The 273,242-nt window shown below is 37.6% G+C and overlaps 6 protein-coding genes across 9 annotated transcripts; 3 read left to right on the forward strand and 3 right to left on the reverse strand.

Moving 5' to 3' along the window:
• The first annotated feature begins 12,790 nt into the window (after positions 1 to 12,790).
• LOC140162560 (peroxisomal sarcosine oxidase-like) lies at positions 12,791 to 39,885 on the forward strand. The gene is made up of 8 exons (XM_072185816.1): positions 12,791 to 13,008; positions 15,611 to 15,759; positions 16,340 to 16,553; positions 17,754 to 17,936; positions 34,431 to 34,574; positions 35,783 to 35,947; positions 39,110 to 39,185; positions 39,694 to 39,885. Exons 1-8 carry the CDS (start codon positions 12,913 to 12,915, stop codon positions 39,825 to 39,827), a joined length of 1,161 nt encoding a protein of 386 aa, XP_072041917.1. The 5' UTR covers positions 12,791 to 12,912; the 3' UTR covers positions 39,828 to 39,885.
• Positions 39,886 to 50,782: 10,897 nt separating this feature from the next.
• LOC140162561 (large ribosomal subunit protein eL27-like) lies at positions 50,783 to 56,838 on the forward strand. The gene is made up of 5 exons (XM_072185817.1): positions 50,783 to 50,876; positions 52,834 to 52,925; positions 54,936 to 55,105; positions 55,731 to 55,841; positions 56,502 to 56,838. The coding sequence occupies exons 2-5, from the start codon at positions 52,845 to 52,847 to the stop codon at positions 56,548 to 56,550; spliced, it is 411 nt and encodes a 136-aa protein (XP_072041918.1). The 5' UTR covers positions 50,783 to 50,876; positions 52,834 to 52,844; the 3' UTR covers positions 56,551 to 56,838.
• Positions 56,839 to 66,582: 9,744 nt separating this feature from the next.
• Positions 66,583 to 85,894, reverse strand: LOC140162562 (dynactin subunit 2-B-like). 2 transcript variants are annotated; one of them, XM_072185818.1, is made up of 14 exons: positions 85,795 to 85,894; positions 79,917 to 79,979; positions 77,336 to 77,432; positions 76,800 to 76,867; positions 75,867 to 75,965; positions 75,171 to 75,331; positions 74,398 to 74,548; positions 73,696 to 73,761; positions 73,139 to 73,177; positions 72,801 to 72,950; positions 71,501 to 71,524; positions 68,643 to 68,745; positions 67,940 to 68,031; positions 66,583 to 67,067 (listed from the first exon to the last, which is right to left on the reverse strand). In XM_072185818.1, exons 1-14 carry the CDS (start codon positions 85,828 to 85,830, stop codon positions 66,981 to 66,983), a joined length of 1,236 nt encoding a protein of 411 aa, XP_072041919.1. In that variant the 5' UTR covers positions 85,831 to 85,894; the 3' UTR covers positions 66,583 to 66,980. The 2 variants fall into 2 exon arrangements, with proteins under 2 accessions (XP_072041919.1, XP_072041920.1); XM_072185819.1 differs by lacking the exon at positions 71,501 to 71,524 and having other exon boundaries at positions 85,795 to 85,893.
• A 252-nt stretch (positions 85,895 to 86,146) lies between these two features.
• Positions 86,147 to 204,786, forward strand: LOC140162563 (kinesin heavy chain-like). Of its 2 annotated transcripts, XM_072185820.1 has the most exons (25): positions 86,147 to 86,647; positions 90,451 to 90,538; positions 138,171 to 138,244; positions 153,489 to 153,512; positions 168,897 to 169,001; positions 169,934 to 169,982; positions 171,783 to 171,926; positions 172,818 to 172,942; positions 173,869 to 173,973; positions 176,801 to 176,949; positions 177,801 to 178,119; positions 179,545 to 179,820; positions 180,585 to 180,734; positions 182,290 to 182,481; positions 182,826 to 182,943; positions 185,731 to 185,807; positions 186,366 to 186,475; positions 187,200 to 187,301; positions 188,570 to 188,630; positions 189,606 to 189,785; positions 190,915 to 191,051; positions 196,330 to 196,406; positions 197,606 to 197,756; positions 203,502 to 203,695; positions 204,286 to 204,786. In XM_072185820.1, the coding sequence occupies exons 1-25, from the start codon at positions 86,522 to 86,524 to the stop codon at positions 204,303 to 204,305; spliced, it is 3,153 nt and encodes a 1,050-aa protein (XP_072041921.1). In that variant the 5' UTR covers positions 86,147 to 86,521; the 3' UTR covers positions 204,306 to 204,786. The 2 variants fall into 2 exon arrangements, with proteins under 2 accessions (XP_072041921.1, XP_072041922.1); XM_072185821.1 differs by lacking the exon at positions 153,489 to 153,512.
• A 22,570-nt stretch (positions 204,787 to 227,356) lies between these two features.
• LOC140162565 (endoribonuclease YbeY-like) lies at positions 227,357 to 254,502 on the reverse strand. 2 transcript variants are annotated; one of them, XM_072185823.1, is made up of 4 exons: positions 253,819 to 254,488; positions 250,935 to 251,063; positions 232,356 to 232,424; positions 227,357 to 228,678 (listed from the first exon to the last, which is right to left on the reverse strand). In XM_072185823.1, the coding sequence occupies exons 1-4, from the start codon at positions 254,026 to 254,028 to the stop codon at positions 228,547 to 228,549; spliced, it is 540 nt and encodes a 179-aa protein (XP_072041924.1). In that variant the 5' UTR covers positions 254,029 to 254,488; the 3' UTR covers positions 227,357 to 228,546. The 2 variants fall into 2 exon arrangements, with proteins under 2 accessions (XP_072041924.1, XP_072041923.1); XM_072185822.1 differs by lacking the exon at positions 227,357 to 228,678 and adding an exon at positions 229,333 to 230,711 and having other exon boundaries at positions 253,819 to 254,502.
• Positions 242,900 to 245,205, reverse strand: LOC140163237 (uncharacterized). The gene is made up of 2 exons (XM_072186635.1): positions 244,688 to 245,205; positions 242,900 to 244,502 (listed from the first exon to the last, which is right to left on the reverse strand). Exons 1-2 carry the CDS (start codon positions 245,203 to 245,205, stop codon positions 242,900 to 242,902), a joined length of 2,121 nt encoding a protein of 706 aa, XP_072042736.1.
• Positions 254,503 to 273,242: the final 18,740 nt, after the last annotated feature.

Here is a 273,242-nt window from a genome sequence, read left to right on the forward strand (position 1 = left end):
TTTTGCCTACATTGTCATTAATCCACTCTGCAGCTTAAACACAACCACCGATCAACTTCAAACTTGCTACGGTGATAGTCTATGGTAACCTCATGTGTTGTATACTTTTGTGTCATGTTATTTGCATATTTATGAATATTAATGAGCTCATTTGCATATTTTGCCTTCATTTCCATTCTCCACTTTCCAGCTTAAACGCAATTACCGATCAACTTCATTATTATGTTTTCGGGTTATTAGGAGTTAAGAAAACCTAATAATGATAATATTGGATGGCTTATTTCGCATGATACCATAACATATCGGATTCGTCATACAAATATCGAACTCGCCGTTGGCTCGTCCGATATTTTTATGACTCATCCGATATCAAACTTGGTTCGGTGATAGTATATGGTGGCCTCATGTGCTGTATACTTTTGTGTCGCATTAGTTGCATATTTATGAATATTAATGAGCTCATTAGCATATTTTGCCTACATTGTCATTAATCCACTCTGCAGCTTAAACGCAACCACCGATCGACTTCAAACTTGCTACGGTGATAGTCTATGGTAACCTCATGTGTTGTATACTTTTGTGTCATGTTATTTGCATATTTATGAATATTAATGAGCTCATTTGCATATTTTGCCTTCGTTTCCATTCTCCACTTTCCAGCTTAAACGCAATTACCGATCAACTTCATTATTATGTTTTCGGGGTTATTAGGAGTTAAGAAAACCTAATAATGATAATATTGGATGGCTTATTTCGCATGATACCATAACATATCGGATTCGTCATACAAATATCGAACTCGCCGTTGGCTCGTCCGATATTTTTATGACTCATCCGATATGTTATGGTATCATGCTCAGCCATCCAATATTATATCAAACTTGGTATTGTGATAGTATATGGTGGCCTCATGTGGTGTATAGTTATGTGGGGGCCACCTTAATTACGAACCGCGTAATTCTAGTTGAATGGTGGATTTGGGCCCCCGCCCCATACAGGCTTGCCCCCCCCCCCCTGGGAAAAATCCCAGCTACGCCACTGCAGCAGTTGAATACTTCGATCTTGCATAATAGGCCTAAACCCGCCGTGATTGCTGTCTTCGGTAGACAATCAAAATTATAATCATTAAAAAAATCATTAAACATAAAGAAAAAATAGAGGTATGAATTATTTTCTTTGTAGGCCCTAAATGCTATCTACAGAAGATAGCAAGCAAAGCAAAAAACATGCAAAATAATAATGTTCCAAAAAACGTTGCCTAACACGCGCTCTAGATGATGATGATTCAGTACGCAAAATGTGAGGATTCAGTACGCAAAATCCCGGGGACGGTAACCGGCTATAATTTGCCGCGCACCTACAAAAAAATCGCCTTTAGCCCGAATGCAAAGCTATAAAGAAATGTTAAAATGAAGAAGCTGACCAAAATTTAACACGACACTTATATAGCAGAGATTATTGGGAACATGAAGGAAAGAAAATAAGAAACAAAACAAAAAAGTAAAACAAAAACAAAAGAAAATAATGATAATTCAGTACGCCGATTACTTTTTGTCTCATATTGTTATCTTCGGTAGACAGTCAAAATGATAATCAATTAAAAGAAATCATTAAACATAAAAAAAAAAATATAGAGGTATGAATTATTTTCTTTGTAGGCCCTAAAGGCTATATACAGAAGATAGCAAGCAAAGCAAAAAACATGCAAAATAATAATGTTCCAAAAAACATTGCCTAACACGCGCTCTAGATGATGATGATTCAGTACGCAAAATGTGAGGATTCAGTATACGCAAAATCCCGGGGACGGTAACCGGCTATAATTTGCCGCGCACCTAGAAAAAAAATCGCCTTTAGCCCGAATGCAAAGCTATAAAGAAATGTTAAAATGAAGAAGCTGACCAAAATTTAAAACGGCACTTATATAGCAGAGATTATTGGGAACATGAAGGAAAGAAAATAAGAAACAAAACAAAAAAGTAAAACAAAAACAAAACAAAATAATGATAATTCAGTATACGCAAAAAAAATACTTTTTGGCTCATATAAACCCGCCGTGATTGCTATCTTCGGTAGACAGTCAAAATGATAATCATTAAAAAATCATTAAACATAAAGAAAAAATAGAAGTATGAATTATTTTCTTTGTAGGCCCTAAATGTTATCTACAGAAGATAGTATAGTAAGCAAAGCAAAAACATGCAAAATAATAATGTTCAGTACGGCAAAATCCCGGGGCCGGTGAAACGGCTATAATTTGCCGCGCGCCTAGAAATAAAATCGGCATTGGGCCGAATGCAAAGCTATAAAGAAATGTTAAAATGAAGAAGCCGACCAATATTCGAATGCAAAGCTATAAAGCCCGAAGTCAAAATGATAATCAATTAAAAAATCATTAAACATAAAGAGAAAAATAGAGGTATGAATTATTTTTTTTGTAGGCCCTTAAATGCTATCTGCAGAAGATAGCAAGCAAAGCAAAAAACATGCAAAATAATAATGTTCCAAAAAACATTGCCTAACACGCGTTCTAGATGATGATGATTCAGTACGCAAAATCCTGGGGCCGGTGAAACGGCTATAATTTGCCGCGAGCCAAAAAAAAATCGGCATTATAGGCCGAATGCAAAGCTATAAAGCCCGAAGTCAAAATGATAATCAATTAAAAAATCATTAAACATAAAGAAAAAAAATAGAGGTAGGCCTATGAATTATTGTTTTTGTAGGCCCTTAAATGCTATCTACAGAAGATAGCAAGCAAAGCAAAAAACATGCAAAATAATAATGTTCCAAAAAATATTGCCTAACACGCGTTCTAGATGATGATGATTCAGTGCGCAAAATGTGAGGATTCAGTGCCCAAAATCCCGGGGCCGGGAAATTATAAAGAAATGTTAAAATGAAGAAGCCAACCAATATTTAAAACGCCACTTATATAGGAGAGATTATTGTGAGCATGAATTAAAGAAAATAAGAAACAAAACAAAAAAGTAAAACAAAAACAAAACAAAAAACAGTGATGATTCGGTACGCAAAAAATTACTTTTTTTCTCATATAAACCCGCCGTGATTGCTATCTTCGGTAGACAGTCAAAATAATAATCATTAAAAAGATCATTAAACATCAAGAAAAAAATAGAGGTATGAATTATTTTCTTTGTAGGCCCTAAATGCTATCTACAGAAGATAGCAAGCAAAGCAAAAAACATGCAAAATAATAATGTTCCAAATAAACATTGCCTAACACGCGTTCAAGATGATGATTCAGTACGCAAAATGTGAGGATTCAGTACGGCAAATCCTGGGGCCGGTAAAACGGCTATAATTTGCCGCGCGCCTAGAAAAGAAATCGGTATTAGGCCGATTGCAATGCTAGCCTATAAAGAAATGTTAAAATGAAGAAGTTGACCAAAATTTAAAACGGCACTTATATAGCATGAAGAGAATATTGGGAACATGAAGGAAAGAAAATAAGAAACAAAACAAAAAAGTAAAACAAAAAAAAAAAAACAATGATGATTCAGTACGCAAAAAAATTACTTTTTGTCTCATATACCCGCCGTGATTGCTATCTTCGGTAGACAGTCAAAATGATAATCATTAAACAAATCATTAAACATAAAGAAAAAAATAGAGGTATGAATTATTTTCTTTGTAGGCCCTAAATACTATTTACAGAAGATAGCAAGCAAAGGAAAAAACATGCAAAATAATAATGTTCCAAAAATATTGCTACACGCGATCTAGATGATGATTCAGTGCGCAAAATGTGAGGATTCAGTACCCAAAATCCCGGGGCCGGTAAAACGGCTATAATTTGCCGCGCTCCTAGAAAACAAAATCGGCATTAGGTCGAATGCAAAACTTTAAAGAAATGTTAAAATGAAGAAGCTGACCAATATTTAAAACGGCACTTATATAGCAGAGATTATTGGGAACATGAAGGAAAGAAAATAAGAAACAAACCAAAAAAGTAAAACAAACGCAAAACAAAAACAAAACAAAAAACAATGATGATTCAGTACGCAAAAAATTACTTTTTGTCTCATATAAACCCGCCGTGATTGCGATCTTTGGCAGACAGTCAAAATGATAATCATTTAAAAAAATCATTAAACAAAAAGAAAAAAAATAAAGGAATGAATTATATTCTTTGTAGGCCCTAAATGATATCTACAGAAGATAGCAAGCAAAGCAAAAACATACGAAGTGATAATGTTTCAAAAAACATTGCCTAATACGCGTTATAGAGGAGGAGGATGATTCAGTACGCAAAATGTGAGGATTCAGTACGCAAAATCCGGGCCGGTAAAAAGGCCATAATTTGCCGCGCGCCTGAAAAAAAATTAGGCCGAATGCGAAGCTATAAAGAAATGTTAAAATGAAGAAGCTGGCCAAAATTTAAAACGGCACTTATATAGCAGAGTTTATTGGGAACATGAAGGAAAGAAAATAAGAAACAAAACAAAAAAGTAAAACAAAAACAAAACAAAATAATGATAATTCAGTATACGCAAAAAAAAAAATAAAATACTTTTTGGCTCATATAAACCCGCCGTGATTGCTATCTTCGGTAGACAGTCAAAATGATAATCATTAAAAAATCATTAAACATAAAGAAAAAAATAGAAGTATGAATTATTTTCTTTGTAGGCCCTAAATGTTATCTACAGAAGATAGTATAGTAAGCAAAGCAAAAACATGCAAAATAATAATGTTCAGTACGGCAAAATCCCGGGGCCGGTGAAACGGCTATAATTTGCCGCGCGCCTAGAAATAAAATCGGCATTGGGCCGAATGCAAAGCTATAAAGAAATGTTAAAATGAAGAAGCCGACCAATATTCGAATGCAAAGCTATAAAGCCCGAAGTCAAAATGATAATCAATTAAAAAATCATTAAACATAAAGAGAAAAATAGAGGTATGAATTATTTTTTTTAGGCCCTTAAATGCTATCTGCAGAAGATAGCAAGCAAAGCAAAAAACATGCAAAATAATAATGTTCCAAAAAACATTGCCTAACACGCGTTCTAGATGATGATGATTCAGTACGCAAAATCCGGGGCCGGTGAAACGGCTATAATTTGCCGCGAGCCTAGAAAAAAATCGGCATTATAGGCCGAATGCAAAGCTATAAAGCCCGAAGTCAAAATGATAATCAATTAAAAAATCATTAAACATAAAGAAAAAAAATAGAGGTAGGCCTATGAATTATTGTTTTTAGGTCTTAAATGCTATCTACAGAAGATAGCAAGCAAAGCAAAAAACATGCAAAATAATAATGTTCCAAAAAATATTGCCGAACTCGCGTTCCAGATGATTCATGATTCAGTGCGCAAAATGTGAGGATTCAGTGCCCAAAATCCCGGGGCCGGGAAATTATAAAGAAATGTTAAAATGAAGAAGCCAACCAATATTTAAAACGCCACTTATATAGGAGAGATTATTGTGAGCATGAATTAAAGAAAATAAGAAACAAAACAAAAAAGTAAAACAAAAACAAAACAAAAAACAGTGATGATTCGGTACGCAAAAAATTACTTTTTTTCTCATATAAACCCGCCGTGATTGCTATCTTCGGTAGACAGTCAAAATAATAATCATTAAAAAGATCATTAAACATCAAGAAAAAAATAGAGGTATGAATTATTTTCTTTGTAGGCCCTAAATGCTATCTACAGAAGATAGCAAGCAAAGCAAAAAACATGCAAAATAATAATGTTCCAAATAAACATTGCCTAACACGCGTTCAAGATGATGATTCAGTACGCAAAATGTGAGGATTCAGTACGGCAAATCCTGGGGCCGGTAAAACGGCTATAATTTGCCGCGCGCCTAGAAAAGAAATCGGTATTAGGCCGATTGCAATGCTAGCCTATAAAGAAATGTTAAAATGAAGAAGTTGACCAAAATTTAAAACGGCACTTATATAGCATGAAGAGAATATTGGGAACATGAAGGAAAGAAAATAAGAAACAAAACAAAAAAGTAAAACAAAAACAAAAAAAACAATGATGATTCAGTACGCAAAAAAATTACTTTTTGTCTCATATACCCGCCGTGATTGCTATCTTCGGTAGACAGTCAAAATGATAATCATTAAACAAATCATTAAACATAAAGAAAAAAAAATAGAGGTATGAATTATTTTCTTTGTAGGCCCTAAATGCTATTTACAGAAGATAGCAAGCAAAGGAAAAAACATGCAAAATAATAATGTTCCAAAAAATATTGCTACACGCGATCTAGATGATGATTCAGTGCGCAAAATGTGAGGATTCAGTACCCAAAATCCCGGGGCCGGTAAAACGGCTATAATTTGCCGCGCTCCTAGAAAACAAAATCGGCATTAGGTCGAATGCAAAACTTTAAAGAAATGTTAAAATGAAGAAGCTGGCTGACCAATATTTAAAACGGCACTTATATAGCAGAGATTATTGGGAACATGAAGGAAAGAAAATAAGAAACAAACCAAAAAAGTAAAACAAACGCAAAACAAAAACAAAACAAAAAACAATGATGATTCAGTACGCAAAAAATTACTTTTTGTCTCATATAAACCCGCCGTGATTGCGATCTTTGGCAGACAGTCAAAATGATAATCATTTAAAAAAATCATTAAACAAAAAGAAAAAAAATAAAGGAATGAATTATATTCTTTGTAGGCCCTAAATGATATCTACAGAAGATAGCAAGCAAAGCAAAAACATACGAAGTGATAATGTTTCAAAAACATTGCCTAATACGCGTTATAGAGGAGGAGGATGATTCAGTACGCAAAATGTGAGGATTCAGTACGCAAAATCCGGGCCGGTAAAAAGGCCATAATTTGCCGCGCGCCTGAAAAAAAATTAGGCCGAATGCGAAGCTATAAAGAAATGTTAAAATGAAGAAGCTGGCCAAAATTTAAAACGGCACTTATATAGCAGAGTTTATTGGGAACATGAAGGAAAGAAAATTAGGAAAAAACCCAAAAAGGCAAAACAAAAACAAAACAAAATACATTACAATACAATGATGATTCAGTACGCAAAAAAATTGAGCATGAATTAAAGAAAATAAGAAACAAAACAAAAAAGTAAAACAAAAACAAAACAAAAAACAATGATGATTCGGTACGCAAAAAATTACTTTTTGTCTCATATAAACCCGCCATGATTGCTATCTTCGGTAGACAGTTAAAATGATAATCATTAAAAAAAATCATTAAACATAAAGAAAAAAAACAGGTATGAATTATTTACTTTGTAGGCCCTAAATGCTATCTACAGAAGATAGCAAGCAAAGCAAAAAAACATGCAAAATAATGTTCTAATAACACGCGTTCTAGATGATGATGATTCAGTACGCAAAATGTGAGGATTCAGTACGGCAAATCCCGGGGCTGGTAAATTGGCTATAATTTGCCGCGCGCCTAGAAAAAAAACCCCGGCATTAGGCCGAATGCAAAGCTATAAAGAAATGTTAAAATGAAGAAGCTGACCAATATTTAAAACGGCACTTATATGTAGCAGAGATTATTGGGAACATGAAGGAAAGAAAATAAGAAACAAAACAAAAAAGTAAAACAAAACAAAACAAAAAACAAAGATGATTCAGTACGCAAAAAATTACTTTTTGTCTCATATAAACCCGCCGTGATTGCTATCTTTGGTAGACAGTCAAAATGATAATCAATTAAAAAAATCATTAAACATAAAGAAAAAAATAGAGGTATGAATTATTTTCTTTGTAGGCCCTAAATATTATTTACAGAAGATAGCAAGCAAAGCAAAAAACATGCAAAATAATAATTTCCCAAAGAAACATTGCCTAACACGCGTTCTAGATGATGATGATTCAGTACGCAAAATGTGAGGATTCAGTACGCAAAATCCCGGGACCGGTAAAATGGCTATAATTTACCCCGCGCCTAGAAAAAAAATCCCCTGTTGCCGAATGCAAAGCTATAAAGAAATATTAAAATGAAGAAGCTGACCAATATTTAAAACGGCATTTATATAGCAGAGATTATTGGGACCATGAAGGAAAGAAAATAAGACAACAAAAAAAATCAAACAAAACAAAACAAATCCCGAGTACAGTAAATCCCGGGGCCGGTAAAACAGCTATAGAAATGTAAAAATGAAGAAGCTGGCCAAAACAAAAAACTAAAAATAGAGGTATGAATTATTTTCTTTGTAGGCCCTTAAATGCTATCTACAGAAGATAGAAAGCAAAGCAAAAAACATGCAAAATAATAATGTTTCAAAAAATATTGCCTAACACGCGTTCTAGATGATGATGATTCAGTGCGCAAAATGTGAGGATTCAGTGCGCAAAATCCCAGGGCCGGTAAAACGGCTATAATTTGCCGCGCGCCTAGAAATAAAATCGGCATTAGGCCGAATGCAAAGCTATAAAGAAATGTTAAAATGAAGAAGCCGACCAATATTTAAAACGCCACTTATATAGGAGAGATTATTGTGAGCATGAATTAAAGAAAATAAGAAACAAAACAAAACAAAAAAGTAAAACAAAGACAAAACAAAAAACAATGATGATTCGGTACGCAAAAAATTACTTTTTTTTTCATATAAACCCGCCGTAATTGCTATCTTCGGTAGACAGTCAAAATAATAATCATTAAAAAGATCATTAAACATCAGGAAAAAAATAGAGGTATGAATTATTTTCTTTGTAGGCCCTAAATGCTATCTACAGAAGATAGCAAGCAACGCAAAAAACATGCAAAATAATAATGTTCCAAATAAACATTGCCTAACACGCGTTCAAGATGATGATGATTCAGTACGCAAAATGTGAGGATTCAGTACGGCAAAATCCCGGGGCCGGTGAAACGGCTATAATTTGCCGCGCGCCTAGAAAAAAATCGGCATTAGGCCGAATGCAAAGCTATGAAGAAATGTTAAAATGAAGAAGCTGGCCAATATTTAAAACGGCACTTATATAGCAGAGATTATTGAGAACATGAAGGAAAGAAAATAAGAAACAAAACAAGAAAGTAAAACAAAAACAAAACAAAAAACAATGATAATTCAGTAGGCAAAAAAATTACTTTTTGTCTCATATAAACTTGTCGTGATTGCTATCTTCGGTAGAAAGTCAATATAATAATCATTAAAAAAATCATTAAACAGAAAGAAAAAAATAGAGGTATGAATTATTTTCTTTTTAGGTCCTAAATGCTATCTACAGAAGATAGCAAGCAAAGCAAAAAACATGCAAAATAATAATTTCCCAAAGAAACATTGCCTTACACGCGTTCTAGATGATGATGATTCAGTGCGCAAAATGCGAGGATTCAGTACCCAAAATCCCGGGGCTGGTAAATTGGCTATAATTTGCCGCGCGCCTAGAAAAAAAAATCGCCTTTAGGCCGAATGCAAAGCTATAAAGAAATGTTAAAATGAAGAAGCTGACCAATATTTAAAACGGCACTTATGTAGCAGAGATTATTGGGAACATGAAGGAAAGAAAATAAGAAACAAAACAAAAAAGTAAAACAAAACAAAACAAAAAACAATGATGATTCAGTGCGCAAAAAAAAAACTTTTTGTCTCATATAAACCCGACGTGATTGCTATCTTTGGTAGACAGTCAAAATGATAATCAATTAAAAAATCATTAAACATAAAGAAAAAATAGAGGTATGAATTGTTTTCTTTGTAGGCCCTTAAATGCTATCTACAGAAGATAGCAAGCAAAGCAAAAACATGCAAAATAATAATGTTTCAAAAAATATTGCCTAACACGCGTTCTAGATGATGATGATTCAGTGCGCAAAATGTGAAGATTCAGTGCGCAAAATCCCGGGGCCGGTAAAACGGCTATAATTTGCCGCGCGCCTAGAAAACAAAATCGGCATTAGGTCGAATGCAAAACTTTAAAGAAATGTTAAAATGAAGAAGCTGACCAATATTTAAAACGGCACTTATATAACAGAGATTATTGGGAACATGAAGGAAAGAAAATAAGAAACAAACCAAAAAAGTAAAACAAACACAAAACAAAAACAAAACAAAAAACAATGATGATTCAGTACGCAAAAAATTACTTTTTGTCTCATATAAACCCGCCGTGATTGCTATCTTTGGCAGACAGTCAAAATGATAATCATTAAAAAAAATCATTAAACATAAAGAAAAAAAAAATAGAGGAATGAATTATGTTCTTTGTAGGCCCTAAATGATATCTACAGAAGATAGCAAGCAAAGCAAAAACATACGAAATGATAATGTTCCAAAAAACATTGCCTAATACGCGTTATAGAGGATGATGAATGATGATTCAGTACGCAAAATGTGAGGATTCAGTACGCAAAATCCGGGCCGGTAAAAAGGCCATAATTTGCCGCGCGCCTGAAAAAAAAATCGGCATTAGGCCGAATGCGAAGCTATAAAGAAATGTTAAAATGAAGAAGCTGGCCAAAATTTAAAACGGCACTTATATAGCACAGTTTATTGAGAACATGAAGGAAAGAAAATTAGGAAAAAACCCAAAAAGGTAAAACAAAAACAAAACAAAATACATTACAATACAATACAATGGTGATTCAGTACGCAAAAAAATTGAGCATGAATTAAAGAAAATAAGAAACAAAACAAAAAAGTAAAACAAAAACAAAACAAAAATCAATGATGATTCGGTACGCAAAAAATTACTTTTTGTCTCATATAAACCCGCCATGATTCCCCGTATCTTCGGTAGACAGTTAAAATGATAATCATTAAAAAAATCATTAAACATAAAGAAAAAAACAGAGGTATGAATTATTTACTTTGTAGGCCCTAAATGCTATCTACAGAAGATAGCAAGCAAAGTAAAAAAATGCAAAATAATGTTCTAATAACACGCGTTCTAGATGATGATGATTCAGGGGCAGTACGCAAAATGTGAGGATTCAGTACGGCAAATCCCGGGGCTGGTAAATTGGCTATAATTTGCCGCGCGCCTAGAAAAAAAATAGACATTAGGCCGAATGCAAAGCTATAAAGAAATGTTAAAATGAAGAAGCTGACCAATATTTAAAACGGCACTTATATGTAGCAGAGATTATTGGGAACATGAAGGAAAGAAAATAAGAAACAAAACAAAAAAGTAAAACAAAACAAAACAAAAAACAATGATGATTCAGTAGGCCTACGCAAAAAATTACTTTTTGTCTCATATAAACCCGCCGTGATTGCTATCTTCGGTAGACAGTCAAAATGATAATCAATTAAAAAATCATTAAACATAAAGAAAAAAATAGAGGTATGAATTATTTTCTTTGTAGGCCCTTAAATGCTATCTACAGAAGATAGCAAGCAAAGCAAAAACATGCAAAATAATAATGTTCCAAAAAATATTGCCTAACACGCGTTCTAGATGATGATGATTCAGTGCGCAAAATGTGAAGATTCAGTGCGCAAAATCCCGGGGCCGGTAAAACGGCTATAATTTGCCGCGCGCCTAGAAAAAAAAATCGGAAATAGGCCGAATGCAAAGCTATAAAGAAATGTTAAAATGAAGAAGCTGACCAAAATTTAAAACGGCACTTATATAGCAGAGATTATTGGGAAAATGAAGGAAAGAAAATAAGAAACAAAAAAGCAAAACAAAACAAAAAGTAAAACAAAAAAAAAAAAAAACAATGATGATTCAGTACGCAAAAAATTACTTTTTGTCTCATATAAACCCGCCGTGATTGCTATCTTCGGTAGACAGTCAAAATGATAATCAATTAAAAAAATCATTAAACATAAAGAAAAAAATAGAGGTATGAATTATTTTCTTTGTAGGCCCTTAAATGCTATCTACAGAAGATAGCAAGGAAAGCAAAAACATGCAAAATAATAATGTTCCAAAAAATATTGCCTAACACGCGTTCTAGATGATGATGATTCAGTGCGCAAAATGTGAAGATTCAGTGCGCAAAATCCCGGGGCCGGTAAAACGGCTATAATTTGCCGCGCGCCAAGAAAAAAAAAAAAAATCGGAAATAGGCCGAATGCAAAGCTATAAAGAAATGTTAAAATGAAGAAGCTGACCAAAATTTAAAACGGCACTTATATAGCAGAGATTATTGGGAAAATGAAGGAAAGAAAATAAGAAACAAAACAAAAAAGTAAAACAAAAACAAAAAAAACCAAAAAAAACCAATGATGATTCGGTACGGAAAATTACTTTTTGTCTCATATAAACCCGCCGTGATTGCTATCTTCGGTAGACAGTCAAAATAATAATCATTAAAAAAATCATTAAACATAAAGAAAAAATAGAGGTATGAATTATATTCTTTGTAGGCCCTAAATGTCATCTACAGAAAATGTGAGGATTCAGTACGGCGGAAAAAAAAAAAACGGGGCTGGTAAAACGGCTATAATTTGCCGCGCGTCTAGAAAAAAAATCGGGATTAGGTCGAATGCAAAGCTATAAAGAAATGTTAAAATGAAGAAGCTGCTGATGCAAAAACTGTTCGCAGTTTTACCAATGATAGGCCTATAGATCTCAGGGATATGAGAAATTAGGCCTACTTTATTGAAGATAATTTGAAAGAAGTTTCATGACTTCATTTATAGTAAAGAAACCAACTAAACGTTAGCCAAGATATTACTGATTGTAATGCATATAACATTTGTGCCATAACTCTGTTATTTTTTTTTTCCTGAGAAGTCAAAATGCAATTGTATAAACTTGTTACACCCTGTATGCACAACATGTTGCAGGTACGTTTGTTATCTCTCGGATAATTAATTACATTCATTCAACTACGGGTCACTGTACTAGTCAGTAAATAACATGAATAAGTAGAGTGCCGTTTCCGCACAGTTGTTGATAAATTGTATGATCCAAGTTACATAATTTTTTGATCACTGTGGACTGTGACCCCGCGGTGTGGACCCAGACTTTTTCCCGGCGGTTGAAAAAATGTATGATTGTATTGTAGTAGGCGCAGGAATTGAAGGATGTTCATCTGCCTATCAATTAGCGAAGAATGGCTACTCAACACTGCTCTTGGAACAGGTAACTAAATACCATCACACACACATAGGCCTACATTATATGTCATGTATTAAATCAAGCCTTATGGTAACCAAATCGCTGTTGCAGCTAATGCTTGTGTACATTATGTTATGCGTGTCATGTTCTATGTATTATGCATTGTACGATGTTATGGTTAATTTTTTTCAACCCGATTTTTCCGATCGGCATATTTGTAGGCCTATATTTGCACATGTAGGCCTATAGGCCTACCCTTTGGCCCTAATTTATAGCAGAATTCGTTGTTTGTCAATCAGAAGACTATTTTACATAATTTTAGGCCAGAAAAAGTTGTTTGATTGTCCATAGATCCCCGCTGCCAAAGGGTAGGCCTATACGGTTGGTCGGTCGGATTTTTTTTTCAATTTTTTTTAAAGGTCATAGCCAAAACATGTTTGCCTAAAACAAAATAGCCCAAATAGGTGTGAATTTTGATATTTCGCTACTGTATACAACTTCATTTCATGTTTTTAAAACAGTTTAGAAGTGTGAAGAAAATGACAAAAAATTTGAAGAAAAAAACTTTTTCGTTGAATTTCCACAATTAGGCCTAAAGGGTCGGTATTCTTTTATACAGTAAAAGCAAAAAATAGTTTGGATTTTTTTTCAGATTTTCCAGATTAGGGTCGGTCGGTTTTTTTGCCTTATAATTATGGTATTCTTCAGACATAAGGGACCGTTCACAAACACTTGTAAGGGGGGGCCTGATGCAAAAGGGGGGCCTGAAATTTTTGACCCTCCTAAGGGGGGGGTCCTGAAAAAATGACCACAAATTTTCCTGGAAAGATTGAGTTTATATGCTTTTCTATGGGGTTGACCCATAATTTTCATGTCAAAAAGGGGGGCCCTGAAATTTTTGAGATCTGTAAAGGGGGGGCCCTGAAAATTTTCGCGATGAATTTTTTTTGCATCAGGCCCCCCTTACAAGTGTTTGTGAACGGTCCCTAAGCCCCCCCCCCCCCGCCCCTCAACGTTAATGGCTAAATTACACTGCAAAACAGTGTTTTAGCATTAACACGTTCTTGCCTTCACTTTGTAACCGTGTTTAAATAATACATTTATAGGCTACATGGTTAGATAATGTTTAGCCATTGCAGTTCAGTGTATATATATAGGCCTACATGTAGTTCAGATTCAACATGAATTGCTATTTTTGTCATGCTGTTTTGCTAGAACACAATTGATTACGATATGCACAAATGATTCAAACACACCTACCTGCATAATGAGAATGCAATTATCACGGAACAAACGCTGCAGCTGGTATTTTCACATTTTTTTATTTCACTCTCATTGCTGTTCTTTACTATACCATGAAAAAGTGCTATAATTATTATGAACATGGACCATGCAAAGTTGTATAGGGCCTATACAAATATTTCACTGATTTTCATTTTTCAGCAGATATGCACGAAAAAATCTTATTTCAAAAATTTCAGTTGATTCCGATTTTGTGTGCGAGTTATATGCATGATTATGTGTTGTAATTATTTTGTTCCGGTGTACCAGAACGTAATTCAACTTTCATTATATTTTTGCTGAACGAATTTAAGGGATCTAAAATGAGCGTTTATTGCGTTTCGACAGTATTTTTGTGGGACATGAGAGCACCTCAGACCTATCGAATTGCATTCTGAATACGAAGCATGTCTTTCTGATATCAAATAATTTTCATTTTTGAAAATCACAATATAATACAAATTTTATGACAAATCATACAAATTTGATATTTTTCAAATTTTTGATATATAACAGTCCTCGAAGTAAATTATATAAATCTAATGATATATTCTTAAAGTGTATGTAGCAGGGGAGGAAAAGCCGACGGTCAATTGAAAATTTTGACCTTTCATATTGAAGATATAGATTTTTTCCCAAAAAGACCTAATTTTTTTTGGTGTTTTGGGAAGAAAAATCCATATCTTCATTACGAAAGGTCAAAATTTTCAATTGATCGTCGGCATTTCATCCCACCTACATACACGTTAAGTATAAATCATCAGATTTATAAAGTTTACTTCGAGTACTGTTAAATATCAAAATATCAATTTTTAATGATTTGCCATAAAATGTGTATTACATTGCGAATTTCAAAAAATCAAAATTATTTGATATCAGAATGACATTCTTCGTATTCAGAATGCAATTCGATATGTCTGATGTGCTCTAATGTCCCAAAATAAATACTGTCCAAATGTTCATACCCCAGCCCTTAAGGAATTTTTTGTATTGTACACACACATTATGTAGCCAGAGGTTTCCAGTGGTATATACAAATCTCAACCTTTTCAGAAAAGTGGGTGGGGGTGATGCTGTGGATCACGAAATACCCTTTTGTTTCAATCGTGTTCATACTGGTAAACAGCTTATGTTTAAGAACACAGTTTATGACCATCTTTATTATTTTAGATATTGTTTTTATTTTAAGTGTACTTTTAAAAATACATTACTTTATATGCGCATGTAAGCAACTTTAACGAATGCCCTGAACATGCTGAACAAGCGTTGACATTATTTTTAAATATCTAGTTATTTTTGCCGGTTTTTTTTTAAATATTTTTTTATAATTTTTTTTTATATATAGTTCCCATTACCTCATAACCGAGGTAGTTCCCATGGCCAGACTCGTATCACGCGATATTCTTACGGACAGAAGCATTTCTCCGACATGATGCTAGAAGCATATCCTATGTGGAAGCAGTTGGAGGAAGAAGCCAATACTACCCTATACAGGTGTGTACAATTTGCTGCTAATGACAAACTCTAAGAAATAAAGGTTAACCTGCTAAACATATAGAACCCTTTTTATAAAGCCCCTGATTCTAAAACGATCTAGGAAGCAAAACTAGTTTTGTAATCTCTAAATAATGTTCTTTTAAGGTCAAGAACCATTTTCTACTTTACCAAACCTTTACAGCTCTTTACAGAATATAGGCTATATAGTCATGAACTTTTGTGGCATTCATTTAGGCCTAATATTAATAATAATTATCATGAGGATTCTTGGTCCCTCCCCCAAACGGTTTAGTTATACGCGGTTCATTGAGGGGGGTTTCTCTACGCTATAATTTTGTAAAACGTGAAATTGTTTTAAAAAGAACCCTTGTTCATGGGAACAATTATGAATGAGGTTTCCATAAAGAGAACAAAAGGGTTTTAAGTCAAACCTTTCGTTTTAGATTAAATATTAAATTTTCACTTTAAAAATGACCGAATATTTTAGGGCCATGCAACTAAACGTGTTAATATCATAATGTCGGGCGGGCGGACGAATTCACCCCAATTTAACAGTATCGACCCTTTGCTTTTGCAGTAAAACTGGTGTATTTCAACTCGAAGAACCGCCATATGAAGACTACAACAATCATTTGAAATGTTTGAAAAGTATCAATAAACCATATAGATTATATTCAGGAAAGGAAATTAATCAGGAGTTCCCCGGGGTTCGATTCGAGGACCACTATAAAGGAATGTTAGAATTAGATGGCGGTGTGCTTATGGCTAATAAATGCCTACAAAGTTATCAGGTAAAGTAATGACTTTTTTTCCAAATAAATGATTTTATAGGATAGGGCCTAGATATTTCAATATAGAAACTTAAACAGACCGGAAGAAGACGAAGACAACGAATGAAGACGTTTGTCTGGTGGTCGTGCGTGGATGTAGGGGTGTGTTTGCCGGTGGTGTATAAGGCCTAAAAATGTTTGGCGTAACATGTAAAAATTAGGGTAGGTCGGTCGGCAATTTTTGTTAAAATTTTTTTTACACATTTTAAGCTGTAAATCGCGTATGATAAAGGCTTGGAACTTTTGTGTTTGTATGTTGGGATACTAACTCGGCAAGATCAACAACTTCAGAGTAAGAACTAGGCATCATATACAAATTGATTTGCACCCGGAAAAGGTATAAATTCCATATTAATTCGCATATTAACCAGTGGCGGCACTAGGGGGAAAGGGTGCATCCCCCTATTTTCTTGCCGCCCCCCCCTTAAGGGCTGGGGTATGAACGTTTGGACAGTATTTATTTTGGGACATTAGAGCACATCAGACATATCGAATTGCATTCTGAATACGAAGAATGTCATTCTGATATCAAATAATTTTGATTTTTGAAATTCGCAATTTAATACACATTTTATGGCAAATCATTAAAATTGATATTTTTGATATTTAACAGTACTTGAAGTAAACTTTATAAATCTGATGATTTACACTTAAAGTGTATGTAGGTGGGATGAAAAGCCGACGATCAATTGAAAATTTTGACCTTTCGTATTGAAGATATGGATTTTTTTCCCAAAACACCAAAAAAAATTAGGTCTTTTGGGAAAAAAATCCATATCTTCAATATGAAAGGTCAAAATTTTCAATTGACCGTCGGCATTTCCTCCCTGCTACATACACTTTAAGAATATATCATTAGATTTATATAATTTACTTCGAGGACTGTTATATATCAAAAATTTGAAAAATATCAAATTTTTATAATTTGTCATAAAATTTGTATTATATTGTGATTTTTAAAAAATGAAAATTATTTGATATCAGAAAGACATGCTTCGTATTCAGAATGCAATTCGATAGGTCTGAGGTGCTCTCATGTCCCACAAAAAATACTGTCGAAACGTAATAAACGCTCATTTTGGATCCCTTAAGGCTTTGTCAGCCTTAAAACCCCAAAATTACGAAACATATCGATATAATTGATTACATTTTCAATTGCAGAATCAATTTGTTAAGTTTGGTGGGACATTACAAGATGGTGAGAAGGTGCTTCAAATACTACCAGGTAGACGTCACACCATTGTAACCAACAAAGGGAGATATCTTGCCAAGAGTGTGGTATTGACACCGGGACCATGGGCATCTCAACTGTTGAAACCTCTGGAGATCCATCTGCCTCTACAGGTAAATGTGCTATTCCAGTTAACACAGACACACCCCCTATGGAAAACATGGCCTTAAGGCCAGAGTAATGGAAGACACATTCGTTCACGCCCGAATTTGAGATTTCTTGATATTTATCAACACTAAGATGTATTCTTTCACTTGAAACTGATAAAATACAACTTGCTAATATTTACTCGTATTTTTGCTTGATTTGTTTCACTCTTTTCAACTCTAAAAAGTCACATGGCTCAAGACAGCTTAGTAAATTGGCGGGAAATAATGAGTCAGAAATGCGCGAATGCGAAATATTTTGATTACGCGCGCGATTCGCTTAGCGTGACGCGGCGCAACTCTGGGCGTATGTCCAACGCAGTCTAGGCTCATTCGGTTTGTTGTTCATGCCAGCAAATGTGGTGTAAACAAAACAAAAAATTGCAGTCAAAGATTTTTTAACTATTTTGAATTTTGGCGCACTGAAAGCAGACATTATAGATTTATTGGTGCAAATTTATTTTATTTTATTTTTATTTTATTAGTTCTTATTTTGCCTGGGGAAACCCCATCAGTGCAAGCACTGTTTTTCAGGGGTGCCCAGAAAGATGCATTTTAGACCATGCACCAGATGCATATTTAGACCATGCACCAGATACAGCTTTTACAAGCGTGAAAGTTTTACCGTTTTAAAATATAAGGACGTTTTGCACTATCGTTTAGAGTACATCAAAGCCTAGGGAAGGTTTTCTCATTTTTTCAAAATATTTGTTTTAAACAAAAATATACACCATTCCGTGCAATTTTTAGCTTAATAGAGTGACAAAATTGCTTTTTTTTTACATGTTTTTTTTTAATATTTCGAAAAAAAGAGACGAATTTCAAAAAAATAAAAAAACTTCACCTAAATTCATGTCTCTTCTTTATGAAAAGCTAACTGAATTTTTTTTACTAAGTTGTCACAAAAAAATTGGGGTAAAAAGTGAATTTTGTGATTTTTTCAAAACTCGAGATTTTTAACATATCTGACGTCACCATGGGATTCCTTGACTCATTTCCTTTCCAAAAAATGTATAGTTTTATATACTTTTGACATGCAATTCAGAAATATTGATGCTCGAAAAGGTCCATGTTCTCTCCCATTACACTGGCCTTAAGCTTCCACATAGGGAATGTGGATTTCCAATGGGGTCACCTGAATGGGCGACTCCATTTGAAATCTCTACTCCCTGTGTGTGAGATTAAGGTAATGTTTTCCATAGGGGTTGTATGGATTTCAACTGGACTAGCCCCATATCGAGTTCATGCTCCACAGTTGGCTACCATTATAGGCCTATCCCAGTGGGCACAGGTTAGGATTTCGACGTTGTATCAACGTTGATACAACGTCGAAATCTAACCTAACCAGATTTCAACCTGATTTCAACCTAGAGATTGGTTGAAATCAGGTTGAAATTTCAACGTCGATACAACGTTGAAATTTCAACCTGATTTCAACCAACTTTCAATGCAAAAAATTAAGAAGGTTGAAATCAGGTTGAACTTCAACGTTGATACAACGTTGAAATTTCAACCTGATTTCAACCAATGTTTCAACGCACAACTTAATGGCCTTTTAATACATAAGATATTATTAGGACGAAATAGGCCTATGCTTAGTATATTAACATGATTAAAGTAATTATATCCATGCCGCATGATCTCCCGATTTATACCGTAGGCCCTACTTCCGTTTCTCTTCTTACAAAAGTGGCCCGCCGCGGCGTTCACTACCTCCAACAAGCATGTAATGACTTACGCGAAAACACCGGGTGGTACGGGGTATGCTATACGGCCCCGTCGCCGCTCAATTGGCGGGCTGATGTTGATATGGGAATTCCTACAACTTGGTGGAAGCTGGTGCGACAAACACTTGTTGGGGGATGCAAAAAAAAAAAAGGGGGGGGCTTAAAAGTTTTGACCCTTCTAGGGGGGGGGGGCCTTGAAAAAAAAAAACTAACAATTTTCCTGTGAAAATTGAGTTTACATGATTTTCGATGGGATTGACCCATAATTTTTATGTCAAAAAGGGGACCCTGAACTATTTGAGAACTGGTAATTTTTTTTTTTTGCATCAGACCCCGAACAAGTGTTTTGATTTGAACGGTCCCTAATAGGCCTATTGTTATTTCGCATATTCTTTTAACCATTTTACTAACACGTGATATCGCCCCGGGGTAATGTCCCGGGTATCGCCGCCGGCGTAGCCGACGTCAGAGGTGCAGAGGTCGGCATCCATACGCGGGAGGCAACCGGGTGTGGAGTGAGTGGGCCGTACGCAGCGGTCATGTAGTCGGGCCCCTAGCCCCTGGCTGGAGCCGGCCGCATGATAGGCCTCTATGTTATCGATCATAGTCGGCGAAAGCAGGGGAGGGGGAACGCACTCTCTCAAATTTTTTCATGGGACGGCAAGTGTTATTAGGCCTATACACGCACGTTTGGCAAGCTATTGTAGGTGGGTGCGTACGCTCGCGCACATTGCCGGTAGGCCCTACACACACGCGTTCGCAAGTGTTGGTGAGTACGCACGCGGGTTCGCAAATGTTTGCGAGTACGCACTCACGTTTGGAAGTTTTCATGCGTACGCTTGCGAACATTACCGGTATGCACACACGTTTGCAAGTGTTTGCAAGTACGCACGCGCGTGCACAAGTGTTTGCAAGTACGCATGCGCAATCTCAAGTGGTTATATGATATTGCGGTTTATGGGTACGCATGCACATGCTCAAGTGTTATGGGTACGCACATGCGTTCGCGAGTTATTGCGGGTACGCACGTGCGTACACAAGTACTTGCAAGTAGGCCTACAAACGTACGTTCGCAAGTGTTTATGGGCACGCATTTGGCATGCGAGTTCGCAAGTGTTCGCAAGTGTTTTCGTGTTTGCATGTGCGTTCGCAAGTGTTTATGAGTACTCGCGTGCGTGCGCAGGTTATTTGCATGTGCGCATGCCCATTCGCAAGTGTTTGCGAGTACCCAAACACGTTCGCAAGTATTTGAAAGTACGTACACGTGTGCGCAAGTGTTTGCATGTACACACCCGTTCGCAAGTGTTTATGCGTACGCATGCACGTTCGCAAGTGTTTGCAAGTACGCAAGCGTGTGCGAAAGTGTTTATGGGTACGCATGCACATGTGCAAGTGTTTATGGATATGCACCTCCGTTCAAAAGTTATTTCGGGTACGCACGTGCGTGCGCAGGTGTTTGCAAGTACGTATCGCTTTCGCCCAACACTATGGGATATTGCCCACATCGATATAGAATAATAACTAGATAACTAAAGGACCAATCACAGGACGAGCTAGCTGGCGGAATGGCGGCCATATGCTAATTAGGAGATTGTTGTTTATGTCCGTGACGTCATTTTTTCCAAAATTTTTGTGCCGAAAATGACGAACAATTTCAGTTTTTTTCCATTACTGTTATATTGTGAAAAACCATATAGCTGTGGAGTTAGTCCAATATGTTAGGAAAATATTCAAACCGAGGACACCATGTTGATACTGGCTAAATAAGCTGTATTTTCACTCGTAAGGGTGACTGTCACTGTTGCAATTTCGTCATTTTATTTTTCACAGACGAAATGAGAAGATTTGACCTTTTGAGGTCATTTAGTAGAAATGTTTACCAGTCGTTTTGATTTTCGTAACAACAGTTCGCCCTTTGAAAAGTGAACTTCGACGTACGTGGTGCGAAACTTTCTTGCCACCACTTGCCAAGTTTTCTTACGGTGCTTCCCGAACTTTTTATCGTGTGGTTGATCAGTGCATGAGCGGTAATGACACACGGCACCAGGGCATTCGCTTAACTGGCTTGATTGCCCAATGTACAGCTGAAAAGTAAATGGAGTTACACACGTACGAGTGACGTACATGAACTTGAGGCCTAAATTTGCAAATAAAACAGGTTAGTAAACATTTAAATTTTCTTTAAAAGTCTACTTGAATTTTGGACATATTGCAGCATGTATATTTCAACTTGTTTTCCATTTTGTATCATCAGGATATGTTAAAATAGTTAAGCTTACTAAGCAGTTAAGATACATGCCACTACTATAGGGGCGTCTTCAACACAAATCGCCCTATGACCTCTTCCTCCCCCTCCCCCTGCCCCTCCCCCCTGAAATGGTGGCGCGAAGCGTCATGGACAAGGTCGCTGAACAAGTTATAACTTGTTTGTTAATATAATTCTTTTGTTTTAAGTAAAGGTGTCCCCCAAAACACCTGGGATCGTGTCAAAGAAGAGTGAATTGAAGAAAAGTCAGGGTTTTCAACTGCCCGCAAGTTTTGCATCTGATAATATAATTCTTTTGTTTTAAGTAGAGATGTCCTCCAAAACACCTGGGATTATGTCAAAGAAGTTGAAATTAAGATAAATTGAATATAATTCTTTTATTTAAGAAAACTGTTTAAAATATTAGTAGAGATGTCCTCCAAAACACCTGTGCTTATGTCAAAGAAGAATTAAAATAAAGGAAGAATTGAACAAAGAGGAATGGTAAGATCTAAAACTCGAACACCCCTGGGTTTATGGCATTGTCTCAAAGAAGTTTTGAATTAAAGAAAAGTCAAGGTTTGCAATTAATCGTTTGTTAATATAATTGTTAGATCAACTTGACCGCTCACTATTTGATACCCTTTTAGAGTGAATGATTTTGAATTGGAAGTCAATAATGACTTTTACAGCTTATATAGGTCAATATAAGCGTGATCTTGCTCTACAAGAATATTACTTGCATTCCGTCAAATAGCTTGATTGAATCAACTAGAAAACTTGTAATCCTCATGGAAAAATGGCAGCCGTATTTGCTTAAAAGGGTAAGTATTTTGAATGAATATATTTTACAATTATGCTTAAGAAACCTTTATAAGAAACTTTACATCTGAAATCATTATTCACCTGAAATTGTTGACACCTGGGATCGTGTCAAATAAGAGCGAAGTTGAAGAAAAGTCAAGGTTTCCAATTACCTGTTTGGTATTATGATTCTTTTTAAAGAGAGTTAACTGTTTAAACAAATATTATATTAGAAATATCCTCGAAGACATGGGTTTATGGGATTGTGTCATAGACGTTTTGAATTGGAATAAAGGAAGATTGGAACAAAGAGTTTTTTTTTTTTTTTTATATCTAAAATTAGATTTAAAATGCCCTACCAGCAGTATGTGATCTTTGGTCGTGGGAAAATGGAGCCCTCATTGGTGACGTTTGGCCAATAGAAGCAGCGCCAATAAAGATTTTATGATGGTAAACAATGAATTCCTTTATAAGAAAAGAAAATAGTGTCTGACATCAATGTCATTTTGAAAATAGATCTGATTCAACATGGTACGTATTTCAGGAAATGGAAATGTTGTACTTATTATCAATCGTGAAAGCACTGTTAGTTTTTCTGATAAAGATGATGGAATGGAAAGAATAATTGTTACTGATAATGTTACAGAACTTCATACAGTGGTTGATAAAATGGATGAAACAAAATCAAAGCGGAAAACAATAACTACGGGTCGCATAGATGGAGTCTCCAAGCAGAAAAACAGAAGTAATGGAAGGGACAATAGTGAAAGAAAATCGAAGTGGAAAACAGTATCTAGCGGTTGTATAGCAGGAGTGTCAAAACAGACAAACAACAACACTGAATTGCAAATTACTAAGGATATCAAGGCTCGTATAGTGGAATTATTGAACCAAATAGCCAACAATGGAAAGTGGAAAGAAATGTAAACACAAATAACACCTTCTAGTAGATTGTGATATATAGCGGGATTTTAATCAGATACTTTCACTTGCAATTTTCATCTTGAAGCAGTAAAGAGAAGAGAGATCTTGAATAACTTTAATATGACCATGGTATAGTACTTCCATGTAAGGGGTTGAACGCAACTTTCGACCATTGCACTCCAAGATTTGCAACAGCTGATAGCATAGGCCTCTACTCCCGCTTCTACTTAATATCATGCTTATATACTGAAAATATCAACCAGGCCTTCAGTACACTTGTGAAGGAACGTTCAGTGTGTTGGCTGTCAGACTGATCATCCATCTCAGCCGCATATATAGCTCCTGAAGAGAATATATTAGCTCCCATTCTGTTTGAACTTGCAAAAGAACGTGTTGATGAATTTGATCTTCGACTACTACTTATTAAATCAGCACTTGAAATAACCTATTCATGGACTGTCGTGTCATCCACTTTCAACATTTTTTTGTAAGAATTAGAAACATAATCAAGAATGAAGCAATTTGGAAGAAAGCAGCAAGGTTTCTGTACATGTTGTGATGGTATTATTGACAGCTCGGCTGAAACTTCTTGTCTTGGAGGAGAGGATCAATTCTTGAAAGACTATCGTGACTATGAAGAAGAAAATGTACATATCAGCCGAGCGGATTATGTAAACAATGTACAAAGCAGAGTCATTTTTGACTATATCGAACTTTATCTTGCTGAAGAGAGACTTGACAGCAAACTGTTGAACTGTGATGAAATGATGCATATAGCAAATATGATTCGCCTCATCCGAAAACATGATGACTATAGAATATTGCTAGATTGGCCACTTGGACAGGCTAAAATAGCAGACAAATTTAAAACTTTGTGTGAAAATGCATTGTATGCGAATGGAAATCTTCAAAATCTATGTTTTAGAGCACTCACACTGTATATCTTTACCATGGACCTGTGCCGAAATAGGCTCAAAGACAATGATTTGAAACAGGCACTCTTAACAATTACAAAAGATGCTATTGAACAATATGACATTGATTGGACAGTTATATTGGAGAGACGCTTGATGAAATGGGACATTGTAAAATTCATATGCACAAGCGTCATTATGTTTGGATTTGCTCTTTTCATAAAATATCTGGTAAATTAACCCTAATTAGAAAACAATTAATTTTTAATGAATTGAAAATATGAATACATGTATTTGGATTTTCTTGTTAAATAAAGAGAGAAACTACATCATTGACTGACTCAACAATGTGTTACTACTTTGCGTTCTTTGTTGCGTAAAATGCGTTACGCCGCCGAAATAGTGCGTCCAAAAGCGTTACGCTGCGTTGATATTGCGTCAAAATGCGTTACGTCGCGTCGATAGTGCGTCAAATGCGTTACGCCGCGTCGGTAGTGCGTCAAATGCGTTACGCCGCGTCGATAGTGCGCCCAAAATGCGTTACGCCGCGTCGATAGTGCGTCAAATGGACTTTAATCATGAGTTATTTTATGGGAACAGTCTATCTTCTTGCCATTTGTACACAATCCTTCAAAGGGGTAACATGGATGTTCTTGATGCTAAACCTTACCGGTGTTCCTTGTGTGATAGAGGGTTCACTCGCAAATATGATCTTAGACGACATGAGAAAACTGTACATGAAAGAGAGTCTGAACAGGAGGAATGTGATTCAGAAGTAGATGATATGGACTCGGATGGTACACAAGTAAATGACAACACAGAATCTGACGATTCAGTGGTAGAAGCTTCTGAATCTGAGGAGGAGTCATCGGATGAAGAGACAAGCGATGAACTGGAAGACAACGCTACATATCAAGAATGGTACGCACAAGCTATGGAAGGCACTGAAGAGATGAGAGCTGAAAAATATGCAAAGTACATTGCCGAGGGATTGAACCAAGAGCAAGCTAAATAGAGAGCATACACGAAGACCGTGTGGGCTGTTAAACGTGTCTTTTTTGACCACTTTCTAACATTTTTATGGAGTTTTCAGCATTTGAAGGACGATGACCTGTATCAGGAAATCACGGAAGAGCTTGAAGACAAAATGGACAAAGGCGTGGATATTAACAAAGCTATAAAAAGAGTGGTGGCTAAATATCAAGTCAAATTCGATGGTCTATTCCTGTACGACGAAGATGAGGAGGAAAACATGGAAGACTCGAGCGCCGACAGCGACGAATAGTTCAAATACATAGAGACTTTATACTTTTAGACTTCTTAAACTTTCATACTTGCATAACTTAGTCGATATTTAAACACAGTGTATAAACAAATTACTTGGTAATACAGAATAAAATATAAATTTTTCAAATACACACATCTACCAGGTATACTTTATTATCGTCAAAAATAATAAAATAATTAATTATCTCTTTATTATTACAATTAAATATTGACCTGTTCATAATTTTACCCAATGATAGTGTACTAAATACACGAATTTACACTAACAATACTGTATATGTTATATCTGTCCAACAGGTATTAGATATTTTGTTGTTGTTGTAGGTAATAAGGTAATAATAAACCAGTTTATTTGATCATGATTTGATTCTGTTTCTCGGTAATAGTATAAACTTATAAACGTGTATGTACTGAATAAAGTAGAATAAACTAAGGAGATACCCTGTTCATTAAATACGCATACGAGTATGGTGCCTGGTCAGACAAAATAAAATATAATCGAAAAACAAACTTGCGAGTCGTATAGTACTTTGTTTCGTGCGTGTCGAGTCTCAAGGGTGGGTTCAATTGACTTCAATTCATAATCATTCACACAGTAGTAATTAGTGAGCGCTCAACTTTATCCATAATTAAAAACCTTGACTTTATTCAATTCAAACTTAATTGATACGATCCCATGTGTCTTCGAGGACATTTCTATGGTCTTTTTTATGGCCCTTATAGAACCAGCGCTTTTGGGCGCACTATCGACGCGGCGTAACGCATTTGACGCACTATCGACGCGGCGTAATGCATTTGACGCACTATCGACGCGGCGTAACGCATTTTGACGCAATATCAACGCAGCGTAACGCTTTTGGACGCACTATTTCGGCGGCGTAACGCATTTTACGCAACAAAGAACGCAAAGTAGTAACACATTGTTGTGTCAGTCAATGATGTAGTTTCTCTCTTTATTTAACAAGAAAATCCAAATACATGTATTCATATTTTCAATTCATTAAAAATTAATTGTTTTCTAATTAGGGTTAATTTACCAGATATTTTATGAAAAGAGCAAATCCAAACATAATGACGCTTGTGCATATGAATTTTACAATGTCCCATTTCATCAAGCGTCTCTCCAATATAACTGTCCAATCAATGTCATATTGTTCAATAGCATCTTTTGTAATTGTTAAGAGTGCCTGTTTCAAATCATTGTCTTTGAGCCTATTTCGGCACAGGTCCATGGTAAAGATATACAGTGTGAGTGCTCTAAAACATAGATTTTGAAGATTTCCATTCGCATACAATGCATTTTCACACAAAGTTTTAAATTTGTCTGCTATTTTAGCCTGTCCAAGTGGCCAATCTAGCAATATTCTATAGTCATCATGTTTTCGGATGAGGCGAATCATATTTGCTATATGCATCATTTCATCACAGTTCAACAGTTTGCTGTCAAGTCTCTCTTCAGCAAGATAAAGTTCGATATAGTCAAAAATGACTCTGCTTTGTACATTGTTTACATAATCCGCTCGGCTGATATGTACATTTTCTTCTTCATAGTCACGATAGTCTTTCAAGAATTGATCCTCTCCTCCAAGACAAGAAGTTTCAGCCGAGCTGTCAATAATACCATCACAACATGTACAGAAACCTTGCTGCTTTCTTCCAAATTGCTTCATTCTTGATTATGTTTCTAATTCTTACAAAAAAATGTTGAAAGTGGATGACACGACAGTCCATGAATAGGTTATTTGCTGATTTAATAAGTAGTAGTCGAAGATCAAATTCATCAACACGTTCTTTTGCAAGTTCAAACAGAATGGGAGCTAATATATTCTCTTCAGGAGCTATATATGCGGCTGAGATGGATGATCAGTCTGACAGCCAACACACTGAACGTTCCTTCACAAGTGTACTGAAGGCCTGGTTGATATTTTCAGTATATAAGCATGATATTAAGTAGAAGCGGGAGTAGAGGCCTATGCTATCAGCTGTTGCAAATCTTGGAGTGCAATGGTCGAAAGTTGCGTTCAACCCCTTACATGGAAGTACTATACCATGGTCATATTAAAGTTATTCAAGATCTCTTCTCTTTACTGCTTCAAGATGAAAATTGCAAGTGAAAGTATCTGATTAAAAATCCCGCTATATATCACAATCTACTAGAAGGTGTTATTTGTGTTTACATTTCTTTCCACTTTCCATTGTTGGCTATTTGGTTCAATAATTCCACTATACGAGCCTTGATATCCTTAGTAATTTGCAATTCAGTGTTGTTGTTTGTCTGTTTTGACACTCCTGCTATACAACCGCTAGATACTGTTTTCCACTTCGATTTTCTTTCACTATTGTCCCTTCCATTACTTCTGTTTTTCTGCTTGGAGACTCCATCTATGCGACCCGTAGTTATTGTTTTCCGCTTTGATTTTGTTTCATCCATTTTATCAACCACTGTATGAAGTTCTGTAACATTATCAGTAACAATTATTCTTTCCATTCCATCATCTTTATCAGAAAAACTAACAGTGCTTTCACGATTGATAATAAGTACAACATTTCCATTTCCTGAAATACGTACCATGTTGAATCAGATCTATTTTCAAAATGACATTGATGTCAGACACTATTTTCTTTTCTTATAAAGGAATTCATTGTTTACCATCATAAAATCTTTATTGGCGCTGCTTCTATTGGCCAAACGTCACCAATGAGGGCTCCATTTTCCCCACGACCAAAGATCACATACTGCTGGTAGGGCATTTTAAATCTAATTTTAGATATTGCATCATTTAAAAAACTCTTTGTTCCAATCTTCCCTTTATTCCAATTCAAAACGTCTATGACACAATCCCATAAACCCATGTCTTCGAGGATATTTCTAATATAATATTTGTTTAAACAGTTAACTCTCTTTAAAAAGAATCATAATACCAAACAGGTAATTGGAAACCTTGACTTTTCTTCAACTTCGCTCTTATTTGACACGATCCCAGGTGTCAACAATTTGAGGTGAATAATGATTTCAGATGTAAAGTTTCTTATAAAGGTTTCTTAAGCATAATTGTAAAATATATTCATTCAAAATACTTACCCTTTTAAGCAAATACGGCTGCCATTTTTCCATGAGGATTACAAGTTTTCTAGTTGATTCAATCAAGCTATTTGACGGAATGCAAGTAATATTCTTGTAGAGCAAGATCACGCTTATATTGACCTATATAAGCTGTAAAAGTCATTATTGACTTCCAATTCAAAATCATTCACTCTAAAAGGGTATCAAATAGTGAGCGGTCAAGTTGATCTAACAATTATATTAACAAACGATTAATTGCAAACCTTGACTTTTCTTTAATTCAAAACTTCTTTGAGACAATGCCATAAACCCAGGGGTGTTCGAGTTTTAGATCTTACCATTCCTCTTTGTTCAATTCTTCCTTTATTTTAATTCTTCTTTGACATAAGCACAGGTGTTTTGGAGGACATCTCTACTAATATTTTAAACAGTTTTCTTAAATAAAAGAATTATATTCAATTTATCTTAATTTCAACTTCTTTGACATAATCCCAGGTGTTTTGGAGGACATCTCTACTTAAAACAAAAGAATTATATTATCAGATGCAAAACTTGCGGGCAGTTGAAAACCCTGACTTTTCTTCAATTCACTCTTCTTTGACACGATCCCAGGTGTTTTGGGGGACACCTTTACTTAAAACAAAAGAATTATATTAACAAACAAGTTATAACTTGTTCAGCGACCTTGTCCATGACGCTTCGCGCCACCATTTCAGGGGGGAGGGGCAGGGGGAGGGGGGAGGAAGAGGTCATAGGGCGATTTGTGTTGAAGACGCCCCTATAGTAGTCATGCCTGTTGTTCATGTTGTTCGAGCATATTCTCTAACGCAATGCGGGGGTATCCGTGAGCAAATTCGTTGCTAGTGTTTTTCGAGCAACATGCCTGCTGCATGCTGTATATACGATGAATGCACCATTAGACAGACACGATACAGTCATGACAGTGCCTTGACTTGTAGGCCTACTTTATAGAAGACTCGGTCAGTTTGGAATATTTGCTGGGGCAATGTAAATGTAATTAACAAACTAGGCATGCTAGGCCCCTAGCCCTAGTCATATCGTACAGTAAAAGTATATTAGTACTCGAGAATCCTTGGTCTTGCTTGGTACTGCTGGGAGCATAGATAGGTGAACCCTAGGCCCTAGACTACGTCCTAGTCATGTTCATGTCATGTGCATGTGCATGATGTGCTAGGTCGTGTATTAAATGATTTTATATTTAGACATTTACGTTACCGGTAGGGGAGTCTACGTTTGCTTAACTATTTTAACAGTTTTTTGATTTTTTGATATACATTACGCATATTTAATCCTACTGCATATCTATGCCAAATATAATGTTTCTGTGTAAATTATGGAAATAGTTGTGTTTTTATTTTAAATGATAATCCCTAAATTGTTATTTTTGTCGTTACAGCTGACGTGTCGTTGCGCCACATGATAAAGGAATCAAAATAAGATCAGTGAAGATTGGCCATGCAATAGACAGACTATAGTCCATGACAATGTACAATGTATAAAGCATCAAGAAAATTGACTTAACATCAGAATGGTTAGATGCAGCCAAAGATTTCGGATGAACTGGTCACTTGAGAGAGCCATTAGTTTAAAAGAATGGCATGGAGCAACTCCTAGATCAACCCTCCTTCTTCCTGCAAATTCTGCCTTTGGGTCCATCGTAGAGCAGTTAGTGCCACGTAGGCCTACTACTCATCAGTTTAAGTTCTAACCTTGTTAGTCATGAAGGGTCAAAGGGTCCTTCATTCCATCTATATCCCGCAGATGGAATGTACTCCCGCCTCAAATTCCAGGAATTGTGAAACGGACCAGCTTCAAATCTAGGCGCCAACCCATCAGCTTAATGATAACAGCTGTTATTGCCTTGATATGTGTCTTAACATACAAAGAAAGAAGGTGAACAACTAAGCAAGCAATACAGATTCTGGTCTAGCTTTTCTTGATATTGGTAGTGATGACATCATCAATGCGAAATAAGCCTACTGATAGGGTTGACGTTTTCGATGCTTATCTCCTTCAGCTAAAACTGAGCACGACAAGGATCCTTTGAACATGTGTTGAAGGGTGGAGTGCAAGCGCAGAACAGTTCCAAAACTATTGATCACATTCTCTGTATGATCTGATCATCAGTCTAAGAAAGTTAGTGTGAAGTTCTTCCATGAGAAAAATAAAAGTATTTAGTTGTATAATCTGTCAACAATTTCCAGTTTAGTTAGCGTATCAAAAGTCAAGACTTAGAAACCATATTTTAAAGATACCTTGCATGGTATCAGAAGTTTTAAGTAAGTTGTAACGTGAAAAGAAGATTTTTACGCGTTTTCTTCAAGTTAATATTGAATGGATATTCCAAATGCGCAAGCCAGGGAAACCCCTTATTAACATTAAATACGAGGTTCATTCAAAAAGTTCTACCTCCATCGTCACCTCTCTATCTTACGTGTCAGGCAATTGAAATTAAACATCCCAGCAAACACAAAATGTTTTCGAGATCATTCGCAAAAGGTTATAAAAGGTTGTCAGAAAACGTTTAAATGTCGGGTTATATAAAGGTTATATTAAGGGTATAAAACGTTTTCATAACATTAAAAAACATTTTTTGATAATTTTCTGCCCAGCAAACACAAAATGTATTACAGAAACGTTTAAATGTCGGGTTATATAAAGGGTATAAAAACGTTTTAATAACATTCCAAAAACATTTTTGAAAATCTTGATACAAAACATTCTGAACAGAATGTTATTTTGGGGTTGAAAAAATATTTTGCGAAAAATGTTTGCCTAAAATATTTGCAATAACGTTTTAAAACCGTTTTCATGACATTTATATAACCCGACATTTAAATGTTATTAAAACGATTAAAAAAACATTTTAAGAACATTTCTGTGTTTGCTGGATGCAAATATTTTAACATTAATTAGTTATTTAAGTGTTGACAAAATATTTGGCAAAAATGTTTGCATTGATAGTTTACAATAGCATTTTGAAAACATTGTTAAAATATTGTTGTAGTGTGTTTTTATACAAAACGTTTTAAAACGTTTTCATGACCTTTATATAACCCGACATTTTAATGTATACGTTTTTACCTAAGCCAAAAGCCAAAATATAACTTATCTAAAACGTTTTTAAAACGTTTTTGTGTTTGCTGGGATGATTATACCCTTACATCTTGGCTACAAAATAAAAGTTATTAAATGTAATGTTTGGTTTTTAAGATGTGTTTGTTGAAGCGAATACAGATTTGGTGCGCCGGAAACGGTCTGAAAGATTTAAAAGGTGGCCTACATCTATGTGGAAGTCATTACAGATTTATTTCTGAAAATAATTAAATTGCTGTAGTGCAATTTAACTGGGTATCGTGTATTTTGCACCCTCAATTCATCAGTGCTTTAATTAGAGCCTATGTGAGCTGATAAATTTGGTTAAGGTTAAAAGTAGGTCCAATCATCAAATTGAGGCTTATTGCGGTAAACTGATATGAAAAGGTGAGAAATTAGCACAAGGTTGCAGGTTTACTCAGTGGTGGCCATCTTGAAAAAACAAATTGGTCTAAAATTTGATTTTTGGACAAAATGTGAATTTTTGGTCAATCAAAATGAGATTTTTGGTCAAAAATGAGATTTTTGGTCAAAAATGAGAGAGTTTTGGTCAAAATGAGATTTTTGGTCAAAATGTAAATTTTTGGTCAAAAAGTAGATTTTTGGTCAAAATGAGATTTTTGGTCAAAATTGTGAATTTTCGTCAAAAATGTGATTTTTGGTCAAAAATGAGATTTTTGGTCAAAAAGTAGATTTTTGGTCAAAATTAGATTTTTGGTCAAAATAAGATTTTTGATCAAAGTGAGATTTTTGGTCAAAATGAGATTTTTGGTCAAAATGAGATTTTTGGTCAAAAATGAGATTTTTGGTCAAAAATGAGATTTTTGGTCAAAATGAGATTTTTGGTCAAAAAGATGAGAGATTTTTGGTCAAAAATGAGAGTTTTGGTCAAAAATGAGATTTTTGGTCAAAATTGTGAATTAGATTTTTGGTCAAAGATCAGATTTTTGGCCAAAAATTAGATTTTTGGTCAAAAATGTGATTTTTGGTCAAAAATGTGACCGCTGCACACGGCACTCCACACCCAGTTGCCTGCCGCGTATGGGTGCCTACTGTACGGGGCCCTCGGCACCGACAACAACGCATGACCGCTGCGCACGACCTACCAACTCCACACCGGGTTGCCTCCTGCCGCTGGCTCCCGCGTATGAGTGACAACTGCGCATTCTGCACCGACTACGATGCGGGCGATATACCCGTGGCAATTCCCCAGGGCGATACCAGGCCTATAATCATGATATAATACACCAGCCGGCCGATTGTGAAACTCGACACGGGTAAGTATCAATTTATTACTGTTATTTAGTAATTAGGCCCTATATTTGAATTATAATTTACAAAATCGGGTTAAAATCGGGATATAATCAGGTTGAAATCGGGTTGAAATCAGGTTGAAATCAGGTTGAATTTCGACGTTGATACAACGTCGATACAACGTTGTATCAAGGTTGATGCCCATTTGCAAATACAACGTGATTTCAACCTTATTTCAACGTCGAAATCGGACGTTGATACAACGTCGATACAACGTCAGAAACTGACCCGTGTGCCCACTGGGTATACGAGCTAGTGTTTACCCAAACTGTATGCCTATAGGCTATCTCGCACAATTAACAGTTAATTTATGTGCCTGTACATCCCTTTTAACGGGATTTTTATTTTTATTTACCATTTTAACATCCCAACGTCTCTCATAGCCGCTTGTTTGAAATTATATGTCATAACCCATAATCCGTCTTGACATGTGGGGGAGGGGAGGGGGACTCGCCGTGGTATACGCAGCACATTGAAAGTGGGGGAGGCGCCAGGTTGTTCAGTTCCCCCGAATGGAGTCTGATTAGGAGCACATTTTGACGTTTTTAACTTTTTCCCCCTAATTCCCCGAATGACCAACAAAAGTTGGCAATGCCCCCTGCCCCCCCCTTGCGCACGCCACTGGGATTCGGTCCAAATTGTCAAAAAGTGGTTGAAGTGAACAAAAGGAAATGGGTTATTTTGCCACAAGGTGAGTGACACGCCCCCTTACCCCCAGGATTGATATAATTATGTCAGAATCGTCTCATTAAGTTTCGCAAATTACGGGTGACGGCAAGTTACTCTACATGAGATGTACATATGGATCTCTGTACACGGAACGGTGTAGGCCTACTTATCAACCCTCCGAAGTAGGCCTACTGGTTCCTCATGGTTCACTTACCCAATTATCCATCGCAGGCCAACCTAACTTTTAAAAATATGAAAGTAAGTTAGAGTAATTACTCTATATTCTGCATGTGCGATAGCCAATTAAAGCTGTAGAGTAAATCGAGCTAATCATTAAAAACAAATACTTGAAAACATATTTAGGGATTATGTCCTTCTCTATTTTCCTATTTTCAGCCACAACGTGTAAATGTTTGCTACTGGAAGGAAAAGATACCGGGAACCTATGCATCGTACCCGTGTTTACTGGATTTGAGTACCAGAAAATATGGAGCGGGCATGTATGCACTGCCAAGTACAGATTATCCGGGATTGATGAAGGTAGGCCCTCGAGGACAGGCACTCTAAATCTAAATCTAATCTAAAACAAATACTCAATAAAATCGCAAAAGCGACATCTAATTGAGAAGAAAAATGGCCTACGACGAAAACACAAATACTTTTAGAGAATACAGATCAAACATTAAGTTACATTACATTATTACATAGTGCAGTTTTGAAGTGTTGAATACTACAAGACTCTAGAGCAGATGATGGTAGGTTATTCCATTCTGATATGGTATTTGGAAAGAAACTGTATTTGTACACATTTGATGATACTTTCATGGACCGGAACTTCAGAGGATGATATTGTCTGGTGCTTGTGACGGTTTGCCTGTGAATATAATCAGGAATTGGAATTGCTATATCTTCTGATTGGATTTTATACATAGTTGCAAGACGGATATTTTTTCGGCGTTCTTGTAGTGTGGGCCAATTTAACTCATTTAGAATGCTAGTTACGGTACCTTCGGTTCTTTTATAGTTATTAACCACGAACCTAGCCGCTCTGCGCTGCACCATTTCTATTTTTTGGATATCAAATGTTGTAGGCCTATATGGATGCCATACAGCGCAGGCAAATTCTAAATGAGGACGAACAAGAGCTATGTACATTTGTTGTTTGATGGACTTGGGACAACGGTGTAAATTTCTACACTCAATTTGGAGTTGAAGTATTACACTGCAATTTGGAGTTGAAGTATTACACTGCAAAAACACTGATTAATGTTACGATTTTTACCCAAATATAACGTTGAGTAACTATGTAAGACTGAGTTAACGTTGTTGAGTTAAAAGTTTACTACAAAAGTTTACTCAGCCGGTTAGCAGTTACCATAGGGAATAAAATAAATAAAATAAAAGGCACTAAATTTAATGCCCACGTGACCCATGGGCGCCGCCATACCAATACCACCAAGTGATCAGTAGATGTGCTACAATGCTAAGACTAGAGATAGGAATTTTTCAGACAAATATCATCAAAATTGCTGAAAATTTAAAAGGCAACTTAATTATACATTGGATATTTACGCATGTATCGTATTAATTCAGGTTTCATCAAAACACTATATTATGCTTGTAGACGAGGTTTTACGGTAGGACTATAATTCCGGTAAACGATTATCTATAATTCGTTAAAGATTATTTTCTGAAGTACTTGATTAAGACTATCGTTTTAATTATTTCAATAATTAATTACGTAATAGGTTTGTTATCTGCATACTGGCAAAGACGTGGATAGTCCGGACCACCGTGATTACGTCAGGATAGGAAAACAACGAGATATCGATACAATGAGACAGTATATCAGAGAGCATTTCCCTGGTTTACATGGAGAACAACCTGCTATTCTTGAAACGTGTATGTTCACGGTGAGTTCTCACTTTCTACAGTTATTATGAGGCTTTTCTGTCGTCAAATTGATGTCATTAAAGCGTGCTGACATTAGGAAACGAATTTGGAGAAAACCTTCTGTTAATAAAATACTATGCTGAGCCACCAGCCTGGGTGGCTCACGCTCCAGTAATTTCAGATGATTGAGCTCAGTAATACATCAAAGAATGTTTTCCAATTGAATACCTGAGTGGAAGAAGGGCCCAACTCCATCAGAACTGTTTTTGAGATATTAAGAAAAAACTTAATATTTGGAAAAGTTTTATAGACAGAATGTTTTCATCTTCAGGGGACCTTTAATACATGAACATACAATATTACATACATTCAAAATTATATATCATGTTTCCATGGTAACGGTACAGGTCTTAATACGAGCTGGAGTTGGGCCCTTCTTCCACTAATATACTGAAAGTGCCAGTTCCGTGTTATAAATAGCTACAGAAATTAGGTAATCACCATTAATTGCACAAGTAGAACTCATGTAATATGTTAGGAAGAAAGTTTATAGTAGTGAAAAGCAGATTTCATGGATGAACAAAATTCCTCTTTAACCCTATATTTAGAAGAAGGGCCCAACTCCATGGAGTTGGGCCTTTCTTCCATGAAAACCATGATTAAGTGTACATGGAAGACTATTTAGAGAGTGGATTTTGGCTCATCTTTCACACATAAGGAAGAACAGTCTGCTGGCAATAAAATGCTGGGTCTAACTCATTTTGGTAAAAAAATTGGAGTTGGGCCCTTCTTCCACTCAGGTATTCAATTCATGAAAACAAATAGATAATCAGCTTATCGGATTAAAAGCTTAGAGGGAAGGTCTTGCTGCTCAGCGAGTGTTTGTAATTAGCAGGGTTTCTCCAAATTCATTCTCTAATGAGAAATGTGAGACACTAAATAGGCGTCAAAACGCATAGAAGCCTCGCGTACCACCAACGAAATTACGAAAACCGTCTTTTACAACGTCACATTTTTGTCACACCACACCATACATTTCCCGACTGTTTCCTGATCTCTTTTCTTTGCGTTTTACGGGCCCACTATCTCTATTCTTGCTTTTTGTGGCCCAATATATGTGTTTATTGCTTTTTAACAGCCCACACATAGGCCTAATGTCCGACTCTTTTGTTTTTACGGATAAGGTAGGCCTATTATCTTCTTTGCTTTTTTACGTACTGCTCGTATCTACTACTAATCATGGCGTTGATAAACGAGCTCTCTACTGATGCATCGATGTTGGTGAAGTAGCTATCTACTGCTGATCTTGGTGTTGATGAAGTATGTATCTACTGCTGATCTTGGTGTTGATGAAGTAGCTATCTACTGCTGATATTGGTATTGATGAAGTAGCTATACTGCTGTTATGAAGTAGCTATCTACTGCAGATATTTGTATTGATGAAGTAGCTATCTACTGCTGATATTGGTATTGATGAAGTAGCTACCTACTGCTGATCTTGGTGTTATTGAAGTAGCCACCTACTGCTGATCTTGGTGTTAATGAATTAGCAACCTACTGCTGCTCTTGGTGTTGATGAAATATCTATCTACTGCTGATCTTGGTGGTGATGAAGTAGCTATCTAGTATCTACTGCTGATATTGGTATTGATAAAGAAGCTATCTACTGCTGATATTGGTATTGATGAAATAGCTATCTACTGCTGATATTGGTATTGATGAATTAGCTACCTACTGCTGATCTTGGTGGTGATGAAGTACCTATCTACTGCTGATATTGGTATTGATGAAGTAGCTATACTGCTGATCTTGGTGGTTATGAAGTAGCTATCTACTGCAGATATTTGTATTGATGATTGATGAAGTAGCTACCTACTGCTGATCTTGGTGTTATTGAAGTAGCCACCTACTGCTGATCTTGGTGTTAATGAATTAGCAACCTACTGCTGATCTTGGTGTTGATGAAATATCTATCTACTGCTGATCTTGGTGTTGATGAAGTAGCTATCTAGTATCTACTGCTGATATTGGTATTGATAAAGAAGCTATCTACTGCTGATATTGGTATTGATGAAATAGCTATCTACTGCTGATATTGGTATTGATGAATTAGCTACCTACTGCTGATCTTGGTGGTGATGAAGTACCTATGTACTGCTGATATTGGTATTGATGAATAGCTATCTACTGCTGATATTGGTATTGATGAAGTATCTATCTACTGCTGATCTTGGTGTTAATGAAGTAGTCATCTACTGCTGATCTTGGTGTTAATGAAGTAGCCATCTACTAATGATCTTGGTGGTGATGAAGTAGCTGTCTATACTGCTGATCTTGATGTATACCGTAAAATGGGGTAACTTCGGTCAGCGGGGTAACTTTGGTCGGTCAAATTTTTTTTTTTAAATGGTCATATTTTCGTACAGCAATATTGTTTTTAGTCATATTTCTTAACATGTCAACATGTTAAGAAATATGTTTGGAAGAAATAATAGTCGCTCATGTGTAATTTCCTTGAAATTTACGAAAAAAGCGGGATTTTTGACCAAAAATCAGCATTTTTTACATTTTTTCAGACAAAATAAAATCGATATTTGTGAGCAAGGATGTGTGTTTGATTAATTTTGCAAGGTGTCAAATGTCACAAAAACAACAACTTGCCCATATTCAGCGAAGATCAATTTTTTATATTTTTTTTTCCTTCATGGAATGTAATACTGTAACCAAAGTTGCCCCAAAGGCGGGGTAACTTTGGTCAGGTCATTTTTAACCCCTAGGGCACCCTTACAAAATTATTAAAAATCTTTTTCAACTTCAAGGTGTAGAAGGAACCCTGATGTCACAAAAAGAGTTAATTAGAAATAAAATTGGTTTTGTTTGGAAGCAGTGGTTTAAAAACTCTGAAAAGTGCCCAAAGTTACCCCATTTTACGTCTAATATTGATACTGATATTGATTGATGAAGAAGTATATAATTTATTGCTGACATCAGTATCAAGTATTGACGAAGTAGTTATCTATACGGCTGATATCAGTATTGATGAAGTAGCTATCTACTGCTGATATCAGTATTGATGAAGTAGCTATCTATACTGAGATAACTGATATTGGCGCACTGTTAGAAAATTGATATAAAATTATTTATTTCAAAACATTGTGTTGTTGTCGTTTTCTGAATTTCAGAGCACACCTGACGGTGACCCAGTTATCGACAGACACCCGTTGTATCCCAATTTGATATTTGCTGTAGGAATGTCAGGTATGTGCAGCTATACACCCCTAACCCCAGCACAAAAGCACCCCTACGCACCCCCCCCCCCCCCCCCACACACACACCACACAACACGAACCTGAACAGAGTTGAAAAAGCACCCGGTGATGAATGTTTACGTTACAATAACATTGTGATTGAAAAAGGTTACAACTTTACCGACTTGATGAGTGGAAAAGTTGATGACTTGTCAACCTTTGTACCAATTCTTTTATTGTTACTACCAACATACTTGGTGAGTTGACGACTTGACGATGACTTGTCAATTTTTATACCAACTTTTAACAATAAAAATGTTATTTAACGGAAACAAAAGAAATATTCTGGAAATTTTGCTGCCAGAAAATTCCGTAAATTTACGGAAATATTTTTAACAGTGTATACCCCCTAACCACACACCACACACACCCCATGCTACCCCTCCGCCTGCTCTCCACACATAGACAATGCTAGCCTATGCCTATATGACAAACCTATTGTGTTTTTCATTTTACAGGTCACGGGTTCAAGCTGGCGCCAGTATTTGGAAAAATTCTTTTTGAGATGGCAACAGGTCGACCACTGAGTTACGATATCACTCCAGTCAGCATGAAACGATATTCAAGATCAACAACTGTTTCTAAATTATAGGACTGAAACGACAGAATAAATTAAAGCCATTATACGATCATGTCAAATCTGATGTGTTGGCATACGGTATTTGTATATTTATACATATCCCAACTTAGGCATACCCAGCAAACACAAAACGTTTTCGACATAATTCGCAAAAGGTTATAAAAGGTTGTCAGAAAACGTTTAAATGTCGGGTTATATAAAGGGTACATTCATGGTATAAAACGTTTTCATAACATTAAATAACATTTTGTTGGTAATTTACCGCACAGCAAAAACAAATGTTTTACAGAAAACATCTAAATGTCGGGTTATATAAAGGGTATAAAAAAGTTTTAATAACATTCCAAAAACATTTTTTGAAAACTTGATACAAATCATTCTGAACAGAATGTTATTTTGGGGTTGAAAAAATATTTTGCAAAAAATGTTTGCTCAAAATATTTACAATAACGTTTTTAAAATGTTTTCACGACCTTTATATAACCCGACATTTAAATGTTATTAAAACGTTTTGTAAAAAACATTTTAAGAACATTTCTGTGTTTGGTGGGTGCAAATATTTTAACATAATGTTATTTAAGTGTTGGCAAAATATTTGGCTAAAACTGTTTGCAAAAATAGTTTACAATAACATATCGAAAACATTTTAAAAATATTGTTGTAGTGTGTTTTCATACAAAAAGTTTTAAAACGATTTTATGACCTTTATATAACCCGACATTTTAATGTTATTAAAACGTTTTTACCTAAACCAAAACTCAAAATATAACTCATTTAAAACGTTTTAAAAACGTTTTTGTGTTTGCTAGATACATACCTCATGGAATCAGCCAAATTCTTTGTATTTGTAAGACAGTATAGGCCTACAGAGCGTTTTTTAATTAATATCATAATAATAATACGACATTAAAAAGTCTTTAAGGTGGTACTACACCCCCTGATAAATTTTGTGACTAATTTTGCATTTTCCTCAAAAATAACTACACATTGGTAACAAAAGTTATGTATAATTATATAGGGGCAAGGAATCCAATTACTTCACCGAATTTTCAGTGATTCAAGACAAGTGGTTCATACGTATGTTAAGAAATGAGGTACATTCTAGCAACACCTTACCGTCGATTTGGTTAAAAAAGGGGGTGAGACATGATCAATTCTGTTCAGACAGTGAAACCTAATGAGCACATTATAAAGGACTGATCACTTCACTTTTAAACTGTAGGCCCTATTTTTCTGAATGTGTTGATTGTTAGTCCGAAACTCCTGCAAAGCTATGGACATGGCATCTTACCTACTCCATTCTATAGTCTGCATTGTGTGTTTTCGCAGTCTTCAATCGTTTCGTTGAATCAAATAAAAAAGATAGAAAGTGCCTTCACTTTAGTTATGTGTCATTTTAATTATAATTAATAAAGGAAAACAATAATTTATTTTAGTGCATGTCAAAATATGGGGTACAAAAATGTACATTGTTCAATACAGGGGCGTAGCCAGCTTTCTTCGTCGGGGGGAGCAAAATAAATTTTCAGGGGCTCAGCTGAAAAAAAAAAAATCTTCACGCTTCCCAAAAAGGCTTTATTGGGACGATGTGTGATGACGCTATTTTTGCCCATGATCGGGATGAAAATGACTTTATTGCAATAACGTGCGCGCAAAAATATTGTATTTTACACTATTTTGGCCCATGATCGGAATTTTGATGGAAAATGGGCTCCTTGCCCTTTTTCTTTTCCTTTGCCCTTCAGATTTTCTCTTTCATTTTTGGTCAGAGGGACACTTTTTCTTTCATTTTTTGTCAGGCGGTGATGGAAGCGATATCGCCAATTTTGAGGTCGCCATTGGATTAAAGGGGCATTTCGTGATCCACAGCCTCATCCCCCCACTTTTCTCAAAAAAGTTGAGATTTTTATATCACTGGAAACCTCTGGCTACATAATGTTTATGTACAAAATATTTCTTGCAGATTAATTTGTTTTGCAAAGATATCGTGAAATTTGAATTTCGTTCTGGTGCACCAGAACGAAATTACAACGCATTGTCTATGGAGCAGTTTAATACACATAATCATGCATAACTCGCAAACGCAAAATCGGAATCAATTGAATTTTTGGGAATAGGCTTTTTTCGTGGATATGTACTGAAAAATGTCATAAAAAGAGGATGCTAGGATCACGAAATACTCCTTTAACACATAATCATGAAATCTTCACAAACAATTCTAAATTTGTTATGTGGTGTCAAAGCAAAATTATCTTACTCTAAAACCGTCGGGGTACGACAGTGTACCACACTGCAAGTAGGCCTATGTTAATTTTCCATTTGTATTAATTGCTAACCGTGTATTTTGAATGGGGCTGTCAGCCCTGTATCTTCGCCAGCCTCGTACGTCACGTGTTGCGCTTCCTACGCCGCCTGTTTTTTGTCAGGGGGGAAGTCTGCCCCCTCCCTCGCTGGCTACGCTACTACTGATATAGGTCTACATGTATTATATACGAGGGGGTATCAAAAAGTTTTAGAAATCGCCCAGAAGTGAAAGAGCTATATCAATGAAATCTTGTCAGTGCAATCACTGGTCCTTATGTACATTATGGTGCAAAAATGGTCTCATAAGTATGTTTACTTTTTTTACAGGTGGCACTAGATCCCAATAACCCGCTGCCCCAGTTACTGCGCATAAACTGCAAGATTGAGGAAATTGAGGCAAGCAGCATTATTAAGATCCTGCCTTTGAAGGGTTGCAGTGCCTAGAAAATTGATGATGAAATGAAAGTTATCTTTGGTGGTGATTGTGATAATGTCACTGTCGCTTTTTGGAAAAGGAATTTTTATTTCATCACAGATTTTCTGGGCACTGTAACCCTTAAAATGGAACTTAATCATGCTGCATGCCTCAATTTTCTCCATTTTGCTGGATATGCGGTTACATAGGCAGGTAGTGACATCTAGCTCCTGTAAAAAAAGTAAACATACTTATGAGACCATTTTTGCACCATAATGTACATAAGGACCAGTGATTGCACTGACAAAATTTCATTGATATAGCTCTTTCACTTCTTGGCGATTTCTAAAACTTTTTGATACCCCCTCGTACATTATACCCCTAAAAACTTCATTTTCCATCGGATTTTTCCCGTTGAAAAGACAAAACTGATGTTTAAGATAAGCTAAGACAGCAATAATTTCATCAATAACATTTTTGAGTCATTTTTATCCATACGATACAGGATAGGATACACTGTAACAACTGTGTTTAGAATCTAAACACTTTGCTAAACACTTTCTTAATGCTATCACTTCGTAAACACGTCCTATGGCTATAAACACTTGCCAGTTGTTTAGATGCGTGTTTAGCACTGAAACACTTGGTGTTTAGATATTAAATGTTTGGTATTTAGATGTGATTTGGTTTCAGCTCTAAACATTTTGTTATTTAGAGAATATGCCTCTAAACATCTGCTACGTTTAGGTATTAAACATCAGGGTGTTTAATACCTAAACATGGTGGGTGGCGATATTGCAGCAGGTCTCCAGATAAACTATGCCATAGTCTATTTTTGATGTTAATCATGATGAAAGCATTCAGTTGAACTCGAAATTATACTGATATTAATTACATCAAAATACTAGTATAAAATTGTTATGAAAAAGTTAATATAATTATATTAGTGACAGTAAAAGTAAAGTGTACGTAGGCTTATATTATTGAATGCAACATATAATGTCATAATTGTATTGGCACTTCAATACTGAACAATTCTGATTTTAGAATCTGCCAGTTTATTAATCGTGAAATTCAAGGTTAAAATAGACTATGGACTTTCAATTTTAAACGGAATTTTGAACGGGCAAAGTCCCTAACACTCACACTGTCAATCATAGGCCTACTTGTTTATCAATCAAATTAAACCGCAAGCAAATACAACACGCGTTCATGCAATTCCTGACGCGTTCATGCAATTACACAACACAAAGGCGGGGTACGGCCACATACTTGTGTACCATGTAGTTATTAATGGTAATGGCAGGTACCCGGAGGAAAACCATAACGAGATCGGGGCGACCAATCACAAGCCAGATCCATTTACAGATGCATTACATCATGGCCAATTTTAGTAGGCCAGATTTCCGACAATCTCATCCATAGAAGCTCATAGACAGCCGTGTTAAGCATCTCTGACCGCAATCCAAAGTCAGTAGTCCACTTGGGAAGCTAACAAACAGAGGGAGTAGGGTGACTGAAAAGAACAGATGTGAAAATCTATCAATTGTGCACACATTAATTAAATCAGAGTTTTAAGCTTTTATATCCAGAGTATGCACAATGGGCAAGTGGACTACGGGGTAGTCTAATCTCCAGATCTAGCTCCAGATTGTTGTTGGGCATCTACATTTGGCTTTTCTGTTCTTAAACCACACCTGAAATGATGGCGATGATGATGATGCCGGTGATGATGGTGATAATGATGATGCCGGTGATGATGGTGGTGATGATGATGGTGATAATGATGATGCCGGTGATGATGGTGGTGATGATGATGGTGATATTGATGAGGCCGGTGATTATGATGGTGATAATGATGATGCCGGTGATGATGGTGGTGATAATGATGATGCCGGTGATGATGGTGGTGATGATGATGGTGATAATGATGATGCCGGTGATGGTGGTGATGATGATGCCAGTGATGATGATGATTATGATGCCGGTGATGATGGTGGTAGGCTAACTGGTGATGGTCGTGATATGCTGAAAATAATTGGTCGTCATTGACCGTGAAAAAGTACCGGTAACTTTCTAGGCAAAAATTTGCAGTTACATTACTCGTCGATGGGTCGATAGACATCCCAATAAAGCGGACTTAGTCACCGGTCAGTTTCTACAGCATAGTTAACCATGGCTAACCATGGCTAACTATGGAAACATGTTAAAGGACATCAGGAAAATTTTCTAAGTTATTTATTTTGAGCTCTTTCGAGTATATCGACGAGTAATGGATATATTCTGTAGATTTAGGTTTTGTCTGTGACTGCTAATGTGAGGCCGTCGTAGGTCGTACGGGGCTCAAACTCGGTGGGTGGGTGTAGTTCTGTCCTGGCAAGAAGAAGTTTATGATCGTTAAGTCATCCGACCCCGGGGCCCCATCCAAGGGGTCATTTGAGGTCAAATGACTAAAAACTGTCATATGGGCATGAAACTAGGTCCTACAGGGCGGGCTCAAACTCGGTGGGTGGGTGTAGTTCTGTCCTGGCAAGAAGAAGTTTATGATCGTTAAGTCATCCGACCCCGGGGCCCCATCCAAGGGGTCATTTGAGGTCAAATGACTAAAAACTGTCATATGGGCATGAAACTAGGTCCTACGGGGCGGGCTCAAACTCGGTGGGTGGGTGTAGTTCTGTCCTGGCAAGAAGATGTTCATGTTCGTTATGTCATCCGACCCCGGCCCCCTCCCAGGGGTCATTTGAGGTCAAATGACTAAAAACTGTCATATGGGCATGAAACTAGGTCGTACGAGGCTCAAACTCGGTGGGTGGGTGTATAGTCCTGGCAAGAAGAAGTTTATGTTCGTTAAGTCATCCGACCCCGGGCCCCCTCCCAGGGGTCATTTGAGGTAAAATGACTAAAAACTGTCATATGGGCATAAAACTAGGTCGTACGGGGCTCAAACGCGGTGGGTGGGTGTATAGTTCTGTCCTGGCAAGAAGATGTTTATGTTCGTTTTAAAGTCATCTGACACCGGGGTCCCCTCCAAGGGGTCATCTGAGGTCAAATTACTAAAAAGTGTCGTATAGGCATGAAACTTGGTAGGTACAGTCAACATTTAAAACAACATTTTTGAAGGTCATTTTGGGGTCATCCAAGGTCACCACGGGTCATCTGAGGTCAAATTAGTAAAAACTCAGATGGACATGAAACATGGTGGGTACAGTCAACATTTAGAGTTATAAGTTTAGGTCATTTTGGGGTCATCCAAGGTTACCCAGGGGTCATCTGAGGTCAAATTACTAAAAACTGTCGTATGGGCATGAAACTTAGTGGGTACAGTCAACATTTAGAGCCAAATTTTTGGAAGGTCATTTTGGGGTCGCCAGGGGTCATGTGAGGTCAAATTAGTAAAACTGTCGTATGGGCATGTCACCATCAGCCTGGTAATCGCGCCCAGCCGAGAACCGCCAAATATGGTAACCGCCTAGTCTATTTTAAAACTGATGCATCAATGACTATGTTCATCATGTCATTATTGTATCATTCTCACATACATTAGGAAATGAATTTGGAGAATAGAGGCCTTGCATGTGACATATCATCCCGTAAATATGGCGGACTACTCAAATGCATTCAACAAAAGCATGATTGCAATCAAATAGGTTGATGACAACATTTGATTGAATGGACTGCACTCCGCCATAACTACGGTGAAGGACACCGGCTCAAATCCTTTGTTTGGAGCCAATCGATAATTTCATGCAGGGCCTCTATACTTTCTGTTAATAAAATACCATGCTGACCTCACACTCCAGTAATTTCAGATCATTGAGCTCAGTAATACATCAAAGAATGTCTTCCAATTCATGAAAACAAATAGATAATCTGAATATCGGATTAAAAGCTTGAGGCATTTCAATTGCAAGGCCCATTACTTATACACCAACAACAACATAGGCCTACAAGTGTATATAATGAAGCATGTGCACACATTCCCTCATTTCAAATATATAGTTTTGGTTTCTCTTTTGTTCAGAAACCAAAAATCAAGGGATTAAAAAGTAGAGCTGATCTGATCTGCAATCATAACACTATTATGCTGGGAGGACACAGTATAGGGTATATAACCAGAAGTATACAATAGCCTATTGTGCTAACATAATTATTATCATGATTGATATCGGAAATCTATCCCGCGGACGACAGTTGATGCTCTCTGTCGAAGGTAGGTGGCATATTACACTCACGAGTTCTAGGCCTAGAAATCATATACATGCGCGTATACTGAAGGATGGGGTGGGGTGGTGGTATTTTGTTGTTTGTATGAAACATAAACGATGCATGGAGATGATTTGATTATGAATTAGTTTATTATCCCAGGAAGCACAACCCATACCTCTTTAAGAGGGGGCTACCCTCCCTATATAACCACCTCTTTCCTAAATTACCCCTTTCCCCCTCCTCCTCCCCTACATTCGATATCTTCATCTCGAGCTCTCCTCCCCCTTCTCTTTCACTTCCAATGCTCTCTCTCATATGTTTCTCTCTCTCCCCGCCCATATCCCCCTTGCCCTTCAACCCCCCCCCACACACACACACCCCCCAATCTGCTCCCCTCTATCTTCTACTTTTGCAGTAAAAATTGCTTCAGTAAAAGTCATTAGGTTATTAGAGGTCATATAATGGCCTTCCATCGATTCTGGTACATGGGATTAAGGACATGAATCGATTTTGTTTATAGCGCCTATACAATTACAGTAGTGGCCCTTTTGTAATGTCGAATGCAAATATTTCGATGGTCTATATATTTTCACAGTGAAATCAGCTTAGGCTATTTCGTAGTCTCAAGCCAATGCTTTCAAACTAAATCAATGCTTTCAAATGTAGACTGTTTTGTTCGACTTCTCTGCTCGTGAATATTGCACTGCGAAATTTAAACATTTCTTTTGTATACTTAGATCAGGTAACTCGAAAATCCTGTAATTTTATTTGTCACACCACTTATAAGAAACTGAAACCAAAACCGAAACTACCTGTCACAAATGTTTAGTTTTAAACAAAAGGTAGAAACAAAGAGATCGATATCTTGTGATTCAAGTGGTTAGGCAGGACAATAGGAAACCACGTGACCAAAACCAAAACTAAAACTATATATTTGAAATGAGGCATTATCATGTTGTGGATGGTGAATCAAGCTGCAGTCCATGAAATACAGCAAGATAATGTAAGATAGTAAATGTAAACCTGTATTTTAGCTAGAGTATCTCGAGCTACTGCAGTCCCTACACATTCCCAAATGAATGCAGTGACCACTCATTCATGATGGACGTACTGATCATTATGTATGATTTAAACTCATAGGTGTTGTGCGATAAGTTTGGCAATTTGGGAGGGGGTGGGGTCATAATGACCCCATATGATTAGACGGGGGTAAAAGTAGCTCAAATACCACTTTCAAATATATCAAATTATTTAAATAAATAAATAAATAAATAAATAAACGAAAAAAATTGAACAAATTGTAGCGTAGCATTAAAATCATAACAACCATTGCTGACGGGCGGATTCGAACCAACGATATTGACATTAACAGTCTGATGATCTAACACTGAGCTATGCCATCATCTAGTAATGAGGGTCGAGTTGCCGCCTCGTGAAATAAATAAATATAAAATCTCAATTTTTAATTTAAATTTATTTGATAATTTTCTAACCTATATTTTCTTTAGAGCAGGGACAAATATTTCCCCTTTTATCCAATTTGGCCGCTAAATAAGAATCTACTTCTTTTATTACTGATTTAATTCCGCGATTTGTTCCATTAAGCAATATCAAAGATGGCTACACAAATGTAAACTTTGTTCAAAATTTAATAATAATTTGCAGATTTGGTTTAAAGCAGACCCTGGTTTAAAGCTGACTATAGTCATTGGGTGAACTGATGAAAAGGGGGCATTGGGCATGGGTGGCAGATTTGCCCCAAACTTCAGGGCCTATTATTTTAACAGGCATATGACCCGTACCAATATATGGGACGGTGCCCCCGGCGGACCGGACCCCCGGGCGAGCAGGAAATATATTTGTGCGTATTCCTAGCTACGCTTTATGCCAAAAATCGCATCTGTGCCAAAAATAGCTTGCCCACCCCTCCCTTTCAACCTGCCAAAAATCGCTTGTTCCCCAGTAAAATTGATCACCAAAAAATCATTTGTCCCATTTCATTCACTCCTCCCCTGGCCCACCCGGATGATGTGATGAGCCGGTGAAAAGAATTAAAGATGTATCATGCCCGGGTATCATGGTGTATGCATTGTGTGAAGCTGAGTTGCGGATAATAGAAAAGCCTCCCAATACACCACCCCACTCTTCTCTAGGCCCCTTTCCCATGACATCCACTGCTGAACATGCACTCACCCGGGGCACTCATCTAGACTAAATCCTCCAGTCTCGAATATACGCACGGCCGCTACACTGTGCTGTATGTTTGTCCGCCATTTTGCGAGTGAGAGGCCAGGGACTCAGGCTAGCACTCATCCCCAGGGGTAGGCATCAATGAAAATCAGAAGGGGGGATCAAACACATTTCAGTAAGGGAACAACCCAAAAGATCGATGACGTCCTATAAACGAAACTAGTTTCGTTTGGGGGGGGGGGGGGGCAGGGGCGTAACCAGACCTGACCTTTCGGGCTGAGACGAATATTTTGACCAAAAGTTGTAGTATTTTGCATGCGCGAGCGGCTTGCCGCGAAACGGGTTCCAGCTCCTGATTTTTGGCATATTAGAAGCTAAAAAATCGTAATTGTTTCAGAGTACAAAGTTCACAATGAAAGTAGTATAGATCTTCTTCCCTCTTTCTTTCCCTTTCTCTTCTCCCTTAACCTTCCCCTTGTCACTTCTCCCTTCCCCTTTTTTCTCCCTCTTTTTTCTTTTCTTCTTTCTCTTCTGGTCCTCTTCCCCCCCCCCCCTTTTCTCTTCTCCTCCCCCTTTTTTCTTCCCCCTTTTCCCCTTCCCAATTTTTTGCTCTTCTTCCCAGTTTTTTGTGTCCGGGGAGGGGGGTAAAATACTCGATTACGTTTGTAAAAAACATCGGTCTGAAGAGTGTAATTATTACGATTATTATGTCAAAATTTTCAACATTTTATTACGGTATTTTAAGCCTATACGTTTCTGGCAGAGTCGAGGGAGGGGCGTCGGCTCAGAAACAAAACTAGTTAGGGGTGGTGCAATAATTATGTGTACCCCCCGGGGGGTGAATTACAGGCCAAAAGGGGGCAAAGATTTTTTGGCAGGTCGAAAGGGGGGGTCAAGCGATTTTTGGCAGGGCGAAAGGGGGGGCAAGCAATTTTTGGCACAGATATTTTGGGCACCGTTTCTATATTACGCCCTAAAAAGGCGTAGGAAAACGTTACGAACACGTTCAAATATGCAAAATTTCCTGCTCGCTGCGCTGCATTATATGTTAAGACAATTTAAGGTTTTAAATTCGGGTTCCCCAAAATCTTGCATGTGTAAGGGGGGGGGGCAAAGATTTTTTGGCACGTCGAAAGGGGGGGGGGCAAAGGGTTTTTGGCACGGCCAAAGGGGGGCAAAAGTTTTTGGCACGGCCAAAGGGGGGCAAGCGATTTTGGCAGACCATTTTGAGAATTCACCCCGGGGTACACATAATTATTGTACCACCCCTTAACGGTACCGTACAGTTCCGTACGTTTGTAGGCAGCGCTCGAAATAAGGCGCGTCCTTGCGTCAAATACCGGTGAAAGTAGGCGCGGACCCGCAAATTTCCGACGGTACGGGTCCGCGTGACCCGTAAAAATTGAACCAAGCAAAGGGCAAAAAATCCTAGTTTGTTCCACTGAAAAATCCGATTCATATAATACGTACAGCTCCCTGAGTAGACTTTCATTTTAGTTTCCCATCAAGTTTTCAACCAGGATCGCCGCTAATTCTCATTCTTGAAATTTCAAAGGCAAGGGTCCGGGGTCGGACCCTTGAAAATTGGTGAGGACCCTTGACATTTCAAAGACAAGGGTCCGGAGGACCCTTGGTATTTTGTTATTATTTCGAGGCCTGTTTGTAGGACGTCATTGATCTTTTGGTTTGTTCCCTAAACGGGTGGACTAAAAAACCCCATTTAAGGCTTTAACTTTTCCAACCCGTCCCCCCATGTTGCTCACTTTCCAGGGCGGGCTATTAGTCGCACTCAGTTCGCTACTGTTCATAATTAATAATTGAACGACTTGGCATGATCGTGATGATTAATGGAAACCAGAACGACTGGAAAGACAGACAACGCCATCAATCAATTACCCAGAATGCATTTCCATGACCCTTTTTCCACTGGGTCGCAAAAGCGACAGGTAATCCTAAAATTATATGACAAATTATCAACCGTAATCACTAAACTTAGCTTATTTATTTCTTAAGTATCTTTATTTCCACTAAGAACTGATATTTAACTTAACATTTACCAGGATTTGGGGTCATAAAATTGTTTAATTCCTATCGAACTTTCCAATCAAAGTCACGAGTGATGTTCAGGCTCTGATCAAACCACGTCCAAAACACGACGGCACACCTGACACACTGCCATCATGGCCAGCCCATGTTGACGATTTATCCTCGAGCCGATGCCGATCAAGCAGTGTCTCTTGCCATGCTTGCTGTTGTTTCTTGATAATAAATAGCAGGGCTTCCAACCTATCGGAATTGCTTCGCATGAGTTTATCAAGGCGAATAGCTTGATTGACAGGCGGATACCTGGGCCTGGCTGTGCCTGGCCTGATCATGAATCCATGATCATTTAAATTAAAGTAAATTTTTTATTCCGTGGTCCGGGTACGCGCTGGTGAATTGCAATCGCGTAGAAGTGATAAGGTCGCCTACTACGCGCCGCGCTGACGACCAATGGGTCAATCGGCTTGTTGTCAAGTGCGTTGATCACCCAATGAGCGTGATTGTTTATTTCTTCTGCATGTACGCTCGTCTACGCTTGGCGCACAGCTTGTACCACGGTAGGTAGAATCATAAAATTTTGAACTTTAGAATTAAATGAAAGATGACAATTTTCTTTAAAAAATGATGGTTCAACCATGTCTGCAGGTTAAATAATTACAAAGTTATGACCAAAAGTATGTCGCCTTTTTATTGCCAAAATGAAATTGTGCATTGGCAATTGCAATGTTTTGGATCACAAAAAGTTTGTTGACCTCCTAATCATGGCTTGCCATATAGCATGATTCGACATATTCCCATTGAAACCTGTGCTAAATTTTAAACCATTTTAGCTAAAATCCGCTTTACTTTCATGATGTCCAGTTGCTTGTGTGTGGTTATTTAGGCATCTGTGAGTACACCCTGATATAAGAGATTTTACAACATGGGATTTTTGAAGAATAAAAATGAATGTTGAATTTTCCCCCGTACTTTTACACAGTAAAGTACACTGCCAAATTTTGCTCACATGGCATGCCATGATGATATATTTTAGTATGCTATAAAGGGCTCCCTCTATAATCAATGATGTGAACATATCTAACCACGGAAGTAATAAAAAATTAACTTTACCTGATCATGCTGATGAGAGTGAGAGGCTTCCGGGGGACATGTCATGGGGAGGCACACGAATATGCATGTATGTATGAAAGTGACGTACCTGTGACCATAACTTGCCACAGGCACAAGTGTACGAAAGTACAGTAAAATTAAGTATTTCTTGGCCCAAAACTGGAACACTAATGAACGCTAGTGGCTCCGCGATAAACACACACACGCACAGCGCGGTACAGAAGAACATGAGAAACCATACACGCGCCTTTACATTGACCCATTGTGTACACGCTTTACCATGTTTACACTAAAAAGTTAAAAACTTACCCCATTCGTGAAAAACTTATAAATTAATGATACAAACAAAGCATAAAATTTCACCATTTAAAGTTCAATTTTAAATTAATTTAATTACGGTAACTTGAAAATTGTGTGATCATGAGTTTTAAGCTGCAAAACTTACTTATGGACTGGGATTGGATGAACACGATTCCTTTTTCAGATTGAGGGTAGACCAGCGATCAAAATGCCAGCCCTCAAAAATGAAATTACAGGGGTGATTTTTTTAGTAGGAAGCATCTGAAAAGGAAACTTATTTTTTTAAAGCTCTTAATAAATAGGTAATTGGGCTAGCACCGAAATCTTGAAATGTTTCCCGAAAGTTAAATTACAGGGCCGATATGGCTTCAGCTGCCCGATCGATCGGGCAAGTCATTTTTGTCGGAGCCTGATTTCTAACGGGTCTTATTATTGTTTGTTTACTTGTAGAAGCAGCCATCATGGGCAAGTTTATGAAACCAGGCCGAGTGGTGCTAGTCTTAGCAGGAAGATTTGCTGGACGTAAAGCTGTTATTGTCAAGGTGAGGCGAGATAAAATTTTATTGGGTTGGTTTAAGGGGGGTACTACACCCCTAACTAATTTTGTGCCTATTTTTGCATTTTTCTCAAAAATTATAGCACATTGGTGACAAGTAAGATATTTGTATTATAGGGGCAAGGACTACAACTACTGTATTGAAAATTCAGCAACTCAAAGCAAGTAGTTATTGATTTATTGATCAAATATTGGTTTTCCCTCATTTTGACTGTAACTCCACAACTGTTGTCTGTGCTGAAATAAAATTTCCAGTGCAGTAATTGTAGTCCTTGCCCCTATAAGGCCCTTCGCACTTGATTATTAGTTTCCTGTTTAAGATTTTGAAAAAGGGACGAGGTGACTTTTAATTATTAATTATTAATTATCTTTTATTTTCTTTATTTGGTTTGAACTATTACAAGCAACTATCGACTTCGTTTTGACAAGGCGGGCATTTAATTATTTCACAACAATATTTGATTTTATAAAATAGTGAAGGTGGAGTTGTACTCTTTGTTCATTCATCATTATTGTTGATATTATTAAGGGCTGTGGTATGAGCGTTTGGACAGTATTTATTGTGGGACATTAGAGCACATCAGACATATCGAATTGCATTCTGAATCGAAGAATGTCATTCTGATATCAAATAATTTTGATTTTTGAAATTAGCAATTTAATACAAATTTTATATCAAATCATTAAAAATTGATATTTTTGATATTTAACAGTACTTGAAGTAAACTTTATAAATCTGATGAATTATACTTAAAGTGTATGTAGGTGGGATGAAAAGCCGATGATCAATTGAAAATTTTGACCTTTCGTATTGAAGATATGGATTTTTTTCACAAAACACTAAAAAAAATAGGTCTTTTTGGGAAAAAAATCCATATCTTCAATATGTAAGGTCAAAATTTTCAATTGACCGTCGGGCTTTTCCTCCCTGCTACATACACTTTAAGAATATGTCATTAGATTTATATAATTTACTTCGAGGACTGTTATATATCAAAATTTGAAAAATATCAAATTTTTATAATTTGTCATAAAATTTGTATTATATTGTGATTTTCAAAAATGAAAATTATTTGATATCAGAAAGACATTCTTCAGATTCAGAATGCAATTCGATAGGTCTGAGGTGCTCTCATGTCCCACAAAAAAATACTGTCGAAAACGCAATAAACGCTCATTTTAGATCCCTTAAAGTCAGAAAATGTCAAGTAGAAGTAGTTGAAAGTTATTTTAAAGGAGAAAATTGGAAATGAAAATAAAATAACTAATTATTTTGAGATTTTCAATTTTGGACGCGGGCGGTAAACAGGAAACTAATAATCAAGTGCGAAGGGCCTAATATACATATCTTACTTGTCCCCAATGCGCTATAAGTTTTGAGAAAAATGCAAAAATGGGCAGGCACAAAAGTGGCAGGGGTGTAGTACCCCCTTAAATTGTTAAAGTAAGTCAGTAGGCTGCATTGTTAAAACATGAAAATGTATGTGTTTAAAAAATATTGGCTATTAGTATAAAATGTACATGCAGCAAAAGGGCCTGAGAAAATGCCATCTTTCTTTTTACTGATTGTTTCTTCAATTCCTTTATTTTATTAACTTGCCTTTTTTAGGCCCATAGTATTCTTAAAATCCAATGAAATGAACTATATTTTGGTCTCTGATATATATGCAAATACATCTTTTGAGGTACCATTTTGTTTACAATTAATGTCTTGGCGGAGTATTTCTAGAAAGTTGACAATATTCCCTGAATGGGTAATTTTTAGGGATTTTTTAGAAAAAAGAAAAGAAAAAGGAATTTGACCTAGAAAATGGAAAACTTTACACTCTTTTGCTAACTGGTGAAAACGATACTTCTGCACTGAAGGCCATGGGTGTCTAAATACATTCAACTCGGGGAAACTAGAAATCTGTACCGTAATCTATTCCGCTGCATGTGTTATTATCAATATTGTAATATCATTTTGATGAAATTTATTACAATTTTTCTCCTTCAGAATCATGATGATGGTAGCACAGAGAAACCATACGGTCATGCACTAGTCGCTGGCATCGATCGCTACCCACGCAAAGTCACCAAGCGTATGAGCAAGAGGCGTATCAAGCAGCGCTCCAAACTGAAGGCGTTTGTCAAGGTCTTCAATTACAATCATCTTATGCCCACTAGGTAAGTGGCTGACCAAAAAACCATGAATGACAACTGCATGTTTTTTCGTTCTGGAGCTTTTATACTAAACTTGTAAGGTATGTTTTTGGTTGTATGAACTATATTGATGTACTAATAATTCGGTGCTCTACCAATAGCTTCCACATATTCAGCGAGAACTTGAGAGAGTATCTTTTTTCATGTCGTCTCGGCATTGACATTTTACAAAATGTTATGTTGATGTTTTAGAGCAAAGTTTGCCTATAATTAGCTAACCAAGCTAACATTAATACTGTTGTGCTAGTTATTGATGGCTGTGTTTACTTGTGAACTTCCATTGCTTAAAATACAGTGTCACCCTCTATCAATTTTTATGCGGCTCTATCTCTATCATCAACTGTAGGTGACTAGAGGTTGATTTCTCTAACATTTGCACCACAAACCCATCATAACTCTTAACATAGAAATCCTATGTGATAGTAAAGATGAGTTTGGACTTGGTTTAAAAAGGGCTTGTGATGCATTGTAAACGTAAGAGAAATCCACCCCTGGCTAGCCAGGGATAAAGTTTCTGGGTGGAAAACTTTGGTGTGCTGGTTCAGTTAACTCAACGATATCTCTTTATTTCCCATTTGTCCCATTGCAGGTACTCTGTTGATGTGAGCATTGACAAGGCTGTAGTAAACAAGGATGCTTTCAGAGATCCAACGAGGAGACGAAAGGCAAAGAGAGAGGTCAAAGAAAAATTCCTTGAAAGGTACGTTTATAGGTGTTAAATTGACGTGTGCAGTGTCCGAAATAAGGAAAATATGGAGGTTATCCCGAGGATAACTAAAGCATGAATTCTGCTTGTCCTCAATACATTTTGGTTGTCCCCAAAATGTGTCATACTTTTAGAGGTAAAATATAGTGGTTGTCCAGGGGATAAGTACATAGCTCAATATGGTTGTCCCCAGTGATTTTTGGACAAGAGGATAAGTGCTTATTTCGAACACTGGACGTGTGTGTAGTATTTTTCTGTGAGTCTGTGACGTCAATGTACAGTTCATTAGGTGTTGCTTCAAATGGCACAGATACGCGCCTGAATTTGCCCTGAATCATGTCATCATGTCACTGACTCACAGTTGCCAAGAGTAAAAATACTTCACTTACTGGTAGAAAAGAACGGCATTGTTTACATTTTGAGAGCATACACGTTGTAAACATTGAAGTGTGGTTCTGATTGGCGGATTACGAATCACAAAAAACAATCAGCGCAGAGCGGGGTTCATCAAAGCCTGGCGTTAGTCCATCATTAACAGGGCACGCACCATTTTTGTTGTCCGTTTGGTCAGTAATTTCAAACCAAACATAATTTTGCCGAGCGTAAAGACCCTTACTTACCGTGCCTTTTGTTTTCTTTCCTTTCTCATTTCAGATACAAGACCGGCAAGAACAAGTGGTTCTTCCAGAAGTTAAGATTCTAAACATCTGTACTATACCACAAACTTTATTGAAATATTCCACTCAACAGATAAACAAACTACAGTGATTGGTGGAGAGGCAAGATGGTCTTATTTCTGCCATATGACCAATTTATCTTGAAAAGAAAGAGAATTGTCATCAAGTTATAAAAACTTGCTGAGGTGAAGATAGGACTGCCTCTGTCATCATCTGAAACTTGGAACACTGCTTGCATATTGCTAAATACATAAATAGTATAACAATATCGAAATGAAAACTCAAAGCTCATTAAATAAGTAACTGGCACCATATTTGAGAGTCAATTTTGTATTTCTTTGATGTGTTTAGAACTGTAGTGGGTAATGATGTCAAAATCATAATGATCCTAAACTTGCAAGAGTTCAGGTGCTCTTTAAATGAAAAGCTTAAAACCGTGTTAAGTCCACTATCCCATGTTTCTGATTTCCCTGTGCGATATTTCAATGTGTTGTGAGGCTAGGTATTATAATTTCAGTTGGATGCACCATTACAAAGCAAACAGTGGATGGACGCACAGTAACAATACTGTGCAAGGCTTTTGTCTCCCAAATGAGAACAAAAGTCTGCATATTGTTATGCAGCATTGTTATGGTAAATAATAGCTTGTTGATGGTACAACTCATTGTTGCTAATGTCAAACTTGTCAAAAGTAATTATGATTGTATCTTACAAGTAAATGAGACACATGGGGATGTGGATTTAACACAGATTGGAAATAAGCTCTTTAAATACAGACCGTAAAATAATTAAGGTACCAGTTATGTTTACCCCTGTATATCCAAAACAGACTAATAATGGGGGGTCACATCATTCTTTTATCTACAATATAAATGTTTGGCATTAAGTTTTTCAGAAGCATCTTGCAAAATGATGAAGATAGCAATTTAAATGGTTCAAATTGGATAAAGCGTTTTCGAGTTACGCCAATTTAAAAGTTCCGAAAAATGGCTGTTTTTCAGCATGCATGCATGATTTTGATAAAAACGCATGTTTTCGACAAATATGGCATGTTTGAAGACTAAAAAATCAAAATTATATGCTTCCTATGTCCGATTTTCACTAAAGTTGCTGTATAACTGAGTCTTTCAACATAGATATGTCAAGAGGTACATCATTTGCTTCAGTTTTTGAAAAAGATTACTCCAAATATGGACTAAAACACCAAAATCAAGGATCGTCGCACTCTCATTTTAACCCCTTGCAGAATAAAATTGCAGATTTACGACAATCTCAGATTAAAAATATGAATTGTGAATGGCTGCATTTACACTAAGCCAACTCTAACCCTTGGGTTGAAACACAAAACAACAACAAAAGCTTCATGTGCATCAAAATATTGTGAGAAATTGCCTCCAAAGTGGGAAAAATCTAGAAAATCAAGGAAATTGCCGCTCAATGTAAAAAAGTGCTACAGAATGAAACAGCAAGTTACGGACACCCTCGGAATAAAAATATCAACTTTGTACATCCATATTCAAGGTAAAACAACTCTAGGACTTCAAGTTGGACCACTGCAGTAGATAAAAACAACAAGTTGGTCATAATATGTTGATAACTACACTCCAGAAATGGAAAAATATGAAAACTTCACAAGTAAGGTCAACAATTTCTATGGGAAAATACACAGGAAAATGGCCAAAAAACAAATGTTTCAATATATTGCCATTTTTTAACCCAACATCCTAGAAATTTCTTGTTTACGTCAAAAGAAAGATATTTTTGTGGAGATTCAGGAAAAAGGAGTCTCAATTTGAATGCACATGTGGCACACAGTAGGGTAACTCATCATCTACAGTCATCATATCAAAATTTCACCCTTGGACAGCGTTTCCTATGGGAAAATACACACGTTTCGGGCAAAAAAACATCAAATTTTCAAATTTATCGAAGAAAAAAAACAAGTTGTGCCAAAATAAAGATACATTTCTCATGGTTCAGAAAAAGTAACTTTAAAATTCACTACATCGTAGGCACCGGGTCGAAAAACTCACTTTCTAAAGGCAATTTCTTAATTTCTTCTGGATCCAGACACTGGTCTTTGCTGATAAATAATCTGGTGCTTTCACAGAGCCGCCGTGTAAAATTCAAAAGGTCAATAGACCTAAAAATATTTGTTTTGTAACTACACATATACTAAATAAATATTTGAAAATGTTTAGGTCTCTATGAAGAAAACAATTTGATATTTTTTTATGCTCAAAACATGCCATTGTTCATTTATGGGTCGTATGCAGACACCTAATGAGCTAATGTGTGACCCCCCTACTAATATGTCATGAAAAACTGGCTTTTTTTTCGACGGGAATAAGTTATGATGCAATGTTATCAGTTTCGCCGTCGAGCCATGATTAAAGGAGGAAATAGGAAAAGTGATCCAGCCCGGATATTGAACCCAGGACTCATAAACCAGAGGTCCTGGGTTCGATTCCTGGGCGGGATCACTTTTCCTATTTCCTCCTTTAATCATTGCTCGACAGTGAAATTGATAAAATTGCATCATAGTATTAGGTCTTATAAAAAGAATGCCTGGACCAGGAGCTAAAATGAGCTCCTGATCCCAAAGATGGCTCCTGGTCCTATAGCTTGTAGTGTAAAATATTGGATACACCAGGAGCCAAAACTGGGCAACCATGGGGTTAAAAAAGCCTGGGTGTCTGGTTAATATAAGCCCTGCATAGTATACTAATGTCAAAATTAAATCAAGCAGCCAGTACATGTACCCTTTAGCTCTAATTTAAGACCTCATTTGTTGAAATTAGTTGAGAAAGAAACAGTGATCTAAAACCAGAGGAAGGAACAAAAAAGTTGCAACTTTTTTGTTCTAAACAATGGAAAGCGCAGCTTCAGTTTTAATGTGTTAATCAATGGAATGCACAAAGTTCTTGTTCGAGAATGCTTTGTGTACTAATCAATCATGTAATGGCGCAAACTGCAACTTTTGAACTTGCATCTTCCTTGGGTTTTTGGATCATTGTGTCTTGATTTCCTGAATGTTTTCAATGAATGAGGTCTTAAATCTGAACTAAAAGATGCAGCTATTGGCTACTGTAGAGCCGTTATCTGTCTTTGTTTTGGATATACAACAGTGGTGTGATTAGTTCTGATTTCCTGGATTTTTTTTAGCCAAAATTTTATTTTAAACAATTTTATTGATTTTCAGCCTGTTTTTTGGGCATTTTAGCCCAATTTTACTGGTTTCAGGATTTTCTAATACTCCCAGGATATTTCACAAGCTTTGAATCACACCCTGATACAGGGGTAAACAATAACTGGTACCTTATTGTTTTGCAGTCCATAGTTGGACACACGCTTATTGTTTTGCAGTCCATAGTTGGACACACGCTTATTGTTTTGCAGTCCGTAGTTGGACACACGCTTATTGTTTTGCAGTCTGTAGTTGGACACGTGACAGCTAGATTATGTACAAAGGTACTCTACAGGGTGCAAGATTCTGAAAACAAAGCTCCCTGGCCCAAAACCTTGTTTTTTTTTGGCCTCCACCCCAGGGCGATTTAAATTTGGAAAGACAGCTATAGAGGCCTTGCATGTGACATATCATCCCGTAAATATGGCGGACTACTCAAATGCATTCAACAAAAGCATGATTGCAATCTACCGCGACAGTTAGTCTCACACACATAACCCTGCACTACGATCAAATAGGTTGATGACAACATTTGATTGAATGGACTGCACTCCGCCATAACTACGGTGAAGGACACCGGCTCAAATCCTTTGTTTGGAGCCAATCGATAATTTCATGCAGGGCCTCGATTGAATGAGTGGTAAACAAACATAACCTCAAATGGTAAACAATTAACCTCAGTATGTGACCTTGGATACGACCAACTTACAAAGGTACTCATAATGCAGCTACGACCCACGTGCATTTAAACTGTTCACAGGGAGACCAAATTTTAACCAAAAGTTGTAAATAACACAAGCTGACCTCAAATGACCGTTGGCCTCAGTATGACCTTGAACACCACCAATAGCTGAGGGTTCCCATAATGACCCAATTTTGGTAATTTGGTTGCATTTGGATTGTTCATATGAGACCAAATTTTAACCAGAAGTTAATGGTACGGTAATTAACCTGTTGACTTTAAATGACCTTTGACCTTAGTATGCCCTTGGAACATACCACCAATAAATTCGTGTTCCCATTCGCTGGCGTAGTGCATGTTAGAATATGATCGTTGCTAGGTCAACTGGCTCACGCTTCCTTTGTTACGAACCACTGATCGAAATGATCACAACACAAAGCCTATGGCATAATTCTGAACAGGAGTATGAGCCCAGGCTTGAACCAGTAACTAATGGTTACTAACATGTACTACGGCAGCGAGTAGTGCAGCTTTGACCCGTTTGGTTGCAACAGGATTGAACTGTTCATAAGACAAAATTTTAATTTTTCGAGTTGACTTCAAATGACTTTTGACCTCAGTAATTTGACCTTGAACACCTTCCAAAACAAAAGTAGCCAGAGCTTCTGACCGTGGCCCACCTATCCTGAAAATTAAGTCAATCCGCCTATCCATTCACGAGATACAGCATCAGGAGACCTGTACATATGGAAGTACGGACAGATAATGCAAAAACAGTATGCCTCGAGGTGGAGGCATGAAAAATATATGCCAATGGTCTGGACTTAACCCAATTGGTTTTTTTTTTCCAAAAATTTTACAATGCACAGTGCGCATTTCTATATCGTAAATCCTTCCTTTTTCTGAATCCTTATGAAGAGAGACATACATTGGTAAGGTTTTAAACAAGATTTGCCCAAATTTGAAATTTCACCCCCTGCATATTAAGCGGTTATTTTGGTTTTATTGGGCACTGTTCCACTATGATTTTCCTGTACTTTTGATGTTTTTGTGTGAGCTCTTGGGAGATGGATGCATGTGAAATGGATTCTATTGCAATTAGTGGTGGGTGATTTTTTTAATTTAACCGTTCGAGCTAAATGTGGCAACGTAAATAATTCAGCAAAAGGGAAGATTCACATCTCAGATTTGGGCATTATGTATCATGGTTATTGTTTACGAGGAAATTGACCAATTTCAGGAAATTTTGAAAATTGATCGATTTCAGGAAATATTTGCTTTTTTTACCCTTCTTGTGCAAAACAGGTTAAAGTGCCTTTTCAGGATTTTTCAGGAAATTTTGACAACACTAATTGGCCTATCCGACAAAAAAAAATAAGGCTGCACAATCTGAGGTTACTGTTCCGAACCCAGGCTACTTTTTGTACATTACACAATGCACACAGCCCGCAGTGTGGCCCTTTAACAATATGCGTTACTGTACGGAGTAAAGTGTAGTATCAACACGTCCATCAATAGCCTCAGATTGAGCATATTATGGAAAAAAATGCAAGCCAAAGCAAGACCATTTTCTTTATATATCATTTATTTCATTTAATATTCATTATTAAATACATTTTGTGCTACTACTGCAGAAACCTCATGCACCCACTTGTGTCTGGACAATAAATAATGAGACAAAAAAATTAAATTAAACTAACCTTCAAATTGTCAAAAATGCTGAACAATTGACTTGTTACATAAATACCAAAAAAACTTCTTCAGTGGTATCCCAAAAAGTGTCATGTGCTGCAAATAGCTTTGTCCCATCACTGCCCTTTTGCATTTCCATGACTTCCTTATGTAGACAAGTATCAAAGTAAATATTGTAACATTTGCAGAGGGCAATTTTTACATGATTGCAATGTTCTTTAATAGTCTACATACCAGTGGCGTCACGCCTTTGTTGAAAGTGGGGGGGGGGGCAGGTTGTTCAGTTCCCCGAATGGAGTCTGATTAGGAGTGTAAGGTGCTGGCATAGCCCGCACTGCGAGCGGCTTGCTATGAAGCCCCTCACGGGTGGGGTCCAGGGCAGGGGTAGCATTAAGGCCCGAAAGTCGGTGGTTGTTTTCCCGTGTTTTTCACTCCCAAGCTTGCAGAAAATCCAAATACATGGGGTGAAAATTAAATCTCGGGGGTGAAAAATATTTTACAGTGTAGTCAGGGGTAGGAGTAAGGTCCAAAAGTAGGGAGGGTCAGAGTTCACCCCCGAGCTTGCACATATTCCCAATATAGAGGGTGAAAAATTTATATTTTTTAAATTTAGGGGGTCATTCACCCCTGATCGGGGTTAACGCTACCCCTGATCCAGGGGTTTTGGAGTTTTAGCGTTTTAAAAGGCCAAGGAATCCTATTTTGAGGGCAAATTTTGACATTATTCTTGATTTCCCTTGAATTTCTCAGAGATTTTTCCTTCCACGGGACCTTCCAATTTCCCCTGAATGACTGATTTCCCCCTTTGCGCACACCACTGCTACATACCCTGTAAAAATCAAAGCTTTATGTGATGTATTTGTGACAAATTGTTAATTCCTGCTGTTTGATTCATTACAGTTAAAATATCAATTGAACTGTAAGTACTTGGTGTAGGCCTATGCGATGTTCATAACTCTGTAGCCTGCCTGCGTATATAGTGTACAGGGTGTTCATAATACATCAAGCCGTCCAACCTAGTTAACTGATACATGCTCTGGTAGATATGGGCTGGAATTAAATAGAAATTTTCTTTGATTTTGTCGGGGAAAATGGAACTCTATTTTTTATGGAAATGTTACGATATTGCTTAAACTTGAACAATATTAAATGTGACTTCTCTTAAAATCAACATTTATAAATAATGTTAAAATAGTTGTGAGATGTACCTCACAAATAATTTCAAAATAGTAACGATACATGCAAAAAAATAAAATACATTGTTATATAAATGGATGGCAAAAAAAAAAAAAAAATTCACATATGACAATAAAGAGAGTAATGAAATAACAATTATATTTTGCTACAAAATTCAACAGGATTTTAGATGTGACATGCATTTGCCTAAAAATTGCCAATTTCTTATTTGTTGGGCATTGTAATGTACAGTTTTGTCAGCTCGTAATTGGCGGGCCTTATAACATCGCGGATTAAAATCAATATATTTTTATTTGGAGAATTGTCTTGTGACATCTCACCAGAGGTATTACAAATTATCAATTGAAGTCCTGTACTTTGTCTACTTTATTTAACATGCAAAATATAGACCAGGCAGATCAACTACATCACTCTTAACATGGATTTACTTTTCGGCGCAGTGATAAAAGCCTAATAATTCCCGCCGATTACGAGCTGATCGAACTATAGTGGTATAACCTTTCATATCAAGAATCTACAAACAAGGTGGATCTTATGCCGCACTTTGTTGTGGCAGTCTTGTCCGTAATCATTGGAAACATTGGTTTAGATGTGTGGTAGCAGCTCACCGTTAGGCCAAAAAAAAATTGTTTGTTTATCCTCCACAGCTTTGAAAGAGGACGGGGCGGGGCGGATTTTTTTTTTTTTTAATTTTTTTTTCCGGATTTGGCGCATTCCTGGACCTAGCTAGAGCTAAATGCTACAATCATTCATGGTGACTTAAAAAACCAACATTTTATTTCTTTAATATGCAGTTAAAGTTATAATTTGTGTTCATGTCATAGTCTTTTAATGATTTCAAATCCAATGTATTTTGAAGTCACTAAAAATAATAGACTATGACATGAACACAATTTATAACTTTGCATATTAAAGACACAAAATGTTTTTGGGGGGCTTTTTTAATTTTCAACCATGAAAGATCTTAGTATTTAGCTCTAGCTAGGTCCAGAGATACTCCAAAGTCTGAAAAAAAATTGAATTTACTTATTTGTATAAAAAAAACAATTTGAAAAAAAATAATATTGGTCAGGCCTTAATCTGAGGAGCGGGCGGTGGAGGACAAACAAACAACTTTTTTTTTTGGCCTTACCGACGAAACCACATTGAGAATGAGATTGAGATGGGACCAATCATTTTGATACCGTCTGTAGCATATTCTGAACACGAGCATCCTTCATTTTAATAGCTAAGCGTAAGGAATGTCTTAAGTTTCACTCTATGACCAGCAAAAAGTACAGGGACTGTCTTTTGGAATTTGCAGGAGAGCATTATAAAGCTCTTCTCGAGCCTTTCAAGGAGAGCATTAAATAGCTCTTCTGGAGCCTTCAAGGAGAGCTGTTTAGAGCATTTACAATAGAATCCAAGGAGAGAATGGTCAACTAAGGAGAGCTAAAAATCACTCTCCTATATCAGATGTAAGGAAAGCAGTAGAGAGCGATTGCTATCGCTCTCCTCAAAAGGGCAGTCCCTGAAAGTAGCACATTGTTTTGTTGGTTTATTACTGTTTACTTGCTTGTATGATTGATAACAAATTTCTACAAATTTGGGCATAAAGCACCACTAGTTGCAGATATAGACACATATTACATTTTCATAAAAAACCCTCTTCCAAAAATATTGATAAACAAACTTAACAAGACATTTAAATTTATGTCCAATTCATAAGGGTGAATTTGGGTTTCACTAGTATTCGCTGTCGTAGTGTACGTTAGTAACCATTGGTTACTGCTCCAAGCCTGGGCTCATACATCTATTCCGAATTTTGATATGCCATAGGCTTTGTGTTGTGATCATTTCGATCAGTGGTTGGTAACAAAGAAAGTGTGATCCAGTTGACCTAGCAACGGTCATATTCTAACGTGCACTATGACAGCGAATTGGTATAATGTTTTTGAATAATATACACATATTTTGACAATAATAACAGTTTACAACACAGTGGTCTAATGCTTGCTCTAATTAAAATCCCTTAGGCAAAGCAGAGACATACTTATTCAGACTTTTCAAGTTCCAGCCATGGAAAACAACAAAGAGATTTTGATCAAGACTACACATGGCAATCTATACTGGAAAAGCTAGGTCCGTTATCAAATGGCAAGATAGACTGAATCCAAGTCCTTTTGACACATGTTACAAGCAGGCATGGATAGTTTTAACAAAGCTGTACATACAAAATTAACACACATGGCATATTTGGAGGCTAATAAGATGAAGCCACTTACAAAACAATCTATCAACTCGGAGTAATTTTCAAAGTCTATTGAGCTCGCTGCCAATTTCAACTGGCAAAGATGACCTGGGTTTGACCCAAGGTCACAGGTCAAAATCAGTTTACCAGGTAGTGATATAAGTTCATAGCAGAGTTGGGTCTTACCTTTATGTAAGCAAACTGCTAGCCCAATATCAGGACAGGCATTATACAGCTTTCAGAATAAAGGTGTGTGTCTCATCTCAAGATGAGGGTAACGCCATGTTGGATTTCACAGTGGTAGATTCAAACCAGTGTGTTTACAGGGTTTATACGTCACCAGCATATGGACAAATTGTCCTATGTGTGTGTATAACCCTGCAAGATAAGGTTATGGCACACAATTCGAATCTACCACTGAGAAATCCACATGGCGTTACTCTCAACTTAAAATGAGATGGACTATAGTCCATTAATGAAGTCTAGACAATAGGCTAATTTTGTGTATGCTTACATGAATGGATATACACACTGCGAGTTACATTTCCTGATCAATCTATGCTCATGCTATCATTAGTGCTTTTAAGGCCAAGATTTATCTGGAGAAGTTCCAAATTAAAGGTTCCAACTATTCCAAATTAAAGGTTCATACAATTTTGAAACTTCTAAAACAGACTTCCTTTTTTGGAAAAATATTTTTGGATAAAATCAGGATGGAAATAATGATATGTAAGCCCCTGTTAAATTCCCTCATCTCTCAAACCAGTTACACACTTTTTTTTTTAAATGACCAGGCTTTTGTCCTCTTACAACAATGACCTGCCTGTATTGTACTATATTCAATAGTTATTCACCCTCTGCATGGATCCACCATCTTGCTACGAAAACGAGGTTCTCCCTGCAAAAGCATGTGCAAAAAGTGCATATTTATTTCTCAGGCTTTTCTAACAACGCGCAGAAGGCTTTTTCAAAGCATCTGCGGTAATTAAAGCACACGTTTGACAGGCGTACACACACATGACACACACTTTGCAGATAGAACCTCATTTGAGATGACCGTACAAAGTGAAGTATCCACCTTTGGTGCACTTCAAGCATAGCATCGACTTCATTAATTGGCAAAAAAGACAATGAAATTTACCCCCGTTTATTAGACATATTGCACTGTTGATGAACCCTGACACAAACACCCATGCTAGTATAAATCTATAGCCAATAAATAATGCATTATTTACAACATCTTATGCCACATCATATAAGGACTATGGATTAACAATACAATGCATCATTCTTTCCACGATAAACTGACAGTAACATCGTTGACTGATACACGACTAGTATTGTACACATTGACCTTTTTGTATGACCTTTGACACTTTAACCTAGCTTTACCATGGCTATATATAAGGGGTAAAATATGGTCCACAAGCGCTACTGGTTGGTAATATGTCGATGGTGGTAGCTGCGTTCATTTCTTGAATTTCTTCATGCGTTCTTCTAGTGACTGACAATTGGCTTGAATGGCAGACATATTGCCCGCAAATGATGCTTTCAACTGGTGGGAAGAAAGAGAGAGAAGACACTTTTATTTTTATTTTTCTTATCATAGTTACTGATCACCCACAATGGATAGTACCCATCTGAATCCCACACCACTGAATACAATCGAGGGTTGAGAACCAGAGGGACTCGCAAAAGAATCCATTGAGAGCTAAGGCTTTCTGGCTTGAAATAACCTAGCAGACCAGAAACAAGACACCCTACAAATGTCAGTTAGGGGGAATATCACCTTTAAGTTGTGAACTTTTAAGTTGACTTTTAAGTTATAAGTTGATAACTTATCAACTTATAAGTTGGTAACTTATCAACTTAAAAGTTGATTAAGTTGATAACTTATGAACTTTTAAGTTGATAACTTATGAACTTTTAAGTTGATAACTTATGAACTTTTAAGTTGATAACTTATGAACTTTTAAGTTGATAACTTATGAACTTTTAAGTTGATAACTTATGAACTTTTAAGTTGATAAGTTTTAACCTAAAAGTTCCTTTATGAACAGCTAGTGATCGATACAAGTCAAAATCTTTAGGTTTGAAATATTTTAAACTGCCCCAAAATCGCATTGCAAAATGTTATTATTACCCTTGTCCACTTTTGAGATGTCATCAAGTCTTTGTTGAAAAGTTTACGGGGACATCAACAGTGATTTCATATAGGATTTTGGCCCGAGGGCCCGCCTTATTTTGGAAGACTGTGAACAGCTCATTCAATGGGCCACATCATCTGCATAACATCACCAAATGTACACTATCAGATCAGTAGGGTCTGTGACTTGGCAATAGAAATAGATTGCAGAAACTATCTGAACAAACTGTGAGTTTTGAACTGAAATTTTAATCAGAACACTTTCAGTGTTAAGTACTTACTTCTTTTAGCAGTGTATCTTGATTATGTAAGTTGGTGGAAATCTGCTGTTGAGATGTGTCTAAATGTGTCAAAGCTTGGCTGAATTGTAATGCTGGGTAAAACAAAATACATCAGTAATTAAAAAAAAAATCAACTTTCAATGATTTAAAAGGGCATTTCGTGATCCACAGCCTCATCCCCCCTTTTCTCAAAAAAAGTTGAGATTTTTATACCACTGGAAACCTCTGGTTATATAATGTTTAGCAAAAATATCGTCAAATTTGAATTTCGTTCTGGTATTACAATAGTGACCTATGGAGCAGTGTAATACACATAATCATGCATAACTCACAAACGCAAAATCGGAATCCACTGAAAATTTGAGAATAAGCTTTTTTCGTGAATATCTACTGAAAAATGTCATAAAAAGAGGATGCTAGGATCACGAAATCCTCCTTTAAATAAGATTGCAGTCAGCAAAAGATTTTGTTTCTAAGGGCATCAAATTATCCACCCTTTTTTGGGTTATAGTTATGGAATTCAACCTAGCAACTGCGGACATTATATCTCATATAATGACAGAGGACTCTTTTCGCAAAAAACATTATCTATTCATTGGGTCATTTGCAGAACTCCACGGTTGGAGTGTGAAGTGCTTGTGTGTGTCCTCGATTAAAGGTGATTGCACGCACACACACACCCCATTCATTATCTAATATTCACCTTGTTCATGGAGAGATGATAATGCATGGAGGCGTTCTACAACTTGTGGCAATGTTTCCGCAACACCATCCCACTTCTCGACCATGTCATATAATTCTGCAACCTAGTAAGTAAAAACATTATAATGCTGCACATAAAGTGTTTTTAAAAGTAGCTAAGATGTGAAACAATGTAACACAATTTAAATGGGGTTACCTGAATGGGTGACTCCATTTGAAATCTACACCCCCTGTGTGGGAGATTAATGTATTTTCAACTGGGATATCCCAATCTTGAAGTAATTTGACACTGTGCAACAACGCCTCATTTTGCATAATTGGAACACACAAATTAATGCAACACTTTGAAAAAGAACATGAAAAACTTTACAACATATTGCAAGTAAAAATATCAAAAACTTTCAAGGTGCCAATAATGTTTTCTTGATTTGACAACATGTAAAAGCTGTAAAAAACTGTAAAAAACTGTAAAGGGGCTATTCCAGTTGAAATCCATACACCCCCTATGGAAGACATGACCTTAATCTTCCACACAGGGAGTGTGAATTTCAAATGGAGTCACCATTCAGTGTTGCCTGCTCTGAAAATGGCTATTCCAGTTGAAATCCATACACCGGCCCCCTATGGAAGACATGACCTTGATCTTTCACACAGGGTGTGTGAATTTCAAACTGGGTGACTCTATTTGAAATCAAATCTGCACCCCCATGTGGGAGATTAAGGGCATGTCTTCCACAGGGGGGTGGATTTCAACTAGAATAGCCCAATACATTGGTTTACTGAAAATGTTGCTGGACATGTGAATCGAAGATGAATCTTTAGCTTGTATTATTTGCAAATACAGAGACTATAAATATAAAATAAGTTTCAGTTCAGAAGTGCCCTTCACATTTTGTAGCAATTAAACTTTGAAAAAGTGACACAAACAGCAAACCAAATGTGGCAACAGCAGAAATACAGTGCAAAAGCACACCCTCTCCTTCCCCTATCTTGATGAAATGTCCTATAATCGTCGACTGAATTAAAAATTCTATAGTGTACATTTTATTTGAAAGAAAACAGCTGTTAAATAGCGTGATGCATACACTGTGTGATGAACGCCTGTGTGTGTGTGACGCGGCAGTGAATCCGACCCTGCTAACTCACTTGTGATTGGTTAGTATTTTTATTATGTATCCAAGGTTGTGCATTCGTGTTGTATTTTGAAATACACACATATATGATCACAGTCGGATCAGGTACAGCTGTTGGCAGCTGTGTTCATTCAAAATTGAAATTTTTAGCATAGTTTGCGTTTGACATCAATTGTCAATCAAACTCAGAAACGATTTGTTTGTTTATTATTTGTTGCGATCATGACCTGATGATTAAAATTCTTTTTTTGCGCCTTCAAACTTACAAACCATCTCAAAAGTTAGGTCTTCGTCATTTGAAACTTTCTTTCCAAAAGGTAGCATGTCAACAATGCCTAGAAAAGTTGCTTTTTGCCTTGTAAAAGTACCATTCATTTTTCGCCATTTTCCGCGATTCCTTTTCTACGATGAAGGCACCAGATGAGTGAACCTTCCTTTTAGTTTTATATGCTACTAACCAATCACAGGCTGTGGGGAGCTGATCGTCAGATGTAAACCAGTCTTTTTAATTCAGTCTCTGATTATACCCAAATAAATATGCAGCAAAATTCCAAGCGGGAATTCAGTCTCTGATTATACCCAGATTTATGTGCAGCAAAATTAGCTGATGAAATGATCGGATAAAAACAAAATAGATTCATGACCCAATAACCCAATACAAGAAAGCTCCCTAATCAAAGGTCCAATATTCTCTAATTCTATTTTCTGAAGTTGCATTAGTGCTAAAAAACTAAAAACCATTTGTTCTGTTTGAGACTTGAAAGTCACTAACAGAAAAACAATGGGTTCTGTTTAGTTCTACCCTCAAAATAATGGGTTATCAGAAAATTAGACCTTTGAAATGTAGGGTAGAATTTGAAAACCTTCACCAGAAAAACAAGATTCTTTGTCATAATTCCTTTCTACCCCTCTCATGTTTTGTCAGGCCATTTATTTCACCATTCGCCATAAAGGTAGTGATGTAACAGGATTAATTACCACAGTGGTGGGTCTAGATTATTTTTTAATGTATTGCCCTGCACTATAAGCAGGCTGCACTCATAACCTGTGTATGTATGAAATCATAGATTGAATACGATACCGCTTACATGTGCGAGTGAAACATACATGGGCTCAGCATTATGTAAACTTTCTATAGAATTACGATCCAGCGTAACATCTAGTGCAGGGCAATATACTCAAAAAATAGTGTAGACCCATTGCTATAGTAATTGATCCTGTTACAACACTACTTCTATGGCAAAAGATAGATGGAGCCAATGGTGGAGCAAAAATTTAAAGCCGAGAGCTTCAAGTCATTGCAGAGAACCAAAAACGTGCTATCAGTTGCAACCAAAAATGCCTCACATCGGTAGGGCCGGATAACCTTTTGCTGACCCCGGGGCACAATCGCATGATTCCCCCTGCTCTTTAAAATGGTACAAATACGCACAAAGTGCACCAATAATTTTGTCATATTGAAGTTAAAAGTGGACAAACATGGTTGTAAATGAAATTTGCACAAAGCACGGAAAAATTGGCACTTTTAAGCTGAAATGGTAAAATATGACATTTGGGCATACAGGCATCAAATTTGGCCCCATCGAGATCTTGGCCAACTGGCCTTGTGGTAAATCGGACCCTGGACGTTGGACTATACAGTGGCCTTGAGGAATTATGACAGAGATTTTAAGCAACTTTTGAGCCAACACCAAACTAAATTTTGTCAAGATCTCACGCTAACTACCTTTCGTTCGTCTTCACTTGACTCCTGTTCAATGTAAGACAAAAATTATAAACATAATGATATTGACGTGTACAGCAATGGCCATATTAACTATCTTTAAGCATATGAAGAGATTCACCAGGTTTGTAGATAATTATATTTTGGAGTTTTCATATTACAAAACCAAACTTTTGACACTTTATTACCAGACAGTTATGTTTGTCATGGACGACATACTTCTGCAGAGTGATTGGTGTCCCATCATCCTCTCTGCTGGTGGTAACACAGCAACATCCCGTGGTGGTGTGTTCTTTAAAGAGAGGGTCATACACATGACTTAAATGGCAGGCCCCGTCATCTATTCAGGATGGCAACACCTCTCTTTTGCAAATCCAAATAGATACAAAATAAAGTTTTAAAAGAGCCTAATGCGAGTACGTGCCTCATCAGAAAATCTATTTGGATTCTTAAGAGTTCCTGTCTTCATGAACAGAGAAGAGGAGACCTACCATTTAAGTTACATGTATGCCCCTCTCCTCAAGAATAGGCCACCACAGGATGGAGCTGTGTTACCACCAGCAGAGAGGGTGATGGGATATGGATGTGAAAATGTGTCGATTTTTGAAATATCTACACTAATACATTAGTGTCCAAACAATAAAAACGTTATTTGCAAATTTTAATGGACAAGTTTCATAAATTCTTTGCGAAAATGGATTCACAATTTACACACAAACAGATAGAAATTGAACACTGTTGGTAAAATAAGTTCATCATTTTTTCTTGATTGTGATAATTGACCATTTCGGTAAATCCATAAGCCTTCATGAGTAGACACAAGAGATGTTGTCATTTGACGTCACGCCAATCTGTGCCAATGCACACATCGTTTAGTGAACATTGTTACTGCACATTAAAAGTTGGTGTGACGTTAAATGATGACATCTCGGGTCTACTCGCAAAGGCTTATGGGATTTACCAAAGAGGTCAATTGTTTTTGACAATTGCCTGGGCCAGCTGTTATAAAGTAAGTTCTTTTAGGCGATAGAAACAAATTAGTTCGATCTTTCGATCGACCATTGATGCTTGTTCGATCCTTATTATTTATGAAATCAATTATTTACTATTGTTAATTGGGATAAAATAGTAATTTGTGCCTGTATAGTGATATTGACCAATATAAATTTAGTGTTAATTCTGATTAATTAGTTGAAAGTTCATTAATAACAACCATCGAAGCAGCATCGACGGTTTAAAATCCAAAGATCTAACAAATTTGTCTCTGGTGCCTGCCTTCCAGTGTTTACAGTCTTAAACCTACCTTGCTCTCCTTGTTAGACTCCTCCACAGCCTTCTCCTTTTCTTTAATTTGGTTGAGCCTCTGTAGCATATGCTGCATTCTAGCATCCACATGATCCAACTGCAGTGGATCAAGGAGACTACTTTGGGCTTGCAGCTGTTCAACTGCTTCCTGCAAGATGTAAATTCAATGTGTAAAGGTAAACCTTGATTTTAAGATTTGCATTTTCATGAAATTGTTGTAAGATTACATATTACTGAAAGAAATGACCTACACTTTATATAAATTTACAAATGGACACTTACTACGAGCAACCATTTTTTATAAAGACTATTGAAACAAAATAACTAGTTTCTTACCAGTAAAGATTTTGATTTTGTGTCGGCTGTGAGGGAAGACTGGAAAAAAATTTGAGAATATGGTACATTATTCAATGTCACCAAAGTTATGTGTTAAATGATAAATCTACTGGTGAAAATACATGTCAAATTGATACAGTACAACTGTGGCTGCAATGGCTGGTTAAAAACAAAATTACGTTGAGGCTACGGAAATATTGATAACACAATTTATTCTGTATTTTGATTAAGAGCCTTACGCATAAGCCATGCAATGGCAATGCACTTTGTTGTAGCCAGAGTTCAAAACAATACCCTATTCTGTATTTTGTTAAAGAGCCTTACGCATAAGCCATGCAATGGCAATGCAATTTGTTGTAGCCCGAGTTCAAAACAATACCCTCAAATAATTCATTGTCTTAAGAAAATGTGTATTCCTACATGACAAAAAGGGCACATGTGACACATCTGTCAATAATAGTTCACTTTAGACGGCTTCTGCCATTTGTTTCAAATTGAGTCCAATAACTCTATTATCTTCTGATAAAATGTTGTGGTTTTGGCCAATTTCCACTTACCAATTTCTGTGGATCTTGCCCAAGTACAGCCTCTAACCTTGCTATTCTTTGTTCCAAATCAGCTACCTGTATCACAAATGTAAATAAATCAACTTAAGCAATTAGATGTTATGGAATCAAACCTTCCGACATTCAGAGATATAGGACATCTTTAGGATACAGAGAAGGCTAAAATCATCAAAATTGATGAGGAAATGCAGGAGTGTTTGTTAATGTGCTTTTGATTGAGTTTACCATCACCAGGATTTTCAGGACCTCCAAAAACTAAAAAAGCGTATAAGTCTCACTTAAATAGGAATAGTTGGCAGGTATGATTATCATACCCAGTAAAGGTTGAGCAAAGAGGGTGTTGCTTTTACACAATCACAGTGCAGTATCATGGTACCTTCATTTAGATGCAATGCCAGTTACAAAAGTACCACACTATTTTGCATAAATGCAGATCTGCCCTCCCATACAGATTACCTCATCAACCCAATGGGCAATACTGCTTTTCTTACTTTGCTCCTGATTGGTTAATTTCATGATATATCATCTGAATAACCAATCAAAATAGAGCTTTTATCCTGTTTAGCCCTACTGACTATTCTTACCATATCTCTGATTGGCTCAATACATTATATAGTCCTCTTTGTAACCAATCAAAATAGTTCTTAAACATCAATATACTGGATTTATGAAGATAGTAAACTTTTCAATTACCTTTGATAATTGGTTAAACTTTGCCAGTTCTGGTTTGTAGAACAGTTCATACGTGACATGACCATCTTGGGTTGGCTTACCACCTCCTTCCGACTTCTCCCCAGATTTCTCGCTAAGATTCTTATAGGCATCCAGTTGGCTCAGAAGCTTCCTGTTAATCAGATGGAATTGCAAAATGTACTTCTTTCCTGACTCAAGTAAATAATACTGCTCATTTGAAACAGGTGATCAGTCAATCAGTTAAATCTATGCCCCAAGCACCTGGAACTATTATGGGAGAACAGTGCCAGTGCATTAATTGGTCACCCCAGGGTAAATAAGTAATAAATAATAAAATAAAATACATTTGTTAAAAAATGTTCAACAGGGTCATTGGTTCAAAAGCTACTGCTTATAAGCACCCCGAAATAGGTGGTTCTTCAGGAGCTTCTTGAATTGTTCAAAAGTACAATTTTTGATTTGACCTGGTAGTCTATTCCACAATCTGGGAGCACAGGCAGCAAAAGCTTGGTCACCAAAAGAAGTGTGTTTTTATGTATTTTATTATTTTTTTACTCCATATTATTTTTTGCCTTTTTCTCAATTTCAAATTTGCCGCCTTCGCCCCAAGGACCAGATTGTGTCACTATTTAGGTAGTATTTTCCTGCTTATGAGTTTCAAGACTTATTTTTAAAGCCCTTTCCTTGAGGATTTTTGAATGTGTTTATTTGCATACTTAGGAATGGAAACTTTTTTTTATGCTGCTGAAGGTGATTGTTTGTAAGATTCTTACTTTGGTAGAGTTCCCTGTGGATCTGCTGCCTCTTGGATGGCATCAGTGCCAAGTATCTTCTCCAGATGTAGCCCATAGAGTTGTTCTTGTAGCTGGGTCACCTGGTGAGCCAAGTCGACAGGGGACATACCTGATCCTTTGCTGTCCTCCTGCGCTGATTTCTAGCAATGAAAAAATTAAGATGGTATAGAATTTGAAGTATATTTATCCCGAGGGTGGGAGGCAGTGTTTGAAATAAGCACTTGTCTATTTGGCTGCTTGTCCAAAAAGCATATTAAACAAGCCATGATAAGCTACGCACCTTACCTTCAAAATCATGATTAATACATATATTTATTTAAAACTTTGACCAAATGTTTAAATGTTAGTTGTATCATCAAGATGTTCAACTGTATTTTCTTCACAATTTCTTGTTTTCCTGATCACCGCAAGGGCACTGTATGCTGCAATGTTTGCATGGTCAGTCCTGAATATTTTTCAGTAACAATTTTATCTCCGGAGAGGCTAATGTATATGGGAATATGCTGGGTTGCAAATTTGGAAGAAAATTGCAGGGAAAAGAAAACTAGAATTACTACGTTCGTAATTAAGGTGGCCCCCACAACAAAGGTTTGTAAATACAAAGAGTATTCAAATAAAGTTGTTTATATTAACAATCAAATAAAAAAAGTACTAATAAAATATATATATGTATACCTTAAGTTCTTCCACTTCTTCAGATAATTCTCTCATTTCATGCTGTAGACGTTGAAATTTCTGTACCGGCGTTTCCTTAACCAATGAGCCTTCTTCAAGCTACAGAACAAAACATATGCATTCATGAAGACTTATACAGAAATGAGGCAGAACTATAATATTTATTCAGTGGAAGTGGTCTAGTTCGTAGGCACATAATCTCACTGAAGAATCGCATAATTTCGGCAGTTGTCTATTAGAACGTAGACAACCCTACCACACTTGAAGAGCATAGCACATTGTATGCTTAGACATAGTATGTGACACGATCAAGGGAAATGAGTCGGATGTCGCTAATATCGATTTTGAGATATTGGCAAAGAAAGTGTTAAAATTCTTTTGTTTTATATTGTTTTTCAGCAATTGATAAAATGTAACTTCGCAATGAAAAGTCATATCAATATGAGGTTTTCAGTTCCTGAAAGCTCTAAATGTCAGCTTTAGAAACATATGCAAAACTCTTTTTCGACCAGGGTCGACATGTGACTCATAATTCCCCTTGATCATGTCACGTATGTTATACTTGCACACACTTGCGTGGCACTTATTTAGCAGGTTGCCAAATGGTCATTTTGTTTCACCAACATTTTTCACCGAAATCTACACTCCCTGTGAGGGAGATTAATTAAGGCAATGTCTTCCACAGGGATGAAAGTGGCCTGAAGTGACTTAGCAGGAAAAGCCTGAAAAAGCGCGTAAATTTGGGCTATAAAGCCTCAAAACGGGCTGAAAATAAATAAAAGTGCAGAAATTTGGAGTAGCAAAAGGCCTGAAATCAGGCAATTGCCTGAAAACTGACATCCCTGCTCGCATAGGAGGTGTATGGATTTCAATTGGAAATCGGGAATAGCCTGATCTTACTGAATTACAGAAGATAATATGAAGTATACTCACAATTTCATATTCTGTTCTAGGGACTGCATATCCAGTTCTTCTTGAGTGGGTAATTCTATCAGAGAAATCTGAGGAAACAAACACATAAAGGTTTCAGGCCTTGTTCCAATCTATCAACTGATTTCAAGTACCGTAAAACCTCGTCTACAAGCATCCATTGACAAAATGATAATATTACGGAGTTTGAGCACATATATTATCGATACAAGCATATACAAACAAGTGCCGGTACAATTGTATGACTAATCTATTGTATTGGCATATTTACGGACTCTATAATTATGCTTGTAAACAAGGTTTTACAGTATGTTTTACTGACATTTAGTCATAAAATTGTGAATAAACCTCGGCAAAACTATTAGGTGAAGGCATAAAAAACAGCTCCCCCGATGCATTTACAAGGAGTGATTTATAGCTCACACCAAAAGCAATTAAGGAGAGCTGTAGGGTGTTTCTTAAAATTATTTTTAAGGGGGAAATTAAATTTTAGAGAGCAAAAATTTGGACAAATATTGATCTTTGAAGTTACAACTTACCTATGGCTCCAGAGTGAAGTTTCTTGTCTTTGAATTTGCCATATGCTGTGTCTGTATTGATGGGTAACTTTTCCACACTTTCACTATTTAGTTCCGCCTGTGATAGGTAATAAGTGAGCAAAACTAATGTAAGTTTCATCTTTAAACCAAATAGCGCGAAGTTGCATTTAATAAAATGCTAGTTTATTGGGAAGTGCCTAAACTTAAAATAGAGAACAGTGAGTAGGGGTAGAATTTTGTTTTTTACAAGAATCTTTAGATCAACTCATTTACTCAAAAAAACAAAAAAAATATTAATTATGCTGTTGAGAAACACTCATGGCATTGAAGCAACAAATAATCTCAGGCTGACAGGAGTATTTAGATGCACTTTCCTGGATAATACAGGTGACAGTTATATTGATCTGGTAAATTGTAATCATCTGGATAGAATCATTGATCAATTTTTACAGGATTATAACTTGTCCTCCACAATATGTGCTTATGACTGTGAGCAGGGATGGGAGAGTAGCATCCCTGCTGTGAGTACGATGATCACTTCTAGGGTCTGTGATCTACATCATAACAACTTTTGACCCTTGGACAATTGATCATCTCAAGTCAAGTGGCTGACCATTGTATGATTTGTATCTCATTACTTATGTACAAATAAATATGGTAGGCCTACTTATTAATACTCTTTGAGGCTCTTTCTGTTAACCTCATCAAGCCAAAGTTTGCCATTTTGTATGCTCATAATCTTGAGTGTAGATTATTCATCCAGTATGCTTATCTTTAAATATATTGTTGTTTTATTTCTTGATCTAGATTACTAGGTTCCTAGGTTCCTAGGTTACTAGCTCACTAGGTTACTAGCTCACTAGGTTACTAACTAACCATTTGGTCTGAAATGGACATATCTCAAAATGCCACGAAGGTATGACCCCATGAGTGGTGTCATATGAAAGAGGAAAACATAAAGAATATAATACAAATATTTCCAAACGTCAGAGGTCATCCAGGGGTCACAAAAGGTCATTTTAACCGAAAATGCTCCGATTGAGCTTAAATTTGAATGCAATGATCCTTATGACATTCTAAACATGTTTAAGGGGGTACTACACCCCTCGATAAATTTGCGTCTATTTTTGCATTTTCTCAAAAACTAATAACATAGTGGTACAACAAAAGTTATGTATATTATAGGGGCACGGAATCCAATTTACTCCACTGAAATTTCAGTGACCCAAGACAAGCGGTTTGTTATTTATAATCAGAAATAAGGTACCGCTAGGATGTACCTCGTTTCCTATCATATATACTGAACCGCTTGTCTTGAGTCACTGAAATTTCAGTGGAGTAATTGGATTCCTTGCCCCAATAATATACATAACTTTTGTTACCAGTGTGTAATTATTTTTTGAGAAAAATGCCAAAATAGTCACAAATTTACCACATGGGTGTAGTACCCCCTTAAAACATTTTAAAATTTATTTAAGGTCATAAAGGGGTCATAAACGGGTCAAAGGTCAAGTTCTTCAAAATGCTCCAATTGAGCTGAAATTTAAATGCAATGATCCTTATGACATTCGAAACATTTATAAAATATTTTAAAATTCATTTAAGGTCATTAAGGGGTCATAAAGGGGTCAAAGGTCAAGTTTTTCAAAATGCTCCAATTGAGCTGAAATTTATATGCAATAATCCTTATGACATTCTAAACATTTTAAAAATATTTTAAAATTTATTTAAGGTCATAGGGGTCTTTAAGGGGTCCAAGGTCACGTTTAAAAAAATGCTCCAATTGAGCTGAAATTTAAATGCAATGGTCCTTATGACATTCTAAACATTTAAAATATATTTTAAAATTCATTTAAGGTCATTAAGGGGGGTCATACAAGGTCAAAAGTCAAGTTTTCAAAATGCCAGCTTCCCACGATCAAGGTATATTGAAACGGCAATTAATGAAACAGTCTTATTCAAATTAATACTATCCAGCACAGTATTGCTGCTTGATCAGAATCAGATCGTCACAGTCATCCGCCTAACTTACCTCGTGCATACCTTCGTAGCATTTGGAGATTATGTCCGTTACAGACTCTGGGTGACAGTGGTATAGGCCTACCACAATATACTGCCGAAGCCACATGGTTCAGCTATGGTGCGGTTATCGCTCTAGTTTGTTCAGAAATGCAAAGGGGCTTAAAAATGCTTTAAAGATTGGACACACATTTATGTGTTTCCAGTCACATGACCAACCTCTTTTCAACCCTGCCAGCCCAAATTTTGAATACAAACTGGGAAATACATTATACACAAAAGTGTTACCACTAAATGCTGGCATCATATAAGGCCGAATAAAAAAAACATGTTTCACGTCTGGGTTTTAAAAAAAAGGAGGATGAGGAGCCTTTTTATTTAAAAAAAATAGTGAAAAAAAAAGTAAAATACAGGTGGCCTTTAAAAAGGGAAGCGGGCATGGATTGGATGTGAATTTTTATTTGGCCTAATGCACTCTATAAAACTCCTAATGGGAGCATTATTTTCTAGTCGGCCAAAGCAAACAGGACACAATATTCTTTTATTATGTAACATAACTTACATTGCTTGCTTGTTGGTCATCTTCAGGAAGATCATTAGTTTCAAACACATCTGGCTGAGTATCCTGCAATTAAAAATGGACAAACAAACAAACGTTGGTTGCCTTTTAAATAGCCAAAATTGATTTCCTTATTAATTTTCAGTACCAGTACCTTCTTTTTCAACATTCTATAAAAAATATAGACCACTTGTAAACATATACTATCTAAAGAACAGAGCATAGAAAACTCTTCAGGTCTTCTCAAGAAGAGCTTTAGAAGAGGTGTTTGTAAAATTTATGCGCAAGGGTGAAAATAAGAGCTTCTCTGCAAAGACTCAGTTTGGGGGAAAGTAAATCCTGGTTCATCTGAATTTAGTCGGGACCAGGGTTCACTTTGACAGTCAAAACAGGACCCACTTTTGGTTTAGTATCGGTTAGAATTTAATCCAAAATGGTTTAATATCCAATGGCACAGTTTAATAGTCTACTGTCTACTTTCATCCCAATCATTAATCTCAAATTCTGACATCAAATTGCAGAGAAACCCAATTTTTATGTGACATAGACTGTATCCATAGTGATGTGCATGGTTCAGGACATAAAAAAAAGTGTACAATGCATAGCCTGGTGTTGGGATTTTTAATCTCAATGGGCTACAGTAGGCAACTCATGCATGGGCCTGAATTGAAACAAGGCCCATAGCCAGCTTATTTTCACCCTTGAGTACTGACAGTGCTCAATCATCAAGAGGAGCCAGTCTTCAAATTAATTCGAACCCTATTCTGAAAGTTGTGGTGCAATTTGTTGGTACCGTACATGGAAGTACATTGTACTAGTAAAAAAATTGTACTAGTACTTCGGACATGGTTGAATCAGGTTGATGCTTGTTTGGTTTCCATGTTTCATGTGCCGGTGCACATGTACCTGTCTGGCGATCACTTGCATTGATTGTTTTGTGTTGTGCACACTGTGCCTGGTGCAATGTGTGTTTCTGATTGTTGGTTATTGTTTATACCGTAAAATGGGGTGACTTTGGACCAAGCCTCGAATTTCGTTATTTTTAGGGCAGGCCAACTTGGCCTTGGCTATTTAACATTTTAGGGGGCACCGAGGCCATCATGCCAGGGCACCAAGGCCAAAGCAAATTTCGTTATTTTTAGGGCAGGCCAACTTGGCCTAGGCTATTTAACATTTTAGGGGCACCGAGGCCATGATTTATTTATTTCATATATTTATTCGTTCATCCATCCATCCACCATTATTTCTTTCTTTATTTATTTCATGATTCATTCATTTATTTATATATATATATATTTATTTATTTATTTATTTCATGATTCATTCAGTGAAATATGGGTATGTAAATAAACAGAAACAAACACCTGGGAGGTGCAGTGATACAGTCAAACTTTTACCTGTTATTAGAATGATAATACAGCTTCAATTTCCATATTCGTTCCAGGTTCGTTATTAGAATACATTCAGGCATGAAAATGTCAGCGTTTTTATTTTCCAGCATTTTTTTTAACGCTGAAAAAACACGGAAGAAAAAAAAATCACGCAAAAATACGTAAAATAAATCTCCGATAAACAAATTGCAGGATGTCACAGGATCTCTACCTGTTGCAGAACGATCGAAAAACATATTTGCCAACCCCGCTAAGGAGACACGTGTTGGGCGCTTTCGTCAGCAAGGGAACATGCCCCGATGAACTATGTTGTGTGCAGCCTGCAGCGCATTTGCTGCGCTTGTGCGGCAAAAGATCTGGCAACTCCGTTGTGATTTCGCTTGCGGGCGAGGAAGTTGGAGGAAACGACACGTGTGATCATAATGATTGAGTGTAACCTGCGATTGTATGAAAGCTTAAGCTTTACAGTCAATTGTGATACAAAATAAAAAAGGCTACTTTTAAATTGGTTCCACTTCCGAATCGAGAGCATTTTTTTGTTCCCGACCGAGACTCGATCCCAAATGCTACTGGCCACTGCAAAATTAGGGCAAGGCCATTGTGGCGCAGAAAGTTCTTGTTTTTCAGGGCATTAAGGCCAAATGAAAGGGCACCGCGGCAATGGCCGCGGTGGCCGCCGCGAAATTTGAGCACTGCTTTGGACACTGGGGTGACTTTGGACACACATGGGAAAAACTATTATTTCATGTAGGCTGTTTTACCTTTTAATATTTCTAAGAATATTTTTGTATGTTTGTATGTGGTAATGTATGGACATTACAAATGACTAAAGTTTTCCAGTATAATGTGTTATCTTATATGTTTTTCAGAACTTTTTAGCGCGGTCCATAAAATACAGGATTTTTGTGGTGGTCAAACTTTTGGTACTCCACCGGAACATAAGAGTGGAAACTCAAGCCTGTTGGTTGGATAGTAAACACAGATGAATCAAGAACCTACCTGGATAGTCATGATATCTAGCCACTCTTAAGAATTTAAAAGCAGGCTGTGTCCAATGTCACCCCAGGGTTTGGCTTCCTTTCCGGGGTGACTTTGGACATAACTAATGAATACAAAAAAATTTGACACTTTGTTTAAAAAAATACACCACAGTGACCATGCCCTACTACAACAGTGTCCTCTGTGCTCCTACCCACCTCACAACTACTTCCACCCTCTCCATTGCTCTACTCTTCAGGTCGGGGTGACTTTGGACATGCACTTGATTACATGGTGTCTATAAGTCACCCCAAACCCAGGGGTGACTTGGACAAACTTTAAATTTGCCCCCCAAAAATTATCGTAAAATAAAATAAACTCAAGTTGACCTTATGGGCATGAACTGTCCTCTATTGGTACTTGCCAAACCCAACATGAAACTAAGAATTCTACTGATCATTATAAAAATATTTATGACAATACATCAAAATTGTCCAAAGCCACCCCATGTTACGGTACCGTAATAAGTTTTATCTTTGTTTTATATATAAAAAAAAAATTAAATGTTGTGTAATATAAATCTTGTATTGATGCATTTGTTTAATAAAAATATGAATATGCAAAGACAAAAAAAAAGTTCTACAATCTTCATAGTTAATTTTGGCCCCCATGGACCAGATCGTGTCATATTATATGTCATGTATGTTACACGTAATTATTCTGTCGGTCCGTGTCACGTCACTTCCGGTTGATGATGTTCGAGTGAAAACAAGTCCCTGATTCGATTTTTGTTGATGATTTCTGTCATTGGTGTAATGTAAATTTCGATCGCAAATAGTCAGTGGAATCAAACAACCGCTTTCTAAGTCTTCAGAGTGAAAGAAACTTACTTGATTTACCGCTTATATACTGACAAACTTAAAATTAAATTCCATGGTCGAGTGTCGTTTTTTCCGAAATTGAATGTCACTCCAGCAACATCGCTATGTAGCCTCCCTCACAGCCGGTTTCTGTTGTTCACAACAAACCGTGAGCCACATGCAGTTTGGGCCCGAGACTAGAGATAGCCCGGATGTCCGACCGACAGAATAAATAACTTAACAACTTTTATACTAAATTATAGCAAGTAATTTATAGAACTCAGTCAACTCACTTCTCTTGACTTGTTGATTAAAATGTTGTGAAATGTCATTCGTCGCATTTGACAAAATCATTAAAGCCTAAAGGTTATTGGTTTTTTTTAAAGTTTTTTTTTAATTCATTCAGACAAAAAGAATTGAATTTTGTCTTGTTTTTTTGCATGTGTTTCTTGTGATCAATCAACAAACATATGCTTGAAATGAAACCAGAAAATACCAGAAAAACCAGAAAATACCCATGAAAATACCCATGAAAAATTTGAGGGATTTAAACTACTTCAGTGGCAAGCACTGCTTTCCAAGCAGGCCCTCACACAATGATATTTACAACATTATTACAGAATATTTACAAAATAACATGATATTTAAAATGTATACAAAAACATCAATAATAAGTATGAAAGAGAATAAATGCATCCCAAGTACATGAACGATATAAATATAAAAATACATACAATATAAAAATAAATGATTATGATTTAGCAGAAATACTTATGCATGTCTTGAATTGATGCAAAGACAGAGTTTCAAGGTTTACACGATATGATGGTGATAAGTTATTCCATAAGTTTGCAGCTCTTACAATAAATGTACGCTTACCACTATTAGAATTGTATTTAGGCACGATCAATGTGTTAGAAGAATGACTCCTTGTATTGTGATCATGAGCATTATGAACAAAGTCAAATTGATTACATAAATATTCAGGACAAATATTTTGATACATTTAAAGGTAAGAATAATCATATGATTAGACCATCTATCACAAAGTTTAATCCAATTTAAAGAATTTAACATATCATCTACTGGTGTTCTGATATCAGCAAAGAGAATTGTTCTAGCTAATCTGTTGTGAAGTACTTGAAGCTGATATTGATTGGTTGTAGAACAGTTAGACCAAACACTGCTGGCATAGTCGAAATGTGGAATTACAAGTGCATTAGAGAGCATAACTAAGGTTTTATGAGGAAGGAAATACTTTGCACGTTTCACAACACCAATTCTCTTGGAAACATTTCCAGATAAATAATCAATATGTGATGCCCAAGACATATTACTATCAAACTTAATACCAAGATATTTGAAAACATCAACTCTTTCAATAATTTTGTCATCAAATGTGAGAGTTATGTCATTGTAATGATTAAGTGTTTGATTATTTCCAAAAATCATAAACTTAGTTTTATCAGTATTTAATGTGAGCTTATTAGCTTTAAACCAGTTAGCAACATATTTTAGGTTAGATTCTAGTTGCACTTTTAGATCATCAACATTTTTTGCTTTACACATAAGAGAAGTATCATCTGCATACATTACTGTCTTACAAGTTACAACATCAGGTAAACAATTAACAAAAATTATAAATAGCAGAGGACCTAAGATTGAGCCTTGAGGAATTCCAGTATTATAAGTTTTGAAATCTGACAGAAAAGAATTCACATGCACAGCTTGAGCCCTATTACTTAGGTATGATTTAAACCAAGCAAGTTCATTACCTATAATACCATAGTCAGCAAGTTTATTAATTAGAATTTCATGATTTACCGTATCAAACGCCTTTTTTAAGTCTAAAAATATAACTCCTGTTGCAAAACCATTGTCCATATTATTAAGAATATAATCTTGAACATCTAATAAAGTTGTTGTTGTGGAATGATTGGATCTAAAGCCAGATTGAGAATCAGAAAGGATATTTCTACTACAAAGATAATCATATAATTGGTTATGAACAGTTCTTTCAATAATCTTTGAAATAATTGGCAAGACAGAAATTGGCCTGTAATTGCTTACATTATTCTTATCACCAGATTTAAAAATTGGAGTAACTTTGGCTTTTTTCCACTCCTCAGGAAATTTGGAACTGTTTAAAGAAATGTTACAAATATGAGCAAGTGATTTTGACACATAAGGAGCAGCCAATTTTAGTAGTTTTACACTGAATTTATCTAAACCTGGTGACTTATTATTATCCATATTACATATTTGATTGTATACAAAATCATATGATACAGAATAGAATCTAAAACTCTCACTATGGTTACATCGAAATATACTACTTTCTCCATATTAATGATTTCATTTCAATTTCCAAATCGATATTCAGTAACAAACCTATTCACACCCACACCAGCCCTGCCAGCTGGCATCGTTCAGTGCCAACAGCTACAGCAAAACCTTGGGCCTTGGCCCCTGACCGTACAATCCAATGGAGCCCGAGATTAGGGCGCCAGTAAATGAGCTCCCACAGGCTTGCAACCTCACGAATCACTTAAAAATTTGAATATATGAAATCTTTATAATCTTATTTACACTCGTACGATATAATTACTCACATAAAACTTTCTGTTTAATACAAATCAAGCTTTTACTTACGATTCCTGGGAGATCGGCATACTTCGGGTCGGCCATTTTTAATTGATTGAGTCACGTGACCCTTCAGAGATTTTTCATATATTTACCCCTTTTTAGGTTATTTCACTCAGATTTGAAACATCAAATAGACTTTTGTTTTAGTTATTGTTGGTTTTTTATTTATTTATGTCAGTATACTCATTGGAATTTATAATTGAATCGCTTGCAAAATAAATTTTATGTTTATGAAAACGAGATTTGGAGAGATCATGATGTCATTTTAGTCTACAGCCTCATCCTTTATTTACTTGCTCAGTTCAGAAACACGAAACAAAATCGTGTTTGACGTGAATGGGTGAGGTTATAATTATACACCCGTGATTCTTGTAGGTGCCCTTATGATGTGAAAATTGATGCACGTAGCACTGAAAACAGTGCATTTGTAAATACGATTTAGTCTAGAAATAAAAGTATTTATCGCAATTTTTCGCATCTAAGAGGATCATCCACCACTTAAGGAACCAAAATACGTGATAAGAAGAAAATCGAACGTTAATTAGGGGCATTTATCGCCAGCTTTTTTGTCATCGAGCACCGGAAAATTTTTCGCCGGTCGAAGATGGCTGCCGTGTTGTTGCTATTAAAATCGCCAATATTGGACGCTTGTTAATCAACAATCAACCGAGATAAGCTTATTTTTTCTCTTGGAAATCTTGTACAATATATAAAGGAACTATAATAGCCGAAAATGACGGACGCTGATGAGTGCAATATTAAAGTGGTCTGCCGTGTGCGGCCTATGAACCAGAATGAAGTGGCGTCGGGATCGGGTGTTTGTACCAAGTTTGTCAGTGATGAACAAGTGCAGTTGGGGGTAAGTGTTCATGTACATGTGTTCACTGTTGTTTACTTGTTGTTACACAATGGAAGTAAAAGGGGTGTAGATGTTTGTCCATTGGATTTTCAAGGATCCATCTGTGCAAAAACACTAATATTGCCTTCTACGTTCAAGAATATTTTGGGAAAAATATTGCGACAGGCACGCCCCATTTTTGACACTTGTCAATTCCTTGAAAAGTAAGACTTTGCCTCGGCCTTGCAGTATTTTTTTTGCCCAATCACAGATGTTCAAAGCTTAAATACTGTAGAAATGAACGTTTGATGTAAATAATTAATATGTAATGTTCTTGCAAGATCAGTATATTTTCATTTTGTTCAGATAGTTAGGTGTTTTCTGAACATGCTGCATTGATTGTATTCATACGTAGTCAGGCTCACATCACACACTATAGGTGGCGCTATTCGTCCATAGGGAAGTGGAATGTGCCTGTACGGTCCAAAAATGGCTTTACTGTGGGGCTCAATGGAAAAAATTACTAAAAATTAATTTTGACAACCAAAACCTAAGTGATGTTGACTTATGTTGGTACTGGCATAATAATGGATTCATAAGCTATCACATAGTGCAATCTATGTTCCACCAAGTGGACGCTTTCGTTAAAGCGCAAAAGCAATTTGTGTGCAAATCAAGACCATCCAAAACAGCTTTCTTACAGTAAAGAATAGGAGGTCATCTGGGGTCACATACAGTAGTGTACATTGTACATGTGCCTGCTGTCACAATTTCACACACAAAATTTTGGACAATTTGGTGACACTATTTTGTCTGTAACTTCAAAAGTATATGCACTAGAAACATGATTGACCCCTTATTGTTTAGGTAATTTGATTCTCTTTCAAATGAAAGAACTTTCAGCTAAAAATATTGAACTTCAAAATTTTATGAACATACCTATCATACGCATTCAGATGATCACGCATGCACGGTTTAAAGAAAATCCCATTAACTTAATGCTTACGGTATTTTTTGTTATCATTTGTTGAAAATTATACAATTGCCGATTGTCAGGGAATGTAAACAGGGTTCATTTAGAATAATTTACGGCATGATCATCAGGGTCTTGGCTAGAAATTGAGGATTGCCCCTCATATGAATAAAATTGCCTGTCCTAATTTGACCTTTTACCAGACCGTCTATAGCCCATTGGGGGGTTTCAAAGAGTTCAAATATGTGCTGAATCTGCTGATATGGCCTTGTTCTACAAATTGGGTCTACTAAAAAGGTCAATTAGCTTCTCAAAACATACAAATTATATAGCATCTGTCAAAGGCATTAATTTTGCCCGTCCCAGGAGCAAACTGGCCATCTAAAATGACGGCCAGACGGGTAGACTTCTCCGTAGTCCACTTGCCATTGTGCATATTCAGAATTACCTTTGCATTTAAAACTCCGATTGTGTGCACAATTGATAGATTTTCCTGATCTATTCAGTCACCGTACGCCCTCTGTTAGCTTGATACCCAAATTTTTCGTGAGTAACGTGAGCAATTCTCCAAAATCATGAAAATAAAACAGACTGCTAGAAAATCACTGGTAGGCATGAAGGGAGCCCTCTTTCAAAAAATATTAAAAAAACAAAAGTAAGGCAGGACACAAATGATCACTTAGAATGCTAGGGCAACTAGATTTGCTTATAGACTATTTATTACATTATATTATCGAGATTGATAACATAGGCCTATTTCTAAATTTCTCAAAATTCGACTATGGCATAGTCTACCAGACGGGTGGCTGACCCTGATGATCATTATTTACCATGTTTATGTCCTCTGTCACGGCATGTTTTATTATTATCTTAATTTTTTTAAACCTTCTCATAGGAACACACTAAGGGGTGGTGCAATAATTATGAGTACCCCAAGGGTGGTGAACATAGTGTCTGAAATAAGGAAAATATGGAGGTTGTCCCGAGGACACAACTAAAGCATGAATTCTGCTTGTCCTCAAAACATTTTGGTTGTCTCCAAAACACATATTATAAGTCATGTTGTTGAGTGCAAAGAATCCAAATAGTGGTTGTCCAGGGGATAAGTACATAGCTCAATATGGTTGTCCCCAGTGATTTTTGGACAAGAGGACAAGAGGATAAAGTGCTTATTTCGAACACTGGTGGTGAATGATATGGGGGTGCAAAGATTTTTTGGAAGGCCAAAAAGGGGGGTGGGGCAAGCATTTTTTGACAGGTCAAAAGGAGAGCTGGGGCTTGACAGGTCGAGAACAAGATGATTTTTGGCATGCATATATTTTGTGCACCGCTTCAAAAAAAACATGTCACTAACAGGGACAGACAATCAGACATGTAACATGTTCAATTGTTCAATACCGTACAAAATTTCCTGCACGCTAGGCTCGCATTGTAAGACAATTTAACTTTAAGGTTGTAAATCTTGCATGGATAAAGGGTGGAGGGGAAAGATTTTTTGGCACGTCCAAAGAGGGGGGATGGTTAAGATTTTTGGCATACCAGTACCATTTGAGATTCACTCCCCCTTCCTACACATAATTGCACACTACCCCTAATTAAACTATGCATAATTGCAGTTGGGTGGGTGTCCATAAATCAGTACATTTTTGTATTCGGGTGTGCATACTTGTTTTCAGTTCTTGACAAGTTACGCATCCTCATCACACCCACCCACAGCACACACTAATAATATGTTTGCTCACCATTCAAGTGAGGACTAAGTTCACTCATTGACTGCGGATACACCTGGTCCAACTGCGGCAATGTGTTTTGTCCTTGGGCAAGACATTTCATCCTTATGCACTTTCTAAATTATGGATTTAGCTAAGCACTGGAGGAAAACAGGATCACGGTTTTTGCGGCCGCAATCACAGGTTTTTTGGGTGCAATTGCGCTTTTTCAACAACAACAAAATTTGGGCTTCCAAAATCACTTTTTTTTCCGGTGCTTAGATTTAGCAAACACCTCCCAAAGTATTTCATTCTGAAGCATCTTTCTACGTTTCTAGATTAATTATCCTAAAAAAAAAGCAAATTTGTTCATAATGTGCATAAGGATGAATACGCTCAAGTTGATTCAACAGAGGAAATCCAGAGAAAACAATTCCCTAATTTGCATTTACAGCACCCAAATAATCCTAAATTTAGTATTAAACATTTATAATTTATTCAATTTGGCAACTCAGCTTTAGAAACAAGTTCCTACAAATCCTTGGCCTTCCCAGGTCAAAATTCACATTTTTTTTTTCATTGACAACCTGGGCGGTTATTGGAATGAAAATGGTAATTTTTAAAAGGTCTTGTAAGTTGTAACTTCTTTTTTTTTTTTTAATTTTTGTTAAAAAAAACCAAACTCCTGCCTGAAAATTTATTCGGGTAATACTCGAGTACCGGTACATAATTACCCGTTTAGGTGAGAGCCATTTGTGGTGGCCAGTCACTTATCGTATTGGCGTCGCAGTAAATGTAAAGTACTTTGAAATGTTCTTAAGATGCTATAGGCCTACAGTCTGTCCACCTAGAAGTACAAACCAAATCTGTGGCATGGGGGGTCGATGCTTTGCGCCACACACCTAACGTGACGCGTAAAGAGCGTGGTGCGCCGGCAAGTACAAATCACAAGCAGCAGTTAGCGCGCCAAAGAAGCATTGCATTGAAATGATTATTCTCATACCTCCAGTTTCCGAGGTCTATTTACTTTGTACTTCTATGTGGACAGACTATATTAATGACCTAAATGTCAATATTTTTTATTTTATAGTTCTAAAAGTATGTATATAATTTCTCTAATTTGTTTCTTATTCCCATTGTAGGGGAAGCTGTTTGTTTTTGACAAAGTATTTCGACCAAACACAACACAGGAGCAAGTTTATAATAACTGTGCCAAGGCAATTGTCAAAGGTGAGTAACTGAGTATCACTGTAATGTACTAAAACTAGCCCCTTTCGCAACCGTGACGCCTAGAATAGCAAGCGATGCAAGCACCAAGCGTAGCGACTAGCGATATCCTGGATCATCATCAGAATATGTATTATTCCAGTTGAAGTACATGCACCCTTTGTGGAAGGCACGACCCCTCTTCAACACAGGGAGTTTGAATTTCATATGGGGTCATTGGGTGACTCCATTTGAAATTTGAGGTCATGTCATCCATATGGGGTGGGGTGGATGGATTAGAACTAGAATAGCCCAAGGCTGTGGAAAAATAATTGTTTGGTCAGCATTGGTCAGGAGGGTTCAAAGTAAGGCAGATCTAAGGGTCCATGACCCTCAAAAATTAGTAAGGGCCGGGGTCAAGGCCCAAAAAAATAAGGGCAAGTGCCGAATATCAAGGCCTGGAGTAGTTCTATAGCTTGAGGTGGATGATATATAAAAAGTAAAAGGAGACAATCCTGTATAAACAGTGATCGGAGTGCCCATCTCTCTTTCATTGGCGATTGGACCAGACTCCTCCATGTAATGTTGCTACACTGTATAGGGGGATCGCTACTCCTCCTCCACAGCGCGTCGGTTACCTTCCCAGCATTTAAGAATGCCAGTACCCATTTATACACCTGGGTGGAGAGGAGTAATAGAAGTGCCTTACTCAAGGGCACAACACGATTCCGTCACCGGGGCTCAAACCCGCAACCTTCCGATTATGAGTCGGAGCCCGTACCACTCAGCCATAGTGCTCCCCTCATATATTCAGGCCCTCAGAAATTTGTGAGGGCCCTAAAAAATTAAGATCAAGGTCAGAAATGGCACTCAGAAATTCTGGCTTACATGTATTCCAAGGCCTATTATGACCATAACTTAAGACCTCCGAGTCCGACCCAAAATATTTGAGACCACTGGGAGCAAAAAAATAATTATTGATAAATGCAGCATTTACGGCAATTATAGAATTGATTTATTTAGTGTGGATATTCCAAAAATCTTCAAATTTATATGTCCAAGTGCATTTTATAAAATTGAAATTTCGCAAAAAATTGACCGCCATATCAGTTGTGGACTGTGGTCACCATTTTCCTAGAAGTAACATGATTGTGTCAATTGATGGCGCACTAACCATGTCCCAGTCAGTGATGGACAGGTTAAAAGTCCAGGTTAAAAGTATTCTTGAGGGATTATTAGCTTCCTCTTGAATTTTAAAAAGAATTGTGCTCATCAGCAAGTCCAGCAACCTGTTTGCTGCACTAGCGCAGCACCTGTGAGGTTCCATTTTGACAAGAGCATTTAATTCAGCGCTGTGCGGGTGCAATGCTGATGGTTCTCAATCTGTTTGGGTTTATCAACTGAGGTTGTATTTTTGTATATTTTATGCTTGTTGTGTACATGTATAGTGCTGTGGTCTTTTGAAATGTCATCTCAGACTGTGTGTATTGTTGTCAAACAAGCAGGGCTCGAAATAAGGAGGGCACAAGGGCCCTCGGCCCACGAAAATTAGTGAGGGCCCGCAAAAGATACATCCAGTGGGCCCAAATGGCCTGCAAAAATTTTACAATTTTTCTCACTTTTTTGTGGGGTTCATAGGTTAAAACCAATGGCCCAAATTTGGGTCCACAAAAGTTTGTGAGGGCCCTCAAACATTTATGATCGAGGGCCCAAATGGCCCTGAAAAATTCTGGCTTATTTCGAGGCCTGCAAACAAGGATATGTGAATCATTGTTTTAAAACATACTGAGAACCAAAATGTCTTAATTATTGCGAACGTGTTGGCCGACAAACGAGGACACACACAAGATTTTTCACCCTAAACTGTGGACCTACTTCCAACCGAGGACTGTCCTCGGTCTCAAACTGCTGCAAAAGACCTCAAATGCATGCTAGATGCTTTAAACGCTATTTGCCTGAAACCGAGGACCACACATGTAAAAACTACCGTCCGCAGGGGTGATGGCTAAAATTCCGTTTCAGATTATACACACAAAAATCCGCCAGACTCAGTACACGGTCGATCTTACCGCTTCCGATGTTGATTAAGATACTTCTTGCATCGATCCCGAGATGCGGAAAAACCAATAGTCATTTTGTCCCACATAAATGAATAAATAACAAAAACCCCGATCCCCGGTGGACTCACCCAAAAGGTGACGCCACACCATATGATCGTCCCTTATCCTCCTTGGTCTCCGACTGACACAGACGTGCCTATCGATTGTTCATAGCACTGTGTATCAATTTCTCGACCAAGGCGAGATATACGGTTGTAGTTTCACACCTTAGGTAAAACCAAACCGGTATTGTTCGGCTGAGGATAGTTTTGACGGCATTTTCTGGCGAAAAAGTGACAAAAAACGATCCAAAACTTAGCTACATATCGTGCCTCCGCTTGTATCCGGGACACACGAGCAATTCAAAATGGCCGCTGTTGACACCATTCTTTTTGTTTCCCCACGTAAAACAACCATTGCAGCCTGTAAGTTACAATAGATGTTTGTACATACACATTGTATTTCATGTACGGTAGGTTATTGTTGCTATGTTAGGGTGATTACTCTATCGTTATGTCTTCATTACCGTCCGATAAGACGAAAGTTAATCAGATATTCATACGGTGGGGATTGGTAGGGACCCGTCTGACTTTTTAGTAATAAAGTTAGCCAGTCCTTACTTTACCACTAACGTTAGCGACCAGCCTCCGTGCTCAGGTTTGCTTACTGGGCTTGAGTCGCGTGTTGGGAGGGGGGGGGGTAGTGCCCCCTCCCTTTTCTCCTCGCTTCGCCTCGGCCCTGTTGGGCTTGCCCTTCCCTGGTGACGGAGCGGGACCCACACCCGCTCTGTTTCACCCACAGGGAGTGCTCACGATCTTCTAGATGTCTTTCTTTTGCTTAGGACTCTCCGAGTTCCAGCTTGACGATTGGGATAGGCTCCATCATCGCCATAAGACGAAGAAGAAATCTACCAAGGGCACTGGTAAGGTCGACACGGTGGATTCTGCTGTGACAGCCCCTATGGGTCATGGCAGGTCTGCTTAAGGGGCTCCGTCCCCGGACAAGCAGGCGGTTCCTTCGGGACTGCTAAGCGCCCAAAGGCTCAGCAGCCAGCGAAAGCACTGACTATACGTCGGAGCAAAGTAGCAGGCAGCAGAGCGGTAATCACCAGCGAAAACCCTAGCGGGTTTTGCAACAGGAGGATACCAGACGATACGGAAGATTCTGCTGTGACAGCCCCTATGGGTCATGGCAGGTCTGCTTAAGGGGCTCCGTCCCCGGACAAGCAGGCGGTTCCTTCGGGACTGCTAAGCGCGTCCAAAGGCTCAGCAGCCAGCGAAAGCACTGACTATACGCCGGAGCAAAGTAGCAGGCAGCAGAGCGGTAACCACCAGCGAAAACCCTAGCGGGTTTTGTAGCAGGAGGATACCAGTCCTCTAGCCAAAAATCCTCACGGGTTTTTAGCAGGAGGACACCCGCCTGTTGCACAGCCACAGTAGTAGCCAGCGACGGGCAGCATGCAAGGGTACCCCGGGCTTGCCTGGGTTGAACCCTAGCATGCATGGGTTCAGCAGAGACGATACCGCTGCTAACGCTGTGGGTGTAGTCTTAGCAGAACCAACTGGGGTTGTCACACGGCAGCGTTCCATGGCGGGACCGCCGAGTGATACCCTGGGCCCTAGAATAGCTGCTGGCTGTCCACAGGGACTGGCTGGCGATTATTCAGGGGTTGGGCTCGCAGTCTCTCACGGGACAGCGACCCAGGTGCATTCGGTGGCAGCTACAAAGACGAGCTACGGCTTGACTTCAGTGGTAGCCGCTATGCACCCGCCCATAGCTGCCGTGAGTGGTCCGCCACACACAGCGACCTTTGGCGAAGCTCTAGAGGGTACAGTAAGTAGCTTGAACAGCCTAGCTGATCAACAACCCACTTATGTCCTCGAGAGCCAGCGGAGCGTGGGTGATCCATTATCGTCAATGGGTCAATTACCCTCTCTTGATCGATCACTGTCAAATCAACAGGGCATAGCTCCATTGATTGACGCTGCCTATTCAGGTGGCGAGGTGATTGATCGGGGGTATGCACGCTCAGCTACCCGTGGTACTAGGCAAGCTCCCTCTAGCCAAGGGACAGCCGGTATAAGGGTACCCATACACACGGCTTGATCCCCTGCGGGGAACGCAGTGAGGCATGGGTACAGTGGCACACAGCCGGAGCCCTCACGGGCACCTACGCTGGAACCACGCATACAGCGGTACACAGCCGGGAACCCTCACGGGTACCCATGCTAGTACTGCGCCGGTACCACGCCAGCACACAGCTTGATCCCCCAAACAGGGAACGCAGTGTGGCGAGGGTACAGCGGTCCACAGTTGGGAACCCTCAAGGGTACCCACGCTGATACCGCACCGGTACCGCAGCACCCGCCTTAGTCGCCACAGTCTCTGTGGCAACAAGGGGGGCGGTGCTGGTACTGCAGTACCATGGGGTTACCCTGGTGGCGGATCCTTTCAGGGTCAGCTGCCGGCTGGGTATGCCCGTGGTACCCGCCGCAGGGTGTTTCTTCCACGGCCCAGCACCGTGGCAAGTGTCGCCAGCGATGGCCACGCAGTACCAACATCAGCTGTTGACCAGGCCAGCCGGCATGGCGCTAACCCAGATCTTGATCAGGGTAGGCCCCGTGCTGCTAGCGCTAGGACGACGGCTGCGAGAGCATGCGGACCCAGTGGTGCCATGGCGGATACCTCAGGGTCTTGCGGGAGTACTCCCTCTTCTGCTGGCAGGTAGTCGGCGAACCACACAGTGGTTATGCCTTCTTACCCGCTTTCAGATGCCCGTCCTCAGTTACCGTCATCATCGGAGCATGATACGGATACTGTGGGCGAGGGAAAGGAGTCGGAAGCTGAGTCCGGTAGTGACATCACTACAATCTCCTTCCCCCGCTGCCCCGCGAGGGGAGCAACAGCACTGATCTTCCTCCGGACACCCCCTAAGGGGGAGTCCATGGAGGAGGACCAGAGGATCCTTTCAGTAGGATGCTCAGCTGCTGCTTCCTCACAGGGGACGCCTGCACTCTCATTCCCGGCAAACCTCACGGGTAGATATCGTAGGGCTGTCGAGCTCAGTAGAGCTATGACGCCGCGTGCTTGCACGCTTCCTCTGCGTAACGCGGGAGGACCACGGACCTACCTGAGGGGATCCGAGAGGGACCCAGATGTCGCAAGCGTATCACGCCAGACAACATCTGAGCTCTTCCACAGGTGAGCCTATTAGCGGTGCTAACAGCTAGCCTCAACGAGAGCTCCATGGGCCTAGCCCATAGGATGTCCACTCAGCGCCGGGGGGTGGGGGCCTGCCACTCCAATCGCTCTACGCGATGGAAAGGCAGGGTCCTTTTTCTCTTTGGATGCTTCTGCGCCACGGTGGAGGACCGTGCAAAGAAGCTACCAACGGGAGCACTCTGAAGAAGTCGGAAACTGCCCTTACCATGGGTAGGAGCTCCGACTTCAGCAGGCCGCACCACCAACAGTACCCGAGCCCACTACCTCTGTAGCACCCATTTCTGGGAGGCGCAAGGGTAGCACAGGAACAGCTGGCAAGCCCCGAACAAGAGCAAGCGCTCTTCCAAGGGGAAGCTAGGCAGAGCATTCCTGGGGGCTCAGCGGTTTTTCCACAGGGGATCTCCCAGTGGACGACCGCTTATGGCTTTCACCCAGAGCTGGGAAACCATCTCTTTGAGTGCCTGGGTATGGTCAGTGGTGAGTGGGGGTTACAGACTGGCAACCCAGTCTCCCCACATTCGCCTGCACATTTCAGAGGTCCACAGTAGTGCCGTCCAGACGGCCCCCAGCGCCGGGTACTACTGACAGGGATCACACAGCTTCTCACGCCGGGCGATTGTCCCGGTCTACCCCCCGTTCTACGGGTGATCTTAGAGCCATTGGCTCCAAGGAAGACTGGCGACGGGAGCCCCATCCGAACCGCAGGCTGTTGAACACGCTCTTCAGGCCCAAGAGGTTCAGAATGGGGACTCTCGCCTCGGTGCTAGCCTGCCCCATCAGGGGCATGGGAACAGCATCGCTAGATCTCTCGGGCGCCTATCTGCATATGCCAATCGCCTCTCAAGATCGGAGGCATCTGCGCTTCTAGGTACAGGATCAAAATTACCAATTTTGATACCGCCATCCGCCTGTCCATCTCTCCCAGGGTGTTTAACACTCTTGGTCAGAGCGGTGGCAGCGTACCTGAAGCACAGGGGTGTCAACATCAGTTGCTACCTGGACGCTTGGCTCATATACGGACGCACTCCACTGAAGACTACGGGTCTCATGGGGTTGATAGTCCGTGGGTGCGGGACCCTGGATTTTTGATCAGCTCAAAAAAGTCCAGCGTGGTCCCGACGCAGACACCACTATTTGTAGGGGCCCAGATCACCCTCACGGAGGGGTTCGCGTGCTCTCACCCGAGCGGGTGATTTAACATGGTGCGGTGTGCCTGACTCTTGGCCGAGTCTCGGGCAAAACCCGCTGTGGCATGGATGAAGGTGGTAGGCCTAATGGCCAGTATGGTAGACCTCGTGACTGTACTGCCGCTTTCTACGTTAGGCTTACCCAACTACACCTTCTAGCCTGCTTGCAGGCCCAGTCGTCACCAATATCCTCGCGGTTCCGTTGTCGGAGATCGCGCGAGAGGAACTCTGGTGGTGGACCCATCAGCCCAATTTGACCCAGGGTGTCAGGTTTCCTGCACCCCGGTATGTCACGTAGTGACGACCATAGCGTCAAAACGGGGCTGGGGGTCCACATCCACGGAGACTCCGCCTCGGGCCTATGGGGCCATAGAGACAGAGTTTCACATCAACCTCCTCGCTCACGAGGAGGTGATCGTGGAATCACATACCGTTGTCCTGACGGATAACACAACCGTGGTAGCCTACCCCAACAGACAAGGGGACTCCGGGCCACCACGATTGAGCCTGCATGCACGACACCTGATCTAGGGTGGTGCAAGTTCAGGCAGATTACGATGAGAGCGATACACATCGCGGGCGTCACCAGCATCCTCGCGCACAATCTGTCACGAGGAAGGGTGTCGGGACCAGCAGAATGGTCCCTTGCTCGCAGGTCGCTCAGACGATCTTCAAGGGATGTACCACCCCTCGAAAGATCTGTTCGCATCTCATCGCAATCATCCACTGCCGGTGTACTGCTCAAGGGTCGCGGACCCCCAAGCATTCACCGTGGACGCTCTGTCCATAGACTGGGAGGATGACAGCTTATGCAGTCCCTCCGATCTCACTACTCATGAGGGTGGTGACCAAGATCGGGTGGGAAGACTGCATTGTCATTCTGCTAGCGGCAAGGCCGCTGGCACTCCCGAGGTACCAGATCTACTCCGGATGCCCGGAGCGTAGGTACCCAGTCTATCACTAGATCACCTGCAGTAAGCTGCATGGCCCTTACCAGGAAACGAGCAGCGGAGGGATACTTTTCATCAGAAGCTGTTTTTCTCATCGCCGGGCTAGACGGAAGTCTACCCTCCGTCACGTATAGCCAGAGTCTGGCTCCATACTACGCTTGGTGCAATGAGACAAATAGCTCTCCCGCTAGAGCCTCTGTGCTGCTAGTTCCGGAGTTTCTGACAGAAAAGTTCCAAGCAAGACTTCAGCGGGCCACTGGGGCCAGCTGTAAGTCAGCTGTCCTCTCCATTCACCGAGGTTTCGAGACGGGTCGACTATCATAACCGATGGTTACCTTATTAGTCTACGCCTCGACGGTATGTTCAACGAGTGTCTACCAAAAGGAAAGTGATCCTCCTAAGGGATCCCAACACAGTCTTAGATTACTTTAAGGGTCACCCTTTTGACCTTCCGTCAAAAGCGGCGCTTAAATACGTAACTCTCAAGATGGCTTTCCGGTTTGGCGTTGGCTTCGGACGGCGGTGCTGAGTTGCACACGGTCTCGAGGTTAGCTTCCGTGTTCACAAACACTGGAGCGACACTGTTTCGGGCGCTCTGTTCTCGTGACTACTGAACGGGCGCGGTGCATACCGACATTCGTCCCTCTCCAATCCCCAGGGTTGGGCAAGGTTCGGCTGAAGCCAAAGATAGGCTGGGGTGTCCGATAAGGCGCTGCAGCACTATTTCTTCCGAACACAAGCCTTGCGAGGGACTCACGACCGCATTCATCACCCTTACAGAGCCTTTCGGTCCAGCCGCTGTCGCAATGGCTGGTCCAGGTGTTGGTGGGGTCCGGGGATCGCGAAGGTTTCGCGTCCCACGACCCACTCGACACGAGCTATCTCATCATCTTGGGTATACCGTTCGGTTGTCCCTTGAGGAGATCTAGCAGGCGGTGTCCCGGAAGCCACCTTCGCCCTTCTCTCACGATACTTCCGTTTACGTTAGTAATCAGAGACGGGCGGGAGGTTTACCGACATTGTTCGGCGATCATAATACGGTGGTGTACGGGTACCAGGTTTTCAGACTATACAGAATACTCAGCATGGTAAGAACCAGTGTCGCTATTCTTAACCACCAAACTTATTAAGTAAGGAGGTTTATGTCTGTGATCGCGTGGTCTTTTTTGTTTCCCGACCGTTGGGGGAAAATATTTCTGACCTCGCGAAAACCATCGTTACCCGCTCCCGATCCCTGATCAGATGCTGACCAATCTTGTACCTCCATCCGTCCGGTTACTTGCTAGATCGATCTTTCAGATGTTGATGCAAGAAGTATCTTAATCAACATCGAACGGTAAGATCGACCGGTGTACTGAGTCTAGTCCCAAACAAAAATGTTTGGTAGACTCATAACCGTGCGATCTTACCTTTCGATGTTGATTATCCCGACCCGCCACCCCTACAAGTTTGGTCCGGTAGGGGATCCCAAGTCGGATAAGGGGCGATCATATGGTGTGACGTCACCTTTTGGGTGAGTCCACCGGGGATCGGGGGTTTTGTTATTTATTCATTTATGTGGGACAAAATGACTATTGGTTTTCCGCATCTCGGGATCGATGCAAGAAGTATCTTAATCAACATCGGAAAGGTAAGATCGCACCGGTTATGAGTCTACCAAACATTTTTGTTTGGGACTATTTTAGTCCACGGTTAGGCGATGAAAACATCATACACACGTCCTCGGTTAGATAGCAAAACACAATGTCCACGTTTGGAGGCAAACACAGACGGGGTGGGGGGGTGTGTGTGTAGGAGTGTGTATGATACACAGTACGAAATCATCTAACATCTGCATTCGGTATTTTTAATGCATAGCGGATGCATCCCTAAAATGTATTTGGCATGCGATGGTGTCCTATTACAGACCTCCTCAAACCGATTAATGGTGTTTGCAGGTAGGTCCACGGTTTTAAATGTGAAAAGTCTTGTGTGTATCATCGTTCCCCGGCAAAAACCGATGCACAGTCACACACACACCCTACACCCACACAGAAATTTTTAAAAACTTGGGGGACATGGAAACATACATGTACACACAGACCATTATTACTAGAACATCTAGATCTTTACACACACACTGCACACATGGTGAGAGTTGGCAGATATTATTACACTTTCTATACAAATGTGTAACTAAAAATACCCAGAATGAGAAAGCGACAGTTTCAGATACTCGCCTCATCTTATCCAAGGTATACCGATATTAGAAAAAGAGTCTCATCACTACTCATTAATACGATCTCACAGTCACCAATTTATGCATCTGTTTTCTGTCACATTCCCCTATCTATGTCAATTGGAACAAAAATAAGTCGGAATAAATTACTTTTAGAATTCACTACTATTGAACTAAGTTTACACATCACAAAAGGAATTACCTTCCCCCCCCCTTTATTAAGAGACAATGACCTCTATACATCAAATTTTAAATTGATTACAGGGGTGTGAGAGTTCCTCTTTTCAGCTGATTTCCTCTTTGTTTTTTGTTCCCCAAAATATACGCATTTTATTTTATTTTCAGCCCTTATTTGGCGCTTTTACCCTGATTTTACGTTGTTTTTCAACGTTTTTCAGTAATTTTCCTCATTTTTGGTCTGTGGCCTCTCACACCCCTGTTGATAGCAATTTAAAGAACCACATTTTTGTTCTGCAAATATTTTGATACCTCGTTTTTCTGGATAGCTAAAAATCTGTAGCCATGGTGATTCCTTGAATTACATATTTGGATTCAAAAGTTGCACTAAAAATCTGCTCAAGTCAATGTACCATTTACAATATGACTGATCAAGGATGATCGAGGGTGACCAGTTGTGACCAGGCTCTCTAGGAACAAAGCAATATATATTCAGTACGTTTGTGGGCAGCTTTTCATTCAAAGGGTCACCATGGCAACATAATTTTGGCTATTAAATCGATATTGGTACACCATCATTCAAAGATTTGGGCCTTGGAAATAAATACAAATTGTCAGGGTTTTTAATTACAACTTTCCCACCAAATACCATACTGACTCGAGTATAGTCCCACCGGTGAACATTTTTCAAAATTGGGGTGGGACTATACTCGAATTAAAATATAAAAAAATCAATGCATTTTGAAATCATTATCTAGAGCATGACATGAGGACAAATTTATTCAAAACACATAGGCCTACAATTTTTTTTTTAAATCAACCATGAATGATCCTAGCATTTAGCTCTACATGTAGGTCCAGGGACACAAAGCCGAAAAAATATTTAACTTAACTTTTTTTTTTTAATTTCTGAAATTTTTACGAAAATTTGGTGTGGGACTATACTTGAAGGTGGGACTATACTCACGTCAGTACGGTAGTTGGTAAATTTGAGAGCATTTTGATACAAATTACCCATTATTCATAACCTCATTAATAAACGCGATGCGTGCGATCCAATCATATTTTATTATTTGTGAAAACGCGAACACAAATCGAGGTCATTAATATCTCACAATTGACCGCAAAATGCGTAATTGTTCCAATGTCGCACACAATTGACTTCTGCGTATGCCATTGTCAGCGTCCAACGAACTGCTTGCTGCGCTGGCTGCCGATTTGGATTATGCGCTACCATATTTGCACAGATTCTGATACGCACTTTTGTTATTGGTCGCTTTTGTTTTAGCCTGATCGATTTTGGGAAAGGGAAGATGTAAAAATTGTTTATTTTTACAAACTTTTAAGGAAAATTTTATTTTATTTTGTAAAGTTAAAAGATCAAAGTGACGGTTATGAATGAGGTTAATAACTTTGCATCGGTTATATGTCGGGCATTGTGAAAAATCTAAACATTTTGCTTTGGACCTCGGAATATTCGGGCATTGAAAAAAAATGCATTTTGATATCATTAATAGAGTATGACATGAAAACAAAATTTTTGTATCAATTTTCATATTAAAAAAAAAAAATTTTGTAGGTCAACCATGAATGATCCTAGCACTGTCTAGGTCCAGGGACACAAAGCCGAAAAAATATTTAACTTAACTTTTTTTTTTAAATTTCTGAAATTTTTACGAAAATTTGGTGTGGGACTATACTTGAAGGTGGGACTATACTCACGTCAGTACGGTAGTTGGTAAATTTGAGAGCATTTTGATACAAATTACCCATTATTCATAACCTCATTAATAAACGCGATGCATGCGATCCAATTACATTTAGTTATTTGTGAAAACGCGAACGCAAATCGAGGTCATTAATAACTCACAATTGACCGCAAAATGCGTAATTGTTCCAATGGCGCACACAATTGACCGGCGTTATGCGTGTTGTTGTAAAGTCAAACAAACTGCTTGCGCTGGCTGGCCAGATTTGGATTGCGCGCTACCATATTTGCACAGATTGTGATACGCACTTTTGTTATTGGTCGTCCTGTTTTAGCCTGATCGATTTTTGGAAAGGGAAGATGTAAAGATCATCTATTTTTATAAAGTTTTGAGCAAGATTTTGTGTTATTTTGTAAGGTGAAGAGATTAAAGTGACGGTTATGAATGAGGTTAATAACTTTGCATCGGTAATATGACGGGCATTGTGAAAAATCTAAACATTTTGCTTTGGACCTCGGAATATCCCTCGGGGCTACGCCCCTCGGGATATTCCTCGGTTCCAAAGGCAAAATGTTTAGATTTTTCACAATGCCCTCCAAATAACCGATGCGCAGTTATTAACCTCAACAACCCCTCCCCCACCGATATGACAATGTATGATGCATGGCATTATTTTCCTGTGAACTGCTATAGGCTCGCAATTTAAAACATGTGAATTTATGAAATATCAAACAATTTTCTTTTTGGTTTCATCTAGGCCTGGCATTTTCGGGTAATTTTGTACCCGGGTACCCTGCGCATTTTTCGGGCATTGAAAACAAATGCATTTTGATATCATAATAATAGAGTACGGTATGACATGAAAACAAAATTTTTGTATCAATTTTCATATTAAAAAAAAAATTTTTGTAGGTCAACCATGAATGATCCTAGCATTTAGGTCTAGGTCCAGGGACACTACAAAACCGAAAATGCCAGCCTTAGTTTCATCAACATACATTTCCCATTTCTTTAAAATTTCCACTCACCTGGTGTTGAACAAATTAATTGAAGCCTCTATTCTTCCGTGATGCATGAGAACACAGAAGAAATTCACAGAAATCGCAAATACATGTAGAAAACAGAAAAACAAAAAAATCATGAAATATTTTTTTTTTAATTAAGCTAAAATCTGTGGTAAAATTATAATAAAAAAATCCAAGTATTTGAAAAAAGATTATTTAGATTATTCTCAAAATGCAAACATATATGCTTGACGACAGAAAAACATGCCAAAGAACTATACTGTACATGTGTAGGCCTATATTTTGTATAGTGTACCATAGACTCTGATGAGTGTACCTTCAATACTTCGAAGGTGATGCTGAAGGCCGATTGCAATAAGGTAGGCCAATTATAGCTTACATATGAATATGATATAATTATAGAGCAATTGCTATTTAAAAATTTTATGCACATGGTTTCAAAAATGAAAGATAATGGTAAATTTACAAAACAGAATTTAAATTTTACAACACGGAGGAATGGAGACTTGAAAATAAATCTATAATGCGCCAATTCTGTGGAGCCGAATGCGGTAACACAGCAAGGAAAATCAGCCTTGTACATTGTAAACAAATGAAGCATCAATTGCGATATTAACAGTTGATATTAGGAATTGATTAGAGTCAGCAGACAGCCTGCCAGACACTATGCGAACTGAATCTGTCTCCTAACTCCATATTACATATTATACAGTGTTTTCTTGTTGTGAGGCTAGGCGACTGCAAGATGCTAGTTTGATAATGTGGTTTTGGATTTGGTTTATTATTAGTGTCGTGTCTGCTTCTTAAACAGTTTCTGTGAGAGTCTGTCTACTTATTTATCTGTGTTTAGGCACTGCAGGAAAACATTATTTTTGAAGCCAAAATATGCACATCGATTTTTCCAAGAAACACCAAAAAAAAAGACTGATTTTCAAAAAAATGCAGACAAAGGAGCACATACATGTTTTATGTTTAAGTGTCTGAAGATGTTTGCTTGGTGGACAGACATGAACATGTAGTAGCTTACGTACACGTGTATGCCCTATATGTATGCAAGCTGTTAATTTGATAGGGATGCTATTTTCCAAACATGTAAATTGACTACTTCAGTGAATACTTTAAGATCATACTCAAGCCTAAAGATGCTTTAAAATCTATTTCAACAAGTTGAATAAAATGAATTTAATAATAATATCATCAGATTCACACACATGTAATCTAAATAGGAATCTGCCAATCTTCCCCTAGCCAGAAATTGAGGTACAAGTTTTTCTGAAATTGACCCTTCCAGATGAATGATATTGCTGGAAAAACCGAAAAATAGTCCCTCATGGCATCAATAGAAGCATACAAACATTGTTCATGGTTCTGTAGACTGTAGACCTGTTATCGACACGTGATTTCTAATTCAACACTGTTTCGGAGAAAAAAATACGACAATCGACACGTGTCGAAACTTTTAATGAGATAAAAAAAATGCTGAAAAAGTCGATAGATAAGCTTAAAATCACACCGATATGAATTACGATCACCGACTTCCAGTGTAAACACAGTACACTTCCTTGTTCGTTCTACTTCCGGGTTCAGGTCAACTTTGGAGGGTAATTTTCGACTTTCAGATGAAAACATGATCGTACGGAAAGCTTATTTGGACAAAATAGCATGAAAATTTCATTTTTTTCTTTATTGATAAGTGTCGTAAAGTGTCGAAAAAGGACAATTTCTTTTGAAGTGTCGGATTTAGGGCCAAATCGACGATAATACGACACATACGACAATCGATAACAGGTCTAGTAGACTCACTGTACGCATTCCTATAAGCAGCAAGCTCATAATGGTATGTGATGGAATGTCAGCATCACCAGGCATTTTCTTGAATAAGAAAGTCAGTTTCAAGACGTGGATAGACTGTCCCACAGTCTCGGTTCCATCACTGGGTAAATAATTAGAGCTAAACCACCTTCTCCTTCACTCCAAAGATTAATACCAACACACCACAAAGCCTTAGAACTACCAGCAACAAAGTTATAGTGCTCCTGGAGCACTGTGTGTCGACAAAAACTCAATCAATCTACAGACCAACTTTATTTTTTTATATTTTTAGCTCTCCTAATCCGAGACTGTTACGTTTTGATAGTAAACTCCCTTCCAAATAATTATCAAGCTATGTAACATGACTGTTGTGTCAATTATGATAGCCCCGCCCCATTGTCAATTCAAATTTGGTAGGCACATAACATGCATGACCCAGTTCTATTTTCATTTTGTGTGCGCGTTGGTTATGATCAATAGACTATCAATGAAAACCCATTTCAAATATTGCCTTGCTTGCTGAGATCTACATTGATTGGTCAGGCTAAGCAGCCGCTTACACAAATGGCAAGACAGTGAGACCACGGACGTGATAATAGAAAACTTGTCTGACCCAGGATCGGTAAAAGTGAAAAAAATGCTGGGAAGTGGAAGGCAACTTGCCTACTGATTGGGAGGGTCCATGTATCCGGTTTATTTATTGTTATATAATCTACATTACCAGTCGTTCTCCGTGCACCCGAGGGAGGGTCTAGACATGGACAGTTTTTACAGACTCAATGGTGGTTAAGACGTAAACTTACATAACATGACCCAGAAATATTCAAGTAAATTGGCGCCTATATTGGGTCTACTTTATATAGGGACTGACAGCTGTGAATAAAAGGTACAAAATCACTTGCAAGGAACCTTGCTAAAACATGTAGTAAGAAGTGGTAATTTTCGTGTTCAGTTATTTTTGCGATTTGGAGCATGAGAGACATTTAGAAATTTTGTTATTTTCACTTTTGCCCAATCCTGCCTTACACTTCTTACACATTGCATATAGTTTCACTGGTAAGATGTTCGAAAATGACCATTTACACAGTAGTGAGTGATCAGATTCCTCTCTCATCAGCAGGGGTAGCATTAAGGCCCGAAAGTCGGGGGTTGTTTTCCCGTGTTTTTCACTCCCGAGCTTGCAGAAAATCCAACATGGGGTGAAAATTAAATCTCGGGGGTGAAAAATATTTTGCAGTGTAGTCAGGGGTAGGAGTAAGGTCCAAAAGTAGAGGGTCAGAGTTCACCCCCGAGCTTGCACATTCCCAATATATATGGAGGGTGAAAAATTAATATTTTTTAAATTTAGGGGGTCATTCACCCCCGATCGGGGGGTTAACGCTACCCCTGCTCATCAGTGGTGATCCACTAGGATCCACAACATGTCTATCTATCAAGGCACAGTTCTTTTAACCCCAATACATTTGCATACATATCATTGAATGACCTTTGAAAATTTGGGTACAAAAACTCATTCTCTGAAACTTGAGGTCAAATTTTGCACTATGATTGTTTAATTGAGGTTATTGAACCATGCCATTGGGATGAGGCCATTGTGGTCCATAGTGATCACTATAAGCCAAAATGGGCTCATTTCCAGTGGCACAGTTCAATAGCCCCATATTACAAGCATTGTGTTAATGAATGAACTGTGGCCAGACAGATGAGCATGATTGAGATCCTAGCCAGTGTGATCTTGGTTCCTGTACTGATGGCATAGCAGATTTCCTGTTTGTTCCCCCGAGTTAATCACTCGTCCCATAATTCCTTCCCTTTCGGATTAGACCTCCTTGACATCAAGATGATTGACAGTTGAAATTAAGTCAACATCAATCAATTATTCGGTCAAATCAAAATCAAATAATTGGGTGAAAGTACTTGACACCTGTACAGGTTTTGTTTTCAAGATGGAGGTGACGGGATTGTAATCCATGGAGCACAGCGTCACCATCCCTATACCTTCGTGTCAGAAATCGCCATGATAGTAGAGCGAACCACTAGTTTATTCAACAGCACGGTATGACGATTTTGTTCCGCCGTGGTTGAATAGGTGACCCCGGAGTGACGTCACAAGCCGTTGACAACAAATCCGATTCAGAAGTCAAATTTGTAGTTTTCTGTGGTTTGTCCCTTTTCAAATCGGCCAAAATACTACCATTTCTATAACTTCTCGACATGGGGCCTCCAGCCAACAACAAAATAAAGACTCTCCTCTACATGTTCATGTGTTCAGCTTCACATAAAATGCAATTTTCGCCAAGTATTTAACCTTTATTTTACCGAAATCGGCCGAGAAATTTGCTCGATTCGTGGTCAAAACAGAACGTAAACAACCGAATGAGCTCTGCTACAAGTCTTCAAGTAGTCGCTCAGCTGCACGATCTATTGTGGGTTGAAAAGCGTAAGTGTAGCCGACTGTAGCGTCATGTAAAATAAGTACCCGGATGACCGGGGTGACCTATAGTTTAAAAAAGCCGAGCACTCCAGGCAAAGTATAACACTCCACCTGTACCTGTACGAACACCACCGGTACGATAGATACCCGTGAAGACGGTGTGTGGAGCATGCAGGGGGAAATCTGCCACCAGAGGCTTGCACTTTTAAAATATTGGTTCTGGATTGAAGCATGCACAAGGGGGGGGTTCAAGCAGGCCTGATTATTCCCCGATTTAAATCTTTTTCCTACATTTAGACCTGAATATACTGTTCCCCCTAGTGACCAAAACAAGTTCACATGAACAGCATTTTTTTTGAGGGGAGGTGTCTTTTTTTCTTCAGTTTGTTTGTAATGCGTCAAAATCTTTAAAAATAACATTCATTCATTCATTCATATTTATTCGGCAAAATCGACAAGAACAATAAATATAATCAATCACAAATATTATTTGATGAACGATAGCTCAGCCTTTTATGGTTTTGTGCATTGCCCACTTAATTAGCAAAACAAGATGGCATCAAGAAGGTACTGAGTGTTATAATTAAATGTCACATGTACATATTTAATGTAACTCAATTGACTCTGTACTGTAGGAACTGACATTTTAAATTCAAAGGAATTACTGTCAGTTCTTTGTGAGTCATTAGTAAAAGTGATCATTTTTGTGAGTCAACAATGATTATTTCCAGTTTCATTCAGGTATGCACTTCAGGAGAATTTACGGTGCATGTAACATAAAGCAGGTATATTGATTGTGCATGGTTGATGGGGATTTTTGTCGCTTTATGATTATTTTAAGATTATGTTTGGAGAGAGTGACCCCTATTCTACAGTTGCCTCCAAAATTTTGAGCCTGAACGGTCTTGAAAATACAAAAAAACCTAAATTCAGAAACAGAATGCTTATTTTTTAAATAGTAAAAATCAAAACAGACTCAGTACACGGTCGATCTTACCGCTTCGATGTTGATTAAGATACTTCTTGCATCGATCCCGAGATGCGGAAAAAACCAATAGTCATTTTGTCCCACATAAATGAATAAATAACAAAACCCCGATCCCCGAGTGGACTCACCCATTCGGTGACGTCACACACGATAATCATCCTTATCCTCCTTGGTTTCTAGATGAGATAGACGTGGGATTTTTCTTTACCAACGCTAAGTATCATTACGAACAAAAAAACGAGATATACAGTTTGTTTGTTACACTGAGGTAAAAACCAACCAGTATAGTCGCTAGGGAGATAGTTTTGACGACATTTTTCGCTAGAAAAGTGACAAAAAGCGATCCAAAAACTTAGCTTGTATGTGTGTTTCCGCTCATATACGGGACACACGTTTTCAAAATGGCCGCCCTTAGGGCGCCATTTTATTTTTGTTCTCACGTAAAACAACTATAACAGACTAGTAAGTTACAATAGATGTTTGTACAGTACTGTGTATACATGTATGGTGAGTGATTATCGCTATGTTTATGGTGTGCTCTATCGTTATATCTTTCAGTGCTGCCTGATGACGAAGTTACTGCTAAGAGTTCGGTGGGTTTCGAAGGACCAGCCTGACAAATCTTCCCCAAAAGGTTTTCAGTTTTTCATCCCTTTGTATATATATTTTTATATCATACCACTACATCAGCGTCAGCCACTGTGCGTGTGGGTCTGTTTATTGGGCTTGAGCTTGTGTTCGGGGGTAGTGCTGTACGCCTCCCGATTACTACAATGTCTAGGCCTTGTCAATCATGCCCTTCCCTTGTGCCAGAGTGGGACCCGCATCCACTCTGCTACTCCCACAGGGATTGCTCTAAATCAAATAAGTGTGCTTCCTTTTGCATAGGCTTATCGGACATCCACTTCGAGGATTTAGAAAGTAGCGCTCGCTTAGGTCTTCGACACAGACAGAAGACGAAGACTAAGAAACAGAAGCCTACAGGTAAGATTGATATGGTAGGTACTAGCGAGGCGGCAAGGGCCACGCTAAAGGTAACCTCTGGGGCTCCGGTCCCGGGCAAGCAGGCGGACCCTCCGGGACTGCTAGCGAGCCCGAAGGCCTAGCAGCCAGCGAAAGCACTGACTTAACGCCTAAGCTAGTAGCAGGCAGCAGGGCGGTACTTGCCCTAACAGGCGAGTACCAGTCTACCAGTGAGATCTCTAGCGAGCTTCTTGCAGGTGGACACCCGTCTATTGCTGGCGAACGAGCGGGTCTAGCACCAGCGAAGTAGCCGGCGACGGACAGTATGCCAAGGGTACCCGGCTTGCCTGGGTTGAATCCTAGCATACAGCGTGCAGCGGACTTGCCTCGGCCGGTCTGTAGCACGCAGCGTGCCAGTGGAACCCCGGGCCTGCCTGGGTTGATCCACGGCACGCAGCACGCCTTTCGCCCGCAAGGGTCGAATGAAAACGTGCATGGGTTTAGCAGAGACGATACCGGGCTAACGCTTCAGGTGTAGTCTTAGCAGAACCAACTGGGGTTGTCACACGGCAGCGCCCATGGTGGGACCGCCGAGTGATTCCCTGGGCCTTGGAATGGCTGCCGGCTGTCCTCCGGGACTGGCTAGCGGCTATACGGGGTTGGGCTCGCAGTCTCTCACGGGACAGCGACCCAAGTGCAAACAGTGGCAGCTACCGAGACGAGCTACGGCTTGACTTCAGTGGTAGCCACTATGCACGCCGCCCATAGCTGCCGTGAGTGGTCCGCCACACACAGCGACCTTGGGCGAGGCTCAAGAGGTTAGGGTAGGTAGTTTGAACAGCCTGGCTGATCAACAACCCACTTATGTCCTCGAGAGCCAGCAGAGCGTGGGTGATCCATTACAGTCAATGGGTCAATTACCCTCTTATGATCGATCACTATCTATTCAGCGGAGCATGGCTCCATTGATTGATACTGCCTATTCAGGTAGCGAGGTGACTGATCGAGGGTATACACGCTCAGCTACCCGTGATACTAGGCAAGCTCCTTTTAGCCAAGGGACAGCCAGTATAGCGGGGTACCCATACACACGGCTTGATCCTCTAGCGGAGAACGCTGTGAGGCATGGCTACAGTGGTACGCAGACGGGAGCCCTACCGGGCACCTACGCTACAACCACGCAGGTACCGCAGTACTTGTCCTGGTTACCACAGTCTCTGTGGCAACAGGGGGGGGGAGGCGGTACTGGTCCTGCCGTTCCATGGGGTTTCCCTGGTGGCGGATCCTTTCAGGGTCAGCTACCAACAGGGTATGCCCCGTGGTATCCGCCGCAGGGTGGTTTCTTCCACGGTCTACCACCGTGGCAAGTGCCGCCTAGCGTTGGGCAAGCAGTACCACCAGTTGTTACCCAACCCGGCGGCGAGTGGCTAACCCTGATACAGCTCAGGGTAGGCCGCACACTGCTATGGCTAGGGCGACAGCAGCGAGAGCGTCGGATCCCGGGTGCTATAGCTAGCATCTCGGGTCTAGCGGGAGTACTCCTCTTCTGCTGGTGTTCAGTTGGCTAGCCACACGGTGGCGACACCTCCCTGTCCACCTTCAGATGCCCGTCGTCAGATCTCTTCCTCATCAGAGAGTGAGTCAGAGTCTGAAGGCGAGGGAAAGGAGTCGGAAGATGAAACCAGTAGCGACTCACAGTCTGATGAGACTGTGCAGCTAGCTTCAGGTATCCTTCCCCCGCTTCCCCGTGAGGAACTCGCTAGCAATGGTCTGCCTGCATGGACACCGCTGAGGTGATGAGCCGTGTGGCCCAAGGTTTGGGCCTGGCTTTCTCAGGAGGAGTCCGTTCAGGAGGACCAGGGCATCTTTTCAGTAGGATGCCCAGCTAGCGGCGTCCACACAAGGGTCGCCCGCACTTGCATTCCCGGCGGACCTCAAGGGTAGGTTTCGGAGGGCTGTCAGGCTCGCTGGAGCTTCGACGCCGCGTGCTTGCACGCTTCCACTGCGTGTTTCGCAGGAGGACTACGAAACCTACCTCAGGGTCCCTGACATGGATCCAGACGTGGGCCCAGCGCCAGCCGCTAGCGGCCAAGGCGCACGGGTCGTTCTCTCCCCAGTGGGAGGAGGAGCTAAAGCTCATCGATAAGCGAGCACGCCGCTTATCAGAGTCTCTAGCGTCGCTACCACGCTTGCCGAGCACCTCGGTAGGAAGGTAGCGAACGACCACGGGCAACGCCGGAACTCTTCCTTGCGAGGTTAATCTGTTAGCGGTGCTAACAGCTAACCTCAACGAGAGTTCTATGGGCCTAGCCCACAGGATGTCATCTCGCCGCCGGGGGAATGCCTGTCTGTCCCTCCAGTCAACTTACGGCTCCGACTTTGCTGATGCAATGAAGAAGTCAGACTCGGTGGGACAGGGGCTACTCTTTGGACAGGCCTTTTGCGCTACGGTTGAGGACCGGGCAAAGAAGGCCACCAATGAGAGCACTCTGAAGAAGTCGGAGGCTGCCCTGACCAAGGGAAGGGCAGTAAGCGAAGAAGAAGCACAAGAAGAAGAAGTCTTCTAAGCGTTCTTCAGCGCCAGCTCCGGCTTCAGCAGGACGCCAGCACCACAGACTACACCCGAGCCCGAGGCTACTCCAGCACCTCCCAAGAAAACTGGGAAGCGCAAGAGTAGTGCTGGACAGATGGCAAGCCCCCCAAGAAGAGCCGTTCTTCTAAGGGTGGCAAACCAGATCGGTCCTGAGGGCACGGCGGTCGACAGTCCATGCCGGCAGGCCTTGGACTTCCCACAGGATTCCCCTGTGGGCGGCCGCTGTTGCATTACGCCCAGAGATGGCATGCCATCTCACCGGCGCCTGGGTATTGTCAGTGGTCAGTGGGGGTTACAGGCTGGAATTTACCAGCCACCCTCGTGGCGCCTGCACGATTCAGAGGTCCACGGTAGTGCCGCCAGACGGCCCCCAGCGTCGGGCACTACTGTCAGAGGTCACTCAGCTTCTCACGAAGCAAGCGATTGTCCCGGTCTACCCCCTTTCACCAAGGGGTTTTGGAGCACGCTTTTTCTGGCTCCAAAGAAGACCGGCGATTGAGGCCCATTCTGAACCTCAAGCCGTTGAACGAGTTCATCAGGCCCAAGAGGTTCAGAATGGAGCCTCTCGCTCGGTGCTAGCCTGCCCCATCAAGGGTATGTGGGCGGCATCGCTAGATCTCTCGGACGCATATCTGCATGTTCCGATCGCACCTCAAGATCAGAGGTTTCTACGCTTCAAGGTACAGGGTCAAACTTACCAGTTTCGATGCCTGCCATTCGGCTTGTCCACCTCCCCAGAGTGTTTACACTCCTGGTCAGGGCGGTGGCAGCGTACCTGAAGCGCAGGGGAGTCAACATGTGTTGCTACCTGGACGATTGGTTCATTTACGGACGCACCCGCTGGAGACACAGTGTCTCGTGGAGTTAGTAGTCCGTACGGTGCGGGACCTGGGATTTCTGATCAACGTCAAGAAATCCAATCTGGTCCCGACGCGAGACACCACTATTCTTAGGGGCCCAGATCAACCTCAAGGAGGGGATCGCGGTGCCCTCACCCGAGAGGGTGACGAACATGGCGAGGTGTGCCCGACTCTTGGCCGAGTCAGAGGGGCACCCGCTGTGGCATGGATGAAGGTTTTGGGCCTTATGGCCAGTATGGTAGACCTCGCACTGCACTGCCGCTTTCACATGAGGCCTATACAACTACACCTTCTAGCCTTTTACAGGCCCAGTCGTCACCCAATATCCCATCGCGGTTCCGATGTCGAGATCGCGCGAGAGGAACTCTGGTGGTGGACCCATCAGCCCAATTTGACTCAAGGTGTCAGGTTTCCTGCACCAGCGGTGCGCCACGTAGTGACGACCGGCGCGTCAAAGCTGGGCTGGGGGCCACATCCACGGGACTCAGTCTCGGGCCTATGGTCGGCCACGGAGACGGAGTTCCATATCAACCTTCTCGAACTTTGGGCAGTGGAGAGACCTCTCCAGCATTTCGAGAAGGTGTTTGTGTTTAATGATACCGCTGCCACCGAGATCTACACAACCGTGGTGGCCTACCTCAACAGACAAGGGGGCACCAGGTCACCACGGTTATGCCTGCACGCACTCACGCCTGATAGGGTGGTGCAAGGCCAGGCAGATTACGTTGAGAGCGATGCACATAGCGGAGTCACCAACATCCTCGCGGACGATCTGTCACGAGGAAAGGTGTCGGGACCTACAGAATGGTCCCTTGCTCCGCAGGTCGCCCAGACGATCTTCGAGGTGATGTACCCCCCCTCGATAGATTTGTTCGCATCTCATCGAAATCATCAGCTGCCGGTGTATTGCTCAAGGGTCGCAGACCCACAGGCATTCGCCGTGGGCGCTCTGTCCGTAGACTGGGGAGGAATGACTGCTTACGCTTTCCCCCCGATCTCACTGCTCGCAAGGGTGGTGACCAAGATCGGGAGGGAGGATTGCAACGTCATTCTGATAGCACCGTTCTGGCCGAAACACCTGTGGTTTCGACCGATGGTGGATCTACTAGCGGCTCAGCCGCGAGTACTCCCCGAGTTACCAAATCTACTCCGGCTGCCCGGAGGAGAGGTACCAAGTCTACCACTAGAGCACCTGCAGTTAGCTGCATGGCCCTTATCAGGGAACGTCGGCGGAGGGAGGCTTTTCATCAGAAGCTGCTTCTCTCATCGCCGGGGTAGACGAGAGTCTACCCTCCGTCACGTATAGTCAGCGTTTGGCTCCCTACTACGCATGGTGCGATGAGAGAATACATCTCCCACTAGAGCCCCTGTGCCTCTAGTGGCAGATTTTCTGACAGAAAAGTTCAGGTCAGGACTTCAGCAGGCAACGATAGCCAACTATAAGTCAGCCATTCTCTCGATTCATCGGGATTTGAAGACGGTCGACTATCAATTCAGATGGGTCCCTAAGTCTTCTTCTCGACGGTATGTTCAACGAGCGCCGCCGAAAGGAAGGTGGTCCCCCATGGGACCTCAACACAGTCTTGGAGTATATTAAGGGTCCCCTTTTGAGCCCCTGTCAAAAGCGACCCTTAAATACGCCACTCTTAAGGCGGCCTTTCTTCTGGCGTTGGCTTCGGGACGGCGCTGCTCAGAGTTGCACGCAGTCTCAAGTCAGCCTCCGTGATTTACTAACAACGGAGCGACGCTGTTTCTTCGCCCGGATTTCCTTGCAAAAATGAGCGAAGTACATTCCGACACTCGCCCTCTTCCTCCCCAGTATTGGGCAGGGTTCACAATAGCCAAGACAGGTTGTGGTGCCCGGTGAGGCGCTACAGCACTACCTTGGCCGAACACAAACCTTAAGAGGGGCTCATGACCGCTTATTTATCACTCACGCAGAACCGCACGGTCCAGCCGCTAAACAGACTCTGGCACGGTGGCTGGTCCAGGTGTTGGTGGACTCGGGCGGCAAAGACGCCGCCCCAAGGCCCACTCAACCAGATCTATCTCATCTTCGTGGCCTACCATAGGGGGGTCCCCATAGAAGAGATTTGTCAGGCTGTGTCTTGGAAGAACCCGTCGTCCTTTTCCACGGTTTACTACAAAAACGTAAACCAACGACCAGGCGATAAGTTCTCCAGGGCGATTCTGCGGAGATAATATGGTGGTTGGGTATCAGGTGTTTTATGGACAATCAGAATTCCAACATGGTAAGAACCAGTGTTTCTATTTTAACCACTGAACTTTCAGTTCAGGGGTTTTTGTCTGTTCACGTAGTCTTTCTGTTTCCGGCCGTGAGGGGAAATAGTTTGACCTCGCGATTACCATGCTACCCACTCTCCCGATCCTTATCAGATGCTGGCCAATCTTGTACCTCCATCCGTCGGTTACTTGCTAGATCGATCTTTCAGATGTTGATGCAAGAAGTATCTTAATCAACATCGAACGGTAAGATCGACGGTGTACTGAGTCTAGTCCCAAACAAAAATGTTTGGTAGACTCATAACCGGTGCGATCTTACCTTTCGATGTTGATTATCTCGACCCCGCCGCCTTCTACAAGTTTGGCCGAGTAGGGGCTGCCCAAGTCGGATAAGGGATGATTATCGTAGTGACGTCACCGAATGGGTGAGTCCACTGGGGATCGGGGTTTTTGTTATTTATTCATTTATGTGGGACAAAATGACTATTGGTTTTTTCCTCATCTCGGGATCGATGCAAGAAGTATCTTAATCAACATCGGAAAGGTAAGATCGCACCGGTTATGAGTCTACCAAACATTTTGTTTGGGACTATCCCTTTCCATGTTTGAGAGAAAATCATTGCAAAACAGTAAAAAAAATAATAACTTCAAACAAATACAAGTAATCAATAGCAATGTACTTGTACATGAACACAGTGCTGTACGGTGCGACCATTTTAGGCGCATTGGCGACTAGATTTTTTCTAATGGCGACTAAATATTCAATCGCTGGCGCCAATGGCGACCAACTATTGAAGCTTTTAATCGCCAGCAAATGCAAAACATGTATGTAATGTAGCATTCAAGAGTATGAATGTATGCTATGAATGCATTTATCATGTCTCAATGGGGACTTATGGGAAAACATATAGGCCTACACTGTACAAGCTGTATGGAGTGTAGCGTTCAATGGGAATATGTAGATTGAGTACAGCAGCTAAACATTCAACGCACGTGGCTGTTCAGTTTGCACCTCAGATTCTTTATCTGGGAGCAAAATTTGGGCGCCTAAATTTATAAAGTTAGGAGCCATTGGCTCCTCAATCAGGTTTTGCACTGTACAGCACTGCATGAACAGCAAGCCGCACTTGATATATCTGTCAATTCTGTGCATACAATTTACACTTGCATCTGTACATGGCGTAGTTAGCAATAAGCACACTAAAATTTAATTCAACACTTCCAAGTTTAACACTTTACAACAATTTATCATAATTTGTCATCTGTGGATTTGTGTTGTTCCAGCTTGAATAAAATGTTTTTGTGCTTTTTCATCTGAAACTAAAACTATACATAGATATTTCAAATTTAAACACATTATTGCATACTAGGCCTGTCATTTTCGGGTAATTTTGTACCCGGGTACCCGGCGCGTTTTTTATTTTTTCGGTTTTGTAGTGTCGGTGGACCTAGACCTAAATGCTAGGATCATTCATGGTTGACCTAAAAAAAAAAAAAAAAAATTTCAAGATGTTTTGTATTTTTTTTATGGAAATTGATAATTTGTATTCATGTCATACTCTATTAATGATTTCAAAATGCATTGAATTTGAATGCATTTTGAAATCATTAATAGAGTATGACATGAATACAAATTATCAATTTTCATATTAAAAATACAAAACATCTTGAATTTTTTTTTTTTTTTAATTTGGTACCGGGCAGGGTATTTCCTGCCCGGTAATGTAATCTCGGCGGGTACCCGCATGCCCGCCGAAAATGCCAGCCTTATTGCATACAACACAGAAAGCAAAGGTTGCAACAATATTGTGTTCAAGATATACAGTATGTAAAGTGAGACAGGGTTTCAAGGTTCCAAGTCTTCGCTAACGCTTTTTCTATGACGTCTTACATGTATTACAATTTATTTTTTGTCATATCTGGTTTTATAGTGTATCACTTGAATATAAATTTTGTGCAAATTCAAATGAAACTGAAGCAATGTTTTGAATCCGAACACATTACATTAGCAAATGTGGGAAATGAAACAGTTTTCAAGGTCTCCTAGTCATTGAAAATGTTATTTGTATGAAATCTTGTTTTGAAAATGCATCATTCATCGTCTCTGCACTTGTGGCATTCCAGTTTAAATTCATTTGTGTGTGTGGGTGTGCATTTTTAAGTGAAAAAAATCCGAAATAAGGTACAATTCCCGAATTTGAACACTAAAATGCATGTAAATGTATAAAGTAAAGGTTAAAAATGTGTGATGTAAGCGAGCCCATATCCTCCATGATGAATAATTCTGATGCAGCAAGATACAAGACAATTTAAGTCCATGACTCATTATGTATAGGTTCTCCTGTCTATGCTGGCTTGTAATAAACACAAACTTTATGCAGTAAATTTTTTTTTTATATCTCCAAGGATAGCAAGTTTGCTTTAGATTTTACACATTTTTGTGGATGTTCTGTATGATGTTTGTTACAAATTAGAAACTTCTGTTGGCATTAAATCTGTAAAATTTTCATGCACTTGAAAATATGTTGCTGCCTTGTAATCGCCTATGGTGTGAAGTTAGTGTGACATTGTTATGAATATTTCAGCCCTGCTGTTTACATGTACACCAGGCTGTGGAAGGCACTTGACTCTATTGAGAATATAGTTCCAGTTTTCTGGTCCCAGTTCACTGACCTGTATACTTTGTTAGCCAAGGTGTGACATGTGTCCTAAGTTATGAGACCAAAGTCTGCAATAATGAAATTTTTATTTGGATATGTATGCTTAAATTAGGAGCAAAAAGTAACAAAAAACATATGAAAATTGACCCCCATATCATTCCATAAACCATTAAACAACAACTCAGGGATTTAACAGACCTTAGAAGCGCACACCCTAGACTATAGACATTCCACAACAGACAGTTGCAACTAGGATCAGCTCCCTGAGTGTTGCACATTCGGTTTACAATGAGATAATTAAACTAATTTAAGTTCCTTGTCCAGGGGAATTTCAAGCATTTTTTCCACGAGAACATTCTAAACCACTGCAGGGGTTTGAACCAGCAACCTCTCGCACCATAGTCAAATGCCTTATTGAGCTAGCTTAACTGCTATAACTTGGCAACGAAGAGCACCAGGGACTTCTAATGGTATAACTCAATTTCTAGACGTACATTTTACTGTGATCTGAGTGGATCATATCACATTCCACTGAAGTAAAAACGGTTCAAAATTTATGTTAGATTGTAACCTTAGAGTTAAAAATGAACATTGAGAACATTTGAATCTAATTGGTTGCTATCTTCATTAGACAGCATTTATATGTATCCATGTACAGGAGTACTACATGCTGATGGTTTGCTGTGGTTTCATAAATCATTGTGCTTTGAAGAAATCAAACTGGAATGGGCTATTCCAGTTAACATCCATACACCCCCTAGATGGAAGACATGACCTTAATCTCCCACAAAGAGGGTTTAGATATTATGGAGTCACACATTCATCAGGTAATTCCATTTGAAATTCAGAGTGTATTTGCCAGTGTAGGGTGATGAGGTCAGCACTAATATCTAGGAAAAACTTCAATAGAAGTCCTTGAATGTACATACATGTATGTGTAACTTTAAAATGTGTATCTGTGCAGTTGAGTAACTTACTTTAAAATTAAAATAAAGACCTTTAAAAATTAGAATAATTCATGGTCAGATCCTCAATTAATTAATAACAAGGAGAGAAAGGATGGATTACATAGCATGTAGACCTACATGACAAAATTTTAATCAATATGTTCTGTGCCAGAGAAGATACCTTACACTTCCCACAATGCATTTCATCCATTTCAATTTTCTGTACTGATTTGCTATCTAGTTCAACATGGGTCGATAGTTAGTGACGAAAGTACCTCAATGAACAGAGCACATCCAGATCTTGCAAAATATGTTTATTTCTTGACTATCGTGAATCGACCTATGTTTAGTTGGGCTATTCTCAACTTGAAACTTGGAACATGTACAAACTAAGACCCTGTTCACATCAGGAAATTTTCTTCTTTCAACGAACCTCGAACGAAGATTAAAAATAATTTTTTCCCAATGTGTATGCACTTTTCTAAACGAAGCTAAAAAGGTTGTTTCGACGAAGGAATACTTCGTTCGACAAAGCTAATTTTGTAATGAAGGAAAGTGATCATGTGACAAGTGACCTTCGCCGGGCGTTAATAGCTTCGTTCGAGCTTCGTTAATACCGGTATTCATGAAATGTGTACAGTGCAATCATACTGCAATGTCTTCGTTCGGTTTTCGTTCAGCATAATGTGTACGCATGCTTAATTAGTTAATCAAGATTAACTTATCTTCGTTCAATTTTCTAATGTGAACAGGGTCTAATATGTGCATCTTTTAATGAACTGAGGTGATAGATCGTGTTGCAAAGGATTCTGGGAAGCGTAAGATGTCTTCTCTGGTTCTGTGCCTGGAAATTGATGATGTGTTGATGAATAATAGTGTTTTAATTAATCCGTTTTAATGTGGCCTTGTAAAAGGTCTGATCAATATAAATTGTCTCTGTCCAGTGGCCATACAAATTGATTTTTTGTGGTGCTGATAAAATTTCTTTGATTTTGTGTGGTGTAGTTGTTGGTTGGTATGTTAATGTGTGTTACACACAGGCAAGGGTGAAAATAAGAACGCGTGAACCAGGGGCCACTTTGGCAAAAAAAGTGGCCCCTGGTTCATCAAGATTTGGAGTGAACCAGGGGCCACTTTGGATGAACCAGGGGCCACTTTTTTTTTTTAAAATTATTATTTCAAGTTTGGGGATCTAAAATAAAAGCACTGCAGTATAATGTTATTAAAAAAATAAAAAAATAAATTAATTAAAAAATTACACCGTGCAGTACGCTCACATCGTGCTCTCTGCAGTGCACCTCCCCCACTACACAGTGCACTGACTGTGCGGTGTTGTACAAACTTTATTGCTCAAATAAAACGTTAAAGTGCATTTCCAGCCGTGATATTCCATCACTAGTCGCTATGATAAATTTTCTCATTTCCATGTCAGTTTTGTTCCGAAACGTGGTCAGAAAAAGGTGCAAAAACTTGGCGAAAACTCAATCAATTTCCATAGTTTTTTCTGTATTTGACGGCCATTTTAATATTTAATGGGGTCATGGTTCATGTTCATGACGTCATCCCCACCGGAAATAGTCGATAGTTTACCGAAAATCTTCGGGGGTAACACCATGAATGAAATCTTTTCCCGAGTCCAACTCGTGCACGATCGAAAGCTGCCGATAACTAAATTACAATAATTTATGCAGACTGAACTGGGAACTGAATTCTACGTGCGTAAGCAGTTCATGATTTTAAAACGATGTTTTCGTCAACAAAACTTGTTAAGCTTACAGGTAATTTCTACTTAAATTTTAGAGTCAGGTAGTGTTGGAGACGTACGAGCGCCACTCGGGAGAAAATGGGTGTCGCCCGTCTATATTATTTTGCCTTGTCACGAGCGCAGTTGCCTGGTTTCTGGGGGCCAAACGGCGCCCGTCGCCCGCTTAAAATCACCCTTGCACACAGGGATGTACTTGCACATGAACACACCTCAACATCAAAGTGGTTGTCACTGTTGGTAATTCTTTGAATGTACATATACAAGCACATGGGGGGTAAAGAAGTGTGTCCTGACAGATGAGTATGTAATGAAACTGGGTACGGTACATTATAAGATTAGGACTCAACTGATTATCGGATCGGATATCGTAGTTATTTAAAAAAAAATTCAAAGTTTTCGGCAACTTTAGAGAACCACTGGACCTATTCTAAAGTGCTAGGATCATTCACAGGTAATTTGAAAAAAAAAAATGAAAAAACATTACGAAAGAAATTACAGTTTGTTATCCTTAATATTATGCAAACCACAAACTAATGTTTACCGCTTCGTCTATCACATGCATAAATGCATTGATTTTCCTGTAATTTTTTCGTAATCTTTTTTTCATTTTTTTTTCACTTAACTGTGAATGATCCTTATGATCCTAGCATCAGAATAGGTCCAGTGGTTCCCTAAAGTCGCCAAAAAATTGATTGGACTGGATATCAGATCAGTAGACAAATGCCATTTCGGTTGAGCCCCAGACTTCAGTGATCATACAGTTTCTGGCAGAGAAGAACAACAGTTATTTATATTTTGTGAATGTGCAATTGTGCATAGAATGACCTTTGAATGTGTTGAGTACAAAACTTCATATGCCATGATTTGAGGTCAAATATTGAGCTATAATTGTTAATGGTGAAGTGAACCATGCCATAAGAAATGAGAGTCATTTTGGTTCATAGAGAGTCGATTACCAACAGGTGACAACCACTTATGCTTTTGGTGCAGCATTGGATGTATAATAAGCCAAAAATGATTGCGATGGTTTTATTTTTGTGTATTTCGCGGTTTCACATAATGCCTACAATTCAACCGTGCAAATGTGCTGGATAACTAAGCTTTAGTAACAAGCTGAATTACAAAGAAATCTGCAACCGCAAAATCTTCACCATGCGAAAATGTTTTTGAAGCTCGCAACTGTGAACATACCCGTACGTAAAAAATATTGGCTTAATGTATACAGTAATCTTTTGCTTTTGGAATTGCAAACCAAAGCAACCGATGACATTTTATCTGTGTGATGGCATATCTTCACAATTTGATGTAAACAAATTATAATGTCATATTAAAACACAGTTATGACAATTTCGATCAAAACGTGGCACATGTGGGCAAACCACTGCCTCCTTTTTAAGCAAAAAAGTATTTTTAAAAAAGAAGGATCAGTATTTTAAGCATAAATAACCCTTATTTGGATGGAGTTTCCATATTGACAAAAAAAGTGGATTTTATGACTCATTTTCTTCGAAATTTCATCATAAATTGTACAGTAATATATAAGATACATGAAATGAAAATTGAAATGTGTGTCTGAAATTGGAAACCCACGTGAAAATGAACCTGTTTCTGAAAAATCATGAAATTACATTCAAAAGCAAGCTTGTTTTTTGGTTTGTTAAAAGACTTGACATTTTCCATGAAACTTCATTCAGATACACATTTCATGTATCGCATTGTAATACAATATTGCGCTATTCCACTTACAAAGCATACACCCCATATTGAAGACATGGTTTTAATCTCCCACACAGGGCATGTGTATTTCAAAAGGATTCACCCATTCAGGTAACACTAATTGAAATTTACACTCCTTGTGTAGGAGATTAAGGTCATGTCTTCCACAGGGGGTGTGTGGATTTCAACTTGAATAACTTATTTGTGTCTGGTTCAGGAATCCTAAATGAACATGATAGAAGAAAAAAAGTTTGTGAAAAATCATGAAATTGCAAAAAAGCCAGGTTGTGTTTTGGATCAGTAAAACACTTGACCTTTCCCTTGAAATTTCATCTTATACGATACATGGATGATGCATTTCATGTCTGATTCAGAAAACCAACATGATAGAACAAAATAATGTATGAAAAGTCATAAAATTGCGTTTAAAAGTGCTTTGGATTGTTCAAATGCTTGTTCTTTCTTGTTAAAATAAATTTTGTATCCAATTGTAAAAAAATGTCCAACCAATTTTGTGAAAACAAATGTGTGTGTAAAATCATTAAATTGCATTAAAAAACAAGGTTGTGTTTTTGATCGTTAAAATGCTTGTCTTTTATCTGTATTATTGTATGCATCGTATAAAAAACCCAATTTTGTCAAAAAAATGTGAAATCATGAAATTTCTTTAAAAAGCAAGGTCGCATTTTTTTTTTTATTGTTAAAATGCTTGCTTATTTCCTATAATATTGTATGCATCGTAAAAAAATGTCCAACCAATTTTGTCAATCCCAAACTACATGTATACAGCTTGAACAGATTGCAAATGGAATAAATAGCAATTTCTAGACGTTTGGCTTTAAAAATCTTGTGAATCAACGCTGTGTAAGACTGAGTAGAGGAGGATATGCAGACATACTGGCGCCATGCTGATAACAAGGTGTACTCATGTGGAAGATACCTTGCAGTAACAACTAGAGTCATTGTCAATGTCAGCTCTGTATGGAATATATAGAAGAATGAGAGAGAGAGAGAGGAGAGGAGAGGAGAGATACACAGTATTATAGTTTGACCAGCTCATAATAGGCGGGAAATGTTAGGTTTTATCACTATGCCGAAAAGTAGGCCCACGCTAAGAGTGAGCTTTAGTTGACCTGTGCACCCCGGCCCTCCACATACTCACACATAGCACATGCAAAATATGACTATGTGTGCACACACACCCGTCACCAAGTCAAGACCCATGACACTTTGCTGTCTACTGAAGATAGCAAATGTCAAATTGTGTAGAAATAAGCACAGTTAATGTTTTAGCCCTCAAGTGATACATGTATCTTATAAATGAATTAACAGTAATACTAAACAATACAAACAACATTTATATCATCAGTATGAATTTGATTATTTGTTTAAAATGTAACCAAATAAGCGATTTATAACCACTTATTTATTGGCAGTAATGTACAGCAAACAATTTGAAAAACATTATAGACCTGATGATTTCAAGTTCCCAGTTTTGATGACGCTTATGTCTGTTGTCTTGTGAATCAGTTTGGACAAGGTTATTGCTATCTCTGTAATGATTTTTATCTCTGTGTTATGTCTCATCCCTGCTATCTATCGTTGAGTGATATTACTTGTGCTTTATGTCTGTGTGATTATTCAGCAACAACCTGTGATCTGTTGAGTAGCATTCTGTGGCCAGTGTTCTACAATAATTGTCAAGTCATCTTTTTTTGTAGTAGTTTAATGTAGCTGTACATAGCACTTTAAAACTGTTTGAATTCAAAATCAAAGATGATGATGATAATATTGTTCAATGTTGATAATGATGATGATACATTGTGATGATGATACATTCATGAAGTAGATGATGATGATATGACAACAATAAATTTTTGAGCAGAAAAGTATCTTTCTGTTGCTGCAGGATTACATATGTTTAATTTGAAATAGATGATGATGATATTGAATTATATGATGATGATGATATAGTTGATGATTATTATGAAAAATTATTATTATTAAAATGAGTATTATCAAAACGTTACTTTCTTTCTTTCTTTCTTTATTTATTTGCATTGAAACGGGAAGGTCACTTTTATTTACCAACAAAATAACACCGTCCATTGACGTAAAAAACCTTTTACATGAAGTGAATTCCTTTAACCCTAACCCAACTAGGACTCACTAAAGCTCACTTTTAAAACCACTCTGCATGCATGAATTCCACGGGACTTGATGACGCAATCAGACCAAGTCATATATACCCAGGGAATCGTTGGCCGGGCCAACGTCACCTGTGTGGCTACATGCTGGGGATCTCCTGCGTGGCATGCGAGGGGTCCCAGGCTCGAATCCCGGGGGTGCCAAGTGACTTTCTTCTTCATCTTCTCTCCTTTTTCGTTCCTTCTTTCCCTTCCGATAGCACAAAAACCACGGGTAGGGTTAGGGTTAAGCTATATGCATGTTTTTCCTATATGCCTCCTTAACCCTAACCCAACTAGGACTCACTAAAGCTCACTTTTAAAACCACTCTGCATGCATGAATTCCACGGGACTTGATGACGCAATCAGACCAAGTCATATATACCCAGGGCATCGTTGGCCGGGCCAACGTCACCTGTGTGGCTACATGCTGGGGATCTCCTGCGTGGCATGCGAGGGGTCCCAGGCTCGAATCCCGGGGGTGCCAAGTGACTTTCTTCTTCATCTTCTCTCCTTTTTCGTTCCTTCTTTCCCTTCCGATAGCACAAAAACCACGGGTAGGGTTAGGGTTAAGTGACTCATGACAGGTAAATTAACCTAGACTCTATCAATATTTCCATAAATTAACCTTTACTATACAATGATTACAGTGATGAGGTTGTGTAGAAGACTAGACCATTACATGAGATGAGTTGCTGTGGAAGTGACATAATAGACTAGGCAATTTTCGATGCTAATTAATATTCACACTCTCGTAACCCAACAGACACAAAACATTTTACAGAAAAAGTTAAAATGTCAGGTTATATAAAGGGTAAAAATAACATTCAGAACATGTTTTCAAAACTTACAAAACATTCTAACCTCATATTAAAAATGTTGACAAAATATTGTGCAAAAATGTCTGCCATAATTTATTTTTATAATTTAACATTTTGACAACATTTAAAAAATGCAGTTGTTATTATTATTTTTTCATTAAAAAAAAAGTTTTATATTTATAAATGTTTTCATGCCCTGTGTATAGCATTTTTGACCAGAAACAAAATGTGTTTACTGAATTACATTTTAAAAACTGAAAATTGGAGTAAATGCTTTTTTTAGTGTGTACATTTTTAAGTAAAAACTATGTTTAAAAAAAGAGCAAAAAAAAAAAGTTAAAAGCAATTTTTTCCAGTAGGGACCAAAATCTAATCACATTTTCACAACAATTATTGTAAAGCATACATTTTCGCTCTGCATTTCTTTTTGCGTTAAATTTTTTAAGCAACTACCGTAAATATAATAATGTGTAAATACATGTTCCTTAATTTTGTTTATCTAGGTAATTGTAAGGAAGCTTATAATCGTGAATATAAGAACAAATGCTACAGCTTAAATTTTGCAAGCGCAAAAATTTTGTGTGTGAAAATATCCACTTTTACCTACTTCTCCGGTATTATAAACCATTATTCATGCAGAGTTGTGACTTGAAAAGTGTTCATCATCACGGGAATGTCAATGGTAAACAGTGTAGCAGACATTTCTACTGGTGGTTCTGTGTAGAAAATAATTAGAAAATGAAATGAGATTTAGAGTGCATTTGATTTTAAAATAAACCTTAAAAAATGAAAAAGTCACTTTCCTGTTTCATATGTTTTTGTCATTCGCTTAGTGAAGAATCAGTTCAGAATTGAAAATGTACGAAAATAAAATCAGTTTTTAATGCAAAAAAATAATACAAAGTGATCAGTGAAGAAAATGTGTTTGAAAAAGGCCTAAGTTGGAAGACACATTGTTAAATAGAGGATGCCGAAAGTTTACCTTCGGTGGGTTGAACACATTTTTGATGGAAGCGGATTTGTTTCCAAAATATCCACATTTTATAAGTCCCCCACCCCTTTGTTTTCATTTTGAGAATAGACTGGCTAAACATGGTCGATAGTCAAGAAATAAACACATTTTGCAAGATCAGGATGTGCTCTGTTCATTGAGGTACTTTTTGTCACTATTGACTCATGTTGCATTAGATAGGAATTCAGTACAGAAAATTGAAATGGAAGAAATGCATTATGGGGAGTGTAATATTTTTTCTGGCTCCTGTGACTTTCTGTATTTTCCTGTCTCATAAAACGTAACAAGTGGGAGATTCTTGTGATTTGACCCATGATCCAGTCAGAAAATTGCTGGCAGCCCTGATTATAGCGGAATTTTAACATACCAATTTTGTTTAAAATGAGTAAAAGTGCAGGCTAAGTATAATTTGTTAAATAATCAAACAATTGAACCATGGAATTATCACACTCAACATGCTCAGGGGCTCCATTAGAAATTGCATCACAGTGTTGGTCAGTCATTTGCATAATTTATCACATGACATGCCATCACAATTCAAAAGAAAAAGGCCAAGCAAATTCATGAAATTATAGCTTTGATTCACCAAATCTTGTTGCAAGATTTATTTTTCCATTTATACAATGCAGATTTATTTTTTGTCATCCTTCAACTTGTTAAAAATGTCAGAAAATGGTGACAAGATTTTGTCTGCGTGAACCCGGATGGTGAGGGTGATAGGCCTGAAGCCAGAATCGAGGAAAAAATAGTAGCCCTATTTCCCCACCATCTAGTATTAGTTTTATTGCACCAAACTTTGGCTACAGGGATGAGATTGTCATGTAGAGAAGGAAAACTATCACATGGTGAAATAGGTCATGTTGTTTGTGATTAACCAATCAAGTTGCATGATTTAATCATGAATATTTATGAGGTTTAATAATTGCTTCTACGTGACAACATCTTGATGGTCCATATGATGATAGCAACATGATGAGATAAGACTCATGTATGTCAGATGTCAGTGCCCGACACATAAACCTCTACATCTCAGTATGTGTACCGCAGGTGTCATATTGATACAAAATCTTCAGAAGCTCAAATGCTCTCAGTTCTAAAGGCACCGTTCATTCACCTCAACTTAACCATCATAGATCAACATTTGACCTCAAGAAGTGGAGTATGAGTTTCTGTACCCAACATCCAAAGGTTATTAAGACATTGGGGTTTAAAACGAACTTCGTCACAATAGATGAGTATGTTTGTGATAGGAAATATTCTCATAACATTAAAGGAGGGCAGGGAACTAGAGTGATCTATTGCAAGTATTTTTACTGATATCTGTTGGGAGGGACACATGGTCACGAGTAAACAGATAATATACAAGTATAAAAAAAAGTGCATGATGTAAAGAATATCAGAAAGCACTTTAAAGAGGAAGCCCCACCAGAGCAATTCTTCTAGGATGATCCAAACCTGCCTGGTTATCAAATTAATCAGTGACACGGTTATCTCTAAGTTTGACAGGTGCTAATTGATGTTTTAATGTTATTGCATCAATTAGCACCTGTCAAATTCTGAGATAACTTTGCCACTGATTAATTTGATAACCAGGCAGGTTTGGTTTACCCCAGAAGAAGTGCGCTGGTGGGGCTTCCCCTTTAAAAGCACAAACATTGGACAAGGGGAGACTTCTTCCTACAACCAAAGGTGAGAAATGTCCGCAATTACTAAAAGTGCGGACAGCAGGACCTGCAATTAGAAGGTGAAAAGTGGGAGTCGCAGTATTGAGTACCGCATTCATTATAGTTAGAGTTTGACACAAAGCAACCTTTTGCAAGAATCTTTGACTTCCTGTATGGAAACTTTCAGGCACTTATTATTTGAAGCTGCCGATTTCGAGTCAGTCAGTCAATCAGTCAGTTTATCACAGAAACCTTTCTATAACAGACAGGCAGTCATCAACACCTTAACATAAACCACACGGATGATGACATGTATCTCTCTCATCATTTTTTTTCATAATGACATGACTCCCGAATACCTACGTGATACCCAGCACAAACTTATGCCAGAAAGGTATCAGATCACTCATTGGGGTTATCCTGACTGAAGATGGTAGATCAGCAGGAGAGAACCATTCACCTCATTAATGATGCGCTGCTGGTAATGCTTCTTCAGCATGTTAAGGGCACATTACACCAAATCACTACGAAAAAAGTGCAATGGTTATCGCAGTGGCAGCACTACCGGGGGTGGGGGGCTAGGGGTCATCCCCCCAAATATTTTTCTTGTCCCCTCCCCCAGTTTTAAAGCAAAACACCCAAAATTACACAAATTTCCACTTTTTGTCCCCCACATATATGTGGGGCTAATGTTATCATCCAGATGGTTGTTTGTTCCCCTGTTTGTTTGTCCGGGCGGAAGCAAATTCATTAATCCACTCTCCAGCTTAAATGCTACAATGTATCACCGATCAACTTCAAACTTGGTACGGAGATAGGGTATGGTGGCCTCATGTGCTGTATAGTTTTGTGTTGCATTATTTGCATATTTATGAATATTAATGAGCTCATTAGCATATTTTGCCTACATTGTCATTAATCCACTCTGCAGCACAAACGCAATCACCGATCAATTTCAAACTTGGTACGGTGATAGTATATGGTTGCTTCATGTACTGTATACTTTTGTGTCACATTATTTGCATATTTATGAATATTAATGAGCTCATTAGCATATTTTGCCTACATTGTCGTTAATCCATTCTGCAGCTTAAATGCAACCACCGATTAACTTCAAACTTGCTACGGTAATAGTCTAAGGTGGCCTCATGTCATGTGCTGTATACTTTGTGTCATGTTATTTGCCTATTTATGAATATTAATGAGCTCATTTGCATATTTGGCCTACATTGTCATTAATCCACTCTGCAGCTTTAACGCAATCACCGATCAACTTCATTATTATGTTTTCAGGGTTATTAGGAGTTTTAAGAAAACCTAATAATGATAACAAGTATCACAAGTTGAGTCATTTACCTTATATGGTAAGTGGGCAGTCAAAGGTCAGCCCAGTGTGTCCCTTCAGAGGCGCAGTGGTTTTCAATGAGACCCTAGCTTCTAAGCACATTTGCAGTGAGCATGAGGCTATTTTAATGGTATAAATAAAGTACATTTGGGGCATGCCCTGTTTGGAGTTGCCATATTTTAAAACAGCTACTGTTGCCTTATTGAATAGAAAATCACTGCTACAGATGGTTTTAATGCATTGTGAAGTGTGGTGTGATGTGTAAACATACTGTTATTTATGAAATAAAACAGGTGATGTATGGAACATTATTACAACTACTTAAATTTTATTTTTGATGGGATAAGGCCACAGGGTCACAGCCCCAAGTGCCCTAATGGACCAGCCGCCACTGAAGGTACCTGTATATCATCACATTTTCAAATAAAAGTTAGCCCTGGTAAAGGCATGGGAACCTGGGTTCAACAAGAGCGCAACTTCCCCTGGCACAAGTGTATTATAATGCCTGCAAATTGTACATATACTGTGCACAAAAAGTATCCGTACACTTATTTAAAACAAAAGCAATATCTTAAGAGCCACTAAACCTAATTTACCTAATGAAATAGTCAATAGATGGAAAATTTTGATCTGTGTATTTTATACCTCATTAGCAGGGACAGGCGATTTGCGCGGAACTTTTTTTCCGCGCAATTGGCTATTTTTTTTCCTATGGGCAGGGATACATGATTTGCACTGAAAAAAGAGTTCCGCGCAATTTGCTATTTTTTTCTGCGCAAATCGCCTGTCCCTGCTCATTAGGCACAATGCACCTTATTATTCTTCTGCCTCGGTAAGTGTAACATCATTGCACGATGACAGGCACACTTCAAGTTGTGCATGTACAGTGCGATGTGCGATAAAAAGCATTATTATGTTTTCAGGGTTATTAGGAGTTAAGAAAACCTAATAATGATAATATTGGATGGCTTATTTCGCATGATACCATAACATATCGGATTCGTCATACAAATATCGAACTCGCCGTTGGCTCGTCCGATATTTTTATGACTCATCCGATATGTTATGGTATCATGCTCAGCCATCCAATATTATATCAAACTTGGTACGGTGATAGTATATGGTGGCCTCATGTGGTGTATAGTTTTGTGGGGGCCACCTTAATTACGAACCGCATAATTCTAGTTTGTATTAATTTTGTGACAAATTTTGTTGATTTTGCCCTCCCCTCAATTCACTTTGCCCCCCTCCAAAAATAGAATTGCTGGTGCCACCACTAGGTAATCGAGCATTTTAAATCAAAGTTAAAATTGTAGAAACACACAAATTATATATTCCTTGCGTGTGTACATGTAGGTCAATGCAACAGAAATTGTAAAAACTGGTGAAACAGTTAAAATTGGCGAAGCATGAAAAAGTCATTGTGCAAAAAAAGTCTACTTTTACAGTGAATTTGAAGTCCTTTCCAAAATAAACAACCTAGGTACTCTACATTTGAATTTGATGTATTTTGGAGGACATTTCAATGCTGTGATAAGAGAAGTTAAAAACACCTGTCGTATTTGAAAAAGCCTAAAAATTTGGTCTGTTATTTGGCCTGTTATTGCACTGCAAAGCTACATGTATCGACCACAACACACAGTGGCAGACGTAGAGTGATTTTTTCCAAATTTTCTGTTTCACATAGTGAGGCATAAGCTATATAATAAAGATACAGTTTTATAGTTTGAACATTAAACTTCAATTTCAAATTGAATCGGGCCACTGAGAGATAACAGTGGAGCATCTACTCTGTTATTAATAACATATTTAAGCATTTTTTTCTTCGAAACATATTTTGTCCTTCACACGTACACCACTTTGTGTTCCGACCGACTATGATAACTATATCTTGAAAATGCCATGTCATTGGATAACATGGATGCGACATATCATCTGAAATGTGGGATATTTTTATAACATGAACTCGTTACAGCAAAATTAGAAGTATGAGAGGGACGTGCAGGACTGGTGTGTAAGGAGACCTGATGTTAGATGGTAGTTATATTCGCCTCTCATGTTTCATTATAAATTATAGTAAAATTCCAGGGAAAGCTTATCGTATGTAGCACACTTGGCGATTGACTGGATCAATTATGGGGCACATTAATTAATATTATTAAAAAAAAGTAATATCATTAGGATATTTTCAATTTCAAATAATGCTGTACTACCAGATATAGCATAATCCAGGGGGGGATTTTATGGTCTGTGTTGGGGAAAAAATGAACGAAAATTAGGGCAGGTGAAAGATTGGTAGAAACTAGAAATTATACAATTGCACTTGGGCAATGGGCTATTCCAATTGAAATCCATACACCCCCTATGGAAGACATAATCTTAATCTCCCACACAGGGAGTGTGAATTTCAAATGGAGCCACCCATTCAGTGTCGTCTGCTCCAAAATGGGCTATTCCAGTTGAAATCCATACACCCCCTATGGAAGACATGGCCTTAATCTCCCACACAGGGAGTGTGAATTTCAAATGGGGTATACTTGAATGGGTGCCTCCATCTAAAATCTGCACCCCTGTGTGGGAGATTAAGGATACATGTCTTTCAAAGGGGTATTGGATTTCAATTGGAATAGCGCAACACTGCCAGGGCTTGTTATAGTTCTTTTGCTTATTTTTGAAGCCTGTCATACTGTCAAATAAGCTGCAATGCATAGCTACCCAGTATCATGTGTGCTACGTGAACAGCATGCATGTATTAGTTTACCACATAATAAGTGTATATATAACGTGACTGCAGTATCGTTAACAAGAGATGCGAGCTTTCTCACGTACTGTGTCATATCACTAAGTAGGGGGCCGCTAGCTGCATGCGTCCGGAGACTATTTATACATCCATATTATGCGCTAGTACTGTGTATGTAGTGATTCAGCATGAGCAGGGATATTATACATCACGCATTATAACAGGGATAAATTGATAGCTTGATAATAGTTGTGACAGTTGTTGGAGAATAGAGTCATTGGCCTCCTTCACTTGGATTCAGATTTAAATTCTTATATAATGGGTAGGCCTATATTTAATGATTTTAACTGGGGACCCTGAAAAGGGGGTTAATAAGTCACCTGAATAATTATAGGTTAATGAACACATATTACTTATTGGGAGAGAAATTAGACAAAATAATGCACACGCGCTGATATTGATGCGTCTAATGCACAAGCCCCAAAGGGGAGAGTGCATTAGACGCATCAACATCAGCGCAAGTGCATTATTTTATCTAATTTCTCGAGCAATAAGTAATATGCGTTTATTAATCGTTTTCATACACGAGAAGAAAAACCATGAGATTTTTACTTGTTTTAAAAAACAAATTATCACTAAAAACGTTGGCAAATAGAACCAAATATAAATGCATCAATCCGCCCGCAAAATGAATCAATCCTCACGCGATGCTTGAACGCAGCTAAACACTGCGCGTTGTACTGCGAGTGCACAATGTACACAATCAATGCATGTTTCGTACTTTTCTAACAGCTTTTCTGATTGGCTGCTTTGATATAGGAGTGTATGAATGAGTTATGTCAGTTTTAGCACAGATCCTGGGTTTTAGCTACATGCAAGTTGCATAGTGAAGTAATGCAGTAGAGCATGTGTAAAAGACACTGAGCTTCCTGTACACATGGACATAACCTCCTTCTTGAAACTACATGGCAGGGTTTGCAGGTTTTTGCCGCAGGTGGAAAAAAACACGGTTTTAACCGCTTGGCAAAAACAATTTTTGCCAGTTTTTGCCGGCAAAAATGGCAAAAACTAAAAAAGTGATTTACAGTTTAGTTTTTTCATCTCAAGACAAATTAATAAGTTACAAAAATCATTTCCTGAATGTAACAAGGCCAGATTTTGTAATTATAAGTAACATATTTTAAAGGCATGCGTTTTCATTGCTCAAGTGCATTTAACCGAAATGTGGCACATATCTGATTCAAAACTTTTTCATTTTAAGGACTTCATGAGACAAAAATTATGTTGAATGATTCATTAAAAGTTATATGCTGCTGTTAATGAGCTTTCTGTATTATTTTTTAATATTTGAGTGACTATATGTGAGTTTTTGCCATTTTTGCTGGTTTAAACCAGGCAAAAACAGGTTTTTGCCGGCAAAAACCGAACCCTGCTACGTGGACATAACTATCTTGCATTCAGCCTACATGATCATACAAATTGAAAACAAAAGAAGAGAGTGAAAAAATGCTGAACAACTCAGTTTTAAATTTTACTTAACAGGCAACATAAATTGCTTGTTTTGCCTAAGTTCTCTTGTGGTTGAATCCTAAAATTAATGTACATGTACTGCCTCGTGTTCATTATACAATATACACACAAGCAAGGAGCACAAAACATTTTCATAAATTATACAGTTTTACTGGTAAAATAGAGATTACATGTGTAGCTTGTTCGGGATAATAATTGGTGTAAAAAGTGAGACTCGTTGGGTGCAGCATTTACACTGTTGCGCTTTGCGTAATGTGTGACTGGCACCCGCTTATGTGAATATATGTGAGCCTAGTTGTGATTTTATTGGACACTAGCGGGATACCCGCGCTTCGCGCGGGTCCCCGCTAGATGAATAAATGGGAGCGTTCACTATAACAGGAAAAATTACTGAACAGGTAGAATCATTGAAAAGGTACATTTTTATTTATCTAAATCTGTCTCTTCTAACATTTTCTTTTTTAGTTTCCTCTGCTTAGCTTGTGATTTTCCGTTTCCATGTTATTTATTTATTTAACCCAGTTCCCATTATTTTCTAAATCTATTCTTTCTTACATTTCCCTTTTTTAGCATTTTTTTTTTTTGCTGCTTGTGATTTCCCATTTCCATGTTTTTTATTTAATTCTGTTCTCATTATTTTAGCTTCTTTTTTCTTACATTTCCTGAATAGTTTCTTTCCTTCTTTGTTTCGTTCCCGTTTCATTTAGTTACTTTAATAACCTGTTGGTCTAATTACTCGTACCTTTTTGTCCTCATTTTAATTTAATTTTTCTTTACAGTACCGCTTCATCCCGTGACCCGTCCATGTACCAGGGCATAGGAAAAATATTTCCTGTCTGGGAACTTAAACTATGTTGCTTTAAATTTTCTGTGAAATTCATGAGCGCTTATGTCGCTCGCCCTTAACGATTGGGGTCCAGGGGCTCAAAAAGCCTAAAAAGGTCATGGATTTTAGACTTTTTAAAGTAAGAAATCACCATTCTGAGGCTCTAATTCAGGCATGAGAGTGCATGGGCTTTGATAAAAAAAACTCTGAAATATTATCCATGTGGGTCGAGGAGGCAGAGCTGCTGCGGGGGTTGAGGGGGCAGAGCCCCCCGCAGGGGTTGAGCCCAGGCGATTTTAGCAGATTTAGCACCCCAAAAGAGGCCATGTGTGACATAAAAAAATGCATATATCTATGTTAAAGTAATTCTTGGCCTGTTTCAGACGTTTTTGAAAAAAATGCTTCCTTCATCCTAAAAAAGTGGTTTTAAATGATCAGTTTCCTATACTTTTGTACATGAGAGGCATTCTTCAAAGTTTTTTCTTTGCCTAATAACATGGCCTACATGGCTGAAATTGATATATAATGCACAATATAAAAACGATGATTCATAAAATTGTTGACACCCCTCTTTGGGTATGTGGGAGGGGGCCCCATGCAGGGGGGGGGGGGTGCTAATGTGCATGAAGAATGCATTGTATGATAAGAGTAATATGTAAAATACGCTACATTTTATGCTCTACAATACAACAATGAACAAGAGTTGAGTGTTGGACTTCCTCATCTTCAGAATTATTTTGTGGGATTCATCATGTTCATTTCCGACATGGTCAAGTAATTATAGCATAAATTTTAATAACATGTTTTTCCTGGCCTTACACAAACTCTAACCCATCTCAAAAGCCTTACTATAAATATACATACCCAACCAAGCCTAACACCCTTGCCCAACCCCCAAAAGAAATAGGGGTGAAATTGATTTCACCCCAAAATCGGACCTACATGTAAAAAGCATGTTTAGTATTATTAAATGCCTGAATATATAAAGTTTCAATTACTTTATTTAGCCTCATCTCCTCAAAATAGCTATTTTTATGCCCGTTTTATGGCTTATTATAGAAAGGAGAAACCTTCCACATAATTTTGGAAATTTAAAAATAAATCTAAAATTCTGAAAATACAAAAAAAATACATATTTTAAGTGCATAAGCTTTTTTCTTCTGGGTAAGAATTTTTTTCTTGCATGCAACAGCCTTTTTCTTGCAGGTTAGAAATTTGATAAATAGGTCCATGCATGCATTTTGTATATGATGACCTATTTATCGAATTTCTACCCTGCAATAAAAAAGCTGTTGCATGTAAGAAAAAAGTTCCTACCCAGAAGAAAAAAGCTTTTGCACTTAAATGTATTTTTTTTGTATTTCCAAAATTTTAAGAATTTTTTTCAAATTTCCAAAATTATGTGAAAGGTTTGTCTTTTATTTTGTTAGCACTAAAAATAACAATTTCCATGAAAATTGAAATGAGGCCAATTTAAAGTAATTAAAACGTTACAAACACATTCATGCAATGCATTTAAAAACATTAAATAATAGGTCAGATTTTCTGTCATTTTCAGGTGAAATTAATTTCTACACTAACTCCCTTTTGGGGGGTAAGGGCAAGGGTTTTGGGTTATGTTAAAGGTTAATTGGGCTTGGGTGGTTTGAATACATGCAGTAAGGTTTGTGGGTGGGTAGGAAAACATTTCAAAAAAACTTATAAAAATTATTAAAAAAAAAAAAAAATCAAATTTTTTTTTTTTTTTTTTTTTCCCAATTTTTTTTCTGTGACCTCAATTTTTTTTTTTCTGGGAGCAGGCGGCGCGTTACATGATTTCGAGGGCCTGCCATGTACCTTTTTGTCCTTTAATATTTTTCCTTCTTTCCGTATTATCGTGTCCACTGGTCTCTGGCTCGCAAATCGTGTGGCTCTGCACTGTTTTTTTGTGTATTTGCGTAATGTGATTTACGCACGCGCTGCCGGCCAGCTGCAGTGACGCGTAGGCTGGTAACCGATTTTCATAACAAAAACCCCGTTTTACCCATTATTCACTGTTTTTGCAGCCAATTCTTGACCGTTTTCAACCAAATAAAGTTTAAACACGGTCCCGTATATTCCTTGGTTTCCCGTATGAATTTGGCGACATTTGGATTGAAACTGACGGAGCCTTTTACGCATACATAGATACATACATACAACATTCCCCTATTTATAGTAAGATGCGCAGTAACAAACATGAATAATTTTGCCAAGTATAAGCTGAACAAGATAATTCCGCATGATTCTCTTTTTTCCAATTATCTTGTCAACCTTATAAAATTATGATGAAATAGTAATTTGATAAATTGGTTTCTAATTCCGACCTATATCTGTCATGATATAAACAGCTATTTCTTGTTTTCTCTCTCTCTCTTCAATAAAAAAACCAATAGCCTTTGATGTTGCATTCTATGCGTAAAAGATGGATAAATTGGTTTGTGTGTTTGAACATAGACCATGGTTTGAGTTGTGTCATGATTCCTCTCAGAAGTTGGTTACCAAAAATTCCATAACCATGTTAAATATGGTACAAGGAATAATAAAAATGGCGGGGTTGCTAGGTGTCCCTATACTAACCTTAGGTCATCTGTTCTCATAGACTGGAGCGAACATCCTGGCACTGCACTTGGTCCAAGTCGGGTTGGCGTTGCATTGATATGAAGTGCAATTCCAGTGCATATAAATGTGCATGTCATATTTACCCTATTAATCGATTTTGAGGGTTCGAATCCCAGCTGTTCACCCCTATTGGCTCTCCCCACCGAGGTGCTCAAATGGGTACCGTCTTTATTCAATGCCGGGATGGTGTAGCGATCTCCCTGCAGCAACATTACATGGAGGAGTCTGGCTGTCCCAATCACTTTGAAAAAGATGAGCACTCCGGCCTGTGAACACAGGCCCGTCCTCTTTACCTTACATCAGGCCCGTAACCAGGATTTATTTGGGGGGGGGCTGATTTTGAAAAAGTGGACCTTTTTCAAAATTTGGACCTTTTTGGACTAGGGAGGTGGGTGGATTTTGAAAAAGTGGATTTTTTCCCCAAAATTTGGATCTTTTTGACCAAAAGGCATTAAATCCCCCACTTTTATGCTCGCTATGCTAGCAAATAGGACTTTTTGGGTCAAAAAAGGGTACTTTTGGGGCATTTTGGGATTGGGGCATCAGCTCCCCCCCAGCCCCCTTGGTTATGGGCCTGCCTTACATACAAACAGAGGTTACCTTTCCCATTGAAAAATAACATTCTCATGTAGGATAGGTTTTTGCACGTACAATTCGTCGCAAGCATTGAAAGTATCGATATTGTGTGTTCAAACTACTTTTATCAACTCTTAACAGTGCTGCTATATCAAATACAAATAAACAGAATTTGCAATATTTGAATAAGATAACATGAAATGCAATGACTCTTTAAAGGGGCATTTTGTGATCTACAGCCTCATGCCCCACTTTTCTCAAGAAAAAGTTTATGTGCAAAACATTTCTTGCAGATTCATTCGCCTTAAATAAATATCATCAAATTTTAATTTTGTTATGGTTAACAGAACAAAATTACAACACAGTGGCCTAGGGAGCAGTTAACAGGTTAACAGAATGAAATAAACCAACAGCTACCTATGGAGCAGTCAAATACACATAATCATGCATAACTCGCAACGCAAAATCGGAATCATTTGTCATTTTGGGAATAAGCTATTTTTGTGGATATCTACTGAAAAATGGCATAAAAAGAAGATGCTAGAATCACAAAATACTCCTTTAATGCTATTTTTGGTTATTGCAATGACATGCTAATCAAACGCCCGCAAATCAGACACCATATAATTTACTAGTTGGGTACCCATCTGATGTATTTTAAGCAGTAAAATTGAAATAAATGAATAATCATACAAGTAAAGTTAACATTTTAACAAATTAAATATATAATAATTTTCTACTTTCAGATGTACTTGAAGGTTACAATGGGACGATATTTGCGTACGGACAAACGTCTAGTGGCAAAACATACACGATGGAGGTAGGTAGAGAAGACATGTAGGGCTATTCCAGTTGAAATCCATACACCCCCTATGGAAGATGTGATCTTAATTTCCCACACAGGGAGTGTGAATTGCAAATGGGGTTACATTGGTGACTGACTCCATTTGAAATCTACACCCCCTGTGTAGGAGATTAACAGTCATGTGTTCCATACAGGGTGTATGGATTTCAACTGTTATTTGTCAAACAAAAAGATGCACACTGAAAAGAACATGAACTAAAGTAACATTTTTATTATAGTAAAAGAAAAGCATGACAAATTATATTTTTTTCTTGATATATTTAATAAAATTAAGCTTACAATGCTCAAGATTGAGGTTTCAGATGAATGTCTTTCAACAGAATTTTGTGATACATGTAATTAGCAGATTGTGTTAATTTTTCTTTGTCACTAATATTAATAATCAAAACCTGACCTAATTTAAGTACATGTACGACACATAAATTGTAAGCTAAAAATATTCACGTAATTTAGTGAAATGCATAATTAATATTCTCATGACGATGAACTGTGCTTAAATGGATTAAACTGTGCACTTTGGAATAAGCACAAACATACTGAAACATGTGCATGTATCTTGGCTATGTTCTTGATCTTTGAGCGTCTTTTTGTCGCAATATGTTAAGCATATATCTTCCTGGATTGAAATGAACAGCCCCATTTTGGTGGCTTTTGACATTAACACTTCTGAGAACTACGATTTTAAAAATATATTTAAAAGCAGCTACATGTAAGGCACTGTAGAGGGAATCTATTGGGAAATACATACAGTGCCTTTCTACAAATAGCTACTTTGAATTTAAAGGGATGAAATATACTACATAAAAAACAAACTAACCTTTTCTGATTTCTGGAAACTTGGTTACTGGTCAGGCTTCCTAAACCAGCAGACTAGTCCTTCCAATGTGGATCCATTTTGTTGTTTTATCTTTATGGGTGATGTACAATGTGAAATTGTAAGCATTGGTAGGACTAAATGGGCTTAGAAAGCCTAACCACTAGCCATGTTTTGAGAAACTGGCCCTAAAGATATTTCTGATATTAGATGACAGTTTGCAGACCTGTCAGAATTGTGCACTTGTCTAATTTCCAGATCAGAATTGGGAGAATCTGATGTGAACAAGGACACAGTTTTTGTACTGAAACTGTCATTCAGTATCACAAGAAAGTTATAGCAATCCAAAGAGGTTCTGTAAAAGAGATTGGACTCCAATTAGCCCAGTGTGTAACTCAATATTGGGCTGTTCCAGTTGAAATCTATACACCCTTTATGGAAGACATGAACGTAAACGTCTCTTCCACAGATGGAGTAGATTTCAAATAGAGTATTCCATTTAGGTAACTCCATTTGAAATTCACACTCCCTGTGTGGAAGGTTAAGGTCATGTCTTCGATAGGGGTGTATGGATTTCAAGTGGAATAGCCTATGCAGTGTTACACACTAGGTTAATTGGAGTCCAAACTCTTTAAATATTTCCTCATTGCTTTTGCTACAACATTAAAATGAACAACTCTTATCACAAAATGATTTGATAACCAACGCACCATTTATTCACCTACTTGCACGGTTCCGCCATTATGTATATGTGTGCAAGTAGAGCCTCGAACTGACATCACATGAAAGGAATAATTATATAACTTTACACACAATGTAATATGACTGGTTCGATTCTCATTCATGTGTGCTGCCAGTTCGAGGCTCTCCTCGCCCATTGCGCATAATGGCGGAACCATGCAAGTAGTGAATATCGTAACATGTAACATTTGCAATTCATTTCATCCTTTTTAGTTTATTACACACTAAATTCCTGGTGAAAGATTCAGCTAAACATTTGTCATGTAACTTCATTTTCAGGCATTGCTGCTAACACTAGGCAGGTTTCGCAGGTTTTTGCCGCAGGTGGAAAAAAACGCGGTTTTAACCACGGTTTAAACCACTTGGCAAAAACAGTTTTTGCAAAGTTTTTGCCGGCAAAAATGGCAAAAACTAACAAAGTGATTTGTAGTTCAGTTTTTTCATCTCAAAACAAATTATTAAGTTACAAAAATAATTTCCTGAGTGTAACAAAGCCAGATTTTGTAATTATAAGTAACATTAGGTAAAACTAAAGGCATGCGTTTTCATTGCTCAAGTGCATTTAACCGAAATGTGGCATATATCAAATTCAAAACTTTTTCATTTTAAGGACTTGATGAGACAAAAAATAAGTTGAATGATTCATTAAAAGTTGTGTGTTACTGTTTATGAGCTTTCTGTGTTACTTTTTAATATTTGAGTGACTATAAGTGAGTTTTTGCCACTTTTGCCGGTTTAAACCAGGCAAAAACAGGTTTTTGCCACCCTTGCCGGCAAAAACCGAACCCTGACACTAGGACTCACAGAATGAGCTTTGTTACACTATGTTCATTCAGTTTTCATATTACTTTAACAGAAATAAGTATGGGATGTCAAATTGATACATTTAAGCCAACATAGCATTAGCGTTGGGTTTCTTAGCATGTGTACATGATCAATTGTAGAAACAGCTCAATTAATAAAAACTAATATTTATTTTCATTTTGATAGAGAAAAATAAAAATTTTCAAGAATAAGTGCAACTACACAGACATTTCAAAATTCGCCCCTGGTTCAGCAGGTGCAGCGATCGAAGTACAGGAACCCAAATTGTACTTTTCCACTGATAATAAACTTGTATCGTTAGTCTTACTATGATGTGGTGAATGTTTCTACACAGTTGAAAATATTTTGATAAATGCAGTTATTTCCCACAGTGTGTATTTTATTTCCCTCCATTTTCTTCTACGGAAGAAGAGTCTTTTGTAACTAACCCTAACACCCATAAATACCACAAAATACTATGACGCAAACCACTGCGCATGCGTGAAAAACTAAAGGTAACATAGTTTTAGCAAAATGGAGACAATTGGTCAAACATTAAAGTGCTCTTAGTCTTAGCAGTGGCACCACAGGGGGCATGGGGGAAATGCCCCCAATTGGCCAATCAGAACTCTTTTACCCAAATTTGTTGATTTTGCCACCCTCCCCTGAAATTCACTTTGCCCCACACCCTAAAAAAGTTCCTGCCGCCGCTGCTGGCTCTTAGAAACAATATGACTGGTCTTTTATGTACTTAATTCTCTTCACGTGTTGACTACAGACGACATGTTTCAAAAAAAAAATTTAAAATCAAAAATTTCAGAAATGTAAATTTTCATGACCATATTTAGAATCAGCATGAAAAATGCATTAAAATGAGTACAAACAAGCCTAGTATTGGTTCAGCAGTTCTTAAGATAGCTCTTGATATTTTGAGAAAATATTTCAAAACTTGGAATTATTTCCGTTGAAGCGTGGGGCTAGCACGCAGAGCATTAGAAACAAACCATTGGAGATGTCACATGAATGTGTTTCCTGTATTAACCTTGTACAGTATTGTGTGTGAATATGAGTGGCTATTTAGTTCCTGCACATCAAGTGCCGTGTTATTCATTTCTAGTTCGCCAGACCACAAAATGTGTGAATCATTGGGGTCTCATGAATTCAAGAAAGATGATAATACAAAGATAGCTGCCTTGATGCAAACGTACATGGTTATAACCTTGCTCATCAGATCACATTGGGTTTTCATGAATTCAAGAAAGACAACAATGGAAGTATAGCTGCCTTGGCTGGATGCAAACTTACATAGTATACTGTATAAATAAGTGGTTATTTTTGCGTTAGGATATATTCGCAATTTCCAACACCAAAGACTTTTGTGGGTGTTGATATTTGTGCAAAATTCATGCATTACCAATGTTATCATATGACAAAATTTCACATGTTGTTGGATTCGCGATATAACATCTATTTGCCAAATTCTCAAAAATAAAATTCTCCTCTTATACAGTGTCTTCCTTTGACAGACCACAAGAATCATGATTCACTGGGGTCTCAAGAATTCAAAGAAGCCAATAGCTGAACAAACTTAAGGGTGGTGCAATTACTATACAGTGAAATGTACCCAGGGTGACTTTGATATATAAGGAGCAAAGTTTTTTTGGCAAGCCTGGGGGACACCCCTTGCATGTATGATGTAATTAAACAGAATTTCATATGAGTTAATTGGCCATTAATTAGCATGTAACTCTATCTTGCTTAACATCACTGAGATGTCTCCAACATGCACTTTTAATTTGGCAAGTAGCATAATAGGTGTGCAACACATTGTCGTTTCTACCTCACATTGAAGCCCATCGCCCAAACGTTCTTATTCTTAATATCACTGGGGTATGAGACAAAAATATGAGCTTTCACCTGATACTAAAATCTGCATCTGATGGGGGTAAAGTAGGAGAATGAGGCTGATCTGGTCAAGCATTTTAAAATGACCAAATCAGCTTTTTTTTGTTCACATATTAAATAAAACAAAATAAGTAAACTGTAATTGTATGCAAAATTAGAAGTCCTTTTAATGTATGACTAAAGGGGGAAAGGCTGTTCTAAGGTATTTTCCAATTCTATCCATAAAATCCATAAATGTTGAATCCATAAATGTTTCCAGACAGCAACATACACAACCAAGTTGAATGACTCCACTATATCAGGAATATGTGTACTGCCACTAATTTTCACTTACTCATCAATTGACATAAGCTCGGAGTAGTAACTAGTTAGTAGATACATGTTTTGAATACTGGGCCCCTGAACAGGTGAAGATATGTTTATGTAAACAACACAGGCAATTGAATAATACACTTGTCAATGGGGACCCTAGCCCCTGGTTACCCAGGGATGGCCGGACAGTTGTCAATATTTGGTTGGAGAGTTGTCACAAATTTTATCCCTGCATGGCTAGGCATGTGCCGAGCCTTATTCAGGAAGTTGGCCAAGCCCAAAGAGCCAGGAATTTGAGTGGGGACTTGAGTCAGGCAAAAGGCTGGGGTCTGCAGCAATGCCCGGCTAGTGGGGTGTTGACTTGGCTGTGGTTTTACAGACAAATACTGCCTTGTTGGTTGGAGACTTGCCTGGAACTGTTTAACATTTAATGCATAAATCTCATGTATATACTTGAGCCGGTCATCCCCGGGTACCCCGGGGGCCTGAACAACAACTGACAAGTGCATATTCGATTCCTGTAAAGAAGGTGTAATTAAATATGTGATCTGCAGATAACGAAAGTGTGTCATCACTACAGGGATGTTGTGTGAGGCATCTTGACCACTGTCCTGGTCATTGCAGGGATGTTATGGAGTTATTCCAGTTGAAATCCATACACCCTCTGTAAAAGACCCAACCTTAATCTCCCACACAGGGAGTATGAATTTCAAATGAGGTTATCTGATTGTGTGGATCCATTTGAAATCTATACTCCCTTTGTGTGGGAGATTGAGGTCATGTCTTCCATGGGGGGTGTATCAGGGTTCGATTTAGGGCGGTTTTACATACACACATGCATGTAACATCGGTTTTGTGCATGTAAAATTTTACCTGTGCATGCAGAATTTTGTGATAGTCAGCCCATATTCAAGGAAAAACTGCAGTGGTGCATAACTTTTATTTTCTAAATCGCCCCCCCCCCCCCAGGGTGTATAAATTTCAACTGGAATGACCATTTACCCCCTTACCGTACCTCTGGTAAAAAGCAAAACAAACAGCCATTGGAGCATGTATTATGCTTTCTTGTATAGTATGTCCCGGGGGGGGGGGGGTACTCAAGTTTGGTTTTGGTATGGGTGTGCCGCTGAGAATTTTATATCAATTTTTCAAGAAATCTGGACCCATCTACCGTATTCATTCCAATAAGCGCCCATGCCCCAATAAGCGCCCACCCAGGGTATATTCAATTTGCTAAAGGGTACCATTAATGTTGAAGTGACAGATAGATGTTGATATAGTGAAATAGCAGGAGGACTTCACATCCGGTGTAAACCTGCAATACATTTTCCACATCAGAAAAGCTACTAGAACGTCTCAGGACCCTTTTATAACGTACGTAAATTCATCTCTAATAATCGCCCCTCACAAAAAATTAGGTAAACCAGGTAAAAAATAAGCGCCTACCCAAAATGACTTTGTTAAGCGCCCTGTGCGCTTATTGGAATGAATACGGTACATCAAAATTTCGGCCAAATTTACCTCAAATTGTCTTGGTTTTTACAAATTTTAGCAAGTTTTGATGTTTTAATTTCGAAAATTTTGGCTAGATTGAGGCAAAATTGGGATATTTTCCGACAAAATTGAGACTATACCAAAATTGGTTTAGAAAAAGGGGTCATTGATACTAAAATGCCGAAAATGTACCCATGTTTGCGGCACGTCCCCGTATGGTCATTTGTACTGAGTACCACCCCTGGGCATTATGTCCACATGCAGTAGTCCAATATTGCTTATTGCCACTGCTCACACCTGCCAATCTAGAATCTCAAATGACTAGGGAATACTATACCTGCTGATTTATCTAGGCCTTCTACAAATTGATAGCATCATAATAACATTTCTTGATGTGGTATCACTCTTGACGAGGTAGTTTTATATGACATATTAGATGGACGATGATTAGTTTTTAGTTGCTTGTTAATCAGGCTCGGATATATGCTCTTTTTCAAAAGACCAAAAATTGTAGGTCTTTTCCGGGGGCACTCAACTTTGAGGCTCAATTACATGGAGAGTGATGCAAATGTGGGTCTAAGGGAACTGCCTGAGCCTGAAAAAGGGACCCTTGACCGCCGCACATGTACCTGTACCACCCCCAGGCTTTTCCCTTTTGTGAAACTTCATCTATATCTTCAATACAAAAGGTCAAAATTTTCATATGAAGGTCGGCTTTTCCTCCCAGCTACATAACACTTTTAAAGTACATATCATAAGCTTTATAAAGTTAACTTCGAAGACTGTTAAATGTCAAAATGTCAATTTTTAATAATTTGCTATATAAAATTGGTATTATATTTCGAATTTCAAAAAATTAAAATTATTTGATATCAGAAGGACATCTGATGTGCCCTCATGTCTCACAAAAATACTGTGCAAACCGTGCTTTCCGATCCCTTAAGTGAAACACATTTAATTGGCCCTGGAATTAAAGAAGCATAGAGTACACTGTTTTTTTGAGTGCAGTGTTGCATAAAAAATAAACGCTGTTCTCAGTTCAGTACAGTAGCATCATCATCATCTTCATCATTATTATCCAGGGGCCCTAACTGTATTTATAACTGCCTGTATTACAGACTCCCATATGGTAAGATTATTAATGTACAAGGATTTAATATGATGTATGGTTCTTGTTATATGAGCATAAACCCATCCAGGCTTATTCTAATTTTTAGGAGGGAAAAATAGATATTCAGGAGGGATAAAAAGCCCCCAAATGATCAATCTTGGGTGCATTTTGGAAAATTATAAGAAAATGCACCCAAAAATCACACAATTTGGGTGTTTTTGTTGGTTATCATCACATGGGCAAGGAATGTACTGTAAGTATTCAGGTTGGGAAAAGCACCCAAATAATACATTTTATGTGCATTTTGAAAAATTATAGGAAAATGCACCAAAAACTACACATTTTCTGTCCCTTATTTGTAACAAAATTTATAAGCTTTATAATTGTCTACATTTATTTCTCAAAATTCGTTCAGTGTTTACACCAATTTCACATCGAAGCTTTTTTCATCAATTTTGGCCATGCCCACAAACACAGTACAGTACTCTCTTCCGTTTTTGGACTAAAGCTTGCCGGCATACATCATTTTGTAACATGTAATTTCTTTACCCTACAACCTGCATTGATAAAGGTACAAACAACTGGATACAGGCCCGTATGCAGGATTTCATTTGGGGGGGGTGCAGATTTTGAAAAAGTGGACCTTTTTCCAAGGGGGGCAATTTTGTGAAAAGTGAACAAAATTTGGACCTTTTTGTCCAAAAAAGGTAAAAACCTGATTATGAAATGTTGGGACTTTCTGTATACTTTTCCAAATTTTTTTTTTTGTGGGTGTGGCAACACCCCCCTGCGTATGGGCCTGACTGGATAGTGGGACATGCAATGCCTGGAGTAGTCCAATGGGGTCAGAGAATGTAGAGATCTAATTAGTCCGAAATTTAGGAATATCTTCCTCATCCCTGTGCAATAATTTTAGATTCCTCGCATGTTTTTTTTGCCGAGGCAAAATTTTGGAACGGTTATACAGTGAGCAATGTGATAGGAGTCCCATGATTAAGTACTATTGATTATCTACTGTATTAGGGCCGCAAGTATTGATCGGAAATCACAGACGTGGTGCGAAAGCTGTGAAAATGAATTTGTATCCAATAAAGTGGTTATTTTTGTAGTGGATAATTTTTCATGCTTTACATCAATTTTGTATTAGGGCTGCATGTATTGATCGAAAATTGGGGATGCGAAGCAAAGCTGTGAAAATGAATTTGCATTTTGAGTAGCAATTTTTGTTGTGGGTAATTTTTCATGCTTTACACAAATTTTGTAAATTATACATTTGATTTGAAAATCAGGGATGTGAAACAAAATCCGAAAATGAATTTTTATCAGAATTAGTAATTCTTGTTATTGATAATTTTTCATTGTTGACATAACACGTTATATTTGGGCTTCAAGTTTCACTTGGATATCTGACATGAACGTGAAGCAGAATCTGTGAAAATTAATTTGAAGCCAATCGAATTTAAATTTTTGCTGTTGGTAATTTTCATGGTATGCACAAACTTTGTATTACATTGTAGGGCTGCATGTATTGGTTGAAAATCAGGGATGCAAAGCAAAATCTAAAAATGAATTTGTGAAGTAGTAATATTTGGTGTGGATACATTTTCAGGGTTTACAATTTATTTAGTATTGGGGCTGCAAGAATTGATTCAACATCAAAGACGTGTAGGAAAAGCTGTGGGTTTTTTAATTAAAATGTATTTTGGGGTTTTTCCCCTTCTTGGATTTGAATTAGATTTCACCTGGATTTGAAAATTGAAATCAATATTATTTAAAGTAAGCATTGACATAAAACCAGATAAATTACAAAGTGAAATATTACTGTTGGTTTTATTTTTTTTAATTGGAAAAAATGAATGACCTTGACCCTCCAACTTGGAAAAATAACTTGGAAAAATAACTTGGAAAAATAACTTGGAAAAATATCATCTTGGAGTCCAAGATGATATTTTTACAATGTATTTGAAGGTTCATTTATTAGCTTGATCATGTTGTCTTACTACTTTCATACTACTTGCTCCACACTGTGTACTTGCTCCATACGCTATGAAGCAAATATGGCTTTATTTCCAGGCTCCATCGTAGTTCAGTATACGGCCATATAAAATTAATGTTTTGGTTCTTGTCCCTCCTGCCTCAATTTGTGAGATTATTTTTCCCCTAGATTTTTCAATAAAAAGACTTTGGAAAGTCTTTTTGTGGTACCCTAAGGGGTTTATCCCTCAGAATCTCACATTTGGAAGAAAAAAGAGAGGACCGCCTCCTTTTCCTTTTTTCTTTGAGGTCATTGGAAAAGACCAAAACTATATTAACAATGCTAATTTTACATTGAAAAATAAACAAACAAAACACATCCCTCCCTCATCAATTCATGAAAATCCTCTGGACAAGAACCAAAAAATTAATTTTCTAATTCTATGATTTTGTTTACTTCACTCAGGTAGCATGTGATAGGGAATCTTTTACCATTGTGGCTAGCTGCTTTCTACTGTAGATAGCACATGATTTTGTTTACTTCACTCAGGTAGCATGTGATAGGGAATCTTTCACCATTGTTGCCAGCTGCTATCTACTGTAGATAGCACATGATTTTGTTTACTTCACTCAGGTAGCATGTGATAGGGAATCTTTCACCATTGTTGCCAGCTGCTATCTACTGTAGATAGCACATGATTTTGTTTACTTCCCTCAGGTAGCATGTGATAGGGAATCTTTCACCATTGTTGCCAGCTGCTGTCTACTGTAGATAGCACATGATTTTGTTTACTTCACTCAGGTAGCATGTGATAGGGAATCTTTCACCATTGTTGCCAGCTGCTATCTACTGTAGATAGCACGTGATTTTGTTTACTTCCCTCCTGTAGCATGTGATAGGGAATCTTTCACCATTGTTGCCAGCTGCTATCTACTGTATAGTACATGCTTTTGTTTACTTCACTCAGGTACCATGTGATATGCATAGGGAATCTTTTACCATTGTGGCTAGCTGCTATCTACTGTAGATAGCACATGATTAGGCTTACTTCACTCAGGTAGCATGTGATAGGGAGTCTTTTACCATTGTTGCTAGCTGCTATCTACTGTAGATAGCACATGATTTTGTTTACTTCCCTCAGGTAGCATGTGATAGGGAATCTTTCACCATTGTTGCCAGCTGCTGTCTACTGTAGATAGCACATGATTTTGTTTAATTCACTCAGGTAGCATGTGATAGGGAATCTTTCACCATTGTTGCCAGCTGCTGTCTACTGTAGATAGCACATGATTTTGTTTACTTCCCTCAGGTAGCATGTGATAGGGAATATTTTACTATTGTTCCCAGCTGCTATCTACTGTAGATAGCACATGATTTTGTTAGAATCATTCAGTTGCAAGACAAATTCAAGAGGATGTATCCTCCCCCTCCCTATGAAACATACTGAATGATCTGGGGATGTTGATATGTATACTTTACAAACAATTTTTTTATTGGACCACTATATATTTAAATTCACAGACGCTTTTAAGTAATCATTCAATGATATTACTTAATGCCCCACTTTGGGAATCATCGTTTCCCTGGAAAACAGCTGATGACAACAGGCCCGCCCATGGCCAGACAGTAACATGAGTAGGTTTATTTCACCTTGAAGGCATGGATAGCCTGACAAATAATGGGCTAGCTCTCCTCTAGGCCACATTGGGAAACAGGCCAGACCATGGCCAGAGGAACTAAACCAGTTCTACTATTAAAGATAGAGCTAAAAGCCAGGCTAAATGTTGACCTCACTGTTGTGGAGCATGATTTTTAGTAACCATCACCGTTCAGAGGTCATTCTATGGATGTAAACATGTTTGGGGTTAAAGAACTTTGTACTGACAGATGAGCATGTTTGAGAACCTAATGGGCTGTTCTTGTTGAAATCCACACACCCCCTGTGGAAGACATGATCTTAATCCCCAACACAGGGGATGTAGATTTCAAATAGAGACACCTATTCAGGTAAATCCATTTGCAATTTACACTCCCTGTGTGGGAGATTAAGGTTATGTCTTCCACAGGGGGTATGTGGATTTCAACTGGAATAGCCCATTAAGAACAACCTGTGGCATTGACATGTTGGCAGTACAGAGAATCACTATTCCCATCATGCATTACATGCTTCAGAGCATTTACAACCAACACATACTGTAATTTAAGTGGAAATTTTTGCTGAACATTAATTTTAGCTCTCAATGTAGCTACCTTGGACATTGAGAATGAGCGAATGTGTCATTTATGTAGGAAAACTCAAAATCACAGATTTAAAAACAAGCGAAGTACGTCAGCTCAAAATTGACAATGTACAGAAAATTACACACCACATGGACCACTTCGTTATCTGCAATTTTGCCAAAGAAAGACAATTATTTTCGGCCAAGTGGTTTCAGGTAGCAGTTTTGAATGTGTATCTGACCTTTAAGATGTTTCTATGAATGCTGGCCACCTACAACAAAATATATTTAGCAAGCTTCCAGCCCGCCGAGCTCTGAGCAAAATATATTTATATGTAGCAAGGTTTCAGCCCACTGAGACCTGTGAGGTCGAGGGGTACTTTGAAATAGCCTTAGCCTTACCCATTTGTAAGAGTTTGTTACAAAAATGGGAAAGGATATTGGTTAATATATGTCCATATTTTTACCAACTTCACATTTGAAAAAATGGGATGTTTAGGTTAAAAATTAGTTCATTTACTGCATTTTTCGCATGGAAAATGTTTCAAAAGATGGCCGATTTGTAAGGGTATTTTTGTAGGTCCACATTTAAGGACTTTTCCTGAAAAAAACTACCCATTAGTAGCACATCCCCTTATGCCTTAGATGCCTTGTGTGTGAGTACCCCCCTACCCCCTCCCCCCCCCTGAAAATGCACCCTGTGTCAGCAGCGCAACCCTGTATGCTCATTTCCACTAAGAACCCCCCCCGCCAGCAGTCTTTGATATGTTTGACATAAAGCATCATAGGTAGTCTTAAAGCACTTTACATTTATTCCGCCGTCATTAGAATATGTCGGAACCACGTTTGCATCCTACAAGTGGCGCAGGGTCCATCAGTACAATGACTGTGACTACCCCTAACAGCTTCCCATTGCACCTGGGTGGGGTGAGGCAAGCGAGGCAAAGCGCCTTGCCCAAGGGCGCAACACGGTGGTGGAACGGGGAATCGAACCCACGCACATCGAGCAAGCTCTCAGATTATGAGTCCAAGGCCGTAACCACTGAGCCACCGTGCCCTGCAGTGTTGCATCATGGGAAGCCTTGAATTGATGCCTTGTGTCATCAGGTTTGTGTCACTAATGCAGCTGTTGCATGTATTGCAAAAGAGATGTAGAGAAAATATTGAAAAGGGGAAACACTTTGTGAAGAAAATTACACATTTGTCATCAAATTAATTAATTTGGCAAGCAGGGGTGTTTTTTTAATTGAAATTTATCATTCCCAGTAATAATGCCAATACATTGATTATGTTCATGAATAATCATAGGACTTGTGAAATGATTCCCATGTTGTACTTTGCACTGTGTACTTAAGGTGGTATTGGATGCATTTTCTAGAAATAAGGAAATGCTTTGAGCATGTTTTAAACAGATTAATTGAGTAGGGTAAAGTACACTGATCAATATGCCTTTTTTGTTTGAAGCAAATCGGACATACGGTTTCTATACTACATCAAATTATATTTTCTTTGTATCTTATTGTTTTATCAATAATCAATATAGTTAATGAGCTAAAAGGACTGTAAAGGCTCATTAATATGTAATTTTGCCAATATTTTGCTAAAATCAATGCATAAATGTTCATGGTACTTTTATTTTGCATACTTTTGCCCTGAAACTTGGTCAAAGTGTTTCTAATATGTTCTAATGTATTATATAGTGAAGCCGCCCCCTCATTTGCATATTTGCATAATTAATGAGCTAATTTTCATAAATGCTAATTAATTATGCAAATTAGGGCGGCTAGCTCATTAATTATGCATAAATTATCTGGAAGTCATTAGGAACACTTTGACCAAGTTTGAAACCAATATTCTGTTAAATAAAAATGTTATGAACATTTATGCATTGGATTTTAGCAAAATATTGGCAAAAATTACATATTAATGAGCACTTTCAAGTCATATTAGCTCATTAACTGTATTGATTATTGATAAAAACAATACAATACAAAGACATTTAAAATGTATGTATTATGAAAACCGTATGTCCGATTAGCTTCAAACAAAAGGCATATGGATCAGTGTTCTCTGCCCTACTCAATTAATATGTTTAAAACATAAATAGAGCACTTCCAAAATGGGTCCAGAACCACCTTAATAAGCCAAATTTTTTGCGGCGGTTTTATTTTCACGATAATGAAGATGTTAATGTACTAAGCTTCTAGATATCCAGTTGTGGATCACTAGTCTAACCAAAAGTCATTTAAATCAGTAAATTATGATGATTTTCAACATGATCTTTCAGTTGCAGCAAAATATATTTCCATTTGTAAGCAACATTCTTGTAAAAAAGTAGAGGACTTGCAAATTACCTTAGGCTTGACTATTTAAAAAGTGCTTTGAAAAGCTGTGTCTTAATTTAGTAAATTGCTTTTCGAGGCATGTTTTTCATCTAATAGAAGCATCAGCATTATGTTGGGCTTGCTGCTCTGATCAATATGCGTTTTGTTTTCAGTAAATCAGACGTGCCATAATGCATTGATTTTTAATTTCTTTTTCATGGTTTTATCGATAATCATGCCAGTTCATGGGCTAAAATGGGTGAAAGTACTGATGAAATTATTGTTTGCAATATTTTGCTATAAAAACAATGCAAATAAAGTTAGTTTTCATTATACATGTGATGCTAATTTGTATAAATGTCATTATTGCAAAAATGAAGAAGCTCATTAAATATGCACATTATATGCAAATTAACATCACAGCTAAAATATTCACAGCATTTTAGCTGAGATCTAAAAAAATTGAGATTTATATAAAGCAGTATGTGAATAGTTTTATCCAATTGTAGCAGTGCATTTCAACAAGCGCACAAACTTTTAGTTGCTTTTAATATCACTTTAACATCAAGATAGTAAAGATTATGTTGTTATTTAGTCAAATATATCTTTGCTAATCTTATCTTCATTTGAATTTGATTTATCTTAATTTGTCATGGGTCTTTGCTGTAGTCGGGGTAACTATAGAATACCCACCACACTGTAAGTCATCCGTACCTTAACTTTGACCATAAGCCTTACACTAATCCCAAATCATAACTCACACCTAACCCTAACCCCAAAGCATAATGCTAACCCTTAACCCTAAACCTTAACCCTGACCATAACCCTTTAAAATACAGGCATCAAAGGGAGTCTTGTTACCCTACCCTCCTTCATTTTATTTTGGTTCACTCTTTGTCCAAAAATATTAGTTCAAGATTCACCACAAGAAAGCAATTATCAGGTCAAGATTCACCTGATCTGTGAGTGTTTGGTTCTATGTAAAAGCATACAGCAGTCAACATGCGGACAAAGATTAGTCACAGATAACCGTTGTGATTACTTGTTTGGTTGAAGAATCACCGCACCTGAAAATGCATTGGGGTCAAGATTCACTCTATGGTTTTGTCCAGCAAGGTAACGATAACGAAATAGTGAATTCTTGAGGAGGGTAGGGTCAAGATTTCCTTTGACACAGCTGCCCTAACCCTTACCCTAACCCTAAACCATGATCCTAACCCCAAACCCTAACCCTAAATCACAATATGTGGTGGGTAATGGTATTCTATAGTTCAAACACCCATTAAATGTGAAGGTGCGTTTATTTTTAACAGTAGCGATATCATTGCACAGGTGATAAGATAATTAATACCGACTAAAACTTAGCACAAAGAAATTAATATCAACTAATAAATACAAATAATATAACCATGGTAACCCAAACCAACAATAACCCATTGTGATAAATAATACCAGCATGTTTTGATGTGTAATTTCTTTGTTTTTCTTTTCTGAATGCAGGGCGTGATACCCCCGTCAACCAATGTGCGTATTTTGTTTTGATTTTGGGTTTAATTCAATTCCGACTAACCGTTTTAATTAATAATTACGTATATATATTTTTAAAATCTAACACGTTGAATTATTTTAATCACCACCAGTGTGCATTGTGTTTTCTCCTATTTTGCAAGAATTTGATAATTATCTTCAACAGGCATTTCTTAATTACTGTATATTTTAGAGTTTTAACGATAAGGTTTTGAAATCTATGGTACTCTTTATATCTGGCTTCCCAGAAGAAAAAAAGGAACTTTGGAGAATTTTTGCAGGAAAAACAATCAAGCTGAGTAAAAAAAAGTCTAAAGAAGAAATTTGATGACAATAGAAAATTCAATTGATCATCAGTTGCTTTTTAACAAGTGTTCTGCTTTTCTCATGCACTATAGTATAGCATTTTTAGTTTGGCAAGTCGGTGACAACGCTTTTGAGGCAGCTTTTTCGCTTGCGCATCCATGCGGTATCTTTAAACATGTGCATTACTTTGAGCGAACAATCACGATTTAAAGATGCGCCCAATGATATGCGCACTAATGTCACTGACTTGCTAAAGTGAAAAATAGTACTATAAACCAGAAGTTGCCAGCCCTGTGTGGCCAAACTGTGGAAGCTGCTCAGGCATTAGTGAGTTCCTTTACACCATCTAAAATTTTTTGAAGTCGACGGTTTCTTGCTGGCGAGTTATAAGCTTCATTAAATATGTGTGATATAGGCCTAGAATGTGTCAATCTGGATCTGTGAAGACTTGTGCACATCATGAATACAGTTCATTAAAAGGCTAAAAAAAGCCAAATTTGTTTCCTAGAGGTGGCTCAAAAACCTAAATGCAAAATGAGGTACGTAGATATCATTTAATACGCCTCAAATCACTGATTTATTGTCAAATCAATGCAGATGGCATCATAGACAGTAGAGAGAAGAGAGTAGGTTAGATATGAACATTGAAAATTAGAACAAATTACTGTACACCTGATCTGTGAACTTTGTCTTTTTAAAGACTCTTCTTGTTTGCATTGATGTTCTCACTTTAGGATTACAATTCTCTCGACCACATAAGCTTGACTGCTGTGATGTGAATGGATAACATCCATACATACAGTTGGACTAAATTATAATTCTGTTCAACTGGACTTACTGTTTTAGATGGTTTCGGTATCATGTCAGATCCATGACACATCATCAGGCCTACTGATCTTTGAATCAGGGAGGGGGTCTACGCCACAAGTTGTCCAAGAGTTACGAACCAACCGTCAGGAAAATTCCTTGACGACTCCTGTGTGAAGTCACTTCTCCCACCGTGACGTCACAGGTCAAGAATACAGAGCCAATTCAAGATCAGTCGGCTTTATGATGCGTCATGGATATGACGTGATACTGTAGCCATCTAAAACATAAGTCCAGTTGAACAGAAATATAATTTAGTCCAACTATATTTATTTACTCTTTTTTTAATTGATTTCTTTCCAATATTTAAAACACATCAGGGATGAATTCAAAACCCAACCACTGGTCTACCAGGGCTCTGTCAGAATCAGTGATGTGACCTTGGTTCTATTGTTCTGAACATATAACATGGTTAAACCGCCGGTTCTGCCAGAATGCCGACGTTCCACCGGCGATTGGGTTTTGATGCCATCCCTTACATTCTTGAATTCCATGTATATTCTGTGAATACATGTTTGATTTCAGCCCTACATCATCATGTATGATCAAAAATAATTTTTGCTCTACTTTAGCTGGCTCAGTTTCTCATATCATGCTGCCCTCAACGATCAAATTGTGCGAAGCGCGCTTAGGTGCCTAGAGGCTGATCTATAGGGATAGATATCAGAGGGTATCGGACGGGACTGAGCAAGTGCTACACACAACATCATCATTGACAGCACCTCTTTCTGATATTTCACTTTCATAACATTTTGCATTTGAAAATCTGTATTTCAAAATATGAGTAAAGAATAAGATCTTACCCTTCAGGGAACGTTCACAAACACTTGTAAGGGGGGGGCCTGATGCAAAAACATTTCATCGCGAAAATGTTTTGGGCTGCCCCCCCCCCTCCTTTCTAGACCTCAAAAAATTTCAGGGCCCCCTTTTTGACATGAAAATTATGGGTCTACCCCATAGAAAAGCATATAAACTTAATTTTTCCAGGAAAATTTGTGGTCATTTTTTCAGGCCCCCCCCCCCTTAGGAGGGTCAAAAAATTCAGGGCCCCCCTTTTTGCATCAGGCCCCCCTAACAAGTGTTTGTGAATGTTCCCTCATGGATAGGTAAGTGAGTTGCATACTCATTGAAGTATTCAAGACACACAGCTTCAGTGGCATAACTATTCTGTCTGAAATGATGAACAGCAAGGGTGAAATTAAGCAGGAGACAGGAGCCGTTTGGCCTCCAGAAACGCTGCAGTAGCCCCTGGTTCCCTCTCATTTGTAGTTGACCAGGGAACACTTTTCTCACAAAACTTGCCCCCTGGATAGTGAACCAAATATGTGACGTGTCATATCAAAAGGAGACACTTTTGGGCAGGATCGTAAATGGAGAAATAGCCAAAAATCTGCCCGGGTGATTTTTTCACAATTTGGGTTTGTTGCTTGCAATTTGCGATGTTTTTAATGTTTAAAATATTGTCTGATAGTTTCAGACCAGAATAAAACTGGCATTTTGTATTTTTTGAGACATTTTTCAAGGTAATTCCTACTCTCAACATTGTCAATAACATTTTTAAAGGCCGATATCTCAATTTCCAATTTTATAATACCATAACTTACGAACTCAATATCTTTACTTGGGAATATCCGATTTCATTGGGGGAAACGGTTTTGTGGAGCAAAATATCTCTATATTTAAGATATGTAAAAACCTCTAAATTGTTAACCTGCCCAAAAGTGTCTCCTTTTGACATGACACGTCACATATATCAAATTTTAAAGCAAATAGTGCTTATTTAACCCATTCAACATTATCAGCATATCTTTATTTTTATTGGCCCCTTGGTAATTGGAAGTGGCCCCTGGTTTCTTCAAATCTTGGTGAACCAGGGGCCCCTGGTTCAAGCTCTCTTATTTTCACCCCTGATGAACAGTATTGAAAGAGGGTGAAATCTGGGGGAATCAAGGGAGCCTTGAGCTCCAATTTGTATCATGCTCAAATGAAAACGCTCTTAGATGCTTAGTCCCAAAGGTGGGTACTCCTTCATTTAAGAAATCACCAGAACTAGTCTAGTCTGAAAACGTCATTGAGCGATTATTCTGTATTTTATCCCTCAATTAAGTCTTTACCCTAAAACAAAAACGTAAGTCCAGTAGATCAGATTATAATAATTTCATAGTCTTTACCCTAAAGTCTGCAATATGACTGAAGGAAACACCCAAAGACCCTACTTTTTGTTCATTAAAGGAACAGTGAGTGATGTACTAAACCACAAACATCTTAAAATTAATCAAAAATCAGATATAAGCATTTTTCATTTTTGGAACAAACATAATAATATATGCAAATTATAACCATGAAAGAAGTCTAAAAATGTCAAAATTTACATTTCTTAAAACATGATGTTAGGAAATGAATGGATGGGGCATCCCCCCAGTCAGAACTCTTGCCCCCCCCCCTGTTTCCCCCCCTCCCAATAAAAACCCAAAATTACGAAAATTTCAACATTTTGCTGTAATTGGTTGATTTTTTCCCCTGAATTTCACGTTGCCCCCAACGCCCCCCCCCTTGAAAAAATTCCTGGCGCCACCACTCGGGGGTATTTGGATTCTGGCCGGTACCCATGCTTCATCAGAAAAAAGTGAGTCTAGCGTTAGTCTTGAGACTCTCACTAGGGGTATCAAATCCAAAAACTGACTAGGATAGTAGGAATATCATATTCCAGAAGTCTTTTCTACTCCTGCTGGGGATATCAAATTCACCTCTTTTAGTCTCCAAAGGGGTATCAAATTTTCTGATTCCATGCTCACATATCTTATTATTTAGAATTGGAGGAAACATGAACTTGGTCTTATGGGGGGGGGGGGTGACTTTCACCGAAACTCCTGGGAAACTAGTCCTGTTAGGGGTATGTTTTTATAGAAATCTATAGCTATGTTGGGTGTCTTTATACAAATTGGGTCTCGCTAGCTGTATATTTTTACTTCAAATAGCCCCAGTAGGGATTACCCCCAGGAACCCCAGCACTAGCATGCATTCCAGAAAATCCTTGAGAACTGCCACCCCCCCCCCGGCAAAATGTTTTGTCCAGAAAATCACAGATTGCCCCTTTAAAGACATAAAGACCTCCACATTCAAAAATTAATCATTAACAAGGTGACTATATTGCTAACTATAGAAATCAATATAGGGACACGTGCATTAGCAGTGTTCATCTGTGGAAATTACAACATTAATATAATGAAACTACCACTGATTTTTATCAGTAATATCACAGCTTCATAGCCAAAGGGGTCTTTGTACTATTTTGTAGTCCAACCAGTAGGCCCTTTTTTTAATCGGTTCATCACCCAGCATACACTAGATGAAACCCAAACAATAACCAGTTAGTGGACTTTCGCATTTAATCTTTCTTGAGCGATCAGAGTATGAGTGGATGGTCAGGTAACGAAGAAAAACCAGGACCTACTCATCGGACTACTATTTTATGTGCTCGGATTTATGACAAATACTTCAGCAGACTGTTGATATTCAGTTTTATGCAAATGACAAATTTTATTCAAAATTGAATTTTTCGGTGTTATAGCCTATACATATATAATATAAAAGCATGTCGTTTTATATGTGAAGGATTTACAGTAGGATGTTCCATTTGCAAAATTCTCTCCCCTCCCACGTTTGTGAGCGAGTTGGAGGTTCAACATAATTTGACATTAGAAGAGATCAAAATGAAACCGTAAAATCTCCTTCATCAAAAATTAATACCCAGGAGTGAAATACAGTTGTACAAACTATTGCAGATCCAAAATTGGGAGTCAAATCACTATTGGCAATATCAGGGACTGACTTTTGAAAATGATGTTAAGGAGAGCTGTAGAATGCTCTTCTTGGTCTTTTCAAGAAGTGCATCAAGAGGAGCTACAGGAGCTGTAGAGGAGCAATTGCTCCCACTCCTCGCAAAAGGCAGTCCCTGACAGTGGCGGCGCCACGGGGGGGCATGGGGGGGGCAAATGCCCCCCAGTCAGAACTCTTGCCCCCCCCCCCTGTTGCCCCCCAGAAAAAACCCAAAATTACGAAAATTTCCACTTTTTACGGTAATTTTGAGCAAACTTTGTTGATTTTGCCCCCCCCGGAAATTTACTTTGCCCCCCTAATGCCCCCCCCCCCAAAAAAAATTTCCTGGCGCCGCCACTGGTCCCTGATAAAATCAGATGTAGTTAGATAAGCTGAAGGATCAATCAAATATTTGTGGTGTTTTGCCCCAGCTTTTTTTTTTCATGATTGCACTGATACAAATGGGATCCAACCAAGTTTCAACATCTTCCACCAAATACATAGTGTGTCCCCATTCCTGCTACCCCTACCTCCCCTGGCGAAACATGAGACTTACGATACATGGGCAAGTATGCAGCATGACCACTTGACCAGGCCAGTAGCCAGAATTTATTCGGGGATGCAGGAGTCTAAAAATTTTATTTAAAAAAAAAAACGGCAGATTTCAAAATTAATTTTTACCGAAAAAGCAGACCTTTTGTGAATTTTCCTTCAAAGAGGGGCTGATATGGCTGAAGTGGACCTTTTGATTGGCATAGGGTGCCCAGGCTATGGCCCTCAGCTTGACTACTCAAAGTTCAGATGATCACATCTCCATTTTATTACCTCCCAGATAGAACATGGACCCTCTCCCCAACATCCACCTCCCCTGACAAAGCCTGGGTTCTCTCCCCTCCATCCACCTCCCCTGATACAACCTTGGCCCTCTCCCCCTACCTCCACCTCCCCTGACAAAACCTGGGCCCTCTCCCCCTCCCTCCCCTGACAAAACCTGGGTCTACTTCCACCTCCCCTGACAAAACTAGGTCCCTCTCCCCATACAGCCACCTCTCCTGACAAAACCTGGGCCCTCTCCCCCTCCGTCCCCTGACAAAACCAGTGCCTTCTTCCCCAATCTCCACCTCCCCTGACAAAACCTGGGCCCTCTCCCTCTACTTCCACCTCCCCTGACAAAACCTGGGCCCTCTCCCCGTACATCCACCTCTCCTGACAAAACCCGGGCCCTCTCTCCCTCCCTCCCTCCACATCCCCTGACAAAACATGTTTAATAAATCAAGAAAAGGAATGTGCTTAACACATAAAATAAGCAGCCCCACTACTCTGGGCAGAAACAACATTTGCGGTGTAGCTTCAATCAGTGCATATGATCAAATCCTACTATATATTACACACACTATATTACTACTGTATTGCAGCAAATTTTTGTGATGCTTTTAGTTTCGCGCTTTTCAAAATTAATTTCAAAACTGTGAATTTAAAAGCCTGCAAAAGTAGTTTTACCCATGCATGTGAACATGTAACCATTTGTAATCATGAATATAAGAAACCGGAAAACTGCTCCAAACAGTGCATATTGCGAAAAATGAATACAACAAAAATATCATGCTTTGCAGTACATCTAAATAGTACCGGTATGTATTTTATTGCCGATGTCATATGACGGTGGCGTCTTTACAAGTTGGGTAATTGATCAGGTTAGATCAAATAGGCTGTTCCATTTAAGATCCACACTACCCCTGTGGAAGATTTGGGAAATATGTTCTACAGAGGGAGTATGAATTTCAAATGGAATGAACACATTAGGCAGCTCCGTTTGAATTTCATACACCCTCTGAGAAAGATTCAACCTGAATCTTCCATAGAGGGAGGGTGAATTTCAAATGGAACTAATGTGTTCATTCCATTTAAAATTCATACTCCCTCTGTGGAGTATATTCTACAATCTTCCACAGGGGGGTGGATTTTAAATGGAATAGCCCAAAGAGAGAGGAACGTCAAAGCAAACAAGATTTTCATGTTCTCGTTAAAGATGTTATGTACGACGTGTAAGAAGCAGACTGGTATTTTAATGAAGACATGTCATGCGTGTGAATCGTGGAAATGATGAGGACCAAAGTTTAAAGAATATTTTGAATGTCAGGCTCTAGATGCTCTTTTCCATTTTTGCATTAAAAAGAAAGAAATTTCATATTCTAGGAATGTTTCTCATCCTAAAAACTGATTATTATGATTTACTATTTTCTAGAAACACACAGCAGTGGGTTTGCCCAGCCCAAAATGTATGGTGTACATTATAGAAATTGGGATTTATATACATTTTCACCAAAATGTTATGAGAATTCTAAATTTTTTACATTCTGTGTACATCTGGATGGGAAATGGGGTGTTCTTTTGACATTTCATGGGAATTCCCAAGGAATATTGAGGATGGAAGGTGTGGGAACTCCCAACATCATCTTTAATTGATCTGTGGAAAATTTCTGAAATAGCTTACACTTGAAATTAGTTGCAAGAGATTTTTACTGGTTTTGACAGAGCAGGTCACATAATCTGAAACATGTCTGGAAAATTTACCCGAACTTTTTAAATTACCCGTACTGACTTCAGTATAGTCCCACCCCGATTTTGGGTGAACATTTTTCAAAATTGGGGGTGGGACTATACTCAATTTCATTTTTGTTTTTTATGCGCTTTGGAGAGTCCCTGGACCTAGACCTAAATGCTAGGATCATTCATGGTTGATTTAAAAAAAATGACATGAGTACAAATTTATACAAAACACAGGCCTACAATTTTTTTATTTTTTTTATATATATATATAATCTAAAATTTGGGGGTGGGACTTTACTCGAAGGTGGGACTATACTCGCGTCAGTACGGTATTAAAAAATCCTACAAAGCAAAACCACCAGCATGCATCCCATGTCTTCTTCCCCAAAGTCGTATATACACACGGTTTAATTGGCCAGGCCAGAGAAACACTTGTGGCTACCAGTTGGCGATAGAGTGCTTGGGGTCTTGGGTTCAAATCCCGACAGTAACAAACAAAATCTTTGCTCATCTCTTTTTTTTTTTGTTCCTTCATTTATTTTCGATAACCACTTTTAGGGTTAAGTTAATACATGTTTTTGAACCATTATTCTATGTTAAGAAACAAATGTGTAATGCAATCAGGCATAACCTGGAAACAATTTCCAGGGAAGAGAACCAGATTTCCCGTGAAGAAAGTAAAATTTCCATCCCCACTGCCAAAACATTTTCAGTTTTCAAATCCAAACTTAAAGCCATATTATAACATTTGCTGAGGAGAATGTCCTCAAAAAAATTTTAAATTCTGGTTTTTACACGATTGTAATGTACTTTAGTCAATAAAGATACTCTGCAAAAATCAAGACTTTAGGTGCTGTAGTTTTGTCAAAATCCGAGATTTTGAATAAAACGATGGAACCGGCGTTTCATTATTACGATGGAAATATTAGTCGAACATGTATGCACAGTACGTACACGGCGTGCGGGATACACATACACACACACCCGAGGATCGCACCGTATTACAACCATGGAGTAACATGCATGGGCGCTAGTAGTAAATTCCAATTTTCTATGCTTTACCTCACTTGTTCGGCTCAAAATTAAAAGGGATATATCTGACAGTAAAAGCTAACATTTTATGGAAAATAATTATTAATCTATTTTTACAGAAATGTTATAATATGGCTTTAAACCAACAGAATGCATCACATATGTTTTCACATAATGTTAATTGGGCTATTCCAGTTGAAATTCATACACCCCTGTGGAAGATGTGACTCCCAAAATAGGAGTTTGTATTTCAAATGGGGTTACTTGAACAGGTGACTCAATTTGAAGTCTACAACCCCTGTGTGGGAGATTAAGGCCATTTTTCCATAGGGGGTGTATGGATTTCACCTGGAATAACCCAAAACTGTATGTGCCCACCCACACACAGTATAATGACATTCAATTATTCCTGTCTCCTTGCACATCCTCCACATTACTGTAAAACTAAATTTTTGTGCATCATTAATTTTTGCACCTTTCCCCTTTTCTAAACTTGCGTGAAATTAAAACACACGTTTATATTATTTAATGCGCACTTTATGCAGATCTGTGTCTAGAGAACTTGAAATTAGTCAAATTAAAACAAAGAAAAAAATGTGACATTGTTATAGTGTGAAAATATAATGGCATAAAAATTACCGCTTTGACAGGATGATCAATGGAGATGTAATGACCTCCTCCACCATCCTTGTGTTATCATCATTTCTCAGAAAGGTGGATGAGGCCACGAATGAGGCTGGAATTTAGTCATCAAAAGGATAGACGTTATCAATTTTATTTCTTTTCTAATTTACTTTAGATGATGATAATTTCTTTTTTTGATGATTTGTAGTTTCAAATTTTGTTTTGATTCGTTGTGACAGATTTAGTAGATTGGGTACATGTAGTTAATCTTTATTGATTATACAAAAGGATATGTTCCATTATCTGTGGTATGACAAATGGACTATTCCATTTAAAATCCACACTACCCCTGTGGAAGATTTTGGAAATATGTTCCACAGGGGGAGTATGAGTTTCAAATGGAATAAACACATTAGGCAGGTTTATTTGAATTTCATACACCCTCTGAGAAAGATTCAACCTGAATCTTCCACAGAGGGAGGGTGAGTTTCAATGGAGCTGCCTAATGTGTCCATTCCATTGAAAATTCATACTCCCCCTGTTGAACATATTTCCAAAATCTTCCACTGGGGTAGTGTGGATTTTAAATGGAATAGCTATATACAGGTGATATGGTAATGAGGGGGGCATGTGTATACATCATGATGATGTCTTTTTACTGGATTTAATTTTTAAATTTTTGTTCATGTTTAATAATTCTATTATATTTAAGATTTTGCATTCTGCACAAATGCTTTGAAATTTTCTGCAACATTTCTTTTAGATGAATGTATTTTTACCCAGTTTGAGGCATCAGCAATCTTGTGCGAATATCGTTGGGACAGTTGATGACGTTTTAAAGATAAAATTCCTGTGAATTGACCATGAGGCTGAAAATACATGATACGTTTCATAGCTCATGTTTATGTACTTCCTTACTATCCCCACCACCCCGACCCCTGGAAACAATGTTAGAACAGAAATTGAGCGCAACCTCTGAATAAGGGGAGTGCCGGAGCGGTGATGCATGAAATAAACAAACTGTCCCAAGCTTTTCGCATGGGATTGAGGGATAAATTTTCCGTATTTTTCATATATTTGAAACCATGTCAGATGTTTTAGAATGGTTGTTGTATTCAGTATTGTGTCATGGGTTTTTATGATCATTGTATACTAGGTGATTAAAGATTCCACAGCAGTTTGCTGACAATTATGTTATAGATGGAATGACATGGCATGATTGATAAATTGCTATTAGTACAATCCATTGTGTGTGGGTTTTATCTCATCAAAATCTCTATTTTGAAATAGCACAAGTAATGTAATTGTAGTTCATCATTAAGACCCCAAAATTGTTAGATTTTTTCATGTATTCCAAGCGAAAATCTACAGGCCAAAAAATTGGACATTTTGAGAAAATTACTGGCCCTACATTTGTAATATCATGACACTTGGTCACGTGATATTGTTTTGAACTGTTGTTTTTGCAATGCAGCTTATTACAGATAATTTGGCACAGAAATATGATATGTAATGATGCGTGTGAAGAGCAATTGGCGGTCTTTAAATTCCACTAGGTTTTTGATTCAAAATATGCTAATTTGGTAGCTCATTTACATAAATTTCATTCTGTCCAATTTTTCGTAACTGGTAAGGCGTATAGTGATGTGACATGGTGGAGGGGCGGCAATTGGTGGTCTTCAAATTCCACTAAGTTTTTGATGCAAAATATGCTAATTTGGTACCTCATTTGCAAAAAATTCATTCTGTCCAATTTTTCGTAACTGGTAAGGCGTCTATTGATGTGACATGGTGGAGAGGTGGCAATTGGCATCCCTCAGAACACCAGACAGCTGATTAGAGTAGAACACCAGACAGCTGATTGGAGTAGAACACCAGACAGCTGATCACACCATCTCCAAATCCCCTCTCTATGGACCACACCGACATCGCCCGGTTAATAATTACATTATACAGCAGAGACACTGAAATGAATACCCGGGATTGATACATGTGAATGTGCTATGCGATTTGATATTAGACGATAAATCTTTGGATACCGGGGTAGAAAATGATGAATATCTCCCGTAATTGATTTAGTCTAAAGAGGCCAGATTTGATTCCTTGCACTTGAATATACGTGTTAAATGGATATGATAGTTGTTAGCTAGCGTCTTGAGAAGGAAGCGTGCGTCTTGAACTCAAAAATTGACAAAAATATTCTGATTTTATATGTGCCGAACTATAGTGCAGCGTAGGCTAGCTGCACTCACTCGTGCAAGCAGTCTAAAAGTATATGACCATTGACTTCATAATGGTGTATACATGCTCACTCACACACAGAGAGGTCAATTACCAGGCTATTGTCAGTAGCCTTAGTCAGATGTCCCTTGGCTCATTATGCGTCTCAAAGGTCGGAAAAAAATCAAAATGGCCATGCGTGGCTGTGGATTCAACCTACCACGGCGATTTCTGCCATGAAGATATCGGGGCGATGACACTGTGCGGTCTGCCAAATAGAGCAACTGGTCTCACTGATGTTGATGCAGAAACAAGGGACTGGCTGTTCAGAAATCATCCTAAGATCGAAATATCTTCCGCCTGTTAGGTTTCACACGTGAGAAGGTGGTCTTCAAATTCTACTAGATTTTTGATGCAAATGTACGCTAAATATTTGCATTAAAATTTGTTGGGGGAAATTGGAATTTTTCTGTAGTAAACAAATGGGATCAGGCACCTAACCCTACTATTCACACTAAAATTTAAATTCACTAGGATCCACAACATGCTCATCTATCAAGGCACAGTTCTTTAACCCCAATACATTTGTACATTCATTGAATGACCTTTGAAAATTTGGGTACAAAAACTCATACTCTGCAAGTTGAGGTCCAATTTTGCATTGCCAGTGTGTAATTGAGGTTATTGAACTATGCCATTGGGATGAGGCCATTGTGATTGCTGCAAAGGTGACGCAAGGCAACACACATGACAATATACTGCAGTGAACTCATCATTATGCTGGCTCTGAATATTCCCTATTAAACTAAAACCATGCAGACATAACAGATGTCTGAAGTCTATTAAAGGGACACTTGTTGTCTAGTGAAAATGAGCTCATATAAACCTTACATTGGGTAACCATAGTGTATGTTTCATGTTTCTATAGCGAAAATATTAAATTCTCGATCATGAGAGCCAACTTGGGTACGCACAGTTATTTGCGCTGAGCATACTACGTAAATACCGGCGCACAGCTTTTGAGAATTGACCAATCACACAGTCGTTACTAGGCAAGGTCAAGGTTCGGTCATGCAGGTCGCGAGATCATGTTATTCTATGAAAAGTACGCTAACGCAGAAGGTACATCCTCTCATGATCGAGAAATTGTTATTTTGGCTATAGTGTTAGTCATTTAATTAAACAACTGCAGTGTACTTCTTAAAATTAGTACATCGGAAATCAGTCAAGGAAGCCAATAATCATATTTATATTTCCATAGGTCTTGAGGTTTTGAGTTAAGGCCAATAATATATGAAAGCGAAATGGAGTGGATATGACATCCCCTTATAGCATTCCTTTTGTGTGTCAACTTTAATTGTCTCAATATTTGAGTGCAAACACTGCTAAGTAATGCTCCCTTCTGTCCCATCTTAAAGAGACATTTATGTAGAGATTGGTTGCTGCCAACCTGGTGGATATTTTTAAGATGTCGTCGAGGAAAATGGTAATTTTTGCATGGTCATGCAAGATACTTGATAAGTTGGTAGTAATATTACAAGTACTGAATGTTTATGAGTACAATGGTTAAGAATATTTTCTTTCATGAGGTGAGATACGGACTGTTGCATTCAACAAGGCTTTGCTGAGTTGAATGGAACAGTTCATATTTCCCCAAACGAAAAAATTCTTTCCATTGAGCAAATATAAACATGCAATATTTGTTATATAATTCCAAAACCATACTCAACATGCATGTCAGAAGACCATGCTATGATAAGCAAAAAGAAGCAAAATAAACCAAGCACCATTTTACACCCCTTGTGGAAGACATGACCTTAATCTCTCGCACAGGGGTGTAGATTTCAAATGTAGACACCCACTCTGGTAACCCCATATGAAATTCACACTCCCTGTGTGGAAGATTAAGGTCATATCTTCCACAGAGGGTGTATGGATTTCAACTGGAATAACCCTTTCTGTATGTGGAACATCTCTGAGCATCTCTGCACAACCTATATAGCAAAGTGTGTGCATTGCATCATCATTAGGCAATGCACACCTGTGGCACAAGTAATGTACATTGCATTACCATTTAGTCAAAAGTTCATTATTCAACCCATTTGAAATCTAAAATGAAATGTCTGGGGTAGAGTAATGGGCTATTCCTGTTGAAATCCATACACCCTCTATGGGAGACACAAACTTAAAGACCCATTCAGTGATCCCACCAAAAGTGTAAAAAAATTATTTATAAATTACCTAAAAGTGAAGGATAAGTCATTCAAATTGTCATTTGGTATTTTTGAAATGAAAAATTTGGCTAAAAAAAATGAAGAAAACAGCAGATTGACAAAGTTGAAGCCCCATTCAAATATATGCAGCTAATTTATATACTGTCAGTGTATAAATTACGGATTCATGCAAAATCTATTGTTCTAAATACACAGCTTTCGCTGAACCACTAGCAGGCTATGTTAGTACATCTATGACAATGACAAAGGTACCAAAATCTGAATTTTGATGATTTTTACGATCGTGTGGATGAGCAAATCACTGAATGGGCCTTTAATCTCTCACACAGAAAGAGTCTCGCAACCTTTTCTGGTTGTATTAAAGTAATATTAAAAGCCAGAAAACCAAATGTCAGAATCCTCATAATTGTCATTGTACTTCCAATAGTATAGGTCCTCTAGCATAACACTATCGAAACATTGATTAAAATTGTTATCACCAATCGCTATGGTAATTAATCCTGTTGCATCACTACATGTACTTCTACGGTGAATTGAAGATTATTTTCTGCATTCATTAAACATGATTTACAATGAAATACAGATACTCAGGAAGTTGATGTACCTGGTACTCCACATGATCATATTATAAACTGGCCCAATGATGAAACTTTTCGTCAATCGTAATTTACTAATCCACTTAGTTAATGTCTTTCAATCAAAGATGAAAACAGTTTGCATGTCCCAGAAGCAAACGTAAGGTCATAAGATGTTACAGTGGTTAGCCAAGACAGTACTTCACTATATTTAGAAGCAGCTTAACAAACAAACTTGTTTTTTACTCTTCATCTTGGTTTTCATCAGTGATGCCAACGCCGTCCCTTAGGCGCACAATTGGGCTACTTGGCAATCACTTGCCACTACTCAAAAAAGCGTGCCGCTAATTGCCTAAATTTGGGATACTTAGAAAAAGTCAGGTCGCAGCAGTGTATTTTCCTTTCAACTTGGCCGATTTATAAAGGTTGTGAGTCTCTGAAGCTCTGAATTTCAATTCCGAAGGGTTTTGTAACCATTTATTGATTGGTCCATACCCGGGGGGGGGGCACTCAACACAAATGACCATACGGATATGCTCCCCCGGAAAGACCCCCCTTTTTGGGTTTCGCAGCTCCGAAAGACCCCTAAATTTGACCAAAATACAGCTCCGAAAGACCCTTGATTTTGATAATTTCAGCTCTAAAAGACCCAAAAATTGCTCATTCCTCATATTTCTTGTTTTTTCAGGCGATTTTCAGCCAAAAAGCCAAGAAAGACCCTTGATTTTGACTTTTCGCAGCTCCAAAAGACCCCATTTTACTTGTTCACAGCCCGGTTAGCAGCTCGAAAGACCCTTTTGCAGTGCGCCATCAGCTCCCAAAGACCCACCACCTCAAAATTCCGGGGGAGCATACCCACCAAAATTTTTTGATGTGCCCCCCCCCGGGGGTCCATAACTTCCCATTAACTACCGGACGTTTTTAAGTCAAGTGCTTTTCCGCCCAATTGGGTGATTTTGCGTTCTAAATTCAGGTAAATCCGCCCAAATGTCCAGTATTGGGCACTTTTATTGGAGGCTTAAAATTGGGCTACTTAAGACTCCTTTACCGCGGCCTGGCGAGCCAATGTGCCACACCTTGGCGCTGAAAAGTTTTGGCAACACTGGTTTTCATCTACTTATAGCTTGTATTTTTTTCTGTTTGATTTTATACAGGGTATGTTAAACGATACCAATTATGCCGGCATCATACCAAGAATCGTGCAAGATATATTCAACCACATCTATCAGATGGATGAAAGTCTAGAATTCCACATTAAGGTAAGAATGATGGATAACCCCCTACCTGCAGATATAACATTGCCACTGATTGGTCAATTACATGATATCTTCATTTTAATCACCAATCAGAATTGAGCTTTGCAAATAATTCTCCCCAATGTTTTTTGCGTGGTGAAATTATTTTAACAACGTTGCTGATTGGTCCAATTGATAATGAAAACTTCTTTTTGGCTAATCGGTAGGTAGTTCTCATGGGGTTATGATGTACGGGACACGGTGGCGCAGCAGTCTAAGACTTCGACTCAAAATCGTGAGGTAGCTCGAGGTCTTGGGCTCAAATCCCTGGGGTGTCAGTGTGTTGTGCACTTAGCCACTCACTGTGGATGTGGTAGTAATCCTCCCACAGCACACAGCAACGTTACAAGCAGATGTCTGGCCCAATCACTATGAAAGAGAAATGGGCACTCCAGCCTGTGAACACAGGTTGGCCCCTTTACTTTGGGGATAAGAAAATTCTGGATCTGTCGGGGGGGGGGCCTTCAGCAGTAGGTAGAGCTATGCAAGTCACCATTTACCTTTCATTGCGTATCCCAGTACCACTATTGTGCATGAACTGTGTATTTAAGCTTTGTATTAAGTCTGGATTACCACATGTAGATAAGATTAGGGATAAAACAATCAGGGATTTGTCGGTCCCTTTAGCAGTAGGTAGAGCTACGCAAGCCACAATTTTCCTATCATCACGTATCCCGGAATAGTACCAGACTCCCATCACCCTATAGGGAGTGGGCTTATAGTCGAAGGTGGCTTATACCCGCATCGTTAAGGTAATTAAGATCATGGTGAGGTTTCAATTATAATCATAAACATTATGATGAAATATCAATTTATTTCATTCCAAACAACCAGGTCAGTTGAGCCTGCATTATTAGTGACATATATATATTTTCCTCTATTTTGTTCTCCCTCAGGTTTCATATTATGAGATCTACCTAGATAGAATCCGGGATCTACTCGATGGTAAGTCTACGATATACACCTGGGACGATATACGTTTGAGGAATACAAAGCTCCTTGTTCAGCGTGTGTTAAGTTTGTTTGTTTATGTGTGGGGGTGCCTGCGTATAAAGAATTTGTGCTCAAACTACATTTTTACAAAGCAAACTAGCAACGATTTTAGGTGTATATTTATTGCTCAATATGTTCGTCATGAAGTCTTAATAATTTATAGTTAAAATTTTGATGTGAAAGTCTTAAAATTCAAGAAATAAAATGCCAAAATGAACAATTTCTGGAAGGTTGCAAACTTCAGCACCTTTACATATACATTTTTCCTCAAATTAGTCCCACAAAATTTATTGTGTTAAAATGGAAGCCGCAGCACAGGTGTCCAGCAAAAAAGTGTATGATTCCTATCCCTGTATGGCATATTTGTCCCAAATATAAACCAGGTTAATTGAATTTTAACCATGGTTATGCATGTGCAATACAACGAGACAGTTGTTTAGACTCCTCCACCATGCAACTATTTAATGTATAATTGGACGATGCCAGCTGAAATCCATACACCCCTATGGAAGTTAATCTCTTGGCACAGGTGGTATGAATGTCAAATGTAGTAACCTGTCTGGGTGACTCCATTTGAAATTTACACCCCTGTGTGGGAGATTAAGGGGACTCGATCTTTTGTGCGTAATTATAGAGGGCCAGGGGATTCACTCTATCATTTAAAAATTATTTGAAGAAGTTAAAGAGCCCTAAGAATAAAAAACTGTAGTGTAATTCACGCCAGACACAATTTCTTTATATGACAAAAATAATTTTTGTAAACAAACAAAAAACAAACGTTTTATATCAATTTTAAATTTAGCCTGAATCGGTAAATATGGTACCTCACTCGCCCTTTTTTAGGTCAAGGCTGTTTTCACCATTATGCAGCGAACCATTGTTGAAGCTATTTCACATACATGTACAAAACATTGTACATGTATCGTATCCTTAAGCTTGAGTATTCCATAAGGTGTGTATGGATTTCAACTGGAATAAGCCATTGTCCACAGTCACCTTAATGTGATGCTCACCATGCCTTTGGTATGAACAATTATGGCAACAATAATAATAATTATGCATAATTCTGAGAGTGGTAGCATAGTGCTATTCGCCTATTCTGCACAGTTCCGCCATATGCGAGGAGAGCCTCGAACTGGCAATAGACATGAAAGGAAGTATTACGTAACTTTATGCAATGTTATTCGACTGGTTCAATTCCCATTCATGCATGCTGCCAGATCGAGGCTCTCCTCGCATATGGCCAAACCGTGCAATGGGTGAATTGGTGCACGTTTTGTAGATAAAATGTTAGAATTTGAAATAGTGAGGTGAGAAGTTTGAGAGATGGGAAGAGAGAGAGCAGGGAATGAGAGTAAGAGGGACAGAGAGATAGATTGGCAAAGCAGACAGGCAAAAGAGGCAGAAAACATGGAAGGCATTCAGACATCAAAAAGAGATAAAAGATGGATAGACCCAAGATACACAGACAAGGGCCTAGATTTTGTGCCAGTTTTGCGAGAATCAAAAACCATCCGAGTCACTTCACTTGTTGCATGATTCAATGAAAGAATTGTTTCTCGCTACAAATGTTACGAGAATCGATTCAGTGATTTTCATAGAATCTGAAGCTCTGCAGACAATTTCAAGAGAGAGAGAGAGAGTAAACCAGAAAAGAGAGGAGGAAAGAAGATAAGAAAAAGTAACAAATTCCATGCTACTTACCATAATAATAACCATCATTTGATTTAATTTTACCGTTTTGCGATACAGTATCCAAGACCAATCTATCAGTGCACGAAGACAAGAATCGTGTTCCATATGTGAAGGGGGCCTCAGAACGCTTTGTATCCAGTCCAGAAGAGGTCATGGAGGTGATAGATGAAGGGAAATCTAACAGACATATAGCTGTAACAAGTAAGTATGTCCTTTATGTTTGTCGGAATGTAATTGATCCTGTGCTTTAAGATAAGAATGTTTTGTGCTAAAATTGTAGCATGTCTCAGCATGCTTTGACCAGAAGAAGTCATGGCAGTTATAGATGAAGAAAGTGTTTGTGGGAAATTTGGTGGGGAAAGAATATTTCTCAATTTAAATTTAAGATTGTAATTTCAAGAGAAAATTTTTCCTCAAGGGATTATTCTCCCTTAAAAAGGAGAATGTCCTTCCATAATTTTCAAATTGGATCATAATTATTCATATTTTTCAATTAGTAATACATTCTTGAGAACAGTGGGTGCCGAGAGAAGTGGGAGCAAGTTGCCTACCCCCAGCTTGAAAAAGCGGGACAAAATGAACCAACATTTGTGATTTGCACCTTCCCTCTTTCCTGTTTTAGGCCAAAATTAACATCATTTCTGCCCATTTGAGCATTAAAACAGCACATGTTTCTGGGCAAAATATGCGCATTTGTTCCGGTAAAGTCATTTTCGTGGCGTCATTTGGACGACTTTACAAGTTTTCCCACCTCTTGGAAATTTTGGCTGGTACACTACTGCTTGAAAATATATAAAATTTGTAACCATACAATGGTTATTATGCAAAATATTCTGTTGCTGTTTTCACTTTAACTTGTCATGTTGATATGTCATTTTGTACAGCTGTTGAAAGTGAAAGCCCCCTGACATTATTTTCACATGTATGGCAATTTGCTTAAATACATTGTGCAAAGCAACAAAAATCAATTAATTTTTGCTAATTATAAACCGAACAAACTATAGTTTGGGATTGACAGATATCTTAGTGTCCCTGCAATGAAAGTTAATTCTTATGCCTGATAATCTGGTTTACTTGTTTATTTTTGTATAGATATGAATGAGCACAGTTCTCGCAGTCATAGTATCTTCCTCATTCAAGTCAAACAAGAAAATATAGAAACGCAAAAGAAATTGAGCGGCAAATTATACCTAGTAGATTTAGCAGGAAGTGAAAAGGTAAGCGTACAAATTATTTTTTTATCTTAAGGATAATAAATATCATATTCTTTCTAATTAATGCCCCCCCTAATAAATGCACCCCCATCTTTTTCCAAAGAAAAATTGACCGAAATATAAAAGTTTCCATGTCATAAACATCGTAAGGAAGCAGGTGGTGGGCATTCTATAAATTCAGTAAATTTTCATCATCAACCGTGTAATTGAATGGGATTATTTTGAAATTTTAAAACGCTTGAAATATCACAAACAAATAGGCCTATGTTAATAAATAATATAAATGCAAGCTAAAACCATTGGGGTTCGATAATGAACACCACAAAACTAACCGAGTATGTGGAAAATGCCATACGACCGAGCGATCGACCGACCATCATGCCTCTCGCCACCTGTAAGGAAGCTTAAAACTGGCATGTCTTAACTTAAATTTTCATCTTATTCATCCCCACATTGTAGTAGAATGTTCATATATTTAACTAAATAAATGACATTCTCTTGTAAATCATCATGTTGTTTTTGAAACCATAAGTTGTATATTGGGAGTTTCTACCTCAAGTTTTTTTCATTGAAAATTTACTTTTAATAATAACATCAATAATTCATCGCCACATTATAGAATGTTCATATATTTGACTAAATAAATGACATTCTTACAAATCATCATGTTGTTTTTGAAACCATAAGTTGTATTTTAGGAGTTTCTACCTCAAGTTTTTTTCATTGAAAATTTACTTTTAATAATAACCCCCCATATTTCGAAAATGTTACGCCCTGGGGCCATTTATCAGAAAGAATACAGCAAATAAAATTGTAAATAAAATAAATCGTAAAGTATTTAATAAATAATAAGATAAAATGTTAGCAAAATACCAATCAGTGGATTTGAAGTAAACATTTTTGCATATATTTTTAATTTTCTACTTCAGGTCAGCAAAACAGGTGCCGAAGGAACAGTACTGGACGAGGCTAAAAATATTAACAAGTCATTGTCAGCTCTAGGAAATGTTATATCATCATTGGCAGATGGAAGAGTAAGTCCATTTTTGAAGATTGTTGTCTCTTTAAAGGGGCATTTCGTGATCCACAGCCTCATCCCCCCCACTTTTCCCAAAAAAAGTTGAGATTTTTACACCACTGGATACCTCTGGCTACATAATGTTTATGTACCAAATATTTCTTGCAGATTAATTCGTTTAGCAAAAATATCGCCAAATTTGAATTTCGTTCTGGTGCACCAGAACGAAATTACAACACATTGTCTATGGAGCAGAATCGGAATCAACTGAAATTTTGGAAATAAGCTTTTTCGTGGATATTTACTGAAAAATGTCATAAAAAGAGGATGCTAGGATCACGAAATCCTCCTTTAAGGCCAGAGTAATGGAAGACACATTCGTCCACGACCGAATTTGAGATTTTTTGATATTTATCAACACTAAGATGTATTCTTTCACTTGAAACTGATAAAATACAACTTGCTAATATTTATTAAATCTTTTTGCTTGATTTCTTTCACTCTTTTCAACTCTAAAAAGTCACATGGCTCAAGACAGCTTAGTAAATTGGCGGAAATAATGAGTCAGAAATGCGCTGAATCGAAATATTGTGATTACGCTTGTGCGTTCGAGTCGCGAGAGCGGGCGCAACTCTGCACGTATGTCCAACGCAGTCAAAGGCGCATTCGGTATGTTGTTAACGCCAGCAAATGTGGTGTAAACAAAACAAAAATTTGCAGTCAAAATGCCACTTAGATTTTTTAATTATTTTGAATTTTGGCGCACTGACAGCAGAGATTATAGATTCATTGGTGCAAAAAGATGCATATTGAGACCATGCACCAGATACAGCTTTTACAAGTGTGAAAGTCTTACCGTTTTAAAATTTAAGGGCTTTTTGTGCATAATTTTGACATTTTTTACTAAAACGTCGATTTCTCAGAGTTCACTTTTGACAATATTATTGCGATTTTTGTGACAAGATAACTCGAAAAATATGCAAGCAAAGGGTAAACTTTTGCACTATCCTTTAGAGTACATCAAAGTCTAGGGAAGGTTTTTCATTTTTCAAAATATTTGTTTTAAACAAAAATATACACCATTATGTGCAATTTTTAGCTTAATAATGTGACAAAATGGCTTTTTTCACGTTTTTTTCAATATTTCAAAAAAGAGAGCGAATTTCAAAAAATAAAAAACCTTCCCTAAGTTCATGTCTCTTCTTCATGAAAAGCTAACTGAATTTTTTTTTTTTTTTTTTTATTTTTTTCTAAGTTGTCACAAAAAAAATTGGGGCAAAAAAGTGAATTTTTGTGATTTTTTCAAAAACTTGAGATTTTTGAACAAATCTGACGTCACCATGGGATTCCTTGACTCATTTCCTTTCCAAAAATGTATAGTTTTATATACTTTGGACACACAATTCAGAAATAATGAAGCTCGAAAAGGTCCTTGTTCTCTCCCATTACTCTGCCCTTAAGGGGTGGGGTATGAACGTTTGGACAGTATTTATTGTAGGGCATAGAACACATCAGACATATCGAATTGCATTCTGAATACGGAGAATGTCCTGATATCAAATAATTTTGATTTTTTGAAATTCGCAAATGTAATACACATTTTATGGCAAATCATTAAAAATTGATATTTTTGATATTTAACAGTACTCGAAAGTAATTTTTATAAATCTGATGATTTATACTTAAAGTGTATGTAGGTGGGATGAAAAATAGCGATCAATTGAAAATTTTGACCTTTAGTATTAAAGATATGGATTTTTTCCCAAAACACCAAAAAAGTTAGGTCTTTTGGGGAAAAAATCCATATCTTCAATATAAAAGGTCAAAATTTTCAATTGATCGTCGGCTTTTCCTCCCAGCTACATACATTTAAGAATATGTCATTAGATTTAAAAAATTTACTTTGAGGAACGTTATATATCAAAAATGTGAAAATTATCAAATTTTAATAATTTGTCATAAAATTTGTATTATACTGTGAATTTCAAAAAATGAAAATTATTTGATATTAGAAAGACATTCTTCGTATTCAGAATGCAATTCGATATGTCTGATGTGCTCTCATGTCCCACAAAAATACTGTCGAAACGCTTCATTCCAGATCCCTTAAGTGCTCCAGGATCATAAGAAATTGAATCGCCCTTCTGTGGGCTATTCATTTTAATATTGAGCTTTATTCCATTACTGTATGCATTTTAAGTATTATATAAGAATAAGCTTCTGGCGTCATAATTTCATACTTTTTATAAACGGCCCCTGAAAATGACTGACTTACCAATATAGTGACTCCTTTGTTTTGGAATTAGCCATACGGTAACCAGACCTGACAACTGTCCCTCATTTGGGGGTTTCCAAAGTGAAAAAGAGGGACAGTCCTGCTTTTTGAAAATTCCAGTGATGGCAAATTTAATGTAAGAACAGCAGAAAATGATGCAAATTTCACTTTAAAATTTTGCTATAGCATTCTCTTTAGTCAATTGTGATAAATTTAGACCTGCAAAACCTTCCCTGAATTCTGAAAGTATTGCACACCTCAAGTCTTTGAATTTGTCTGTACCTGGTTTGTGTACATGTACAAGGTTTTGGCCTCAATGTCCCTCTTTCTAACTTCGGTAGGTTGGCAGGTCTGTAACTCCTTTGTATTAGAGTTGGCCACTTGACTAGTATAAAGATCCAACAGTTTGACAGACAAAGCATCCGACTCAATCATTCCATATTTTGAGTAAGCATCAAAAAAGTGCTGCGCCCGTAAAGATGAGCAAAATAATATTCAAACATCAACAAAATTATTCAAATTTCATTATCAATATTACTGATTTCTTCTCTTCTTTTTTTTTCCTCAGAAAACACATATTCCATATCGTGATAGTAAAATGACCAGGATTTTACAAGAGTCGCTGGGAGGTAACTCCAGAACGACCATCGTGATTTGTTGCTCGCCTTCATCATTTAATGAATCCGAGAGCAAATCAACCCTCATGTTTGGACAAAGGTTAGTCATGGACCAGTAGGGTTGCGTGAGCAGTAAGCTCCATCTTGATCTAGTCCCCTAAAAATTTGCCATTTATTCTGTATTCATCACGTGATCAAGATTTAGGGGAGTTGATCAAGATTCAGGTTCCTGCACTGCACGATTAATAGTCATAGTTTAGCTAATCTGGAAATCCACATTAGGCTGTTCCATTTGCTATCCATACACCCCTTTCCCCTATGGAGACGTGACCATGTTCCACACAGGGAGTGAGAATTTCAAATGGGTTTACCTGAATGGGTGACTCCATTTGAAATCTACACTCTCTGTGTGGAAGATTAAGGTCATGTCTTCCACAGGGTGCTCTTGTTTTCAGCCCAGCTAGTAATAATAAAATCTGTACTTTTTTAAACATTTTTTGAGGGATAGAGCGTGTCAAATGAAAGCTAAGGTTTTGAGATTGCCTGTTTTATCGTTTATCGCGATGAGTTTTGCTGACAATACACAAGAAAGAAATACTGGCTAAACCCATGCCTGTTGTGTACTATGTAACAATAACTTTGTTTTGAGGGCTTGTATGGAATATACTCCTTGTCAGCAAAACTGTTTACCCTCAGCAAAGAAAGAATAAACAAAATAAGTATGGGAAAACTGAAACTTTAGTGAGATCCATGGATTCACAAAATTTTCATGCTTGCATATATTTCATTTTCTTATTGGCCTTATTTCCTATAGAAAATGTACCAATTTCACAAAAATGACATGCCACAAAATTCATGGTGTTTTTCAAATTTCAAGTCACAAAAATATTGTGCTTTATCATATTCTTATGCCAAATTTTAAACAAACTTGCATTCTTTTGTTTACTACAGAGCCAAGACGGTTAAGAACAGTGTATCAGTTAACATAGAGCTCACAGCTGAAGAGTGGCGAATGCGCTACGAAAAAGAAAAGGCGAAGAACGAACGACTAAAAGCGCAACTGCAGACCATGGAAGCCGAACTCAGGAGGTGGCGAGCCGGCGATTCGGTTCCGGTGAACGAACAGTCGGACAAAAATCCTGAGATCATTAAAGAAATCATTAAGGAACAACAAATTCAAAATAACTCTAATACTATTACTATGTCTGAAGAGGAAAAAAATAAATGGGAGGAGGAGAGAGTCAAATTGTTTGAACAACTTGATGAAAAGGTAAGAAATGGACCAAAATGAACTATTCCAGATGAAATCCATACACCCCTATGGAAGACATGACCTTAATCTCCCCACACAGGGAGTGTGAATTTCAAATGGAGTCACTCACTCAGTGTCGTCTGCTCCAAAATGGGCTACTCCAGTTGAAATCTATACACCCCTTATGGAAGACATGACCATCTCACACACAGGGAGTGTAAATTTCAAATGGGGTCACCTAAATGAGTGAATCCATTTTAGGGGTGTATGGATTGCAACTGGAATAGCCCAATAATCTCATCTGCAATGCCATGGTTCAATAATACCTATTTAGCCATGCGTAGTTCAAGTACCCAATTCACATTCAAAGGTCATTCTATGGGTGTACAAGGATATTGGGTTCAAGGAACTGTGTCCTTGGTGATGAGATGTTGAAGATTCTTGTGAAGAGAAGATTGTAACTCTTATGCTGGTTTCATTTGACACTTCATCGTGCTGCTTGCACTTTTCTGCAAGTGGCAGTCCCCAAGCGGCATGCAGCTGTAGCAGCAGCAGCACAACTCTGAAAGCCAGTGTTGTCGCTCTTTGCTTCCAGTGTTGTCACCTTTTGCTTATTGGTCGACTCCCAGCGATTTGCTGCTTTGAGCAAAGCGATGGAGTGATCGATATACCGTAGAATTCCGGCTTCCAGCATATATGCCTCTAACAAGGTTTTTTATGACGAAAGAGACAAGAGGTAGGCACCCTTTACTGATACAGGCAGCTGTACAAACACGTATTATTGTAAGACCAATCTATTGTGATGTTTTTGTATAGGGTGTCTGCGTTATGTCTCTTGTCGAAATCCCCTCATTAGAGGCATATATTCTATGGTATCGGCTTGCCGCTGGTCTCCGCTGGCATTGCAAGGCTGATTGCATATGACATTAAAATCGTTTTCAAAATGACAAGCGACATGACAGCAAGATTATCTATACTATTACACTATTAGACCAAAAAATAGTATGTCCCAGCTGCCACGCTCATTTGTTTTTAAGAAATAGGCCAATTTATCTACAAAAAACACAAAAATATTGATTAAAAGAATACTTTTTACGAGCATTTGTTGGTACATGTAGATTTGTGTGATAAAACATCTTAAATTGGAGGAAATTTTTTTATTGTGTGTATATAAAAATGTAAATTTTGAAAGCTCTGAGCATCTCCAGCTTATTGTGCTTTATTTTGAGTCGGGGATATATAGGTAAAGCCATATGCAGGGAAGAGTATGGGTTTGACAATAATTAACCCTAATCAATTCCATTTGAAAAACATACTCCCTCTGTGGATCTTCCACAGGGATATGTCAGATTTCAAATGCAATAGTCCATTATGGATATGGTTGCAACTTTGCTCCTCTCCGCCGATAACATAACCGCTTTTCCCTTCTCCCTCCTACAACAGGATAGTGAAATTGACAACCAATCACGACTCACAGAAAAACTCAAGCAACAGATGCTAGAACAAGAGGATCTCTTAACAGGAATGCGTCGCGATTACGATGCCCTTCAGATCAATATCGCCCGTCTGGAGGCGGAGAACGAGGCAGCTAAGGAAGAGGCTAAGGAGGTCCTGCAGGCATTGGAAGAAATGGCTGTTAACTATGATGAGAAGTCTAAGGAAGTTGAGGACAAGGGTAAACTTAATGACAATCTTAATGATGAGCTGAATGATAAAACGGTGAGTTGGTTAAAGAGGAAGCCCGTCAGAGCAGTTCTTCTGGGGTGAACCAAACCTGCCTGGTTATCAAATTAATCAGTGACAAGGTTATTTCTGAATTTGACAGGTGCTAATTGATGTAAATGTTATTGCATCAATTTAGCGCCTATCAAATTCGCAGATAACAATGTCATTGATTAATTTGATAACCAGGCAGGTCTGGTTCACCCCAGAAGAACTGCTCTGACGGGCTTCCTCATTAAGGGTCTTATATAAAGACACACTGGTGTCTCGTCTCAAGTTGAGAGTAGCGCCATGTTGGATTTCACAGTGACAAATTTGAATTGTGCAGTAGCCTAATCCTATGGGGCATATACACATCCGTAGAGTGGTGGCTTGTCCGTACGTTGGCAATACAACCGCGTAAACGCACTTGATTAGAATCGGCCACTGCGAAATCCTATGTAGGGTTACTCTTAATTTGAGATGAGACACATAATGGTGCTGTAAGGCCAAAAAAATTGTTGCCTCTATCGTAACAGGCTACAATCCTGGCCAAAATGGTTGGAACACTTTGATATGGGTACTTCAAATACTGTAAAACACTTAACCATAGACGACCACAGTGTTTGTGTGTCCACTGTCCATGTTTTATCAGCGTATATTCATATGTTCATGTTTGGGGTACACATACATGCACAAGTTAGAGACGCATAGTAATACATGCATTGATAATAACAATAATGTAATTTGACAACCTTTTCGCATACAAACCTCTTACACAGACGGCTCTTACCACTACAACAGCCGAGTTACAGAAGCTGCAAGAGTTGGAGCAACACCAGAGGCGTCGTACAACAGAGATGATGACCAGCCTTCTCAAAGATTTGGGCGAGATTGGTGGTGTGCTGGGTGGCAATGCTGCTGACATAAAGGTATGATGAGAAATTAAGCAATTCCATTTAAGATCCACTCTCCCCCTGTGAAAGATTTAGGAACTATCTTCCACAGGAGGAGTATGAATTTCAAATGTAATTAGCACATTAACCAACTAACTCTATTTGAGACCCGCCCTCCTTGTGTGGAAGATTCAGGTTGAATCTTGCGCAGAGGGTGTATGACATTCAAATGGAGTTGCCTGTTCATTCCATTTGAAATCCATACTCCCCTTGTGGAAGATATTTCCAAAATCTTCAACAGGGGTAGTGTGGATCTTAAATGTAATTGCTCATTTTGTTGTTATTCCAATTTAATTTGATATGCTGGATTGAAAAGTTCAGTACTACCAACATGTCATATCACCAGTTACCATAATTCTAAAAAAGTTACCACTACTTAGTGGGGGTTATAACTTTGAGCACAATTTATTTCAAGCATTAACATTGATATGCACTTAGGCGAGGAAAAAAGAAAACCCTGTTCTACGGGCCTGACCAACCCAGATTTTGAACAAATTGGGAAAAAAAATTTCCTGTTCCGACCCAAATTTCGGAAATTTCAGGAACAAATTTTTTTTTGGTATTTTGTCAAATTGCAAATTATTTACATATTTTGGTGATTTTTTTTGGGTCATTTCCGGAAGAAAAAAAAAATGCAGACCGACCGACCCTACTTGAAAGGTTCATCCGCCCGTAGAACTGGGTTTCTTTTTTTTGTTGCCTTATGGAGAATTTTGTTATCTACAGTATGATACCAAGCTTGTGTAAAAAAAAAAATTGGAATGATCAAGAAATTAACAATTGAGTGAAATTTGGTTAGATTCGATTGCAGCATCATTAACTGTGTAAAGGGATATGTTGGAATGGGTGTCGACCATGCATAATGCTCTCCATATTGCATGCAAGACCGCACAGCGCTGATTTGGTAAAATGATTGAACTTGAAATTTGAGATGAATCCATATCTTGAGTAATGTAAGGGCGCTCTATCTGTTGGTCGTCAAATATTACCACCGTACTTCATTTTGAAGATAGCAGAACCTATCTTGACACTTGTTGTCACTTTCTGTGTATTTAATGTGGTAAAATTAGATTTTACCGTTTACCAAATTAGACAAAACCTAGAGGGCGCCAGACAAATTCTAATGCATTAATGATATTAACACTGCAAAATCTCGAGATCGATCTTTTTACGATATTAATGTGCCTCGTTGTGTTTATTTGTGTTACGAAGTAAATCAATGTAAAACAATCTAACTTCCTAAAAATGGTTATTATTAAAATTACTCAACCAAATTAGCCAAATTTGTGCAATTAACAAGATTTTGATATTATTTCATGAAAAAGAAAAACGTCAATTGTTCAAACTTTAAATCTCTTTTTCTCGAAACAGCGATTTTCAAGTTAGATCGTTTTACCAAATCAGGGCTGCACGGTCAAAGTGGCCCTTGTGTGGAGTTACAGCCTCACAGTCCAAGTACGTAAGTTTATGTATTAATCTGACTATGATAAGTAACCTCATTTACTCTTAACTTTGTTATTTCCCTTGGTAGCTCAACGCTGAAAACAGCGAGAGGATAGACGAGGAGTTCACCATGGCTCGTCTGTACGTCAGCAAGATGAAGACAGAGGTGAAGACGCTATCTCAGCGATGCAAGCAGCTGGAGCTGACTTCATCTACCAATGCTAAGAAGATGGAGGAGAGTGAAAAAGAATTGGACATGTGCAGGCTTACCATCAATCAGGTGAGGGGACATGAATAAGGCTTTAAAAAATAATGCTATGTCTCACAGCGCTTGGCAGTTTCAAAAACGAATGTGGAATGTGTTTTTTTTTAAAGGGCATTTCATGATCCACAGCATCATCCCCCACTTTTCTCAAAAAAAGTTGAGATTTTTATATCACTGGAAACCTCTGGCTACATAATGTATATGTACAAAATGTATGTGTTTAATTACATCACAGTTGGATTTCTAAATAGTTTGCTGTATACCTTTATATACTTAAGACCAACAATTTAGCAGTAATAAGGCCCAAAAGTTTCCATAATTCCAGGATTAACACTAACGTTAATTGACTTAATTTGCAGCATGAGGCCAAGATGAAGTCGCTACAAGATAATGTGAAGGAGATCGACACCAAAAAGAGGACGCTGGAAGAAGAAGTTGACATCCTCAATGATGAGATTGCTAAACTAAAGGACAGAGGTAAATAGCAAATGTGCTGTCATGGGGTGTATTAGGCCAAAAAAAACAAGTTTGTTTCCTGTAAAAGTGCATTTCGTTTTTGACGGGCTTATTGTATGCGCGATTCGATTTTTTTTTTTTTTCACTTACAAAGAAAAAAAAAACTCAAAAACTCGGAAAATCGCAAAAAAATAATATAAAACACTACTGGAGTAAACATTTACACATTACCAAACAAACGAGCATAGTGAAAAACTATTGCAGGTTGAAAGAGGGTCATAAATATTCTTGAATATGAAGAAATATGATTTTTTTTGTGTGTGTCGGAGAAACCCACTGTAAATTCCTATTCCAATTTGCAGCGAAAAGGGTATTTTTTCCATTTCAAGACATGGATTAAAAAAATAAAATAAAAAACCGCATTTTGCATTTGACTTTTTGGACCTGCTACAGGAAACAAGCATGTTTTTTTTTATGGCCTTAGCTGGAATTGAGTAATTTAACCAGAAGTACAGGGTGGTCCAAAAACTTCAATACCCATTATCAAATAATTTCTCATAGTTTTAAAAGTTTATTTCAAAATAGTTTTTACATATTCTTAATGATATTTTTCTAAAACTATGTGCTACAAAAATAACAGAAAACAGAGAAAATGGCAAAGTCAGAAGGGGTCCAATAAATGAAGCATCTAAAGGGTAGCAGGGCCAGAGGTTCTCAACAGATTTTCAGCACAAAGTATGCTAATTAAGTAACTTATTTGCATTATTTTTTTCATTATTTATTTTGCCCTTAACAATGTTTACTAAACACTATAAATATTTTATGCAGGGTGTCCCAGAATGATTTACACCCTGTTTGAACAAAATATCAAAAATATATAGTCAACAGTGTATCTAATCTTAATAAGTGCAATACAATGCCACACATGTCTCCTAATTATTCTGTGGCTTTCATAGAAATAGCTTGATTCATTTTGGCGTGACATTGCTATTACTGAAAATGGACAAAAACTGCATGTGCGTCATTTACAGTGCAAAGGCATCATAACACATGGATCCTTTATCACCATCGTCCAGCCGCACTGTGCAATATATTGGAGAAATCCTACATTCTTTTATAGGAAATGCACCAAATTTGGCACAGATGTAGAGCTTACAATGCTAAATAATTCTTGATATGGGATTAAGTGAAACATTTCAATGTGATATTAGATATTTAGGTTAAAAAACATCCTTTTATGTGATTTTTACCAAAATTTTTACCCAAAAATGTCATTATTACAGAGGATATAACTTCCTCAACGATCCTCCGCCAGTAAATTTTAATCTTCTTCATTACGTCGCTGTGGGTTTGCACATATACCGTGGACATAAATGCATGCTGTGACACTAAGGACGAACCTTCTCTATACTTTTGTGAAAAATCCATCTCTGCCGGCATTTCAAATGATGAAACTCACACGCCGCAATAATTGTCTTCAAAACTGCCGCCAAAGAAAGAATAGTTTAAGGTCACTTAAGCGTAGCAAATCCTTTATTCCATACAAGGATTGCTTCGTAACATCATAAATAAATGATAGATATCGACTATTTAGTAGAAGTAAGAACAGGACACAGCAAATATACTGCATAACATTTTCCAAATAACTTTATGCTGAACGGTTAGTAATTTTACACATTTTCAAAATAGGTTGCTTTGTCAAAACTTGAATTCACCGCTTTTACGCAAATCCTCTCTAACTTCTACTAGAAACGTCCAATTTTTAAAATCTAAAAAATCTGAGAAAGCTAAATATATGTAAAACGTAAAATGCAAAACAATATGTGACCATCCAGCACAATTGAGCCCTGAAGTCGCCAATCATCATTTTTGAGATATTCAACCAAAATATTCTGCTTAAAGTTAGCTTTAAAATGATGTATATCATGTCTATAGTACTTGACATTTAAGTAGTGAAAAATCAATAAAACGGTCAATAAATCCTTTGTTTCCTATTGTTTATTGTTAAGTTCAATGGAGCATATCTCAATAGTGGCACTGGAGACATCCGGGCTAAGCTGCGGTGGATGGTCACATATGACCAACAGAAATGCCCTTCATACTTAAAAAATTCCATCTTTCCCGGTATAAATCATTCTGGGACACCCTGTATTGTGCTATAAAAAGTACACAAATTCATTCTAAAAAGGTAAATACATTTAAGCGTTCAATTGATTTCGCTGATGATGAAAATGACTTATTGAAGAGCATAATAATTGAAAATGCATACAACTGTAAGTTTGTTGATGCTCATGAGTGCCTAGATAGGTTTTATGTTTCCTTCCTTCCTTCCTGAAAACATGCTGTACCTCGATATTTGAGAACTATCTGCCGATTGGCCAAAAAGAAGTTTTCATTATCAGTTGGACCAATCAGTAACATTGTTAGAATAATTTCACCACACAAAAAAATTGAGGTGAATTATTTGCAAAGCTCCATTCTGATTGGTGATTAAAGTGAAGATATCATGTAATTGACCAATCAGTGGCAATGTTAGATCGGCAGTTAGTGCTCAGGGGTTAATGCATGCCCAGTTTACCTATGCAGGAACCTCTTTTTGAATAGTTCTGACACTAAACATAGACAGGGATGACTCTTCCTGTACACAGGACCAACAGCTTTACGCAACTTCCAAAGCACGAGATGTACGTTGCACATACACCTAGATATGCACATGCTAAGTAGTGTGTGGGGGTGAGAAGAAATTCTACAATTATAGTCTGCAATTATATTTTTTACAATATTTTTGTCAACTTTTTTCTGTTGTAGATGAGATGTTGACAGCATCACATGAGGACAGACAGAAGGATTACGATGCTCAAATGCAGTCTGCTGAGGAACTCAAGGTAAGAAATGCCTGCAGAATGGAGGTACACTCTTTTAAAGTGTGCTGAGGCTTGTGGATCAACGCTAGGCGTTGTGCTCAAAGCGTAGCGCACTATAAATCACTGCGCTTTTTTTTTCTTTTTTTTTTTTTTTTTTTTAGTCCCCATGCATGACAATCCAAATATAATGGTGGTTTTACAATAGGCTATTCCAGATGAAATCCATGCACTCCTGTGGATGATGTGTCGTTATTGTTCCACACAGGGTGTGTGATTTTCAAACAGGGTTCCCTGAATGGGTGACTCTTTTATTTGAAATTTACACCCCCTGTACGGAAGATTAAGGTCATGTCTTCCGTAGGGGTAGAGGGTATATGGATTTTAACTGGAATAGCTGAAATAAGAATAGATGCAAAGTGGATAGAGGTGTAAAAAATCAGTTTATTGAAGTTTCAATTTTGGACAAATTATATCAGATAAAAACTAGATTAGATGTGTAGAGAGAGAGATGACATGAACTTTTTTTAACCAAGGAGAACTTGAAATTAAGTAAACTATTTGTCTTTTAACCCTGATTAGCAATCCTTGGCATCGAAAATGGAGGAGCATCACGAGAAGACATACACTCAGCTTGCCTCTCTCAGGGCTGAAGTTGCTGACAAAGAAAGACAGATTGAAGATCTGAAAGAGTGAGTAGTCTCAATATTGTCTTATGGTGTGATTACAGGGTGTTTTAACATTTTCAAAATTGCAGATTACCAACATGTCACCCTTTGGACTGAGAAAGTTCAGGAAAGTTATTTTATGTGCAAAATACTGATTTTTAGGTTGTCTGAAGGATAGACCTTATGGCAGCATGGGTTGTATCTGTATGTGCGTGTTTACCTGCAACTGAGGACACGCAAAACTTCGCATTGAAACTGGACTTATCTCCAAATGAGCACCATCTTCACTTCGTGCAGGTCTGCATTTTACGGATATGCCCCTTATTGTTCACTAAAATGACTACCTCGGTTGGTAGGTGTATCTTGTACTTTGTGTCACACAAAGTTGACACACAGTTATACACAGAACAAATCCCTCATTTGGGTAATTTAATGTTGATACGGATACCCTTGGGTTGTTTCACGGTTGTCTGCAGGCGTAGGTAGGATGGTGGCAACAATATGCAAGACTTATGGTTAAAATTTGGGGTCAACTGAACAGTTCAAATCCTATTACAACCAAACTTTAGTCATAGCTTCACTATGGGAACCTTCATGTATTGGTGGTTTTTGTATTTGACCTATTTTTAACATTGCTTATAAATAACCATTAAAGATTTATCTAAGTCTTTGAGTTCCTGCCCGAATTGCCCTAAAATTGTGACTTATTTCTAACACTGAATGTGATCATTATCTCTCTTTCATGCAGTGTGAACCAACGTCTGACTCTGCAACAAGAGAAGCTTCAACTGGACTATGACAGGTTGAAACAGGATGAGGCAGAGAAGGCTAGGAAGCTTAATGAACTCAGGTAAGAGCACACAATAGGGTATTATGCTGGTTTCATACAGGATGAAGCAGAGAAGGCTAGGAAGCTTAATGAACTCAGGTAAGAGCACACAATAGGGTATTATGCTGGTTTCATACAGGATGAAGCAGAGAAGGCTAGGAAGCTTAATGAACTCAGGTAAGAGCACACAATAGGGTATTATGCTGGTTTCATACAGGATGAAGCAGAGAAGGCTAGGAAGCTTAATGAACTCAGGTAAGAGCACACAATAGGGTATTATGCTGGTTTCATACTTTCTGCCACTTGCCTCATTTTTCTGCAAGCGGTACGCCGCTTAGTAACCAGTGGCGTGTCGGGAGGGGGTGGGGGGGGGGGGGTTTTAGCCATTAAGCCCCCCGCATAAATCTGAAAGCCCCTCTAAGCCCCCTGCAGGGGACACGCCAGTGGTAACAGCGGTATAACTCTGAAAGCCATTGTTACCACTCTGTGCTCATTGGCCAAAAATTGTATCCTGTTCTCGTACGTTAGAGCGGCACCTCGAGTTGAATTGAAGTCAACTTTGCCGCTTTGGGCAAAGCAGTGGAGTAATTGATATATTGGCTTGCCACTAGTCACCACTAGCGTTTCTGGTGCGTCTGTGCAGTGAAGCAAAATCATCGTCAAAGCGGCAGGAAAGTATGAAACCAACATTAGCCAGCCTTCATCATTTTGGACAGACATTTTGCTCAAGTTGTGTGACCTCAAAACTAGACCAGACTAATAAATCAAGGATATAGCAATAGTATTTGAACTGACTGAAACCCCTGAAGCTTAGGGACAGGTGTCTGGTTCATGTATTCAAGGTCAAATTTTGGAAAGGCAGTTCTGGTTAAAAATGATGGACACTGTAGTTATTCCTTTTATTGTCAACACACCCTTGTTGAATATTATACTGACATCTTAATTCCAGTTGCACCTTCTGTTCAATTCAGCAGGAAAATTTTAAAGAGTTATATGTTAAATTCCTGTTGAAAACTGTTGAAATGGGGGTGTTCCAATTGAAATCCATACTCCCTCTATGAAAGACATGACCTTAACCTTTCACACAGGGAGTGTGAATTTCAAATGGGATCACCAGAATGAGTGAGTCCATTTGAAATCTACACTCCCCGTGTGGGAGATTAAGGTTTTCTCTTCAATAGGGGGTGTAAGGATTTTAAATGGAATAGCCCCTATGTAGACAACACCCCTCGAGTTGAGATGAATTTCCATGACTAAATATTAATAAGTATTAATGGGTATTTTTACAGCCAACAAGCCGATAGGAGGGAACAAGCCAAACAAGATCTCAAAGGACTGGAGGAGACTGTGGTATGTGCTAAACAATACATCTTCATATATTAGGCCTAAAAAAAATTGTTTGATTACGTAACATTAAAAAAAATTTAGGTAGGTAGGTCGGGATTTTTTTTTTTTTTTTTTTTTTTTAAGCTGTAAATTTTCGTTTGATAAAGGCTTTGGAACTTTTTTTCTTTTTTTTTTTTTTAAATTAATTTATTTTAATTTATTTTTTTAATTTTAGGGTAGGTCGGGTTACGCCAATCAAACAATTTTTTTTAGGCCTTAGGCCTCACACCCACAGTGAGGGTTCATAATTTTTAATGCACACATAGCAGTATAAAACATTTCCGATGTTTTGATCTACATGCAATGCCAACTAACAGCAACGTTGAAGCTCCAGGGCGCAACAGGTTTCCATTAAAAAATATGATAAAAACTTGTTGGAAATGGATATGAATCAGAAAATCTAGTCAAGGTTCCCCCTCACCCCCTCCCGGAAAATTAATGTATGAGCGTGTTTATACTGAGAACCCATGAAATGGATATGAATCAGAAAATCTAGTCATGGTACCCCTCACCCCCTCCCGTAAAATTAATGTATGAGCGTGTTTATACTGAGAACCCATGAAATGGATATGAATCAGAAAATCTAGTCATGGTACCCCCTCACCCCCTCCCGTAAAATTAACGTATGAGCGTGTTTACTGAGAACCATGTAATACCATGCTTTTATTCCCCTGCATTTTTAATCCTCTCACCGTCAACTGAGTCGTGTCTACTTAGCTGTAAATGCAGGGTAACAATTCACTACCTATATATTTAGTGGGGCGGGTGAAATTCCAGAAACATTCTTGCGACCTTCAAGCTGCAGTAAGGTCAAATTTGAATTCTACACCCTCGAGATTATGTCTTCCATAGGGGTGTATTGATTGCCTCTGGAATAGTCCAATATTGATTTTCTTCTTTTGTAATAACCTTCTATATACACTATGTTTTGTCTTCTAGGCCAAAGAGTTGCAGACTCTTCACAACTTGCGCAAGTTGTTTGTGTCAGATCTGCAGAATAGGGTAAAGAAGGCATTAGAAGGAGACCGTGATGACGATTCAGGTGGAAGCCAAGCACAAAAACAGAAGATCTCCTTCCTGGAAAACAATTTGGAACAACTCACCAAAGTACACAAACAGGTATGTAGCAAACCATTAGGAAAAAATGAAAGGTTGTCTCTGGTCTGTTTCTGCGAGGCAACAACTTGGTATACGGCTTGGTTATTCCACTTCATACTATCTACCGGGGGCAAGATCGACTGAATTTTGACGTCGTGATTGGTTTAACACGTAAACACGAAAATGTCTCAAATAATTCCAAAAGTGTATGTATGTTATCAAGCACTATTTTCTCTGTCTAAATCCGTTGAGGTTCGACAGTATTTTATCAGTCTAAATCCGTTGAGGTTCGACAGTATTTTCTCTGTCTAAATCCGTTGAGGTTCGACAGTATTTTATCAGTCTAAATCCGTTGAGGTTCGACAGTATTTTCTCTGTCTAAATCCGTTGAGGTTCGACAGTATTTTATCAGTCTAAATCCGTTGAGGTTCGACAGTATTTTCTCTGTTAAATCGTTGAGGTTCGACAGTATTTTATCAGTCTAAATCCGTTGAGGTTCGACAGTATTTTATCAGTCTAAATCCGTTGAGGTTCGACAGTATTTTCTCTGTCTAAATCCGTTGAGGTTCGACAGTATTTTATCAGTCTAAATCCGTTGAGGTTCGACAGTATTTTCTCTGTCTAAATCCGTTGAGGTTCGACAGTATTTTATCAGTCTAAATCCGTTGAGGTTCGACAGTGAACCTCATTGTAAGTACTGTTTTTAAAATTTTTTATATGAATAATGCACGATATGTTATGATATATACTGAAAATTCCTCTGTGTACACCAATACCACTAAGTGGTGTAACGGTAAGTGTCTCGCCTGCCATGCAAGAGGTACCGAGATTGATTCCCGGCCCCGGCAATAATAAAAAAAATTTCTTCACATTTTGAATCCAAAATTATTTATTTTCATGTGCAAAATGTATACATTGCACTGGGAAATATATTTTGTGCATTTTTTTTCTGTAACGAGGCCAATAGAGCTAAAAACGCACCTTGGCTCGGGGAAAAATAATTGCGTCCAACGTCCAGGCAGTGTTGCCGTCATATTGTCTGTTTGTGTCAAACTTCATGGTCGGACAAATATTTTGTTTTTTAAACTTGAAGAAATAAGGGCTTTAAAGACTTTTAAACTAAACAAAACTTTTTATGTTATACTTCCAGCTGGTCCGAGACAACGCTGACCTCCGATGTGAGCTCCCCAAGTTGGAGAAACGTCTGCGTGCGACCTCAGAAAGAGTCAAGGCACTCGAAGCTGCTCTCAAGGAGACAAAGGAGGGTGCCATGCGTGATCGCAAGAGGTTTGTAACTTGAACTGTCAAACTTTTAATTATTCTGTGTGGTATTTTATGAATGATAGTGAATTAGATCTCACAATCTTGCAGTTCAAATTCCAAGATCTAACTTTGTTAGTCGTGAACAGTCCTTCATTCTATTTACAGCCTACATGCACTCCCATCTCTCATCCCAGGAATTGTGAAACAGGCCAGCTTCAAAAAGGAGGTTAACCAATATCTAGGCATCAACCCCGTGGGGGGCACTGGTCATTGACAAGGGGGTATCATGCGTGGCCACAAAGTTTCAAATAGCACCCTAAACAAGTATTTACGAGGTCTGAAAATGCACCCCTAAACAAGTATGACAAGTACAATTTCATACCCTAAATAAGTATTGACATTATTTTTCCCCCATTAGAAGCAAGTAAATCAGTCATATTTTGACTCTAAAACCCTTCATGATAACTGGGAAAACACAATTCAAAAGTTCATAATTTTTAACCTTTATTACATACTACGTTTGTCTCAAAGGACCCTAAACACTGATTTATTGTACAAGGTATACCCTTTTTCTCGAATTTCCTTGTTTTAGATACCCTATTCATGATACGTAAGTACAGTGCCTGATCATGAAAAAAGACCCTTTTTACTTGAATCTTTGATACCCCCTGGTCAATGACCAGTGGCACCCCTGGGGCGCCAACCCATCAGCTTCATTTATTCTTTCTTTATTGAGGGTTATACTGCTTCAGTGACAAGCACTGCTTTTCAAGCAGGCCCTCATTGATACATGTTATATAGCAACAAAATATATTACGATACACAATATTTACAAAGTATCATACAGTATTTACAACGATTTACAATATATTACAAATAAGTATAATGGTACCATCAACTACAAGATAATTATAAATACCATGATTCAAAATACAGAAATACAATAATTATATTTATATACAAAATCAAGCAAGTAAATGAATAAAATATAGAAAAAGACAGGCCTAAATTTCTTTAATTTTTGATTGAAATTGGCCTAAAGTCATATTTTGCATCTGAGCTCTTACTGTCGGTGGCAAAGAATTCCATGCATAGGCTGCCCTGACATGAAAAGTACGTTGACCTGAATTTGATTTAAATTTTGGTACAATCAATGTATTAGAAGTATGATTTCTAGTTATATGATTATGGTTATCATGAACAAAATCAAATTGAGAAGATAAGTACGATGGATATTCATTCTTTAAACATTTGAAAACAGTCATTAATAGAGTATTATGCCATCTATGATCAAGTTTAACCCACTGCAATGTATTCATTAAATCATTAGTTGGTGTCCTTATATCTGCTGAGAGAATTATTCTAGCTAGATTATTATGAAGTACCTGAAGCCTATTATGGTACTCTACACTAAAATTTGACCAGACCATGCTTCCATAATCAAAGTGGGGAATAACAAGAGCATTGGATAACATTACAGTGGTTTTGTATGGAAGGAAATATTTTATACGCTTTTATTATGCCAGTTCTTTTGGAAATAGTTTTACTAACATTATCGACATGAGCTGACCAAGACAGCTTGCTATCAAATTTCACACCTAGATATTTAAACTCATCTACTCTTTCAATATCATTGTTGTTATATATTAAATGTACATTGTTGAACTTTTCAAGCATTTTGTTTGTACCAAAGATCATAAACTTAGTCTTTTCAACATTTAAAGTGAGTTTGTTTACTTTGAACCATTCAGCTACCCTACTTAGACATGACTCCATTTGAATTTTAAGATCAGATTCATTTTTAGCTTTACACATTAAAGAGGTATCATCTGCATACATTACAGTTTTACATTCAGACACAGCATTAGGTAAACAGTTAACAAAAATTATAAACAGTAAAGGACCTAAAATTGAGCCCTGAGGAATACCAATATCAATTGGCCTAAAGTCAGAAAAAGTTGAGTTAACATTAACAGTTTGTTCTCTGTTGTTTAAGTATGATTTAAACCATAATAATTCATCCCCACATACCCCATATTGTTTAAGTTTCCTAATCAGAATATCATGATTTACAGTATCAAATGCTTTCTTTAAGTCTATAAATAAAACGCCTGTAGCATAACCTGTATCCATATTCTTTAAAATGTAATCTTGAACATCTAGAAGGGTTGTTGTTGTGGAATGATTTGGACGAAATCCTGATTGAGCATTTGATAATAGTCCTACATTACTCATATATTCATATAATTGATCATGAACAGCTCTTTCAATGATCTTTGATACAAGTGGTAATACAGAGATAGGTCTATAGTTACTAACATTAGTTTTATCACCCGATTTAAATATTGGAGTTACTTTAGCCTTCTTCCATGCATCAGGAAAAGTAGACCCATTCAAAGACAGGTTGCAAATATGAACAAGGCATTTTGAGATGAAAGGCGCAGCCAACTTTAATAACCTTACATTGAATGGATCTAATCCTGATGATTTGCAATTTTGCATTTTACTTATTTGTTTAAGAACAAATTCATTAGATATTGCTCTAAAACTAAATTTGTTTACACTATCATTTTGATGAGAACATACAGTATTACAAGTGCATACATAATTATCATTGTTATTATTAAATTTGCTCCCAAGTTCATTACCTATAGAAGTGAAAAAATCATTGAACTCATTTGCCATATCCTTTTTATTACCTGAGTAATTACCATTCTTTTTAACAACTGCTGTAGGTATACTTGATGTTTTGTTTGGTATAATTTTCTTAATTGCTTTCCAAAGATTTTTACTATTATTTATGTTGTTATTTATAGCCTCAAGTTACAATAACTCTTTTTCAGTGAATATTTCATATTGTTTACTTTATTTCTATTATATTTTGCTTTACTCCAATCTTCAGCATTATTTGTCTTATGTGCTTTTTAAAATAGTAGTCCCTATCTTTACTTAGTCTCAAAAATTCACTGTTCACCCATTCAGGTAAACAACCTTTAACTTTCTTTTCCTTAAATGGTGCATGCTTGTCACAGGCAGCATTGAATGAAGACTGCCATTCATTAAGTGCTTCATTGACATCATTTATATTACATATTCTACCCCAATCAATATTTTTGATTGTATCAATATAATCTACTTCATTGAAGTTTTTGAAACACCTGGATCTTACAATTTTGGTGGAAGTTTCAACTTATTACATTTTCTTACAGCATATATTAATGAATGATCACTAAGACCTAAACTATGAACACCAGATGAGATTATAAGTTCTGGTTTTGATACAAATATTAAGTCAATTTTTGTTTTACTAGTTTCGTTATTCTTGTATAATCTGTTATAATTTGTTTCATATTAGAATTGTTTGCCAACCTTGTCACTTTTCTTAAATTACCAATTTTAACCTGATCTAAATTAAAGTCTCCTAAAATATATACATCATCATATAAATCGTTACATTTCTTAAATATATCATCAAGATTATCAAGAAAATCAACAGTACAGTCTGGTGGGCGATAAATACTGCCAACTAAAATAGGCTTTGTATTGGTTAAATTAAGTTCAATAAAAATACCTTCAATATCATTATCATATAAATCCTCATTTTGTTTTGACAAAATACTGTTTTTAATATAACATAAAACTCTACTCCGTATTTTACCATTTTGTCTATCAAGTCTATAAGTATTGTAACCATCTATTTCTACTTCTGAGTCATCAACATCCTTATCTAACCAAGTCTCATTAATACATAACACATCAATAGCATTGTCATTCAAAAGGAAGTTAACCTCATCAACTTTGTGGATTAAACCCTGGATATTTAAATGAGCTATTTTAAGACCCTTCCTAATCTTACACTTTAAATCAATAAAACCCTCATTAAGAGGAAGTTCATCATTAGCAAGTTTGTGAAAACAATTCTTACAATACCAATAATTATTTTGCTTAACATCATTGTCATCAACACATCTAAAGTGAAAATCAAGTGTACAATTATTACAAGTTACATAAAGATCATTTTGTAAGATTTTTCTTACACACTCACCACAAAAATCATTTTCAGTTTTCTTACAAATTTTGGCATTCTCTACAGTTTTTAAAGTTACAGTTCTTTTTTTTTTTTATCACTCACAGTTTCTTTATTAGTTCTTTCCTTTACCTGCTCCTCCAATGAGATGTTACAACACAAAAATCCTGGTGAAATACACTACTGAGACAAGACAAATAGTTCTCTTGAAGAAGTTGTGTTCCTAATCGTGATAAATGTAATCCGTCAGACTTTGCAATATGATGATCCAAAGCGATATTCCTATTGTCTATGAAATTCAAGTTCTTGGTATAACACATGTCATAAAGTCTCGCGTTAAATTCCTTTATCCACGCACAATGTCGTTTGTTCCTTTGGATAGTCAATGAAGAGATAGCAATGCGAATAGTAGGTCTGAATGCAAAAATAGTTGACAAAAGGGTATCATACATAGAAAGGCACTCATTCACATAACATCTGGACAGGTCGTTCGTTGCACAATGAATAATAATAAAGTCTGGGTTCTCTTCTTCAATAATAGCAGGGGCAAGTTTATTCCATAGTCCTAGTTTGCTTCCAGGGATGCATCGGTTCCTAATAATACAACGTGAAGTCATTCTATGGCCCACAAGGTGCTTTGGAATCGAGTCTCCAATAATCAGAATCTTTCTCTTAGACTGTCTAGGTGATGGTGCCTTAGCTGCAGTAGGTTCTACATTAGATGGTATGCTGTCAGTTGTACAATTAATAAGTGTCCGCGATTTCTTGATATGTTTCCTAGGCGAATTCGACTTCCTTGTAGTGACAATGGTAGGGATAGGCAGAGGAACACAATCCTCAACTTCCAGAGTATCAAATCGGTTGCTTGTGGGGATAGTAGCTACAGGTACATGCACAAGTGTCCTAGGTGCAGGGATGGGTTTTGGTTTAACACACGGAAATGTCCTTGGGGCAGGGATGGGCGATGGTTTCACAGTTTGTGACAAAGAAAGTCTTGGTGCTGGCTTTGGCGCTGTATGATGGGTTTGGGTTCCAACATTCACAAAAACAGGGCGATCATTCACAAAAACAGGGCGATCATAATAGTAATAGCTGTTAAGTGTTAATGCCTCGATATGTTTTGACATTTAGAAAACATTTCAAAACTTCCAATTTTGTACATCCATTTAAAAAATGTAATTGTTTTTCTTGATAATTTGTTTTGTTTTTAATCGTTTCACAATTTATATATATATAGTAAGTAACATAATCCGTTATATTCCATTTTGAATGCAGGTATCAACAAGAGGTCGATAGGATCAAGGAAGCTGTAAGGCAAAGAAACGTTGCCAGAAAAAATACAGCTCAAATTGGTAAGTCAATGTTTATATCAGTTTAATTTTGCAAATATGCATTCCATCAAACGATGTGACCTAGCAGTGTTTGCACTCAAATATTGAGACAAATAAAGCTGACACACAAGAGGATTGGTATTGGAAGTTGTTTGTTTGTCCTCCACCAATTTTTTTTTTTTTTTAATAAATAAAAATTTAATTTTTTGTTCAGATTTGGAGTATCTCTGGACCTAGCTAGAGCTAAATGCTAGGATCTTTCAAGGTTGAAAATAAAAAGCCCCCCAAAAAAACATTTTGTGTCTTCAATAATCAAAGTTATAATTTGTGTTCATGTCATAGTCTATTATTATAAAATGACTTCAAAATACATTGGATTTATATCCATTTTGAAATCATTAAAAGACTATGACATGAAGACAAACTATAACTTTGCATATTAAAGAAAATGGTTTTTTTTAAGTCACCATGAATGATTGTAGCTTTTAGCTCTAGCTTGGTCCAGGAATACACCAAATCCGAAAAAAATGGTTCCGCCCCGCACCTCCTCTTTCAAAGCTGTGGAGGACAAACAAACAATAATTTTTTTTTGGCCTTACTCAAGAACCACAAGACATGGAATTATGCAACTATTGGCTTCCTTGACTCATTTCCTATCAATGTATTAATTTTAAGAAGGTAAACTGCAGTTTTTTAGTAAAATGGCTAAAACTGAAAAGGTGTGGCTCCTGCCATATCCTCCTTAATGAACTGCATTTGCTTCTTTGTTATATTCCACTACCTCCACTTTCAAAATCCGCTTTGTCGAAATGCGCATGCACTGAAGTATGATACATTCTGCGCAGGTTTATGTGTCCCAATTTTTCGAAAATTAGCTAGGTGTCACATGAGGTAAACAAAAACACCTCAACCAATCACACACTATTGATAGCGTGTTTGATGAACGTGTGGCATGGTATGATTGTTCAAACCAGTCATGTACTGCATTGCTCTTGCTTGATGCAGCATATTAAATGTGGTGGCCACCGTGGGTTCAAATATGCGTTCAAATGTCCAAAAATCAATTGGTTGAATATGTTTTGATGATCGTGCATGGTTGGTGTTTTTTGTAAAAGTCCTGAAAAGGTCTATTATAGCAACAAAAAATGCCTTTGTATGATCTGATTTGTGTGTTTCTTGCCACGACTGCTCACCTAATTCGTCACTCCTTTCTTCCACAGCTAAGCCATTCCGTGCAGGGCACCCACCCCAAGGGGGGCATGCCATAAGAGGAGGGGGTCAAATTGTCACCCCATCTGGTGGTATCAGGGGTGGTGGTGGTTCCATCATCAAGCAGAGTCCAACAAGCCCAGAAAGTAACCATATCCAATCGTGAGTAGAATATCATAACTTGGGGTTATATGTATATACTAATTTATGCTAATTAATGTTAATTTATTCTAAACCAGATGCCTCCATTACCCGTCAATTATGATGTTTATTGAAAAGCCGGTAGATATGGCATTTAAGACAGAAACATCACCATATGCAAATTAAGGTTAGGGTCAGGGGTTAGGTTTAGAGGTCTGTTTGTCTTAAATGCCACATTTACTGCCTCTTCCAAATGCAACAGTGAACAGTCTTGAATGTATAGTTTATGACCTGTTATACAAGTAATCAACAAATTATTTGGATCTTATGTTGAAGTTTGATGTGTCACACTTATCCATTATAAGTGAAAACTGATGGGTACCAATCATTTTGATACAGCTTGTGTATACTCGATAGTGGGTACTTCATGGAAACTTGTAGTGGGGGATCTGGTTGTGTATAACTCTTTTAACATGCATATTAACTAATACATGATAATACATGGAAACTGTGAATTCACTCCGCACACTGTTACTTTAGATAATCCACTGTTACTTAAGATAAGTATTTGGGCACCATCATTTTGATAAACTTAAGGAAAAAAGTTGCACCATAATAGCGAACATCAATCTATAGCATATGTGTTACTGTGATATTTTAAAAACAAACTTGGGATAAGCGAAAAATGCAGGGACACATTGAAGCTCGGTGTGAATTTGGATTAAAAAAATGTCAGTGCATATTTTAAATTGTTATGGCAGTGTGAATCCCCTTTATTATTTCCATGAATTATTTTGATCATGGTATGCTACGGACTATTAATATCACCATTACATTACATACATTAACTGTCATATATTATTATTTTGATTCTTTGTTAATTTGTATCGCATTCCCTTTTTATAAGCGAGTTTAATTTTGACAAGGACATCATCATGGTTGAAAGAAACTAACTCAAAACAACGTTTTCCTTATATAGTTTATAGGCTGCCCTATAACATGCAATTTGAATAATAATAGGGGCGTATATGTATATTGTATTTACCATCATTAACATTTTTCCACAAAAAATGTATTCTCCTGATATCCTGATATTAAAGAAAAACAATTGTTTACAAAATGACATGTGCAAGGCTTGTGAGAAATAAACAGTCAAGTGGTTTATTTTGTTTACACTTTGTGATACTTTTCCACTTGTTAATCAAGCCATGATGATGACTTTGTTCTAGTGATGATTTATGATGTGCATATTGCATGTGAATGAATTGATATGCATTGCATTGCATGTTGTTATGAAGTACTCATTGTGCATCAATATTTGGGTATTCCAGTTGAAATCCACACATCTCTGGAAGACATGACCTTAATCTCCCACAGATTTCAATGGAGTCACCCATTCAGATATCCCCATTTGAAATACACACTCCCTGTGTGGAAGATTAAGGTCATGTCTTCCATTGGGGTGTGTGGATTTCAACTGCAATAGTACATTATGTTGACAGTATTTACAGGGAGTTACTATTGATAGTGATGAGTATGAATCGTGAACCACTTTTGTAATATTTTCTTCTGATTGGTCTAAAAGTTGATTGATTTTGCTCCTTACCCCCAAGAAAAAAATTGTTTAGTTGATTATCTTCCACAAGTTTGTGACGTATGGCCAGACAGGCAGATTTTTTTTTTCAGACAGGCAGAATTTTTTTTAAAGATTTCGTAGTCAAAACTGCATATTTGAACTTAAAAATGAATATTAATAAGGATAATTCAACTATGACATCATTTTGTTCACATTTTAAACCAGTTTAGTTTAAACAACTGAACATTTTTAAATCTGTTAAAATCATGATTTGAAATTCAAAAAATTCGGAAAGGAAAAAAAACTTATGGCAATTTCAAAATTATGTAGATATTGGTAGGTATTCTTTTGCCGAGTAAAGACAAAAAAATTGTCAAATATGCCTTTATTAATAAATAGCCAAGTAATAGTGAAAATGTTTGTCAATTATTTGCCATCATTGGTGTGCTGCCAGTCAACAACATGTTGCCCTTTTCAGGATTCTCTCACAAATATTGTACAGTATGCCATGATAAATCATATAATTACTGTTTCACCATTTCTGTTTTTATTAACGCATTTGACCATACTTGCTCAATGAAAGTGAATTCATGAATTTCATACTTGGAATGTGGATTCTAGGGTTTTTTGATTATAAATAATAATTGGGGAGTAGATCAGTCCTGGGTTTCAAAATCTCAAAATATGGGGTTGCAATTTTTTTGGCCTAGAGGTGGCAAGTTTTTGAGAAATTATGTGTTCCAAAAAGGTTCAGGAACCAATAACATGCAATAAGAGTTCCCAAACTTTGTTGGAAAGTAGCCCAGTCCTTGATAGACCACTCGCGACACCATGCTAAAATTGTTTCATATTTCTTATCTCACTCCTCGTAACCCCACATTTTATACCCCCAATCCCAAATGTGCCCAGAACCCACTGCCTGAGAACCTCAAACTTGGGAATTAAAATGTGGAACCTGCATGCAAGTGCACGAGTAGCATGAATTAACTTTCATTGGGCATAATATTATTTCATCATCATTGTAATATTATCATTTTATTTCTTGCATGGTGGTTGCTTGCTTTGATGTTGTATATATCATCATCAGACACGCTGACGTATTAACCAATAACACCTCCACGGAAGTTCTGAACATGCGCGAGTGCGCCGAACGTCGATCTCACAATCCGCGCCTGGGCGCCCTCACAGACAACCAAACGACGATATACAGCTGTCTCATCCCAAGCATGTCAAATCCTCGTCACCAGGCCATTATAATCCCCCCTCCCCACAAACTCCCTCCCCCTCCCAGGATATATGGCAACCTGTTTCTTCCCAGCATGCCTCTGGAATGTCATCACCCATAGCAACGGCATCGCCTAATGAATCCACTGCAACGTTAGTGAATCTTGTTTACATTGGTGTCTTGTTTGTTTTGTGTTGTCACTGTAAAGTGTGCTGAGGCTTGTGGATCAACGTCTAGGCGTTGTGCCTGTGCGTAGCGCACTATAAATTTCATGCGCTTTTTTAAAAATTATTAATTGAATGATAAAATTGTTGAATTTCGATTGACACAAATAAATCATTGACTATGGAATCCAAACAGTAAAAGCTCATGTTTAGGCAGAATGAAAAAAAAACCCTCCTTTATGGCCTGACCGACACAGATTTTGCACTTTGTGAGATTTTGCTTTTAATTTTACTGAAATCATGTTTTTTAACTAAAATGTATTGATTTTGACTGAAAAAATATGTTTGCAAAAAATGATCAGGTTTTCAAAATTTTTCAAGCATTGGATGATATTTTGGAGTCATTCTTTCCAGAATTTTTTTAAAATCCCGACCGAGCATCCATACTTCCAAAATCCAACAGAAAACAGTGTTGTTGTTGTTTTTTTGTTACCTTGTATACATATTGTACTTTCTGTGTGGTGTGTGTGAATGTGTATGAATCTGTCTTTGTGTTTATTTGTGTAAATTTCTTTCAATCATTAATATAACATCAGATTTGACAATATAATTAGCATGTAATTATTAGACTATGATAGCCTGCTTTGGATTAAGGACACTAAAATGCCATTATTAACACCATAAAAATATTGTAAGAACACTTTATAATTTGGTATAGAGCTTTCTTTCCCATCATGCACTAATCCAAGGGATCATTTTGTAGTAGAAGTTTTGCATGTGACATATCGTCGTTGGGCAGGAAAAAACCTCCAATGGCCCCTGAACATGTTTAAAGCAAAACCTCCCATGTAACTGGTTGGCAATTTTGTTGTAAACATGTTCAGTGGCCATTGGAGGTTTTTCCTGCTCAACGACGATATGTGGTTACCCGCGAGCATGGTCCTGAATGCTTAACTCTGTTCAACAATAGCTTGTACGAATATCTAAAAAATACACACCAGTTCATACCATTGAAAATATAAAACGTACCCCACAGATTGATCCCAGCAGTTAATTGAATAGACTGTGTTACTCTTTGGAAGACTACACCAGGCACAAAAAGAAACTAGTCAGTTATAGTCATCCTTGCTGTTCTATAACCTGATAAATTTGGATTATTCTGAAATATACATTTTGTTAATTGAACTTTGCTTTCTCATTTGACACCCTGTTCGTTAAAATCGAGCAAGAATTGACCAAGGTATGCGCCTCCAAACCCTCAAACCCCATAATCAAAAGTTGCAATCTTAACAATTCAATTGTGCCTGTTACAGTGTGTGCTTTATTGATTGGCCTGTGTGCAATACAATGATGCGTTTCCATTGAAAATCATTGAAATTGCAACTTTTGATTTTGGGGTTGAGGATTTGGAGGCACATATCTTGGTAAATTCTTACTTGATTTTCACAAACAGTATGTCAAATGAGAAAGCAAAGTCCAATTAACAAAATATATATTTCAATATAATCCAAAATTATCAGGTTGTTGAACAGCAAGGGTGACTATAACTGACGAGTTTCTTTTTGTGCCTAGTGTAGTTCAAATTCTTTGTTATGAAGTCAATTGATAAAAGCATGCAGAAAGCTGTACGTATCACAGAATCATTTATATCATTGAGCCAGTGTAGGCATGTGTGCTTTTGAATAGCTTGAAACCAGACAGAAATTCTGGGCCATTCAATATTTTTGGGTGTTGCCCAACAAGATGTGGAACAATAATACAGACATTCAAATACAGACTGGAATAATTCTACCACCAAAAATGGCACCCTGAAATAGTGCATGATAGGAATGATGGCTGGAAGAAAGTTCACTAATTGGGCTATTCCATTTAAAATCCACACTACCCCTGTGGTAGATGTTAGAAATATCTTCCACAGGGGGAGTATGAATTTCAAATAGAATGAACCCATTAGGCAGCTCCATTTGAATGTCATACTCCCTCTGAGAATGATTCAACTTGAATCTTCCACAGAGGGAGGGTGAGTTTCAAGTAGAGTTGTTTAATATGCTAATTCCATTTGAAATTCATACTCCTCTTGTGGAAGATATTTTCAAAATCTTACGCAGGGGGAGTGTGGATTTTAAATGGATTAGCGCATTGCACAGATATGGGTCAGTGATCAATACCGGTTAGGGAGGACAGCTTTTATGGTCTACTTAGCTCAGCAATGCTTTGCTGTCTTCGATAGCGCATTGTATCGGAGAGGTACCTGGCTTTTATCAGAGCCCAAACCCATAAAAGCCTGTAGCAAACTCTGTCAGGATCCGCTCAATTATACACTCCTCTCCGATAACACGAGTTGACCAAAATATCGATCGAATCCATTTTACGACCATGCTTGGATTAATAACAACCCCTTGAAACCTAATTACACCACTTTATGTAAACATAAACTTACACACATTATTGACTTTCTATTGACCGCAGACACGACCCAGACATGCTTATTTAATGACCACTTGAGTAGTTGATGAGTGGGTCGTTATGTACTTACTGAACACAAAGGAAATTGATTATGGTTTTACCATCGACCGTGTTTATTATCCTGTTGCTCTGCTGAACGCTCCGATAGATATCAGCAAACTCGTATACTGTTCGCTTGTTCCTATCAAACGCTCTGGCGTACATGAACCATTATCGAAGACAGCAAAGCATCGCTGAGCTAAGTAGACCATAAAAGCTGTCCTCCCTTACGATCATGAAGATCAAACAGTATAAGACTTAATGCATGACCGTATGTTTGGGTTTTTTTCTTGTAGACCATCTAGTTTGAATAACCTTAATTCCAACCTAAACGACATGGAGAATGAGAGGAGGGCAAAGCGTCTGCCAAAGCTACCACCAGGCCAGAAACTCGGTGACGGGAAATTAACGGACGCGGACATTGCAGCTATGAAAGCACGCGGGAGGCAAAAACCTGGTGGCAACCCTAGCAGTAAAGTACCAATGACTGGTAAGTCAACATAACAACAGAGTTAGAGTGAACTTGATTTTGTTTCGGAGGGACATACGTAGAACTTAATTTGCACCGACCGACGTTTTGACGCGTAATCGGCCAATCAGATTATCACGTCTGTTGTTATGAATCAGAACCCCACTTCCTTGTTTACGCTGTGCACGCTCTCAAAATGTAAACAAGTGCTGTTCTTCTTTGAAATACTGTAACTCTTTTCATTTGACCCTGTTAAACCACACCATAATGTAGCTGTCATTAATGGCATATCTAAAATGGGCTATTCCAGTTGAAATCCACACTACCCCTGTGGAAGATTTTGGAAATATGTTCCACAGGGGGAGTATGAATTTCAAATAGAATGAACACATTAGGCAGCTCCATTGAATCTTCCACAGAGGGAGAGTGAGTTTCAAATGCAGCTGCTAATGTGTTAATTCCATTTGCAATTCATACTCCCCCTGTGGCAGATATTTCCAAAATCTTCCACAGGGGTAGTGTGGATTCTAAATAGAATAGCCCAATGACACACTATGTCAATTCATTTGAAATTCTCACTATTCATTGTTTTACTTTTTTCTCCTTAACAGCCAGTGAACCAGCCAGCTAATTTACAAAGTAGTCATTCTTAGCGGAGAAAAAAACCCTTTTGAACCAAGCATATCTACATCAGCAAAGGTTTGAAGAACAACAACCAAATAAGGAAATGATATATCCAAATAAGGACATCATCTCTCCAAATAAGGAAGTATCTATTCAAAAAAAAAATAAGGAAACAATCTTGTCAACCAAAGCCAGTGCTGTATGTACATAGTTCAGTGATGTAATCTAATGAATATTCAAATGACTAATGAATTATTCAAATGAAATTTATTGATTATTATTATTATTATTATTAAAGAAATTGGCTTATTATTCAAGTCTCAAGGTTTGCGTGCAAATAATGTATAAATTTTAACGAGTCTATGAAATTATGATGATAATGATGCAGACGATATAACAATACAATGGTTGTGTTTAATGTTGTTAAGATGTCCTGCGGTATACAACTGTGTAATGTCACATTTTCACACTGTTTATTGTGCTGATTCAAACCAGATACAGGGGGTGTACCAATTAAACTTCGCTATCTTATTTTTTTCATTTTTGCAATTAACTGAAAATTAAAACAGGATTTGATTTTACAAGTATTTAAGGGGTTTCATAACTTAATGATCAAATGTTATCAATTTCCAAATTCCAAAGTTAAAAATGATGATTTGGACTACAGTAGAAATTTCAATTGAATGAACACAGTCTGATATAGGGTGATGATTTTTTGCATTTGCGTGATGTATGGTAGCGTGTCAATTGTGTGTGTGTAACGCGCAAGTGATTCCAACCGTTCCAACTCACTTGTGATTGGTTTGTATTTTGAATTATTGTATCCAAGGTTGTGCTTTCGTGTTGCAGTTTGAAATATATGATATGCGATCGCGGTTGGACCGCTTACAGCTTTTTGAAAGCTGTATTCATTCAATTGAAAATTTCTACCGTAGATAGGGAGGGATGTACTTTACTATTACATTTTTCATTTATTGCAACTGATTGAAAATTTAAAGGTTATTAAATCCATTCCAAGTAAAGCTTACAGGGTTTGAATAAATTGTGTTATTCCAGTTGAAATCCATACACACGCCTGTGGAAGACATGACCTTAATCTCCCACACAGGGGTGAGAATTTCAAATGGGGTTACCTGAATAGGTGACTCCATTTGAAATCTGCACTCCTTGTGTGGAAGAAAGTCAGGGGTTACCAGAATAGGTGACTACATTTTAAATTTACACTCCTTGCATGGAAGATTAAAGTCCTGTCTTCCACAGGGGGTATTAAAGTCCTGTCTTCCACAGGGGGTGTTTGGATTTCAACTGGAACAGCCCATTGGATACCAATCTTATCAATTCCAAAGATGGTTTTTTTTTTTATGTAATCTGATATTTTGATTGGTTTCATGTTCGTAAAAAAAACCCGAAGCAGTGTCACACTTAGGAATGTTGTACCCAATCCAAACAAACCTTAACTCTAAATAATGCTGATATCAATGCTGTCAGCATGAAATGGACTATTCCATTTAAAATTCACACTACCCCTGTGGAAGATTTGGGAAATATCTTCCACAGGGGGAGTATGAATTTCAAATGTAATAAACACATTAGCAGCTCCATTTGAAACTTACCCTCCCTTTGTGGAAGATTCAGGTTGAATCTTTCTCAGAGGGTGTATGAAATTCAAATGGAGCTGCCTAATGTGCTAATTCAATTTAAAATTCATGCTCCCTCTGTGGAACATGTTTCCGAAATCTTGCACAGGGTTAGTGTGGCTTTTAAATGGAATAGCCCAATTTTTGTGTGCATGAAAGTGACATGGATTCACAAAATGTTCACACTCACAAATGTGTCACTTTCACGAAAATTACATGCCACAAAAATGATTGCTCTTTGGATATTGCGAAACTATTGTGCTGTACAATATACCATTTTCAAGTAACATCACCATGTTCCAAGTAATTGATATTTGAATTATATGAGAAACAGCGCTATGTAGATGATCAGTACATGCATGTAATGCTATAATATACACTGCACTGACTTGCTTTCATTGTAGTTTCTACCAGTTTCAAATGACTGAAACCGTGATGCTATTTGAAATTTTATTTTCCTTTCCACCATGTTAGGTGATGTTACAACATAATATACACAGTGTGGGAATAGTCTATTCTGTTTGAAATCCACACCCCCCCCCCCTATAGAAGATGACCTTAATCTTCCACACAGGGAGTGTGGATTTCAAATGGAGTTACCTGAATGGGTGATTCCGTTTGAAATCTTTACCCCCTCTGTGGGATATTAAGATCATGTTTTCCATAGGGGGCGTATGGATTTCTACTGGAATAGCCAATGCTTCACACATGTTGAGGGGTTAGTGCAAAAAGGTCCTATCTGCAATAGCTGCCTTATAGATATTTGACAATTTCTGCATTCTATATTGTACACATTTCAAAATATGATACCTGGCAGCTATAGTATATGCGGCCTTCTTGCATATGTATTTTTACACAGGCAAAATTTACATGCGGGTGTCAGTGATTGATTGATCGATCGGTGATGTGTGGGAAAAAGATATTTTGTTAACTTTCACCTCATAATCCTGATCCTGTTGCTTGTGTAGAATTTGTTTTTATAAAGTGGAGTTGAGTTTAATGTAAAATGGAACACAAAAGCTAGGGTAAACTTCGTGCAAATGACCTTTTTTTCTGCATCGGGAAATCACTGCTATCATTAAAACATAAATTACACCACTATAGTTTTCCCAAATCAGAAATCATCCGAGATAATATTCAAGGCAGTTGAATCAATCAGGTTACCCACCTTAAAGATTTGGAAACCAACAAAGCACATTCTTTTTGAGTTCAGTGTTCCCAGCACTTAATTTGATACCATCAAAAATCTCGGTTTGAATTTGTTCAGTATGATATTCTTCATTATCTAAAATCTTCTCTGAATTAAGCTACCATCTCTTAAACAAAAATTTGAAATGAACACAAGATCCCATAGTTGTGAATGCTATTCATGGTAGTTTTATCAGTATCTGAGTAAGAGTTTTCTTGTCATGTATCCCATGTCTCTTTGTAATAGTGCTCCAGTGAAGCATTATTGTCTTAATGTGTCGTACCAGAGTCTGTTGCAGAGATGGCATGGAGGTCTCAGAATTCCAAAGCCTTTTCATAAAGATTTTTTCAAGATGGATTTGCAAGAATTCAGCTCTCTGAAATCTATTCACACTACACGAGGGAGAAACCAACCATTTTTTGCAGAATTTATTCACAAGAATGTAAAATTGGCCCTTCACAATGTGTGATAAATGTTGACCCCTTGCAGGAGATACACAAACAAGGAAGTTCCTCTTTTACTGAGAGCACCATGTCTGGGTAAAATCACACCTATCATTCAAAGAACAGCACTGCTGGATTAAGCATTTAATGATCTGATCATGAACTAATTCAACCCATATTTTATCCACAATTTGTGTTAAATTAAGGGCTGGGGTATGAACGTTTGGACAGTATTTATTTTGGGACATTAGAGCACATCAGACATATCGATTGCATTCTGAATACGAAGAATGTCATTCTGATATCAAATAATTTTGAATTTTTGAAATTGCAATTTAATACACATTTTATGGCAAATCATTAAAATTGATATTTTTGATATTTAACAGTACTTGAAGTAAACTTTATAAATCTGATGATTTATACTTAAAGTGTATGTAGGTGGGTTGAAAAGATGACGATCAATTGAAAATTTTGACCTTTTCAGATTGAAGATATGGATTTTTTTCCCAAAACACCAAAAAAATTAGGTCTTTTGGGGAAAAAATCCATATCTTCAATATGAAAGGTCAAAATTTTCAATTGACCGCTGGCTTTTCCTCCCTGCTACATACACTTTAAGAATATATCATTAGATTTATATAATTTACTTTGAGGACTGTTATATATCAAAAATTGAAAAAAATATCAAATTTTATAATTTGTCATAAAATTTGTATTATATTGTGATTTTCAAAAATGAAAATTATTTGATATCAGAAAGACATGCTTCAGATTCAGAATACAATTCGATAGGTCTGAGGTGCTCTCATGTGCCACAAAAAATACTATCGAAACGCAATAAACGCTCATTTTAGATCCCTTAAGGACACCCAATAAAGTTTTCAATAACCTTTCTCTTTTTCCCCCCAATTGTGCTAAATTTTTGTAGCAAGCTACCTTCATTAAGGAACTGTCCTCTGCACTGCAACATAAAACAATGACTCATATAACCACATACAAACACAAACTCATATTGACAAACATACGCATGCACAAACCAGATTTCTAGTTGGGTCAACAGGGATACCTGGACATTCAAGAAGCTTAAATTTACATACTAGCCGTAGGTATAGCCCATCCAGTATTAGGTAACTGTAGCTTTTGTAACCCTACTCGGCATCTCTCGTATAGTAACAGTTTTTCTAGTATTCTTACATTTGGTGTTTCCATGGTTACCACAGTGCCCATCATATTGAAAAAAATTAAAAATAAACAAAAAAGCTTGTATATAGGTGTTCAGCAAACTACAGAAACAAAGTGTTGTTGTTGGGCAGGAAAAACCTATGTGTCATTGGCCACTGAACATGTTTAAAGCAAAACCTATGTGACTGGTTGGCAGTTTTGTTTTAAACATGTTCAGGGGCCACAAACACATAGGAGGTTTTTGCGGCCCAACAATGTTATTGACTGACCAAAGAAGGCATACATCGTTATTAGATTATTACTAGGCAATAGATAGTTAGAAAATTGGCTATTCCAGTTGAAATCCATACACCCTGTATGGAAGAGGTGACCTTTATCATGCACACAGGGAGTGTGACTTTCAAATGGGATTACCTGAATTGGTGACTCCATTTGGAAGTATACACCTTGTGTGGGACAGTAAAGGCATGTAGGGGGTGTAAGAATTTCAACTGGAATAACCCATTAGATTATCAGACTATAAATCGTTAGAAATGTTGTAGTGTCCGTAATAGGATGTAGGGGAGACAGAAAATTCTGGATAAACTTGGTCATATGATGGAATAGATAAATGGAAGATCTTGTATGTGAAGGTGGGGATATGCAAATCCAATGTTGAGACAAAGGTATGAACATTCGGCAGTGAAAGTTTCATTTTACAAGCACAGTGGCTAACATCAACTGAATCGCTTGGAGCATTTTCACAATAGCTTCTAATCTAGAGATTTATCACTAGCAATTCGACTGCTCAGTACCAGAAGTGGGTAAGTGCAATAGCTGCCATGTGTAGATGAGTATAATTTAACTGTGTATAAATTGCCAAATGTTCATATGGCAGCTATTGCACGTACCCACTTCTGGCACTGAGCAATCAAATTCCTCAGTTGCTGGTGGAAAGCTACGCATTTAGAAGATGCGCCCACCTGGGCTGACTGCAGTTCTGTGGTAGCAGTTTCATACCATTGAGCTACTGTAGGATGTGCATATCCACAGCTTGAATCGGATAATTTCAAAATTCACATACAATGTTTGTGTGAAAACCAGTGCTGAATGGGACACAGTAAATAGTACAATCATAGTGTCATGTACAGTGTTAAAGATATACATGAAGTAAGGGGTTCCTAACCAGTGGGTCATGACCTCATTTGGGGTCACAAGCTCACAAATGTGGGGTCATAAGACTATGGAGGAGTAAGGTGATCTATGTGACAAAAATTTAACATGTGAATCAGTGGGTGAATAATATGAAATGATCAGAGAAAACTGGTGACATAAAAGTACTTTATCTGGAACCTACATGGAGGAAGAAAAGAATACAGGGGTAGCGCTAGGTTTTCAAACAAGGGGTCAAAAATTTACATTTTTCAAAATTAGCATCCAAAACGATAGAAATATGGGGTTCAAATGACCCTGTCGCAACCTCTAAATGGTAATTTTGTGCAACAAAAGCAAAAAGAATGCGCCTATAACCCCATGTCGCAAGTTAGCGCTACCCTTGCAAGGATTGGGTCATTTGGCTTTGTTTCTGTACTTACTGCGAAAATAACTGTACAAATTTGTGACGTAACAATGCAGTTAATTAATGATGGGAATGTATGATGGTATGCAATGGTCTCATCCCAATGGCATAGTTCAATAACCTCAATTAAACACTTAATAGTGCAAAATTTGACCTCAAGTTGCAGAGTATGAGTTTTTGTACTCATATTTTCAAAGGTCATTCAATGAATGTACAAATGTATTGGGGTTAAAGAACTGTGCCCTGATAGATGAGCATGTTGTGGATCCTAGTGTATGTAATTATGTAAGATAATGAAATTTACAGGTCTTCTGGTATGCATTTTATTTATGCTGCAGCCATTGGCAAGTAATTTGCATCCTTGAGTCGTTTTTGCTTATGACCCTCCCTGCACATACGGTACGTAATTTTGCGTTTTTTGCCTAATTAAGCCAAAACAGTGTTAATAATGAGCGATGTTAAAGATATTAGAGGGGTTATGGACAATCAGAATTGATCCCGGATAAAATTATACATAGAATCAATGTATATGTCTCTGAAATGAGATAAAAATTCACATTTGTAAACACTGCAGAATTCGGCAGCTTTTAGTGGCGGCCATGTTGGATGTGCACAGAAGTGGAAAAAAAAGACAATGGGACAGGTCTATCTTGCAAGCATCCAAACCACCAATTTGAAGAGCAAACTACGCTAAGAACAATGGTTTTTGCGGCAAGTTATGGATTGGAAGCAATGGCATCTGGGTCAAAATCATTACCCCTCTTTAAAGCTCTCACTGCACTGCTCACTAGTAAATATCCATTCCAGTTGTCATGGGTCAAATCATCCATTCCAGAAGTCAGGGGTCAAATGATTTATAAAATGGCTGCCATGTAAATAAACTGTTTTATTTCCGATGACACTGCTGCATTCTGGTGCTTGTTAAATGGTTGATTATCGCTCACATAATACACCTAGATATAGGTAGATATAATCCGATATTGTCGCATCAAAATTTATTGGTACATTTTTATGTATAAAACAAAATCCAATGTACAGATTACGTAATAGTCGTTAGCTATAGTCGTCCGAGTCGTCTGGATGTGTATTTATTGCATAATTACATGGTTGTGAAATTGGAAAAATCACAAAAATTTGACACGTTGTATATGGTATTTGTTGGTAACAAAAAATTACTTTGTATCATAGAAAAATAACTTATTTATCAGTGATTGTCATCAGCATGAGCTCATCCCTGATCCAAAAGGTTTACTTTTTTTTTCAAAATGTTTTGTGTATGATATGGAACTTTGTCTTCTTTAAGTTGTGCTATTTGTGATCCCATTCCAAGTGGGCAAATTTCACTGCTACATTAATATCAGTTATGTGATATTGAACTTTGCAGGTTTGGAGATTCTGTTTCACCAGTATATTTTTTACACGGCTGGAATGGAACTTAAATATGCACTGTATTTATTGTGATTAGCCTCATGGTAGAAGGCAAAGTCTCAAATCATGCATAGTGCAGTTAAGAGACAAAAATGTTTGAGACTATTGTATAAAACTCCAATTACAATGTAATGAAACAGTACAAACATAATCTCAAGTTCCTTTCAGTTTCGTTGGAACAAAAAGCTACATCTCATTGGAATAATAGTAAAGCTTAAATATGAAGGTCATCACAAAGGCTTGGATATTCCAAAATCTTGCATCAAAAACTGTTCACATCAGTGAATCTTAGTAAAACTAAGCATTGGTCCCTGTTTGTTAATTAGTCTGTTCCAGGTGGAATCTATAATACCCCGTATGAAAGACATGATCTTATTTTTCCACAGAGGGAGTGTGAATTTCAAATGGGCCTACCTAAATGGGTAACTCCATTTGAAGTCTACACCTCCTGTGTGGGAGGCTAGGTTGATGTCTTCCATAGGAGGTGTATGGATTTAAACTGCAATAGCCCATTCTGACCAATCCATCAGTTTTGAAGCAAAGTCTTCGCACAAATTGTATAAATTATGTTTCCACACTGTTGGATTTATGTTGGTTGTAAAAAGGCGGAAATTTGAAAGATGGATGCGGCTGAAGGATCAGGAAAGTAAATGTTTTTTGTGCAAAAGAATACATGTGATACTCATTTCCCAGCATGCAATGCCTTAAACCTTGTAAAGGTACGTTAAACCAGGTGAAGAGGTTTATCCATGCTATTAGGATATTCCAGTTGAAATCCACATACCCCCTGTGGAAGACATTACCTTAATCTCCTACACAGGGAGTATAGATTTCAAATGGAGTTGCAGAATTATGGGAAATGAGTATTAAACCCCTGGACACTGCTTGTCATCTAACAGCATTTCTGATTGGTTGATAACTTGAAATGCTCATTTCAATTGCCAGTCATGACTATTTATGGTCAAACTTGCATTTGCAGATGATCTTATTAAAACCCTCCTTGATTGGTTCAAAATTGGACACAATATTCAATTTGGCCAATCGACAGGTAGTTCTCATGGGGTTACATGTATTCTTTTGTATCGGGTTATAATATCAACTCTGGTAAATATATTTAGAAAAGTGCAATTTGGACTAGTTTCCCTTTCTCTTGATTTTTTTCATTTTTAATTTGTTGTATTGGTATTATTTCTTTTGATATAACAGTAGAATCATCCATTAGAGTTCGGTATAACCGTCCATCACATAAGCATACTCAAAAGTTAGTCTGGTATCAAGACTGGGATTATGCAGTTATGGAATAACCATTTCTAATCCCTCAATGAAGTCTTGACAACAGGCTAATTTTGTGTACGCTCATATGAAGGATAGGTCTTCATTTTATTCGTACAAAATGCATCATGGTTTACTTCATTTATTTTATTTTCCTGAAGGAACTATTTGCTTAAATAATGCTTTCTGTTCCTCAGATTCTGACATAAAGCAAATAATTATAGTGTTGCTATAATAGGTTTCAACAAGTATATAATTTTTTTTCTTATGGTCTATACAAAGTGTATATTATGTATTATATGATTGTACTTACTCGAACCGCATGTAATGTGACATTGTTATTTTTTTTCCTATGTTGTTTCCTTTTTGCATGCGGAGCACCTGAATTATAAATAATATAGTTTATTTCATTTTGTTTGTGTCCCTCAAATTTATTCAAAAAATGACACCTTTGTTTTTGTATTACTTTGATGTGAACATACTCAGAGTTAGCCTAGTATCCAGTCCAGGATTATACACCTTTTAATATAAAGCTATCTAATCCTTCAATGAAGTCTTGATGATAGGCTAATTTGGGCTATTCCAGTTGAAATCCATACACCCCCTATGGAAAACATGACCTTAATCTCCCATACAAGGGGTGTATAGGATTTCAAATGCAGTCACCCATTCCGGTAACCCCATTTGAAATTCACACTCCCTGTCTGGGAAATTAAGGTCATGTCTTCCAGGGGGTGTATGGATTTCAACAGGAATAGCCAATGTATGCTTACATGAAGGAATGACCCTCCCCCAGTCCTTCCTTGACACAAAATATTTGTTGTTGTTAACAGTATGCTGATTTGAATAAAAACCAAGAGGGATATTTTCTTCTCCTTCCGTTGTTGGTAAGGGGAGCCCATGTTTATTTTTTCAAAGTGTACAGTGTGTTTCTATTGTGTCTGTTGCAATGGGAGATTTGATGTGAAATTCAGATCTGAATCTTAATTTTTTTGTTCCTTTTATGTGCTTGATTTACCTCATAAAAAGGCTTCAGCATTTGATTGTAGAAAAGCTGTAAAGGCCTTTAGTATTGTCACAAGTTAATTAAGGAATTTGGCTTTCATGGGCTACATGACATAATTGGTTTTGAAATGCTTCCATGATATGTACAAATGCAGAGGGTCGCACTGCTAAATCAAATGTGCACATGGTGCTTGTATATTCATCTGTTCATGTAATGCTTGTACAGGTGCCATCAATCATCTGTGCATGTGACGCTTGTACATGTGTCATCATTCACCTGTGCACATGGTGCTTGTACATGTGTCATCATTCATCTGTGCATGTGGCACTTGTACATGTGTCTATTCATATATGCACAATGGCACTTGTTCATGTGTCACCATTCATATGTGTCATCAGTCATGTGTATGTGGCGCTTGTACATGTGTCATTAGTCATCTGTGTACATGGTGCATGTACATGTGGTATAATTCACCTGTGCACATGGTGCTTGTACATGTGTCATTTGTGCATGTGGTGCTTGTACATGTGTCATTTGTGCATGTGGTGCTTGTACATGTGTCATTATTCATTTATGCCCTTGACACTTGAACCTATGTGAGATACGGACCATTATAGAATGGACCTACATAGACAAATTAGGCAGCTGCAAAACTAATTGGGAATCATACAGTGTTTTTTGCTTCCACAAGACCGACATTATACCTATCAATGGATCTGTGTCATGCATACTTTAAGGGATTTTAGCATGTGTACATGCGAGTCCAACTTTAATGGTAGGGTAGACTTACATCTCAGCCTCAAGGTAGCAAAAAACGCCTTGTGTAATTGTCCTCTCCTGTGCATGTAGCCTCATGAAAGTCTCATTTTTATATTGCCTTCCTGTGTGTTTCTAGAACATATGATTTTCAACCATTAACCAATCACTTTTCTATGTTTTGTACTACAATACTGCTCATAAACTGTGTTTTTGTTTTTGATTAGAAAATCCCTAATAATTTGTTGTTAATTCCTCCAAATTTGACTTCGAATATATGAATATTGTCATAAACTGCTATAATTTGATTTATTAATTTCAACAGATGACACTGTTATTTATGTTGCAAATTAATTGGATGTATAGATTCAGATATACATCAAAAAATACAAACTAGAAATATTTGGATGTTTTTTGGGAAAATCTGTATCGGTAAAATATCACTAGCATTGAATCATTATTATTGTATAAGATAAATGGTACTCCTTAAATATGTTATAGAATATATTAGTACGTCTTGTGTGTGTGTGTGCAGATAGATAAACTTACATCAAAGTTCAACAAATACAAAACAATTTGGCTGTTCCAGTTGAAATCCCTCACCCCTATGGAAGACATGACTTAATCTCCCTAACAGGGAGTATGCATGGGGTTACCTGAATGTGTGACTCCATTTGAAAAATTCACACTCCCTATGTGGAAGATTAAGGTCATGTCTTCACAGGGGTGTATGGAAATCAACTGGAATAGCCTTTGTACCAATGATAAAAAAGCTTTGAAAAAAAAAATTGGTTAAAAAATGGTACAAACTGTGAAGAACCATGTTATTTTATGGACAGAAACTACATATGATACTCGAGAGCTTAAACACCATGCGGCCTATGTTCCGGATATTACTGTAATGCACATGACGTGTAGTCATGCTTAATTAGGTACCGAATTGGAGTACCAAGTTTGAAGACTACCTGGTTAACAGTTTTGTAGTTACTGGTTAAAACAAATTTTTATCATTCTTGTACTGGTCACAGTCAATTCCTAATGGATTTTTTTTCTTGTATTACAATAAAAATTGTCTTCTTTTACATTATTTATTTTTATTATTTAAAAGCTGGCATGCCATTATAGGAATTTTCCTCCATTTTAGGAGCTACTACTGTATGTCAACTTCATATTTGTAGAAACAAAATATAATAAGATGTAAAAAATATTCCAAATTGAAAATGGGCGAGTATCTAGGGTGTAGACTTTCATTCATATCAGGGTACCAGACCCTAAGTATGTAAAATTAATCTGAAATTTACTGTCAGAAGTCCTTGCTGGGGTGCATTTTACTTAAGAAATAAATAAAAGAAAATAAATAAATCAGAAATAAAAACCTGTGTGTCATTGGCCCCTGAACATGTTTAAAGCAAAACTGACTGTGTAGCCTGTTGGCAGTTTTGTTTTAAACATGTTCAGGGGCAACAAGTACATAGGAGGTTTTTTCCTGCCCAACGACGAAGAGCTGGTGTTGATTTCACAGTGGTTATTCCGATTGAAATACATGCACCCCCTGAAAATAAAAGAAAACACGTAAATTTCGGCACCTAAAAAAGAGGAAATCAGCTGAAAAGAGGAACTCTCACACCCATGCATTTTATCTATGTCCGGACTTGTGCTAAAAATCTTTCTCATAAGATAAGAAAGTTTTGTTTTTGCCTTTGCCAAATAAATTGTATTTTAATGCATCTGGCATAAACCATTGAAGGGCCCCTCTTGTATTTGTATGGTACAAAATAGTAAAACTTTTATTCAGAGAACAGCACAGCTTGACTGTCTGATTCCCAGTGTCCATTGGTCTCCATTTGGATGTACTGAGGAAGCCACTAGTGGATAATCGGGTCCAGCCAGTAAGAACACTACACTCATCAGCAATTTAAACTCAAAAAATTAGTAATTACTATAAAATGGTGTTATTAATTTGCATAATATTAATTTGCATATAATTCTTGCCCAATATTTGTTTCTCAATTGCATTACATTGTAAACTTTATGATAATTTTGTTTTTCTCTTTGTAAAGATTGGATTATATAAATTACAGGGAAAATATGAAGAGATATTATTGTGAAAAGTGCATGGTGGGTTAAGATGAATAAAATGATATGTACTTGCAGATATCAAAGTGGTCACTCGACTTGTGTTTTATTGGTATTATAAAACTTATAAAAAGGTGGTACTACACCCCTGGCCAATTTTGTGCCTATTTTTTTATTTTTCTCAAAAATTATAGTGCATTGGTGACAAGTAAGATATGTATATTATAGGGTCAAGGACTATTACAACTACTGCACTGGAATTTTATTTCAGCACAGACAACAGTTGTGGAGTTACAGTCAAAAATGAGGGAAAACCAATAATTGATCAATAAATCAATAACTACTGGGTACATGTTTTGAGTCACTGAAATTCAGGTGTAGTAACTGGATTACTTGCCGCTATAATATACATAACTTTTTTTACCAGTGTTTTAATAATTTTTGAGATCATGCAAAACTTTATTAAACCAACATACCCTGCTAAAATCAAGACTCTAGGTGTAGTTTTGTCAAAATCCGGGATTTTGAATCAAACGCAGGAACTGTTGTTTTATTATTACGATGGAATTTTTAGTCAAACGCATGCATGATGTTCATACGTACATGGCGTGCGGGATGGTGATCTACACAACAAAAGATCATATCGTAACTCGACCGAAGGAGTGATACGTATTGGCGACATCGGCGCTGGTAGTAAATTCCAATTTTTTTTGCTTTGCCTTGGTTGTTCGGCTCAAAAAGAAGGGGATATATCTGACAGTAAAAGTTAACATTTTATGGCAAAGAAATGCTAAAATATCAACGGTCTAGTGCCGTATACAATGAAGCCGAAAGCTGAATGGAATAGGGCACCAGACCATAGATATTTTCACATATTTTTTGAGAACAAGCAGGGGGTGACAGTTTTATTGTGTAGTGAACATGAATTCTGTATCTTCGGACTTGGTAAACTTTGGTTTTTAGTTTGGTAATCTTACTGAAAAAGTATTCAGTAATTATATATACCTTCTCCAAATCTTGAAATTTTATACCAAAAAGCTAGAAAATTCCTGTTGAAACTCACACTACCCCTGTGGAAGATTTTGGAAATACCTTCCACAGAGGGAGTATGTTTTTCAAATGTATGTAATTATGTCAAGTTATTAATTTTGAAACCCATACTCCCCCTGTATTATGGCTTTACATAATATCTTCCACAACTGCAATGAGTATTTCAAATGGACGTTACCCAATTGTCTATTCTTTTCAAAACTTATACTCCCTCTGTGGAAGACTTTAGCTAAATCTTCCACAGGGGTAGTGTGGGTTTTAAATGGAATAGCCCAATGCAGCTGGCTCAAATCTCCCTCGCATATCTCTACCACCTGTCCACTATAAAAAATATCAGGGATATGAGTGTGTACCAGAGTGTGTACTGATAATCTCTTGAAAAAGACACATTACATGTCAAGTCCCCCCACCACCTTCCGGGTAGCAAACAAGCTCACTTTAAGGTGGTACTACACCCCTTGATAAATTTGCGACTATTTTTGCATTTTTCTCAAAAACTAACAAAAGTTATGTATATTAGGCCTAAAAAATATTGTTTAATTGGCGTAACATGAAAAAAAAAATAGTATAGGTCGGTCGGCAATTTTTGTTTAAAATTTTTTTACACACATTTTAAGCTGAAAATCGCGATTTTTTTCTTTTCTTTAAATTTTAATCTTTTGATTTTTTTTATTCATTTTTGCAAAAAATAAGAAAAAAAAAAGTCTAGGGTCGAACCTATTTTTAGGGTCGGTCGGTTACGCCAATCAATTTTTTAGGCATTATAGGGCAAGGAATCCAGTTACTACACTGAAATTTCCGTGACTCAAGACAAGTAGTTATTGATTTATTGATCAAATATCGGTTTCCCTCATTTTTGACTGTAACTCCACAACTGTTGTCTGTACTGAAATAAAATTTTCAGTGCAGTAGATGTAGTCCTTGCCTATAATAACATATCTTACTTGTCACCAATACGCTTTAATTTTTGAGAAAAATGCAAAAATAGGCACAAATTGGCCAGGGGTGTTACCGTGGGGGGTGTTAAGGATACATTAAATGTTTTTGGCAAGTCAGTAAATTGCCTTGTGTTACTCCCATCAATTACACTGGTGTTTCTGGAAGAAAAACAGTAATAGCACCCTCACATTTTTGTCCTACCTATGAAGAAAAACAGTAATAGCGCCCTCACATTTTTGTCCTACCTGTATGATGCTGCTTTCCAGCAGTGGCGTAGATTTCTTTTTGACATTGGGGAGATGGGGTTGGAAAAATTTTTGGAAATATAATGAATACAGTACTTTTTGATGACAGAAAAAGTTCATGGTGCAAATGCGCGCAATTTTGCTATTTTGAAGCTAAACTGATGAATTATGGTGCAAAAGCAGAATAAATGCTTTCATGAGCCTTGTAAAATTTGCACTTTTGGGGCTAAAATGGGCAAATATGAGGTTAATTTGATCAGAAACCCATATTCAGGCGTCAACATTGGGGGGATGATTGTATGGAGCATCCCCCCTGGTAAAATATTGGGGGGGGGGGATAAATCCCCCATCCCCCGGGATCTACGCCTATGCTTTCCAGGGAGGAAATTGTGAGGCTACATTTTAGGGAATACGTACACATGTAAGTTGTCAAATATACCACTCTTTGTGTGGGGGTGTGTGTTCAAAAACACTTCTGGGTGACCTCATCCTAAAGACCAGAGATCAAAATACTTGTACAGTGGAAACTTGTTAATACTTGTAAGCTCTGATAATACAAATAAAAATTCCTTTAAAAAAGGAATGGGGCACCCAATGTGAGCTGGACGGGATATGATGATCAAATACGAGAGAAATGCTCCATGGAATGAAGCTTTCGTGTCAATTTGCGATTATGTGGGGTGGGAGTTCTGTTTTGGGGGCCTATTGTAGTGAGGATATTGCTTTGGATTGAATACCGGTATTGTTGAATTTTGTTATGCAGGGCCTAGGGTATATGATGGATAGTATAGAAGACACAAATAAGTAAGCTTCCCCCTAGTCATCTATACACTCATTCTTGTCACACACCAATTTCGACAAAGTCATGTAAACGTAATTTCGTTTTTCACCCGACCTCCGTCCAGAAACAATCCTGAAATTTTGAAAACCTGGGGTCGGCGCACTCATGCCAGTTTATCCTAAGGTATACTCTGTGTCTTTTGTAGCCAACCCTGTGGCTAAGAGAGGCTAGGAAATACTTAAACTAATACAAAAAATCATACCCTCCTTTCATATCAAACAATTCCAAGAAATTGACAGGCCTGTTAAATCAAGGTTAAGATCGAGCGTTATTCTTCATGAAACGGGCACAGCCCATTTTATGTTATTAATTCTGCTAAAAATTAATTAATAAATAACAAAATTACGTCATAATTATGACTTTAAATCGGCCATAGAACTCTATTTTAAACGGACGAAATAGCCATTGGGGTTTCTTTCACTTTACCTTGCTAGGAACCCCTTCCCAGCAGTTAGGCATATACAATAAATATTATTTCATTCAGCATTTTGGGTAAACACTAACAAAATGACGTAGGCCTAAATGGTACATTATTGCTTTAAACTGCCCAACAACGGTGAACTACGAGTCAAAAGTCGCCTAATTGGGCTACCATATCGCGGGGTTGGCAACTCTGGTTGCAAATACACTTCTAACCTTCAACACAGTCATGTCTTTCGAATTTATTCCTTTCTCTGCTGACCAGAATTGAAATTCGTTAAATAATGTTTTTTATCAGAGATAGTCACCACAAAGATACTGAGCTGTGTTCTAATATCTTTGGTCACAATCAGTTAGCAGTCAAGCACATAAACCAATTAGTGATTTCATGATTGGTCAGTGGTTGTTTTGTTTGGTTTAAGGATTAGGTGTGCAAAGGTCACGGCCCTGTTGCTACTGCAATCACTATGGACCACAATGGCCTCATTTCAGTGGCATATTATCAATAACCTCAATTAAACAATCATAGTGCAAAATTTGACCTTAAGTTGCAGAGTATGAGTTTTTGTACTCACATTTTCAAAGGTCATTCAATGAATGCACAAATGTATTGGGGTTAAAGAATTGTGCCCTGATAGATGAGCATGTTGTAGATTCTTCACACTGTAAACAACTAGTTCATGTGCAAACATGTTCAAAACATACATAATTAGAATGGTCAAATGTCACCGTCTATCGGGTTCTAAGAGGCGGTAAACTGGTTTAAACCATACCTGACCATACAAAGGTCACGGTTTATTTGGTGTTTTTATAAGTCCATTAATTTTGTATTTTAAACAAAGAATATACGCACAACATTTTATCCCATGCATATCAGAAAACAATAATAAAATAAAATCCAAGCATATTGTGGTTTTATTTCTAAGCTGGGCATACTTTTAAGCAAAACAGTTATGAAGTAAATCTAGCAAGACCGAAATTAGAAGCTTTTTGCAAAGTCAAGCCAAATAATGGGCCGCCGCCGTAGCGGGCGCCCCAAAAACCTGATATTAAGACAAGCTTGATTTTCAAGTCACTGGCACTGAATCCCTATGTAATATGTGATGGATAAGACAAAATCCTGATAAGACAAACTAAATTTTGTAGCCCCACAAATTTTGTGTTAAAGAGTTTCCACAGTAGCTATAATTGACTGTTGATATCCCCTCTTCCAGGGATGTCTCCGGCAATCACAACATTATGCCTTATATGTGTACATTCATATCAAAACGATGCACTTGTCGGCTGCTACATGCTACATGTGTCTCATTTCACATGAGAGCTAGATATAAATACCAGACTCATCTCAAGTGGAGGCCACTTCAAATCATCCCATTAAAGTCACATGGTTTAGGAATACAGAGCACATTCCTTAACCATGTGACTTAGGGATTATTTGAAGTGATCTCCACTTGAGATGAGTCTGGTTTATATTTTTAGCTAGGCCTATTATGTGAAATGAGACACATGTAGCAGCCGACAAGTGCATCGTTTTGATATGGATGTACACATATGTTAGAAAAAAAAATATCAAGCACAAATCACAAACTCATATTGACCATGAAAACAAATAAAAACAGCCTGCTCTCAACACGCGATATTCAACCCGTGCTGAAATTGTCTAGTGCAATGAAGTCATAGTTATTTGTGCTCAATTGTTGTCAGCTTTTATTGTATTACTGGGACGTCATTGCACTGGACAATTTCGGCGCCCGGGAATTCTGAATATCACGTGTTGAGAGACGGCTGCATTAATTTGTTTTTATGGTCAATATGAGTTTGTTTCGAAAAAAAACATGTCATGCATGATAATTAATTTTCTAACATAGGCATAATGTAGTGATTGCCGGAGACATCTTTTAAACCATTAAAAGTAGCCCAATTGTGTACTTTGACAATTTTGTCATGGGGGGCTATTTTGTGAAATTTTGAGGGGATATATTTTGAGCCTTGACCCCGGGGCACCACGAAAAATGGGTGACAGGATGTGTGACCACTGGTAATGATCCCATTCAACTCCTTCTCACCTAATGACCCTTTGTTTCATGAACTTACTCACCCAATGACCCTTTTTGTTTTCCTGTCTCCCAAAGACCATTCTTTATGGAATTTTGGACAAATTTCTGATACGATCTCTCATTGAATGATTCTGTTTTCTTTTCTCTTAAAATTCACAAAATTCAAATTTTTCAAGCAATTTCAAACTTTTTGGAAATTCTGTATCAAATATTTGCAAACTTCTATTATTATTTTGACCCAAATTTTTCCAGTCTCTTAGAAAGACCACCTTTTTGGGCCTTCTCACCAAATGACACCTTTTTTGGTGTCAAAGCTCTCATCGAAACACCTGTTTCGATCTCACTGTGTCGGCACATCCCTGTTGGGCCTTGACCAACTCATTTACTCTTCTCAAGGATACAACAAATACAGACAAGAGAAGCCAAATGTATATTTTTGATCATTGCAATGATTTTATTAGTTTTCTCTACAGACATAGGATCTCTCAAATAAATACAACAATCTCTTTTTACATTATGTACAAAAATATTTACAGTATAATTACCAAAGTTCTTGAAATATTACATAAAATAATAATTATATTTGTTACCATTACTGGTAGCAAGCATTTTGTACAACGGTACATGGGAAAATTTAGATGCAAAAAGCCGGGTAACGGTATCATGCAAGTTTGAGTTGCGAGTTGAAATCTCAACTCACAACTTTTAACTCGCAACTTGCAGATTTAAACTCGCAACTCAAACTTGCAACTCGCACATTATCCATACCCCAAAAAGTGACATCCATTTTATGCAATTTGAGATATAGAAAATATAATTCATCAAAATATAAAGAACATATTATTTATAAAGGAGGTGTCAGTGGCCTAAACTCAAAAAGTTTGATAATGGCGTAACTCACTTTTTGCATCTGAACTTTCCCTGTATTTACTCATCTGTGAAGCCTATGTGATTAGAACAGAGTTGTTACTGAATCTTATAATCCTAAGAAAATTTAGGACCCTGTAATCATCGAGATAAAAATTTTTTATCTCGATGCTGTAATTTTGTACAACACAAACAAAATCTGGGAGCCTATTATAATAAGACCCTGTAAAATTGTATGGTACAAACTAAATCTGGAGCCAAAAAAAAAAGATAAATAAATGAACACAACAGTAGTATCTCTATCAGGCCCACACGCAGGATTTTTTGGGAGTGCTGACTTTGAGAGGAGCAATTTTGTGAAAAGTGGACTTTCTGGCTAAAATTTGGACCTTTTTTGACCAAAAAAATGTATAAAACCTCGCAAATTGTGATATTTTGGGACTTTTTGTATGCTTTTGCAAATTTGTGGGGGGGGCCTGATCGTTGTAGACAACTTAGGGGTGGTGCAATAATTATGTGTACCCGGGGGGGTGAATTCTTAAAATGGTCTGCCAAAATCGCTTGCCCCCCCTCTGGCCGTGCCAAAAATCTTTGCCCCCCTTTCGACGTGCAAAAACCTTTGCCCCCCTTTGATGTGCCAAAAATCTTTGCCCCCCCTTACACATGCAAGATTTTGGGAACTCGAATTTAAAACCTTAAATTGTCTTATCATATAGTGCGCGCGCCTCGCGCAGGACATTTTGCATATTTGAACGTGTTCCTAACGCTTTTCCTCGCCTTTTAGGGCGTAATATAGAAACGGTGCCCAAAATATCTGTGCCAAAAATTGCTTGCCCCCCCCCCTTCGACCTGCCAAAAATCGCGTGACCCCCCCCTTTCGACATGACAAAAAATGCTTGCCCCCCCCTTTTGGCCTGCCAAAAATCTTTGCCCCCCCTATAATTCACCCCGGGGTATACATAATTATTGCACCACCCCTTAAAACATTATTTCATGATTGTGACAGATACAAAATAATTAGCAATGCAAAGAAAATCAAGTTGTAATAAGCCTTATAAAATAACACATGTGATTAAATATCATCACATGCATTAGCGTCAATCCAGTTTGAAATGTGTAGGGACATTCGACCTGAATCGTCAAAAAGTGGCTGAAAAGAACAAAAAATTTGTGATTTTGCCAAAGGTGGGCATATTCCCCTGACCCCCTATGATTGACGCCCATGCTCACATGGCTACCATCATCTCAAGCAATAAGAAGTTGTGAACCATCTCCTTTGAATTTGAAATATAGCCTAGATGCAAATTATGTTATAAATAATAATAAGCATATTTGGCAAAGTACTCAATTGGCAAAATAACACAAGTAACTCCTTGCTATACAAGAAAGCAACTGGGTGTGGTTTCTATAACAAATAATTACCTTTACACTTCAACTTAGAGCTTTGTGTTGGATTTAAATATAAAACAAGTATATTTACAGTGTGGTACTACACAAAACTGTAAGAAAGCTTAAGGTATGTGATATGCATAGGTACAGAGCAAACACAAAAAGCAATGATGTTTGATTTCCATGGGTTAAGATGTATATTGCTTTAAAAATGAATACTACGTATCATAACTCAAAATTTCAGAATTGTACATTTTCATGACCATATTTGGTATCTGCATGAAAAATGCATTAAAATGAGTACAAACAAGCTTTGAAGCTATATTGCTTCAATATGAACACTGGGTATCATAACTCAAAATTTCAGAATTGTACACTTTCATGGCCATTATTTGGAAACGGCGTGAAAAATGCATTAAAATGAGTACAAACAAGCCCAGTGTTGGTTCAGTGGTTCTTGAGATAGCTCTTAATATTTAAAAAATATCTCAAAACATGAAATTCTGTATGTTGAAGCCTATAGTCTTCTGGTGGTTTAATTGATATCAAGCAACTTATATTATTCTGTATATACAAGAATTGTATTAAAACAGTATGAAACAATACAAATGCTTAGAACATATGTGTACATCCATATCAAAACGATGCACTTGTCGGCTGCTACATGTGTCTCATTTCACATAATAGCTAGTAATAAATACCAGACTCATCTCCCAAGTAGAGGTCACTTCAAATTATCCCCAAGTCACATGTTTAAGGAATGTTCATTGTATTCCTAAACTATGTAACTTGGGACGATTTGAAGTGACCTCCACTTCGGAGATGAGTCTGGTATTTATTCTTAGTTATTATGTGAAATGAGACACATGTAGCAGCCGGCAAGTGCATCGTTTTGATATGGATGTACACATATGAAAACTGTATTAAATAAACAATAATATAAACAATAACTTACGGCTTTCAGCCTTCATCTAGCTCACCTGACCATGTAAGCATATATCTCCCTTCTCCAACTATACAGATATTAGAAATGGCACCAATATGATGCCTGGAACCAGGGGTAGCGCTAGGTTTTCAAACAAGGGGTCAAAAATTTGAAATTTTGTGAAACAATGGATCCAAAACAATAGAACTAAAGGGTTCAAATGACCCCTTAGCAACCTCTGAATGATAATTTTGTGCGCCAAAAGCTACAAGAATGCGCGCCTATGACCCCATGGCGCAAGTTAGCGCTACCCCTGCCTGGAACCAGACCTTAGGATTGACCTTTTCGGGACAACTCCCATAATTCCTTGTGTTTGACCCATATGTCATCATTTGACATCATACTGACTTCCAATGCGCAGTAGCGATGTTCGCTAAATGGTGTGCACATCGGCGTGACGTCAAATGACAACATTTGGGGTCAAACGCAAGGAATTATGGGATTTACTGAAAAGGTCAATCCTAGTCTCATCCAATTGGTGGTTCCCTCTCATGATACACTGGCGAAGTGATGTAATAATCAGATTAACTAGTACCATAGCAATAGGTAAAAACAATTTTTGAATATGCCGCGCTGCTCTGGTACGTTCACACAGTACCTCTGCATTGAACCATATCAAGCTGATCACTCGCACCTATAAGATTAGTATTTTGAAAAGAGCGGTATTGTATTCCATCTATGATTGCAGACATACACAGGTGATTTGTGCAATCTGCTTGTAGTGTAGCGCAATATATTCAAAATTGTTTTCACCTATTGCTATGGTAGTTAATCCACTTTGCCAGCATATAGTATAGGTGATTTAGTGATTATAATGCCCATTATATTGACAAAAGTTTTTGTACTGTTTTAAGCAACATAAATGCACAAAAATATTACTTGATCCCCCTCCCTTTATACAGTGGACATTGCTATCATTTTCAATAGTTCCCCTTTCCCCAAAACTGTTTCATATTAAAAACTTAAACTTATACTGTCAATACAAAAAACAAATGAGTTACAAACTTACTTCCCAATAATACATTTACCAGGGTTAGTTTTTTTAAATAATTACACATGATGTTATAATTATCTAGATTTGAATTTTTTACAGTAAAGAAACTTCACATTTGCATTGAAAATTATAGCATTGCATTGAAAAATAAAAGTGAATTCACCAAATTTTACAAAACTACTTCCATTTTCTTAGGAGGTAATAGAAACACCTCACGCACATCTCTTTAAAAGTTTTATTATATTTCAGTAAAAATATAATAAATAAAGCGGATTATTTCATTGCAAGTTCCCAAGTTTGGGTCCTAATCCGGGGGTGGGGTACTCAGTACAAATGACCATACGGGATGTGCCGCAAATATGGGTAGCATTTTCGGCCTTTTGGTATATCAATGACCCCTTTTTCAAAGCCTATTTTGGTATATGAATGGGTCCTTTTTCAAAATTTTCTCAATTTTCTTTGAAAATAGCCCAATTTTTCCTTAATCTAGCCAAAATTTTCCCAAAATTTTGGGAAAATTTGTAAAAACTAAGAATTTGGGTTCAATTTGGCTGAAAATTTTGACTTTTGGTATATCAATGGGTCCAAATTTCTTGAAAAATTGGTATATATGGGTCGACTTACAAATTCTCAGCGGCACGTCCCTACCAAAACCAAACTTGAATACCCCCGATCCTAATCAAAATAATCCACATCGATGCTGACATCTCAAACCACAGTGATGTGACTATTATTCAATCACATGAGCAATATTTTCTTACAGCATTTTGTTTGTTTTTGGTCCTAGTTTATCATTTTCATTTTATGCTCCTGTGATGATAATAAGTGTATTACATGTACACACTGTTGAACCCCTCTTTTGTTTTATCAAATATTCTTGATATAAACCGAACTTCAAAATCAAAGGTAATGATATGCATTTTAAAATAAAAATTCCTTTAAAAAAGGAAAAGACATGCATGGTAAAATTGCACATTTCTGGCCAAATATAAGTTCATCACTTCGCTGACTTATTGACCAATAGAACCATAGGTTCCAAGTACAAAAGTATTCACTCAAAAGTTATTGAGAGAAAATATTTATAGTAGTATATAAATAATCTATACTATGAAAATTCAGTGCATCAAAAAACCTTCTTGATAAAAGATTGTGATATATAAGGCTTAGATTGATGAAAGTGCTAGATTTGAAAGAGGTAAAAACTTGATTATTTTCCATATATTTTTGTACAGAACCAGTACAAGTATCATCCCAAATGTTAACTTGTCCAGCTGGATGGAACAAGATATTTTCTTTTATCCACCTATGATCATAGCATATGCAAAAGGGGAACCGATATGACATGTGGAGCCAGTGGTACCTGGTCTTGCGTGCTCCTCTATTTTCTCACATTGTATGGTGGATTAATTGGGGATTTCCAACCCTGTCAAAACTACCGGGATGGGGCTAGGAAGGGAACAGTTTTTTTAATTCTCTGAAAAAAGTACTGAAGAATTGCTGTGCACCTCCACCCTTGTCTCCCAGGCCTTGTCTCCATTCCAGTCTCCAATATAAGGGCTTAACCATTATACCTACTAAAAGCACTTATCCATCTTGGTATTTGAAATTTGAAGTTCCATGTTTCAAAAAGTTTGTGATGTAGACCCTATTTCTATAGACCTATCCTCGAAGAACTGTATGTTTGGAGATATAGTTCAAGGCGCAGTGTATTTCCAGAGTATAAGTAAATTTCTAGCCTCCTCCACAGTTTAAAAAGTCATTAGTTCAATATCTATAAGACACTTGAGTCTTTGGTTAAGATCATCAGTTTGATCTAGATCTGTGTCCATAGTATACAGTCTCCGGCATAGACTAGTCAATTAGTCTCCGACACAGTCTTGTAAACTGGCACATTGTTAACAAGTGTCATTTTTAGCTCATGGCGGAGATTAATTCATCTTTGTCAACGTCATTGGCGATTGGCGGGGTTGCCGGTCTTAACGGAACATGACCGCCTGTTGCTTTGTTGAATTTCTTGATGATATCCATTTCTTTCTCATACATCTACAGGAAAATAAAACAACAGGGAACCGAGTAATTATTGTGCTGCTAACAATAGTTAATTCTTTAGGAAAGTGCCGGTGCAACCACTTCCCTGATATTATTTTTACTGAAATATAATTCTTTACATCTTTACAAGAAAAACATAATAGATATCATCAAGCAAAATAAAGGAGAAAAAATAATAATATAATTTGATGGAGATTATTTAATGACATTAATGTGAAGGAAGCTAGAAAAATGTATAATGGAGATGAAAAGCTAATAGGTGGTCAGGCTATTGATGCAATGAAATAATCCAAGTTTGTTATAATAAAACGGGAAAAATGTAATGATGCAAAACAACTGTCACAAACCATTCGTTGGACAGCTTTCACTATCAAGTTAGGCCAAAAAAAATTGTTTGATTGGCTTAACCCAACCGACCCTAAAAATAGGCCCGACACTAGACTTTTTTTCATATTTTTTGGCAAAAAATAAATAATTTTAAAAAAACACCCTAAAATTAAAACAAAAAAAAAAAAAAAAAAAAAAAAAAAAAACAATTTACAGCATAAAATGTGTGTAATTTTTTTTTTTAATAATAAAAATTGCCGACCGACCGACCCTTTTTCTTTTTTTTTATGTTATGCCAATCAAACAATTTTTTAGGCCTTATAGTTTTAATTTCTTTCATTAGCAACTATAATGAAAATAGTTTAGTTTTATGTTTGGTGTGTTTATTCAAAAAACATAATTATGTCAATATATCGAGTAAGTCAAAATATTTGTTGAGAGAACTGTTTAAAATCTAAGCTTTGTTTATCATAATTATGTCTGGTTTCTCAACTTTTTGAAATTTTTATGATATACCAATCAATTCAGTCTCATAAATTCACTTTCAAGACAAATAAATAGAAGGTAAGATTAAATATAATTTAACTTTATACTGAGCATAAAATTGCTTAAATATTGTTTAAAAAAGAATGGTAACTATAGCTAATTATTTTTGATGAGCATTAAATGCCTAAGTGAAAATGATGCTGGGAGCATGATAGAAAAATAGAAAAGAAATACTATCAAGAGTCTTACTCATGAGAGCGATACATGTAACAACGTTTTAATATGATGCATATAAAATTATGATAAAGTGTTTTGTGCGTATTTCATCTGCGATACAGCGAACACTTCAGAAAAGCATCATACATAATGACATACTACAAATTTACTTAATTTTCTATATAGATGGTGATATTTTGATTAAGTGATATTTCAGATTAAATATGTACAACTAGTAAGTGTAAGTCTAGTAGAATACAATATACAGTACCGCATTATTCTTCAAGATCATAGATATTTTAATGACTAGAGTAGTAATCGACACAGTAACAGTTCCAGCATCATATTGACAACCAGTCCACATTTGAGTGCACCATTGGCCCCAGTCTGATAACTTTGTCATCATTCATTATTTTGGACACCCGGTTTGGATATATTATATCCATAAAAAATATTTGGCCTATACACATTAATAACAAAAATTAGTGAAAATTTCAATTTTCTTTCATTTTGTACGCTTTTCAAGCACTATTTACACTATTCAATGATGATCCATTCATCCATAGCATTATTTTCATTAATTTGACACCAACATCCTAGCTACCCCACAGCAACTCTATCTACCCATTGTCCCTGAACACCATGAAAATACATGGTCCTTAGACACTATAGATTCTAAATCATATGCTGGTAAAAAAACATTTCTCATTTCATTTAATGAAATATAAGCTTTTCAAGCTTATTGACATAATCCTATTTTGTACATCTGATCGCCTTGCATCAGTCCTGTCTCTTTTAACACTGTCCGTGACAAATAGGTAGGCCTATCCATGCAACTAAACCATGATGATGCATGGTCCTTAGATAAGAGACTCCTCTGCTGGTATTAAAGCTTGTTTCTGTCCCTTGTTAACATTGGGAACTGGACACAGAAAAGGAAGATCTCTTCCACTTTGTTTGTTAAATTTCTCAATGATTTTGAGTTCTCTCTCGTGCATCTGGCGAACAAGAGAGAAAAAGTACAATAATAAAAATTCCCTTTAAAAGGGAATGGTCGCTTACGTGCATAGTTCACTTGAAAGTTGATTAACTCCATTTTTAAGTAGTTGAGGATTGTGTGCTCCTTGCTACTTGATGCTGATATTTTGTGCTTTGTTAATACTCACCTTCATCTCCATTCTTTATAAAACTGATCAATTTACACCAGGGGGAATGGGGGTGTTCATTTTTTCAGAAGACAAATTTGGTCTCCCCCTAACATTTTTGTTACCCTTTTTCTTAAATGTGTTTCCCCTGGAATTCCCCACCCCTGGCATAAAAGTTAATCAGTCACTGAGAAGCATGATTTTCATGTCACAATTTATGGCAGAAATTACAGTGAGACGTCTGATTATCATCAGAATAAAAACCATGTCTCAAGGCAACTAAAAATGTCGCTGAGAAGTTGGTCAAAATTATCTTAATCGCACAACGATTGCATGAAGTTGGCAAAGGTTTAGTAAACATTTCACACAGTTGAACAAAATTGAACAAAGTTGTGCCACAAAATTACTTTAACCTGACAGATCAAGTTTAGGAAACTTTACACCTGTTTACTGCAACTTCCTTTAACTTTGAATGTTTTTGACCAGTTTTGAAGCTTTTTGACCATCTGTAAAACTTCTGACATCAGTGGCATGAGGTATTATCGCACATGTTCATGGAACTTGTCTGAATTGGATGAGCATGCGATCAAAGCATGTTAACATCATGACACTTCTCACAATTTCTGTCCTGCAAATTGAACCCAAACACTAGCATCATCTTTCATGGCATAGTTCATGATTTAGCTCCATTCAATGCTCATAGCTCAAAAGATGTCTTCAAGTTGTGGAATATGTAGTACCCAACATATTCAAAGGTCATGTAATGAATATAGAAGCTTATTGGGGTCAAAGAACTATGTCATTACTATGAGCATGTCTGAGAAGCAAGTTTAGCATGCAACGGGCTATTCCATCTAAAATCCACACTCCCCTGTGGAAGATTTTGGAAATATCCTCCACAGAGGGAGTATGAACACATTAAGCAGTTCCATTTGAAACTCATTCTGTGGAATCTTTCTCAGAGGGTGTATGAAATGCAAATGGAGCTGCCTAAATGTGCTCATTCCATTTCAAATTCACACTCCCCCTGTGGAAGAGATTTCCCATATCTTCCACAGGGGTAGTGTGGATTTAAAATGGAATAGCCTAACTTACCAATTATAGGCCTACAACTGTGCAATATATAAGTTGGTAACATCATCTTGCATCATTACTTCTCAGGAAAAGTTCAAGATGATTTGAATATATCAGAGGCAGACTTAGCCCACTCCCTGTTTCATCATCCTGTCCAAATCCTGTCTGCATTCCATGCACTTACCTCATAGTATATAGTAAGTTCTTTGAGCATTGCTGAGTGACAAATAATTCTACTTGCTTAAAAGTTAAAACCCAAAGCTTGTGTGAGCAGAGAGAGTTAAAGTTTGCCTTTTCAACATATTTCAACCATTTATGCTCCTTGAGCCATCATGTATCAACACCTGCATTTGTCACTCACTAATGCTCTTTGAACAGCGGTCTGAGAGGGAAAAAGAATGGCTAAACATACTATAACCTTACCTGTTTCCACTGCCCAAGTGAGTCATCTTTGTACCCAATCAACTTGCACAGACCATGTGTCACTACCAACTGTAAAGGAAACAAAAAGTAAAATAATTATGAGCTCGCCATATCACCCATGGACATCCGAATCATAGCATTTTAATCTCCAAATCGAGGAATGTCAGATTTTTCATGTGTAGGGGTGTGTATGTTACGAAATGAGGTCATTATTTTTAATGCATAATGGGAGACATATATGCATTTGGCAAGCAATTGGGACCTACTGCAGACCTCGTTCGAACTGAGGACGAGTGTTTGTTTGCATGTGGGTCTGTGGTTTAAATGTGGAAAGTCTTATTTGTGTCCTCATTTGCAGTCAACAACTGATCCACCCCGCCCACCCACCCACACATATACACCCTGCCCTCCCCATGAAGTGTGGTTTAAATTATGCATATAACACCCCAGTGGCATAGCATCATAGGGGCACGGGGGGCACATCCCCCCAATCGATCTTAAATTTAAAAAATCCCATAGGAAAATTGCCGAAAATGGCTTGTGCCCCCAATCAGACCCGATGACCCCAAATCATGGTCAGTGTCCCTCCCCCAATATGATGACCCACGCTATGTCACTGTAACATTACAGTCTAATATTTTCATATTTTTCACATATTTTTCACATCTTTAAATATTATTACTGCTCAGTAAAAAGCCTAGCATTTTGAGATAAACTTGACTATAACCTATCAACACTGTGCTATTGCAATTAGCTCCAACTGAATTCTCAAACTGATACACGGATTAAAAGTGTCACACAACAATGGCTCATTTTGCCATTGGGCTATTCCAGCGGAAGTCAATACACCCCATATGGAAGACATGACCTTAATCTCCTACACAGGGGGTATTGATTTCAAATGGAGCCATCCAATCAGGTAATTCTATTTGAAATTCACACTCCCTGTGTGGGAGTTCAAAAATCTTCCTGTCTTCCACAGGGGGTGTATGCATTTAAACTGGAATAGCACATTCAGTTTATATCCTTTAAAAATTGTGTGTTTTACGAAGTCTCCCCATCAGTCTGAAACACCGTCAATCCGAACACTCGATGGTCTGAAAAATTAGGGTTAACCCTAACCCTAACAGGTTTTTGGACTGACGGGGGCTCGGATTGACGGTGTTTCAGACTTGTTTTACAAAGTTTATTAAACTTGTTTTACTTAGTTATCATTGAAAAACAACACAACTGGTTAGGCTCCAAATAAATTGCATCATTCACAAAATGTTTAATGACAACAATAATCCAGTGTTTATTTGTCAGCTGGCACTTACAGATCAACCAAATCAAAAAATATCAATAAAAATATCAGATAAGAGGTTAATGGCAGAATCATAAAGAGATCAGTGGCTGTACTACTTTTTGCCTCAACAGTCTGGCCCCCACTTTTGAGGCAAAACCCCCAAATCACACAAATTTCCACTTTTTTTTTTTTTTTTTATGCAAAATGTGTTGATTTTGCCCCCCTGAAATTCACTTCCCCATGCCCCCCCCCAAAATCCTGGTGTCGCTACTGAAAGAGATTGCATTGCATCATTCATAAATTGTTGTTTACACATACAATATTTACAGTTTCATTATCAGTTGGCACTTACAGTACTTTGCTCTAATCAAAATGCCAACATATTTATTTAATTGGTATCTCATATCAAATACTAATTAATACAATATTATCTAGATTCCGTGTCTAGATTTCATTGTTGTAGAACTGATTTCATCATCCGCTCTGCATTCAACTCAAAATAATAATTACAAAATGGGGTTTTTACTTGTTTTGAGTTCTAATTATCTGATTATAGATGATGCCTCATGCTTTTATTACAAATTATAATCAATTTTTAAATGTCAACGTATGTATTTAATTTGTATCTCATATCAAATAAATATATATTATCTGGTCTTCATTGTTGTGAGTCTGATTTCATCATCCGCCCTGCATTCAACTCAAAATAATAATTACAAAAATGGGTTCGTTACTTGTTTTGAGTTCTAATTATAAATAATGTTCCATGATTTTGTTACAAATTACAATCAATTTTCAGTTTATATAATTTCAGTAGGCCTATACTAGTTGGTTTAGCCAAAGTTTAATTCCTCAATATGAAGTCATAACCAGCTTCTTCATCACCACCCTGTGAAAGCCTGACGGTCCGGGCCTGACGGTGAAACATGAAATTCTGCCCGAGTTCTAATGTTCAGTAGGTCATAGAGTAGACCATGAAGACAAACATTTCATTTTATATTTTTGCCATCTCAATTAAACTACTGAAATTTTCCTACAACACCCCCCCCCCTCCCCCCGGCTATGCTTTGGTTTATTATTTTAGTCCAGCTTATTTTGCTTCAGTTTTGATTAAGCATAATATTTCAATTGTAATTTAATTTGGTTTAGTTTAAGGGCTGGGGTATGAACGTTTGGACAGTATTTATTGTGGGACATTGGAGCACATCAGACATCGAATTGCATTCTGAATACGAAGAATGGCCTTCTGATATCATATAATTTTGATTTTTTGAAATTCGCAATGTAATACACATTTTATGGCAAATGATTAAAATTGATATTTTGATATTTAACAGTACTTGAAGTAAACTTTATAAATCTGATGATTTATACTTAAAGTGTATGTAGGTGGGATGAAAAGCCGACGATCAATTGAAAATTTTGACCTTTTCGTATTGAAGATATGGATTTTTTCCCCAAAACACCAAAAAAATCCATATCTTCAATATGAAAGGTCAAAATTTTCAATTGATCATCGGCTTTTCCTCCCAGCTACATACACTTCAAGAATATATCATTAGATTTATAGAATTTACTTGAGGACTGTTATATATCAAAATGTGAAAAATATCAAATTTTAATAATTTGTCATAAAATTTGTATTATGTTGTGAATTTCAAAAATGAAAATTATTTGATATCAGAAAGACATTCTTCGTATTCAGAATGCAATTCGATATGTCTGATGTGCTCTCATGTCCCACAAAAAATACTGTCGAAAACCTCAAAACGCTCATTCCAGATCCCTTAAGTTAAGTTTAGTTTGAATTTAGTAGCTCAGGGTAAACTGACATATAATAAATTTAGTTAGAGAGCGAAATAATTAGAACCGGCAGGGATCCAGTCTAGTTAGGTGGGAGTTCAGACCTAGCTAGTTAGCTTAAGTAGCTAAATAAGGTAGCTAGGCTTAGAACCAGCCCTGTTCGCAAACTGTGACGCCCCTCAAATAGCTGATCACACGTTTCAGCCGAGCTAGTTGGTTATCGACAGCTCTGACCTGGTGTTAGTACGAGTTTTTCTTCTTACATGTAGTACGTGATCATGGCGATGAAGATCCATGTGGAGCCAGGTACGGTACATTTTTATCTAGGTCACTTTTCTATTTTGTTGGAAAAGGACGTCCAACCCACGACTGTAATTTAACCTTTAAGTTAACTTAACCCCATCTGTTTCCGGGAATAGAAATCCCTGCATCAACTGCTGCATCACATGCATAGCGAGCATCACAACATGATGAATTGACGCTGGAGATGGATGACATTCATCATGTTGTTGAGATGTAACTGTAAATATACCTCGTGGTGGGTGTTTGATCATGATGATCACATTGCCATGCCATGCGTGTAACTTGCGCCCTGACAAGAATCCATCCATCACTGGTTTAAACAGCCCGTGACTGGATCTGGGATCCTGGGTCTCGGATATCAGCAAACTGACCTTTCAACTTGTTTTTGAAATACTGAATGAACATGATATCTTGCATCATTTAGGCCTAAATATAAATTGCACCATTCAAAAGATCATAAAAGGGGAGGGAAGGCTTACACTCCCTCATTTTCATAAATGTATGCAGAGTGCATAACAAATGTTGTTTTTGCAGTTTTTCACAGCAAAATAGTGCTTTTAAAGCAAATATGTGAACTTTGGGTCCTCTATGTTCTTTCAAGCACCAGGTTTTACCAGGGTTTTGACACCATCCTGGCTTAACAGATTTCATACAGGCCTAATGGGGTAATGTGCACAGCCAGTGGTGTAGTATCATAGGGGCACCGGGGGCATGTGCCCCCCCATCGATCTGAAATTTTAAAAATCCCATAGGAAAATGGCGAAAAATGGCTTGTGCCCCCCCATCAGACCCGTGCCCCCAAAAAATATCATGGTCGGTGCCCCCCCCATATGATGACCCACGCCCGGACCCACGCTATACGCCACTGTGCACAGCTATACTTTAAGACAACTGCAGACAACTGTACATTTTCTTTCTTAGAATTAGTCAGGAACCTCAGCGTCTGTGTAAGCTTGTGTAGCATTGAAGTTGAAATATCATTTTTGTCTCTTGACTGTTATTTATTGGCATAGTCAAAAGCTTTTAATATATAGATATTAGTGCAGTATAGTTTTTTTTCTCTAAAAGTGGCTCTGACAAATTTGAAATTAATTTTATATCAAATATTCTCAAACATTCTCTTTCCTGCCCTTGATTTATACTAGCACAGTGTTCTACAAATAAATTAGTGCATAAAATTAATCTGTCTGTATAATTATTCATGTCAATTCTTAAATAAATCAAAATGCAATGTTCCATCTGTGGGAGTTCTTTAAGTAGACACTTCACATGGAATACTTAGCCTGGTTTCGCCTAGCTTTGCTTGCACCAGCCATTTCATATACCGACTTACTCACGTCCTCTTATCCCTGAGTGTCATACATTACATACAGTGTTGCCACACATTCAGCCCAAACTATGGGGAAAACCGCTAACATGGCACCCAATTTTCCCCTATTCATACAGCTCAACTGATCGTACTTTTCCTACATTCGACCTTGCATGATTTTTGAGTTGACACAGTCATGAAAATAACTATAGATACTTGACAGACCATTAGTAGCCCAGTTCTGAAGCTTTTCATTGACCATTCATAACAATAGGTATCTGATGGATCAGTGAAGATAAGAAGGGATTATAGGGATTATAATGTTTTTTCTTGCAAATATGCTAATAATATGCAAATTATGAAATTGCAAAATAAAGTTTCTACATAGCATACATCTTTCAAGTGTGATGTTCAAAATGACAGACATCAAAAAGAGATTCGATGAAATGTAAAGGTGTAACAATTTTGGCATGGACTGTCTGGTCAGGAAAAGTACGGTAATTTGAGCTGTACACTTTCTATGCACAGAGTTCACAGTTGTGACCAAAAGTTTTGCAAAGTTAAGGGGTTGAAAATTCAACAAAGTTTCCTTTAAAAATAAATTAAAACAAATTTAAGCACAAATTGGTGCAGAAATATTTCAATACACCCAATTTGCCTACCAATGGGAACCTGGCAACCCTTGTCTATAAAGTAGGAGTTGGTTTAAATCTACAGTGCTTATATTACCTATTTAATTACAGCTTAAATTGTTTATATTGATGATGAGTATATGATCCCAGGGCTCATATTATAGGTCAACAATTTTGTTTTGGATGGAGCTGAAGAACCTCTAAAATTGGACATCTGAAGTCTCTGTTGTCAATGCTACCATTTTTGAACTCAGTCATGAGATCAAGCTTGTTTTTTAGAATACATTATATACATGATATTGTAAACTTTTATGTAGATAGACTTCTAAATAAAGGGGCTAGTTTTAACACAGATCATAATGTTGAATATCTTTTATTATCAGGTTCATGTATATTATTAGGCAGGCAAGAGGATTTGTGATCGGTGTGAGCCGCTGGGTAGCTATGCCAGCAACTGACTGTGACCCTGGCCGGCTGCTCCTTATATACTGTCCAGCCAGCTCCCACTTGAAGGGGGATCTCCCACTTCAAGGGGGAATTCCCACTTCAAGGGGGAGAAGTGGTCAAGCTCAAGTGGGATCTCCCACTTGAGGAGGTCACCAAGTGGGCCAAGTACAAGTGGGCAGACATGCACGTGTCTAGCGACCTCTAAGGGGGTCTCAAGGGGACCAAGTGGGCCACTCAGTCAGACTGACTAAGGTCACAATTCCTCATAACCTTGCATAATAAGCAAGTTCAGCAATATTACATATAATATCAATCATAACATATAACATAGATAAAACAAACAAATAATATTCTAATCTTCTTTACATAACCCTCTTCTTTAAAAAGGATTAGCCTCGAATCTTAGTTAATCCAGAAAGAAGATTAGAAATCAAGTTATTTACATTTCTTTAAATCCAGTAGTTTTGATGAACAATCATATCAAAATATTTCTAAAGATAATTCTACTCAACTCCAATTATCTGGCATACATTGGCATTGTATATAAATTTGAAATTGTATTAAATTTGGTTGAACCATGGTGCTCTATACAATTTTAGAAAAGTGAACATTATTACAAATTAATTATGATTTAATTCAAATCTTTTAACTGCTTTATATAGTTGCTATAAATCTCATTTATAACTTTCTGACTTCATCATGATTTTGAATATTCGAATGTACGGGTATACATAGCGTACATAACCTATGAATAAACAAGTGCACGTAATTCTAACTTGATCAATCAATATTTGCATGATGTTGGGCGTTCAACATGTTTAACATTATGTAGTGGAATATATACAAAACTTTATAGCATTTTATAAGTTCTAAAAGTTAGACATACAGTATTTTATCAACAACTATATCAAGTACTAACTACTTCATAATCATGATCAAAATAACATTATCCAAAAACTCCTCATTATAATAAACTTACATTATCAGTCCTTTCTTCCAAAACATGGCAATTCCCAAATACCTTTGTTTAAACAGATATAATAACTTCCGATTTTGCCATTTAAACTGATACTTCAATTCTTTTATATACAATCATGTCATGAATGAATTGATGTCTTTTCTAAATCTTAATTCAAAAGTAAATTGATGGTTAAAAGCCAAATCATTTCTTGAAAAGGTAAATTTTGACCAGTTTTAAAGCTTGAGTATACTTTTGAATAAACTGCTTTATGTACACAACTATAATGATATAGGTTTTCAAAACGAAGTTCAACTTACTTGAAACTCATTATAAACTGTTCCTTATGAACTTGTTTTAACAGTAATAATAACTACAATTATTTACAATCCTTCATCATATTCATCATGGTGATAACATAGACAGTTTTACCTTTAGGGCCTAAATGTACTTCACAACAGTCATAACATTCTAAACATCCACACTAATTTTTGATTTATCACTCCAAACACACAACAATGTATGATGTAATCAAAGTATTAACAGTATTTTTCGCAGACTAGGAACTTTCACACTATGATCAGGCTACATTATTCAAATTATACATTTCCAAATTATCATGTAACCAGTAAGGTGATCCCATATAGGCTCAGAACATTTCATAAAATTGTTATGTTCCAGTCAAGAAAATTGTCAATACATTTTATAACATCAAATATTAAAAGATCAATAGTTTGCTTTAAGAAAAGTACCACATAATTTTCCAGCGTGTTTTTGGCAAGAGAGCTTAGAATTTTTTGTTTCCAAATAACCTCTCAATTTCCACACAATTATACCAAAAGGTTAAACATAACTCTCAGTCCAATCAATCGAAAAATGGTACTCTAAATAATCATATAAATTTTGTTCACAACATGTTTTACAATGATATATCAACGCATATGCTTATTATACATGTATATAGAACAACTTCACAATTAACAACAAAGGTTATTCTCGAACATGGCAGTACATAATATTGTGAGATAGTATTAATTTTGTATAATTTAGCTATTGCCTCCATCGGGCATGAATTTAGTAAAAGCCAAAGCATTTATAAATAAATCGTCCAAACAAGAAGGGACCTTTATCTGATGTGAAAAATATGTAACATTAAAAATATCCACCAGTCAATCAAACATTTCCAGAAATATTAGTAACTTTAACATGTGTACAACATAGTTTCTGTAATTCAGCAATCATACATGCGTGGCAACAAGTTCATTCATGTTCTGTTCATTCCATTTGTTGAAAAATACAGAGTTCAATTTCCGGAGTGTTGTGGAGAGGTTCCTTTCTCTTGAAATGGTAGATCAAGCGACTATAAAACAGTTTTTAAAAGCGGTGTATTAAAAGATGAGTAGAGTCCATTTGAGTTTCTCGTTTGTGATAGGATGTTTCTGTAGGTACCGTGCGTTTTAAATATGTCCACAGAAATTCCACAACACATTTAACATTATAAAAGAACAGCGCAATTGCCCGATGATATGCAAATCTTAATTGAGCTGCTACAGAGGGGAGAGAGAGTGTGTGAGTTTTACTTTTTATGCATAATACAATTTTTTTTGTTACAATATGAAATTTCCTAATTATTTTTGACTAAAAACATAAACAGGTTGGCCGAAAAGTGCCTATAGATTTATTTTACTTACTTTACAAACCATCACGCTCTCTCAGCTCATCTGACAGTACCTCAAATAAACTTTTTACATATTTTCTGGTATTGAATGATTCTGTAGCCAATGTCTGACTCATTTGATTGATGATATGTTTAGCCTGTTCTTGGTTGGTATCCACAATCTTCAGCTTCATGTTTCTCTCTATTTCATCAAGGCGCTTTCGTTTGTGTTGTCTAGCGCTTCCACTAAAGCTTGGATTTTACTCTCCAGCGATTTGGCATTACTAACAGTGGTGGCCAATTTAATGCGTTTGGTGGGGGCTTCCGGGGACATAGGTTCACGGGTTGGGGAGGGGTAGTGTCTCTTAGGATATGGGTTGGACGTTGACGACGTGGTACTGTAGGATGTGGCATCACAGGAATCAGCGTTGTCCAATGTTTCTTCATGATGATGGTTGTCAGAAAGAGTAGGTACCGTGAACAGGGTACATTGATACTGGTCGTCGTTTCTTCTGGCTTGTCCGGCTTGTTATCGCTCTTCCACAGGTTTCTCATTTAAGATCTCATCGATAACCTTGTTTTGCTCTTGGGCAGACATAACTGTGGTCGATTGTTCGTTCACTCCTGGGTTCTCCGGATCATATGCTTGCACCATCAGGGTGTCGGCATTAATTTGAATTTTGTTTAGTTTAGTGTACTGTCTAGCATTAATTAATCCAGAGTTGTGACTACGGAGCAGCCAGTGTTCGCGGTCATCTTCGAATTCAGTGACGGCCTCTCCTTGTTGTGCGTGCTGGTACCGTTTCAGGTGTTTGTCTGTTTTCACATGTCTTTCAAACGCTGCATACATTTGGAATCCTCGTTACAATACCTGCAAACGAATGGATCTACATACCATGGCCAGTGCACTTGGTTGCAATGCCTGTCCATGTACCAAGCGTCTTTAAAGCTTTGTGTGCAATTTGGCTGGTTGCACGCCACCTTCTTGCTGCTGCTTGCACTTCCTGTAGACATAGCGTGATACAATGTATATCTATACAGTCAAAGTCGAATCTTGTGAAGATGAATGGTCTGTTGAAAATTTTGCTCCTAAAAATATGGTGGTGTAAGCTGAACGCTGTCTGGATAAGTTGTGAGCATTTCCCACTTGTACAGCTATTTATATCACCTTGTCCCCACTTGACCACTTGAAGTGGGTATTTTATGGGTTTCTCCTTCATCCCTCAGCCAAATCCACCTGTTACATCTATCCTCTGCTAGACTGAGCTATGTCTCACTCCTTAAGGTCATCACGTACACCATGAGCATACTATTTGTGTCTCAGCACATGAACTTCAGAAACAGTGCTCCCCAGGTACTGCCCTGGATATCTAGTAGTCCAGCCTGTAGTCATGGTAGTCGGGTCATGTCCCCATGAGGACATGAATGCTTGACCAAAACAAATTTGTCCTTGGCTGTTTACTATGCTGGATCATTAATGTCTTTCAGTCCATTTCAGTTTAGATGAGGTAAACTGCTGGTGTACTTTCCATAATAGAGTTTATTTATAAGTTTATTTCCTTTCTGTTGTACCATCGTCTTTTTCTCCTATCTTTTCGGGTACGGACATGCGTTGCAGTTTACATACATGGTCTATTTGTCACTCTTAGAGCTCCTCAAAACGTTTATACACGTGTCGTATTTTGTTGACTGCTCTTGGCATTATGTCGATTTCACCCTACATCAGTGTTCATATCTGCAACCATGTCTTTCGTTGTTGATTTGACTTAGCAGTTTGTAGCTTGTGTAGGCTCTATTATAGGCCTTACTTTCATCTTCTCTCCTTTCCATCTATCTCTTTCTTCTCAAATCTTCCGTCTTTTCTTTTTCCCGACTCTCATCACTGTCTTCCATTTCTTTCGGCAAATTCATTAGCATTAATTTGCTTCACTATGTAACCACCATGTCCATTCTCATCAACGGTCCTCGCGTAAGTATTCCTTCATTATCATAACTTACTTGACCGAACTCATTAGTACATCTCGTGGTCTTTCTTCTCGTCAGACAGCTACTTCTTACATTCTGTTTCATTTCTCTTCTCAACCTCTACCCCGCCGTCCCTATCTCATACTGCTACAACTGCTACACTTCTAGTCAATTCTTTCTTATTATTAGAACTTCAACCAATCTGGTTGGTGAGTGATTCTTCTACTTCTTCTCTCTTGTCTATGGTCCTTCTTATTTTTGTCCATTTTGCTTCTATTATGAAAGCCATTTCCTTCATGATCACGATCATCATCACTCTTATTTCTTGGTTTTTCCATACTGCTGCTCTCGTCACTTGCTGAGTCTTCATCGTCACCATCACAATTATCATCATTTTCTCTTTGGTTCACTTTGTTGTCATCATTCGACTCCCACTCCTCCGAGTTGCATTCGGTATCATGCAGCAATATGAAATCTTTGTACCGTTTTGGACATATTGGCTTTCTATTGCTCCTTCTAGGTCTATTACTTGCATTCTGCTTGTTTGGACTTTCACTATATGCTTCTGCTTTCTTTTGATTTGCTGTGCTTGATTCTTCTTCATGATTTACACTCATTTCTGTCATTTCATTCACACCATTTCTTGATGTATTATCGTCAAACTCCATTTGAAATCCACCAATCTCGTTTTCATCTGTATGCATTTCATTATCATTGATATTTTCGTTCACGATTGGTTCAGGTACTTCTACATGTGTATCGTTATACATGACTTGTTCCTCTATATTTTCACTGGCATCAGTCTGTGCAGTTGCATCTTGAAAAGTTTGGCTGCCTTGATTTGTACTTGAACTTGTTGTGAGCTTAAACCAGCTTGGTGGGTCTCTTCCTTCATAAGGTTTCAAACGGTTGCTATGGATTACTTTTGGTGCTGATCGTTCTGATTTCTGGATTCGGTAAGTAACATCACTGAGTTTGTTTATGATTGTAAATGGACCTTCCCATGGTCTACTCAGTTTGGGTGAAATCCCTTTTCTTCTTGCAGGATTGTGTAACCATACTGCATCTCCAGCCTTGTATGATGATTTGGTGACTCTGTGATCATAGCTCTTCTTTTGTGTATCCGTAGCAATCACTGATGATTTTCGGATGAAATCGTGGGTGTACTCTAGTTTATCTTTCAAAGTTTGTACATATTCTGGTAGGTCTATTTTATCGTCATTTTCTGGTGGGGCACCCACTATTAGATCAATAGGTAATTCCGTTTGGCGACCCAGCATAGCCTCTGTTGGTGCTACTTTTGTACTATCGTGCTCCGCTGTTCGGTATGCCATCATTAGAAATGGTAAATGTAGATCCCAGTCTTTTTGGTTTACTGCCACAAATTTACTCAACATTGCTTCTACAGTTTGGTTGAATCTCTCAATCATTCCATCAGATATTGGATGAAAGGGTGTGGTCCTAGTCTGGTCGCAATCTAGTAAACGGCACATTTCTCGAAACACTGCTGATTGAAAATTTCTTCCTTGATCAGAGTGTAGCTGACGAGGGACTCCAAATCGGCATACAAACTCTTCAACTACTACTCTTGCTACAGTTATTGCCTCTTGATTTGGGATCGCATATGCTTCAGTCCATTTAGTGAAATAGTCGCCAATGACCAAGATATATTTGTTGCCATTTTCTGTTTCTGGTAGCGGGCCCATTATATCAATGGCTATTCGTTCCAATGGCGCACCCACCGTATAAGTTTGCATAGGTGCTCTTGGTGTTTTATGGGGACGTTTTCTGGATGCACATATGTCACAGCTACGACACCAGCGTCAATTTCACTCAGACTACCATGCCAATAGAATCGCTTTGCTACTCGGCTTTGTGTCTTCTTAGATCCTAGATGTCCAGCTGTTCTAGTGTCATGGAGTTGCTGTAATATTTCTTGTTTTAGTTGCCGTGGTACAACTAATTGCCAATACATTTCGTCACCGATACCCGACTCCCATCTTCGATAGAGTACACCATTTCTTAGAGTCATGCGATCCCATTGTGTCCAATATGATTTTGTTTTTCTGCTAGATGATGATACCTCTTTCCATGATGGTCGAACATCTGACTTTTGTTTCCAGACTATCATTGGTTTTATGTCTGGATCATCTTGTTGTGCTCTTCTTAAGTTCTCCATACTCCAATCGGGTATTTCATTATCATCATCTGTCTCTTCTTCATCACGATCAATCTCATCACTTTCTTCTGGAATTGTCTGTAAAGCTGCAACAAAGTGCTTTTTACTGATCACACTAGAACTTATTGCTGCTGCACCTTTTTCCTCACTTTGTGCATTTTGCTCTTGCTTAGGTGATGTTAATGTACTTGTACTTGTCACCATTCCAGGTTCATCTTCATGGTCATGGTCAAGACAGTTATCTTTAGCTTCTTTTTCCACATCCTCTTTTCTGTCGCAATGTCGACATTCTCTACAGGGTCGGCGAGACATTCCATCTGCATTCTGGTGAAGTTTGCCTGCACGGTGGACAATTGTGCCATGGTAGGTTTCTAAGAACTGTATCCAACGTGCAAGTTGTCCTTCTGCGTGTTTAAACTGTCGTAACCATTGCAGGGCGTGATGATCCGTTCTAATTAAGAACTCTCTCCCAACTAGATAATGTCTGAAGTGCTTAATTGACTCTACAATTGCCAGGAGTTCCTTCCGTGTTACGCAGTATCTTCTTTGCTCTTTTGTGAAAGATTTGCTAAAGTAGGCAATGACTTTTCCTCTTCTCCTTGAACTTGGGAGAGCACTGCACCACAAGCAAAATGACTCGCGTCTGTATCTAGTATGAAATCATCCGTAACCGTTGGATATGCTAACACAGGGGCACTGGTCAATTTCACCTTCAGTTTATGCAGTGCTTCTTCACATTCTTCCGTCCATATAAAAGGTTTTTGCTTCTCAGCTAATTGATGCAGTGGTTTAGCTATCTCTGCAAAGCCTCTCACATACCGACGGTAGTACGATGCCATTCCAACAAAACTTTTCACTTCTGTTACTGAATTCGGTGTGGGCCAATCTATTACTGCGCTGATCTTTTTCGGATCCGTTTTGACTCCTTCTTCGGAGATTTTGTGTCCCAAGTATTCTACCTCTTTTTGGAATAAATTGCATTTCTTCGGACTAAGTTTTAGACCTGTTTCTTGAAGTCGATCAAATACGGCTCTGATTCTGGTAATTGCTTCTGAGAAAGATGGCGCTGGTACTATGATATCATCTAAGTATACTAGACATGTATTCCAGTTCAATCCAGCCAGAGTCCTCTCCATGACTCTAGCAAATGTTGCTGCTGAGTTGCATAAGCCAAACGGCAGGACGTTGAACTGGTATAAGCCACCATTTCCAGCACTGAATGCAGTAATTTCTCTGTCTTTTTTTTTTTTTTTAACTTGCCAAAATCCAGATGCTAAATCTAGCGTGCTGAACCATTTGGAGCCTCCAAGAGCATCTAAGTGATCTGCAATATTCGGCAACGGATAAGAGTCTTTTTTAGATACACCATTTACCAATCTATAATCGATGGCCAGGCGCCAATCACCAGACTTCTTCTTAACTAACACTGTCGCTGAACTCCAAGGGGATGAGCTAGGAGATATTATGCCTTTATCTAACATCTCCTTCACCTGTCTCTCCTCCTCTACCCGAAGATGTAATGGTTTTCGGCGTGGTGGTTGACGGATGGGTCTTGCATTACCAACATCGATTGTGTGTTCCACAATGTTGGTTCTACCTAAGTCAAATGATGACTTGGCGAATAAGGTTGAATATTCTTTGAAGAGTTGGTAAACTTGATATTTTTGCTCTTCGGTCTCCAAGTTTTCACAGCTTCTGGAGACACATTCTTCTAGGAAATCAGGTATTTCTCTTTGTTCTTTGTCTTTTTCGTCTTGTTGGAAATCATTTGCATGTTTCTGGGATGTGATATGTGTAGCATTGCATGATGGAGTAGGTTTCTGCTCCATGACCTCACCAGCTTCACAGAATGCAGCTACAGTTCCTTTGTAAAGTTTAACTGGGTTAGGTGATGGATTGAGCAGTCGAAGAGGCACTGTGTCCTTCTCTGTATTAACCACAGCTGATGCTATCATCACTTCAAATTTGTCAACAAACTGTGGCTTTGGCTGGATTATACCACATGAGGTTTCTAGTGCTTCACTGAGTTGGGCTGGAATTATGGTTTCACTTGATGGAGGGAGAACCACTGTTTCTTTAACTCTTACTCTGCAGACAGCTGGTTTCTTGGGCACATTTATATTGGATTGGTTACTTATGGATGACTTTGTTGGGTTTCCAATTATAAGTTTTCTATTTGCTGCATCAATCACACATCCATTGGCAGTAAGAAAGTCCCAACCAAGTATTCCATCTTCTTCTATATCACCTATCCATGTATTCTGTTGAAGATCACGATCCAGTACTTTTATGTTGAACATGCCTATACCAGATGTGGGTAATATACTACCATTTGCCATCTCTACCTCATCTTGTACTGCATATATGGTTGGACGTTGATCTTCAGGGATAGAGTTGAAGATCCTTGGATGAATTACTGTGATATCCGAACCTGAGTCAACTAGATAGGTGACAGGTATCCCTAGAATCTTCCCTTCTATATATAATCTTGTGATCGTCCCATTTATCGTGCCAGTTCTAATTGCTAATTTTGGTCCTTTTTGTATTAATTGGTCAGCCTTGCTCCGGACCTCGAGTTTTGGCTTTAGTAGTTTCCCTGGTTGTTATTGGGACCATTAGACGCTACATGTTGTTGGTTGCTTCTAGGGCAGTTTCGGCGGATGTGACCTTTTTCATGGCACTCATAACATTCCATGTTTGTTGGGTCTCTTGGTTGCCATGGCCTTTTAGCATAGGTTCTGTGGGCTTGGTGCGTGGTCTTGGAGCTAAATTGTGTTAGTTTCTTGTCTATGACATCAGAAATGCCAGTGACCAATTGCTGCATCAAAGTCGTCATATTTGCATTGCTCACATCTGCTGATATGGCTGCCTTGGTGTCTGTTTCTGGGGTTGCCTTCAGTTCCATTGCTCTAATTTTTCTTTGTGGGTCTGTGGGCGTGGTACGCCACGACTCCCAGTCTAGTGCAGCCGTGATTGCATCTTCGATGCTTCCGGGTTTTGACTGATGTACCCACCAAGCAATTTCAGTTCCTCTGCCCAAAGCACTTATGAACTGATCTGTGGCTATCGTGCTTTGAACTTCTGCTGACGCTGCTGGGTATGCCTTTCTGGTCTTTCGTTTGATATCATGAGCAAGTGTTGATATCGTCTCACCAGGCTTACGCTGCCTACCTCTCAATTCTGCTCGGCAGATATCTTCAGTTTTATCTGCCTCATAGAGGCTGACCAGCTCTGCCAAGACTGAAACATAGTCTTGCCGCAAGGATCGGCTAAGACTGCTCAGTACACTACTTGCTGGATAGGCAAGATGAGCGCTAATTGGATACCTTTTTCTTCGTAGCCCCACCCATTTGCAGTTGCCACCATGTCAAAATGTATCATGTAGTCCTCACATGGTGTTTTGCCATCATATTTGGTTGGTTTTATTTCTTTTCTTAGTTGGTTTGCTCGTCTTGGGGATGTCCTAGGGAGAGATGGGGGAGGATTTTGACTTGTTTCTTGATTTTGGTCTTCTACGTGCTTCAGTCGCTGTCTTAAAGCATCTAATTCTTGTGATAAAGCTCTCTCGTATCTGGAAGGCTGTGCATCTAGGGGGCCATGTCTGTTGTTGAATTGTCTATTTTGGTTGATATCAGCCGCTGCCGCTGTAGCTTGAATTTCCTGTTCACGTTCCTGATTTTCTAGTTCTATGAATCGCCATCTTCGCCTCAGACTTTCTAATTCATGCAGTATGTCGCCCTCTTGTGGACTGAGTGGACTGTTGTGACCATGGTGACTGTCTGGGACACCTGTTTCTGTGGTATTAGGCCTAATCGGGCATCTCAGGTCAGGTTCATCTAGTGGAATGTAAAACGCCTCTGACTGTGCATGTGGCCTTGTCCTATCTCTCCATGGGGTAGCTTCACCTAATCCACTGTCCATGTGTCTGCCTGTATTTCTAGATGTGCCGTGGTGATACATAGATTTGTGATAGTTCTCTGGTTTATGCTGAAGTGAGTTTTCTGTATGAAGAAGGGTGTTTAATCCTAAGAAGCTTGAAGCTCTTGATGACGAACTGAGTGCATCGTATCTTGCCATTTCGACTATTTTGTTGGCTTTTAATTTATTTTAATTCTTTTCTTTTCTTCTTCTTCCTTTATTTCTTTTCCTCTTCTTCTTATTGTTTTTTATATTTTATTTCTTATTTCTTCTTCTTCTTTTCTTTTCTTTGGTTTGGGTTCTTGATTTCCTTCTAATTTGTTTAGGAAAATTTTAAATTTTTATTAGAAGTCACCGCTGCCACCAATGTAAACTTTTATGTAGATAGACTTCTAAATAAAGGGGCTAGTTTTAACACAGATCATAATGTTGAATATCTTTTATTATCAGGTTCATGTATATTATTAGGCAGGCAAGAGGATTTGTGATCGGTGTGAGCCGCTGGGTAGCTATGCCAGCAACTGACTGTGACCCTGGCCGGCTGCTCCTTATATACTGTCCAGCCAGCTCCCACTTGAAGGGGGATCTCCCACTTGAAGGGGGAATTCCCACTTCAAGGGGGCGAAGTGGTCAAGCTCAAGTGGGATCTCCCACTTGAGGAGGTCACCAAGTGGGCCAAGTGGGCAGACATGCACGTGTCTAGCGACCTCTAAGGGGGTCTCAAGGGGACCAAGTGGGCCACTCAGTCAGACTGACTAAGGTCACAATTCCTCATAACCTTGCATAATAAGCAAGTTCAGCAATATTACATATAATATCAATCATAACATATAACATAGATAAAACAAACAAATAATATTCTAATCTTCTTTACAATATGCTTAGAGATGTTATGGTAACACACTGTACACATTGAGCTACATTGCACACGAAAGCCTAAGGCTCCAATGCCGCACGTGTACACCTTGAATAGCAAGCCTATACCTGCACTAATTAAAATTTGTGTTTTAGAGAATACAAGGGTAGTAGGAGACACTGAAATGCACTTTTATAGAAATTAACATGGGTCAAATTGGTATATATTGTATTTTCGAATGATTGAAATTAATTTAAAATACTGAGCATTTAAAGGAGTATTTCGTGATCCTAGCATCCTCTTTTTATGACATGTTTCAGTAGATATCCACGAAAAAAACCTATTCCCAAAATTTCAGTTGATTCCGATTTTGCATTTGCGAGTTATGCATGATTATGTGTATTACACTGCTCCATAGACAATGCGTTGTAATTTCGTTCTGGTGCACCAGAACGAAATTAAAATTTCATTATGTAGCCAGAGGTATCCAGTAATATCAAAATCTCAACTTTTTTTGGGAAAAGTGGGGGGATGAGACTGTGGATCACAAAATGCCCTTTTAATATAATGACTGTTTACATTTGTTTCAGTACAACCAAGTGCAACTTTCTCCCAGTTTAGGTCTTTTTGTTTTTACAAATGGGCATTTTATTCTTTACTTCAAATTATTTCAGTTACTTTCTTAAAAATGATGGATTTACCTTTATCTAGTGTTAATTTAAGCCCAAATGTTAATGCTCTGTGTGCTAGCCATAGGCTTCAACATAAAAAGTCCAAGTTGTGAGATATTTTCTCAAAATATCAAGAGCTATTTCAAGAACCGCTGAACCAATACTAGGCCTTTTTCATGCTGATTTCAAATATGGTCATAATTATGCATAATTATGCATGTAGAGGGTAGTGAAAAAGTGCTTACTTTTTTTTGTTGGCATTGTGTATCATTTTAATTCTATTTTTGGAATTTCTGGAAGGATTCCTTTAAAATATGTCCAACCAATAAAAATCCTTACAGCTGTGTTTTTGTTGCTATACAATAATTGCCTTAATCGGCTACAGGTGACTGAAAAATCAAATTAAATCAATATTTGTATAAATACAAATATTAATTTAATCTGATTTTCAGTCACTTGGTAGATAATATCTGACTAATCTCTCTATCATAGATTTATTCCAGTTTCAATGATACATTTTGATTCTTGCAAACCAAATTTACTGACAATACCCATTGTGATATTTTAAAAGAAATTCTTTGTAATTCTGTACTCACCGGTAAACCTGTGTCAAGGTCTATGTGATTCTTTTCACACCATGCCTGTATACTGCTAATACCAAGATAGATATCACCTAAATCGTTCACATCGCTCCATGGATCAGGGAGTTTGCCTGGTTTCAAGTTCTGAAAAGACACACAAACAGACCATAATCAGTGGCGGCACCAGGTATTTTTTGGGGGGGGGGGGCATGGGGGAAAAGGGAATGGGGGGAGGCAAAATCAACCAATTTTGCTCAAAACTGCCACAAAAAGTGGATTGTTTTTTCATTTTTACTGGGGGAAACTGGAGGGAAAGAGTTCTGACTGGAGGGGGTTTTCCCCCATGCCCCTCCTGGTGGTGCCACTGACAAAAACACACCATATCCTCTAGACCACTTTATTGTTTCTTACAGAGATTATCTTTTACTTTGGGAGAGAATGATTTACATATACCTCCCAATTTCCCAAATATCAAAAAGAAGACATTGCATTTTTGCTCAGACCAATTAAAACATGTCTACCTCACCTCCCAAATCATAAAAAGTATCTGATGTTATACAATTGCAGATTCCACAATTTACTTCAGGAGAGACTGATTAAAATATATCCCTCCAAATTAAAACACATTTATATCTGCTATGTTATTTGATTGTAGATATTGCATTTGTAGTTTGGGAGCAGATAAAATAATAATAAAAAAAAAGATGCATTATATATAAAAATAACATTTCCCATCAAAATATAGTATTTGACATGCTATTTATTTGCATTTTACTTTAAGAACAGATTTGACTTAAAAATAACTGTTTCCCAAAGAATAACTGGTAGCCTATGTCATTTTCAAAAGTACCAAAAAAAGTTCAATAACATTATTATAGCAATTAAGGAAATACAAAATTGTAGTTACTAAGAATAGAGGAGGAAATGATACAAACACAATAAATGATGCCGGCCAGCCGGTATGATGCTGTGAGATCCTGTTTGGTTGACAGATTCTGAACAATTACAGTACACAGAAATGAAACTCGAACATTCCATGTCAAATTAACCGTGACATTTCATAGGAAGTGAAAGATGAATAGTAATGTACTCGAAACTAGTGACTTGAAACCACATTGTTACATTGCACGTAGGCCATATATTAGGGGCTGTGCAATAATTATGAGCCCTGATGGTGGAGGGTTTTAAATAAAACACTCTAAAAAGGCTTAGGAAAACAGTACAGAAATACTTAAATACGCAAATTTTCATGCTTGCTGTGCTTGCAACATGTATCTAGACTATTTAAGGTTTGCAAATTGGGGGGCAAGCGATTTTTGGGAAGCCATTTGGAAATTTTAACCCCCCTGGCTCATAATTATTGCACAGCCCCTTATTATGTTTGTTCTGAAAGCACAGGGTATTCCGGGAGGGTATTCCCCTTTTGATTTGGCATGCATATACTAGTATACTAGCCTACATAATATTAACTGTATAAATTCATTAGCATATTACTGTGAATTTTGTCAAAACCAATTTGCTATCGCTGTGATGATGGCCTTCGTCCAAGATGGCCAAAACTTCATGTCAGTAATAGCATTTTATTTTTGACTTCTCTATTAGTATTAATCACTGTATTTTGTTAAAGCCAGAAGTTGTCCGCGTTGAGGATTTTCCGCAAAGAAATTCGGGAAGAAACACAGAAAAAGCAGTTTTGCTACAAAGAGAATAAAATGAACTGAAAGCTTTTAAAAAAAGCAAAATTAATGAAAAAATGTTTTTTACATGAACTAAATAAAATTGGCTTCAAAATTCAACATAATAGAGTGAAATATTAAAAAGTTAATAAACTATCATTTCACCAGCATAGGCCCTACATATCGATCTAAGAATCGCCAATCACTGCCATACCCAGTCTCTGTCTTGCGATATGGCAGTAACCTTATCGGAATTTTCCATCGTAAAAATTACAAAGCAGAAAAAAGCGGAATTTGACATTGTAAAGTGGAAAATTTTGGGCTTTAGTTTGTTTTCAAATTTGTTTTTGTAGAATCATTGACCTGAGAAATACAGTTTGATCAAATTTACTGAATACCGTACTGAACTGAGAGTCAAGGGCATGAAAAATAACAAGAGCAATACAGTATTGATATTTAATTTGAAACAATCTTTGGACTTGCTTTTGCTTTTTATGAAAATTGGTTAATTTTTTTTCAAACTTGACTTTTTGGCATTTTTGTAATGCTTGCACACGTCCTAACTTACACCTAATTGGAATCAGCCAAAATTGTTGTGTTTGTCAGCATTTTGACATGTCATAAATCACATATAAGTCCAAAATACAAGCTGTATCAAAATGATTGGTACCCATCAATTTTCATTGATAATGGATGAGTCTGACACACCAAAATTCAACATAACAGATCCATATAATTTGTAGGTTAATTGTATAACAAGTCATAAACCAAACCATACAATTGTAATGCTTTTCAAACTTGATGGGTACCAATCATTTTGATACACCCTGTATAGCGACTGGGGTGTCTTTCATTTAATACCTTGTTATTTCAGCTTAAAATGAACAGAAACATTTCCTGACAGTTATTACTAATATTATTTCATCATTTTGAGTTAAAAGAATAACAAAATTACACATGGCAACAGCCAAAGTTTTAAATTCCTGATTGACTCTTTCATCGAACTGAAGACGATATCGAAATGTTACTCTCTTATTCTTTGTAATTCTTTCCACCTTATCAGATATTTTTTTAATAAAATAAAATTTTGAAACACATTCCCTTTAATCCTATTCACACAGTGCTAAATTTCAACAGATGTTTCATCCATGCAAATGTATTAGTTCACGCACTGTTGATATAAAAACATAAAATAATTACATATTTTTTTCTGATTCCCTTACCTGATATCTTGGGAATGATAGCACATCTGTAGGTTCATCTCTCCCATTATATAACTTATTCAGTTCTCTTACTTGAGGCTCATCCATACACACCACGGCTAACTCAAATCTGTCGACCCGCATTATTCTTCTCAATGCAACGATATCGTCTCTCAGTTTGTTGAAATTGAAAGACGGAGTCTTCTGCACACTTCTTAAAATAAGAGACATTTTTGCTTGTGTTTATTTGCTGTAGCTAGCGTAGAACTTTGGTAAGATAGCGATAAAACTGCAAGGATGATAAGCTGAGGTCGGAAGCTGAGGTAGTCTCAAAATAGTTTCTTCCTGAAGAATAATGAGAAGGATGATGCAAACACTACTTATATATGCGAACCGGTTTGTTTACTGAAATTGCAAGCTAGTGTGGGCCGGTACCGAATCCTGCACTCTGATTGGTTGAACCCTGGAGGTGTGTCGGGGGTGTGTATGATGTAATTCGACCTCATAAAAAGCCGGTAAACACTATAAAATCCTCATGACTTGCAATATTTACACAATTAGCCAGCTGTTTCGCTGCATATTATTATCCCCGATAGTCCAACTAAATAGTTGAATGATGCAATTGCATTTATAAGTTACAAATCTCCAGGTTTTTGAACTACGTGATATGTGTTTATGTATGAAAATCCTGCAAACAGTCGCTGCATCGAACTTTCTCCTAGCTGTGTACGTGGGAAATCCGCTGCGAACCGGTTTGTGTACGTTCATTCATCACATGTGAAGAGAAATTATGGTCATGCGCTATAAATGCAGCTTTGACGCTCGTTGTTGTAGACGTATCAAAGTCTGAACTTGAAGTTGAACTACTCAATAAAACAAAATCGGATTTAATAAAATCCAAAGATATATTAACAAGGAGAGCAAGAATCGAGTGGAATATAAAATTAATGTGAACATTGGTGAAAGAAGAATTAAAAACAAAGATGCTTAAAGATATCACTAGTAAAAAAAGACAACATGAAAAAAATGAACATCAACAAGTTGAGAACTCATTTTTATGGGTAGCTTTATTTTAAACTGCATTTCAAAAACAAGCAATGAGGAAAACAAAAACATGAAAAAGAAGAACCCACAGTAGGATCTAGATTCTATATCAAATTCGGGGTTTTTTATTTTAAATTTAAACGTAAGTTTATTTCTTGCTCATAAGTTCAAGATATCTTTCAACAAGAATGTAATTTATATTACAATATTTTTATGTGAAAGAGTTTCAAATCGCTACAGTGTGTATCAAAACATGGTTGATGATCATATCATAGGGAGTCACCCTATTCATTATCTAAATCAATATAGAGTAGGTGCAGGTAATATGGGACAGCAGGTAATATGGGACACCTGTTTTCATTTTAACAAAAAGTAGCTTAGAGAAGGTAAACACTTTAAGTTGATTTGTTAAGTGTTTAGAGACATCAATTGTGCTTCTAGAAATGCAGTTTTGGAGTCTGTGTATCAAACTCTTGGAAATCAATGCCAAAAGAGTGAAATTGCCCAAAAAATTATGTCGTTTTTTTGGCCTGATATAAAATCAATGACGTCACATTTTATGATTGTGTATCCAAAAACTCTGGTACTGAGGGGGCATTTGTCATTTTTATGATCTTTAGGTGATGGGTTAAGCTTATCAGCAGGTAAAATTCCACTGACAAGTGGCACTTTCCTTTTGTAAATGATTATTTTCTCTGATTTTCAACTGAATGGGTGCAGGTAATATGGGACACATAGGAAATTGTGTGCATTGTCAATGCGAAAAGCAAAACTATTTAGAAAATTGAATTTTCTTGTAGAAATTTGCATTTAACATTCAAAATCATGTAACAAAAATGTTTTTAGAACAAAAGAGTGATTTTCTGAACTTTTTGATTTTCACCATAGAGATAACACAGTGTCCCATATTACCTGCACATGCAGGTAATATGGGACACTTGACGATGACGTCATTTTGACGTCATAGCGTCCAAACAAACATAAAAACAAGGTAACATTGCCTGTTTTATTAATCTTAAAGGACAGGTTGTTCATCATAACAATCTCTTGTGGGCATATCTTCTTTAGTTTTTATGCAAATAAGCTAAACGTCCTTAATGGTCCCATATTACCTGCAGGTACCCTATTATTGAAAAATAACACTGATGCTTTGCAAAAGTTCATTCTACAAATCATATATTTGAAAAATTGCTTATGGTTCTCTACAACATAACTCAAGAACCACTATAGGACCTACAAAAGTATGTAGGCCTATGTGATATTTGAATTCTTCTACGTACTCGCGGACATGATAAATGCAATTTTTGCCAATGCTCACTGAGCTTCACTGCCATTCGCAAGATGCTGTGAACTACCAAATCGCAACAGTTTAAAATAGTTGCTAACCTTAAACTCTTCATTCATCTACCACTGACTACGCATGAATATCCACTCGGTTATTATTCAGTCATTTTAGCCTACTTTGTACTCTCAGTATAAAATGAAAATATTTATGTTCTGTACTATGTGCACAATATAACAAAGCATTTAATATTTACATCCCAGCATAGCAAAGCGACTCAAGCACATGTATAAACATTTCGGTGTTTACAAATGGCACAGCTGGTGTACACACCCATGACACACCCCCCGTATTCAGCCAATCAGATTGCCGAATAGACCTCAGATTACAACTCCCGGATGTTTTCATCCTCTGCACTGTCAACACGGTTCAAGGCCACTCTTTTAGAATATTTTTAAATAATTTTAAATTCCATTTTTAACACTAAATTTGCAAGTCGTTCTCCCCTTGGAAATTTTGCCCACTCGCATTATAATTAATATTTACATACAAGCTATATTACCGAATGATTTTCATAGTTTTAGTTCAGCTTTATTAACGTCACACTCTCACACAGAGACCAGTCAATTCTGGTTGACAAAGCAATAATATACAATATAAAAATATAGCGCATAATACATATAGTCAAGGTTTTTAAAAACAATAACATGCATACATTAAAAAAAAAACTAGTGTATTGATTGTGGGGGTGCGGATCCCACCGCTGCCACCAAAATAATATGCCTAGCAGCTAAGGTTACTTCATAATTTCAACGTCTTTTTTAGCAGTGGAGTGATATATTTTAACTATATCATTTATCAACTACAAACCATTATTTCCAAAAGTTGATTCTGATATTGCGTCATCATCGGTAGGATGATAAGGGAGCAACCCAAAAGTTCGATGAAGCCCTATAAACGAAAGTCCTTTCGCTAGGGAGGGAGGGGGGTCAAAAAGTCCGATTACGTTGGTAAAGAAGTAGTTAAAAACATCGGTCAAAGTTGATCTTTTTTTAAGGATTTAATATGTAATTGTAAAATTTTAGTATTTTCTGAAGTACGATATTGAAATTTTACAGTGGTTGCTTCAAAATGATTTCAAATAAATAAAGAGTGCAGTACTCGCAACCTGCAACTTGTAAGTTCATTTTTTAAAGCAGCTGTACTGCACTTTAATTCTTTTTTATTTGAAAATTAGCAAGCCCTAGTTTTTTATGAAGAAAAATATTTCAAAATAAAATAGAATTATTGTTTCTTAAAGGAGTATTTCGTGATCCTAGCATCCTCTTTTTATGACATTTTTCAGTACATATCCATGAAAAAAGCCTATTCCCAAAATTTCAGTTGATTCCGATTCTGCGTTCGCGAGTTATGCATGATATGTGTATTCACTGCTCCATAGACAATGCGTTGTAATTCAAATTTCTCGATATCTTTGCTAAACGAATTAATCTGCAAGAAATATTTTGTACATAAACATTATGTAGCCATAGAGAAAAGTGGGGGGATGAGGCTGTGGATCACGAAATGCCCTTTTAAACGTGATCAATATCCTAGCAATGTCGCGCCCCTCCACAACCTCATCCCCATCGACCATAGCGACGGCCCTGTGCCCAATACGGGTTGGAATTTTCGATGTCACTTACGTTGGGGGAGGGGGTTAGCCTTCTAACGAAAGGACTTTCGTTTATAGGGCTTCATCGTACTTTTGGTTTGTTCCCTAATGCAAACTGGCCTTCAGATATTCTTTATTACCAACTTCTGTTATTATGCGGCATTAAATGTCGGCTCAGCGATAACAAAATTATAATGACAATTGCAATATATAATAATAATGCTACTGTGTCAGAATGCTACATGAAAGACAACGTTTAACATAATTAAGAAAGCGATCAGATTGATGATTATATAATCTGTCATTGTTAGGTGAGATAATCCCACAGATTCAAGGAATTCCTACATTCAATCAGAGAAGATGAAAAGAGAGGAGATTTAGATTAAGCTGTGATGATCCCAATTATTGACTCCCACGTCAGCATTTGAAGTAAACATTACCGGGAAACAAACCTTCATGGCTGAAAAGTTTCATCCTTAAGGGAACAACCCAAAAGTTCGATGAAGCCCTATAATAAACGAAAGTCCTTTCGTTAGGGAGGCACAGGAGGAAGGGGTCAAAAGTCCGATTACGTTTGTAAAAAAGTAGTTATAACATCGGTCAAAGTTGATCTTTTTTAAGGATTTAATATATAAATTTTAGTATTTTCTGAAGTACGATATTGACATTTTACAGTGGTTGCTTCGAAATAATTTTAAATCAATATACTAGAGTGCAGTACTCGCAACCTGCAATTTGTAAGTTCATTTTTAATCGAAAATCAGCTGTACCGCACCTTGATTCTTTTTATTTGAAAATCCAGCAAGTCATAATTTTTTTCGTGCCCAGAAAGGTATGAAGAAAAATATTTTAAAATATAAAAAATGGAATATTGGTTTCTTCCATAAACGTCATCAATATCATTGCATTGTTGCACTCCTCCACATACCCACACACCGACATCGCCCGGTTAATAATTACACTATACAGCAAGAGACACTGAAATGAATACACGGGATCGATACACGTGGATGTGCTATGCACGATTGATATTCAGACGATAAATCTTTGGATACCGGGTTTGAAAATGATGAATATCTCCCGTAAATGATTTCGTATAAAGAAACCAGATGTGGTTCCTTGCACTTGAATATATATTTTTAACAGATATGGTAGTCGTTAGTTTGTGCTTTGAGATACTAGCTTGCGTCTTGAGTCAAAAACTGACAATAATTTTGATTTATATAAACTATGAAGATATCGGGACGATGACACTGTGCCCCATCCACCATAGCGACGGTCCTGTATCCTATGAATCCGGGTTGGAATTTTCGATATTTGAAACCTTACGTTAGAAGAGAGGGGGGAGGGGGTTAGCCTTCTAACGAAAGGACTTTCGTTTATAGGGCTTCATCGAACTTTTGGGTTGTTCCCTAATGAATCTGGGGTCAAAGATTATTTAGGGGTCAAATGAGGTTATTGTTGATTCAGAAAACCAAATGTTTAATAACATTTGGTCATGGATGTCAGCATGTTTAATGGGACTTGGACACATACGTGAGGTCAAAGTTTATCAATGGGTCATTTGAGGTCATTCTAATAATGTTCAAAATGATTAAAAGAACCCATACCCTTTTCAGGTCTAAATGATTTGTCCAGAACCGGGTATTTTCGGTTCTTGTAAGAACCATTTATAGGGCAGTTCAAGAACTCTTTTTTTATTACTTAAAACCCCTTTTTTTTCAACGAGTGTAAAAGTGTGGGGGTACGGATCCCACCGCTGCCACCAAAATAGTATATAGACCTAGTAGGCCTACTCATAGCTATCCATACTGCAGTTACTGTCCGTTTTCCTATACACAATACACAGTGCTCTCACCATTGACGCGTGACCCCTACAAATGATCTACGTTGGAAGAATGGGCACTTGGCTACTGTCTGTTCAATTAGCTTAGATTCTTGTATTTTTAAGATATTTGAAAAAATAGATAATTGTGGTCAAAGTCATCAAAGAAAAGTGTTAGCACACCCTTAGACCCAACGTGATTTATACTTTTCAAATTCCGAAGTTCAATTTGAAACCCCATTTCTTTTCAATTTTGCCTCATTTTAGGCAGTTACCTGGGTCCACCCAAAGGGTTCGCGACCTTTTCACAAATCGAGTGGGACGGGCCATTCTGAACTTAGGGAGGGCAAAGACCCTATCGAATTAAAAAGAAAATTCTGTCCACCGCGGGGAATTTGCATGATAATACAATCAAAGTTAAAAATCAGGTGATAGGTATGAATGGTTGTGGAATCGACCTGTCCCTCTGACAATTAGATCTGTCTTTTCAATAATGTTATAGATCCTGTGTCACATACTGGGGTACCCAAAAAGGTGGCTTTGTTACATTTTGATGTGCAGCTTGGATTTCAAAACACTGTCTCTGAGTATTCCTTCACTTAGAAGATTCAATTAGGTCTTAAATTGAGGCTAATTTATTCTAGATTACTCATGTTTTTATCCTGTTTTAAAATATTTTTTAATTATTTTCTTATGACGTTTGCCATGAAATGTGCCAAGGGTGGCTGAGGATTAGGGGGAGGAGGATTAGGGGGAGGGATTCATATCGTAAATTTGATTTAAAACCCCCATTAAAAATTTGAATCTAGTAAAAATGTCTAAATGGACTCCCAGACATCTAAACCAAGTAAATAAATACAGAAGTTCATTTAAAAGACCAATACTTGCTCAAAATGATTGTAAATGTGGAAAAAAGAGGTGGGGTTACATCCTCCCTACTTTGTGATTGTTTTTGCCCTCACTCTCTCATTTTTCAACCGATTTCCATAAAAAAGGTGTTAAAATGCTCAGGAGGATGAACCACTTCAAATGAGACGTGTAGGTAAAATGTTTGAGCCATTTAATTTTTTTACTATGTAACACAAAGGTACCCCAGGTTGTGACACAGGACCTATACCGTTCTTGTTATTGGATCGTGTGTATAGCTGATAGACAGTGCACGACCGGAGGGTACTGATCCGAACCCAGGCTACTTCGTGTACATTACAATGCATACAGCCCATAGTATTGCCCTCTATAACAATACGCGTACTGTACCGAATAAAGCGTAGTATCAACACGGCCGTCAACAGTTTTATAATAGGCCTATAGGCCCACACCCTCTCAGACCTATCCACACAATAAATAAATAAATAAATAAATAAATAAATAAATAAATAAATAAATAAATAAATAAATAAATAAATAAATAAATAAATAAACAAACAAACAAACAAACAAACAAATAAATAAATAAATAAATAAATAAATAAATAAATAAATAAATAAATAAATAAATAAACAAACAAATAAACAAACAAACAAACAAACAAACAAACAAATAAATAAATAAACAAACAGACAAATAAATAAATAATTCCAAAGTAAGAGGGCTATAATTTTCTTCGGAAGGGGGGGGGGAGGTCCCAAATTTGTCAAAAGTCGGCGTCAATAAAATTGCGATTCCCCCTATTTCGGCAAAAACTATTTTATGACCCCTCCACCACCGATACACTTATAAAATTGTATTGAAATCAGTCTTTTTGAACAAAATAAACCCCACTATCTGTGGTCACCTTGTGACTCCCTGCATTTTGGTCATCAAACATTTTTATGACCCCCCCTATTTTACCCCCAAAAGTTTATGACCCCCGTATATTTGGGACCCCCTGCTAAAGAAATTGATAGCCCCCTAATGTTTCAACAGTACGTGTGGTTTTAACACGAATTACTGGCAAATATTACTATTTTCCCTGACAATACTTCTTGATACGGATGGACGAATAAATACTATCTCAGCGCATCTAATTATTATAACTGGACATTCGCTGGTTCGTCCCCCATTGCACTAAATGGATTGATTCAAAAAAGTTTATGGTACCCGACGTCCTACAGCTTTTTATAAAAATATCGCGGGAAAAGACCAAAATTGAAAAGAAATGGGGTTTCAAATTGAACTTTGGAATTTGAAAAGTATAAATCACGTTGGGTCTAGGGATGTGCTAACACTTTTCTTTGATGACTTTGACCACAATTTTGTATTTTTTCAAATATCTTAAAAATACAAGAATCTAAGCTAATTGAACAGACAGTAGTTAACATCACTGTGTGAAAAATAACCAGCCAATATGTTAGCTATTCTCCAAACTTCTAGCAAATATATTTCTCTAACATGACCTAAAATTACAGCTAGGTTAGATGTTCAGAAATAGTCGCACTTTTGTAAAATATGAGTGAGGGCAAGGCATAGCTAGCCAACTCCCCGTGTTAATTGAATGGAGATTTGACCGAAAATATTGGTATCGGACCGCTCACTTCTGAAGGATGCCACAAAAAAACGGTACAAGCTACATTTTAACTATTCTCTGGCAATCATCATGATGAGTTTCTTATATAGTATGCCGAAATTGGGTACTGTAGGTGATTGACAAATGGTCGCACTTTTCTGATAAATAAGTGACAGTGAACATGAAATATCAGCGCCCATAAACCCAAGTTAGTAGCTAGTTAGTGGAGGCCGTCACGGACTGATTATTGATTATTGAAGTGCCTTATTAATAGATACGCACGATTTAGGGCAAGAAAAACAAACCGGGATACTTTTGGAGACATCATCATCATCATCATCATCATCATCATCATCATCATCATCATCATCGACATCATCATCATCATCACTTTCTACATTTTTTCTAAACAACATAGGGCCTACCGTTTTAATAAGATTTTTTTCTTGAAATGCATGTAACTATAATTATTGTTTAGAGCGTGATGAAATAAAACATCATGATTTTCACCACAAAACAAAGTAATAGGCCTACAAAGAAATACATTTTTCAAGAGTGATTGAATAAAACATCACGATTTTCATCACGGAACAAAGTAATACATAAGACATTGTTTGTTTGATTGCAATCAACCGCGACAGTTCGTCTCACACACATAACAATGCACTGCGATCAAATAGGTTGATGACAACATTTGATTGAATGGACTGCACTGCGCCATGATTACGTGCACCGGTTCAAATCCTTTGTTTGGAGCCAATCAATAATTTTACGTACAGCCTCTATGCAAATTAGAGTTTACACACGCTGCAGCTGGGGTAATCGACCGAAGCTTGTTGCCGTTAGTGATCGAATGCATGAGCTTATTTGCTTTACTGAATCGATTTACTGGATTAATTTCCTGTTAACTGGGTTTAATGCCACAAAGGTCGAATCGCCTTTGCCATGGACCATGACTGCATCATGCATAGTGCACTGCCTCTGATAAAGGAAATGACGTCTAAAATATAGTGATAGCACCGGCATTCCTGATTTAGGCAGAATGGTTTCCTATCATGTCCATATATAGGACTATCCGCAATGCTATATATGGAAATAATCTTAGTGCAATAATTTGCCAATAGGCCTATGATGACTTGTCTGAGATTTGCCGCCGAGTCATTATTTTTTCATGACACAGGCCCCCGGGCATAGGCCTATAATAGAACTCACTGATTTGAAGATGATACCTCAAGCATGTCAAGTGGCCGTGGGTATATTTGTGAGGAAAGTGGCCTGAAAAGTGGCAAAAGTGTTTTCAGCAAATGTTGCTTTAAATTTGAATTGCGGCCCTATATTTTCCAAACCAATCCGACATGAAGATACTAAAATAGGTCAACCATGATGCCTAAAGAGCTCTAAAGGGTGTGCTTCGTTTCTCGGTCAAAGGTTATAATGATAAATGACTGTAGATTCACCACTATGCAGTAAACACGTGACCACCTGGTATCTCACATCACAATTAAACATAATTTTGGATTTTTTAGTGATTTTTGTAAATGTGACACGGTCAAGTTAACTCTCATTCTTATTCATGTAAAATAAATATGAATAAATGAGTGCATGTTGCTCCAATTGGGAGTTGAACATGAAGTCAATGCATGATCACAATATAAGACTTTATAAAAGTTCTCTCTACACCGTTCAACACTGTGGGACCACGGTAATTGCAATGCCAAACTATGATACAAGACTTTAGTCAAGTCTATACAATAACTAATGACGTCACAAAATGATTATGATTATTCATCAGCTTGTGACTAGACTCAGTCACATTTACTGCACGTACACCACGTCGTGACGTATACAGAGACGTCGCCGAAATGTTCTAGAACATGTCACTAGTGAACCTGAGTGCGCAGACTCCTAAGGGTAGACGAGGTACTGTTGGTCGAAGCAACCTAAAAATCGATTTTCATTATCTAGATCAATATATTATTGAAAATTAACACCTTGATGTTTTGCAAAAATTCATTCTACAAATCGTATATTTTGCAAACTTGCTTATTTTATTGTTGTTAATGAGTTGTGTCCGTTTTACTTGAAAGTGTTGTTGTTTCAGCCCTCTTTACAACGTAACTCAAGAACCGCAGCACCTGTAAAAATATATCTGTGATATTTTAATTCTTCTACACGCTCGCTATGAATTGAGCAATGCAGTTTTTGCCAAAGCTCACTACCATTCGTAAGATGCTGTGAACTACCAAATCACAACAGTTTAAAATAATAATTATATGAAGTGTTGGAAATTGAGGGTTAAATCCCGGGGATAAATATTAATTGTAAGACAGAGTTGATTTTGACTGAAATGGTAAATTAACATTTTCAAAATATGTTTGCACAGCAAGCTTTTGGTGAGCTTTATTTTTTCCAACACTAAGGGACCGTTCACAAACACTTGTTAGGGGGGGACAAAAGATGCAAAAAGGGGGGGCCTGAAATTTTTGACCCTCCTATTAAAGGGGGGGGCTGAAAAAATAACCACAAATTTTCCTGAAAAAATTAAGTTTATATGCTTTTCTATGGGGTTGACCCATAATTTTCATGTCAAAAAGGGGGGCCTGAAATTTCTGAGGTCTGTAAAGGGGGGCCCGAACAATTTTGCGATGAATTTTTTTTGCATCAGGCCCCCCTTACAAGTGTTTGTGAACGGTCCCTAAAACCAGAGACTACCATGTGGGGGAATCCCGTATCAGCTATCATCGTCGCCACAAAGAGCTACCAAGGGGCAGACTCAGAGGCAGAGTGGCCCCTGACAAAAAACGAAAAAACCCGATAATGGACCAAAATAGTGTAAAATAACAAATTCTTATCACATTATCCCAATAAAGCCTAAAGTATTATGGTAAACATGGTAATTCTGGTAATCCTCCCCCAATTTGGAAAAGTATACAAAAAGTCCCAAAATTTACGCGAGCAGAAAAAAACAGGTTTTTTACCCTTTTTTGTCCAAATTTTGGGAAGAAAGTCCACTTTTCACAAAATTGCCCCCTCCGGTCCGTCCCCTTGAAAAAAAAGTCCATTTTTTCAAAATCAGCTTACCCCCCACCCCCCCACCCCACCCCCCCAATGAAATCCTACGTGCGGGCCTGGGTAATAGGAAGGAGAAACAAATATTTGAAGTTGGGAATTCCTTTAGAATACCTTACAACTGCAAATGTTCAATGCAGGTCTTTTAAAGAACGTGATAATAATATGCAGATTGAGTTTTAATAGATATGAATATTGACTTGATAGCTATCATTTATATATTTTTATATAGCTCAAATAGCTATATATAGATTGTTTCATAGAATATTAAGTAAGTGATTTAATTCATACTGCTTGTAAACAAAATGTATAGGCCTACCTATGAGAAATAATCTTTAAAAAAGACATTGTCATCAATTTTTGCTTGAAAATGTCATTTTTCTGTATTAAAGAGCTTAGATGCAAAACGTTCTAAGTCCATATAGTTACATGTTAGTCATTTACGCTATTAATTTATTAAGTAACGAGCCAATAATCTGTACAACTTGCATATAATTATTTCTTCTTTAATTAATTATGTATACAGTCATTATAGATGTATTACACAATTATGCCCTAAAAGAAGAAATAAGTTGCAAATTTGATTAATTATTCAAAGTTACTCAATGAATCAATAAAAAAAAAGTAACATGTAGGCTATAAATCATGGACGTTTTGCATCTAACATCTTCATTTCTTAGATTAAAAAACCCGAAATGAGGTAATTTTGCAGCCCAAACGAAATAAACTAACTAAACAGCCTTCCCAGCAAACACAAAACATTTTCGACATCATTCGCTAAAGATTAGAAAAGGATATTGGTGTACCTTGCTTGTTTTCTTTTTATACCAGAAAACGTTTAAATGTCGGGTTATATCCCGGGGTATTATATAAAGGGTAAATAAAGGGTATAAAACGTTTTCATAACATTTGTGATAACTTACTGCAGATATTCTAACATAATGTTATTTAAGTGTTGACAAAATATTTGACCAATTTTGAAAACATTTTAAAAACATTTTTGTAGTGTGTTTTCATACAAAACGTTTTAAAACGTTTTCTTGACCTTTATATAACCCGACATTTAATGTTATTAAAACAATTTTACCAAAACCAAAAATCCAAAATATATTACTGTTAAAAACGTTTTGTGTTTGCTGGGCTGTAGCTTATTTTTGACGTACACACTTAAAACTACGGGGTCAAAAAATGACCCAAACGGGGTCATTTTTGACCCCAGCATAGTTATCAACTAAACACCATACCACGGACGGGGTCATTTTGACCCCATTGATCAGGGTCATTGCAATGACTACGTATTTGGGTCAAATAGTAACCCCATTGGGGTCAAAATATTACCATATTTCGGGGTCAATTAAAAAGGGTTGCCTTATTTGGGTTATTCAATATTGACCCCATTGGCTGTGGTCATTTCAATGACCACGTATTTTGGTCAAAATGTAACCCCATTGGGGTCAAAATATAACAACATTTCGGGGTCAAATGAAATGACCCATTTGAAAGGGTTGCTTATAATAGGGTTACTCAATAACCACATTTAGGGGTTGTTTGGATTTTTTAGTATGATGCGATGGATGGTATTGCTGGTCCCACCAGGACATAAGTGTGTCTCTGCACACTAGCATTACATAAGCAGCAAATTTATACATAGGCCTAATGCATCTGTGTATCACACTGACACGCCTCATGACAGTTCACACATTATAAGCTTACATGATATCATTGATGTAAGCTTATAACAACTGCAGACAAGACATCCGGCCACGACAGCATGAAGTTGTCCGAATCTGCGTTCATAGACAAGGGTCTATCCTTGCATCCTTGCAGTCCCACTTTCCCAACTAACTTTTCATATTCCATCATGCAGACACACGACAATCCGCTGAGCTGCACAATCAGAACAAATATGGCGCTGATGTGACGCGGGAAGCCGATGCACACCGTATACGTGCAAATAGTTCCGAAATGCAAGTCATTTTAAAGTTGTAAAATTGGGCAACGTCGGTCAAAAAATTAGCTATATTTAATAATCAAAAAACATTAATTGCAGCTCATGTTTAAACTCATTTATGAATTGAGATTTTCAAAGCTGAACATTGAAACTGATATCAATGCGCGACAGTATCGGCAAAATGACCCCGAAGTTTTTGACCACGTTCGTCGTGGTTAAAATGACCTCGTGAATGTGGTCAAATTAAAACAGTACAACCCCCTTACGGGGTCACAACAACCCCAAACGTGGTCAATTCAAAATGACCACGGAAAATATAACCCCGTAGTTTTTAGTGTGTATAGCGGTGGCGTGATTTGGTCTCCAACATCAAAGCAAAATATGTTCACGGACAAATAGAACGTGTCAAAGAGCTTTCTTGATTTCCTCTATGTGACCGTGAACTCTGGAGGCTGGAATAACATCGATCCCTGGATTCACTTACACCTTGTTCATCACGTAAGGTACATGTGCACGTGGCTAAGGTTTCATAAAATTTATAAGAGTTATCAAATTATTGTTCTGAAATAGGGGGTCGAACCTTTTTGTAAATGTAGGTTATCTTCAGTAGATAGCAGACATATATCTTTAACAGATATCATAGGTCATCTAGATAGCAATACTATCTTCAACAGATAGCATTGGTTATCTTCAGTAGATAGCAGGCACATACTATCTTAAACAAATAGCATATCTTCAGTAGCAGACATACTATCTTCAACAGATAGCATAGATTATCTCAAAAGTAGATAGCAGACATACTTCAACAGATATGGCATAGCATAGGTTATATAGCAAAAATATACTATATAGCATAGGTTCGTCAGTCAGTTGATAACATACATACTATATAAGCATAGGTTATATTCAGTAGATAGCAGACATCTTCAACAGATATAGTATACGTTCGTCAAAATATAGCATAATTATGTTATTTTCAGTAGATAGCAAACATATTATCTACAACAGATATAGCATAGGTTATCTTCAGTAGATAGCAGACATACGGTATACTATCTTCGACAGATAGCATTAGGTTATCTTCCGTAGATAGCTGACATACTATCTTCACCAGATAGCATTATGTATCTTCAGTAGATAGCAGACGGACATATATTTAACAGATATATACATAAGTTATCTTCAGTAGGTTGCAGACATATATCTTCAACAGAAAGCATGTTATCTTCAGTAGATAGCAGACATACTATCTTCAACAGCTAGCAAGTATGTTATCTTCAGTAGATAGCAGACATACTATCTTCAACAGCTAGCAAGGTTATCTGCAGATTGCAGACATAATACTATCTTCAACAGATAGCATATGTTATCTTCAGTATAGATAACATGCATATTATCTTCAACAGAAAGTATGTTGTCTTCAGTAGATAGCAGACATACCATTTTCAACAGATAGCATGTTATCTTCAGTAGATACCGTAGCTAACATATATGCCTATTATCTTCAAATAGAATGCATATTATTTTCAACAGAAAGTATAGGCAATCTTCAATAAATATAGCATAGGTTATCGTCAGTAGATAGCAGACCTACTATCTTCAACAGATAACATATGTTATCTTCAGTAGATAACAGACATACCGTAAAAACTCGATAGTTAGCATATGTGCTTACTATATATATATCGAGCGCTTTTGAAAACAAATTGTACTAAGGTCCGGCGCTTATACCAACTGAGCTAATGGGGTTGAGACACACGTTTCCAGGTTTATTTGTTTGTATAGGCTAACTATGTGCATCGATGATGCTCAAAAGCCTTTACACTTATGTGGATGGGGCTCTTCATGTTTGCATGTTTTAAAAGCACTCGATAGTGAGCACATTATTATCGAGTTTTTACGGTATACTATCTTCAACAGATAGCAGAGATTATCTTTCAGTAGATAGCAGACATAATTATACTATCTTTAACAGATATGTTATCGTCAGTTGATAGCAGACATACTATCTTCAAAATATAGCATAGTATGTTATCTTCAGTAGATAGCAAACATACTATCTTCAACAGATATAGCATATATTCAGTAGATAGCAAACATACTATCTTCAACAGATAGCATAGATTATCTTCAGTAGATAGCAGATATAATACTATCCTCAACAGATAGCATACTATCTTCAGTAGATAGCAGACATACTTCAACAGATAGCACGTACAAGCTATCTTCAAAAAATAGCAGACATACTATCCTCAACAGATAACATGAATGGTATCTTCAGTAGCTAGCAAATATACTATCTTCAACAGATAGTATTGGTTATCAGAGATAGCAGATTATATTATCTCCAACAGATAACATAATTATATTATCATCAGTAGATAGCAGACATACTATCTTTAATAGATAGCATAGGTTATCTTCAGTAGATAGTTGATATACTATCTTCACCAGATAGCATATATGTATCTTCAGTAGATAGCAGACATACTATCTTTAATAGATAGCATAGGTTATCTTCAGTAGATAGCTGATATACTATCTTCACCAGATAGCATGTGTATCTGCAGTAGATAGCAGACATATCTTTAACAGATATTCAGTAGATAGCAGACACATACTATCTTCAACAGAAAGCATGTTATCTTCAGTAGATAGCAGACATACTATCTTCAACAGCTAGCATAGGTTATCTGCAGATTGCAGACATAATACTCTCTTCAACAGATAGTACAGGTTATCTTCAGTAGATAGCACACACAGGCCTACTTTCTTCAACAGCTAGCATAGGTTATCTTCATCAGTAGATACCCAGCAAACACAAAACGTTTTCGACATCATTCGCAAAAGGTTATAAAAGGTTGTCAGAAAACGTTTAAATGTCGGGTTTATAAAGGGTACATTAATGGTATAAAACGTTTTCATAACATTAAAAACATTTGTTGGTAATTTACTGCACAGCAAACAAATGTTTTACAGAAAACATTTAAATGTCGGGTTATATAAAGGGTATAAAAACGTTTTAATAACATTCCAAAAACATTTTGAAAACTTGGTACAAATCATTCTAAACAGGATGTTATTTTGGGGTTGAAAAAATATTTTGCAAAAATTGTTTGCCCAAAATATTTACAATAACGTTTTTAAAATGTTTTCACGACCTTTATATAACCCGACATTTAACTTAAATGTTATTAAAACGTTTTGTAAAAAACATTTTAAGAACATTTCTGTGTTTGCTGGGTGCAAATATTTTATAATAATGTTATTTAAGTGTAGACAAAATATTTGGCCAAAAACAGTTTACAATGACATTTCGAAAACATTATAAAAATATTGTTGTAGTGTGTTTTCATACAAAACGTTTTAAAACGATTTCATGACATTTATATAACCCGACATTTTAATGTTATTAAAACGTTTTTACCTAAACCAAAACCCAAAATATAACTTATTTAAAACGTTTTAAAAACATTTTTGTGTTTGCTGGGTAGCAGGTATCTTCAACAGCTGGAACAGGTTATCTTCAATAGATCACAGCGATATTATCCTCAATTTATAGAATGGGCTATCTTCGGTAGATAGCACACAAGACCACACAATAACGAAATAAAGACTACCACACATATATGAAATACCGTAGATATTTAATTATTATTCTCCACAATATTGTAGTTCAATTTATTGAATATCGGTATTATTAGTTATTAGGTGAAGCGGAGGTAGGCCTACAGGCCGTATCAAAATGTTTAGTACCCAACGTTTTTAGTGTTTATTGACAAGCCTCCTTCTTCAATATGCAACATTGGATGCTCTTGAAATGTCTAGGATTTATAGTTTTATGACCTTTCACGACATTTATCTATAAATAAAGTAGCTCATATGTTGCATTTTTCTGTGGTTGTCTCGTCCATAATAACTGGAAACTGATGGGTACCAATCATTTTGATACACCCTGTATGATACAGGAAATTATCATGCGCGAAGTGTCATACTGAGTGAAGCTGAAGGCTGAACCTAGTATGACACAAGTCTAAGCATTCAAAATCTTAAGTATAAGCTAAGAGTTAGCTCAAAAATTGAATATTTTATGTTATTTTTGATAATTGGTTATGAAAAAGATTAACAAATATGTTTTCCAAAAATTTGAATGCATAACTTGAAACTAGTCTCTGTAGAAGTCTTTCGGCTTGATTGTCACAGCATACAAAAAACTAATCTACTGTAGTAGACCATTTTAATTTATCATTCCCTAATCCCTCTGACCTGACCATGGAAAATTCACCAATCCTGTTCTGATTCAACAGCTCAGCTATCCATGTTTCTCTGGGCAGGGCAGTCACTGGGGATGTGTTATGTTTTATGCATGGAATGGTATGAATTGTTTATCCAAAAAGGAATGCAGGGCAGTCTAACAAAAACACCCTAAAAATATAGCAACAATTAAAATTTGATTTTCATTGTCACTTAGAACTGACTAAAGGATTAGGATTTAGCTATGTTTTATTTGGCAAAACAAGATATTTTTTAATCCCAAAAAATAGTGCTGTATTTTTCTGGAATAGGGAGTAGTTTGCATCTGACATCATCTGTCAATCAAACTCGTGCATGAGCACGGTTTGTTTACGAATGTCATGATGATTGAGTTTAGCGTGCCTTATGGCTAATTTTGCACCTTCAAACATACAAACCATCAGTCAAACGTTAGGTCATAGTAATAGGAAACTTTCTTTCCTGAAAGCACCATATCAACAATGACTTGAAAAGTTGCTTTTTGCCTTGCAAAAGTACCATAATATTTTGCCATTTTCTGTGATTCCTTTACTCCGATCAGCACCAGATGAACCAACCTTCCTTTTATGTGCTACTAACCAATCAAGGCTCATGGGGAGTTTGATTGACAGTGATGTCAGATGCAAACTAGTCTTTGTAATTCTGTCTTGGATAATAATTGCTGAATGTCTCATGGAGCAGTTAGACAAAATATTTTGTAAAAAAAATTCTTGGATAATCCGTTCAACACTGCTTTCACATATAAATCAATAACACAAATAAATAACATAAATATGTCAATGACATTGGAATCTTTCAGAATATACATGTATTATCATACTGGTATGCAAAATATAGAATTCTTTGGCTAGAAAATCTAGGTACAGCATTATGAAAATGATATATTCTGTCACAGTATCTTATAACATGATCACATATAAATATAAACAATAATTGTGTATTTACATTCACACTTACTTTCATAGTACTTCTACATGATTAAATTTTACAAAATTGTTGGTTATCTTGGAATGTCAAAGTCAGTACTTAAATAGGAAGCCCCGCCAGAGCAGTGCTTCTGGGGTGAACCAAACCTGCCTGGTTATCAAATTAATCAGTGACAATGTTATATTTGAATTTGACAGTTCCAATTGAAAGTTCTAATTGAAGTTTTAATGTTATTGCATTAATTAGCACCTGTCAAATTCAGAGATAAATTGCCACTGATTAAAATGATAACCAGGCAAGTTTGGCTTACCCCAGAAGAACTGCTGTCAGGGCTTCCTCTTTAAAGGGATGTGACCCGATTGACAGCCTCATCCCCCACTTTATTCTATCAAAATGGAGAATTTGGTATCAGAAGAAAGCTCATAATTATTTGTCCCACAATCACAGTGACATAGTTAGGCCTGAAATAAGTTCCATTTAGATATGTCATGAATGAACAAGTGGCCTTTGTGAAACACGATTTTGTGCTTCTAAAATCAAAATTGCTAACTTATCTCAACCTTGGTACAAGCCCTAATCTGACCTTTCACCTTTAATTGATGATGACAACATGGTTATCATTAATTAAAGCCATAATGTACGATTTTTATGATATAAAATCATGTAATTTTTTTCAAACTTGATAATTTGGCATAATTGTTAAGTTTACACATGTAAATGGAATCAGCCAATTTAGTTGTATTTGTCATCTCAGCAGAGCAATTTTGACATAATGTCGTATTCAGACATTAAGTCCCCCATAGAACTACATGTTAAACTTCCAAAATAGCCAATGGGTTTCTTTCACTTCAACTTGCTATTTCGGCTTAAAATGAAAGCATTTTGAGTAAAGAATAACAAATTAAAATATTATT

This window comes from Amphiura filiformis, chromosome 10, assembly GCF_039555335.1.
Source record: "Amphiura filiformis chromosome 10, Afil_fr2py, whole genome shotgun sequence".
NCBI lineage: Eukaryota > Metazoa > Echinodermata > Ophiuroidea > Amphilepidida > Amphiuridae > Amphiura > Amphiura filiformis.

Coding starts and splice junctions, on each gene's coding strand:
- LOC140162560 (XM_072185816.1), top strand. CDS start 12,913: ATGTATGATTGTATTGTAGTAGGCGCAGGAATTGAAGGATGTTCATCT. Junction 13,009..15,610: donor CAACACTGCTCTTGGAACAG/GTAACTAAATAC, acceptor TTTTATATATAG/TTCCCATTACCTCATAACCG. Junction 17,937..34,430: donor AGATCCATCTGCCTCTACAG/GTAAATGTGCTA, acceptor TCCTATTTTCAG/CCACAACGTGTAAATGTTTG.
- LOC140162561 (XM_072185817.1), top strand. CDS start 52,845: ATGGGCAAGTTTATGAAACCAGGCCGAGTGGTGCTAGTCTTAGCAGGA. Junction 52,926..54,935: donor GTAAAGCTGTTATTGTCAAG/GTGAGGCGAGAT, acceptor TTTCTCCTTCAG/AATCATGATGATGGTAGCAC. Junction 55,842..56,501: donor AAAGAAAAATTCCTTGAAAG/GTACGTTTATAG, acceptor TTCTCATTTCAG/ATACAAGACCGGCAAGAACA.
- LOC140162562 (XM_072185818.1), bottom strand. CDS start 85,830: ATGGCCGACCCGAAGTATGCCGATCTCCCAGGAATC. Junction 75,332..75,866: donor AAGAAGTGGAAGAACTTAAG/GTATACATATAT, acceptor TTTCATTGCTAG/AAATCAGCGCAGGAGGACAG. Junction 72,951..73,138: donor CAAAATCAAAATCTTTACTG/GTAAGAAACTAG, acceptor TACATCTTGCAG/GAAGCAGTTGAACAGCTGCA.
- LOC140162563 (XM_072185820.1), top strand. CDS start 86,522: ATGACGGACGCTGATGAGTGCAATATTAAAGTGGTCTGCCGTGTGCGG. Junction 169,983..171,782: donor AATCCGGGATCTACTCGATG/GTAAGTCTACGA, acceptor TTTGCGATACAG/TATCCAAGACCAATCTATCA. Junction 176,950..177,800: donor ACCCTCATGTTTGGACAAAG/GTTAGTCATGGA, acceptor TGTTTACTACAG/AGCCAAGACGGTTAAGAACA.
- LOC140163237 (XM_072186635.1), bottom strand. CDS start 245,205: ATGTCTCGCCGACCCTGTAGAGAATGTCGACATTGCGACAGAAAAGAG. Junction 244,503..244,687: donor TCGGGTATCGGTGACGAAAT/GTATTGGCAATT, acceptor ATGTGCATCCAG/AAAACGTCCCCATAAAACAC.
- LOC140162565 (XM_072185822.1), bottom strand. CDS start 254,028: ATGTCTCTTATTTTAAGAAGTGTGCAGAAGACTCCGTCTTTCAATTTC. Junction 251,064..253,818: donor TATCATTCCCAAGATATCAG/GTAAGGGAATCA, acceptor GTGTCTTTTCAG/AACTTGAAACCAGGCAAACT. Junction 232,425..250,934: donor ACCTTGACACAGGTTTACCG/GTGAGTACAGAA, acceptor TTTCCTTTACAG/TTGGTAGTGACACATGGTCT.